General features: G+C 46.9%; 1 protein-coding gene and 1 non-coding gene across 7 annotated transcripts; both read left to right on the top strand.

Moving 5' to 3' along the window:
* Positions 1–23,363: 23,363 nt before the first annotated feature.
* Positions 23,364–213,184, top strand: Sur-8 (leucine-rich repeat protein shoc-2). 6 transcript variants are annotated; one of them, XM_075673273.1, is made up of 16 exons: positions 73,000–74,465; positions 161,777–161,902; positions 165,536–165,667; positions 170,863–170,961; positions 173,598–173,666; positions 175,770–175,985; positions 179,293–179,388; positions 181,018–181,138; positions 184,947–185,055; positions 187,266–187,359; positions 192,532–192,636; positions 194,623–194,737; positions 200,207–200,419; positions 206,728–206,865; positions 209,368–209,537; positions 210,822–213,184. In XM_075673273.1, exons 1-16 carry the CDS (start codon positions 74,184–74,186, stop codon positions 210,855–210,857), a joined length of 2,121 nt encoding a protein of 706 aa, XP_075529388.1. In that variant the 5' UTR covers positions 73,000–74,183; the 3' UTR covers positions 210,858–213,184. The 6 variants fall into 6 exon arrangements, with proteins under 6 accessions (XP_075529393.1, XP_075529388.1, XP_075529389.1 ...); XM_075673278.1 differs by lacking the exons at positions 73,000–74,465; positions 161,777–161,902 and adding an exon at positions 23,364–23,459; XM_075673274.1 differs by lacking the exon at positions 170,863–170,961 and having other exon boundaries at positions 73,001–74,465.
* On the top strand, positions 112,587–112,769 carry LOC142562602 (U2 spliceosomal RNA). Its single transcript, XR_012823938.1, has one exon. It is a non-coding gene; the product is annotated as a U2 spliceosomal RNA (small nuclear RNA).
* Positions 213,185–217,677: the final 4,493 nt, after the last annotated feature.

The following is a 217,677-nucleotide window of genomic DNA, read 5'->3' on the forward strand; positions in this document are numbered from 1 at the left end:
CAATAAATTTTCAAAGTAGCGCGAATATTGCTCGATTTCTGCAGCGCGCACTATTCGCGCCATAGAGTTTCATATTACTATTCGCGCGTTGCTCCAATAATTGTCTTTAAGTAAATGGCAAATTATTTTGTAACTGAGGCCTAAGATGACGCACAAATTATTTTTACGGCTATTAGCTTACGATGCCGCAAGCATAAGACGAGGGGGTTTTCGCTCTTAAATGACGTTTTCATGCGACCTTTAATAAAATCAACGATACCTGTTATAACTTTTGCAATCGACATGTTGTACTAGATGTAATTAAGGCTTCTTCAATGCATCGTAAACTTATGCTATATTTCTTTTCACAGACAATTATTTCACGTGCATGCTTGCTTGCTTCGCACCTATATTTTAAGAAAGCACGCATGCGCTGTCTTCGTAATGGTGCGTGTCATGAAGCTTCAATGCAAAACAGTTTTTTCCAACAGACCAACCCATCATTTAACATTCCTTGCAGGTTAAGCTGCAAACGCATAAAAAACAAACAAATGGATGTGCTGCATTGGCTCGGACCTAGTGTACTAACCGCGCAATTGTGTAGTGTGTGTATTAACGTTAAACGGACATCAGCAAAAAATGCAACGCTTTCTTGAAGCGGTCTTCGTGTGGCTCATGTTCACTTGCGGCGGGGTCGTTTCTCGTTAATCTGTTCCTCGTATAATTGCAGCCTTGTTGTTGCACGGTTCGTTCGCACAGACCCTGCCACGTGGGGGAAAAAAATCCCTGTTAGCCTTGTTTTCGTTTACAGCGACGACCAGCCGCCGAGGTTCCGCGCACGCAGACCTTCGACCTCGCTTAGCTTCTGTCGCGTTTCCCTTGTCGTCTGCTCGCTTTGACCCGTCCGCTCCTCGGCACGCCGTAGCCATGACGACCGCCCGGGTCGCGCCGGGCGATCACGTGTTGACCTAGTCGCGAGGATCCCAGAAAGCTAGACGACACAAAGAAAAAAAAACGGAATGAGTAAGAACTACTGCCATCAACACAATCAACACAACTCTTCGCTCTGGAAACTCGCTTCGGAGACCGCCAACCGCGCGTCCCAGACCTGTCATCTTGCGTTTTTCGCACCTGAAAAGGCACGCGCCTTCGAACCATTGAACCAGTACACGCTCATTTCTCTTCCTTTTCTTTATTTCGCGCTATCGCTGCTTCGAATGTCTTCCTCGACACTCGCGGCTGATGACAACAGGCGTTGCTTGTTCAGAAGAAAGCACGTCGTCTGCTTCCGGGCCCGCAAGGACCTAAAAAAAAAAAAAAACGCCGTTGCCATGACGACTTTTTAAACAAGCCAATGGGTGCGAGGAGAGCGCGCACGTGATGCTACAGGCGACCAATCGCAGCAATAATCACGGACCAAAACAACATGCCGCGTGTCGTCTGCTGCTGCCAGCTGTAGCTGAAGGAAGAGTTCGGGCAGCGCGATTTAGATTCCTCAAATTGATTCCGTCTCGTAACCCAGATTTCCATGGAAGCGCGGGCTTCTGTGGTATTATTCATCTTTTTAGCTGGGCGATTTTGCCGTAGGCTAAAATTTTAGGTCTCCTGCTGGTGACGAGAAAGCATGCATCGAGATTACTTTCGTGTTACGTTAACTGTTTTGCTTTCATGAAGTCTACACCCAGCTTCTTTGGAAGCGATGCTGGTGGATGGCAGGGTGAGCGCCACTGCTTGCATTGCGGTGCAATGTACCGTACTGTGGTGCTATCGGTTAGTCCTCGAAGACGATACTGCGTGCAACTTTGTTAATCTTGTAATCCTGAGACGCAAATCGGCAAGCTAGGCAGCGTGCTGTAGTGCAATAACAAAAAGCTTGCAAGTGCATTTTATGATAGCGTGGTATAATTTATACGGACACTCAAGGCGAATTTTCGCTGTCTGATTTTCTGTATATATTTATATAAATGTACGATGCTTATACATGTATGCCCTATGTGATGACGTAAAGCCAAGTGCATGCCGTGCCACTTCGTCATCACGGGCACTGATATCAGCAGCGGATAAGTAACCGCTGCCTATAAAAAGCGTGTGCAAAAGAATAAACGCCGATTCCTTGTTCTGCACCCGCCACTGTCGTTTTCTGGAGTACGGCTTCTCGGTTGCCGCATGCCCTACATGCAAGTCAAATCCTATGCTATTCAACCGCCTAACTGCTAAGGCCGGTCCTACGTTCTTATTGAATGATTTCTGATATTATTCATTTTTTTTTTGTAGAATTGCAGACAGAAGACACGATACATTTCATTCACAGCACGTCTTTTATCTCGTCAGGTAATTAAAAAGAGCAGAATAGTATCAGTGCTCACAATCTGAAAGAGTTTCAACTTCTGCACAGCGTCTAAAGCAATTAAGAGTGCCAGAAAATTTTGATTCGTTGACTTGATTTGACTTGGTTTAACGTCACAAAGGAGCACATTGGCTACATTTGAGATTTGGTTTATTTCACCACGTCAGTACAGAACCGAATGTACTTACCCACATGGTCGAAAAAGAACGGATGACGCAGACCGATACGAAAGTTTTTTTTTTTTTTTTTTCAATAATCTGCATTACCGCGTACACGAAGAGCACACGGTACAGGGTCGTTCGTGCCCGCACACTCCAGTGGAGGAGGAATGCCGCCGTTGCGGCTGGCAATCGAACCCGCGGCCTGTGCTCAGGAGCAGAACGCCGCTGAGCCAGTGCGTTTGTCGGCGAGAGTGCCAGCGCGTTTCAAAGTTTACAGATGTGCCCATGCTTTCGAAAAGCTGCAAGCAAAGCTCGCCTCTCCAGACGTTCCAATGTCCAGCTTACCGCGTATAGTTATACGCAATCCGGTCTCCGTCAAGAAAAGACGTTGCTTAGCTGTAAGCATACCGTTGCGGAACTTAAGTTCTTGGTCAGTCGTCGGCAGCACCGCCCTTTACGCAGTGGTGAAAATAAACGTCCAACTGAATGGCATACAGTGCGCTGCTAGTGCTTTTCACGATTGCACCAAGCAGCCCACTGCACCGTGCCTACTGGTAGGACGCAACGGAAAAGTGCGGCAGGCTGTATTCCTGTACAGCTATGCTACCGTGCCCTTGCACATTGGACGAAGAGAACTCCTAAGCAGACGCGCTGTGAACGCTTGTCTAGCGGCACTGCACACACCAAAACGTACTTTCGTCGCGCTCCCGTCCGCTTCCGTGCCCGCGGTTACAACGTTAGTGCTGCGATGTCGACACTTCCAGAAGCTCGACCGTTGCAACAGTTACGTACGATATTGGCGTTCCAAGGGTTTGCAAACACAGTGTTAAAAAGGTTCTAAAAGTACAGTACTTCAAAGGGTCCTGTGTTTCCAAGGCTACAATTAAACCCAGCGTTCCGTACGTTAGCATTCTCACGGGCTGCCCATTCCTGCCTTCTAAAACCTACAGAAGTCAACCGTTTCAAAAGTTAAGTTCAGCGTCCTAATGGTTTCAAAGCTTACAAAGCGCAGCGTTCTTAAGGTTACTAACCGAACATTACAGTGTCCAGCCTTCCGCAGGTTACGATGTTTATACTCTATTCCATAGGTTAGTAAGTTCAGCGTTCCAAATGTTTACAAAGTCTCGTATTGGCACCAGCAACGAACTGCAGGATGGCACTTTATGCTCGGACAGTTCTGTATCGGGGTTAGACGAAGACACAAAATTTCGAATATGTGTCAAGTAGCCTTTGTTTATTAGATTCGTGATTCAATTTCATTTCGTTTGGGGTTTTTTTTTTCAGTTTTTCTTTTTTTGGGGGCAACCTCCGCCCAGAATGCTGGTACTAAAGGCAGCATATCAGCCTGACATGGTCTCGCGCACCTGTCGACACTGATGTGACACAGAGCAAGAGATGGTCAAAGTGAGATACATCAGCAGTGACGTGCACTGTAATGGGTTAGCGTTTTTGCCAAGAAGCGTTCAAGTACAGGGGAAACGCTGTGGTAACATACGTGAGAATGATAAACAACAAATAACACCAGAAAACGCTTTTAAAATGGCATGCATAACAGTAAGTACATTTGCGATTTTTTTTTTTTTTCCAACTTGGGCCATCTCGATATCACGGACTTGGTGAAAAATAAACGGTAACTTGTTCAGAAACAATGCGATGGCATACGTTGTCAGCTTTGTTCCAAATGCGATTTATTACAAGGGGCTAACAAAATGTGAAGTTCTAAAGTTGAAAGCCTGTTGTTTCAGAAACTGATTGTTAAGTTCTGCGGGGTCAGAACGAGCTTAAGATCGATTAGGTGCAGTACTTCAGCTTTAATGAAATAAGGCAAAGTGTGATCAGTTCCTTGTAGCGCATAAAGAACTCGAATTCCACGTTTCTGTAGCTTATGTAATATGTGAAAGTTACGCTGTGACGTGGAACACCACGTAGACAAGGAGGCAATACTGCAAAAAGGATTGCATCAGAGAATATTATAGCGCGATTTTAAGCCCTATGGGTCAGGTAATGTTCGTATACAGGAAAATTATTTTCAGATGGATGGACGTAGGCCGTCACGTGTATGTTCCAACTAATATTCTCATAAAAAAAAGCCAGCAAACTTCTGTTTCATATTGCAGTTTGAAGGGCATACGAATAGTTTTGTTTCTTTGCTAGAAAAACAATATACTTTGTTTTACGAGTGTTTAAGTGCAGTTTATGTGAATTTATCCATGCAGATATAGTTGCACGAACCAAGCATTCTGTTCTCTTTCCGAAGCTATTCCTGTTTTTTCCAGAAAAAAGAAAATGCCTGTGTCGTCAGCACATTGAATGATTTAGTATGTTAACGCAATGCCAATGAAGTTACTTGCGTAAAGCAAAAATAAGATGGGTCCCACAATCGAACCTCGAGATACGCCGTGTTTTGTGGATCCTGTTTGCGAAGGAATTCTGCTTTATTCAGTGCATGTATACTGGCAGCGATTGGTCTCGTAGCTGTCTAAAAGTTGCTGAGCCACCCCTCAAAGACCATATATATATATATATATATATATATATATATATATATATATATATATATATAATGCTATTTTATTTAACAAAACATGTCGTGCATGATATAATGAAGCTCTTTCTTGAAATCAAGAAATACAGTGAGAAGCCGTTTATCTAACTCGGCAATCTAGTTTTTCTTTTTAAATACGTAATAATAGTTGAAAGTATGCAGGTTAATACGGTTGTTTGAGCCTGATGGCTGAAACGATATGCTAGCTAGTGAATGCACACCGTCGCTTCAAACGATAACAGCAAGCACACCATGTTGATGTGATGCTTTATATCCCCTTTGAAACGGGGCCGTCACAAAAAGTCACCTAGTCTGCTTGAGTTAATAATCAGGTATGCTATACGTGATTTTCATTCTAGCGCGTTTGTATACATCTCCTTAATCTTTTTTTCTTTTCCTTCAAAATCTCCCTTTTACCGCTAGCTATGTCTGTAACGGATTGGACCCTGTCACTCTCTTCCCTGATTTTTTTTCCTTTCCCACCAGTGCTCTAAGCGTATCTTGCTTATCTCGACAAGCGCTTCCATGCGCTTGCAGTTATCGTCATCATCGTCTTGATCGCATCACGTGTTCGCCTTTCACTAGTTTCTCATTTCAGAAGACGCCCAGTGAATCAGTGGCAGCTGAGGGTTGGTGACGTTATAACCGATCGGGATTGTGTGCGAAAAGATGGGAGAGGGGGAGGGAAGGATCGCAGTAGAGGTGCACGCCCCTGCAAGTTTCGTTAGCCCGCTTCCACCCCCAGCCCTCAGGGCCGCCTCCTGTCCTGCGTCTTATAATTTACATTTCCTTCAATTCCTTTCAAATGAACTCGGAAGCGATCACATGAAACATCCATCCCGGATATAAAGTCGACTGCATGCGGAAGTACGTATAAATGCTCTAGGACACTGAAGAGAAACACTGAATCAGAAAGGCATGCTTGAAGAACTCTACGCTGGTTAATTTCGCGGCAATAGGTTGACTGTTAGCAGGCGAAATGACGGTGAAAGTTTCATTTTTGAATTTTACGCCAAAACTCTAGGTCGGGTTCGTCTGCTTTAGGTCACGGATTGCAAAGTTTTCTTTTTCCGCATTTCGACCATTGTGGTTCAGCAAAAGCTCTCGAAACTTTCGAACTTTGTGACTCTTCTACGATACAATGCAGTCAGGTGCCGTCAAAATCCGTGACGTCACGGCCTGCCGGTGCGGGAAGGCGGCGGCGGCGTCGCCTCCGGTAGTTCCGGAATATTTGAAAGTAGCGACACTCTCCTTCTCACGGCGCTATCCTCCTCGATTCTCCTCGCCCGCCGGCTGCGCACGGCACGCTTTTCCTCCTGGGCTCCCGCGGACGGGCCGCAGGATTCTATGGAGGCGTGTTATTTTGGGCCAGTTGCGCGCCCCGGTGGGGTTGAAAACTTTGAGAAATGCTAATAACAGCATCTATAATGCTGGAGGCAACGTTTATGAGGAGGTTCGTTTTTTTTTAAAGCCGTATGAACGGGATATACCGAGGTAAAGGGAGCTTTGAGGCGAGTTCTATACTCCAGACAATTTTTCTGCCACATGATCAGATGCTTTACTTCATGCGTCTGATCTAGTATTGCTTGTGACACATCCCTTTGTGTGTGGCTTATTAAGAGAAAGCCTTAGACCTCTGTTTCAAGGTCCCGTTGTGAGCTACAGAAAATATCACGTGACCGAAGGAAGGCGGGAAGCGAACCAAAGCATGTGCAGCTGCGTATAAGAGATGATTAATGATTATCAAAGTAATTATTGATTAGGGATTAGATTAAGATGAATTCGGGTGTATTAAGGAGGTTTAAGGTGGATTAAGGTCGATGAAGGTGCATTAGGGTGAATGAAGTGGATTAAGGTGCATAAAGGACTAGGTTGGGTTAAGGTCGATGAAGGTGTATTAGGGTGGATGAAGGTGCGTTGAAGTGCACTAAGGACGATTATAGTAGATTAGGGTGGATTAAAGTGCGTGAAGGAGGATAAGGGTGGATTAAGAAGGATTAAGGTCTATTAAGGAGGATTATGGTGGGCTAGGGTGAATTACAGTGAATGAAGGAGGATTAGGGTGCATTAAGGAGGATTAGGGTGTACTAAGGTAGATTAATGTAGATCCAGGTGGATTAAGGTGGATTAAGGACGATTCTAGTGAATTAGGGTGGATTAAAGTGAATGAGGGAGCGTTAGGGTTGATTAAGGAGGATTAAAGATCATTAAGGATGCTTAGAGTAGATTAAGGTCGATGAAGGCGGATTAGGGTGCATTAAGGAGTAGTTACGTGGATTATGGTGGATCAAAGTGAATGAAGGAGGAGTAAGGTCGATGAATGTGGATTCGGTGGATTAACGTGCATTAGGAGTATTATGGTAGACTAATCGGCCTTAATACTCAGTGAACCCTAATTCAGCTTAGTACACCCTAATCCACCTTAATACAACCTAATCAACCTACATCGCCCCTAATACACCTTAGCCTATCCTATATGGTCTTAATCCGCCTTTATCAATACTGTCACAAGCTGTCAGGAACCACGCCTGCCGCGCAGAAAACCAGATGAAAGAAAGAAGAGGACGACGTTAGCCAAGCTGCCGCGAGACCGCTCTTCAACAACCGCGCCTATCAACCAGCTTCATCCGGTTCTGCATTAAACACCTCGTGTGTAACATTTGGTGGAGCTGTGCGGGGTAACTTCCACGACCTACAACGGGGCCACCAGCACAAGAGCTACGCCGAAGCCGTCGCCTCGCCGGACTTTCGCCGTCGCGCTCAATCATGGCCACAGAGCAAAATACCCTCACCAGCAGTGCCTCGGCGAGCCCACTCCCTATCCAGCACTACCGAGAGCCACGCACGTTCTCGGCTAAGGCAGAGGAAGATGTGGATGAGTGGCTAACCCATTACGAAAGGGTAAGCCAATACAATAACTGGAACGCTGCCAGTCAGCTTAGGAACGTTGTTTTCTTCTTGGCCGGCACGGCGTTGGTATGGTATGACAACCACGCTGACATGCTAACTACATGGACACGCTTCGTTGAGGAGATCAAAAAGTGTTTCGGTGACTCGGACGCAAAGAGGAAACGTGCGGAACTCACATTGGCCCAGGGAGCTCAGGTACCAGGCGAGACTTGCACTACCTATATCGAAGAAATTTTGAAGCTGTGCCGAACCGTCAACCCTCAAATGACAAAGGAAGATAAAGTGGGGCACGTGGTAAAAGGAATAGCGGAAGACGTGTACAACTTCCTCATTGGTAAAGAAAACTTGCACACTGTATCAGAACTGATACGGCACTGCCATACGTTCGAGGCGCTGAAGACTCGCCGAATTACGCCAAAGTTTGGACTGCTGGCAAATGTACCGACTGTAGCAAGTGTTGACACGAGTCCTGCGCTCCCAGACCTTTCGTCCGCCATCCGCCAGATAGTCCCCAAAGAGCTCCAGCGACATGACGAACAGGCACGTTATGCGGCGCCACGTTGCAGCTCCTCCGTTTTCCGAGACACTCTTTGGGAACCCCCTTCGGCTACTTGGAACCACTCGGTGAACGTCGCGGATCTTAACAGCTCCAGAGACGAACCGCATTACATTACGACCGAACCATGGACCACGCAATGGTTCGCCCCCTCAACGTTTTGACCCACGCCCACGCAACTTTCGTCCCCGAAGACTCGCCTCTACCTACGACTTTCAAGGGGAAGAGCCTCGTTACCCTCAACCGACGTCTTCGGCAGAATACTTCAATCCGCATTCTGAAGTTCGCCCTTCGCCAGTGTGTTACTGCTGCGGCATGCCTGGCCATATAGCTAGGTACTGTAGCCGACGCCGAGCATCAAACTACGGATCGTCAGCGCCGACTATGCGGTCTAGCGGTCGCACACTGCGCACTCAGTGGCCAGGAGACTCCACTTCAGGAAGCCACTTTTGAGAGGACCGATGCAGCGCCCAGGAGACCTACTTTGGCGAAGGAAGAACCCGGAACCGCTACCGCTCCCGTGCCTCCGACCGTACTCTGACGCCACCACCAGCCTTCCGAGCCTCCCGATCACCATCGCCTCGGCCGCGATTCACGTCACCATCGCCTCGGCGCCGTTTCGTGTCGCCCCCGCCGGGAAACTAGCCAGCGCGGCCGATGGAGGTGAGGTCGCTGGAAAATGTGTGCTGCCGACTCAACTGCCTCCAACTATTTTCATGCCAAAGAATAAGGTTCATGTACTGATTGATGGGGTCTCTACAATGGCTTTAGTCGACACGGGAGCAACTGTCTCAGTCATGAGTGTGGGGTTTAAAGGCCTTCTGGGGCGCAAGGTTATGTTTCGTTGGGACCAGTGCACAAGTTTCCGCGGAGTCGGTGGTGAATCATTATACCCGGTTGGTGTGTGTAACGTGGGTGTGTCTTTGGGTGGGAAAGTTTTTAATGCAGAGTTTACTGTTCTTCCTCGCTCCTCGCATGACGTGATTCTGGGGATTGACTTTTTGCAATTGTGTGGTGCGAATGTTGACTGCCGGACGGGAGAACTCAGTGTCGACACCAGTGTTTCACCTGTGCTCTTTGAAAGTGAAGCTTGCCCGGAGAGTGTGTTGTGCGTGTCTGAGAATACAGTTGTGCCCGCCTTATCCGCGATGCGTGTTGCCGTCGCCTGTTCATCTCCGACTCCTATCTTTTTCGATGCTGCAGTGGAACCTGTACATCGGAACTGCCTCAAGAAAAACGTGTTAGTTCCGCACTGCGTGGTCTCAGTGACCAATGGATGCGCGGCGCTGTGGGCGCTAAACTGTTCCACTGAAGCGGCAGTGCTACCTCAAGGCCTAAAGATTGCCACGTTTCAGGAAGACTCGCCCGTATCGGTGGCAGTACTTACAGAGCTCCCCGATGGAGGAGCAACCAGTGTCTCGAGCCCCGGGAGCTCGAAGATACTTTCCATGATTGAAAAGTGACTCAGCGATCACAAGCGTCGAGTTTTGATGGCCCTGCTTACGAAACATACCTCGGTATTCGACTTTGCGCAGCACGATGGCCCGCCATCAATTCCTGCGTCCAGTACTCGTCACCGCATCAACACAGGAGCCGCCCAGCCAATCCGACAAAAACCCTACTGTGTATCCCCGTCAGAACGCAAGATAATCAGCGATCAGGTCCAAGAAATGCTGTGCAAAGGCGTCATTCGAGAATCATCTAGTCCTTGGGCAGCCCCGTGATATTGGTGAAGAAGAAAGACGGTACGTGGCGGTTCTGTGTTGATTACCGTCGCCTAAACGCCGTTACTATGAAAGATGTATATCCGCTCCCACGAATTGACGACGCCATCGACTGTCTCTCTGCGGCATCTTACTTTTCCTCAATCGATTTACGGTCAGGTTACTGGCAAATTCCTATACACAAGGATGACAGAGAAAAGACAGCATTTGTAACACCCGACGGACTATTCGAATTTAACGTGATGCCTTTCGGGTTGTGTAACGCGCCCGCAACGTTCGAAAGGTTCATGGACACGATATTACGCGGCTTAAAATGGGAAGTTTGCATGTGCTACTTAGACGACGTTGTGATCTTCGGGCGAACGTTTAGTGAGCACAACAAACGTTTGGATTTGGTCTTGAACTGCTTGGAGAAAGCGGGTCTTGTGCTCAATTAAAAAAAATGCCGTTTTGGGGAACGACAAGCTCTTGTGCTAGGCCATATGGTCGCTAAAGAAGGCATCCGACCAGATCCACAAAAGACTGCGGCCGTAGAAGCATTTAGAGTACCCAACTCTGTCAAGCAGTTAAGAAGTTTCTTGGGCTTGTGCTCCTATTTTCGCCGATTCATTCCCCGGTTTGCTGACATGGCTCATCCCCTTACACGCCTTCTCCAAAAAGGCGTTGCCTTTGGGTGGACTGCAGATTGCGACTCATCGTTTCGCCAGCTCAAGTTCCTGTTGACATTCCAACCAATTCTTCGCCACTTTGATCCTTCATCACCAACTGAGATTCACACCGATGCCAGCGGCGTAGGCATCGGTGCTGTACTAGTTCAGCGTGTTGGCGACCGTGAGGACGTGATCTCTTACGCTAGCCGGTCCTTGAGCCGCTCCGAGCGCAACTACACAGTCACCGAACAAGAGTGTCTGGCGGTCATCTTTGCCGTGCAACGGTTTCGTTCGTATCTCTATGGGCGCCCCTTCACTGTGATAACAGATCATCATTCGCTATGCTGGCTTGTGAATCTGTGGGATCCCTCAGGACGACTAGCGCGCTGGGCCCTCCGTCTACAGGAATACGATTTCGTTATTTGCTACAAAAGTGGCCAGCGGCATGCTGACGCTGTTTGAAGTGGCATCCGAGAGAGACAAACAGCTGAATGTGATGCGGACAATTTTGATGAATACATCGCTTTTGTGTCCCCGGAATTTCCGGATATGGGTACCGTCATATCCGAGCAGCACAAGGACGAGAGCTTACAACCGCTCTTCGCGGCAGCACAGGCGTCACCTGCAGGCAGTCGCTTTCGCCTACGGGATGGTGGCGCGCTGTATAAGAAGAGCTACTCGATCACCGGTGCACGCTACCTCATAGTTGTCCCCAAGAACCTTCGCCACCAAGTATTACACGCCATGCACGATGACCCAAGTTCCGGTCATCTTGTTTCCACACGTACACTCTACCGGGCTCAAGAACGTTTTTACTGGCCTAAGATGCGGAAAGATATCGAACGGTACGTCGCCAGCTGCTCTCAATGCCAGCGCTACAAGCGTCCGCCAGAAGCGCCACGTGGCCTGCTTCAACCAGTTCCCCCTTCTAGCGTCCCCTTTGAGCAAGTTGGTATAGATTTTCTGGGCCCTTTCCCGCGATCCTCCAAGGGTAATCGTTGGGTTATCGTTTGCGTAGATCACCTTACCCGCTATTGTGAGACCGCCGCATTGCCATCGGCCACAGCTACAGAAGTTTCTATCTTCTTGCTGGCTAACGTTATACTCCGACATGGACCTCCTCGCATAGTAATCAGCGATCGTGGGCGACAGTTTACCGCGGACGTGGTTGAAGAAACTCTTCGTCTGTGTTCATGTAGCTTCCGCCATTCTACGCCCTACCATCCACAAACTAATGGACTGGTCGAGCGCACAAACAGAACGCTTGCCAACATGCTGTCCATGTACGTCGATTCAGCACACAAGAATTGGGACAGTATCTTGCCTTTCATTACCTATGCCTTCAATACCGCGAGACACGAGACCACTGGTTACTCACCATTTTTCCTTCTGTATGCTCGTCCGCCGCGCTACACCTTCGACACCATATTTCCCTACTTCGCTCATGACAACGAATCAATTGATGAGATCCTATGTCGAGCAGAAGAAGCGCGACGTGTCCCTAGGCTACGCACCCTAGCATCGCAGGGCCGGTCCAAGATACGCTATGACGGGCGTCACCGCCACGTTTACTTCGATCCTGGTGACCTTGTGTGGCTCTGGACGCCGCTGCGCAAGCGTGGCTTGTGCCAGAAGTTTCTCGCCCACTACGTCGGCCCTTACGTTATTCTGGAGCGCCTCAGCGAAGTAATTACTACCGCATTGCTCGTCTCACGAGCAGTGTACGACGCTAGGCCAAGGCTGAAGTGACGCACGTCGCGCGTCTGAGGCGTTACAACCCACGAGATGACTGACTCGCCCGGCGGGCTTCGTCTGCCAGCGGGGAAATGTCACAAGCTGTCATGAACCACGCCTGCCGCGCAGAAAACCAGATGAAAGAAAGAAGAGCGCGACGTTAGCCAAGCTGCCGCGAGACCGCTCTTCAACAACCGCGCCTATCAACCAGCTTCATCCGGTTCTGCATTAAACACCTCGTGTGTAACAATACTAATCCATCATAATATGCCTTAATCCTCCTTCATCCACCTTAATCCTTACGCATGCACCTTAATCCAACTTAATCCTGCTTAATAGTCCCAATCTACCTTAATACACCCTAATACAACTCTATCAAACATAATCCAGCTCCATGGTTCCTAATCCACCTTAATCTACCATAATCCATCCTAATCGGTCTTAATCCTCCTTTATCTACCCTAATTCACCCTAATCCATATTAATCGGCCTGAATCTTACTTTAGCCACCTTAATCCTCCCTAATCCTCGTTCATGCACCCTAATCCACCCTAATCGGTTTTAGTACCCTTTCATCAACCCTTCACCTTAATCCACCATAATCCGACTTAGTCCTCCTCCACCCACCTTAATCTTTATATACATGCATCTTAATTCTTCTTAATGCACTCTAATCAACCCTAATCCTCCCTAATCCACCTTATTTCAATCACTAATGATTCATTAATTAACTTGGGTAATCATTCTCTTATACAGGGGTGGACATGCTTTGGGTCTCCCCTGGCCTTCCTTGGGTCACGTGAAACTTCCAGTTTACAACGCGACCTTGACACACAGAGATCTAAAGGCTTTCGCCTTAAAACGTAAAAAAATATTCAATGTTGACAAGCTAACGCTCATCACCTACAATACCACGGGTATACTTGCCACTAATTTTTTCAGGGCGCAAAGCAGAATACATAATGCTGCACTTCCAACTGAATAACAACAGTTAGCGACGTGCGGGGGGATGGAGCCGCCCCAGAATATTAAGCATACTTAGGAGAACCGCAACAAAAACGCTGGTGAGCATGCCGGAAGAATGAAAAAAAAAATGCAGCATTACGGGATGCTTTGCTACGAGCTATAAGAAAGACGCCTCAGATCGCAAACAACGCTGTTCTTTGTCGGAACAACGTTCTTTCGGCTAATGTCATGCAGCCACTGCTTCCTGCGCTAGCCGTCACGCTTTCCTTGTGGTATCATAAAAACGGCATAACCATCTTGAGGCTTTTTGCTGCAGTTATATGTGCAAAAGCACGACATAGCGCTAGCACATAGAGCAGGAAACACAGCGTACAACGTTCGCTACGTCGAGCTAAAGCGCCGAGCCAGCCTTGCTCAGGAGGAAAATGGCGCGAACGAAAAAGAAAAACACAAGCAAAACTCAAGATCCGCGCGTTTCCAAGGGCAACGGCAGGGAGTCCAATCGTCGTGCAGAAAAACGGGGGAAAAACTGGTTGCCGCCGGGGGAACGCACAAGGGGCGAGGAGGAGACGAGGGGGTCGCGCGGCGGCGGCAGAGTTCAAAGAGTGTCGCTACTTTCAAACTATCAAGGGATTTTATTCCGGAAGTACACCAAGCGTCCTCTCGCGGTGTTGTTTTGCTATTCCGAAAGGGTAAGACACAGCTCGAGCCACGCTTTCCTCTATTTCCCCCCCTTTGAGCATATTCTTGCCGTCAGCTTTCGCCAGGATTTGCGATAATTTGATCTTGACCGTTGTGTCGTCGCTGTCGACGAAAAGCACCCGTGAAGTGCGTTTCGAATAACGCGAGCATGCCAACCTAGCTATCCGGTGATATATATCACCGTAATCTTCGTGTTCAGCCATGAAAAGCATTTTTAAGACAATTAAAAAACACGGGGAGACGTTTATCTTCTCCCCGTACATGGAGATACTGCCTTGCGCAGTGCTGTATTTAAACAAACTAATGAATAAATGCAACTTTTCTGTGAGAAAGGGATGACTTTACGGCCTAGCCAGCTAGTCGGATAGGATATGGCGGTATTGTTAAGCGTGGTTTATTGAGGAACTGGCACTAAAGGCGCTAAGGTCCAGTCAATTAAGTCAGTCCGACGAGGCCGGTTTCTGTGGCGAATCGCCATACCGATAGCAGGCGACGTTCCTGCACTTGCGCAGGGAGTTTGGGCGGTGCCGAGATCCACTTCTCGTAGCTGCATGGTGGCGCCATATGCTTACCTCTGGTGCCTTGAGTGGTCGGACAGTCCCCAAGCAGGTGTTTGATGTCTGAATGGGCTTTTTCTGGGCAATACAGTGCGTAGGACATACTAGGCTCATCAGGTGTGCCTGTGTCCTCTTCGGTGTTGACAGATGTGTTCTTTGTTCTGTAAGAATGAGGTTTCGCGTTCGTAGCATACTGTTTGGTAAATCGAACCTAATTAAATAGCGAGTATGTCACCGAGTTCTCTTCGGTTCTGAGGAGGCTATAGTAAATTATGCTGCTCTTTACAACGACAGAAAGAAAAAATGTGCGAGGAAGAAATAAGCTCCCGTTCCTGCACCTGGTGGTGCTAAATATTTACTGCCAAACAAATTGAGGGGGAGGGGGGTAGGCTAAACTCCCTTTACACACGAGGCAGCCCTTAAGGGGCCGCCCTCACAGAGCAAAGGAAAGCCCTTGGAGGGCTATCCTCTCCAGGGCGTCGGCAATGATCCGGCACTGGACTGTACGTAGTATAGCGGAGCTGGCCAGGGGAGTCTCCCAGTCTGACTCCGCGGTGGTTGGGGATGGAGGGTGTGGGAAGGTAGGGCATGTGAGGAGGACGTGATAGAAGTCTCCCGGTTTCCCGCAGAGTTTACAAGAGAACAGGAACTGATCGGGGTAGTGGGCATGAAGGAGAATATACGGTAGGGAGCTGTATGGTTCTTTAGTCGGCGCCAGTGGGATGCCTGGGACAGCGTTAGGGATAGGAGCCGGCGGTGCGTACACATGTCGGGTATTTCGGTAGTGGGTAAACGTATCTCTGAAGATAAGCAGGCACACCCGGGCTGGCGGAGAGGACCCGGAAAGTGAGACTTCGGACGAGAAAGTGGACCTCCTCGTTACCAGGGAGTCCTGCGCGTGCGGTGGTCCAGATGAGGGTTACGGAGCGGGTGGTGTGCCAGAAGCGTGCCGTGGTGCGGTACACCAGGCCTTCGACGAAATTTCAGGGATAGGGCGGATTTTGAGCCGGAGAGAACTTTAGTGGCAGAGGTGGAGATGAGAGCGAGCGCAATGACCGCCTCCTCTTTTCTGATGAGTCGGTGGCGATGGAGCCTGATGCGAGAAATCGGGCCTGCTTATTAGTGACGACGAGGACCAGGCTAGCCCGACGAATACATTGCCACGTCCACGCGTAGGCTACCCCAGAACTGTCGCCGTACACTGATTCTGCGTGACTTTGGCGCGTGCTGCCCAGCGTTTCCCGTCGTGCTCGGGGTGCCTTTGGTCCTCACTCAGGAAACATTTAATGGATGATCCCCTAGTGCTATTTAAGCTTTGTTTGTCGTACAGGTTCCACCGAAGCTTTTCTTTAGGGGTGTTTGAGTATTCAAAATTTTGATTACGAATCTCTTCGATTCGTACTCGATTCGAAATTTCGCTATTAGAAGTTGTTGGACATTCGTTAGCATTCGAATACTGTATAAGGGTCACAGGGAGAAGAAGCGACGCAATTGTGGCGAATTTAGAACGATTCTGCTACATGAGGCACCGCGTTCGTCGCCCATGCAGATGAACCATTTCCTGCACGAACGCACGAAGAAGGTGTAAAACATACGAGTGCGTACGAAAAAGAAAAGCCGTGCAGATATGCATCTTAGCTTGAAGCCCATGCTCGACTCGATATAAACGACGCCTGGCGTGAATACACCCAAGGCGCTCATTGCGTTTCCTTTCGTACGCTCTCGGCAGGCGCCATTTAAATCAAGCCAAGAGTGGGCTTCAAGTTAAGATGCATTTATGAATACGGGGGTTAGTCGCCGATCAGGTCGCAATCCACGCGTCTCTCTCTTATGCCCGTTAAATATTTATGCAGAACCCAAGAATTGTCTTGTACAAATTCGCGTCAAGGCGGCTGCAGAAATCATGTCGTACGTTGCCGCCACGTGATGGAGACAAAATAACGATATGCCACCTTTTTCGCCGTCATTCTGCCTCTGCACCTCCTTTTTTTTTTTACGCGCTGAGACATGTATATGTCTAAATTCCAACTAGCCCAACACTTTGCCTTAGGAGACGGTCACTTTGCACAGCAACTTCCCGGCGTTCATTAAGTATGTGCTGCGCCTTAGAGATGTTTCGAAATTGTCACAACTTAGGCAATGCAATTTATTATTTCGCCAGAACTCGCGATGTCTGTATCACTTTACAACGATGTGTGTCGCCGTAGCTGCTTTGGCGAACCCACAACGCTCTCACTATGTGCATCTGAGAATGCGTGATGCTTCCTTTTGCTTGACGCTTTCCTTTGGTGCGTCCATTGGAATACGAACCTGGCAACGTTTAACGATAGAACGTTACCTAGTGAGGCGAGTCTAGCAGTGCTATTGGAGCAATTAGAGGGCAGTAAATGGGATATAATAGGGCTCTCTGAAGTTAGGAGGACAAAAGAAGCATATACAGTGTTAAAAAGCGGGCACGTCCTGTGCTACCGGGGCTTAGCGGAGCGACGAGAACTAGGAGTCGGATTCCTGATGAATAAGGATATAGCTGGTAACACACTGGAATTCTATAGCATTAACGAGAGGGTGGCAGGTCTTGTTGTGAAACTTAATAAGAGGTACAAAATGAAGGTTGTACAGGTCTACGCCCCTACATCCAGTCATGATGACCAGGAAGTCGAAAGCTTCTGTTAAGACGTGGAATCGGCGATGGGCAGAGTAAAAACAAAATACACTATACGGTTGGGCGATTTCAATGCCAAGGTAGGCAAGAAGAAGGCTGGAGACAAGGCAGTCGGGGAATATGGCATAGGCACTAGGAATAGCAGGGGAGAGTTATTAGTAGAGTTTGCGGAACAGAATAATAAGCGGATAAGGAATACCTTCTTCCGCAAGCGGGATAGCCGAAAGCGGACGTGGAGGAGCCCGAACGGCTAGACTAGAAATGAAATAGACTTCCTACTCTGCGCTAACCCTGGCATCATACAAGATGTGGACGTGCTCGGCAAGGTGCGCTGCAGTGACCACAGGATGGTAAGAACTCGAATTAGCCTAGACCTGAGGAGGGAACGGAAGAAAATGACACATAAGAAGCCGATCAATGAGTTAGTGATAAGAGGGAAAATAGAGGAATTCCAGATCAAACTACAGAACAGGTATTCGGCTTTAACTCAGGAAGAGGACCTTAGTGTTGAAGCAATGAACGACAATCTTATGAGCATCATTAAGGAGTGTACAACAGAAGTCGGTGGTAACTTCGTTAGACAGAATACCGATAAGCTATCGCAGGAGACGAAAGATCTGATTAAGAAACGCCGATGTACGAAAGCCTCTAACCCAACAGCTTGAATAGAACTGGCAGAACTTTCCAAATAAATCAACAAGCGTAAGATAGCCGAAATAAGGAAGTATAATATGGATAGAAATGAGCATGCTCTCAGGAACGGAGGAAGCCTAAAATCAGTGAAGAAACTAGGAATTGGCAAGAACCAGATGTATGCGTTAAGAGACAAAGCCGGCAATATCATTACTAATATGGATGAGATAGTTCAAGTGGCTGAGGAGTTCTATAGAGATTTATACAGTACCAGTGGCACCCACGACGATAACGATAATAAAAGAAGAAATAGGCTAGAGGAATTCGCCATCCCACAAGTAACGCCGGAAGAAGTAGAAAAACCTTGGGAGCTATGCAAAGGGTGGAGGCAGCTAGGGAGGATCAGGTAACAGCAGAATTGTTGAAGGATGGTGGGTAGATTGTTCTACAAAAACTGGCCACCCTGTATACGCAATGCCTCATGACCTCAAGCGTACCGGAATCTTGGAAGAAGGCCAACATGATCTTAAATCATAAGAAAGGCGACGCCGACGACTTGAAAAATTATAGACCGATCAGCTTACTGTCCGTTGCCTACAAAGCATTTACTGGGGTAATCGCAAATAGAATCAGGAACACCTTAGACTTCTGTCAACCGAAGGACTAGGGATGATTTCGTAAAGGCTACTCAACAATAGACAATATTCACACTATCAATCAAGTGATAGAGAAATGTGCGGAATATAACCAACCCTTATATATAGTTCTCATTGATCACGAGAAAGCGTTTGATTCTGTCGAAACCTCAGGAGTCATGCAGGCATTGCGGAATCAGGGTGTAGACGAGCCGTATGTAAAAATACTGAAAGATATATATAGCAGCTCCACAGACACAGTAGTCCTCCATAAAGAAAGCAACAAAATCACAATAAAGAAAGGCGTCAGGCAGGGAGATACGCTCTCTCCAATGCTATTCACAGCGTGTTTACAGGAGGTATTCAGAGACCTGGATTGGAAAGAATTAGGGATAAGAGTTAATGGAAAATACCCTTACTAACTTGCGATTCGCTGATGATATTGCCTTGCTTAGTAACTCAGGGGACCAATTGCAATGCATGCTCCCTGACCTGGAGAGGCAAAGCAGAGGAGTGGGTCTAAAAATTATTCTGCAGAAAACTAAGTAATGTTTAACAGTCTCGGAAGTTAACAGCAATTTACAATAGGTAGCGAGGCACTGGAAATGGTAAGGGAATACATCTATTTAGGACAGGTAGTGACTGCAGATCCGGATCATGAGACTGAAATAATCAGAAGAATTAGAATGGGCTGGGGTGCATTTGGCAGGCATTCTCATATCATGAACAGCAAGTTGCCATTATCCCTTAAGAGAAAAGTTTATAACAGCTGTGTCTTACCAATACTCACGTACGGGGCAGAAACCTGGAGGCTTACGAAAAGGGTTCTGCTTAAATTGAGGACGACGCAACGAGCTATGGAAAGAAGAATGATGGGTGTTACGTTAAGGGATAAGAAAAGAGCAGATTGGGTGAGGGAACAAACGCGAGGTAATGACATCTTATTTGAAATCAAGAAAAAGAAATGGGCACGGGCAGGACATGTAATGAAGAGGGAAGATAAGCCATCGTCATTAAGGGTTATTGACTGGATTTCAAGGGAAGGGAAGCGTAGCAGGGGGCGGCAGAAAGTTAGGTGGGCGGATGATATTAAGAAGTTTGCAGGGACGAGATGGCCACAATAAGTACATGTCTGGGGTTGTTGGAGAAGTATGGGAGAGGGCTTTGCCCTGCAGTGGGCGTAACCAGGATGATGATGATGATGATGATGATGATGATGATGATGATGATGATGATGATTCCTTTTTGTTTCATTTCCATCATTCTTTTTTTTCGGTACACCAGATGAGAGTATACATTTCAGTTGTTTCAAATTTACAAGCCGATCAGTTGACCTGGCACCTATAGCAGTTATTAACGGTGTTACAAGAACAAAATACACGTAAATAATATTTATTAATTTTTTCAGTGGAACTGCGCGCAATCTTTATACTACAGTTTTTTTAGATATTGAAAATACTCGGTATTCGATAAATTCAATGTTCTAAGGTGGTTTAGTTCCAAAAGTCGCGTTCGATTAGTAATTTTTTTCGCGCCATTCAAACAAACCTACACTTTTATTCATTATTGCGATAATATATGTACTCGGTATGGGATTTAGTATTTGGGGTCAATATTCCTTTTTCCCCTCGGACCGTTCGATTGGATCCGCCGTTCGAGTGCTCCTTGCTTGCAGCAGACGTGAGCCCAACACGATCGTCTGCGTCCTCGCCAGCTCAGCCCGCAAGCTGCCGGTGCACAATCTTGGCCGCACAAGTCACGTGTACACGCAGCGGCGGCTGATGTATGGCCCTTTGTTCTGTGCGCTATAGTGGATCTGTGCGGCGCGAACGAGGAGAATTGACCCACGTGACGTCCATATTCCGGGGAGAGGTCACTCCGTCTCGTCGTCGTACCAAACAGCGCCGCTGTGTAGCCGTCCTTCCCGGTTATTGCGCTTCCAGCTGTTGTTGTTTGTTAGGCGCCAAGTATGGGAAACTCTGGCCACTGAAAAGCCGGCTGTCACTAAATCTCAGCGAGAAAGAGAAAGAGCAACAGAAGGCACAGAAAATAAGAGAGATGAAGGTGAAAATTATCGGAAAGTAGTGATAGGTTGGGAAAAAAACTGAGAGAAGGAAAAAGAAAAAGAAAAAAATAACTGTGTGCATGCACATGGAACAGGAAACACGGAAACACGACCCGTGTTGAATGCGTAAACGTAAGTACAGGTGCTCTGCTTTTGAGTTCAGAGGCTAGCTAGCTAGCTAGCTAGCTAACTCACTCACTCACTCACTCACTCACTCACTCACTCACTCACTCACTCACTCACTCACTCACTCACTCACTCACTCACTCACTCACTCACTCACTCACTCACTCACAAAGCCACCCTTGTAATGGCACAAAATGAACAACGGGCCGCAGCCTACAAGAATGAAGAAACGAATGAAGAATGAAGAAGGGTTCCATTCGATTCACATATGTACGCTTCCTGAACTAGATCATGAAATCACGAGGTGATGCACACATCGCCAATCATTTATGTCAGCTAATTACACTATCGCCGGTTCGGAAATTTGTGCTGTGACTTCATATAAATACCTAGGCGTTAACTTGTCCAATAACCTCAGTTGGTCCTCACACATTTGCAACATTAGCAATGATGCCAATCGTCTAATAAGCTACCTGCGCCGTAATCTACGTCTTGTCCCGCACTCAGTAAAACTACTCGCATACTTAACAATCGTTCGACCCAAACTAGAATACGCATGCTCAGTATGGGACCCACACCAATCTAACCTGGTAACAGCACTAGAATCCATACAGAATCGTGCAGCAAGGTTCATTCATTCTGACTACTCTTACCACACTAGCGTTACTAAACTTAAATCATCTCTGAAACTTCCAACCCTCGAGCAGCGCCGCAAAACAGCAAGACTGTGCCTCTTTTACAAATTTTATCACTCACTACTTCATCAGACCGACATCACGCCTGCGCATCGCACTTCATCCCGTCATGGCCATTCAAAGGCTGTTTATCCCCCTCCAGCTCGCACCTCCGCTCATCTTAACTCTTTCTTCATTCAAACAGCGAAAGACTGGAATCATCTACCTTCTGAAGCGGTGCACCACTCCAGTCATTCATCGTTCAAGGCATTTATTGAAAATATTATGTAAATATGCCCACCCCTCATGTAAAACCCCAAATGGGGTATTTGAGGTACCAATAAATAAATAAATAAATAAATAAATAAATAAATAAATCGTTATTCGTTGTTCGTTGTTTCACCATGGTGCAACATCGCGTCGTCTGCACGTCGCCATTCGATTTCCCCCCAGCTAAGCTCGCGCAGCCTGCGTGTACGCAGCATTCCCTAAACTTGCGCGAGGGGCATTTGCAGGGCTGGTGCAGCAGGTGTTAATAATAATAATAATATTTGGGGTTTTACGTGCCAAAACCACTTTCTGATTATGAGGCACGCCGTAGTGGAGGACTCCGGAAATTTTGACCACCTGGGGTTCTTTAACGTGCACCTAAATCTAAGCACACGGGTGTTTTCGCATTTCGCCCCCATCGAAATGCGGCCGCCGTGGCCGGGATTCGATCCCGCGACCTCGTGCTCAGCAGCCCAACACCATAGCCACTGAGCAACCACGGCGGGTGGTGCAGCAGGTGTTGGGCTGGTTACAATAGTACACGAACTTGAACACAGAGCGACTGAACCTTGTCACAGGGCGATGCATGCATCTGGTGGAACCAGTGAACACGCATTCACGGTGCTGTCGTCGACGACGATTTCTTTTTTTTTCTATTTTTTAAGCCACGCTCTCGTTGCCTACCTCCCCTGGTTTGGCAAATCCTTCCTGTTTGTCATGCCGAGTAATGGGGCTAGATCCCGGAGGTATTGTAATAGTAAACGGGACCGGTCATTCTTCAGCAACACAGCATTCTCGTTCTTAGAGAAACACGGTATTCTTCTACCTCTCCAATTTGGCTTCGGGAAATGTTTTTCTTTTTTTTCTGCTAGCGCCGCAATGTCAACGTTCGTGTACATTATGCGGGGATCGGATTATTGGTAGCAGTAATTTTCGTAGATTTTGCAAAAAACACTTGATTCATTTCATCGCGAACTTATCCCGTTGTTTGGCACCAATGGAAGGCCTTAACATTATTTCAGAGTTATTTAAAAGACCGCCTACGAATTGTTTACGTTAGTGAAGCGCAGTCTGATATCGAAAATATTGATTATAAACTAAACGAAAATAAGCCGGAATGGTAGTAAACAGTTTATCCTCTGGCGAATTCCCACTTCGGTGTATTATTCACTCCCATTCCTGGCGGGTGTTTTTAGGATGTATAAGTAAGCTATAATTTTACCACAGCTGAGCAAAGGGAGGGGGGGGGCAGTGAGGGATATTCGATTTGTAGACCCTTTGTTCACAACAGGTCCGTCGCATGATCGTTTTCTGTTTGGCGGTTGGTAGTTACAATGGATGTCCGGCTTTTTTTTTTTCTTGCAGGAAAAAAATCACCGACGATTACGATGGAATGGAAAAACTTTCTCTATATCTCAGAGAGATTGGCGGTGGGCCGGTGTCTTCATGTTTTGAGTCCTGGCCGCTTCACAAGGTCGGCGCCCCTATTCCAGGGCACCGCTGAGTCTTGCTGCCTCGCAGGCGTGCTGCACAATTGCCCGTTGGGCCGCGAGCTCGCTGCTGGTGAGCAGACCCTCCCATTGTTCCGCACTTGGGTTATTTACTTTATGGAATGCGAAATTACGCTTGCATTCCCACGTGATGTGGTATAACGTGGGGGTTGTTCCGCACCACGGACATGTATCCCTGTACTGGGTAGGGAACATTTTGTGTAATGTGTGCAGGTTGAAGAACGTACCTGCTTGCAATCTTCGCCAGCTTACTGCCTCATGTTGTGTGAGCGATGTGTGGGGTGGGGGGTATTTAAGTCTCCTTCCTCTTGTTGCGTTTCGCCTGCGACACGTGGTTTTGCCGGCGCGACTGCGGCGGGGCGGCAGACATTTTGGCCCGATCGTCGTCGCCGCAACGCTCATCGGCAGGTGTTTCCAGGCGCGACTGCGGCGATGCGACCGCAAAGGATCACCCTCGCATTCCAGTCATTGTGCCAGAACCAGGCGCTGCGAAAGCAGGGATCATCCTCTCATTACAGTCATTGTGCCCGACCGGCAGCGCTACAACAGGGTGCTACGAGATCGTGCTCGACATGGTGCTACGGCATCGCTACAACAGGGTGCTACGAGATCGTGCTCGACATGGTGCTACGGCAGCGCTACGACAGTGTGCGTCACCATTAGCCCATTGTACATTCACGTGCTCGTCTTTTGAGGGGTTCCTTCTTGCCCTCAACTGCGAGAGTATAAAAACAGCTGCCCCGGACGCCAAAAGGAGGGCTCCGATTTCTTCTGTTGAGTGAAGTGCTCTCCCGTCTCTCTACTTCGGTCAAACCTGACCGCCAACTCTTTGCGATGTTAAAATAAACAAGTTGTTTCGTTGTTACCAGTCGACTCATGCTTTGCCGGGACCTTCGGATGCTTCCAGTTGTACCCCAGGCCGCCAGGCCAACGCTACCCTTGGGGCTTGCGACCCAGGTACAACCACGGGCGTCAGCGCCGAGTTCCCAACAGATCGTACCAGCGGTGCGATCCAAACATCTGGTTGGCAGCGGTGAGATCGCCTCCGACTTCAAACAACTGTCTGCCAGCGGCGAGATCGCGACAACGGAGGCCAGCAGCGAAGAGATGCAGTTGACTGTATGCTGAGCAGCTCAACGACGATCCGGGAGCAGTGCAACGAGCCCTGTGTGACGACTGGTTGCCTGCAGCGGAACGACTGCGCGGAACTCTTGACTGCGAGGTTTGGTGAGTGCGGGACTTTCTTCTTCTGAGCTTTGCCAGGCTTTTGTTAGTGTCAGAAACAGAGCTGGTAATTGTGGTTGTCGTTGCTGCCGGGTTAGTTTGCGGCAAGACAATAGTAAGCAGTAGAGAAAGCAGCATTCAGAGCAGCCATGGATTTGAAGTCGTTGCGCAAACCGAAATTGTTGGAGCTTGCAAGAGAGTTGGGTCTGGATGTCTCAGACAAACTAAGAAAACCTGAACTGCTAAAGGCTATTCTTGAGTTAGAGGCTGAGGATGACGAGCTGTCGGAATGCCTTGAGACCATTGAAGAGAGGGAGACTGCAAAAAGACAGGAGCGCGAACTTAAAGAGCAAAAAGAAAAAGAAGAGCGCGAACTTAAAGAACAGAAAGAAAAACAAGAGCGTGACCGTCAACACGCTTTGGAAATGAAGCGTCTTGAGGTAGAGATGGAACGCGCTCGTAATGGAAGTCAGGCACACGGTGCAGGAGAACGCGTATTGTTCAAAATGACTGACCTGATGCGGCCGTTTAAGCTTGGAGAGGACATTGGTTTGTTCCTGGTTAACTTTGAGCGAACGTGCGAGAAGCAGGGGTTCTCTCGGGAAACGTGGCCACAGCGCTTGCTCACTTTGTTACCCGGCGAGGCGGCCGATGTAGTCGCTCGCTTGGATAGAGAGGAAGCAGAGGATTTCGACAAAGTAAAATCGAGTCTGCTAAAAAAGTACCGGCTGTCTGCGGAGGCGTTCCGTCGGAAGTTTCGGGAAAATGAGAAAGGCAGAAGTGAGTCATATACAGAGTTTGCGTATAGGCTTATGTCGAACATGCAGGAGTGGCTCAAAGAAGAGAAAGCGTTTGGTGACCACGATAAAGTTCTGCAGTGTTTCGGGCTAGAACAGTTTTATAGTCGGTTACCGGAGAACGTGCGATACTGGGTCTTGGATAGGCCAGACGTTTGTACGGTGGCTAAAGCCGCTGAGCTAGCCGAGGAGTTTGTGACGCGTCGGGCTCGCGGAGCTAAGGACGGTCAAAAGGGTGAATTTGGCTCGAAGTTTGAGAGGCCGAAGTTCACACCCATGAGAGCAAAGGGGAACACGCGTAGTGCGGATGCGAGTGGAAGCAGTGCGACCGAACCTAAGGAGACGGCAGCAGCCGAAGCCGAACGCAGAAAGTGGTTCGAGATGAGGCAAGCGCGCGTTTGTTATACGTGCCAGAAGCCGGGTCACTTTTCGGCGCAGTGTCCGGAAACAACACCAAAAGTTGTGTTTTTTTCAATAGGCAGCACTGACGAGAACATGAAGCTTCTCGAGCCTTACATGCGAGACCTCCTCGTGAACGGGAAAGAGTGCCGAGTGCTTCGCGATTCCGCAGCTACGATGGATGTAGTTCACCCGTCTTACGTAGAACCCCATATGTTCACGGGCGAGTGCGCATGGATCAAGCAAGCCGTGGAAGCTCATAGCGTGTGTCTGCCGGTAGCAAAAGTGCTTATTGAAGGACCTTTCGGAGCGCTTGAGACGGAGGCGGCAGTGTCATCTATGCTGCCACCCCAGTACCCGTACCTATTTTCAAACAGGTCCGATCACCTCCTGCGCGAGAAGGGGCTTTTGTTTGGTGAAGCTAGTGTTCTGGCCTTAACCAGATCGAAGGTTCGGGAGCTCGCTGCAAAGGCGGTAGTTGCGGGGCCGACGTTATCAAACAACGAAAAAGGGTCAGAGGCGCAGCAAGCTGATATTCAGAGCACGCCCGAACAGAATAAAATTGAGTCTGTAGCGTTGAAGGCGCCAGATACTGGAGAGGAAAATCCCGATTCGGGAAAGTTAGAAGAGCTATCTACTGATTTGCTCATCGCGCCTACGTCAGACGGACTTGATAGGTTGCTAAAAGTCAGCCGGTCGGCTTTGATAGCCGAGCAAAAAAAGGATGGCAGCCTGGAAAACGTGCGCTGCAATGTCAAAGAAGGTATCGCCAGGAAAACTGCGCGTTTTGTGGAAAGAGGTGGAGTCCTGTACCGGAAGTATCTAGACCGCAGAGGAGTGGAGTTCGATCAGCTGATCGTTCCTCAATGCTATCGTCAGGATCTGTTGCGCTTGTCGCATGGGGGTTCGTGGTCCGGACACCTAGGAGTTAAGAAAACTAAGGACCGTCTCTTGCAAGAGTACTATTGGCCAGGGTGTTTTCGGGACGCAGACCATTTCGTGAGGACATGTGACACTTGTCAGCGGGTGGGCAAACCAGGGGACAAATCGAGGGCGCCGTTGAAATTGGTACCTATCATTACGGAGCCTTTTAGACGGCTCGTTATTGATACTGTGGGACCTCTGCCGGTAACAGCCACGGGGTACAGACACATTTTGACTGTGATCTGCCCAGCGACAAAGTTCCCTGAAGCAGTGCCGCTTAAAGAACTCAGCTCAGTTGAGATAGTTAATGCACTACTGTCCATATTTGCGCGAGTTGGTTTTCCTGCGGAAATCCAATCAGATCAGGGCACAGTGTTTACTAGCGCTTTGACGACAACTTTTCTCGAAAGGTGTGGGGTAAAGCTGTTACACAGCTCAGTGTACCACCCACAGTCGAATTCCGTTGAGAAGCTCCACTCCGTCATGAAGCGCGTGTTGAGAGCGTTGTGTTTTGAACATCGAACTGACTGGGAGCTGTGTCTGCCTGGGGTGATGTTTGCTTTAAGGACCGCGCCGCATGCGGCTACGGGGTTTTCGCCAGCTGAACTGGTGTACGGTCGCTCGCTTCGATCTCCGCTTCGCATGCTTCGAGAATCGTGGGAAGGTAGGGGCGACGACCCAGTCGTGGTGGAGTACGTGCTTAAGCTCCTCGAACGCTTAAGAAGGGCACAGGAGTTGTCAGGTGAAGCAATGACAAAGGCCCAGCAGAGGGCCAAGGTTTATTATGATCGGACAGCCAGGGCCCGTCGTTTTGAGGTTGGCGATGAGGTCATGATATTGCGCACATCGCTAAACAACAAACTAGACGTGCAGTGGGAGGGCCCAGCACGAATTGTTCAGAAACTGTCGGACGTTAACTACGTGGTAAGTCTGCCAGGAAAGCGGAAAGCACAGCAAGTTTACCACTGTAATCTGCTCAAACCTTATAGACAAAGGGAAGCAGTGGTGTGCATGATGGTAAACGTTCCTGAAGAGCTTCCGGTCGAGCTTCCGGGACTAGGCTCAGTGACGAACAGGGAAGACACCGGTCAAGTCATTAGTGACCTTATCAGTAAAGCACCGCTGTCGCCCGAGCAGAAAACCGAACTACACCAGCTATTACAAGAGTTTCAAGGTCTGTTCTCTGAGAGGCCTGGTAGGACTTCTGTACTTACTCATGATATAGAACTTACCTCCCCAGAGCCAGTACGATCCAAGGCGTATCGGGTGTCACCCCGCCAGAGCGATATTATAGAGGCTGAGGTAAAGAAAATGCTACAGCTCGGTGTTATTGAGGCAGGTGAGAGTGATTATACCTCCCCTTTGATTTTAGTTGAGGTACCGGGCAAGGAACCTCGTCCTTGCGTCGACTACCGCAGGCTTAATTCCATCACTAAGGATCAAATTTATCCGATCCCTAACATCGAGGAGCGCCTTGAGAAAGTTAGTAGCGCTCAGTTTATTTCCACCCTAGATCTTGTCAGGGGTTATTGGCAGGTTCCACTTACAGAAGAGGCTAGTAGGTATGCGGCGTTCATTTCACCAATGGGAACATTCCGTCCTAAAGTGTTGAGTTTTGGTTTGAAGAACGCGCCATACTGTTTTTCAAGCCTCATGGATAAAGTGTTGCGGGGACAGCAAGAATTCGCTTTACCGTATCTAGACGACGTAGCGATATTCTCCGCATCCTGGTCTGAGCATATGGCACACTTGCGGGCAGTGCTAACCCGCCTGCGCGAAGCGGGCTTGACAGTAAAGGCTCCTAAGTGCCAGTTAGCACAGGCCGAGGTTGTCTACCTCGGTCACGTGATTGGTCAGGGTCGTCGCCGCCCCTCTGAGATAAAAGTGGCCGCTGTGCGAGACTTTCCGCAACCGCGCACGAAGACCGATATTCGGTCGTTCTTAGGTGTCGCCGGCTACTATCAGAGGTACATTCCCAGGTACTCTGATATCGCGGCTCCCCTGACGGATGCTCTAAGAAAGACAGAGCCTCAAACAGTCGTCTGGGACGAGACAAAGGAAAGAGCTTTTAGCGCCCTAAAGAGTGCCCTAACAAGCCAGCCTGTGCTACGATCGCCAGACTATACAAAAGGGTTCATTGTTCAGTGCGATGCTAGTGAGCGAGGCATGGGCGTTGTACTGTGCCAACGGGAAAATGGAGAAGTAGAACACCCCGTCCTGTATGCTAGTCGTAAGCTGACCAGTCGTGAGCAGGCGTATAGCGCCACCGAGAAAGAGTGTGCGTGTCTCGTGTGGGCCGTTCAGAAATTGTCATGCTATCTAGCCGGCTCGAGGTTTATCATTGAGACGGATCACTGCCCTCTCCAATGGCTGCAGACCATCTCTCCCAAAAATGGCCGCCTCCTGCGCTGGAGCCTCGCTTTACAACAATATTCCTTTGAGGTGCGTTACAAAAAGGGGAGTCTCAACGGTAACGCCGATGGCTTAAGTCGAAACCCCTAACGTAGGAATCAGCCTCAAAATTGTTTGTTACTGATGTTTTTCTTCCTGAGGCAGGATTTTTTTTTAACATATTGCTTTTGTTTAGTGTTTCAAAGTGATGATATGCTTTCTAGTGCAATTTTTCAATTTGTGGACGCGTTCTGAGTGATGCTAGACTACTGTAAGGAACTAGGCAGTGGTATAAAAAGGGGGAAGAGCCTGGCAGGGCTTAGTGAGGGTTGTGCCGTGCTTGCTGACTGAGCGGTTGAGTTTCAGCGTAGTTCTAACGCTTGCCGGGAACGAGAACAAAAATGTGAACTCTCCCGAAGTCACTTTGCAGTGTCCCGTGCGAACCTGAACTAGAGAACGAGGCCTTCTCTGTGCGCTGCGCTCAAGAAACGTCGAGGGACGCCCGACTTCGGTTATGAGCATCATCGAGCGACATCCCTCCGGACAGCGGATGCAGTCCCCTGTCCATCGGGATCTCCTTCCCCCGGCGGGGCGGTCTGTTGCGTTTCGCCTGCGACACGTGGTTTTGCCGGCGCGACTGCGGCGGGGCGGCAGACATTTTGGCCCGATCGTCGTCGCCGCAACGCTCATCGGCAGGTGTTTCCAGGCGCGACTGCGGCGATGCGACCGCAAAGGATCACCCTCGCATTCCAGTCATTGTGCCAGAACCAGGCGCTGCGAAAGCAGGGATCATCCTCTCATTACAGTCATTGTGCCCGACCGGCAGCGCTACAACAGGGTGCTACGAGATCGTGCTCGACATGGTGCTACGGCATCGCTACAACAGGGTGCTACGAGATCGTGCTCGACATGGTGCTACGGCAGCGCTACGACAGTGTGCGTCACCATTAGCCCATTGTACATTCACGTGCTCGTCTTTTGAGGGGTTCCTTCTTGCCCTCAACTGCGAGAGTATAAAAACAGCTGCCCCGGACGCCAAAAGGAGGGCTCCGATTTCTTCTGTTGAGTGAAGTGCTCTCCCGTCTCTCTACTTCGGTCAAACCTGACCGCCAACTCTTTGCGATGTTAAAATAAACAAGTTGTTTCGTTGTTACCAGTCGACTCATGCTTTGCCGGGACCTTCGGATGCTTCCAGTTGTACCCCAGGCCGCCAGGCCAACGCTACCCTTGGGGCTTGCGACCCAGGTACAACCACGGGCGTCAGCGCCGAGTTCCCAACAGATCGTACCAGCGGTGCGATCCAAACACTCTGTAGCGGTTAAGTATTTCTGCATACGTCGGCTCCACCGTTAAGGGGGCCTCTAGGGTTTCCGACTGCCCTGCTCGGTGCGTGAGTTCGCGAACTAGGCGGTCCACCCTTGAGTTGCCCTCTATCCCGGTGTGTGCCGGTATCCAGAAGATCCTATGTTTTATCTTTTTGTTAGGAGGCTCTGTTTTGAGGAGGATTCTCAGTGCTTCCTTACTAACTCTGCCTTGTGTGTAGTTCCTGCATGTTGCTTTGGAGTCCGTTAGAATTATCAGAGATTTGTTCCTGCGGTAAACTTCAGCCGGCGCTAGAGCTACGGCGACTTCCTCCCCCTCCGTTACCGTGCAGTTTCTCAGGGTCGCGCAGCTAATTGGTTCTCCCGTGTGGTTTACCACTGCTGCCGCGACTCTAAACATTCTATAGTGTTGCGGTCCCATGGGTATACGGCCGCGTCTGGGTATACTGTGTTTTCTAGTGCGGCTAGGTTTCGTTCCACGAAATCTGCTCGTGCCTGCCTTCTGGCGGCATGGAGATTCGGGTCCATGTTTCTCGGTAGGGGGCTAACCTCCAGTGTCTGGCGAACGCTGTCTGGGATGCTAGCAGCCCGATCCTCTATTCCGTCTGTGTTATGCCCTATTCTTTTCAGGAGCTTGCGGCCGGTGGCAGTCTGCTGGAGCCTGGCGATCTGTGCAACGAGCTGCGCTTCCGCGAGTTCTTCGAAGGTGTTGCTTAGGCCCATCTGTAACAGTTTATCGTTGGGCGTGTTTCTAGGCAGATGTAGCGCCGTCTTATACGCTTTCCTTAGTAGCGTTTCCGTCTGTTCTTTTTCGTGCTTTATCATGTTGTCGTACGGGAGCGAGTACGTGACTCTGCTGACCACTAGGCTTCTGACCAGCTTGATTGTGTCTTCTTCTCTCATTCCGCTTCTTCTTTGAGACACCCTCGTTATCATTCGGCTTACTTGTTCTGTCGATTTTTTTAGTAAGCTGATTGTGTGGCTGCATTTCTTGCTTCCTTGAATCCACATGCCTAGGACGCGTATCATGCTCCTTTCAGGTATGTTTTGTCCCTCTAGTTTTACTATTAGTTCTTCCTTGGTGGGGTTTCTTCCCACTCTCAGGATTTCTGATTTTTCGGTGGAGCACGCTTTGTTTCCATATATGGTATCGATGGCGTCATCGGTGAACAGACAACACACACTTCTCTGGCGCATCTCGTAGCCATCGTCTCCGCAGAGCCAGTCTTGCGCGGCACTGCGCTTTTCTTCTCACGCTTTCGCCATACCCTCCTCCTCCGCTTTCCTCCTCGCGCTCTCTTGGCTGTCGCCGTCTTTAATCTTTCGCTGCGCTCCGCGTTAGCTGTAATCCTTCGCTGTGCTCGTACGCTTGGTTACGCTGAGGACGCCGATGCCGTAACGTGGCATTTCGTCACTTTGGATGAAGAAGAAGAAAATTTATTAAAGAATGGTCCGGGCAGTTTTATTGTGGAGATTTTTTATTTGTGCAGAGTGCCAGGTCGAATTTCTAACGTACGCACAAGAGTGAGAAGGCTCCGTCAAATGTTGCAAAACTAGCCAATGAGAGCAGATAAGCCGTAACATACGTAAACATTCGAGAAATGAGAAATGCAGATGTTTGAAGGACATCAAATGCCCAGCACACTTAATTTCCTTTTCTTTATTGCCTTTATTGCACCGCACAACAAACCAACGCACCCAGAGATCATCAGCGAATTCTGTATTGCATTACACGCAATCGATCGACACGTGTGCTGGCGCACCGGAAGTCGCACTAAATGAGAACGAAACCGAACTTCTGGAAAAAGAAGTTGATACGCACATGACTTGATGTACAGGGTACCTTATCTTTAAGCATTATGGAATTATTTAAATATCGCATATTCTTGTCCTTGAGATAGGTTTTTCGAAAGGGTGGGCATTACTAGCACAAGAAATCCAAGCACATATTCAACTAATTAACAAAAATTATCTGATCAACTTTCCTAATTGATTACTTCACGGCACATATTGCGATGTGCGAACTGTAACCGGTGAGCGTTTGCAAGACGTATCCACTTGAAATGAACTTCCAGGATGACACCAGTTTGGAGTTATTTCGCAAAGTGTGGAAGGCATTACATGGACAACTTACTTGTGTGCTTCAATGCATAAAAGAGCGTTTTGTTGAAAAAGCAAGCGGTATTGCATTTTTACGGCAAGTTTGACGGCGCATATCTCCAAACTGGAGTCCTTCTGGAAAATCATACCAAGTGGATACGCCTTGCAAACTGACCGGCTGCAATTCGTAAATCGCAATATGTGCCGTGAAGTAATTAAGTAAGATAATTAGTGAATTTTTGTCAATTATGTGTTTTGATTCTTTATGCAAGTAACGCCCGCCATTCTAAAGAATGCAGCTCAAGGAGTATAATTATGTCATCTCCAACCAGGCTACCTTTAAACGTTCCATAAAACTTAAAAATTATCACCCCGTATGCAGGGTGTCCCAGATAACTTTAGCCAGAGTTTAAAAATGTGCAAATACCACGTAGCTGGACAGAACCAAAGTGGTGTTGTTCGCCATCGCTCGGAGATACTGGAATTATTTTTCCTTCCGCCTACTTGCATAATTAGTCTTAATTAATCAATCAACCTCTCAAATATTATAATTTGATGAAAAGTGTGAATGAGAAAATTGTACAGCAACATTAAAAACTCGCGATACAGCTTTCTGTAGCTCAATACGCGCTACATAAACGTGTTTTTCCGAGCGTGAAAGAAGCCCGCGGATGCACGCGAAGTGCCAGTCGCGCGGCAATTTCGCGCGCATTCGCGGGCTTCTTTCACGCTTTCACGTGAAGGCCTAGTGGCCGAACCAGGCAGACAACTTGGGTCACTGGGTCGGCGTAGGAGGCTTGATAGATAGATTGATAGATAGATAGATAGATAGATAGATAGATAGATAGATAGATAGATAGATAGATAGATAGATAGATAGATAGATAGATAGATAGATAGATAGATAGATAGATAGATAGATAGATAGATAAAAACAACTCTGCAAACAGCGCAGGCTTATTCAATAAATCAGATATGGCAAAGAACGCGAAGAGGCCAAATAAAAATGTGGGGGGAACACTAAGTGTGGGGTACACACATGAGCACGCCCGTTTCTCTGCTGCCGAAGGTAAGCGACGAAGTGCTGCCTCAAATCCCCATTACTTTGACAGATCGCGGCAAAAATAAAACAAAGCCGGGCTCGAGTTGCGCCCTCACGCGACGAGTATTGGGCCCGCGACGACGACCGAGCAAAGCGGGGCGCTTGGCGCGGTCATCGGGTCACAGCGGCTGGGCCCGGGATTCTCCCGATGGGGAGAGAGAAGGAGGGAAAGCGAGGGGGAGCCCGGGACTTTCCCCGCTGATGCAAAAGGGGAAGGCGATACGGAGAGGGGGTTGTCTCCTCCTCGCGCGGGTTTTCCCGGGCAGTGCTCCTCCCGACTACTAGGGCCGCGCGCCGCGCGCCTTTCGTATGACCACGTGATCGGCGGCCGACGCCGGGCGGACGCATGCCGGTTCTGTTACTGATGGGTTGTCATCATCAGCAACCACTTTTCAAGGTGCACTAAAGAGAAACGTTGACACTGCTAAGCGCGAAGGATCATAAGACTGATAGGATCTATATTTACTAGCAAAGAACAGTACAACTCCAACAGGCAACAAAGCGAAGGAAAGCATAGGAAAAAAATTAAGTTTCCTTCAAAATGTAAAGTTAATTGTGAAATGGGTGATCAATGTCGAAGAGCTTCGCATTGCTAATTAAACAAATAGGGAATTAGATTGGAAGAAACGACTGGTGGCCGAACCCACAATTTTCGCGTGACGCAACACTGCGTATTGACTTCATATGGTATGTTACTGAATCTATTGAACTTCATTGTATGGCTACTAGAGGATTATTCTGATTCAGCTGGTTTTCTTCGGTCGATGGGCTTGAAGCGAGGTTAGCAGAAAGAAGACAGAAGGTAGACACGCTACGGGTGACGCGGTACTAATTAACCCTCTGCTGCATGAAGAAAGATGGCGCACCCAAACTGTGTATACTACTGTTCTAACGTCGCGTATCCAAAGATAAAGATATAAATATTCTGTTTGTTGGTGTCAAAACCTCATTTCACAAAATACAAAATCTCCACCACGCTGGACATTCGAGCTCCGAACGCTCCAATGGCTGCAAAGATTCATTTTGCTCCGAAAAGGTGAGGTTCGTGCCTCCGCACAGCAATCCTCTTTCGAGATCGGCGCTGGCTTTGTGGTGTGCTTTTCCTACACGTATCGCTCTCACTGCCTCCGTGCTACAGTCAGTGAGGCTATCATTAGAGATATTGCTCTGTTTGTCCTGACAAAGACAGGTTCGAGGTATTCGCAAGCACGCAAAATTTAATTATCAAGTTTTACGTGCCAAAATCCCAATATCATATGAGACACGCCAAAGTGTGCGACGGTATATGTCGGTGTTCCAATTATTTTTGCGCTTAAGTGCATAAAACCGACGTTTTGTTAAACGAGGAAGTCGAACCAGTGTGTGTGTGTGTGTGTGTGTGTGTGTGTGTGTGTGTGTGTGTGTGTGTGTGTGTGTGTGTGTGTGTGTGTGTGTGTGTGTGTGTGTGTGTGTGTGTGTGTGTGTGTGTGTGTGTGTGTGCAAGTATAAAAAGTAATCGCCATAACTTTTGCCCGTGATCGCATGTAGCGAAAGTTTCTTTCATATATGTTCCTTTGTCCAATAATAAAAAAGAAGACCAAGTCATGCTTCGCACCTGCAAGCAGCGCCTAAGGAGCAGTCCAACCCATGACATTGTAGGCTGTCGGGTCCCGGCCCCGCCGTGTTGAAAGGGGTGTTTCCCAAACTCCTCGGGACGCGACAGGGGAAACCGGGAAGCAGCGAGGAGGAGGCAAATGGGGAGGGGGGGAATCCCCGGGACTCCCAGGAGTCGAGAGGAAACCAGGCACGCGCGGGTTTCGCCTCGGAGATGGGAGAGCGTGCCAAACGGCGGAGTCGCTCCGCTCTTAATATTTTCCTTCCTCCTCCTCCTCCTCCTCCTCCTCCTCTCCCGAGGTTCCGCGTGTTACGCTACGCGGCTAGAGCTGACAATGTGGAGCGAGTGCCGACGCTGACGCGGCGGCCCGGTGGGAAGCGCTGTGGCCTCGAGTTCAGCGAAACGCGGCCGAGATCGAGGTCCCGGTGTTGGCCCCCGAGTCCAAGCTGCCGGCCGCGGTGGCGTTGTCCTTGAAGCTGTTGACTTTGGTTGCACGCGTGACTTAATGTGACACACACGCATCGCCGTGTCTTTACGCTTCTGGGTACAAAATCATCGGCTCGCAATGGCTGCTTCACCGGTAGCTAACCGTTGCGTTATCCTGCAAGTCACTCATCGCTGCATACAAGTGCCATTATTCCGCGTCAACTAGAGTTTGCGCTTCAGCAGAAAGTACATACACGTACGTTAGGAATCAAATACGCCTTGCATGAATCGTATCTCTGTGCGTAGAATTTATTGCAACAAGTGCGTTGGATGCGCCATGAGTTTTCTATAAAATCATTTTTAACACGCTTTGCGGCGAACCCTTTCTATAGGAAAAAAGAAAATAAAATGTAGCCAAAATGAGACTGCAACGACGAGGACTTGTTTGCATCGCGTTTCTCTTTCTTTCCTCCTTTCTTTCTTTCTTTCTTTCTTTCTTTCTTTCTTTCACAATTTACCCAGACGGAACGCGACACCTCGTAAATATTCACACAAATATTTTCTTTTTGCTAGAAAGACAGGCACGAGCATCGAAGTTATCTGCCTCGAGGGGCTTTATGATTTTCGCTATAGCCAAGTGGGCGCGAGTGCGTGTTTGCACGGCAGGGTGGCGTTACATATTGCAATGCATCTTTCCGCAATGCGTCCGCAGCCGGCGCATCTGGTGACCAATCTGTTTTATGTGTTACCTTCGCAGTGCGCAGTGGTCTGCGGCCGTGTCCACGCAGCTTACGCAGACCAGGGTTCACATCCGTTCCAAAGCTGAAGTGCGATGTTTGCTTAGAACGGGAGATCAACTTTGCGCTGGGATGCGGTGGAAATGTAACGCACGTGCACATGCACGTGGTAAGGCTCGCACACGACAAAACACGGAACATTCACGTAGAGTGAACGAGGAATACTTGAAGGAGTCGCAAGATCGCATTTGCAAAGGGGGAACTTGTAATTTCGTCCACATTTTTTTCTAATAAAGAAAGTAAAGGACCGAAAGGAGCGAGAGGGAAACGATTCAAGCAAAAAAGAAAGCATCATGTTTTAACCTTCCCCTTGATATTTTCGGTTAAAAGCTCTCTCCTCTCTGATGCCATGTATACTCGTATACCCTCGAATGTTGGTTCGGAAAGCAGGAGTATACGCGGTGCACCATTATGAAAGTCAACACTAGGTATATCATCATCAGGAGCAGCAGCCTGGCTACGCCCACTGCAGGGCAAAGGCCCCTCCCATACTTCTCCAACTACCCCGGTCGTGTGCTAATTGTGGCCATGTTGTCCTTGTAAACTTCTGAATCTCATCCGCCCACCTAACTTTCTGCCGCCCCCTGCTATGCTTCCCTTCCCTTGGAATTCATTCCGTAACCCTTAATGACCATCGGTTACCTTCCCTCCTCATTACTTGCCCTGACCATGTCCATTTCTTTTTCTGGATGTCAACTAAGATGTCATTAACTCGCCTTTGTTCCCTCACCCAATCTGCCCTTTTCTTATCCCTTAACGTTACACCTATCATTCTTCTTTCCATAGCTCGTTGCGTCGTCCTCAATTTAAGTTCTAACCCTTTTCGTAAGCCTCCAGGTTTCTGCCCCCTATGTGAGTACTGGTAAGACACAGCTATTATATACTTTTCTCTTGAGGGATAATGGCAACCTGCTGTTCATGATCTCAGAATTCCTGCCAAACGCACCCCAGCCCATTCTTATTCTTCTGATTATTTCCGTCTCATGATCCGGATCCGCCGTCACTACGTGCCCTAAGTAGATGTATTCCCTTACGACTTCCAGTGCCTCGCTGCCTATTGTAAATTGATGTTCTCTTCCGAGACTGTTAAGCATTACTTTAGTTTTTTGCACATTAATTTTTAGACCGACTCTTCTGCTTTGCCTCTCCAGGTCAGTGAGCATGCATTGCACTTGGTCCCCTGAGTTACTAAGCAAGACAATATCATCAGCGAATCGCAAGTTACTAAGGTATTCTCCATTAACTTTTATCCCCAATTCTTCCCAATCCAGGTCTCTGAATACCTCCTGTAAACATGCTGTGAATAGCATTGGAAATATCGTATCTCCCTGCCTGACGCCTTTCTTTATTGGGATTTTGTTGCTTGCTTTATGGAGGACTACGGTGGCTGTAGAGCCGCTATAGATAACTTTCAATATTTTTTACATACGGCTCGTCTACACCCTGATTCCGTAATGCCTCCATGACTGCTGAGGTTTCGACAGAATCAAACGCTTTATCGTAATCAATGAAAGCTATATATAAGGGTTGGTTATATTCCGCACATTTCTCTATCACCTGATTGATAGTGTGAATATGATCTATTGTTGAGTAGCCTTTATGGAATCCTGCCTGGTCCTTTGCTTGACAGAAGTCTAAGGTGTTCCTGATTCTACTTGCGATTACCTTAGTAAATAGTTTGTAGACGACGGACAGTAAGCTGATTGGTCTATAATTTTTCAAGTCTTTGGCGTCCCCTTTCTTATGGATTAGGATTATGTTAGCGTTCTTCCAAGATTCCGGTACGCTCGAGGTCATGAGGCATTGCATATACAGGGTGTCCAGTTTCTCTAGAACAATCTGTCCACAATCCTTCAACAAATCTGCTGTTACCTGATCCTCCCCAGCTGCCTTCCCCCTTTGCATATCTCCCAAGGCTTTCTTTACTTCTTCCGGCGTTACCTTTGGGATTTCGAATTCCTCTAGACTATTTTCTCTTCCATTATCGTCGTGGGTGCCACTGGTACTGTATAAATCTCTATAGAACTCCTCAGCCACTTGAACTATCTCATTCATATTAGTGATGATATTGCCGGCTTTGTCTCTTAACCCATACATCTGATTCTTGCCAATTCCTAGTTTTTTCTTCACTGTTTTTAGGCTTTCTCCATTCCTGAGAGCACGTTCAATTCTATTCATATTATACTTCCTTATGTCAGCTGTCTTACGCTTGTTGATTAACTTCGAAAGTTCTGCCAGTTCTATTCTAGCTGTAGGGTTAAAGGCTTTCATACATTGGCGTTTCTTGATCAGATCTTTCGTCTCTTTCGATAGCTTACTGGTTTCCTGTCTAACGGCGTTACCACCGACTTCTATTGCGCAGTCCTTCATGATGCCCATAAGATTGTCGTTCATTGCTTCAACACTAAGGTCCTCTTCCTGAGTTAAAGCCGAATATCTGTTCTGTAGCTTGATCTGGAATTCCTCTATTTTCCCTCTTACCGCTAACTTATTAATCGGCTTCTTATGTACCAGTTTCTTCCGTTCCCTCCTCAGGTCTAGGCTAATTCGAGTTCTTACCATCCTGTGGTCACTGCAGTGCACCTTGCCGAGCACGTCCACATCTTGCATGATGCCAGGGTTACCGCGGAGTATGAGGTCTATTTCATTTCTAGTCTCGCCGTTCGGGCGTCCACTTTCGGCTATCCCGCTTGCGGAAGAAGGTATTCATTATCCTCATATTATTCTGTTCCGCAAACTCTACTAATAACTCTCCCCTGCTATTCCTAGTGCCTATGCCATATTCCCCCACTGCCTTGTCTCCAGCCTGCTTCTTGCCTACCTTGGCATTGAAGTCGCCCATCAGTATAGTGTATTTTGATTTCACTCTAACCATCGCCGATTCCACGTCTTCGACTTCCTGGTGATCATGACTGGATGTAGGGGCGTAGACCTGTACAATCTTCATCTTGTACCTTTTAAGTTTCACAACAAGACCTGCCACCCTCTAGTTAATGCCATAGAGTTCATGTATGTTACCAGCCATATTCTTATTCATCAGGAATCCGACTCCTAGTTCTCTTCTCTCCGCTAAGCCCCGGTAGCACAGGACGTGCCCGCTATTTAGCACTGTATATGCTTCTTTTGGCCTCCTAACTTCACTGAGCCCTATTATATCCCATTTACTGCCCTCTAATTCCTCCGAAAGCACTGCTAGACTCGCCTCACTAGATAACGTTCTAGGGTTAAACGTTGCCAGGTTCATATTCCAATGGCGGCCTGTCCGGAGCCAGTGATTCTTAGCACCCTCTGCTGCGTCGCAGGTCTGACCGCCGCCGTGGTCAGTTGCTTCGCAGCTGCTGGGGACTGAGGGCCGGGGTTTGATTGTTGTGTTCATATAGGAGGTTGTGGCCAAGTACTGCACCAGGGTGACCAATCGTGCTCTGGTGACGGAGTGCGCGTTACCGGTTCTGGTCACCGGAATCAGGCCACACTCCAGGCCTGTTTGTGCAATTTTATCAACACGCGAATTTTTTTTAATAGAAAATTGGTGGAAAATTGCCGGCACCGGGATTCGAACCACGGACCTCTTGCACGCGAGGCGGGTGTTCTACCTCTACGCCATCGCTGCAACTATCGACTGGTGCACAGTTGCGGATTTATAAACTTCTTGATTCTATTTTTTTTAACTTACCCATTTTCGGCATCTTTTGTAATACATTCAAGATCCTAAGTCCCCATTCTGCTTCTTAGAATTTAACACTCCGTCTCAAACGCAACAAATTTCATTTAACTCGGTAAAACATTTCTGCGGTTTTCGTGTATTTGAAATCGGAGTTGGCTTCCGAGTCAAAGCCTCCTCTTGACGATACGCCGCTTGTTTAAGTTCCACCACCTGATGTTTTTTTAACGTGCAGAAATTTAAGCACACGAGCGGTTCTGCATTTCGCCCCCATCAAAATGCGGCCGCCGCGGTTGGCATCAAACCCGGGACCTCGCAGTGCGACGCTGCAGCCACTAAGCTAAGGGATTATTTAAGTGATTGCGAAGAGGAAATCTGTATTTAACTTGTCGAGTTCAATGTCACTTTAACCTCTGTCACAGCGTCAGCATATGAAAGTAACCTCAGGCACTTTCAGATATTGAGCACTTCGAAGTGCCCGCAGGCGTGTTTCAAATGGTCTTTATGGCCGTTTTTTGCCTGTCAAATTGCCCACGTTTGTAGTTAGAAATAAGGAGTTCATTAGATCTAAAGCGGAGGCGAAGGTTATTGCAGAGTATCATCTGCTGCGGCAAAGGACCACCGTATTCTTAACCGGCTCTTCCAATCCCCATGAAGCAAGACTGGATATGTATTTACAGTATGTACAGTAATTTACAGTAATTAACAAAGACAAACCTACAGCAGACTAGTCACTGAAGCGTCGTCTTCTTCAGCCCCAAGCTCGTGTTCATCTTCCTCAACGTTGTGCAGGGCAGTGTAACATAAATCCGCCCGTGTATATATATATATATATATATATATATATATATATATATATATATATATATATATATATATATATATATATATATATATATATATATATATATATATATATATATTCGTGTGTAGAATGTAGGATGTTTATTTCACCAAACTATATATATCTGTCGTTAAACTTCTGATGCTAAGCGGTGACGTAGAACAAAACCCCAGTCCTCCCCAGCCTGACCCTAGCAAATCACACAAGGAACTGCTTGATGCCATTACTGCCTTGTCAACAAAATTTGACAAGCGTCATACGGAAGTAATGGAATCTTTGGCCGAATTAAAGGAAAACCAAGGGGCACTTATGCTAAAAGTCTCAGATCTTACAGAAAGATTGGCAACTTTAGAATCTGCTGTTGAATCTAGTGAAGATGCGTCGGCGCCAACTGAAATTAACCGCCTTGCTCATGAAACTGTTAGAACTAAAGGTGCCGTACTCAACGCTCGACGAATTGGAAAATCGGTCTCGAAGGGACAATTTATTATTTTATGGCATATCTGACAATGCGAACGAGACGTGGGCACAGTCCGAAGACTGTGTTAAAGATCTGCTGTCGCGTCATCTAAGCTTGAACGTTACCGATAATATGACCGACAGAGCGCACAGGCTGGGTTCGCTTGTGCAACTAAAGACACGCCCAGTTGGCGTCAAGTTTTCGTCTTTTAAAACCAAAGAGTTAGTTCTTTCTCAGAAAGCTAAGCTGAATACAGCTGGCATCTCTGTAGGCGAAGACTTCTGCACATCAACACGCTTGTCACGAAAAAAACTTATTGAATACGGAAAATCTAGCAGCCAACCCTTTTCACTGCGCTTTAACAAACTTATCATCAACAAAAAGCGATACATCTACTGCGCATCCACTAATAACGTTTGTGAAGTTGACTCCCCCCGTGAGTCACATGGTAATCGCAACCCACCTTTAAGCACTACTGGCAATTCGTCTGCGTAGCTATCTTCCCGCCACGCAAATGATGTGGCTCTTCTGTTTAGCAATGCACGCAGTGTGCTTAACAAGCGAGAGGCACTCTCGGCTCATATTGATTCATGTTCCGCTGATATTGTTATTCTATCATTCACAGCTGCCTACATCCCCGGTTTTGACGAACGCTCAGTTGAGAATAACTCGCAATTTTTCAAAAATAAACTACTATCTTTAATTGACAGTCATATACCTCAACGAAAGATACCCTCAAACACTAGATCGCCATGGTTTAACAACTCTCTTAAACGCCTGCGAAACAAAAAGAAACGGTTATTCTGCCGGGCCAAGCAATCAGATCTCCCCGCTCATCGGAACGTACCGTCAAGTGGAAACTGAGTACATCCAAATGACTAGTAACGCTAGAACTACCTTCTTGAGTGTTACACTGCCCTCGTTTCTTTAAACGAGTCCGAGCAAGTTTTGGAGTGTTGTTAAGCGCACTAAAACAAACATTATACATTTAACTTACCCTGATGGCGCCAGTGTTCCACCTAATCAATGTTGCAGCGTTTTGAATGAGGCATTTGTCTGTTTCTTCAATGCCAATATCATCGTCAATTTACCGAGTGCACCAAGTTCAAACTTCCCTGTGATGGATCCCATAATAATTGACTGAGTTGGTATTAGCCGGCTAATCAATAATCTGCAGATTTCGTCTGCCAGTGGGCCTGACAGTATTAATTCAAAAATATTGAAATGCACTGAGGTGTTTTCATCTGTTATTCTTTCTAAAATTTTTGCTCTGTCGTTGCGGTATTCTTCGCTCCCGCGTGACTGGAAGAAAGGAAAGGTGGTTCCAGTCCCACAGCCAGGCAATGCGCATGCTCCCGAGAACGACCGCCCCATTTCATTGACAAGCATCCCATGCAAACTTTTGGAACACATCATTTACTCTCACCTTGTTGAATTTTTGGATACCAATTCATTCTTTCATTCCTGTCAACATGGCTTCAGAAAAATGTACTCGTGCGAAGCCCAACTAGCTGGCTTTACTAATGTTCTTTTTGCTGCATCAGACAATAACTTTGACGTTGACTGTATTTTCTTGGACTATGCTAAGGCCTTTGATACCGTAACGCACGAGCTACTAAACCTTAAACTCGATCAGCTTAACATTGATCCTTTAGCATTAGCCTGGATTAAGGACTTCCTTTCCAATCGAACTCAGTACGTAACTGCCAATAACGCTTCCTCTGCTTTTTCATCGGTTACATCAGGGGTCCCGCAGGGATCTGTCCTCGGGCCTCTGCTCTTTCTAATATATATTAACGATCTCCCTGACTGCGTAAAATCGTCTTCAATTAACCTATTTGCTGATGACTGCGTAATATCTCATAAGATCAGTGATTCCGCCGATTCCACTAAACTACAAGAAGACCTTAACAATTTGTCTATATGGTGCAATGCGTGGAACATGAAACTACACGTAAATAAATGTAAATATATGCGCTGTTAGGATCGGCCTGCAGGGGTACTGCTCTGCAAAGCTATTTCAGCCCACTGCAGGTGCGTCGATCGATCCGCCGTGGGGGCGCCCTACAGAGAACCAGCGAGGACAGCACTAACCAACCATGAACTTACTTCAGAGAACTGCGGACTACGGCAGCTCTGGAATTTAGAGGCGCCGGCTGGGGTCGGGCGTGACCACCTCGCTACGGGGACGCAAGATAATGGACACCTCGACGACCACGCTGCGGGGGTCAGCTCGGGGAAAAAAAGGTGCCTTGCCTGACACAAGCCCCGAGTTCTACGAAGTCCGTCTGACGTCGGCTCCGGACCGTGAACCTCGCGCAAGGAAGTGTGTGTGCGGAAGTGTTTGTGTGTAAACCGTCCCGCAGAGAGGCGGCTTGTTTACGATAATTGGACGAACGTTTCTGCCTCACCTAGGGATCTAGGGAACACGAAGTGGTTATAAGCGGCTGTTGTCGGCTGCTAGTGCGTGCTCGTCGTCGTGCTCTGTGCTCGTCAATGTACTCGTGAGCTGTGTGCTCGTAAGCTGTGTGCTGTATGTTCGTCTTGCGTGTTCCATTTGGGAGCCACGCATAGACTGTCGAATGTATCTCTCGTTTAAACTGTAAATACTGTAAATAAACCCTGTACGCCTAGTTCCCCCAAGTTCCTCTCTACGACCTTCAACCCTTACAAGTGGTGGCAGCGGCGAGAACGTCCGACAAGTCCTACTACTGTATGACAGTGGTGGGATCGTCCGACGAATCTAATAGCGCATATCACGCCGCTCTAACAATAGTGACACGCGCATGTATTTTCTGAATAGCGCTCCCCTCTGTCAAGTTAATTTTTACAAGTATCTCGTCCTATACATTACTCACGATCTATCATGGCACAAGCATGTTGAATTTATAATTTCTAACGCTAATCGCACGCTAGGCTATCTACGCAGAAACTTTTGTGCCGTTCCTGCATCTTTAAAACTGACGCTCTACAAAACACTTGTTCGATCAAAATTATAATGTGCCTCGGCCATCTAGGATCCCCCTCAAGTATCCCTAACCCTCTCCCTGGAAGCCATTCAGAACCGCGCGTCCCGCTTTATTCTGTCTAATTACTCTCGTCATGCTAGCGTAACACTCATGAAGCGAACCCTTAATTAACATACCGGAACTTTCAGTACGTCGTGCATACAGTTGCCTCTGCCTTTTCCACAAGATTTACCACAACCCGGTATTAAAAGAAAAACTTCTTACTCCTCCTTCCTACTTTTCATCCCGCAGCGATCACCTTCATAAAGTTTTCGTGCCATCTTGTCGTTAGAACGCGTACTATTACTCTTTTTGACCTCGCACCTGCAATGACTGGAACCACCTTCCCGCATCGGTCGCTACTATTATAGACTCATCGAGGTTCAAGACTGCTGTTTTCCATGCATCTAACAAATATTTTATTCATTAATCTGCATTATTTTTCTTTGTATATGTACCACTCCTTTCTGTAGCGCCTACAGGCCTTGAAAGTATTTAAAATAAATAAATAAAATATACACGATGAGGTTGCATTATAGGTTGTAGCCAGCGTCCTACTTGTTCTTTAGTCTTTCTTCATCTCTCATTTTTTCCTTACTTCTTTAAAGCGCTGGAAATGCATGAAATGTCGATATCGCAACTATCCCAGCTGTCCGCTTTTTATGTATACAATAAAGAGTGACAATAGTCCGCATAAGCTCTTGGCTTGTGTGCGTGCCTGGGCAGGCCTCGGTTTACATGGGTGTGAGGAAGCAGCACCATATTTTGGGGATAACACAAATATCCTAGGGAGAGAAAAAACTTTTTTCCCTGAAACAGGAAAAAAGGTGACATCGCCTATGTGGGAACATCGTTATGCAATTCTTCCTTGAAGAAAAACAAAATGAAGTACAATACTGACCGACATGTATGGTGCACGAGAACGAGGGAAGGAGGTGTTCTGGCATAGTTACAAGGAAAACACAGCATGATTTGACGAGTAGGCACAGGCAGGTACAAGAGTACAGGCACAAAAAAGATAAGGAATATATGCTTTGCTTCTGGAGAATTAAGGCCTCTAGGTCTGAAAATTAATCTGCAGAAAACTAAAGTAATGGTTAACAGTCTCGGAAAAGAACAGCAGTTTACGATAGGTAGCGAGGCACTGGAAATGGTAAGGGAATACACGTACTTAGGGCATGTAGTGACCGCTGATCCGGATCATGAGACTGAAATAATCAGAAGAATAAGATTGGGCTGGGCTGCGTTTGGCAGGCATTCTCAGATCATGAACAGAAGGTTGCCATTGTCCGTCAAGAGAAAAGTGTATAACAGCTGTGTCTTACCGGTACTCGCCTACGGGGCAGAAACTTGGAGGCTTACGAAAAGGGTTCTACTTAAATTGAGGACGACGCAACGAGCTATGGAAAGAAAAATGATAGGTGTGACGTTAAGGGATAAGAAAAGAGCAGATTAGGTGAGGGAACAAACGCGACTTAATGATATCTTAGTTGAAATCAAGAAAAAGAAATGGGCATGGGCAGGACACGTAATGAGGAGGGAAGATAACCGATGGTCATTAAGAGTTACGGAATGGATTCCAAGGGAAGGGAAGCGTAGCAGGGGGCGGCAGAAAGTTAGGTGGGTGAATGAGATTAAGAAGTTTGCAGGGACAAGATGGCTACAATTAGTACACGACCGGGGTAGTTGGAGAAGTATGGGAGAGGCCTTTGCCCTGCAGTGGGCATAACCAGGATGATGATGATGATGATGATGATGATGATGGATAATCTGCGGTCATTCAACAAGAATACATGCCTCACTTCTGTGGAGCCAATACGAGACAGTGCTGTCTCGATCTAAACAGAGCGATTTATTATTACAGGGCATATTGACGCCTTTAGAGCAATGCGAAGCGCTGTATAGGATCAAGGTTCTCTCGTTTGACGAACGCTTCAATATTCGGGCATCTGATGGCGGACTGTCCCTTGTTTAATTACTGCCAATGTCGTGGTGATGGAGATATATTTCAATATAGTTGAAAGCAAATGTTTGTCATTTACAAGCTCCTCAGCTGGCTACACATCCAGTTGGAAACCGCATTACATGCATTTATTAAACATCTAAATAACCCTCTCCATGTTCTTTAATTGGGATGTTTTACTTTATCTTGAATAAAGGGAAAATGAGACATCCACCCGTTCGTAGCAATTGCTACAAAGGAAACCCATACGGGTTCCTCGAAAGAAAAGCCTCATAGTTGAAGAAAAATTCGTCCTGGTCCGGGACTCGAACCCGGGACCACCGCCTTTCCGGGGCAGCCGCTCTACCATCTGAGCTAACCAGGCGGCTAGCAGATGGCAGAGCGAAGTCGAATTTGTCGACAACACGAAGCAAAGGCAAGAGTTTGACGTAGTAGTTCTGCGGAAACCCGTAGTATGACGTAGTAGTTCTGCGGGTTTCCGCAGAACTACTACGTCATACTTTATCTTGAACACAATTAAAAATAAAAACTCGTAGCATGTAGCCAAATGCTACTTCTTGAACTATATTACTATAAAATTTGCGCAAAATCAAAATTTATATTTGGCTAATTAACAAGTTTTCATCAAATAAATATACAATTAAATATTTTCCGGTGCATAATCCAATTTGACTTCTAAAGTCATATATCCACTTAGAACAGCTTTTGAGGATGACACCAACCAGATGAGAGATATGCGTTCGAGTGCATCGTTGCCGAGTAATTTTTATCCTCAATGTATAAAACGGCGTTTTCTTTAAAAAGTGAACGAAACTGCATTTGTACACCAAGTTTGAGTAAGCCTACCTTAAAGCTGGTGCTAGTCTCACAGTTCGTCCAAACTAAGTGGATGAGCCTCGTGAAATCACAGGCTTCAATTCGGATAATAGATTGTACACGTTAAGATAATTAGTTTAAAAGTTGATTCGTGAAATCGTGTTGCTTAGTGAAATCGGCGTATTGATTTCCAGTGTAATGCCGGCCTCTTCGAGTAGTGTTGAAAAAGTAGATTTCAGCTATATGCGGTAGACGATTTTAAAAAATATGTTAACGTTAAAGTAAAACACCATGTAGAAAACACAAAATATTCTTCGCGAAAACTTTATTATTTACTTTGATTAGCAGTGAGAAAATATTGTGTTTGATTTGATATTCGGATGAAACAATAACGTGCACTGGCGCCTCCTTGCCTACTAGTCCAGTTTTTAGCGTTGTTTGTTTTCCAAATCGGATTCGGAGGATTTTTTTCCCTCATACATTCGTATTCCATTCGATTAAGAGATTTCAGTATTGAAACACCCCTACTTAAGATACCTATTCATTAGTAAGCACAGGCATGTTTACATCAGCGTTTGTGACAAGTGGTGCTACGCAGTTACGCATCAAGTGACGCATTTATGCTCTGTACTGTGAACTGAACTTGAGCTGAGGTGTGCATTTAAAAACCTGCCATCCATGTTAGTACGAGGCCGACTCTTGTGCTAACGGATCAAGGCTACGAAGAGTGCTTCGACGATTTGGTTAACGGCGCAGGGACAGGTTAGATATTCAGAGAGCTCGAAGTTGCGGCGTAAGTTTTATTACGATTAGCTTCATTGTCACGTTTATGATTTTTTATTATTACTTCATTCCTATCTTTTCTTCACAGCTCTGCGGCCATTCGAGGAGGACATCTCTGCATGCAAATGTAGAGATGTCATCTGACCCTGTTGTCAAAAAGGACTCGAATGTCACATTCGCGAATGAGCTTCACGCGTGCCGGTGCGCGCATGAGGAACAACAAAACGCTCACGTTATCGGAGTCCTCGGTCAGTCCTATCTATCTATCTATCTATCTATCTATCTATCTATCTATCTATCTATCTATCTATCAATCTATCTATCTATCTATCTATCTATCTATCTATCATCATCATCATCATCATCATCATCATAATCATCATCATCATCAGCCTGGTTACGCCCACTGCAGGGCAAAGGCCTCTCCCATACTTCTCCAACTACCCCGGTCATGTACTAATTGGGGCCATGTTGTCCCTGCAAACGTCTTAATGTCATCCGCCCACCTAACTTTCTGCCGCCCCCTGCAACGCTTCCCTTCCCTTGGAATCCAGTCCGTAACCCTTAATGACCATCGGTTATCTTCACTCCTCATTACGTGTCCGGCCCATGCCCATTTCTTTTTCTTGATTTCAACTAAGATGTCATTTACCCGCGTTTGTTGCCTCACCCAATCTGCTCTTTTCTTATCCCTTAACGTTACATCCATCATTCTTCTTTCCATAGCTCGTTGCGTCGTCCTCAATTTCAGCAGAACCCTTTTCGTGAGCCTCCAGGTTTCTGCCCCATATGTGAGTACTGGTAACACACAGCTGTTATACACTTTTCTTTTGAGGGATAGTGGCAACCTGCTGTTCATGATTTGAGAATGCCTGCCAAACACACCCCAGCCCATTCTTATTCTTCTGGTTATTTCAGTCTCATGATCCGGATCCGTGGTCACTACCTGCCCTAAGTAGATGTATTCCCTTACCACTTCCAGTGCCTCGCTACCTATCGTAAACTGCTGTTCTCTTCCGAGACTGTTAAACATTACTTTAGTTTTCTGCAGATTAATTTTCAGACCCACCCTTCTCCTTTGCCTCTCCAGGTCAGTGAGCATGCATTTCAATTGGTCTCCTGAGTTACTAAGCAAGGCAATATCATCAGCGAATCGCAAGTTGCTAAGGTATTCTCCATCAACTTTTATCCCCAATTCTTCCCACTCCAGGTCTCCGAATACCTCCTGTAAACATGCTGTGAATAGCATTGGAGAGATCGTATCTCCCTGACTGACGCCTTTCTTTATTGGGATTATGTTGCTTTCTTTGTGGAGGACTACGGTGGCTGTGGAGCCGCTATATATATCTTCCAGTATTTTTACATATGGCTCATCTACACCCTGATTCCGTAATGCCTCCATGACTGCTGAGGTTTCGACTGAATCAAACGCTTTCTCGTAATCAATGAAAGCTATATATAAGGGTTGGTTATATTCCGCACATTTCTCTATCACTTGATTGATAGTGTGAATATGGTCTATTGTTGAGTAGCCTTTACGGAATCCTGCCTGGTCCTTTGGTTGACAGAAGTCTAAGGTGTTCCTGATTCTATTTGCGATTACCTTAGTAAATACTTTGTAGGCAATGGACAGTAAGCTGATCGGTCTATAATTTTTCAAGTCTTTGGCGTCCCCTTTCTTATGGATTAGGATTATGTTAGCGTTCTTCCAAGATTCCGGTACGCTCGAGGTCATGAGGCATTACGTATACAGGGTGGCCAGTTTCTCTAGAACAATCTACCCACCATCCTTCAACAAATCTGCTGTTACCTGATCCTCCCCAGCTGCCTTCCCCCTTTGCATAGCTCCTAAGGCTTTCTTTACTTCTTCTGGCGTTGCCTGTGGGATATCGAATTCCTCTAGGCTATTCTCTCTTCCACTATCGTCGTGGGTGCCACTGGTACTGTATAAATCTCTATAGAACTCCTCAGCCACTTGAACTATCTCATCCATATTAGTAACGATAATGCCGGCTTTGTCTCTTAACGCACACATCTGATTCTTGCCTATTCCTAGTTTCTTCTTCACTGTTTTTAGGCTTCCTCCGTTCCTGAGAGCCTGTTCAATTCTGTCCATATTATAGTTCCTGATGTCCGCAGACTTACGCTTGTTGATTAGCTTAGAAAGTTCTGCCAGTTCTATTCTAGCTGTAGGGTTAGAGGCTTTCATACATAGACGTTTCTTGATCGGATCTTTCGTCCGCTGCGATAGCTTACTGGTTTCCTGTATAACGGCGTTACCACCGACTTCTATGGCACACTATTAATGACGCCCATGAGCTTGTCGTTCATTGCTTCAACACTAAGGTCCTCTTCCTGAGTTAAAGCCGAATACCTGTTCTGTAGCTTGATCCAGAATTCCTCTAGTTTCCCTCTTACCGCTAACTCATTGATTGGCTTCTTGTGTACCAGTTTCTTCCGTTCCCTCCTCAAGTCTAGGGTAATTCGAGTTCTTACCATCCTATGGTCACTGCAGCGTACCTTGCCGAGCACGTCTACATCTTGTATGATGCCAGGGTTCGCGCAGAGTATGAAGTCGATTTCATTTCTAGTCTCACCATTCGGGCTCCTCCACGTCCACTTTCGGCTAACCCGCTAGCGGAAAAAGGTATTCATTATCCGCATATTATTCTGTTCTGCAAACTCTACTAGTAACTCTCCTCTGCTATTCCTAGAGCCTTTGCCATATTCCCCCACTGACTTGTCTCCAGCCATCTTCTTGCCTACCCTGGCATTGAAGTCGCCCATCAGTATAGTGTATTTTGTTTTGACTTTACCCATCGCCGATATTCCACGTCTTCATAAAAGCTTTCGACTTCCTGGTCATCATGACTGCATGTAGGGGCATAGACTTGTACCACATTCAATTTGTACCTCTCATTAAGTTTCACAACAAGACCTGCCACCCTCTCGTTAATGCTATAGAACTCCTGTATGTTACCAGCTATTTCCTTATTAATCAGGAATCCGACTCCTAGTTCTCGTCTCTCCGCTAAGCCCCGGTAGCACAGTACGTGCCCGCTTTGTAGCACTGTATATGCTTCTTTTGTCCTCCTAACCTCACTGAGCCCTATTATATCCCATTTACTACCCTCTAATTCCTCCAATAACACTGCTAGACTCGCCTCACTAGATAACGTTCTAACGTTAAACGTTGCCAGGTTCAGATTCCAATGGCGGCCTGTCCGGAGCCAGGTATTCTTAGCACCCTCTGCAGCGTCACAGATCTGACCGCCGCCGTGGTCAGTTGCTTCGCGGCTGCTGGGGACTGAGGGCCGGGGTTTGATTGTTGTATTCATATAGGAGGTTGTGGCCAAGTACTGCACCAGGGTGGCCAATCCTGCTCTGGTGAGAGAGTGCGTTACCGGTTCTGGTCACCGGGATCAGGCCGCACTCCAGGCCTGATCTATACGCGAGGCAAAACTCTTCTGGCCAGATTCACTGTAGCGGAATTGTTTCCTTAAACAACAAAACTAACTTCACCATAGGCGAAAGTTCTTGATATTGACATAACTGATCATTACCCATTGCTTCTACGTTTAAATATAACTCGAATCCTTGTCCTCTTCCACCCTTTAAATACGTTCCGAAAAAAGAGAGCTTTATCACTGCCATTGCTAATAGAGACTGCTCCGAAATCAGAACTTTTGATGATCATCAGAAAGCATATTCTTAAATCCTTACTGTAATTATATCACATAGCCACAAGTTCACTTGTAAAAGGGAATGTAAAAAAAGCCATTGCATTCTCTCACAAACCATGGATGTCTAAAATTTTATTAGCAGCTTTGCGCAAGCATGATAACCTGTACAAAAAAACTAAAAATCAGCCTTTTAATGTCAAATTAATTGTCCGACATAAAAAGTTACGTAACTCTTAAACAGCCAGTTAAAAGTGGCAAAACGATTATATATTGAACAAAAAATCTCACAAGCAGGCAATAACACCTAATTGAAATGGAACATCGTCAACTCGTTTTTAAACAAGAATTCTAGATCAGTACAGGTATAAAAAATTATATACAATAACTCAGAGTATAACTCCTCGATCCAAATAGCCAATGCCTTCAGCTCCTTTTTTTTTTCTTCTTCATAATGACACGCCTTCTCCTTCGCAAGTAACTCAATTTAATCGTCTCCCTCACTCATTTTTTTCTTTTCCCCACAAAACCAGAAGAAATATATATCGTTATATGTCACCTAAAACCCATCAGTACGGGAATAGATGAACTTCTACCTGCTACCATTAAAATGATTGTCCACCTAATTTCTGATATCTTGTCTTATATTACTAATTCGATATTCAAGACTGGCGTGTTTCTTAACGAGCTTAAGCGCGGTAAAGTCATAACACTTCTAAAAAAAAGGTGACAGCAAATTAATACATAACTACCGCCCTATTTGTATGTTACCTTTTTTCGGCAAAGTTCGGGAGAAATTAATCGAATTGCGTCTAACCAAATATCTCACTGAATTTAATGTTATCTCTTCGTGCTAATTTGGCTTTCGTAATGGATACTTTGTAGGTTTGGCACTGATACATCTAAGTGGCCAATTAAAAAAAAATAATTGGCGATGGTCGACGAGGTTCAGTTTTCATCGATCTGACAAAGGCATTCGACTGCTTAAACCATAATATCATTTTTGCTAAGCGTGAGGCTATCGGTGTTCGTGATCCTGCGCTCTCACTATTAAAAAGTTACTTATCAAACAGAGTTCAGGTTGCGCGTGTGTCTAATGTCTATTCCAGACAACAAACCACTAACATTGGCGTCCCCCAAGGATCCGTCTTAGGACCACTACTATTTTTTATTTATATTAATGATCTACCTAACTGTTTGTAGTCTACTAAGTGCATTCTGTACGCTGATGATACTACCACAGTTGCCTCTCATAAAAACATGTCACTTCTTATTAACAAGTTAAATACTGATCTAGAAGATGTTTTAAGTTGGTGTAATGCTAACCTATTATCTATTAATGCAACCAAGACTAAATTTGTTGTATTTTCCTCACATCAACAACATTCGGCATCCCTCCCTTCTTTAACTTTTGGCTCACACTCTATCTCTCCCAGACCATGCTCATCTTTCCTTGGCATTTCTCTAGACTGCAGCTTGCAATATAAAGATCACATTTCTCACATAAAAAAGAAAATAACATACAGTATTCGCGTTCCAATTAAAACTCCTCCCTACTTTACACATATATCATTAATCTCGCTATACCACTCATTTATTCACTCTCATATTAACTACGGCATAATATGCTGTGGTAACACTTATAACACTCACTTGGCATCCCTCCAGGTAATCCAGAACCAATCCATCAGAATTATTACAAGCAGTTCACGCTTTGCAAATGGAAAATCACTACTACATGAAAACAACATCCTAAGCATTTTAGAACTCACCAAATATAATCTAGGGATATTATTCTACAAATATATGACTAATATATGACAAATATATGAACTACCATCAATCTGCTTCTCACCTTGTGACCTGATGGCTCATAGTCACACTAGATTTGCACTCAATAATAATTCCCGTCTACCTAAAGTGCGAACTAACTATGGTAAACAGACTGCGGATTTTTTCTCGATATCGCTTTGGAGTACTCTACCACCTATCATTAAAAATGCAAAAAAATTATACCAATTTAAAAGAGAACCAAAAGCATACATAATAAATATTTACTGATATTGTCCTTTTTTTCTAATTTTAATCTGTTTTTTTTTTTGTATTGTCGGGCTGCAACAAGTGTTCTTAATACTCGTATGGCATAAACATTGATTTTACTCTTAGCTCTCACCTCTACTACAGTTGCTTTAAAAATGGTATACCATTATATGTGTCCTTAACAGGAGGTCCCGATACACTCTTTGACTATGGGACCTCCTTATGTATACTACGCACACGTACATTTTCTGTATTTTTACCAACAAATAAATAAATTGAAATTGAAAGTTAGACAAATTCGGGTATGAAAATACACAATGGTTCGTGCGAAGGCCAGATACATAACAGGCTTGCACGCACTTTTTAGAAGACAGTCAACCTTGTTTCGCCAAGTACTTGAGCAGAAATAAGAGCAAAAGATGCCAAACCACAGCACACGGTATACTAAAGCGTAAGCTATCTGCGTTCATATTTGTAGCTGACAAAGCGACTCGATGGAGCACAACAGACACACAAGTTTTTGATTTTCAGAGGAAACATGCTCGATAGGATTGTTTCCGAACATATCAGCATCGAAAAAAAAATTTACTCGCAATCCCGGTTTTGCGAAAGCGGGTGTCCAGCGAGCTGTTCAATAACACCACATCAACTGCTGAGGGGGTATGCGATGCTTTATTGCTTTAGAGTAATAGTAGTAATGGTAATTTAGAGTAAGGGTAACAATGGGAGTAATGGTAATTTTGACAGCACGCCGCCGCCCATGGCGGTGCTGCAACAACATCGAAATCAGTTGATAGGCTGGTTCTTTTGCATACGAAATGCTAGTGACGTCACACCCCACGCCGCAAGCTGCCGTCGGCGCGGAAGCTTGCGCAACTTGTGTTCTTTACCGGGAAACGTACGCGTGGAGCGCTACGTGCTTCTCGTTGTTATCATCATCATCATCATCATCATCATCATCATCATCATCATCAGCCTGGTTACGCCCACTGCAGGGCAAAGGCCTCTCCCATACTTCTCCAACAACCCCGGTCATGTACTAATTGTGGCCATGCCATGCCTGCAAACTTCTTAATCTCATCCGCCCACCTAACTTTCTGCCGCCCCCTGCTACGCTTCCCTTCCCTTGGGATCCAGTCCGTAACCCTTAATGACCATCGGTTATCTTCCCTCCTCATTACATGTCCGGCCCATGCCCATTTCTTTTTCTTGATTTCAACTAAGATGTCATTAACTCGCGTTTGTTCCCTCGCCCAATCTGCTCTTTTCTTATCCCTTAACGTTACACCCATCCTTCTTCTTTCCATAGCTCGTTGCGTCGCCCTCAATTTGAGTAGAAACCATTTCGTAAGCCTCCAGGTGTCTGCCTCGTAGGTGAGTACGGGTAAAACACAGCTATTATATACTTTTCTCTTGAGGGATGTACGTGTATGTTGTCGTTGTTATCACGAGCGCCTTATCATCAAATATGCGGTTCGCATGGTTGTTTTGGGCTTATTGTTTATTGAAACGCATGCTGTTCTGTATGTTGTCCGCGTGATCCGAAAGACTATACGCACTGTCCGCTTCACTTTGCTGACTGATTGAAGCCACGGCATTACGGGGGTACGACGAGCCGCTGCTCCTGCAGCCCTGCACTGCCGCCGGGATCGGCCCCGATTTTTGCTGACGGACGCGGACACGAACAAATGCCGACCAACTAAAGGCAGCTTCGCTGTAAAATAGAAATTGCCCACTACTTCGCAGGTGGCACAGGCTGGAAGATAGATAGGCTGAATTCCTACAACTTTGCACGTGTGGTGCAGATGAAACGTTGGTCCGGATGTGTTTAAAAGGACTGCGAAAACACACCACCTTCGTCTCGCTGTTGCTTACGTTAAACAAGTTCTTGTGAAACCGATTTATAACTTCTTGCTAATGAGATTGCAGGTTAGCCGTAGCATTTTCATAGTTAATTAGAATGCCTATAAATATAAGCAGAGTGTCACCAGCATACACTTGACAATGTGAAATGTTGTTGCCTAAATATTGTTACGGTGGAAAAGAGGACAAGGTCGTCGATGGTAAAGACGACGAAGTGGCAACAGCCTCTCGGGATTGGCTGAAATCGTGGAGCGACTTCCAGATTCAGCTCCCGGTGTGGATGGGGTAACATCTACTATGCTCAGAATTTTATTTAAGGAAGCTCCCGATGACCTTTTAGCTATTGTAAATCACTCAATTTGCTTCTCATGGATTCCGTCTGCGTGGAAAATTGCTAAAATCATCCCTATTCTTAAAAATCATGGGGAAGGATATAAAATAGATAACATTAGGCCAATTGCGCTAACTTCAAATTTGGTTAAATTAATTGAAAGAATTCTATATGCCCGCATGCTTAAATTTATACAGAACAAGGACTTGCTTAGCCCCTGCCAAATTGGACTCCGACCATCATGTTCAATTTGGCATGCTCACGTGGACCTAGAAAGTAGAATAAAATTAGCACGGCGACAGAGGAAAATATGTGCCCTTGTGACATTAGACATTTCCAAAGCCTACGACAGTGTAGAACACTTAATTTTATTAGATATATTGCGAAATATAGAGATTCCAAATTATTTTTCAAACTGGATTGGTGAATTTCTAAATGGAAGAACATTTTACTGCAGTCTGAGAGGCGTTTCCTCGAGTATATATAATCAATCACGAGGTGTTCCTCAAGGAGCTGTCACTTCACCATTACTATTTAATATTCTGATGTGTTCCATTCCTCTTCATCAAGATGTACAAACATACGTATACGCGGATGACATTGCTTTCATCGCATCAGACAGTGATATTCACTCTCTATATTATCGACTGCAAAACTACCTCAACGCCATAGAAACCTGGTTAAACAAAATTCGCCTTTCACTTAACGTTAGAAAATCCTCGATATTGGTTTTCCCTCTTAACAATCCCGTTAATATATCGATATCCTATCGCCTCGAGACTATACCTCAAGTGGAGTCGGTGAAATACTTAGGTGTAGTATATGACGGTTCCCTCAACTGGCTCGGCCATATTGACCATATCGTCAAAAAAGGAGTACGAGCAGTTGGTATGCTACGTAAGCTGTGCAATAGTCGGTCCGGAATGCGGAGAGATCCACTTTTAATGATATTGCCACGACGCCATCTGTGCCCAACCACGCTGACGACGAGAACGACGACCTCGTGTGTGCAAGCGAGCGTGCTAGAGAAGAAGAAGCTAAAACTGAACGCTTGTTCTAATTGTCTAGATTACAATAACGCTCTCTGCTCTTGTCTCAAGTGAGCCGTGACACTGGTGGACGTGCTGGGTATCGCATCATCGTTTAATGATAGGGACGACTCCTGCGAGTAGCCCTGCGTCCAGCCCTTCAAGACATCATCCACGCGTCGAGACACCTGTGCACCGTGCAAGCCGCCGCCTGCAAGGTCTGTGCCCGGAATTTGGTCTCTTGCAACGAACTTCGTCAGCGTGGTTGGGCACAGATGGCGTCGTGGCAATATACAAGATGTATGTGCGGCCCATTTTAGAATTTGGATGTGTTTTATTTTCTGGTGCCCCAGCTTATAAATTACGTCCCCTTGTTCTACTTGAGCGGGAAGCCATACGACTGTGTTGCGGATTACCGAAATATGTTGCCAATACCATATTACACCAAGAAGTCAGGTTGCCTTCAATATTGTGTAGATTTCGGTTACTGACGGTGCAAACAGTCTTGAAATTGTATGAATCCCCTATTAGAAGATTGAAATACATATTCATTTCTCAGCCTGCACTTTTCTTCGGAGTACACTGGCATCGTTTTCATACACCACAGGTCGTCTTCGTACAAACATTGATAAATCCCTTAAATGTACGTCTCTGGGAGGTACCGCCTATTTGTGATGTGCGAGAGAGCCTAGAAATTATATTTGATGACATCTACCCAAATAATGCAAAACATCTCCCTTATAATATATTAAACGGCTTATTACAGGATCATTTATTGAGTTTAGCTATAAGTACGGTCATTGCGACAGACGCCTCACAGTGTGAAGAAAAATCTGGAATTGGCATTTTCTCTCCCTCTCTAAACTGGTCATTTGCAATCAGGATTCCGGACTTTTATTCCGTATTTTTGGCTGAATTTCTGGCTGTAGTCCTAGCCTTACGCAAACTAAATCTGTCAACATCGGCGGTAGTAATTATAACAGATTCTTTATCCTTATGTTCCTCGCTCACAGCAAATGGTGTCACTAACCTTTTACGTACATTTCATTTTCTAGTGCCTGCCCACATAAATTTAATTAGATTGCTTTGGGTGCCTGGACATAAAGGATTAGTCATGAATGAAATGGCTGACAGTCTCGCGAGAGCGGCCCTCAGTGGCCCTGTATTACCATTACTTCCTACAATAGCTTACCTGACGACTACTAGATTCAGGAGATATACAATTACTCAAGACTTCTTGAACCCAGCTGTAGCAAATTTTTCAGAATATCGACACCTCCTATTCCCTTGGCCTAAAAATTCCTTTCACACCAGAAAAACTGAAGTCATCTTTACCCAATTACGTTGTCGAATACCAAAATTAAACTTCTATCGTCACAGGGCAGGTCTGGTGCCCTCCCCTCTGTGCCCAGTCTGTGGAGAAGATGAAACAATAGATCATTTTTTCATATTCTGCCGCCGTTTCACTTCTTTAAGAAAAAATCTAGAATCAAGATTTACACAGCTTGGTTTGAGCTTTTCAATTATAAATATCCTTTCTCTAGGAGCCTCCTCTCTTGGACAGTGCCACAGGGATATTTGCTCAACCGTGGAGGATTTTATAATTGCTACAAAGAGACTGTCTTGAATTCTTAAACATTTTATTTTTGTTCATTTCCTCCAGTTAGCTTTACCATTTTCAGTTTTTTAATAAAGATAGCCTAATTTCATCCAAATCTTGGCCAATCCCCCACAGTGGGTGTGCGCCATCGCATAAGGAATACCATACCATACCATACCATCCCCCACAGTGGGTGTGCGCCATCGCATAAGGAATACCATACCATACCATACCTCTCGGGATTCTCAGCTGCTGTTATATATGCCTTGTAAATACATCTTGCAAATAGTTTTATACCCGCGACATTTGGTGGACGTGCGGGGTACGCGTCTTCGCCACGGAGCTTCGGAGCGGACGCCTCACCCAACCTAGGACTATGCATCCAGTGGAAGGCACCGCGTCTGCAGCTACAATGCCGAATACGCATACCCAGTACGTTGCTCTACATCAGCCGCAACACCCCGACAAGTTCACTGGCCTCGATGGTGTTGAAGTTGAAGAATGGTTGAAGATGTATGAGCGCGTCACGAAGGTGAGCAGGTGGGACCCGACCATAATGCTGGCCAATGTCATGTTCTACTTCGACGGAACACCGCTAACGTGGTTTTACACACACGAGCAAGAGCTAACCAGCTGGGACTTGTTCAAAGAAAAGCTGGCCGGCGTTTTTGGCAATCCAACCGGTCGACAAATATCCGCCAAGCAGCAGCTCGCCACGCGTGCCCAAACTGCTACCGAGACGTATGTCTCCGACATTCAGGATGTCCTAGCCCTCTGCCATAATATCGACACGTCCATGCCAGAGACGGAAAAGGTTGGGCACATTATCAAAGGCATCACGGATGATGCATTCAACCTTCTGGTCTTTAGAAACTTGTCGACTGTCGACGCCATCATGAAGGAATGCCGCCGCTTCGAGCAGGCGAAGAGTCGCCGTATATACAATCAGTTTACACGGCTTCCAAATACTGCAGCGACCTCTTCCTGTACCGACCCCACTGACCATTCTAGCCCTCCACCACCAAGCGAAAACGTGACCCGAATTGTACGCCGACAAACTCAAAGCAGCGTTTCCTGCCTCACCTCAACAGACGTCGTAGAACAACACCGCTGAGTCGATATCGCTCACCCAGTCCGTGGTTCGCCAGGAAATCATTAATATGGGTCTTCCCAGCGCCTGCTCCTTGAGTTGCCCTGACACCCGCCCTGCTCCTATGCCTCGGTCCTATCGCAGTCCACTTCCGAGTGTCCGTTATTCCTACACTACCAGGAATCCATCGGACTGGCGTACACCTGACGACAGGCCGATCTGTTTCTGCTGCGGCCGAATCGGTCACGTTTCCCATCACTGCCGGAGCCGTTGGCCGTCCCCTCCTAGAAACTCCTTCCGGAATTCAAGTTCGCCCCGAAGTTCCTCACCCCGTCGCTTCTACGACGCTTCCGACGCCACTACCTCGACTCGCCGCTATGCTCGCTCGCCCTCGCCTCAACGCCGTCAGATATGTCCGTCCCAGCTTCACCGCTCGCCGTCGCCGACCTACCCAGGACCGTCCCAGCAGGAAAACTAGGCAATGCGGCACCTCGAGGTGGTGCTGCAATGTCGCATTCGCCGCAAAATCCTCCTTCGACGCGGTTTACGAGAAATAACCTTCTTGACGTCCAAGCTGATGGCACACCCGTCACAGCACTCATAGATACCGGAGCACACACATCGATTATGACCAGCCGCCTACGCCGCCATTTAAAGAAAATTGTTAAGCCTGCCGTTACTCGGTTCGTACGAATCGCTGACGGTAGTACGGTGACCGTGGTCAGAATATGTACTGCACGTGTGGTCATTTCCGGCCGCCATACTGTCGTCCTTTTCACTGTGCTTGACCAATGCCCCCATGACCTCATATATACTAGGCCTAGATTCCTCTCCGCCCATTCAGCGCTCATCGATTGTTCCTCAAGTACTGTGCGTCTTGACCTGCCTCTGCTGGATGTTCCTCCGACACCACACGAGATTCGTCTAAGACCGACTGATTTTGTTCACGTTTCACCACAGGTCTTGACATACATCGAAATGTCGCCTTCTGCGCCAGTTCCCGATGATGATTACATCTCCGCTCCCATAACTGCCATCGTTCTCACCCACAGCGTTACTGTCACGCATACAATACTGAGGGTCATAAACAATGGCACGTACCTCCCTGGGGTGAATTTCGGGCTCGCTAAGCAAATTCTGCCTAAAGATATCACCCTGGCTACAATCACTGCTTTAGAAGTTAGTTGCGTTGACACTTTTGCCGTCGACGCTTCCTGTTAGCCTTTCCGGTCTGCCAAATGTACTGACAACGACATTAGGAAAGTGATCACCCCGAAGCTCACTCCTGCGGAGACTGAACAGCTGTACAGCCTATTACTTTTCTACAAGGATGTATTCGACCTGAACAACCGTCCCTTAGGCCAGACGTCAATTGTCAGACATCATATACATATATGTATATGATAGGGTCTCGGTAGGGTCTCCGATAGATGGGTGGATTATCGCCTGTATGCAGTCGATAATCCACCCATCCATCGGAGACCCTACCGAGATTCAGCTTCGGAGCGTCACGTCATGAAAACGGAAGTAGACAAGATGCTAGCGAAAGACATCATAGAGCCATCTTCAAGTCCGTGGGCGTCCCCTGTCGTGCTGGTCAAAAAGAAGGACGGCTCATGGAGATTCTGCGTCGACTACCGCCACCTCAACCGCATCACGAAGAAGGACGTCTACCCACTGCCTCGTATCGATGACGCCCTCGATTGCATATACGGTGCACAGTATTTTTCGTCCATCGACTTACGGTCCGGATATTGGCAAATTGCTGTCGATGATCTAGATCGGGTAAAGACCGCCTTTATAACGCCTGATGGTCTTTACCACTTCAAAGTTATGCCTTTCGGGCTATGCAACGCTCCGGCTACCTTTGAGCGTATGATGGACTCATTACTCCAAGGATTCAAGTGGTCGACTTGTCTCTGCTACCTAGATGATGTTATTGTATACTCGCCCTCATGCAGCACACACATTGAGCACCTTTCAGCTGTACTTGCCATTTTTCATAAGGCCGGTCTACAGCTCAACTCCAAGAAATGTAACTTCGGCCATCGCGAGATTACTGTTCTTGGACATGCCAACTCAACTGGCATCCGACCAGACTCAGAGAAAATTCGCGCCGTGAAAGAGTTCCCTGTTCCACGGTCCGCAAAAGATGTCCGAAGTTTCGTGGACCTTTGCTCTTACTTCCGCCGCTTTTTTAATTTTGCCACCATAGCACGCCCTCTCACAGATCTCCTGAAGTAAAGTGTGCCGTTTTCATGGGGATCCTCTCAGGCCACCGCCTTTTCTCGCCTTACCACCATGCTCACCACCCCACCGATTCTAGGACATTTCGCTACTTCAGCCCCTACAGAGGTGCGCACCGATGCCAGTGGCCACGGGATTGGTGCCGTCTTGGCACAAGTTCAACACGGCCATGAACGTGGCATCGCGTACGCTAGCCGTCTTTTGTCACCTGCGGAGCGGAACTACCCTATTACCGAGCGCGAATGTTTGGCCGTTGTGTGGGCAGTGGCGAAATTTCGCCCCTATTTATACGGCAGGCCCCTTTCTATTGTAGCGGACTATCACGCCCTCTGTTGGCTTTCGTCTTTAAAAGATCCCACAGGGAGGCTTGGACGATGTGCTTTGCGGCTACAAGAGTATTGCTATTCGGTGGTTTATAGGTCTGGTCGCCTACACAAGGACGCCGGCTGTTTGTCCCTTTACCCTGTACACACGGCCGCCAACGCCGACATGGACGCTTCCGCAAGTGTTCTTTCCATTTCTCAGCTTTTGGACATGGCCAACGAGCAACGCCATGACACTACTTTGAGGACCCTCACTGACCGAATGGAATCTGCTCTTACTGATCCATCGTTACGGTGGTTCGTTCTCAACGACGGGATATTGTACCAACACAGTTTTCATCCTGACGGTCCTCCCCTTCTCCTTGTCGTTCCTCAACACGTCCGCTCAACCGTGCTTCAGGAGCTTCATGACGCCTCAACTGCCGGACACCTTGGCTTTGCTCGCACTTACGACCGCGTGCGCCACCACTTCTACTGGCCCGGCCTCGCACGCTCCGTACGGCGCTATGTAGCTGCTTGCAAGCCCTGTCAACATCGCAAAAAACCAGCAACGCTTCCTGCCGGGTACTTACAGCCGATCGACATACCACCTGAGCCGTTTTTTCGCGTGGGTTTGGATCTCCTTGGCCCTTTCCCCGAGTCCAGCTCCGGCAACAGGTGGAGCGCTGTGGCTACTGATTACGCGACGCGCTATGCCATCACTCGGGCACTTGCCACGAGCTGCGCAACCGACGTCGCAGATTTCCTACTCCGGGATATCATTTTAGTACATGGCGCCTCACGACAGCTCCTTAGTGACCGCGGCCGCATTTCCCTGTCCCAAGTCATTGCCGATATACTAAACTCATGTTCTACCAAGCACAAACTGGCTACTTCCTATCACTCCAAGACCAACGGCTCTACTGAACGACTTAATCGGACTATTACTGACATGCTATCGAAATACGTTTCACCCGACCACAAGGACTGGGATGTGGCGCTTCCCTACGTCACGTTCGCCTACAATTCATCACGCCACGATACTGCTGGGTATTCCCCCTTTTACTTACTATTCGGTCGTGACCCATTATCACAATTGGACGCTTCCCTCGCCTTGAAAAAGGATCCGAGGACCGAGTATGCCCGCGACGCCGTCGCCCACGCTGACCATGCGCGCCAGCTTGCCCGTACTCGTCTGTTGGCATCGCAGGAATCTCAACGACAGGCTTACGATCGCCGCCATCGTGACACATATTTTTCACCAGGCACTCTCGTGCTACTTTGCTCCGCTTTCCACCGAGTGGGGCTCTTCGAGAAACTCCTCCCGTGCTACAAAGGCCCTTACCGTGTTCTACGTCAAGTGACCAATGTCACTTACGAAATAATGCCCGAGACCTCCGTCATGCCACCCGGTTCCACACCACCTGACGTCGTACACGACTCTCGGCTTAAGCCGTACTGTGCCCTCACTGATGGCCCTGTATGAAGCACCGGGACGGTGCTTTTTCTGCCGGGGGTCGTGTTACGGTGGAAAAGAGGACAAGGCCGTCGATGGTAAAGACGACGAAGTGGCAACAGCCTCTCGGAATTCTCGGCTGCTGTTATATATGCCTTGTAAATACGTCTTGTAAATAGTTTTATACCCGCGACAATATAATTCACGCACAAGTGAAATAAGGGAGGTACCAGCACTAATGTGGCTGAATAGAATCGCTGCGAATTTGCTCCAGCGCAACAGTTCCTGATCCACCACGTAAGTAATTCACAATAAGGGATAACAAAGGACCCCTGAATCCGTAACGATACAGCTTGTCTCGTAGTACCATGTTTTTAGCTGCGTAAAAAGTTTCACACATCAAGAAAAAAGTGGGAAGGCGAACTCGTTCTCCCCCCCCCCCCCCCCCGCCCGATTGCCTACTATAAATCTCAACAAGCTTCATTAATTCCTGATTGAGTACCGCTCACGCTCATAAAAGGAAGCTATAAAACTAAATATGACCATTTTAAAAGGACGTCTTGTTGGGCGAGTTGGTCACAATTCATCTTGGGTACTATAGGCGCGAAAACACACACGACACAAGGAAGGAGGCGGGAGGCGCTCTGTCCCGTCTCCTTCCTTGTGTCGTGTGTGTTTTCGCGCCTAGTACCCAAGACAAATATGACCAGCTTCATATCTTTTTTTTCCAAGATAAAAGCAATCGTTGGAAGTATTGATATTGCGCGGTAGTTTTCAACTCTGTTTTATGGCACCACTTTTTGAAAAGTGGTTGACTAAAGCCTGATTTAAGCGGCCTGGAACAACCTGTGTTGTGACAACGTGTTTTTAAAACAACTAGTAAGACACATTTTAAATGCTGGAAGTTCCTGCACAGAACAATGCCAGAGATCATATCCATTCCAGGCGATTTTCAGCGTTTAAAGTCATATTACAGTTAATGGTTTTCCGCAAGACTCGGTAGTGGACCCAATATTGTATTTTTATATGTAAGTTCTATATGCGGTTAGAATGGGAAGGCTTAGGAGTGAGGATCAACGGTGAATATCTCAGCAACCTTCGGTTTGCAGATGACATTGTCCTGTTCAGGAACACTGGAGACGAACTGCAATAAATGATTGAGGAGCTTAACCGAGAAAGTGTAAGAGTGGGGTTGATGATTAATGTGCAGAAGACAAAGCTATGTTCAATAGCCTGGCAAGGGAACACGAATTCAGGATCGCCAGTCGGCCTCTGAATTCTGTAAAAGAGTACGTTTATCTAGGTCAATTACTCACAGGCAACCCTAATCGTGAGAAGGTAAGTTCGAGAAGAATAAAAAAATAGGTTAGAATGCCGTTATGAATTCAGCAGGAAGAACAACATTACTCGGTGCGGTCAAACGCCGTTTGGTTATAAAACCGTTACCCAAGAACGTGCTCCCTGGGAGACATGACAAGAGGCAGTCTGCCAGAGCCAAGGCCCTTCAAGAAAGGTACAAAAGCAACCAGCACACCGCTTATATCGATGCAGCAAAGCAAAATCATCAAACTTACGTAGTGAGCGTCGTGACCGGAGAGGGAAGTATCCTCTATGCTGCGACAATAAAAACAGCGTCCGCCGCGGAAGCGGAAGAGATTGTCATTGCTTTGGCCATTATGAATCCCTGCGTGCAAACTATCATAAGCGACTCAAAAAGGGCAATCGTCAACATTTCGAGAGGCAGAATAGGCGTCTGTGCAGCGCGAGTCCTACGGGACTTTACAAATGAAAATACCGTTGAACTCGTATGGGTCCCTGCCCATTCGGGGAATCAAGGGAATGAGGAGGCGCACTGGGTAGCCCGAGGTCTAATCAACCGGGAGGTGTGCCCCTCAGACTCGGATCCCATGGATGAGGCACCGATGACATACCACGAGATAACAAACTACTACAAGCAAAAAGTGCGAATCTACCCGCCTCCAAACGCAAGCCTCACGCGAGCGCAAGCCTCGATCCTGCGTGGAATCCAAACTAAGTCGTTCCCCTACCCATACTGGCTGGCCATAATTAGCAACGGGCAATGGAACCCCCCCCCCCCCCCAATATGTCAAAACTGCACAAATCAGATATTGGCTACCCAAAATCCCATTCTTTGGGGGTGCGAGAGCTTACCCCCTCCCAGGTCGCTCCTGCCAGCTCCCTCAGAACAGACGGGGGAGGAGCTGCTCAGAACACCGGATGAAAAACTACAAAAAGCCTTCGTTTCCTGGGCGGAAAGGGTGGCTCTTCGTGAGGGGCCATCCTCGGACTCGGGTCTGCCAGATCACAACTGAGCATAATCTCAATAAAGTTGTTACCACCGCCATACGTTAGGCATTTACAAATAGTGACTAGAAGATTACCACAATATAGTTGAACAGACATGTGTACAATGATCAACTAGCGCAAGGCAGACGTCATCATCATCCTTATCATCAGCCTGGTTACGCCCACTGCAGGGCAAAGGCGTCTCCCATTCTTCACCAACCACCCCTGTCATGTGATAATTGTGGCCATGTTGTCCCTGCAAACTTCTTAATCTCATCCGCCCACCTAACTTTCTGCCGCCCCCTGGTACGCTTCCCTTCTCTTGGAATCCAGTCCGTAACCCATAATGACCATCGGTTATCATCCCTCCTCATTACATGTCCTGCCCATGCTCATTTCTTTTTCTTGATTTCAACTAAGATATCATTAACTCGCGTTTGTTCCCTCACCCAATCTGCTATTTTCTTATCCCTTAACGTTACACTCATCATTCTTCTTTCCATAACTGCTTGCGTCGTCCTCAATTTAAGTAGAACCCTTTTCGTAAGCCTCCAAGTTTCTGCCCCGTAGGTGAGTACCGGTAAGACACAGCTGTTATACACTTTTCTCTTGAGGGACAATGGCAACCTACTGTTCATGATCTGAGAATGCCTGCCAAACGTACCCCAGCCCATTCTTATTCTTCTGATTATTTCAGTCTCATGATCCGGATCAGCGGTCACTACATGCCCTAAGTACGTGTATTCCCTTACCACTTCCAGTGCCTCGCTACCTACCGTAAACTGATGTTCTCTTCCGAGACCGTTAAACATTACTTTAGTTTTCTGCAGATTAATTTTTAGACACACTCTTCTGCTTTGCCTCTCCAGGTCAGTGAGCATGCATTGCAATTGGTCTCCTGAGTTACTAAGCAAGGCAATATCATCAGCCAATCGCAAGTTACTAAGGTATTCTCTATTAATTCTTATCTCCAATTCTTCCCAATCCATGTCTCTGAATACCTCCTCTAAACACGCTGTGAATAGCATTGGAGAGGTCGCACCTCCCTGACTGACGCCTTTCTTTATTGGGATTTTGTTGCTTCCTTTATGGAGGACTGCGGTGTCTGTGAAGCTGCTATATATATCTTTTAGTATTTTTACATACGGCTCGTCTACACACTGATTCCGCAATGCCTGCATGACTGCTGAGGTTTCGACTGAATCAAACGCTTTCTCGTGATCAATGAAAACTATATATAAGGGTTGATTATACTCCGCACATTTCTCTATCACCTGATTGATAGTGTGGATATTGTCTATTGTTGAGTAGCCTTTACGAAATCATCCCTGGTCATTTGGTTGACAGAAGTCTAAGGTGTTCCTGATTCTATTTGCGATTACCTCAGTAAATACTTTGTAGGCAACGGACAGTAAGCTGATCGGTCTATAATTTTTCAAATCGTCGGCGTCGCCTTTCTTATGATTTAAGATCATGTTGGCCTTCTTTCAAGATTCCGGTACGCTTGAGGTCATGAGGCATTGCGTATACAGGGTGGCCAGTTTTTGTAGAACAATCTGCCCACCATCCTTCAACAATTCTGCTGTTACCTGATCCTCCGTAGCTGCCTCCACCCTTTGCATACATGCAAAGGGTGGAGGCAGCTTGGGGGCAGAGCCTTGGGGGCAACGCCTTGGGGGCAAAGCCTTGGGGGCAAAGCCTTGGGAGCTATAGCTCCCAAGGCTTTCTCTACTTCTTCCGGCGTTACTTGTGGGATGGCGAATTCCTCTAGACTATTCTCTCTTCTATTATCGTCGTGGGTGCCACTGGTACTGTATAAATCTCTATAGAACTCCTCAGCCACTTGAACTATCTCATCCATATTAGTAATGATATTGCCAGCTTTGTCTCTTAACGCATACATCTGGTTCTTGCCAATTCCTAGTTTCTTCTTCACTGCTTTTAGGCTTCCTCCGTTCCTGAGGGAACGGAGGAAGCTCTATATGCGAGGGGAACCGACCAATCGTGTCTCAATCTCGCCCGCGCGAAAGAGACGAAGGCGTGATTTTGGCGTCAAGCGCGAAGTGAAACACTGACACAGAAAGGAGCAGACAGGACGAGCGCTAACTCTCACCTAAATCTTGATTAACACGAAGAACATATATATAGGTGATTGCAAAAACCGCAGCATAAGAACATGACAAGGTAAAAAGGATCAGTTAAACATATCCGGGGGTATGGAAGTCAAAGAACAAAAATTACTTCAGATTAGTACACGTATTGCGAAGGTACTGAAATTCGCAATCTCACAGAGACAACGAAGTATGACTGACGCAAGTGTCTCCTAATCTTTTTTATGTGGAATGCCTCGATAATTTCCCGCGTGGTTTGGCATCTGTGTCTAGAAAGAATTTTTGTGTGTTCAAAGAAAGGTTTGCAACCACAATCGAAACAATGTGCCGCTAAATGTGATGCATTAGGGTTGTTTAGTGAATGTTTGTGTACTTTTAGTCTAATGTTAATGCACCTGCCACTCTGTCCAATGTAAGCTTTCCCACACTCGAGTGGAATCTGATAAACTATACCCGTGTCGCAAGGCACTAAAGGGGACACATGTTTAACTCCGCAATCATCTTTTCTTTTTTTGCCTTCCTGTTCAAGTCTCCTATTTATCAAAGGGCACATGTTAGACAACCTGCGTGGGGCCGAGAAAACGGTACTGACGTCATACCTATGGGCCACATTCCTTAAACCATGGGATAATCTATGTATGTAGGGTACTACAGCAAACTTTGTTTCTTTTTTCTGTTTTTCTTGTTTGTTACCAAAGCTTTTTACCCATTTTACAACTTTTTCGCAGGTTAGTGATAATAAATGCACGGGATAGCTAGCCTTTCCAAGCCTTTCTATCTGTTGTGAAAAACTTTGTTGCATATTGTGCGGACATGACTTAGTAATGGCAGACCTAAGAGTTGAATAAGCTATCCCCCGTTTAACAAGTTTAGAATGGCACGAAGAAAATTCTAGCAGTGGCTTCTTGGCCCTAGGCGAATAATGCCAACAGACATGCTCATCCTGGAACGTTAAGCACAGATCTAGAAACTGTAATTTGTTGCCCTGGATAATCTCTAGCGTGAAACCTAGGCCCCCACCACATTCCCTAAATACTTTTAAAATATCCGTAGCTTTCTTGGTGTAGTTATCGCGAGAACAATACACCAGATAGTCGTCTACGTATCTAAACGCATGCACCGCCAATTCCTTAAGATTGTTTTGTAGTTTTCTATTAACGCGACTTAGATAAATGTCACTCAAAACTGGCGCAACTTTAGAACCAATACAAACTCCCGATTTTTTGTACATACATAGAACTACCCCATTTTACAACTGTGGTCCCTATGTAAAACAACAAAAGTTCTAAAAAAGATTGCACGGGCATCCCACAGTCCTGAGTAAACCGGAACTCTTCATTGTTGAGCGTCAGTGCTTCTTTGACACTACACAGTAGTTCCGATTGCGGAAGCGAATAAAAAAGGTCTTTAACATCAACACTGATCGCTGAGCATTTACCTGGATTACTTTGTGTTAGGAAGGCTACAATTTCTTCCGAGTGTCTTATCAGGAAGGGGTCATTAAGACGAACTGAAGACAATACATTATGCAAAAAAGTTGAGACTGTGCACTGCCACGTTCCTTTTTCAGAAATTTCAGACGAAGGCGGGGCTGGAGGCGCGCCGTCTCCAGCGTGCGCGTTTTCTACTCCGCCTGCAACTGCGAATGGGGCGGCTAAGCGCAGTCGCCTGGCCGTATCTTGCGAACGATGTGCTTTGGGTGCCGAGTCTAGGTACGTCGGCGGCTCCTAGCTTCATGCGTGCTGTGTGTTCTTGGCGCTCACTTTTCGTTGAAGCGATAGACAGCACGAATTCCACTTCGCTCGCTGCAGCTGCCTCGCTTCCTCACGCCGCCGTTTTGACAGCGAGTTTCCGCGGTCGTGGAGTCAGATGCGTTCATGTTTGCTTATGCGCGCGTGACACCATACTTGTTAATTTATTAGTGTTGCTGTTTATACGGCCGATAAAACTATTATCCTTACTTCGTATAGCTGTCCACTAATTTGCTATCGATATCAATGCTTCGCCTTTCGGGCGAAACTGCGCCTTCTTTTTTGTGTGTGTGTGTTTCGGGATTGCGTTAAATCGGCAACTAACCTCTAAGTTGCTGGTTTCGTTTGCACAGTAAAGAAGTAATGTCTGAATACTAAAGTGCGACAAGATTTTATGAATTCTTACTTGCCTACGATGCATATAACATTTTTTTTTGTTACCGCCGCAATTTACAAATATTCGGCGGCCAAGTTTAAATTGTTGGAGAGCGCATAGCAGCTGTTCTGTGCATCTGCATAAACTGGAATAACATGCGCACGTGTACAAAGAAAGAAAGAAAAGAAGGAAGGAAGAAAGGAATAAAAAGAAAGAAAGAAAGAAAGGAAGAAAGAAAGGAAGAAAGAAAGAAAGAAAGAAGGAAAGAAAGAAAGAAAGCAGCCTATAATATATGTGAATCCAGTTTAGACGTTCTTATGCATATCGGACTCTGCATTAAAGCCGACGCCATTGGTTTCCTACGAGAAGAAGCGGAGAGATAATTACCGACGTAGTCTCGCAAATTATCTTCTAACGTTGATTGCTGATCGCTCATGCAATATCCATGCGGATCTCAATTGCACTTGCACGAAGAGACACTATATCAACCTGATCGCAAGCACAGCGCCGATAGCTTAGTTCGATAAAATAACGTGCTTTTCCGCAGCGCTCTACAACACATTGGTCAATAAATCATCCTTTTCTCTGCAATGGTTCGTTTCGCGACGTTCACAGTCATCACAACCTGTATCTAGGCGCGCACAACCACGTTCTTTGATCGCTCTGCACCGCACTAATGCCGGTACCATGCTCCCGGCATGCAACGCTCAGAGGACGCACCAGCAAAGAGACGGAAACGAACGCGTGCAACACGGCGAGCTGTTCACAGTGAACAGCGCTTCTGTGTGGAGCGCGGATGTCGCGCTTTACGTGGCCGTCTCTACGGGCTCCGCATAATGTGAACTGGCCGCGGCGAGGCCATCGCATATTGGGGACGGCAACAGCGCCCACTGTAAACGGAGCGCATTTCCGCGAGCATTGACCTACTTTTCGGGAAGCGTAAGATTTACTACGCTCCTTACTTCTTCCCTTTCCCGCGCCGCAAGCGATCCTCCTCATCCTCAGATGGCGCGAGAGCATCAAGTCAGGGACGTCCTTTCTTCCTCCCCCGCCCCATACCGCCTCCTTTATCTTTCTATTTTTTAAATAAAGAACCCCTGATGCGACTGAATTATACTGCTTAACGTTAGCATTGCACTGACTGCATAGCAGACGGAAAACGGGCTGACGATTGCAGACGACAGTTGGGTTGGCGGAGTGACGTTCAAATTTTGGCCGAGCGCTGCAGCCCACCTTGCCTGGCGGTTTCGTAAAATATTTTTTTCTCCGCTTCAAAAGAAAAAGAGCTACGAGAGTGAAAGCGAAGCGTCTGCGCGGCTGTTGCGTGCTCGATATTTTTTTTTTTTTTTTTTAGCTCTCTTTCTCTCGTCTCGCGCACTGCGGGAGGTTTTTATTTGCCGTTATTGCTTAGCGCCGGTAAGGGGAGACAAGGGAAAGGGAAAGCGACCGTGTGACCTAGTGGCTGACAGCATGGGGAGGGGGAGGCCATCTAGGGTCTGCGGACCCCGGGCAAGCCCGGGGCCCGGGGCTTCGCGCGGACCTTTAAGAGGAGGCGGGGCCAAACGACGGCCGCGAGCCCAGCCCCTTGCTCCGGGTCCGCAGACATCAGCAGTCAAGAAACTAGCCGTAAGCGTCGCGCTCCTGAACAACCTAACAATCTACCAGAAAAATGCATCTTACAGATTGCTGCGCCATCTACCAACGCTAAGAAAATTATTTTTACGATACTTGCAATGTTTGTTATCAAAGTATGTTTCTTCATTTCTTCTATAGATGACGCGCAACTTTGTTAGCCTTCATAGATTGTTGCTGCGAAAGTTTACGTTTAGAGGCCAGGTGATGAGACTGTGAGGACAAGCCAGCGTCGTCTGCTACAAAAGGATTTTAAGGGCTCGCCTGATGAGGCACTAATGACGAATCATGTGCACCAAGCTGTAAGACTTGAACGTTACAGAGGCTTTGCGGAAGGCATCGGAACTGAGTTTCGCTGAAACGTACAGTGGTGTCGCTTCGAAAGGTTGGCGCCCGGGTATCGAAAGCCCCAGCCCCGGGTCGTGTCCAATCGTGATAGAGCGCGGCAAGTTTGTAAATTCAGCCGCTCGATAACGGTACACAGGATGTCAACATTGATAAGCACAATCTCCCGGGTATTCGCATTCTACATGCCGCGAAACACTCAACTTTTATATTTGTGAGAAAAAAAAAAGAACGCACAATAAAATTAAGTGCGAAGTACGTGTAAGTCGTTCCAAGTACGTCTGATGAAGGAGAGGACCGCTCAGGAACGTTATAAACCCGGTGGAAACGGCTGCAAAGATAAGGCACGCGTTACCGCCGATAACGCGGCGTGCCGCATTCTTGACGGCCGAGCTACGAACGCGTGCGCGCGAGGTGCCGCAATATCCTGTCGCCGTCGATCATACGCCTTACCGCAAGAAGCAGATGGCACCAAGAATGAAACGGTGTGCAAGCGTCGTCAACCGCTGCAACGGAAGTCGACTTCTGTTAACAGGAAGCATCACAATGTAAAAAAAATAATAATAATAAACCACGCAGAGGGCACGACGGGTCTTGCAGGGTAGCAATCTTGGAAGGCGCCTACTCGGGTCGAGCTCTGCGGCGGCTGCTCGCCGAACCCTTAAAACCCGGTGCTCGGGGCCAGAGCCGTGGCTCGACTGAGACGTTCGCGTTTTGTCCGCGTAGTGGCGCTGCCGGCAGCGGAGGTGGGAAGCCCGGGCGATCCCAGGCGTGACGTAGCGGCCCGGGGCCGCGGTTTAGTGCGCATCGACGACTACGCAGCCGGGACACTATTTCCTGCGTATGGCCGCGGATGCGGCTGGCGGCTGCAACGCGAGGGGTGCAACTTTGAGGAAATTTTACGTTCGCAAGTGGAATTTGCAGCGCATCTTGTAAAGCGAGGAGCCCCAAGTGCAAAGGAACCCCAGTAACGCCCGGAAACAGCAGAAGCATGCGTAGGTGAGGCGCAACTGCGAGTTTTCGGCACCGTCTTTTGCAGCGCTCGGCGGCGTATCGAGAGAGCTGTGCCCAGGCGCTCCCGGAGTAGGGCGCACTCTTGCAACCAGGTAGCGCAACCTGTCTAGGCCTAGCAGCGGACGACGCGACGCACGCACTGAACCACGTTTCTGAAGCGTAACGACGAATGTATCGGGCGTGTCAGCGAGTAATTTGGTTGGTTTGAGTAGCCAGAACGCCTAAGCCGGCTGACGAGTAGTTTGCTGTATCGGTGCTGGCCATCGCGGTCGACGTTTTGCACAGCCGACCCTACCTACTCCCTGGTTTCGCAAGCGTCCAAGCCAGCGAGCTTCGCCGTCGGCTCTGCGCAGCGCTTGGCTAGAAACAAACCCGTGTGAAGGCTACGGCGCGCCTCAGATGACACCGGCAGCGGAAGACTGCAGCACTTTTTTGACGTCGACGTAGGAACAAAGGTGTGAGACGCTCGCTAATTTATGCGCTGTTCGTCTTCGCTTGCGTTGGGCCCCACTGTCAAAAAGTCGCGCAAAGTTTTGCGAGCGCACGATTTCTAGCCTCGACGCCAGCGCATCCCTTCGTCGTCTGTCCCGAAATCGTCTGCAACCGCGAGGCCCCGGCTGCAACGGCAAACTCGACGGTTCCAGCACATCGAAATACAAAAGTCCGCAACGGCCGCCTATCACCGGACAGATTTTATTTTTCTCTGAAGTTTTGTTCTCTAGACCGGGAGTCTCGTGCCGAACTTGATGACAAGTCGCAGGAGAGTTCGAGGCGAGAGAAGGGGAAGTCGAGAAAGTTTTCTCACGTAACCTCGGCTCCAGCGATCCGATCGGCGAACCGACCAACCCCACGCTGTGTGTGTTTTGTGCGTGCGTGCGTGCGGTTTTGTCGGTGCGGCCGCCGCGAGCCGCCGGTTGAATGGGCCTTGTCGTAAAGCGAGTAGCGTAGAAGCTGCAGCGACGAGCCCCGATGCTGACGTCCGAGACGGCGGCATGCGCAAGTTGTCCAAGTCCAAGAGCGGCGGTGACAAGGCTGCGTCGTCGTCCATCGGCGGCGGGTCCCACGACGCGACGGCGCTGCGCCTAGCCAGCTACCGCGGCGGGGAAGCGGCGGTGTCCGTGCCGTCGTCGACGGAAAGCCCTAAGGTTAGTCCTAGCTCGCCCGAGGACGACCACGGGGCGAGTTCGTCGGAACCTGTTGCCGCGGCGGCACCGGGACAGCGCATCATGAGCGGTCTCGACCAGCCGTCGACGAGCCGGGGAGACGTTGTCAAGGTGCGTACGCTACAGACACGCTACATACCACGCCACTCCCGGAGAACCGGGGGTGTGGGTTCGAGGCAGGCGCGAGTGTTTTTTCCGCGTGGTGTTTCTCCCTTTCCCTCGCTTCTCATCGATTGTTTGATGCCGGGGGCATTAGCATTTCGGGCGTGCTGGCTCTGTGTTCGGCGGCCAGTGGGGGTGGGCTGTCACGCCGCGGGCTCCGGCCCCGCGCCCTGCGAGCGCACGCCCGCGAAGCAAGCCCCGGCCGAACAACACGGCGGCGCGACCGCCGGCGTCTTTCTTTTTTTGTTTGTTCCCAGTCTCTGGGGTGGGTGCATTTCGAGGGTAGCCACCGATAAGCTTGAGGCAGGTGTCAGACGACGCCGGTGACCGTTCCCGTGGCCACTGCGATTCGCCGCGTTTCTTTTCAGCGCAACGGTACCGGCGGCATTCGTTCCGTTTTCTTTTCTTTTCTTTTTTTTCGATCGTCGACGGGCAGTGTACTTTGGCGCGCCTCACAGAGGTAGTTCCGGCGATCAGGGCACGAGAAGCATGGCCTTTTGTGGGATTACACGCAGGCGAAACTTTTCGTGCTTTTCGATGTCTCCTTGCAAGCTGTGTACAGACGATACGGGACATTAGTTGGTGCTGGTGGTCAGGAGCATGCGTCACTTCGCCTTAAGCAGATTTGTCGCTTTTTGCGGTCTAATCGCATTGTTGATTACTGCGGAGGCAGAAATTCCTCCAGCTGCTGCATCGGGACTTTAGGTGGTTAACGCAGGCCCGTCGACGTGCGTAAAATTCCACACTCATTGCTATTGTACTCGGATATCATCGGCTGGCCGTTGGCTACACAGTGTACTCTTAAATTTTACAGTGCAGTAACGCTTCTCAGCCACAGACCGCTTGCGTAAAAGTGCACCAGTCGCGCTGTTGCATTAGTAAGATGCAAGAGGAGAAGCGTCCAAGCTTTTCTGTTGCACTGACCGTGTTGTCGGCATTCTGTTGTTTGACAAGTGTGAGTGGTAGTTTTGTTCTGTCCACGGGTACATGGACACACAGCCTCATTAAGCTGCATGCACTGTGCACGGTTATTTAGATTGCAGGTTTGTAAACCGTAGCATCACTTAACTTGCTGGCCGATTCCCTTATCATTTATCTTTCCATATTGTCCCAAGTCGTGTATGTCAAATAGTCTTCTACATGTAAAGCTTCGGCAAGATAGCCAGTTTGTGATGTTCGCTGTTATATGTAACTGGCATGTTGCAAATGCAGAGATATTGCCTGCTGCGATATGGCCAAAGCACTAGCTTCCCCGTGTTTTCTTATGGGATTACTTTCTTCAGGGTGTATGGTGCCAGTGTTGATAAGTAATGTTGTAAGGAAAACATGCGTTCTGGCAACTTACCTACGCTGGGTGGAGCTTCACATCGGTCACCTTAAAATTCGTGATGCCTGGTCGAGATGATGTGGTGGAACGACGGCTGTCTGATAATTTGTCACTGAAATGTTTCCACTGACAAGGCTCAAGCTTCTATTTACAACGTACCTTGGTCTTATGAGTAAATCTTGAGCCAGATGCTATTTGCGGTCATTGTTCAATGTGGCGCACATTTACCAATACGACATATACTTCTTGATTGCAAGGGCAGTTGATATTGCACATAGACACGAAAGGAAAAAATCTCATGCAGCACACAGACTTAGAACAACACTGATCTAGGTATCTCCAAAAGAGGTAGTTGGCAGACGAGTGCGTGTCTGTAATAAAGAAATTTAGGAAAGTACTGGGTTTAATGGTCACCAAAGTCTCAATATAGCTGTGAACCGCAGTGTTTTGGGGGTCACAGGTCCATTTTGCCCACCTTTGGTTATTTAGCGTGCACTCAATGCTCGATACATGAGTGTTCTTGCGTTAAACCACCATGGAAATGGAGCTGCTGCAGATGGGAGTCAAACCCATGACCTCGTGTACAGCAGCAGAATGCCAGGTCACCTTTGGTGCGTGCAGTTCAGTTGTTCTCCGTATGAATGCAACTTGTTTTGTGTGTATTCCTTCAAGTGTCCCCTATTTCATTGTTTCTTTCTATTTAATTTTTTTGTTATTAGAGGCAACTTTCTCATTAAATTATTTCTACTTAATCCGCTTTTAAAATGACTCTAGGCTGAAAATTGAGTGCGACTTGCATTTTCCAGCGCGACATTTTAAAGTGCCCCACTTGAGCTGTCGGATTAGCAACACCCTTATCTGCTGGAATTCAAAAGATAAAGCCAACTTCGTGGTGTCCTGGCTGATAGCTCTCTCTCTCGAGGTGTGCAGGCATGCCAAACGTGAAATGACGTAGCGACTGCGGGCACAGTATGATATGCTTGTGTAGCTGTGTGCTGTATTTGGTGGAATAAAATTGGGATGGTCAAGCTGCCAAGCAATACATGTGCGTCATTGACTCAGTTAAAAAGCACCTAATTTTTCAGTTGTGTGCAAAAGGAATTGCAAAGTATTTTGACTGATAGAGGAATAAAGCTGATTAATTTTACAGTGCTAGGTGTTATAGTTCTGCAGAAACCCGCAAGGTGGAGAGAAGTAATTAATGAAGGTAAACTGAGACATCCACCCGATCGTAGCAGTTGCTACAAAGGAAACCCATATGGGTTTCGTTTGTAGCAATTGCTACGATCGGGTGGATGTCTCATCTCCCCTTATTGACAGTGCTTGTTTAATTATTCATCGTGAATTTGTTGTCAAGTGAAAGAAAGGATGTAGCTAATTCCAGAGGTATTAGTTATGGCCCCCTACTCCAAGTGCAGAATTAAAGTGGCTCCATCCGGCACATCATTGGCAGAATGCAACTGCTGGTACTACTGAAATGAACTGAAAACTTGTTTTTCTTTTTTTGGAGTTGGATGTTAGCGAAATATTAGCAACACAGAGGCTTGAAATGCTTTGTTGTTGGCCTTGTTAATTGTGACAGCTCCAGAAAAGCAGGTAACGAAGTTCTTCATTCATGATACTTTCTTTTTTTGAGGCAACTGATTGAGTTCTGTTTTTTGCAGCTTCACATGAAGCATTGAGATGGTGTTATGCTTTACCTTTCATTTACCAGGCAGCCAATACCAAGCTAAGATTTTCATACAGATGTTTGTAGAGAGACTCATTGTTCACCACTCGGTTAAATGCTTGCCAAACTACGTTAAAAATTATCCCTTTTAGACACTCTATGCACGATGGAGCATGCCAAAGTATTGCGTCAAATGGAAAAGCAAAACGCCGAAGAAAATAATGATAGCTAAAAATGTGTCACATCTTCGAAACACTTCTGGTTTTACCCGTACTGCAAATATATGCAAAGTGTTTAAATACAAAATCAATTGGAAGGTGGACAGCCAGTTGTTTGTTGTTAGGTGTATGGCATCATGTAGCGAGTTCACTTCTTCCCTTGTTTTACATCAGTCATATTTTTCAAGTGGCTTGGCAGGTATCCTAGACACAAAAATGTAGCTGATGTTCTCACATCAGATGTTACTGCAGAGACTTATCACATGGAGTGCACATTCTGCAAACTTGACAAAACTCGCTGAATTCAGAATGGAAAATTCTTAATTTGTTCTGCAGCTGTAGGCATTTCTTGATTCTGAAGGTACACGAAGCATGGTGAAACTGCATTTTCAATGAACAGAATTAATTTGCGCTGTGCCTGAAGGGGTTAGTCATAAACTTGGTAGTTTGTGGTAAATAAATCAATATTTTTCTTGAATCAGCAAAGGGCCTGACCTGCCTGTCATATATTTAACATCCTATTCAGGTGTAACAGACACGTCCTGGGTGCAGCCCGGACCAGGATGTGGCAGCTACATCTCAATAGCGGCAAAAATGAAAAAAAGAATAAGAAAGAAACAAGTATTCTCAAGTATCCTGCTTTGGGTACATGCTCCGGTGCCGCACGTGGTCTGAAATAATCTCGAGCTCTCCCCCTGTGGCATCCCTTGCAGTATGTGTATTGCTCGTCGGCATAAAACCACATAATTTATCCAATCACTCAATAGTATGGTAGGGTAAAACTTTAATAAAGTCCTGCAGATTCAATGGTGACTTGGTAAATTTCGAAAAAAGGTAGGTGTTTCCCAGAACACTGCATCTGAAAAGGCCACTCTTGTACTCGAAATCTTTTTTAGAGTTCATGCTCACAGTTGACATTGGTGGGTGCTGTGAAACTTGATAGCAGTTAAAAAATTCCTAGTCTACGGCTGTTGCCGTGATATTATCGTTATTATGTCATCATTATTATTTGTATGTGGTGCTTAGGATGCAAGAAATATGTCTTAACTAGAGGTTCAACAAGAGTAATAGGCACTTGAAAGTGTCATGGTTGTAGGACTAAAAGTTAGTGGTGACTACATCCATGTCAAGGTACTATCATCAAAAATTCAAATGGGAACAATTTAAATATTACTGCAGTGAATTGTTCCATTTCCAGGATCATTGGTGTTTGTGAGAGCTGCCTAATTCAAACTCCAAATTTTACACTTGGGACTGCTTCATGCTTATAAATTTGCGACCGAAATATTACGCATATTCACATAATTACTCACTTCCACATAAATCACGTTTCCATATAATTACTTGTAAACGGTACTCTTTCCTGTTCACGTCTCAATTTATGCTCATGGTAAATCATTATGATATGAGTGATAATAGAATCATTGAAGCTCAAGTACTCATAATTTAAAGGTCCTTCAACGGCACACAAGTTTAATTTTACCAAGCACCTAAACTGTGCCTTCTAGCTGTCTTTACAATTGTTCTTAGATCTGGTACATGTTAAAGGACCTCAGGTGGTCAAAGTTAATCTAGAGTCCCTCACTATGGTGTGCCTCATAATCGTAAAGTGGTTTTGGCACGTGAAACCCCAGAATCAACACTTTTCTATTTTTCCTGATCGTAAAACTATGTTGAGCTGCCTGTTGTGAAGTTTTTCCCACATGGACAGCATTATGCATGTATTACAATTAAACACAGATGGGAAGCCACACTTGATATGTGTTTAGTATACTTCATTAACAAATGTCTTGAAAGGGTGAAAGGCTGTCGAAAGCCATGGATGATGCGCTAGCTTTCGCACTAGATTGACTTATTTAAGAAGTTCGTGCATACACATAAAGAAGTAGACCTATTGCATTTAAGCGGTTTCGAAATGCTTTAGATAAGGAACTTAAAAATCAAAGAAAATGTATTACTTTCATCTATTTTCTTCCTGTTCTAAACGAACAGATGTATTATGGAACAAGCTGAACTCACTTGTAGGACAGAGCGACAGAAAGGAACCGGTCACGGAAATCTTGCATGGCGGGGAACAGTCAGTGGTGATCTTATGGGGATCTTACGGCTATGGCTGGAAAATGCTTCATAGCAAACTGCCGCATTTACTAAATGTCTATAATAAATTGAAGTCGATCTTTGGGAAGTAGAATTATCAGACTTGTACACATTCTTTCAAGCCTAAAATTGGCCTCTAGAGCTGTCTTTGATTTGTATTTAATTATATTGGTAAATGGCCACTATTACAATGCATACGTTGTAATGAAGTGTTGTGCTGGTCTTTGATGTTGACATGAGGTGATATATGCCAATGCATGATGCTCTGTGTAGGGCAGTGACTAGTGATGTGTTTAATTTTAAGGTTTCGTCAAAATGTATGACAGTGTTGTGTTTAATATGGTGGTTTTGTCAAATTCTACGACAATGTAAACCATATGCATGTGCCTCTGCTGCTGTCTTTGCCAGGAAGGGGGCGAAGGACTCCCCCAAGCCATCCTTGAATGGCTTTTCCCTTCACCTCCCATCACATGTAGTGTGATAAACCAATAAAGAATCAATCACTCAAGCCTTTGTATCTACATATACAGACTCGTGACATCATCGACTGCACTCTGTAGAATTTGCCTAAATGATGTTGTTTACTTGAAATTTATTTGGTGTCACAGTTATCAGGTCACGTTTGAGTGGCAAGTGTGATTGAACTCTGTTTCTAGGTAATTTTTGTCCACCATAACATAGTATCACTTCTGCTAAATAGATTTTTCTTGGCATATTCTGGGGCTCCTGCTTGTTAATAAGTTTGCTGGAGTCGTGGTTGTGGTGGCCGTGTGGAAATAACCCCTCCAGGCCCTGGGTGCTTAATTGTGTGTGCCAAGATTTAATCTTTAATAGTATTTAAAGCATGTTGCATAAATCTTCAAGTACTTCTGCTTAAACATGTGGTGCAAGTTTGGATAATATATATAAAGGGCTCAGTAAAACAAGCTTGAATGTAGATGAGTGATTGTCGGTATGTCTTGAAGTAGTGGGCTTACTTCTTTCATTGCTTTTTCATGATGTTTTATATCAAGCATAATTGTCAAGTGGCTGGGTAGGTGCGTTCCAAGTATTGTACACATGAAGTATGATGTTCTCATATCTGACATTGCTGTAGAAAGTTCTTGCATGAAATGTGCATTCTGTGAACGTGACAAAACTCGCTGAAGAATTGAAAATTCTTCATTCATTCTGCAGCCACTTGCTTTTAGGGAACCATAAGTAGGCATTAGTTTCCAGAAGCAGGGAACAAGACTCCTATGGTCTTTTCTCATCTTCTGGCAGGAATGCAGGTTATCACTATCACATAATAAATTGATAAGCGAATTGGCTAAAGTCTGTGTTGCTTTTCCACGACAGATTTCATCGCACTTAGAACGACAGAAAGCAGAGCTAGTTGGTGAGGATTCATTACGCAAAAAAGAGGTGAGGCGTGCCGACAGAACACAAGAGTGTTGTCCACTTCTCTACTCTTGTGTCCTGTCTGCGCGCCTCATCTCTTTTTTGCATAATTTCATCGCACTGCCGCAAAGCATGCTGGTATCACTTGTCCTTAGCGGGCGCAAGGGCAACTACAGTAAGGAGCATGTTGTTTGTACCATGACAAACCCTCCTACACGTCGAGGATAAATGGCAGGGGGATGAGAATAACTAAAATATTCTACAATGTGAGTAAGACAATGCTTTTCGGCATTCCCCTCAGTGTTACCCTCACCCAAGTACAACGGGAAAGGGCCCACTGCACACGCGATCTGGGCAAGCGCCGTGAAATTGATGAATTGAGCGCCACCGAAAGCTTGAACGGGCCCTCGCACGGCTTGTTTTTGAACGTGGCTTTAAATAGACGCGTCCCGTCACCCTGCATCGGCATAACGAACACCCGAGATCAAAAGTATGTGGCCCGTGGGTTCTTCCTGATGATTTAGCACGTAACTCGGAGCGGAAAGCTGCAGATTAGGGAGGGAGGGAGGGAGGGAGGGTGTATTCTGTAAGAGTCCGCCTAGTGGACTGTCCGCTTCAACCGCCGCTGATTGGCTGGGGTCTCGTCTCCTCCTCGCCCGCACAGCTCCATCCAATCAGCACATCAGCAGCGGCCGAAATGGATAGTCCACTAGGTGGATTCTTACAGAATACCTCTATAAAGTCGGATATAACTCAAGCCTGCAGGGAAGCCCCGGCTTCGCCCTCATAACCGCCAGCCACTGTTCCTCCCCAAGGCTGCAAATAGTTCGTACTTCAAACTTTCCCCGTTGCCTAAATAAGGTGGTATCCGCAAAAAATAAAATTATAGGCGCGTAATTTTCTACGTTTTTTCTCGTCTATTATCGTGGAACGGTGACAGCCACATTTTTCTCTATTGAACTGAAATAAAACTCGTGCTTCGCTGCAACTGTTTAGTGTCAAGTTTCACTTCATGTGGCAGTGAAGTTTCATGAGCAAAACGAGGTCAGCACTGAAATGATCTGTATCGCGAACTTTTGAAGAGGGAGATGCTCAGACTCCATACACTTGTACACTCCATACACATGTCTGTTGCACATCTCGTCGCTTCCGCCGATGAAAAGACTTCAAGAGCAGCAAATGCCCCGGAGGCATCAAGTACGACGCCATATTGAAATGGTCGCATGACGACGATTTTGGTTGCTTCTGTGATTGGCTGGCGGAGTAACAACCCCGCGCGGTGTGCCTTGGTTGCCAACTTTTTTCTTTTTTTTAAGCTGAATCATGCTGTAGTCTTGTCATTGCTAATGGCTCAGTGCATTATTCAGCTTGAGGAAATCAGTGTTCTTCACAGGACCTCCTGGTCCGCATAGTTTTGCCAGGGGTGAGTGCATGCGGCATGGACCCCGCGATATCGTTCGGTGTGCCGTCTGCCCCCTCTTTTGCAGCTTGTCCAAGTCCTCGCCGCTCTCTTCTTATTGTGACACGTGAACAGACACGGTGGCTGTTCATTGCCCAGATGTGTGCAGAGATCGTGGTTAAGCAGCGTCATTGAGGGGACCAAAACTGGGAGTGCCCGACAAAACAGGGGCTGTGCCGATACCGCGTGGCATAGCTGCCAACATTTACGTAAAATTCCCGATTTTTAACGCTTGTTTAAGATTGGTGTAATGGGGCCAGTAATGTTACGCAGCCTTAACATAGGTCATGGCACAACCTCCCATCGGAGGCGTGGCTGATTGAGCTATGTTAGTTCGCATGTGCCTCCAGTGCGTTGCGTTCAACCCCCTCCCCCCCCCCCCGACTTCCTATGAGGCAGTGTTGTAGTTCAGAAACGGTTAGCATGCGCATTATGTTTTAATTCGTTGTTGGACCGCGATCACTTCGTAGCAAATGTTTTATGATAACGGCGTAACTTTACGGCATGTATTGTCATACTTTTAATACTTGTATGTTTTAGGCACTCTTACAGCCAATGTTTTTTCTTTATTCTTTTTTTTTGTCTTTTTGAAGCCTTATTACATCCACTCATTGCCATGTCGAAGGATCGACATTTGGGCGAGTTGGTACTGGTTGAACATCTTGAAGGGGCAGCGCAAAAAGACGACAGAAGGCAGGAACACACAGGACAGCGCTGACAACTGTCACTGTCAACCATGTCACTGGCACTTTCTGGCCATACCTCGCCTTGCGCCACTGAACACCGTCGTCATGTTTACTTGCATCCAGTTAATCGAAAAACTAAAAACAGACACGGGCGGACTGATATTTCAGAGAGCTCTTGAGCCGGCTTAAAGAAAGCTCTTTCGTTCGTAAGTGCTCCTTGCTATTGGTCGGCACCATACTCTCATAATACGTTCACTATCGCGATTGACTGGCGTTTGATCTTACAGACAGTTCCGACGTAGGAACAGTTTTTTTTTTTTCAATTTTAATTGGGCGTTTTACCTTTTGACCTGCTCGATTATTCGAACCTACGCTCAGCATCGCCGCAACCCCTCTGTAGAAGCACCGCGTAACCCTCCGCAGATTGATTAATCCAAACTTTTATTAGAAAGGATGGCCCGTGGCCCAAGATGGGGGCAAGGGATCAGGTGGAAGGAAGGACGCCACGCCTCCTTAGCAAAGTACCGCAAAGCGATACTTCTTCTGGTGGCATCTGCTTGCGGTGCGACCCATTCATCGTACGATTCCACCCTTAGATGTATGTGCGTGCTTGTCCCCGAGGCTGGCTGTGACAGGACGGCACCAAGTCAGATGTTTGAGATCGACGCTGATCGCAGGGCAGTTGGGGCCGAAGTTGAACTGCTGTGACGCCCCGCTGCTGAGAACGGGCTCGCTTTTCAATCCCGGTCGCGCCGACCGTATTCTGTTAGGGATGAAATGCAAAAAATGCTGGCCGCCTTGCTTTGGGTGCACGTCTAAAGAGTACTGACGCCATATTTACGACTCATTTTTTTCTGCGTTAAACCAAGGTCCGGAAAGTCTAAACCTCGAGGAAAAAAAGATACTCGAGCCTGAGGGCGCCCTAAATGATTTAACGTGACATCTTGTCTACAACTAGTTTTGGTTTCGTTTTCCAGGAGGTCTCCTTGTGGACGCCACGAGACAGCGGGCGGACACGCGCGCATAGGACGCCGCGAGGTTTCGGTCCTCGCTCGGTTGCCTCCTGGGCAAGGTGTTCGATGTGACGGCCGACGTAGCAGGGGGACGACCGAGCGCGTTGCAGGGAGAGTCAGAACTTGCAGCACCCATGTGACCACCCCTCGTGGCGTCACGACATGGTGGCTTCCTTGAAAACGAAACGAAAACTGGTTGTAGTATTATGTCAAATTGCTTAGGCTCGCGAGCACATTTTCTAGAATTCCGAGGTCCCGGACGTTCATGTAACGAAAAAAAGTAGTCGGAAATATGTCAGTACGCCTTTAAAAAACCACCGAGGTGTTCAAAATTAATCCTGAGCGTCTTCCCCTACGGCGTCCCTCATAACCCACAGTGGAGTTCCTTGACGTGAAACCCGGCAACAAGATTTTAGGCACTGCGCAATGGCAACCGAGATTTCAGCCACTGGTACCCGCATACTTCGTGAACTTCAGTATTTGCTTGACTGCGGTGCATATCGTGGGGTTTTCGCTGAAGAAACCTGCGATCTTTGTGGAGCGCAGCTCTCAGGCGCCCGTTCCTGGCTTGAGCATCGGCGTAACCGCGCGAACGCGCTCGTTCCGCAGCTGGCTCCGATGTCGCTCGTCGTGCCTGCGTTACCATGCAGCCCATCCCTCTGCGAAGGCACTGACGGCACTGGCCCACTGCCAGTCGGTGCTGTGATTGCGGTCTGACATTCTTTGCCTCAGTATGTCGCGAAATGAAAACACGTATCCAGCTGCGCTCAGGTTTCGTATTAAGGAGTATCGTAATCCACCGGCACTTTTTTTTTTTAACTTCTTGAGTAATGATACAACTTTCAGTATTTCTTACCGAACTTTAATATCGTCTGGCTTCGACTCTGCTACTCTATTTAGGGGTGCTATTCTGGACACAATGAAACTCGGCCATGTCGGCGTGCTTCGAGCCAATCACAGAGGCCGTAGCAGCCCCGTGAGCGAATCAAGGCGAATTCTACAACACGGCTAAGTTTCGCCATGCCGAGAGCAGCACCCTACGTTGGCATTTCTGCGCACACTTTCCGAGATGTTGTGGTGCCGCGGGTCTCGGGGTTCGTACCGGCAGCGAAGCGCAGTGGGCGTTGCAATAGGTTTATTATAAAATATGACGACGCCAAATAAACCGACACGCACAAGAGAACATAACGGGACCGGGCGCCACTTGCAACTCTCTTGTGTGTGTCCGTTTATTTGGCGTTTTCATATTTTATAATGAACAGCTACCAACTAGCCCAACGGAAGTGTTTCTAAGATGATGCGATAGGTTTATTCGGTTCAGTCAAGTTTCCCTGCACCTTCTGCAGCTATTAGCTGTGCCCAGGCCTTCGATTCCCCTAGGTGCTGCGGTGCACCCTGCACCCCCGTGCTCGAATGGACGTGGTGCAAGGCAAGGTGCCGCCGCGGTGTGGTGCACCGTTGAACCTTGCGGTGAGCAGGCGCAGTCCCCGGCACACCTTGACTGGCTCCACCGGCACCGCTTCGTTTGTGGTGCCGCGCACCTTTTCTCAATCGAACAAACCTGATGCCGGCATCGCTATGAGAGAGAAGCGCAGAGATGCTGGGGGGGGGGGGGTGGCATTATTCTGTATATGTCCACCTAGTAGACTGTCAATTTCGGCCGCTGCTGATTGGATGCAGCTGTACGAGCGAGGAGGAGACGAGCGGCCCCAGCCAATCAGCAGCGGCCGAAATGGGCAGTCCACTAGGTGGACTCCTACAGAATACCTACCCTGAGGTAATATCATCTATCTCTTGGGGAAGGGGAAGGGAAAGAGCAGAAAAAAAAAAGATGTATGAGGAGGAGTCATGACGAGGAGAGGCAATAGGGTATGCGATCATACGCGTTCGTGTCTATAGGGCGCGTTCAGAGCCTTAAATCTAGGCCCCTTCGTTAATAATTCTGAGAGAGCCTCGAAGGCTCGCTTTGTTGATATTATGTGCCGCCAATGCCGCAGTTGCACATTCCCACTCAAAGGCCTGTTATTAAACCGTAACTCATTGTCTTGCCGATGGGGGTGAAATGCGGAAACGAGCTGGAATCCCGGGCGGTCAGAATTATACCGGAGCTGCCCACTACGGCGCGCCTCACAATCGGATCATGGTTTTCGGACGTAAAACCTCCAGCAAAGAAAAAGAACGCATTGACTTTTTCTCTTTCTACTTGGTTGTCTGTAGGAAGGTCGTTACTTGTATTGTTCGTTGACGGTGCAGCTATTTTTGATTGAATATTGAATTTCTTTTGTAGAATTCGATTGTTTTTACCATTTTCTTACTTAACCAATAATTAACTATTGCCGATGTTCGATAATTTTACCATGTTTTTTACTTCATATTTTTGTTTGAAATCGTTTTCTCTTTGCTTTGCCTGGGTTCTTTTAACTTCTTTGTTGCTATAATTGTACTAACCCCCCTAATTCCCCCCTTTTTTGTAATGCCCTAGCAAGGGCCATTGTGGTACATTGAAATAAATTTGGTAGCCGATCATTTTAACAAACCGTTAACCATAATCGTAACGATAAGATGACAAACGATAACGTTAAAAAAATTGATCCAGTTGATAACGCTGGCGGAGCACCGTTCAGACCAGTCACGAGGCGTGACAGCAATGGCAACTGGCATAGAATCGTTTTATTATGCAGGCCTGAGATGTGAACTAGTCGCGTCGTGACGTAGAAACGCGTGCCCGAAGAAATGCGTGCTGCAGGCTCGTGTACAATTTTTTTTTAAATGAGAAACACCATCATAATTAGCCTTACGTCACGGTGACGTCGAGGCACAGGAATTTCGAGTAGCATCATATTTAAATCAGCGTTTTCCAAACCTTCGCACTCGCTCAGTGACATGTCCTTCTGCGAGCCTCAATGCAGTCTCTGCCACTCTACAGTATGCACCAGTGCTCGTTTTAAAGTCGTTCGGTCACATTTGGCCGTCGCAAGTAAACACTGACGAAGCAGTCTGCGTGAATGTCAACCACCGTCTCGGCTACCCGCCGTGGTTGCTCAGTGGCTGTGGTGTTGGGCTGCTGAGCACGAGGACGCGGGATCCAATCCCGGCCACGGCGGCCGCATTTCGATGGAGGGCGAAATGCGAAAACACCCGTGTACTTAGATTTAGGTGCACGTTAAACAGCCCCAGGTGGTCCAAATTTCCCTAGTGCCCCACTACGGCGTGCCTCACAATCAGAAAGTGGTTTTGGCACGTAAAACCCCATAATTTAATTTTTTAACCGTCTTGGCTAGACCATCGGCTGCACCTGTTGGCCCCCTAATACATACCGTCGTCCGCCTGTCTCTTGGCCTTATATGTACCCATTGTTTTTCGTTCTGTCGCTCGTTGCGCGTTCTTTGTCATCGTCACGAGCAGTCGTAGTCCAAGTTGCCCGCGGTGGTGGCGTAGGATCCATGGCGTTGCACTGCTAAGCAATGAGGTCGCGGGATCGAATCCCGCGACCACGGCGGCCGCATTTCAATGGGGGCGAAATGCAAAAAAAAAAAAAAAAACTGCCCGTGTGCCGTGCATTGGGTGGCCGTTAAGGGACACCAGGTGGTCATAATTAATCCGGAGTTCCCCCACTACGGCGTTCTTCATAACGATATTGTGGTTTCGGCACGTAAAACTCCAGAAATTGTTAGTATACCGTCGAAATACAATGGTTAGTGCAATTCTTTTTTTTTTTTCGAGGGTTGGCAGCGTGCCCCCGTATGTGCTCCACCACACTTATTATTCCTCTTGCGCATTTCTCTCTAATGATCCGGATTTCCTGTCACTAATTGGCCCAAATATGCGTGGTCTTGTACAGTTTCCAGAGGCTGCATTCAAAATACATAAGTGTGCTAAACGTAATTTTATATCTAAACGTAATCTGACGTGAGTAAGGCAGCTTCCTAGTTAGTGGTCTGACAGGTGTGCACGAAAAGTTTTTCAGCCCGCAGCGTTTTGTGATGACAACAAAAAAAGCATCGAGAAAAAAAAAAAAGGTGCCGTTTGACACCATTTCTGACACACGCTTCGGAAACTGTGACTGCACCTTTTGTTCTATTGTGTTCTGCGTCCTCATTCCATTGCACCACATCCGTGCAACAGGATGTTGAACCACTTTCCACGTAAAACCACGGCTTCGCTGCGGATAAATGTATATTTCATTAAGGGCCAGACAAATGGGCAAAATTAGCGGTCACGCAGTCACGCTCGTATATACCGTCCCTGGCAGTGTCACGAGCCACCAGTGATTACGTGCAACAATGTTGCACCCTATTTTTAGTGCTGCGATGTCGCGATGCGCAGCCACAACAGTGCAGCAATGGCCTGGCTTACATTGTGCCAAAATGCAGCCACAAGGCATCACAAGGGTTCTGGCTTTCATGCGATACAAAAAAAAAGAGAAAGCCCCTGTAGCCATCCGTTCAGAGTATTGCGTTTCAATGGCTGAACATTGCGCATTACCGCACATCAGGGGCGACGGGGGGAGGGGGGGAGGCGTATTCTCTAAGAGTCCACCTAGTGGACTGACCATTTCGACCGCTGCTGATTGGCTAGGGCTGCTCGTTTCCTCCTCTCTCGTACAGCTGCATATAATCAGCAGCGGCCGAAATGGACAGTCCACTAGGTAGACTTTACGGAAAATTCCCCCTCCTCCTGCCCCAGTCCTCCTCTAGGAAGCGATTACGAAGCGGAACTGGGTGAAAGCGGTTCAATCACAATATTGCTGCTAGTTTTCGAGAGAAAAACATTGACACTACATTGAAGGAGGCTTTTATTTCGTCACAGACAACAGGCAGAAGTAAAATACGTTTTGAGTACCGCGATATGACGCGCAAATCCAGGAGGCAGCGCCAATGGGACAACCCGTTATACGACGTTAGATTTTCATCTCTGCGTTAATGCAGCTTCGTCCATGTGCACTTTGTCCACGTGCATTGAAATGCTGCCTGTGGCATCTAACAATGCCATTTAAACAACAGAAGGGTTTTTCTCGTTGGTACCGCTCGGTAATAGGAACCGACTTTAATAGCAATTATTCCCAGTTTTCTATAGGCCTGGGGAGGTTATACCGGTGTGTACGCACCTAAGAGCAGCCTTCGGAGGTCCCTTGTTCAACCACTGTTGGTCACTTGAAATCTTTCATCACCATCATCATCAGCAGCAGCATCATCATGAGCCTGGTTACGCCCACTGCAGAGCAAAGGCCTCTCCCATACTTCTCCAACTATTGTGGCCATGTTGTCCCTGCAAACTTCTTAATCTCATCCGCCCACCTAACTTTCTGCCGCCCTTGCTACGCTTCCCTTCCCTTGGAATCCAGTCCGTAACCCTTAATGACCATCGGTTATCTTCCCTCCTCATTACATGTCCTGCCCATGCCCATTTCTTTTTCTTGATTTCAACTAAGATGTTATTAACTCGCGCTTGAAATCTTTAGTTTCCTGCAAAACTCTGTCCATCGCCTTTGAGATCGACACGTGGTGTTAATATGGGCCCTTCAATCCTTCTTTAAAGCCCCCATTATTCCTCTGGCTCGATTCTCAGCCTGTCAAAGAAATAGGAGCAAGAAAATATATAACACTCCCAAACTTAAGTTATCGGTCGCAGAATTAAGATTCAAAACACAATCAAAACGGGAGTTGCCCTCGACTCGAGTTATCGCGACTCTGAATGCAACATTCGGTTCTGCTATGACGTCATAGTGTGGCGCCCGATATCAACAGAGCATTGACGCTACCTAGCGGAAGTTGCTCCCCGATGGCCGCTTAGTCTGCTCAGCTTGTTGATGGCGTCGTTCCCACGGCGACAACAACTTCTGCGAGGCACAAGTTCGTGCGCCATGTGCGAGGCTTACTGACGGCGTGGTTTACACGGTTAAGGCACCTTCTTAGTGGCTGGGTTGTCAATGAAGCGATAACTAAGACGGCTGTAAAACGTAGTGTAGTTTTTTTTTTCGCAGCACTCGCCTTATTGCGACTGCGTAAATCGCAAATAAGGTTTTAAATTACGTTTTTACGTCATGCCGCTTGCTCGAAGTGCACGAGATCACTGCTGTGGTTGTTGCCCAACGAACTTTCCAGTGCGCGTTGGACTCCTCTAAGCCCCCGCGCGCGCGCCGCCCTATCTCGAAGGCCATGCCCTGTCCATGGCCTCCGAGATACGGGGGCGCGCGCTGTCTCGCGTGGTTGACTAAAGCATCACAGTACGTCGCTACCAGCGCTGCTGCTGCGGCCCTCGACAACATTGTTCCGGTATTCTGTAAAGGGTAATGAGTACACGTGCAATTTAAAACTCTGTACTGGTCGGTAGCAGTTTGTTTGCTACGAGGATGTCGCCGCGAACACGCTTTTTTTTTTTTGCCTCTTCTTTTCTTTAACCTTTTGATGACACACGAAGACATCGGACCGTTTTGTGTCTGGTGCATTACGAGTGCGTTCCTGAGCAGTTGTCGTTCGCAAAAAGTTCAATCTGAACGATGACAAGCGTCACGTAAAGGTAGAAAACAATGTGGGGCTTATGTGTCCCACTGACCGCCTAGGCCATTTTCATAGAGGAGAACACGTGACCTCGCCGCCCCCTTTTACCTACATGGCTGCCTGTTAAATGATCGGGAGCCAAGAAAGACATTTTGCCCTAAAAAGTCTCCATGCATATATAATTCTGGTGGTTTAAAGAAACCTGAGAGAAATGTCAAAACATAGCCGAAAAGGAAGAGGAAGTAAACAATCGCTGCAATGGTTTCGCCTTGTTGATAAATAAGGAAATAAACGCAGGGTGTCCACCAACCGGGAAAACCGGCAATTCTCAGGGATATTGAATAGTCAGGAAATACTCGGGGAAAACTCAGGGAGTTTGTGCTTCTGTCAGAGAAAATTAGCTGTAATTTTATTGAAAGGGAACGAAAGTCGCGGTAGTGCTGGCTCGCGCAACAGAGAGGGGTCGTAACGAATCGTCTTTTGACGCCGTGTCGTCGTAGGAGTTGCCAGCGTATAGTCAATGGCCGACTTTCCGGAAGCCCGATAATTTGGACGGCTTCGCGGCACCACCACGTACCTCATCGGGTCAGTGTATTATAACGTCTGAAATTTCGGACGCAAGAGCCCTTCGCAGTTCGACTTTCCGGACTTTTTGCCGTGACTGCAGGTCCGAAAAGGCCTTAATCAATGCCACCACTGCCGCCGTTTTGATTACCTCGCCGCCGTGGAAAACGCTAGGCCTAGCTGCTTCAACTCAAGTCTGCAGGGAAGCCCCGGCTTCGCCCTCATAACCGCCAGCCACTGTTCCTCTGCGAGGCTGCAAATAGTTCGTACTTCAAACTTCCCTGTTACCTAAATAAGGTGGTAGCCGCAAAAATAAAATTATATGCCCGTAATTTTCTACGTTTTTACTCGTCCATTATGGTGGAACAGTGAAAGCCGAATTCTTCTTTATTGAACTGAAATAAAACTCGTGCTCCGCTGCAACTGTTCATTGTCAAGTTTCACTTCATTTGGCAGTGAAGTTTCATGAGCAAAACGGGGTCAGCAAACGTTCGCTTTAAGTTTCTTGCCGTTCGGCGCCGTGTTTCTTGTTGAAACAATTCACCGCTGGTCAGCAATGGCGCACCGACTCCGCCTTTGTGGTCCTCGCGATTGACTTCGAAGCTCGGAAAGCACGGCGCGTTGCATGATGCTGGGTCCCGAAAGTCAGCTTCGCCTCAACGCAAAAATGTTATGCGGTGAAGCATGAGCGTGAGAAGGGGCACTTGTCACTGGACACAGTATGTATTCCTTAATTATACACGCGTCTACCCGCCATCTCATGTCACAGTACGAGCACCGGTATACCTAATAAGTGTACTGGCAGGCCTTTTCGGATGTGCCTGTGGCGATTGGAGCCCTTAATGGCAGTAAAAAACATGCATCCATTTTTTTTTTTCGAACTACCCGATTTTACCGACGTTTTCGCGGCCCCTAGGGAGTCCGAAACATATTACGTTGACTGTGCAACTGACGAAGAGCGTGCTTCAAATGGTCTGTAGGGCGATCGCGCGGTGGAAGGAGGACGAGAGTAGAAAGGACCTACGCATTGAGGAATGAACGGGAAAGGAAGCCTGTCGCCGCTTCTATCAATGAGCTTGAGGTGAAAAAACAGTGTTAGATGACGCCGAGATGCAGGCGTCCCTAATCCAAACCGAAAGGAACTCTGTAAAGCAGTGAAAGGCAACACTGAGGCGTCGTGTTCGGGCTGAGAGTATGTCGGGACAGTTGAGGTTGACACACCAGCTGTTGAGAAAACATCTCACTTGTGACGAAGTTCGGGCCTCATACCAATGAGCTCGCTAGCAGTTGATAAATATAGCTGATTTCCCCTTCAGTCACGGCGTCCACATTTGTGGACGCGACCTATTTTTGCCATTTCTGTGCAGTGGTAGCAAGAAATAAAGCACAAACATTAAGCTTAGTGCAAGCTGAATATTCTGATAACCTAAATTACTTCCATTTTGCTTCTGAGTGATATGTATCGTTACAGAGTATCGCTTTGGCGAAGGCACTACCATGTTTTACGTGACGCTTGGCGTGGGGCATGTCAATTGCAACCTTGAAATGTTTTTTTTTTCCTTGAAATGCTTGAGGCCAATGAATAACTTGTGCATATGTAATTTGAGCGGGGGATTTAATTTTCTTTATGACGAGGTGATGGCTATCGTTATGCCATCGCCTCGTCGTCACTCAATTTTTTGGCTAACACGGATACATTGCGTCATCTGGTAACACCCTGCACAACCCAAAACTAGGCTAGATAGCTCGCTGTCCGACGCGGAAAAATCGTTGATGCGTAACGTTAACAACTCCCGCACTTCTTTGCTTTCCAAAAACGAGAAAAACCGACTGTTCGTCACGTAAGACGATCGCTTTCGAGATAGGTGCCCGCGCGCCTCTCTCCAGTTCGAAGTAAGCGGAGAGAACACAGTGCGCGACGCTATCAGCAGCCGGCACGCACTGTCTGTATCGCTTTCAAGATACGGTCCGCGTGGCCGTGCGATAAGCAGCCGCCACCGGAGTACGTTTGATCACGGTTTATAATGGACAGTTTTAGCTTAGCGTTTGCAACCGAACGTGAAAGCATTACGTGCGTAAAAAAATAGCGACATCCTCACTGCGCATGCTCGGAACGTTGCTGGGTTTCTGCGGTTTACGCGCGCTATGATAACGTACATTATTTGGCGAGTTTAACGTCCGTAATGGTTACGGACGCTAAGAAACATCGTTGTCGAACATGGCGGCGCCTATGGCTCCCGCTTCAGCATGAATTCTCGCGATGGCTACGCTCTCACTCGCGTTGATCGCCAGTAACTATTGTAAGGAGTTTTCGCTTTCTCTAAACTCACCTGAAAGGTTAATTATCAGAGCATATCATAGCACGGTCCATTTTCCGAGATCGTTCGGCACTTCTGGCGCCCCTACGCCTAACGAGACACTTCCACATAGCAACAGCAGGATGGTGCTAACGCGTCTTGGACCGTCTTAGCTTGGATACGTTTGGCACGAGGCGCCAGACGCCGCCCTCTTTTATAACGTTTTCTTTACGTTTGTGTTTCCGTAAGGTAAAAGAAAATACTTGAAAGGACAGGTTCCGTAGCGTCCCGCAAAGGTGCTTATGTTTAACGTATACGTAAGGCGACAAACCCTACTCTAAAGCTGCCTAACAGTTCGACGCGTATGAGTAAGACGCCAAAGAGTGATAGCGGCTTACAATGAACGCAATGTCGTCAGCGCACCTGGCGCCGCCATCTGCAGCAGTTCGAGTCGCCGCAGCGCTGTTGTTTATACTGGCCCGATTAACTTTCATAACATTGATAATGAAACGGGGCTGCGTGGAGACGAGCAAGTGGCGCAATGCTTAGGCATACTTAGACAACTCCCAGAGCGGTTTCTGCGTGATATATTTTTTTTTCTTGTGACCATGATGGTTTCCATTTCGATGCCTCGCGCATGTCGCGGAGGATGGTCCGGCCATTTCCACCAGCTTTAGCAACTTTAGGCGAAACAGGAACAGAACGCTGCGCGGCTCCACGTCTGTCGGCTTCCGGTTCCGCCTTCGAGCTCTTCCGGTGACGGCAATCGCGCGCTGGTGCGGCCCGTTAGCGTGTGTTCCACCTTCTCACGTCACGGGTGAGCCCCTGGGCTGTGCACTCGGCCCGACCCGTAACTCCTCTGTGACTTCCACTGACTCCTTTCTTTCTTTCTTTCTTTCTTTCTTTCTTTCGTGATTCATATTCAATCGTTGCTTGCTTGCTTGCTCGGGTATGAGCCATTTCTGATGATAACTTTGCATCATTGATTTTTTGCGTCACTGGACTAGACGCCGATTTTTTTTTTCGGGCAGGAGCCATTGGAACGAGCCACTTCAGGCTAATATACCCTGTTCATCGTTGCTGCCTGCGAGCGCCTTTTGCATCAGCTTAGCAGGAACGTAGTGGCCTCAGTTTTAGTCTTGTGGCGTAGGGTTAGCATACTAACTCTAGAGGAATAGCTGGCGAAACAAGTTGCAACCACAAAGGCCCCGCCACGTTGCTACTTCTAATTTTTGCAGCGCTAAGAAATTTTCAAATTATCTATAGAACTGCTCAGCCACTTGAACTATCTCATCCATATTAGTAATGATATTGCCGGCTTTGTCTCTTAACGCATACATCTGATTCTTGCCTATTCCTACTTACTTCACTGCTTTTAGGCTTCCTCCGTTCCTGAGAGCATGTTCAATTCTATCCATAATATACTTCCTTATGTCAGCTGTCTTACGCTGGTTGATTAACTTGGAAATTTCTGCCAGTTCTGTTCTAGCTCTAGGGTTAGACGCTCTCATACATTGGCGTTTCTTAATCAGATCGTTCGTCTTCTGCTATAGCTTATTGGTATACGGTCTAACGAAGTTACAAACGACTTGTATTTCACACTGCTTAATGATGCCCATAAGATTGTCATTCATTGCCTCGACACTAAGGTCCTCTTCCCGAGCTAGAGCCGAATATCCGTTCTGTTGCTAGATAGAGAATTCCTCTGTTTTCGCTCTTACCGCTAACTCATTGATCGGCTTGTTATGTAGCAGTTTCTTCCGTTCCCTCCTCAAGTCTAGGCTAATTCGAGTTCTTACCATCCTATGGTCACTGCAGCGCACCTTGCCGAGCACGTCCAGATCTTGTATGATGCCAGGGTTAGCGCAGAGTATAAAGTCTATTTCATTTCTAGTCTCGCCATGCGGGCTCCTCCACTTCCACTTTTGGCTATCCCGCTTGCGGAAGAAGGTATTCATTATCCGCATATTGTTCTGTTCTGCAAAGTCTACTAATAGCTCTCCCCTGCTATTCCTAGGGCCTATGTCATATTCCCCCACTGACTTGTCTCCAGCCTGCTTCTTGCCTACCTTGGCATTACCCGAGATAGAAATACTTCAGTGCCGCGAACCCATGATTTCAGGAGGCGAGCTTCACCGCAAGCATAGACGCTCTATCCACTCGCCCCGTTGACCCTCCGCAAGCGGAATTCCTTCTCTGTTCTCCCATACTGGGCATCGAGGATCACGTGACGCATACGTCACGGGCCCCGCCTTCATTCTTTTTCTCCGCTTTCTTTTGCGGCGCGGCGCACTTCCGCTGTCGGCGCCGCGCACTAGCGGTTGCGAATGTCTTGTTTCGCGCAGCGCACGATTTTGCGCGCTGTGCATAAGTCAGTGCTATGCGAATACTAACACAGACACAAGCGGATGATCAAGATCGTGATAACGCGCTGGAACACGGTTGAAAATGACATAGTTTCGGTGTCTGCGTGCGTGACTGCACGACGTGGGAACAAGCAGATGAAACGGAAATGCATCTCTCTTGCTGCGGTGCGAAGTAAAACAAAAACATGCAAACATTCTGTTTGTGTGTTTCATTGTTGCTCTAAGCTGTAATTCGTCTATTCAAGTGTAAGTGTAAGTCTATCAGTGTAATATATTACACTAATAACAGATGTTGCCTTGAATAATTCTCGAAGTCACGGCGAGTGGCGTCTCAGCACAGACACGTGTACGTAGGCGCACTAGCACGTGTACGTCATCCATCCTCCGGCCTGGAGCGTGGTAGCCGCGAGGAGAAGGCAAAACGGCGTTGGGTTTGACATTTCAGACCTTTCCACGGCGCGTAGTGATGCCATACCTTGCAGACACGATCGTTAGCGCGCATTGTATGCTCTACGCTCGTTAGCTCAATATGGCCAGACCTGGTGAGGGGCCCTCTAAAAAATGAATATTTGTCTAAAGGGACTCCAGAAAAAGCACAAAATCGCTTTTAAGACGGATAAAATATTTGTTCAGAGCTATTTTTGTTAATCTAGCGCTAATGATTTTTTTTTTATTAGGAAAAAAAGTGAAGGCGAAGTTCTATTTCTTGGATTCCATGCCGAAATCGCCCCAGCGTCGGTACGTGAGTGTGACGTCGCCAGTTCCGAAGTTTTTCGCAAATGGCCGTTACGGTTCACTAAAGAGTTATCTAAACTTCCCAAGTTCACTCTTTGACTCTTCCAAGTTTACGATGTGTAGCCCAGCTTTTATGAACGAACGACAGTTTACTGAAGTAGGATGGCGCTTCGGCCTTAGTCATTGGGAAAGAGGGTATGGGGAATCGAGGTAATCCTGTCGGTGATTCCTATTTCTGCTTAGGCCTACACGCATCGGACGGCGCCTGTCTCGCTCGCGAAAGCCAGGAGGCTGGGCAGGTACGTCCGTCTTTCGCCCGTCTCTGCCGGTCGGTTCATGGCTCTCACCTCGGCACCTGACACGGCGCTGCGTGCCGACGTCTCGCTCGCCGGTGGGCGTCGCATTATCAGAGCAGGTGCAGGAATTTAGCCGTGGCGGCCGTCCTGCCACAGTCGGGTAAACGGCAGAGCCACTGCGGTATCCTCCGGTCGCCCGCCCCCTTTTCGGGACACACTGGGCCGTAACACTCGGTGTGTTGGGGCAAAGGCGGATCTTGCCTTACGCGAGAGGCACATTTGGAAGACCCCCTGGAAGTCTCGGTTGAGGCGGCTATGTCCGCTAGCGCCATCGCCTTGTGCCTTCGAAAAGGCTTTTGCGCGCGCACGGCCCCATTTCCGCGTGTGCCAGGAGGGAGCGGTGTTCCTCTGTCTTCCCGCTCGCCTCCATTCCCAGACCAGGACGAATTTTTCTTCTACTGCGAGGCTTTTTCTTTCGAGGAACCCGGATGGATTTCCTTTGTAGCAATTGCTACGAACGGGTGGATGTCTCATTTTCCCTTTATTAGCCATTAAGGTACCTCGGCGGGTAGACGTATAGGGCAAGGTACTCCGTGTCTTCTCTTGCTAGGGCCGTATTCCTGTTGACTGGAGAAAGCCGGCGATGGTGTCTAATGCTTGTTGTTTGGTACGCACTTCTGCGTTTACCCCTGAAAGAAGAAAACGAAGGAAAGAAACGAATCTAATAAGCTCGAGTAGATACCATGGAAATCCGTGACGTCATGGCGGCATCATGGTGCGGGAACTCCAAGGAAGTGTCGCCGCCCGTCTTTTGTTACTGCGTCTTTTCTAGCTTGCTGGACCTCCGCTCGCGTCTCATTATTGTGGAGGCGTTATTTGCTAATGCATCTCAAATAATATTTCTGTTCAAAGCCCCTTTAAATTGAGATGGCTGACCTTACAGTGATTAAATTTAGTGATTAGCTTACGATCAATAAACCGACAGCGAATGTATTTTGATGCCTCATTTGCAGCTTTCTATTACGAAGTTACAGATAAAACCTTTTTATGAAAAAATGCCGTTTTCTTCGAAGTAACGAGCTGACATTACGGAAGGTCAGAGCAATAACAGAATGCGAGTGGTTCGATTTTATGTGCGCTCCGTGGATAAAAGACGGTAGTGACGCGAGCTACCTTTTTGCAACTGTGGCCAATGTTCAAATCACTTTTAATGATTGGGAATTGCGAAAAATAGTGGTTTAGCGGCGATCGACTGCGCTTTTATTAGTGCTCTTAAACCGCCTTTGTCCAGGTGGTCAAGGCTGAAAGAATAAAAAACACTCGTAGCTGTGGATTTTAATTTAACAGCGTGGAGGTGAGCACAGCCAGCGGCAGCAATGGGGTGGGCAGCGAAAGTTTTTGCGTTCTTCGTGAGTAACAGCCTTTGTAATTAAGTTCAATAAGAAAAATTCTCCGGTTCTACGTGCCACCCCCAGCCTTGTCATGGAGGCACGCCGTAGCCGGGGACTAAGGATTAATTTTCACAACCTGGGGAGGCTGGGGTTCTTCACCCATTTAATGCGCGGCACCTGGGCGTTCTTACATTTCGCCCCCGTCGAAATGCGGCCGCTATTTGATACCGCGGCCTCGTGATTAGCATCGCAACGACCGTGGTGGGTTTTATAATTGAGGGCCCGTTAGTTAGTGATCGTATATTGATTGGAAACTAACGCGTTATTGTGGCACAAATTGCTGTGACGCCAGTAGCTGCTGCGATGTAGACGTATACGAATAACAATATTTTTCAGACGGAATCGAATAAGAATCAGATAGTGCCAGAAGTTAATGGAATCTAGTATCGATGACAGTTTTCGAATAATGATGAGCTGTTTGTCGCGAAAAATATAAAACTGTTTTATATTTTTTTATCGCATACTATAATATTCATATCAGCAAGTTTCTGTCATTACATTGCACGTTACGAAGCGTTCGGTAAAAGCACAAATGGAGAATAAGAAGAAATAAGCAGTTTGTTTGTATGCACAAAACTCTAAGCACGCGCTTCGTCATGTCTTTCTTCTTTTTTTTTTTTCATATCTCGCGGGCTTTCTTCTGAGCCCGGAAAAAAAAAAGGAACCGCGTAAAAGGTAATGACATAGAAACGACCTTATTGGATGGTGCTGAGCACGTTCCACTGCCTTTCGAATACGATTTATGCCCTAAAAGACGTATTGAAAATCTTACATAATTAAACGTAAGCAATTAGCTAACCAATCGCACATAAAGAAAGGCCATTTTACTATGTGAAAGTGAATGACCAGCGAAGCTGTAGCACATGACGCAGGGTTAGACAAGGGTAAATGTATTTTCTTTCATCATTCGGTAATGGTAGTGACGATAGCTTTGCGATTACTGTGACATAGACTGATTGGTTCGGTTACGACCTTACACAGAATCTTGGTCAAAGTTAATCTATACACGACCGTTGTTGAGCGAATTGGATTGGTGTAGCACTTCAAACGAAACTTTTCTAACACAAACTGAGTGAACCATTTCTTTTGGGGTTTTGAAATGTTCACATTGAAGTCTCCAACGGTGATCACAGGGATCGGGTCAACGTAGCTAACCCACTCAAAGTGAGTAGCCATAAACCGCATGGCGTTATGGCCCATTGTATTTTTTGCTTGCTTATGGGGGTGTGAGCCATTCATGAGTTTTCGACATGCTGTTATCTATGTTATCTATGTATGGGCGTCTAGTGGTCTACGGTAGTCGTTAGCATGGCGGTTCACACCGCGTTAGGAATGGCGGGTATAGCACATTCATTTGCCTAAGCATCGTCCTTGTGGCTTCAAGCGACTTTTTGGACTTTGCGAGTAGATAACTTTCAATAACATAGTAGCGCTATAAATGTAAAAAAATCACAAGGATTGCGCATCTGCGGAGACACTAATACATGGTGTCCGAATCCACGCCCCAGCAACGGCCTCTTCTGGGTAAAAAATACAGATCTCGAAGTCCATGCTCTTGCTGGCTGCGTGAAGCGGAAGCGATTGTCGGAGCCGTAAACACGTCATGAACATCTGGTCTTTTTACACCATCCTGCTGTGTTTAGAAAATTTTGCGTGCTTGGAAATTTGGGTAAAAGCAGAATAAATAACGTTGCAAGAACCTTTGAAGCCTCAAGCACAAATATGAGAGAAATCCGTATATTGCCAGCCATTCCCGTGGTAGCGGGACATTCGTTACTGTTGCGGCTAGAATTCCCTCTGGTAATTTTTGTAGGACACTCTCTGGTAAGACCGTGGCCTCTGAGATTGCACCGGCCCGACTTTCGCTCAAGGTACGCCGCTGCGATCTCTGAGGGCACGGTTGACGCTCTCGGGGCGAGAGCCTGCGTACGTCACGTCCAACGTATCCCAGAGGCAGGCCCCACCGCTTGCGCGGCTACCCAGTTCGTCATGTGTTCGCTCGCCAGAAAGGCTTTCAATGAAAGCTAGCTTATCCGCAATGGGCTCCTCTATGCGGAGAAGCTGGCTTTGGGGTTCACTTCATTTATAATAATATTTGGGGTTTTACGTGCCAAAACCACTTTCTGATTATGAGGCACGCCGTAGTGGAGGACTCCGGAAATTTTGACCACCTGGGGTTCTTTAACGTGCACCTAAATCTAAGCACACGGGTGTTTTCGCATTTCGCCTCACTTCATTTCACCGGGGAGAGAGGGACAAACCTGAATGAAATGCTGGAGACGTTAGCCTGGCTGATGGCCTGGCATTCTGGGGAATAGTCATGATTCCACGCACTGATTACATAAACACACAGACTGTTGGCCTGGCATTCTGGGGAATAGTCATGATTCCACGCACTGATTACATAAACACACAGACTGTTGGATCTGGAGGACAATCCCAATTGCTGTCCCCCAGATATTGGACCTTGCCGTTGAGTGCGGGAGTTCGCCGAAGTTGAGGAGGACTTTGAGATGAAAACTGGAGGTTTATTTACAGTGAGAGTACAAAGAAATTAACAGTCATAAAGTCATTACTGGCCGGCAGCAACTCGGACGCTGCGGCCCGTGGCAAGAAGCTCGAAAGAGATTAATGAAGGAATGCTCTCCTGCTGCTCCTGGTCTCTGGCTTTTTAACCCCTTCGGTGTCTTGAGGTCACGTTCTGTTCGGCCAGTCGTCGAGCCCGCTCAGGTGCCGTCACTTTCGGCCAATCGGCGAGCCCGCTCAGGTGGCGTCATTTTCGGACAGTGGTAGGCGCCCGTGCGAATGTAAGTCACACCCGGCGCAGAGGGTCGCTCCTTGGGCTCCAGTTGTCCGAGGGATTACTTGTCTGCGGTATTGCCTTCCTGGTCTGCAACTGCCGTCACAAAGGCGGAAGATGGGGGATTGCTCCCAGGGCTTCACGGTGCATTACGGCCGTCGTTGCCTCGCGGCTTGCAAGCGCCGTCACAATAGGCGGCTGGGGGGAGACAGGTTGTCTTCAAGCGGCCTTTCGGAGCTGCAAAGCAGCTAGGCTCAGGACCCACGTTACCTGGAACCGTGCCAGGCTCCCGCTACACTTTCGGGAAGAGTCAAGCAGTGGGACAATAGCTCCACATGTGGCGCACGGGTTGGGGGACGCCAACTTGTTTGGACGTGCCGCTCCTCGGGAACGTGGTAGATGTGCTTCTGCGCTCTTTAATTAGGTGTGAATCGATTCGATGTGGCCTGGTGAACTGGAACGAGGCTCAGAAAAAGGTCCCGTATCTAACAAGACACATACACTCGCAGCTGGTGACTGCTTTTATGCTGTCTACACAGTAAGGAGAAAATTTCCGAGCGAATTAAAACAAAAGGGGCGAGAGCATACGACAGACAGACGCTTACCACTCGCGACTGGCAGCTTACCGATGACACTGAAAGGAAAAGTGTGCAGTCGCTGCAGTCTGCCAGCGCTAACACCCATGGGCCTGTAACTTGGTATAACCAAGTAAACTCGGAAGAAACCAAGCACTGCACAACCAACGATGGAACGAAAGCTGATAGGCGTTACATTGAAAGACGTTTGCGACAACGGTGTGGATTAGAGAGCGAACGAGGTTAACCGACATTATTTTCGAGATTAAGAAGACTTCATGTAGCAAGGCAGGCCACGTAATGCGCAGGGTGGATGACTGCTTGTCTTAGTTGTATAAAGGGCGCCGAAGGAAGGGAAGTGCATTCGATGATTAGCAAAGGGCGATGTTGGGATATAGTTGGTGCACGCACTGGCGATTTCTGTGGTGCAATATGTTAGCGACGCTGACAATTAAGGCCACTTTGAGTGCAGATCTCAATTCGGCCCCAACCAATGCCCTCACCATTTTGATGAAGCATGACGCTTGTTCTGACGTTTCTTCGCGAGGCTTGAGTCGGACCGCTACAGCTACTCGTTCAGTCGAAAGAGACCGCTCTCGCATCAATCGTCGTCGCCCCTATCTTCCGAACGGAGAGTTACAGAACAAGTGAATGACGGGCTCACACGCAACATTATAAGGCCTTCCGCAAGTCCTTGGTGTTTTCCTGTTGTGCTTGTTAAAGAAAGGGTGGTTCTGTGCGCTTTTGCACCGATCACAGGGCGCTAAACAAGATCATCCGTACGGATGTTAATCCAATGCCTCGCATCGACGACGCTTTGGATACCCTACAAAGCGCCGAGTATATTTTCGAGCCTCGACTTGCGCTTCAGATATTGGCAGGAGCCTGATAAAAAAAAAATGACGGCCTTTGCTATACACACCTGATGGCCTTTTCGAGTTTAGCGCGATGGCTTTTGAACTGTGCATTGCGCCAGCTATGTTTGAACGTATGATAGATACCTCCGTGGCCGAAAATGGAAGACCTGCTTTTGTTACTTCGACAACATTGTCATCTTTTCGTCGAGCTTTTCTCGGCACCTACAACGACTACACGTATTTCTCACGTGTCTAGCGAAGGCTGCTCTGCAGCTGAATGCTAAAAAGTGTTGATTTGCAAGCCGAAGTATTAAAGTATCGGGCCCCGTCGTCAGTAAATATGGCATTCAGCCTGATCCCGAAAAGATCGCTGCAGTGCTTCAGTTTCCGCCACCGCAACCACACTTAAAGGACCTCCGCAGCTTTCTAGGACTAGCGTGCTACTTCTGTCGCTTTGTCCGTGAGTTCGCCACTATATCGCCGCTCTTCTTCGCAAACTTCTGACTTTGAGCGCGTCTTTCGTGTGGTCGGACGACTGTGAAGCCGCCTGCCAGACCCTGAAGCGGTGTCTTACACGTCAGGGCCAGTGCTCCGTCATTTCGGTGCAAACGCCTCTGCTATTGTACGCGCTGATGCAATTGGAAATGGAATTGTCGCGCTCCTGCTGCAGCGGAATCGGGAAGTCCGAGAAGCCAGTCGTGGCTTATGCAAGTCGTACTCTGTCCCCTGCCGAGCGCAACTGTACTGTTCCAGAACGGGAACGCCTCGTCACCGTAGGGTCAATGCGGAAATTTTCGCCCTATCTCTACGGCCGACATTTCACGATTGTGACCGGCCATCATGCTCTCTGTTGGTTGTCGTCCCCGAAAAACATGTCTGAACGTCGCGACCGTTGGGTGGTACTGCGCTTGCACGAACATGACTTCACTGTCGCGTATAGGTCCGGCAAACAACATCAAGGTGCCGATGCTCTGTCGCGCTGCCCGCTGTCGTCGAATGCTCCTGCCTCGCCTTCGGTCTGCACGTCACCATCTGGCCAACTGTTCAAGCCCACGTCCATAAGCCCGGTGCATTAGGTTGCCTCTGTCTACTTTCTTCCGTATACTGACCTCGTGTCGCTCGGACGTACTGATCCACACTGCCGTACGCTGATCGGCCGGCTCACTGGCTTAGCACGACCCCGCGACAGTCGCTCAAGACGACAACTTTCGTGGTTTAAACTTGAAGGTGGAGCGTTATTTCGATTAATTTACCATGCTTCCGGTAACCGATGGGTCCCAGACCTTGCTCACTTCGATTCCCAAGTTTCAGAAGCCATTCACGACAACGCGATGGCTGGCCACTTGGGCTTTCACAAGACCGCATCAAGACGCGTTGTTTGTGGCCGGGCCTTCCCATCTCTGTCGCCCACTACGTTAGCTCCTGCGCGTCCTGCCAACACGGAAAGCGCTCGACGTCCCTTCCAGCCGGTCCTCTGCAGCCTCTGCCGTGCCCGTGTACTCCTTTCGAGTTTGTTAGCATAGACTTACACGGACCACTCGCGCCCGCTGGTCACCGCTGGATCGTTGCCGTAGTGGACCACCTAACGCGCCACGCCAAGACGGCAGCTCTTCGCTCTGGTACCGCTTCCGAAGTTACCGAGTTTTTCGTGCACGCTATCTTTTGCACCACGGCGCATCCTGTGTCCTCCTGAGTGACCGTGGCGAAGCGTTGCTTTCGCATGTGCGTCGTGAAATCCTCCAGGCCTCTGACACCGCCCGTAAGACTACATCGGCGTGCTATCCGCAAACAAGCGGTCTTGCAAATCGTCTTGCAGAGCGTACCCGATCAGAGAAACTGGGACACCACACTACTTGTCGGGACGTTTACTTATAATGCTGCCGTCCAGCGCACAACTAATTGCAGTCTCTCCTTCCTCGTGTACGATCGTGCACCGTTTTTCGTCTTAGACACTACGTTCCTTTCGGCATCTGCTGCTCCATCCACGTCCCTTCCAGAAGAATTTGCTGCTCGCATCGCCCGCTGCCGTGAAATTGCCCCTGCCAACGCCGCTACCATTGAGGACAAAAGGAAAGTTCGCTGTGATGCGACGCGTCGCGTTGCTTCCTTCCGCCCAGGCGACGACGTTATTTTGTGGACACCTGTTCGCGCACCGGGTTTCCGTGAAAGTCTTCTACCTAGGTATCTCGGCCCCCACAGTTTTGCAAAGAACTTGGGTCGTTAACTATCGCCTCACTTCTGTCGGCTCGGCTACTGACCACCGCCGCCACACTACAGAAATCGCTCACGTCTCTCGTCGGAAACCGTGCATTCGCCCTGCCTATCCTTTCTAGCTTGTGGTCTTGCTGACCGCTTTACTGAAGGGTGGGGGAGTTCGTGTGAGCGCTGTTTCTGAATGTCGTCGTTGTCATTTGTACACACGACTTTTACCATCGTTTGGCTCGTGTGGTGCTTCGGCTCTTTCTCGTGCCGCGGCTCTGAAATAAAAGCATCGCATCGGTCGACGTCTCACACTATACAGGGTATTTCAGCGAACGCTTTCAGCATTTTTTTTAAAGGTTGCCTGTGGCAGATATCGCAATTCTAGTTCACGAGCCGGTGTGCTCGAAGCGGCGGACACTACTTGCACAAAAAATTGAAATGCAAAATCTACTAATTAACAAGAATTCACTAATTAACATTTTAGCTAATGACCCATATGACCCATATTGCAATTTACAAATTCTAGCAGTGAGATTCGCAAGGCGGATCCACTTGGAACGAATTCTCAGGACGGCACCAGTTCCGAGGTATAAATTCCCGAACTTTGCGGAGAAGTGCATTGGCGTTCCAGTTACTTGTGTGCTTCAGTGTATGAAACGACGTTTTCTTAACAAATTTACTGGAACGCCAATGCATTTCTCCGCAAAGTTCGGGAATTTATATCTCGGAACTGGTGTCGTCCTGAGAATTCGTTCCAAGTGGATTCGCCTTGCGAACTTCACGGCTAGAATTTGTAAATTGCAATATGGGTCATATGGGTCATTAGCTAAAAAGTTAATTAGTGAATTTTTATTAATTAGTTGGTTTTGGATCTCAATTTTTCGTGCAAATATTGTCCGCCGCTTCGAGCACACCGGCTCGTGAACTAGAATTGCGATATCTGCCACAGGCAACCTTTAAAGATTTTTGAAAGCGTTCGCTGAAACGCGATGTATATCAGGGTAAAGTTGAAATTGTGCAAACATTAAAGACACAAACTAATTTTAGAGATTTCCTTTTCTTTAGAGGTAAAAGAGTGCTATATGCAAAGATGGCGAATTTGAACGTAATGAGTTGTATTTATTTGCAAGCTCGGGAAAGGCGGCAACACCGGTGCTTGGTTAAAACTTCTTTCTGGGCGAGTTGGTGCATACTTGACATGAAAACTGTTTACAGCGCAAACACATGCAACCACAAAGTATAAGGGACAGGACACAGCGCTTGTGTCCTGTCCCTTATACTTTGTGGTTGCATGTGTTTGCGCTGTAAACAGTTTTCATGTCAACCGGTGCTTGGGTCTTCTTCATTTCAAGGGTCAAGCGGCAGCAGCTACGCTAGGGTTCTCTACGTCATTAGATAAAGATTATGACACATGGTCGTCTCGCATACCCAGTGTTGTTCATTTTTTTTGCGTTCGTCACCGAGCCTCGACTTCTGTGAAATAGCGAGAGCGCGCATGTTCCTAGCATAGTAACGATGAGAGCTTCATCGGAGCAGCAACCGCCGTTGCGTGCTAGGCCTAGAGAGGTGTTCAGCGAGTCGGAGCTCGAGCGAGAGGCTGGGCAATGCATGACCAACATTGCAGAAGCTCTGATTTGGCGGCGCGTTGACAGTCGGAGAAGCCGCGTTGACCTCAATGCCGCAGTTTTGTACACAGCGCATGCATTTCCTTTTTTTTTTTTTTTGCGCCTCACGTGGTCAGGAACGATGCGCCGAGAAGACGCATCGCTTCAAGACGCTTCGCTTCCATTGAACTCAAGTTAACGAGTAGCGCATCGAATCAAAGGGAAAATAGAGAAAGCGTGTCGGTTGGCGTTTGCTGTCCTCCGCTCAGAGGCCGAGGCGCGTTTGATAAATGAAACGACAGGCGCGAGTTCTTTTTGGACGCCATCGCGCAAACGTTGATGGGGAAACGCGGGCGCGTGAGAGTCCACAGCCGCAAGGAGATTGCGACGCTTTAGCGTCGCATTTCCTCGCTTTTATTTCCTCTTAATGCGTAAGCCATTCTTTGGCGAGAACCCCAGTAAAATTTGTCTGTCACGCGAAAAGTGTAAGGCCTTGTATCTGCACAGAAATTCGTAGTTTGCGAAAACGTGTGATAGTTATAATAGTGTAAATGTATATGATTGGTATCTTTATGAGTGATAATTGAAATGAAAAAAGTAATCGGAGGAAAACTTCTCGTCAGGCTGCCTTGAAAACTTACTTTACCGCATTACGGGTGTGTGTGCAGAGGAGCCTGGTTTGGGGCTGCTGAGTATAAGAAGTATGAAAATAGGAATAACTTATTGGGTAAATATCATAATAGTTGAATAATAAAAATAATAGATGATCAGGGATGTTAAAACTGGTGACATAGTCGTCGCCGCGTTAAGGCCGTAGCAAAAAAAAAAAAGGAAAAACTAAATAAAATAAAAAGGAAGAAATTCCCGCACAAACTGCTCTGGGAGTCACGTATGCGTAAGCATTGTGCCACTTGCTCATCTCCACGTAACCCGGTGTCATCATCAACGTTATGAAAGTTGATCCGGCCAGTACAAACGACAGCACTGCGGTGACGTGAACTGCTGCGAACAGCGGCGCAGGGTTAATTGATGACGCAATTAAGCAAACTACTGCAGGTGGCGGCGCCAGGTGCGCTGATGACGTTTCGATCATTATGAGCCGCATAATCATTATTAGCACCTTATCCATCCGCGTCGAATCAACAGGCAGCGTGATCAACCGTATCCCAGCGGCGACTGCCTATGGCACGGCCGTGCGGTTCGTATGTCGAAATCAATCTGCGATGTGGGCAAAGTGCGGCGAGTGCTGATAGCTTCGTGAGCGTTGTGTTCTCGCCGCTTAGGCGAGAGGCAGCGCGAAGGTGAGTTCGCTCGCTGCTGCGGGCGCTATTTTGAAAGCAATCGCTTTATGAAACGGACGGACGGACGGTTTAGCTTGTTGGGTAAGCGTAGAAATGATTACGCATTAAAAAAAGAAAATCAGCTGGGGTGAAACTGGTTGCGACGGCATTCCGGCTTAGCCGATACGATATCACTTTGAAGGTGCCATGGAGCTTCCTTGCAACTCACCTCCACACCGTCGAGTACACGGATTTCATTTGTTTGGCACGGGAAAAGCGATGGGTAGGCGTGAATAAGCTAGGAGAAGCATGTAAACAATAGCGAAGTAACAGCCGAGCCAAAGAATGCTTACGCGGTAGTAGACAGTTCTCAGAATTTCTGCAGCATTGTTTTCGTGTCAAGCATTTCCGTGGCCGAGGAATAGCAGATATCTATGACGTGTCTTGTGGTGTTGCCTCTCCTATGTCGTCTGCTGTGCCGCAGTCTGTCGGTAACTGGGTTGCATCTCTGAGCTGGCTTTCCTTTGAGCGAAGCATTCCTTGCCTCTCTCGCGGTGCCCCCACATTTCATTTACTGCCTATGGCCATGGGTGCGGCATTTACGAAGGCTTACCAGTACCGCATCGAAGTGGCCGATAGATTAGCGTGCGATTCTTGTGGATGGGAATTGAGCGTTGAACAGCTGTTGCACACCTTCCACCATTGGTGACGTCCAACGCATGCCTCTACAGACCCCATTAGACCGGCTGCAAACGAAACATTATTTATTTGTTTGTTTATTTAGTCAGAGGCCACATCCGTCGCTGGCGCAGAAACCTATTCGTGAGCTACTGCACCTTTTTGAGTTAGAACAGCCCGCCTGTACATACTGCTGCGTGAACGAAGTGTTCTCTCTTTTCCTCTTTCTGTTCTCCCTTTCCTTTACACCCACTGTAGGACAGCAAACCGGACGCTCGCCTGAGCTCTCCTTGCTGCTTCTCTCTTTCTCTCTCTGTCTGCACGAGTGCTCTTCTGACTTCTCCCACATGGCGTTCTACGTGGTCGTTTGCTGCAGGGTAGTACGCTAGTGATGTTACGGCCTCTCTGCCATTTGACGTGTGAAAGAGCCTTATCTCTGTAGAACCAGACCCTCAGGCGCAGTCTCAGATGACTTCTCGTGGCGGGCTGCACGTAGCAAAGCAGCTTCGTAATGCAGCTACAGGAGCCGCGGACGTTGCTCAGGTCACGTGACGCCTCTCTCTCACCACTTTTCGTACGCTTTCACGGCGACTAAGGTAGGTGCGGCCTTATGCGTCCCGCGAAGTCAACAAGCAGTGTGTGCCAGAGTTTCTGGTGACGGCCCCAAGCTGGAATGGAAGCTTTTGGCGGGCTCTTCTGCTTTGTCTGTCACACGGTGGTGGTCAGGCATTCACGGCACTGCATGTCGCACCACTTTCTCAGTTCATTTTGTGTGGTTGTTTCAAGTCTGGGCCGACGTACGCGGCTTATTGCGCCATTGTTCATGGCTACCTTCTCTGGTGGCCAATCATGCGTCAGAAAGTGAGGACCTGGTTAGCGTGGCATGATCACCTGAGATATGAGAGTGAGGCTGTTGCTGTCATGAAGTGCGCTCGCTCTTTGTCCGTAAGACGAGAACACATCTCCGGTGAGTGTCTCCTCTCTGACATCGCGAATTGCCTTGTACAGCCTTTGTAGTGTACTACCTTGCAGTAGCTGTAAACGGTGGTCTTGACAAGGCTTCGGACAAAAAGTGTACGTCGCATGGTGGCCATAGTTCCAGAGGCCAGATATAAACATATACAAAAGGTTGCAGGTTCGTGTAGCTCCACGACGCCTCCAGGTTTTCGGAGGTAAACGTGTTTCTCGACGTGTGTCCTGTCTAAAAACATTATTCATGGAATTTTTATAAAAAGAAATTGGCAGTGGCTTAGCTCGGCTATGCCAGAATATACGTAGCGAAAGCTAAGGCATAGCATGGTTAGCCTTGGTTAATCTTGATTGCAAGTCCAGGTTAGTCTGGTTGTCTAGCTATGTTGCGGCGTTAGCCAGTCGTTCGGCGCACTGTTCGTCTCTTTCCTGGGTGATTTGTTTCCTCTTCATCTCGTTCCGATGTCGATTCCAGGCTTCCTCCTGCTTATCAGAATTGTCGCCATCCATATTGCCGCCTCAACTGTGGTTGCGGCGCACGCGAGCTCTCCTTTTCAATCCTCCGACACGTTATCAGGCTTGCGACGCAGTTGGCAAAGCGAGCGGAGGCGAGCGCAACGACGAGGAACGCGGTGTGACGTTATACCAAACGGCGGCGGCGGAAAAGCGCTGCGCAGCGGCGGAACACCTGTGGCTCGGTGCTACTAGTGGCGCATGCGCAATAGTGACTGGGGAGCGAGAGAAATATCCGCGGCGAGGCGCGCATTGTGACGTCATGTGCCTCCTCGGAGCACCGCCACGGCGAAATCGCAATTTCGCGGCCAGTAAAGCTTTCGCTTTAAAAATCGGAGAACACCTAGGCACTTCTTTTGAGTCTTGAATGCGAAAGTATGAACGTCCAGTCGACCGCCGTTTAGCGGTCCTTTGAATTATGAACTCGTCGCGGTCAAGCGAGCGCGTTGACACGCTTGGCGCGTTCTGATTTGGCCTTCACCGAGGCGCAGTGAGAGCGCCGGCGAGAGCTCGCGCAGACAGGGAACGTGCGGATGACACAGCAGGCATCCAGGGAACAGCGCCTGCACACTGCGTCGCCCTCTCTGCTGCGTCGAGGCGCGCTCGTGACGTGGCGTCGCGGCCGATGCGAATCTAAAGTGCCGTTCAGCTGCCGCCATAGAGTTTCTCGCTATATTACCTAGAGGGAAATCTCGCGCTGCTGCGCTGTGGTATGCATGGGAATGCCGGTATATTGCGACTTCGGATTGGCATCGTTCTCGGAGAGCCAGGCACCGTTCCGTGTGTCGCAGTGATTAATTTTCTACTAAAAACAGCGCGTATCAAGCTATTTTAGCTTTATTATTACACAAAGGCGTTTTAACTACGACAACTTGTTGTTGCATGTACACATATATGAAACGTAAAAGGTATAAGCCGGCCGCTAATGTTGGAGGACAGATGACAAGATTCGTGGTCGCTTTGGAACAGTTGGTCGTCTGTCCTAGCTTCTCCTCTCTTGGTTATGCATTGTGGGTGAGGAAACTTCACTGGAACATGTAATATGCGTGAATGAAAAGATTTTATGAAGATTTCGCTATAAGAACGCGTTATTTGTGTAGCCATATCCTCCTTTTAGATGAACCCTCTTACAACACCAGCCAACACAAACCTCGCAGACACATGTATCATCATGCCCATGACGGCATGCCTTAGGAAACTCCCATAGACGGTGGCGCCAGATTTTCCTCTAGGTGTTATGATGAGAAACTCTATGGCTGCCACATACGCCGCCGCCTTTTTCGCTCAATGGGCTATTTGATGCTTTCGGATGAAAAGGCAAAGTATATGCGTCAAAGCAAGACGCATAATGTGGCGCTCCAGTAAGAATTAGAAATTTGGAAATTACTGAATCTGTTTTAACTACAACTCAGTCAAAATAGCCAACCTTTTGGCCACGAACGCCTCTGCGAAGCCACTCAAATTCAAAATGGCTACTCGCGAATGCCACGCAGCGGTCCTCCGCGGTCGCGTTCGCTGTGCTGTTCGGTGATTAGTCGTTGTTTGCATCTTTGATATGGTGCGAACGAAGAACGGTGCATGCAATTTTCTGCCAAAGCGAGCCTCTCATTCGTGCGCTGAGGCCGCTGCTATGTTCACCGGGCAAGCGGGGCAGTGAACTGCACGAGTGCAGAGCGCAGCCAAAAGATTTATTGGCGGTGTTACGAAAATAAACGGGAGATACATAGCGTGCAAACGTAGAGAGAAGGTGCACTTACTGCACTTCAGGTGGACTTCAGGAAGAGCGCTTGTCGTGAAAGGCGATTTTTTACCTGCTGTCTGTTGGCACTCGCAAGAAGCGCCGTCTTCCTTTTTGATCGGAGTTACTGCGCCAATTTTCCTAGCAATAAGTGTGGCAATTCTTGGATGGAGTTTCTCCTGTACGCCCAAGTGAATGAACAGTTCTTCCCATAAAAAAGAAAAAAATATCAGCGCCATTCCACTATGTGACGGTGGATGACCGGCGAAGCTGTGTACGCGGGTTCCTGAATGCCGAAATGTCCACTGCCGTGCTTCAAGCGCCGTATGCACATAAATGGAAAACGAGGCGCGACTAGTCTCCACGACGTTGAGCCTCGCAAGATGATGAGGCACCGGGAGGTGTACACACCCACGTATTGTTGCAAAACGTGGCACCACGCCTTCTACTACCGAATCGCGGCACGTGCAACATACGCGGACCTCACCGCAGCAGCGTTGGCCGATGTCCCGCAGTGCAGTAATGGTTGTGAGGTCACTCGAAAACCACAAGCGGTCGCCCACAACACAGGCCACACAAGATTAGTTCCCCACAAACTCCATCGAAAACCTGGACGTTGCTCCGGTGAAACCGACCAAGTTTGCTAGATCGGGGCCACGTGGATGGTTCGCATTTCTTTCCGCCTCGCAGTTTTGGCGGGCAGCACGCTTACGGAACCACCACCACGGCAGAGCGGAAGGAAAGGAGATTCGCAAACGGGCTTGGAACGCCGACAAAGAGAGGGCGGTGCGAACGTAGAGTTTGCCGACGCGGGCCAAAGGGCAGTATCTGTTCTTATCAGCCTAATATCTGATACAGGTTGTATGTGGACCTAAGGTATTAAACTTATTTTACAAGTTGGAGGAGTGCTTAAAGCCTGTTTCACCTCTGCTGCGGATCGGCCCGGTAATGCACTATCTTCGGTGTCGGCCCCCGTATGGGGAGACATTCTCTATCTGCACGGCTCCATAGAAGCACGCAAATTTTGCCAGAACCTAGCCATCCACAGCTTTTCGCTGTAAAACGTGTGAGCGCTTCGCTCTTACGTGCGCGCCAGCCTGTCGCCCACGCATGCAACGTCGAGTTCTAACTTCACGTTGAAGTACGCGATAGCGAACATTCCCCTAGTCTACTCGGATGCTGTTTCTTTGTCATTCGCATCAAATGTTGGCCCTTTCGCAGCTCTTGCTTTGTCCGCTTTTGTGCTGCGATGTGTAGACGGCCGGCTGGTTGCGATAACGTAAGCGCGTAGCCGCGCGAGCACCCTTGCCAAGCTACCGCTTGCGTTTCGCGGTCCAGTGATGTTTTTGGCCACGTGACATTTGCACATAATAATCAGGCCGGACGTTTACCGCCGACCATCGCTCGATATAGAAGCGACACCGACAGCGTTGATGGGGAAACTCGCGTCTTGTCTGCGGTCTGATGGTTCATCGTCGTAATCTGCTAATGGCAATCTGCTCAATGCATCTACGTCCTGGTCGCCTATGCTGTGCCAGTAGACAGTGCTGCATCCGTGAGGCAGAGAATTCGATTCACCATCGTGCCATTCGTGGTGAGAGGACTTGAGCCGTTGGCTTCTCCGGGCCAGCTATGCCAAGCAGTGGTTGATGGTCGGTGACGACGGTCGCTTTTCTTCTCGGTGTATATATTTGTGGAACTTGTGATCTGTAGAGGATACAGCTAGGTGAGCATGATCTATTTGTGCCGGCCCGAGTGTTCTAAAAGAAGGCGCGATCGGCGCCTTTCTGTTCTGGTGCGCACGTTAAGAAAAAGAGAGATCCGACGCCGTAAGGCGAAGCGTCGCAAGAGACGGGAGGGCCTTTTCTTTCCTCGTAATGAGCCAGTACGGTCTGAGTGAGAAGTAATCGCTTAAGCTGGTCTAATGTTTGTTGCTGCTGCTTTTCATCCTACCTTCATGTTGTGTCCGGAAGGTCCGGATCTCGTAGATACAGCTGGCTATTGTTGTGGTGTCCTTCAGGAACATGTGGTTGAAAGCCGGCATTCCAAGGAATGGGTGAGAGAGAGAGAGAGCGATGCAAATGAGAGAAAGGCAGGGAGGTTAACCAGACTTAAAGCCTCCGGTTGCTACCCTGCACTAGGGGAAGGGAAAGGGGAATTAAAGACAGAAAAAAGAGCGGAAACAAAAAGAAAGGCGAAAAAAAAAGGTGGGGTGGGATGGGATCATTATAGTCTTTCTAATAGGCCACTGCCACGTAAGGTCAACAAAGCTTTGACCGACTTTCATTGCGACGGCAGTTATGTCGGCAGTCCTAGACTGTCTGTTCTCAAAGTGGCCTGTCGTCAAGGCGTGCCAACATGGCCGCTAGTGACAGCCAGTGCGCGCTGTATCGAGGACAGTGGCAAAGTACGTGTTCTGTAGTCTCCTCGCCGCCGCAGTGACTGCGAGCCCCGCTCTAGTCCGTATACTGACTCGGAAGGCGAAGGATCTTGTGAAAGCGACACCGAGCCACAGTCGGCAAAGTACTACTGTCTCGAGTCGAGAGAGTCCAGGTGGGCGTCGAAGTCGGAGAGACGCGTCCAGTCGGTGTAGACGTGTGTGCTTCGAGCTTGGTGTGTTCCATAAAGATCTTATGGCTTCATTTGTAAGCACACGAATTTTGATTGCTGCGTCTGTTCTTGAGAATGGCGTGGAATATTACAAGCCCTCCTCATGTGCAGATCGTGCTGCTGCATCGGCAGGTTCATTGCGATGCGAGGATTTCAAGATTTGCAGCCTCTTGTGAACAATTATAGAAACTTCGGTTGTATTTCAAAATTTAGACATGTCTAACTAGCACCATAGGAAGGCATGGACTCCAACTAAATTTAACTCTAGTGCTATATAGAATTCAGTTTATTTGAACTCTAGCGTCGTTTCCTGCGTGCTTTTAGTTCTCGTCCTACGCCTTCCTAGCGCTAGTTAAATGTCTCAACTCTTGTGAACGTGTTCTAATCAGAATGCGTGTTCTGTGGCGTTTCTTTTTCATCCATGATCGTGCCATCTAAGCACACACAAACGCCTGTTTACAAGGCACCATAGTCTCCTTGAAGCGTTGAAATATTATGCAGATCCAACGCACGCGTTGGAATCATAAGTGAAGTGAAGCTTTCGTGAATATATCAACACATGGTGATCCTCTGAAAGAGCAAGGTGACACTGGCATGATATGTACCCGCCTCCCCCCCCCCCCCTCCTCGTTTCTAGGCCAGTGCCTCACTGTGAGTATGAGCCATTGTATGGAAATAATCAGCGCTATCAACACGCGGACGCGCCTCTTGGCCAATTCCAGGTTGTTGGTATGTGCCGTAATATGGAAATCATAATCATAAGCACGCCGACATGCTTCCTTGCCGATGACCCGTTGTGTGTGCCTTAGTATAGAAATCAGTCGTGGGTTGTGTGTCATAGCACAGGAAATCGTTATCAGAGCTACTCATCTCAAAGCTAGTTGGCTTTTGCAGAGTACATGCCGACCAATTCTTGGCCGACTCCCCGTTGTGGGTACGTGCCACATTATGGAAATTATTATCAAATCAACACGTAGCGACGGTACGAGAGCGCCAGTTGGTGTTGGCACGAGATCAACGTACGTGCAGTTGTGGCCTAGTGGTTAGTCCAGCTGGCTTCTGTGCAGGCGGGCCAAAGTTCGCGTTCCGCCGCCAGACGCGCTTCTTCTTTTTCTTTCTTTAATTTTTTTTTCTCACGTGAGGCTGGGTCCACTTACCGAGAACCCACCAGCGACCGACCGACCCAGCGGAACCATGGGAAAGTAGGCAAAGAAAGCTCAGTTTAAAGAATTGGCCGGTGCTGCGGAAATTTCAAATGTGAACCGTTTGACCTTGTAGTCTCCTGTCAGCGTGTCTTAGCGGCCTCCGGAGTTCATTTAGTTGAAGGTAGGCCTGCGCTCTATTCAGTGTGGTTAAGATGGCGTCTTTTTCTGAGAATCTGGTAAGCTGCCTTCTTCGATACAAGGTACAAGGGCAGTCGTGACCTCTGCGCAGTGGGCCGTTTTTCTGCCGGTCAAGAAGTACCATGGGCGTTGCCCAATCAGAATGTTCAGTGTGTTCGATTTTTGCCTTGATTTTGCGGTCGATTGACTTCACCTTCTTCAGCACATCGCCGAGCAAAGGGTAGCGGCCGTGCTTTGAGAAGCTTTGGTTCTGGCTCCTTCCACAAGGTCGAGTTGTACAGCTGGACCCTTGTGTCCTGGGATTACTTATATGAACAGTGTGGAGGTCGCCCTTGCAGGCGACCGCCACTACATTTGTTTGTAACGGCGGAGCGGTCCCCGGCTGCCGACCGTCCTAGCTGGACGGTGTTTTGGGTGCAGTACTTAGACGCGGCCACTAGGATTATGCGCGCCCAATCTCCGTCCCAAATCCACCCGCGGCGGTCTACTCGCTCGGTGGCGCTGTAGCTGATCGTAGCCTACCCAGGACAGGTTTGTGCCTGTCCCGGAGTTTGGAAACTAGTTGGTCGCCTGAGTTAATACCTACGATTTGTACACCAAGTGGAGGAAACCGGTTACTTTCGAGGAGGTTGCGTCCTGCTCCTTTGATAGCCAACAAGGTAGTGTGCAGGTCTCGTCCTTGTGTGTTGCTTCCGGCGTTGCACAGCCGAGCACTGGAAGAGACTGGCCTGCGCTGCACAGGGGAGAGGGGGCGGGTATAAGAGTCCACCTAGTGGACTGTCCATTTCGGCCACTGATGATTGGATGCAGCTGTACGAGCGAGGACCAGACGAGCGGCCCCAGCCAATCAGCAGTGGCCGAAATGGACAGTCCATTAGGTCGACTCCTACAGAATACCCCCCCCCCCCCCCCAGTAGGGCGTCATTTGCCTGGAGCCAGTGGAGGGTCGTGTGAACGTAGTCTCACTGACGCGCTTTTACGGCCTTCACCGTTGTCAGTTTTGAAGCCTAAGTACCTGCCATCGATGCGTCGCTGGATCGTGACTATGTGCCCTAGACGTGCCTACTGGCTGAGGGGTTGAGCGCGTACAACGCCTTGTTCGCCGCTTCCCAGTGATTCACAACGGATGCTGGGGCCATTGTCGAAAATTGTCGCAGAACTTGGACACTGTTGTTTCTTTGAGCTTTTGTGACTTGCCGCTCCTCGATCCACGACGTATCGGCGTGCGCGCTTTTTTTGCGGCAGTTGCGCGAGTGTCCGGGCTGTGTTCGGCGTGGTATCGCGAGGAGCTCTGATTTGTCTTCTTCATATTTTTTTTTTCTTGTGCTAGTTTTGCGAACGTATTTACGTTCCCTCTTCACGTGCTTCTGCTGCGTTTTTCGATTTGCAGTGTGAAGTTGGGGCCCTTCTGGATCGCCAAGTCCTTGTCTGCGAAAGGACGTTGTTGCTGTACCGTTTCGTTTCTGAGCCACCAAACAAAACGGCCAGGCAGCGTCACGTCGAGAGGTAGCACTTCTAGGTTTCACAGCCTGGTGCGCGGTGATCTTGGAATTGCAATCCGCTACTAGTTTCTCGAGTCCCGTGGCGTAATCAGCGACCGTTTTGTGGTGGTCACGCCGTTGGACGTGTGCCCCACAGAAGACTTCAGATGGTTGTGGGTTGAAATTCGCTTCCATCAGCCTCCGTGGTCCTGCCGTAGTTAACTTGACTTCGCTGCTTAGTGTCTTTGTTCGTTGCTCTCGTCTGTGGAGAGACGCATCAAATTCTTCAAGTGAATAAATATGTGAAAATTTCCATGAATATCTGTTTCTCTATGGAAATAATCGTGGCCCCTTCACCAGTACACTCTTAGACAAGCGTACACCCTTTGGGGTGTATATTTGCCACACAACAAATCAGCCTTGCTTGCGTTTCCTTTCTTGAAAACGCCGCGCCGGCTACTTTCCTGTTGGGAATGCTATGTCATGCTGATAACGCGCATGCCGTTCGTTACTGGGAAGTACCGCGTTTGCAGCGTTAAAGAAAGGAAATGTGGGCAGGACAGATGACGTTTATTGTTGTGTGGCAAGATACAACCCAAAGCGTGTAATTTTGTTTTAGAATGTAATTTATTTTCCTTTCATTCGGGGGGATACTTTGCCACCGTGTGCCTCATTCGGTGGCGGAGCCTGATTTACAGGCACCACTCCGTTTTGAGCTCGCGTTGGCGAGCCGATGGGGATAATGGTTGTTGTTAGACGTAAATACTGCGACTTAAGGAGGCTGGTCCAGGAATTTCTCGGAACTACTGTCAGTTGGGACATCGTTTGGTTTAATTGACGTTTTCACGTTCCACGCGCCCCAATAAATGCTTGCTCAGCAAGAATCATTCGTCGCCGTTCATAGCTTGTAGCTGTGAAGTCCGCCGTTGTTGAGTCAGCGTTAGCGGGAAAACTTCATGGACTGTCACTTCTTAGCTTTTGATATATTGATGAAGCCTAGAAGAAGCAATGATGTGGTTCAGCTATTAAGTGAACAGTCAGATCAGATTTATGCTGTGCGTATGATCCCGTTGACAAAATAGCAAACGCGTCACATGCATCTCTGCTCATGCACATTTTCTTACGCAATCGTAACTCGTGAGAACTAAAATATTTAATAGCTCTGTGGCTATTGCGTTCCGGCTGCTGAGCACGAGGTCTCAGGTTTGATACCCGCATTTTCATGGCGGCAGAACGCAGAGACGTTCGTGCACCTAGATTTAGGTGCACGTTTAAATGATTCTTGGTGGACGGAATTAATCTTTAGTCCTCCACTAAGCCTTTTCTCATAGCCACGTGTTCTTTTGTGACGTTAAACTCAACAAAACGTAGATATATGAATCCGTACCCACATTTGAATGTATGCACATTGAATACGCCCGGGCTTTTGAGATTTGCGTCGCTCCTTTTCTCTTTCGATTGCCGAAATGTCTTGAAAAACCGTCGCTGGCTTCCATTATATTTCTTTTCACATTCGCTGAGGGTGCCACGACGAGAGGAGCCGATCACGCCGTCGGCACGTGCTTCAAAAGTGGACGCGGGGACTCGACTTGCTTCGTAGCTCCATCCTCTTTCGAGGTTGCTCGTCTGCCTTGCCCCGAAACCACTACTCCGTGGCCATTGGTAGACGCAGAGGGGTCTACACGGCGCGTTCCACCCCCAAAATGTCATGGTTATCGCGTATTTATTCGCGGACAAGCCGCTCGGTCTCGATGTGCGTCGTCTGCTGCCGGAGCCCGCGTTTGCTCGAAGGGGTGGAGTTTTGAAAAAAACTCCGGCTAGGAGGAGGGACTAGTCGAAAGGCGTGGAGCTTCTATAGCGACGCCCATTCCTACAGGACCACGCCCCTGTTCCCCATCCACCCCTGGCCCCTCCCTCCCATTCGCGAACGGCGTTACTGCGCACTTCGGTAATCACACCTTACCTTCCCCAACCGCGCCGTTCGCACAGCCGGCGCGGTTATCTTTTTTTTTTTTCGTCTGCTCACCCGGGCCGCCATATCCACTGTCCCGCGGAACAGCGGCGCGTCTTATTCTGTTTTGCTTTTCCCTCTCTATAGCGTGACGTGATGCCCTGCTGGGTTCCTTTTATGCGCGCAAATACTACGTCATGTGCCGCTCGAATAGGGCGACGCACTAGAAAATAGCAAAAAGGAATCCCTAAACCCAACGTTCTTAAAGATTCCCGTCCGGAGTCTGAATGGGAAGAGCAGACGACGGAACGAGGGATAGTAGCAGACGATCATATGCGATGACGTCAGCCTAGCGTCCTAGGGAACGATCGGACGTGAAAGCGGCTCCTAGGGAAGGTTGGGAAGTTCCGAGGTTAAACTGTCTGCCTTTGGATTAGGCGAGGTAATCTCTTCGCGATGCATAAGCTTTCCGGTTTTTTTTTTTTTAACTCTGCAGTCGTTGTGTGGATGGTTACCAGGAACAGCAGTAAATATTGATCATCATTGATTCAAAGTAAGCTCTGTGATACAGGCTATATTTCACGCTAAGATTGGAAAAACAGGGACCAATAAAAGAATTGATAATAGCGAGGTAATCATAGAAGGCAGCTTACCGCTGTCATTGTGTGTGTGGAGCCCAGTGGATGTTGGGGCTGCGCTGGTGAGCTCGAGGTAGCGCGTTCAGTTCTGCGAAGTCGGAACGGATTAATTGTAACTGACGCGCAAAGGAGGCGAGGACGCAAGCAAAGAAAACGACAAGGACGCAGTGCTGTTTCACGACTGAAGAGAATTTATTTCAACGCCAGCGCATGTGCCGAAGTGAATTTTCTTCAGTCGTGAGAGCGCCGCGTCCTTGTCCTATTTGCGCGTCAGGTGTAAACTTTTATTGAAGACGCGAACAAGGTAATTGCTGGCTGAGAGCATCACCAGAAGTGAAAAGCCAGTCATTTCCGCTATCGTCGGCGGAACGCCGAGGATACCGTCAAACTCGGTAGTGACTTCAGCGCCGAAGTGACAGGGTGCCCCTAATAGTGAGGTTTTCATACATAACCTGTCTCCACTGCGAGTACGCACTGCCTTTATGTGCGAGGGTTGCGAGCTGGTCAAGCAACAAAAAAGATGGACTTTTTTTCTCTCTCCCCCCTCCCCTCTGGTCTCATCCGAACACGAAATAAACTTAACTGAGTCGGTCGTGTGTAGCAATAACCAGCGCATTGAAGGGAAACGCAGCCACGTTAATTAATACGCAGTCCAAACTGGGCAGAAGTTCGCAGGAAGATGGGGGCCCGAAGTGGGGAGCAGTGGTCGAGCAAGCAATGTCGCTGGAGCCAGCGTTTCGACAATGTGACCTCCTTTGTAAGGGCACGGCCGCCTTGATGAAGACACTTCCACTTGAAGGTGCAGAAGTGTTCGATTTACCCGCAAGCAACTCAATGGCCAGACGTTTCAATTTTTTTTTTTCGCTTTGCCGCTGTTGGACAGGTTTAGCAAATACAAATCGCGTACTGAAAGGGGTGCACCTTGACTGAACGGGATAGAGTAAGGCCTAGACGATGCCCTAAACTCGCAACTGTGGTTGTATACCGTTTGTACCGTCTGTGTCCTACCGTAATCTCGCGATCTGTCTCTTGTGCAGCACGTTGAGTTAGGTAAGAGGCATGCCGCTGGCGCCGGTGGGTTATTAGCACAGACAACGCTACGAGGTTCTGCGGAGACGGTGGCGGCGATGGTAGAGAAATGGCAGCACGCGGCTTAATCTCTGCCGTCGTTCGCCGTTGCCATGTATAGAGCACCAATGTCATTCCCAGTGCACCAGCACCTGAATGCTGCAAGCTTGTTTACGTATGCACCTATGTCCACGGCTCTTCGTTCACTTAAACATATATGCTGTGTTATTAACTACAAAGCGCTTAATTTGAGAACATTGCGAGGACACGCATATATTTGCGCATATGATCAGCGTTACAGGCCCACATGCGCGGCCAACTGCGACCGGAATAGAAGATGCGTATATATATTTATATACGATCTGTTATTGGCAGCTTTTGGTGGAACGCTAGCTCTCACATTTTGTACGCATCTTCATAATGCGCACAGTTAGCGTGTTCAATAAAATATCGTTAGCTGAAACTTTGTGAGTTCGAGCGATCATCCAGACAGCTTAAATTTTCTCACAATAATACGGATGTTCGCATAACAAAAATACGGAATTCTGTCTGTTTCGTCCAAAACGGTGTATAGCCGTTATATGATTACAGTGAAAATGTCCGTAAAGCTTAAAACGGAGAGCACGTTCCGTATATTAACGGCAGATTTTGCCGTATTTTTGAAATATGACATAGTTTCCGTATTTTTACCTGCAGTTCTCCGTATAATGACGGAAATCCACCGTATAATGACGGAAATTTTTTACAGTGCATGATAAATGGTGCCGAAGTAACTAAGATAAATCGAGCAGGAGATCGTGCAGACCGATTTGAGCATTTAAGCCACCTAGTTGACGTTTCATACGTGGGCGGAACAGAATTGGATATCGGGAGAACTGCAGGGAGGCTTGAGACGCCAGGGGTGTAAATAGTAACCTGTATGTAATCACGCAGTTCACAGAAATAGCCAAGCAAGAGGACAGGTCGACAGGTGTAGCCTTTTTAGATGTCGGCGGTGCGTCCAACGACGTGAACACGAAGAGGGTGGAGCATCCCGGACAGTGAAAACCTCAAGGAAAGCGCGCCGGCGGTTTCTTAAATTTAAACGCGCGAGAATAATGCAATTCAGGTAACATGCGAAGTGCTAACCAATGCCGTGACATTAGATATCGAGAAAGGTCTGCGACAGTGTTTACCGTTGTCATCACTCCTTATCTTGACATACGTGATACGCATGGAAAGGACACTGTCGGTGAGTACGTCAGGTTATAATATTTCCTATAAACGAGGTGGGATGTCACGCTATATAATCGTCGTGTAGACAGTGGACAAGGGAAAGGGGGAAAAATGTGCACAACCAATTGGCGATGGTTGTCAATGTAGGCGAATAGCCGAGCGCTTCCAGGAAAGCTATTCCCATTATTAAAGGAATTGTTCGCTTGGCGGTGTTGCAGGGAGTATATTTAGGTTGTCTTTATTGTTTCACTTGGTTATTTCGTGGAGAACAGAGCCGTTACCCAGCGCATCTGTAGCGGTCGTACAGGTGAGAGCTATAACAGTCAGCGTTCGGCAGGGAACGCGGCCCCGACCTCGCCCTTATGCGTCGGCGCCAAGTCCAACCTCCGGCCACGAAAGCGGACGAAAGAGCGGACGAAAGCTATGACCTCTACAGCTGTGTAGGAAATGGAGCGGTGCTCTCCTGGTAATGTACGCAGATAACACTGTTTTGTTGGTGAATCATAAGAGAAAGCGATTGCGGAGGGGAAGACAGTGTTGTTGTCTGCAGTATATAAGAGAGAGATTGAGCTTTTTGCAGGTATACGTGAAGAGGAGATCGAAGATGGGAATTTGAGTTCAACGTCAAGAAATCGCGCTTCGTGTTGTTCAGGGATACGACTGATCAGCTGGTCGCAATGCAGGCAGATGATATACGTCAAGCTAAGTACAAGTAAGCGCAAGTACCTGGGAATGTGCGGTTCAAAGAGGGCAATGGGCGCGTACAAAACACGAGGAGGTAGTGAGCTAAACGCAAGACAAACGGGGCTGTGATGAAAAGCCCGCTATGGTGATTATGTACGATGTACAATGTGCATACACAGGGACAGCGGTTTCCTGGATTATTTGCTATCTTGGTGTCGGGCTTAAAGGGACCCTGAAACGATTTTGATGATCTTGTGCGAACGTGCTAAGTCGTTAGGGTAGGTCTTTCAGATCATTAATGGACGCATTTAAGCGCTCCGCGTAAAGCGTGTTATTATAAGGGCTTAAAAATGGGCACGGCCACCTATCGCAGTGGCGCCTCTCCCCTGTTTTCAGCCGCCCCACCCCGATGGACGCGTTTGGCCCGACTGACGTCAGTTGGGAGAGCTATGCGAGTGGCTGTCCAAGTCGCCGAAGCGTAATCGTGAACACGCTGTCTTTCGAAATGTTTAAAATGTATTGCACTTGTTTACGGCAATATTAGTTTGTTTGGCTGGTCTGCGCCACCAGGTGGCTGCAGGACGTGCCGATCAGCTCACTTACGCCTACGTTGACGCTCCTTCATCATAGTGGCAATAGTATGGGCGGACTTTACGCCTCCGCCCAACCGTCAAAACACCCAGCTCTCCTGTGGTTGCCGGAATATCGGACACGCCCGGCGCTGAGACAGAACGCTTGCAACGCACGCTGCCTGGATAACTCTCGCCTGGGGATCGACAGCCTGGCTGCTAGCAGACAGGTTGGAGAAGCTTCGCGCGCCGGCTCCAAGAGAACGGGAAGTAGACGACACGGCGTGACGTCTTCACGCAGAACCAGTGAAGATGGAGCTTAGCCTCGGTCATTCGGCGAACGAGTATAGGGGGGAAAAAAACATGGCTATGGAGCAGCGCAACTTGTGTCCGTCCGTGGCTCTCTTAATGTGAGACGCTTCACACAAATTGTGGCACAATTTGTTTTAGTGTAGCTGTACCCTACGCGTCTACAAAATTGGTCCGAACCGTTTCTGGGACCCTTTAAGATGTGGAAGGTAGTCGTGACTGGATATTAATCAGAGGGCTGTCGGAAGGCAAGCTCGGGCTGCGCATGAAAAAAATAACAGAATAAGCAGTATAGAGAGGCACCATTCTAAACTTGGAAGGCTCGGAGCAAAATATGAGACCACCGACGGATAGGAACGGAAATAGATAAGCGACTCGATTATCTAGGTATCTGTAAAGGAAAAAAATTTTCGCTCAGAATGGAGAAAAAGTGTTGGGGAAACTAGCTAATAAGTACTACGCTGGCGTGCTGGGCAGCGACGGAGAGAAAAAGTGTTAAAAATATTTGGAAGTTTTGCTCGAAAGGGCGAAGCGCCCACAGCGGTGCTTCGCCCATGGCATGGTCTAGCGCGGCGCTCGAGCTCCTCGGTATAGCGCCCCGCGACGCACGTGAGCCGGGGATTAGTCTCCAGGATCGGCGCCAAACTCAATCCTCACATATGTCGGCCCATCGGACCGCTCTTTAGTTTAGAAACGCCAACCCAAGTTCCCGACCAACGACCCCGGAAAGTGGCTGGAGCGGCATTGAAGCTGTGGCTCAAGATTGTCAGGTGCAGCGACTTGGCTCGATGGGCGTAATAGACGGGAAGCCAGCTATATGGGAACGATATCGAATATCAAAGACATATCAGAAGGCAGACATCTTACGCTAATTCAGTGGGCAGCGCTCCGCTGTTCGAAGCCACATCAGCGTATCCCTGAGAGAGCGCACTTACAAAATACGTTCCGATGAAGTCGACCTTTGCGGAGCGTGCGGAAGGGAGTGAGAAATTGTTGAGCGTGGTTTGGTAAAATGTGTGTTCAGCCGCTACGACATCTTGAAAGCGACTTGCATGTTCCCCTTTGTATTTCTCGCAGCAAGGTGACCAAGCGACCTCACAAAGGCTCGGCCTCACGCCAACCTAGACTTAACAGAAGCCTCGTCCTATGAGGCTTACGTGCTTTCAAGCGACTTCACAGCAGCATGCAGCGGCCGTCAGGCGACCGTACTTCGGCCTCATGTCAGACTTACCAAGGTTGAGGTTAGGCCCCCGAAGTCAACCTAGTTTTCTGAATATGAAGTCGGGTACGCAATGTCCAACTTTACCTAGTGTTTCCTATGCATAATCCTCATGGTGTAGTACATCTAACACCAAAGATTCAAAGCCATGACACAGCGAATTCGGCGTTATACTTCGTAAATATTTTTTTTTATTCACTAGGGGCTTTTCGTTGCGAAACATGTACCGTCAGTGCGTCTGAACAAAAGTTTAGAAAAGTTTCTAAAGATATACAAAAGGTATATCAGAAGATAATTATACTACGTACATCGGACTCATTCTTTCAGAAGGAGCAATCGTACAGCTAAACAGATGCAGGAAAGTTTTACCTTCACCTCACCGAGGTCGAAACTCGACCTAGCCTAACCTCCAACTCGCACATAAGTTGAGGTCAGTATTGTTGGCCTCACTCGCAGCCTTTCTTAACGGTAGCAAACCTCGCCTCACCAGGTGAGATTAAGGTCCAGACTTCTTAGGTTGCCCACGTTTATTGGGGCTCATCAGGAGACACTCGAAAGCTGGCCGGATTTGGCGCGACCTTATTGCGAACTCTGTATTATTATTATTATTATTATTATTATTATTCACATTCATTGATACATGCTATTAAAGAAACGCATCAACACGAAGATTAAGGATGCTCTGGCTTGCTTGCATATGTGTTGCGTGAATAATAATCGGTCTAGATATCCAACCTTCGGTCACTTGAACAATTCATAACTAACCATTTTGACGCCTCTCGCATTGTGTGTCTTTTTTTTTTTTAGGACAGTGCTGGAGCTTTTCACGAAGCATTGAATACACGAGATAGTGAATGGTATCTGACATTTTTAGTGGCACACAGTGTGTCTGCACAAGACTAATTGGAACCGGAAAGTCCTGTAGCAACAACTATGGAAGAAAAGCTATAAAGAGACAAACGAATGGCACTTGGCATCTGTTACTGCTTAGAATAAAAAAAAAAGCATAGGGAAGACACTTTTTTAATACATGCTGTGGTGTAGTGCTTATTTCACAAATCTGTCACCTCTCCTTGTCAATAACGTGCTTTACCTGTCACTAAGCTTGGGCTGGTCTCAGTCACACATATTCATACGTAGCTGGATGGTTTACAGGAGCCCAGCGGTTTATCCCTTGTGTAAAGACCTGACATAAATCGCGTATTGTTCACGAAAATAAACAGGTTAATTTCAAATCAATTTGTAGCTGCCCTGGAATAGTTACAGCTCACTTATCGTGTAAGGTTTTTTTTTTTTCTTTCCGTTGTATTAATTTCCTATGCGTGTCTCGTTGAGTAGCGAATCCGGTCTAAAAAAGTGCGCTGCTGCGTGCGTAAGCTAGTGACGAAATACGGAAAATAATCGTTCGGGAAAATAATTTAATCAAAAAATCTGGCTATCGTACAGCGCTACAGCTGGTCGGCATTGACTTCACGAACGTACAGGTACTTTCTTCAAGGTCAAAAAGTGGCGGGGCTTACGCCCGCTATCACGTGTAATTAGCCGCACTCTCCACCGGGTGCAATATTTCCAAGCTGTCCCCTTCAGTGAGGGAAGCATATGCTCGCCACTTGATGTGGACTTCTCCAGCTTTACAAGAACGCTCACATCTGCTGCAAGCCGGCCCCCAATACAGTGTCTTGTCTAGTTTTGATCGTTGGGTACGCAATAACAGATGCCCCAAAACAATTCTTCAAATCGTACGGAACGCAGCCGTTGAGCCATACATACAGCAGATATCAAACATTATGCCTTATCGCAAACCTTCGTCGAAGGATAAGGTCATCTATAGCACAGGTGTTTGGGATTCATGTCTCACGAAAAAAGAAAAACTTGGAATTATAAGGCTTCGCTGGGGAAACGTGCATGCGCAGTCGCAGGATTGGTGACTTAGTGTAGCAAAAGAATATTGTACGAGCGCGAAGTCGAAAAAAGCTTCGCTTGGTGTCAACCGATACCCGCCTCATGATTCACTCTCTTGTTGCCGAACTGCGCCGTCGGATATTCCCGTGGCGTCATCGGCCACGGGGAAAACCTAGGGATGCCGTAGGGAGAGCTTGGGGAGCGGAAGTGGGAAAGTGAGGAGGAGCACGTTTGGGAATGGGACAGGCGAGGAGGAAAAAAGCGAGCGAACGCTATGGAAACGGGACATTGACCTTGAGGGACGCGCGGCGATCGACGGCCGTGCGAAACTGCGGCTATCCCCTACTGCTGCTCTCTGCAACGATAGAATGCGAAACCGAGGCTGCTTCCCTAGGGTCTAATCAGCACGCAGGCGGGCAACAGCTGCACGTCTGGAAACCGTCGCTAGGCCAGGAGCATTCTTGGCTTTCTTTTCTCTTTTTCTTTTCTGCTTCGGCACGTAGGCGGATGGCGGGCAACATAGGGAAGCCGCACGGTTCTTTCGCCGTCTATCGACGAGCGGAGGAAGTCCCGTTGAAACGCGCGCTGTCTTCGCCGGCGAAGTTGGTGGCCATATTCGAAAGAGGGCGCTTCCATGGCGAGAGAATTAAAGCCCCTCAATTTTTCAAAAGTAGCGCCATTCTTAGATCTTTCCGACACCCCGCTCACCCTGGCGGGTCCTCCTCCACGCCTCCTGTCTCCCCAGCCTCCTCCGCTCCCCCATTGGCCAATCTGTGTCACGTGGAAGCAGGCGCCGCGCTTTTGTGTATTTTTTTCTTTCCAGCGCGGAGCAGGCGCCGCGCTTTTGTATATTTTTTCTTTCCAGCGCGCGCCGACCTCCATTATTGGGCCTGCGCGACGAAACTACGGCAGGCGGACTGACAGAGTGCGTTAGCGTAATAGAATGTGCAGGGCCGAGAACATAATTGCGATGCCATGCTGCTGCGCCTTCGGTTGCCGCAACAGACACAGCGAGGGCAAAAAGTTTTTTGCTTTGCCGTCCGGCGGGCGCTACACAAAAAGAAGTGTGGATACGCAGGATCGGGCGGGCTGACTTCGAGGAAGTGACAAAGAACGCACGGCTTAGTGAAGTAAGGGCCACGGCTACTCACAACCTCTTATTTTGAGCCTAGTTCACGTCTTCCGCTTCGAAAAAGTGTGTGTTCATGCTCTGCGTGGTTTTTAGCGCGTTGTTTGACTTCTTTTTTCGAATGTGCTCTCTTTGTTTCATGTAGTTTTGTCTTGCGGTGAGATGCACGCATCTGCAGCTGGCCTGTGACATAAAAGCGACTTTATTCAGGGTGTGTTTTGAGCTCCACCAGAAGTTAGCACATTATCGACGCTTTTGCAAGGCTCACTATGACTTACGACGCAGTCTTAGCTTCGAATGTACGCCCGCATGCATTGATTTGGTTTGTGGTGATTAACGTTTTTAACGTTCCGAAGCGACTAAAGCTAAGAGGTCGTAGTGGATGGCTCAGGATAACTTTATCTAGCTCGCCTGGGGATGTTTAACGTGCACTTTGATCGTAGAGTCGTACGTGGGCCGGTAAATTCCTCGTTGGCGTTTCATAATACTCGCGCGCTAGCGCTGCTTTAGAAGTTGGCGCCTCGGCGCGATTGTATTTCTTCAATAAATTTTATTTACTAGTTGTAACAACTTGTCATTATTTCGTATTATTGACGGCGCCTCCAGGGCACCAAAGCGGCAACGGAACACCAAAGCTAGAACCAGGGCTGGATGGGGCTTGCCGAAGCCTGTGCATGCCAAGGGGGTATAAGATCGCGGACAGCCAATTTTGTATGTGAACACTCCCTGCGACGCCTGCATTAGTGTAATGTTACGTGCCCTTCAGAGGCCTCCGTTAGCCATTACATGTGCCCTCCTGGAGCAGTACTTGTAAAAAAAATAATATATCGTCACGATTACCAAAGCAACCCGCAATGAAAAAAACGGCCCTGTTGCCAGGCATTGCTGACCGCACACAGCCGGAATCTCTCACGCGCCGACCGAACAAAAGTGTCCTGCAGGTACGTGAATGAACCTACGAAACCACGTACACATACCTTCACGCTGTCAACACCTGAAACTTTGGTAATTACGCGCGTGTTTGAGTACACCGCGTGCTTGCGTCGTGTTTCAGCAACACGAACTCTCAACGTCGCGCGCTTTACGCCTTAAATACTCCTTGAATAATGGTAATTTTATCTATTTCTTCCGCAATTCCAAGACGAAATTCTAAAGGCCAGTTACCGACTGGCGAAGAAAGATCTCGATTGAAAAAACTGCTCCGCAGGGCTCGAACGAACTTTTCTGCGGATTTCCTCCCGTAGCGTGTTAGCCGTCGTCTGCTACGGCAGGCCCACCACCGGCGGCGCCACCGACGAGGCCGCGCCGAGCGGAGGAGGAGGGAAGTGAATGGCGCTACTTTGGGAAATTGAGGGGCTTTAGAGAGAATAGTTCGCAATAGGTGGTGAGAAAACTTGGTTGTGAGAGTTCATCTTGGTGTTTTTCTTTATTTTTTAACCTAGGTAGGACATTAGGCACTATAATAGCAATAGCTTGGTGGCGCAACCCACCTCTTCGTTCCAAAGGGGACGCTCGTGACATCCATCCATCCCATCTCAATAGTGATCGGTGTGCACGTCACGCATTCTGTTATGTCCTTCTGGCAGCAGCGAGTGACCGTGCTCGAACATTGGGAAAGGTAACACAGCTGACAGCGCGTCTAGTTGCAGACGGCACACGGTTTCGCTAGCGGTGGTTCTGGCACTGCGATCGGTCACCTGCACATGTGAAGGGTTTGGTAGCATATATTCTTGTGGCCTTATTTGCTCGGTCAGAGATTTCGCTGTGAGGGGTGAATTTTCCTTTTTTTTATTGTTGTATCTGCCAGCACCGTTGATGACGGATAACGCGAATATCTTAATTAGTAAACCAGGTAATGCTCAACGCCGTCTTGTCTTCTTCAGAAGGCTGGTTTGCTGACAGAGTTGGTATTCCCTTATTAAATCGAATAGCGCAATGGAAAAAAAAAATAATCTTAATACAAATGCAAGGGGAAGCGCTGCATCCATCTTCATATATGCTGTCATTTTTCTGAGCAGAGAAAGTCGGCAACTCGCTGCGCGCATATATAATCACGAATTTGTGAATTTATAGCGCAATATTTTGCGGGAAGTCATCAATCTGCGTTTTCACAAAGTCGTTTGAAACCAGGACGATTTTTTAGGGCTTCACCCATCGCTCACACGTGGACTGTTTCGTCACACTTGCACCTCCCGAAGGCATTATAGCGCCGGAGTTCCACCTTGTAGTTCTTGTACGAAATGACACGACATGCGTATGACTATACATAATAAGTGTGTGTATGTTTATGCCTACATGTTTTATTATTGGTACGCTTGCGTTCTTATAAGAGCAATATTACTACTACTACTACTACTACTACTACTACTACTACTACTACTACTACTAATAGGTGGAGAGACAGCGCGTCTTCTTCGCTGAGCTGTCGAGATAGGCTTTGTTTACACACGCGAATGGTTATCAACAACGGAGCGGTGGTACGATACACTAGCTTGTGAATGCAGCTTGACATTCGCATACCGCCGTGGTTGGTCGCTGCTGTCCGTGCAACACCTCGTTCCATGTACGCTGATTCGCTATACTTACCTGGAAATGGACAAATCGTTCTTCTTTTCGTTATCCACTGCACCGCATTTGGTGAAGTTGTTGCACTTAAAAGGGGGGAAAAGGTAAAATCTATCGACCAAAAGGAAAGTTTTTTTTTTTTTATGCACCCAAGTCATTGCGGGGATTCTTGTAATTCGGCAATAAATTGCAATTCAGATTGCTATTACAATATTGCAATTCTGTAAACAGCTCCTGTTGAAACACACAAAGCTGACAAAATTGATGTATCATGCACCATTCTGCTGTATAGCACTAATGTGCGAGTAGGACTCTTGTAAAACCTTCGTAAGTATGGTAACAGCTTCACATAAGATGTTCATCGTCATCATCGGTAACTCTCTTTTTACACTCTTGAATAGCAAGCCAGAACTTCGATTCATGCAGTCATCTCAGCTTTTCTGTCATAACGTATCTCCATGTTGTACGTAAACTGTGACATATATTTAATTTGTCCGCTTCGAGGGATCCAGCAGATCCAGTTTACTGTACTGCAGTATCAGTGTTTGGTGCAGAGTTACCGACGTGTAACTTTTTTGCTTCAGAGCATTTTTTTATGCTTGCCAGTTTTAGGCAGTGCAAAAAGTTCGAGCCCGCAAATGAAAATTCTGCTTCCGGCGGTGTTCAGCTTTTCACTCTTTAACTGCAACAAATTTAATTCACATTGGCTCAGCGGTCATCTAACGAGAGCCTCTCTGCGCTGCACCTCTGCCTGAATAGGGAGATCGGAGTTGGCATGTAACGAGAACGCTTCTAACGCGTTGTCGTGGGACAAACCGTCACAACGTGTCGCCGCCGCTGTTCGCGGCTCCGGTACTCCGCAAACGGCAACGCGCTTTACGGACAAACGTAGGACTCTGGTCCAGTGTCGCTGGCCGCGTGCTGCAGCGACCCGACGGAGCTGGCGGTCGGCGCCGGGTTTCGTAACTCGGCCCGTCCTCGGCCCGCCGAGGTCCGGCGCTGTGCGATTGCGAAGGGCGGCTGACCGAGGGCCAGCAGCGAGCCCCATCGGAGGCCGCTATTTTGGTTCGGCTCTGTTGCTATTCTGGGAAACGCGCGCGGTTTGTTGCGACCCCCCTCTTCTCCTCGGGGCTCCCATCTTTGTTCGCCGCCTTTCGCGCGCTTTTCTCTTCGGTCACGCACTGCCTCGTTCTCTTCGACTGTGCAGGCTTTTCGTCCGAGTTCTGACGTTGGGAGGGTCTTACGAAATGGGTTTTGGAAAGGAGTTGGGTGAGGGTGGAGGCGGCTGGGCGAGCTATATTCTCTCGGTGTACCTTTGTTCGGAGACGGTAAACAGAACAGTAGAGCTAAATAGTGTCCAGTATTCCGGTATACGCAATGGCCTTTGCGGACTACCGGGTTACCGAAGGAGTCGCCAGTTGGGTGGCGCAGACCTCAACTAGACGAGCACAGAGCTAACACTGCAGTAAGCAAGTGTATTCGCTGCTGGTGCAAATTTTCGGCAGTGGCGGAATCGGGAACACGTTGTCTTTTAACTGTTTTTTTTTTTCGCCAAGAACCCTTACGGAACACGAAAACGTGTCTATAAGGCATTGTGCTTAGACGAAGCGTCACAAGATTCAGCGTCACGCAAACGCCATAGCGTACAATGGGATACCGGACACGTTGAGACATTGTGTTGTCTGTGGCCGACCAATTCAAGAATTATATGTATTTCTCAAAGCAGCCGTGACTATGAGAGACGTCGTTGATTTCCTTGTTCGGTGCTGCCCATTGATTTTGTCGATCGATTTCAACGCGCACCTAAATGTAAGCGTAAGAGCGTTTTTTCTTATTTTTCCCCCCCGTACATTTCGGCCTTGTCTAAATGAGACAGCCGTAGTCTGCAATTGGTCACCTCGTGCTCAGCAGCACATCACCACCACTGAACCACCCTGGCGGTTATCTCACTTCGCTGGAAGCGTATGCCGATGTCGCAAGTAAATCTCACTGATTTATTGCACTCATTTCAGCAAAGAAGGTGCGTTCGCTCAATGTACGTCATTTGGTTTATTATCGACTGTACTTCTCCGCCTGCAATGTGCCGCGAGCTGCCAGCGTTTTTTGCCATAGCCAGGGACGGCGACTCCTGCGCCAATCGCGCCATTTTGACACAAACGCAAAATTTTCTGCGTCAAACTGCGCCAAACACAGAAAGTTGGCCGAAGTTGCGCCAGTGCTGCTTCGGCATGCGTGCTCCGGCAACTGGCCTCGCGAGCAGCGCGCGCATTCGTTCGCCGAATAAGGGTTGCAGCCGTTCACGTTCCGCACACCGCGCGCGACGGCGCCTCCCGCTGTGAGATTCGTCGGACGATCTACGAGCTGATCTCGCCGCTGCCATTCAGATGTAAGATTTGGCAGTCGTAGCTGTAGGAAGGAGCTTGACTCTTCGTCGGGACTTAAGTGAGCAGGATTTGTTTACATTTGAACATAAGATACATCGACAGTCTAGCATGACTCCCAAATGGAGCCCGCAAGACGAGCATACAGCAAACAGCTTACGAGCACACAGCTCACGAGTACATCTCGAGTGCGACAACGAGCACACACTAGCAGTGGACGATCGCTGCTTATATGCACTCCGCTCGACGTCATAGTTCGACGTCATAGTTCGACGTCATAGTTCGACGTCATAGTTCGACGTCATTTTAGATGACCCGCCCTTTTGTAGGTGGCGTGCTCTCGGCTTGGAGGAGGATGAGGGCTCGCACACACACACATGTGCACGGTCCGAAACCGACAACACACGAATTTCGTAGAACTCGGAGCCGGGTAGCACATTGTCTTGCGTCTTGGTCGGCGCGTGGGAAGGAGCCTTCGTCGGCTTTCCCGCGGCAACTCTCCCACCCGTAGCAGATCAGGTCCGCGTTGTCGTGTTGCGCACAAAGCCTGCTTCGTCGAACTCCTTCAGTCACAACGGCGACGAGGCTAGAGCGTAACGGTGGCGGTTTCAGCACAAAGCCTGCTTCGTCAAACGCATCCTAGCTGAAGCGACGGAAAGTGGAGGATGCGCGCATTGTTCCCGACACAAAGTCGACTTAGTCACGCCGTGGCTAGAGGTTGGCGGCGGCGTTCCAAGATGAGGTTGCCACCGCTGGCGTAAATGGCTGGCAAACTTGCACTGCAGCTGGCCGTTCTTAACACCGCACAGTTTTTCGGTAATCTTCGCGCTTGTAACACCGGACTTTCCCGCGCTTCCGGCAAGTTGTCGGCGCGGCCGCTCTCGGGCCGTTGTCGCTGTTGTGGCACGGTTGCAGGGCGGCTGTCTTTATAGAGTGTACGTAGAATACGGCGGAGTAGACCGAGCGGCGCGGCGATCTGAGGCGCAGAACAATGAAGAGTGGGCTGGGGGCGCTGCGGGCAAACTCGATGCTGACCGGAACTTGACCGAAACGTATACCTACGAGATTTGGGGCAGCCCTCTGTTATTGGCAATTTTGTATGGGAATTAAGGTTGCAGCAGAATGGCTGGCTCAATGAAATGCGGAGGCATGCTAATTAGGCGAGGTCTGAAGTGGCAAAGGCTAAAAGGGAAATGTAAAGGGCATTTATGGATGAGCGGCACATCGCATGGCGAAGAGAAGTGGCTGGGAGTAGCTTACCTATGGACAAGTACTGAGAGCAAACAAAAATAAGGAATTGATTGATTGCATTAGAAGCGATATGAATGAATTCAAGAAATCGGGCCAGGTGATATTAGTGGCAGATATGAACGCGCACATGGATGATTCAGGCAGGTGTACTGATTATAACGGTTGTCTACTGCTGGATCTGTGCGATGAGCAGAACCTAATAGAAGTCAAAGGCACAATAAGTGTATGAACAGGTAAGGGCCGGGGCAGTGCGGAAATAGGCAGTCAGTATCGATTACACCTTAGTCTCAGAAACTGTCTACGAACGACTAGGCCGATAGATGAACACGGAAAAGATAGCCTGGGTAACGATCATAAACGTTTAATTTTAAAATTTGGGACAGATACCAACGCAACACGCGAACCAGTAGCGTCAGAATTTCTAAAAGTGAATGAAAAGCTCATAACAGAGAGTACAAGAAGCACAGAACAAAATGGAGGCGTTTCTACAACAGTCTGGGAATATAAGAAACTGGTGGACGTTATGCAGAAGGATATGGGACAGACAAAAAAAAAAAAAAGACTGTCGGATTGCAAAGAGGAAACCACGTAAGTGGCGAAACAAGCAAATAAAGCGAGCTACAGAAGAGCGTAAGCAGGCGTCTACGGATCATCGAGAAGCCAAGACGTTGAGATTACACAAAGAAGTGGCATTATGCAAAATAGAAGTGAGGCGTGCAAGCAGGACACAAGAGTAGAGAAGTGGACAACACGAACGCCGACTATCAACTGAAGTGGGCACTGAGGCGAAAAAAGAAAGAAGGCACAAAACTCATCTGCGCATGCTCAGGAATGGTAACACCACGTGTCAATCGGGTAAACGTGCCGGCCTACGTGAGAGATAACTGTTAAGGTACGTAATCTCTTCCTTATGTAAAGTAATCGAAGGCTGACTCACGCACGCACTTCCACGATTATAGATATGCCATGCCTCTACCATAAGACGCGTATCTTCATTCTTATGCCTGTACAATATCGCGAATTCATCTAACTCTGGCGTGCAGTTACAATCTCGGCAATGAAGCGAAAGATTAGAAGGCGATCCACCGGTTAACGACCTTTTATGTTCCATTAGCCTCTTATTGATACACCGTCCCGTTTGCCATACGTAGGACTGGCCACAGCTAAGGGGAATTTTATAAACCACACCCATACGACAGTCAGTAAAACAGTTACTATTGTGCTTCACTGGACAAATATCTGTTCGTTTTTTGCCTTTTACCCGCTCCTTTTTATTCTGTACGGCAGCGCATATCTTACCTAGCTTATTGGGAGCAGTGAAAGCAACATTAACATCATATCTACTAGCAACTTTTTTAAGCCTGTGCGACACTGAATGAATATACGGAATAGCCACTACTCTTTTTTTTGCTATTACTGCTTTCTGTAATCACGTCCGTCCCTCTGGAAACCGACTTCTTTAGGCGCTCAGCCACAGTGGCCACCGCTACACTAGGATACCCTGCTTCTAATAGGCGCCGGACCTGCGCATTAAAACTGGTGCTCATTTTGTGCATGCAGGATCTGGTGAGGGAAGACTTAAGGCAAGACATGGCAATTCCGTTTTTTACTAATTTAGAATGCTTGGATTGAAAGTTTAGCAACGGCTTCGAAGATCTTGGGGAGTACTGCCAACAAACATGATTTTGTTCGAAGATCAAGGAAATGTCAAGAAACTGAATTACGCGTCGCTGAGGAAATTCCTTGGTAAACTTTAATCCTCCCCCATAAAGTTTAAAATGCTCACTTACTGAGGTAGCAGCGGAATCGAATTCTTCCCTATTACAGAAAATCAGGTAATCATCAACGTAACGAAATATCTTGATAACACTATCACCTAAGGCTTTCTCTAAGCAGTTGTCAACCTTACTCAGGTAAATGTTGCTAAGAATAAGGGCAACCTTTGAGCGAATACAAATGCCCGATTTCTGCAGAAAAACGCCATCTCTCCACCCAATCAGCGTCGACTTCAAGTACATTGAAAGAATTTCTAGAAAAGCTCCCGTGGAAACACCGCATCTGTCAATAAAAGCCGACTCTTGCACTTGTTCTTTAATGCACTCATTTACGGAATTTAGCAACCCGTCATGCGGCAAGGAATAATACAGGTCTTCGATATCCATACTAAAAGCAGTACAATCACCAGGATTTTTCTCTCTCAAATACTGAACTAGTGCCTGAGAATTACGCAGGCACAAGGGGTCTGAAAAAACTAGAGAAGCTAGGCAGTTCTGAAGGTAACTAGCGACACAGACCTGCCACGTCCCTTTCTCTGACACTATAGCACGAAAAGGAAAATCTTGTTTATGGGTCTTGGCCGAGAAAAACAGTCCTAAAGTGAGGGATTTAGCTTTCTTGACATTGCAGACAAGCCTATCAAGATTGTCTTGACAAGAGGTCAACCGCACGTTGCTTAACTACCGAAGGCTTGAGTTTTACTGGCTGCAAATTCTTTTCTATGGCTGAAATCGCTTTTTCTGAGAACATGTCATCTGGCATAATTACGAAAAAACCTTCCTTGTCAGATATTACTGGTCTAAGTTTATGCTCCACAAGGTAATCAGCTAACGGTCGGACAGGGTCAGGAGTCTTAAAATGAGAATCTGATTGTTTAATGCTAGCAATGCAATCCGAAATACAGCGTGAGCGTTCTTCTTCCGGGACGAGCCTGGTTATGCAGCGCGGTATGCTTAAAACGTCAACGGGTTTTACGTTAGGCTTAAAACAGTGCTTAGAACCTAAAGCAAGGGTTCTTCTATGGTTATCACTCACGATGGCATCTCCAAGAAGCAGTACCTTATTTGACGGTGAATTATTAGAAAGGTGTTTCCTCTTACTTTGTTGAAGCTCCGGAAGTTTCATCCTCCACAGGAAGTCCGCATGTTGCACGGCTAACTTATTCCAGTTGGCGTACGGGCGGTTCCAATGGCGACCGTCTCCCAGGGCCGCGCAACGGACCCTTAGACACTCCTGGTAGAACCTAACTTGGCGCCAAGATTCAGCGGAAAGAATAGCTCCAATCCTTCTGGCATGCCCAGTTGATGGTTGAAGAAAGCCGCACATCATTTGAACTTCCAATGGGACGACACGATTACGACTAAACCACGACATAGTTCTAGCGCGGAACAAACATATCGCAATTAGGGAAGCTAACGAAGCAGGATTGTGCAGATAAGTAGGGTAACATGGAAAAGGGCTCAGAGTACTAGAAATGAAGCTTAGAACGACAGAAAGCTGAGCTAGTTGGTAAGGATTCATTATGCAAAATGAAAGTGAGGCGTGCAGACAGGACACAAGAGTAGAGAAGTGGACAACACGAACGCCGACTATCAACTGAAGGGGGCACTGAGGCGAAAAAAGAAAAAGGCACAAAACTCATCTGCGCATGCTCAGGAATGGTAACACCACGTGTCAATCGGGTAAACGTGCCGGCCTACGTGAGAGATAACTGTTAAGGTACTTAATCTCTTCCTTATGTAAAGTAATCGAAGGCTGACTCACACACGCACTTCCACGATTATAGATATGCCATGCCTCTACCATAAGACGCGTATCTTCATTCTTATGCCTGTACAATATCGCGCATTCATCTAACTCTGGCGTGCAGTTACAATCTCGGCAATGAAGCGAAAGATTAGAAGGCGATCCACCGGTTAACGACCTTTTATGTTCCATTAGCCTCTGATACACCGTCCCGTTTGCCCTACGTAGAACTGGCCACAGCTAAGGGGAATTTTATAAACCACACCCATACGACAGTCAGTAAAACAGTTCTTATTGTGCTTGTTCTTATTGTGAAGCACAATAAGAACAACTGTTTTACTGACTGTCGTATGGGTGTGGTTTATAAAATTCCCCTTAGCTGTGGCCAGTTCTACGTAGGGCAAACGGGACGGTGTATCAGAGGCTAATGGAACATAAAAGGTCGTTAACCGGTGGATCGCCTTCTAATCTTTCGCTTCATTGCCGAGATTGTAACTGCACGCCAGAGTTAGATGAATGCGCGATATTGTACAGGCATAAGAATGAAGATACGCGTCTTATGGTAGAGGCATGGCATATCTATAATCGTGGAAGTGCGTGTGTGAGTCAGCCTTCGATTACTTTACATAAGGAAGAGATTAAGTACCTTAACAGTTATCTCTCACGTAGGCCGGCACGTTTACCCGATTGACACGTGGTGTTACCATTCCTGAGCATGCGCAGATGAGTTTTGTGCCTTTTTCTTTTTTCGCCTCAGTGCCCCCTTCAGTTGATAGTCGGCGTTCGTGTTGTCCACTTCTCTACTCTTGTGTCCTGTCTGCACGCGTCACTTATATTTTGCATAATGAATACTTACCAACTAGCTCAGCTTTCTTTCTGTCGTTCAAAGAAGTGGCACTTCTTAGATGTAGCAAATACCGAGAAAAGGAAAGGGTGGCGAGTGAGCTCGTGCAAGAAGAAAAAAAAAATTGACCGCGCAAGCAAACGTTGGGTGCGCAGCATCTGCAAGGGAGACAGAAGGCACGCCGTAGTTGGGGACTCCGGATTAATTCTGACCACCGGGGGATCCTTGACGTGCCCCCAATGCGCGGGACACGGGCGTATTTGCGTTTCGCCCCCGTCGAAATTCGGTCGCCGCGGCCGGGATTCGATCCCGCGACCTCGTGCTTAGCAGCGCAACACCATTGCCCGCGAAGTCACCACGGCGGGTTACGTTGACCGAGTAGGCCCACCTTTGTTCTGCGTAATCAAAAAAACACTTTCCTGCAGAAAACTCGAACATATACTCTCGGCCCACGCGCCCACATTATGTATTTATTGGAATGATGAAGGATGTTCAACGGATTCTTTTATTCTCATTATTTTCTGTGGTTTAGCCAGTCGCACTAGGTGTGTGCCCGTTCTTCTCCAATCCTGTAGAATAGGCTTGGCCCATGATTCTTACATGAAACTCGACAAAAAAGCAAGCAAGAGAGAACAAGGGAAAAAAAACGAACCCAGCCTGACTTTGTGTAGCATCGAATAGGCATCATCGACCGCTAAAGCTTTGCTTCATAAGGTTCCAACATGTGCGTTGAATCTGCTGTTTCTTTTTGTGTGTGTGTGTCTGTATGTGCGTGTTCTGTGTGTCTGCGTGTGGCAGCCATAGCCATCGCAAGTGCGGAGTAGTTTATGACGTCATGACCCATCCTAGCCTGGATACCGAAACCGACCGTGGTCTGTAGAAACGAATATTACTAGAAAATTATTAAGGGAATTAACTCTGACGCTTGCCAGTATCTTGAGCCAAAGCTGCTACCCGCCGCGGTTGCTCAGTGGCTGTGGTGTTGGGCTACTGAGCACGAGGTCGCGGGATCGAATCCCGGCCACGGCGGCCGTATTTCGATGGGGGCTAAATGCGAAAATACCCGTATACTTAGATTTGCGTGCACGTTAAAGAACCCCGGGTTCAAATTTCCGGAGTCCCCTACTACGGCCTGCCTCATTCAGATCGTCGTTTGGGCACGTAAAACCCCGTAATTTGAAGCGAAGTTGTTATCGTGACTAGAGGGTCTCGAAGGCGTTAGACGCTATTACAGCTCATGTCGTGTGCTGCATACAAGGTTAAATGTGCGTGGCTGAATTACGGTTATTGCAGGGGGAAAAAATTGTTAACGAATTGCTCAAGAGCGTCTTATAGGCGGGCAGCGTTCTAAACGGGCGTAGCCGGCGCGTGCGGCACGCGTTTCGAAGCGCGCACTTTATTTTCGGGCTACTGCAATTCCGATGGCGACTGTTCGAGAGAAACAGCTTGGCTGGAAATTGATTGTGCAAGATCGCTCAACGGGGGGTTCGTTTATTCCAGGGTGCGGGCCTTCGTCAACGCTGGTCGCAAATGTCGCGTCAAAACTCCGTTATTCCGCACGGCGCGTTTGTGAGCGGCAAGAACTCGATCCGAGCCACGACTTGACGGCGTCTCTCGAAGCTCGTTCGAGGGAATGCTTTTGCACGGCGGTCGGTTTCGTGGTCGCTTCCCGGGCGCAAGAGCTAGCTCACTGCAGCGCCGAATCTCTGCCTCCCCCCCCCCTCCCCCCCAGTGGCCACCCAGCAGTCAGTGGGCCAGGACTGCCAGGAACGCGGTGCGAACGGAAATATTTCGTGCTAGCTAAAAATACCCTGACGCCGTCTAAATTTGCCGGCGCGCTTCTTCCCCCCGCGCCCTCCGTCGTCCGCTGCCCGCCAGCGGCTTTGCTCTTGGAAAGGCTGGTTTGTGCGGCTTTCCGATTCAAGTAAATGATCGATGAGGTTCAACATCCCAGGGCGACACCACGGCATCGTGAGAACCGCCGCAGTTGTGGGCTGCGAACGCGTTTTGTTGGCCATCCGGGGTTCTCGATGAGGAGTACGGTGTGACGTGTATAGGAGCCGACATTTCCGACTCTCTATTTTGCTCTCTAAATTCAACTCGGTTCACTTTATGTCGTGTTCCATCGACATGTGGTCTGTACAAAATGAATGAAAGAAAGGAAGAAAAAAGCTGCCACGTGATGGGGCAGCTTGACTCGCTCGTGTCACACCGCGTATACATAATCGGTGCTTTGGCAAGTTACAGATGACCTAGAAACGGAACAGTTGTTCGAAACTGTTGTAACAAACATACTAGAATACGTGTTTATATAGGATAAGTATAACAGGGCGGGACAGGTGGAATTTGTACCCGCTGCCGTGGCTTGTTAGCGGCTCTGGTGTTGCGCTGCCAGGCGGGATCCAATTCCGGCCGCATTTCAATGGGAGTGAAATGCAAACACGCCCGTAACCCGTGCATTGGGGGCACGTTATATAAAGATACGCTAGGGGGTAAAAATTAACGCCTAGTCCCCCACTACGGCGTGCCTCATAATGAAATCTTGGTTCTGGCACGTAAAACCCCAGAATTCAATTCAATTGCGATTTATAATTTCTCACTATATCGCTGTAAGATACACAATACATTTGCAGCATATACTCTCAAATGTGAACCCCCGTGTGAAGGTCTAAAATACAAATGAATGTGCGAATAGATCCCACAATTCAATATCGAAGTCCATCAGATCCTAAGAATAATAACACGCGTTAGGGTGGTTTGAACAATCTGCTACATTGGAGGAGTGGGACAGTTCCAGTTTTTAATACCATTCAAACTACGCGATTGAAGAAATCCGTGACATATACAGGGCGTCCCAACTATCGTGCACCAAGATTTAAAAATATGCAAATGTCATGTAACTGGACAGAACCTAGGTAATGTAGTTTGCCGTCGCTTGGAGATATACTCAGATTATATTTTCTGTACCACCTCATTACATAATTAGTCTTAGTTAATCAACTTCTATAATATTATAACTAAATTAAAAATGATAAAATTGTACAGCATTTGCGTGTATTCGGGGGCGTCTTCCACGCTCGGAAAAAAACACTCTTGTGCAGCACGTATTGAGCAACAGAAAGCTGTATCGGGAGTTAAAGTTGCTGTACAATTTTATCATTTTTAATTTAGTTATGATATTATAGAAGTTGATTAACTAAGACTAATTATGTAATGAGGTGGTACTGAAAAAATAATCTGAGTATATCTCCAAGCGACGGCAAACAACATTACCTTGGTTCTGTCCAGTTACATGACATTTGCATATTTTTAAATCTTGGTGTATGTTAGTTGAGGCGCTCTGTGTGTAGCGCCTCTGTACATTGATAGTTTCCATCGTAACCTGTGACCACTTCGTCGTGGAAAAGTGCGGGTGAGCCTGTTCGACTGCAGAAGGTAACTTTAACTTACTTGCCGGTTTGTTGTGTACCACTCTGAAGTCAAAAGTGCAAATGTGCTGATGAAAAAACAAAAATCTTCCCCAATAAAGGGGGAGGCCGCATAGCGTGCCAGGAATGGACTTTCGGTTGCCTTACAGAGGAGTTTAAAACATTGAAACAACTTTCTGTACGGTTGTTTCTGCGTTTTCACAAGAAATGATCAGTCTCTTTTAAGGACAAAGTCAACAGCCCCGAAGGAATGGGCGTGGCTGTGAAGGTCATGGAAGTAAGATTTGAAACATGGACTCAGTTCGTTCCTGCAAGATCAAAAGCAGCAAGGGGATTCAAATGACTGAGGTTTTTGTCCGTGTTACATGTCGACCCTCAAGGAGGTTGTTGGACCCTTCTTCCAACGTTATGTACCGCTCCTCCCAGTAGAAACGACTGTCTAGTGGGACCCATTTCGTAATTGTGTGTGTGTTAGTGTGTGTGACTATGAGGCATTACAGAATCTTTCAACTTCTCGAGCGAACTTTTCTTCCTGAAGGCGTTGCACGAATTAAAAAATGTAATAACCGATGTGGACGCAGCAGCAGCTTTTGCAAGATTCCTTTATTGCACAAAAAACAAGGGTTTATGTAGGCACGGTGCATCGCTTATCGGCACACGTGCGATGGGTTTAACACGGAAGATATGCGCACAAGATAGCCAACTCAGTCACATCGCTCTGTTATCACAAAAAAAAAGGAAAACTGCGTTCCAGTGTGCGTTTAACTCCACAAAGCCAAAACGGCATCCCACATCGGAGAATAATAATAAAAGTTGTTCACATTTATCTACGGCCATAGAGTGTGCAACTTGAAAATCTCTCCAGGGTACCCGCTGTAGTGGCTTCCGCGTTGCGCCGCGAAGCCCAAGGGCGCGGAATCAAATCCCGGCCGCGGCGGCCACATATATCGATGGAGGCGAAATGCAAGAACGCTCGTGTGCCGTGCAGTGATTGGGTGCACGTTAAAGGGGAACCGAACAGGTGGTGTTATGATTGGGGGTTCAATCCCATCGCTCGTGATCCGTTGTCAAGATTGGAGTGGGGCATGAATTCGAAGGTAGCTGGCCCATGCCGTCGTCCAACTTATCCACGCTGAGGACGTTGATGAAGGGAAGGACTGCTCCTCATCGAGAACGATGAATAAGGGTTTACTTACAGTATTTATATCAGTCTAACATGACTGCTTGAGAGAGAGTGTCCTGAGCAGCCGCACAACAGCGGTTTTTTAAACACTCTGTCCTCCCGTGATACAAGGTGACGCGAACGTTCGTTTAGTCATCGCAAACTAGCCGCCTCTCCGCGGCACGGTTTACACGCACACACGCGTACACACAGGTGCGATGGTCCGGAGCCGACGTCAGAAGGGCTTCGTAGAACTCGGAGCCGTTCCGGGTAGCGCGTTGTCTTGCGTATTGGTCGGTGCGTGGGAACGAGCGTCCGTCGGCGTTCCCGCTTGCTTGCTTGAAAGCTTTTATTCAAAACAGGAAGAGAGGTAGAGCCCTTACGGGGCTCCGCAATGGGTGGAGTCTCTATTCCGGGACCCCATTGGTACGAGCCGCCAGCTTAGCCCTCTGGACCAAGGCCTTTTGGGCCTGAAGGTCCGAGCAACCGAGCAGCGTCGCCTCCCACTCCTCTCGGGTTGGGTTAGGGTTGAGGGGAAGAGCTGAGTTTAGCTGACAAGCCCAAACCATGTGGTAGGTGTCAGCCACCTCCTCACAGTATTGGCACTTGCCAGGGAAGGAACAATCGAAATGTTTCAAGATTGCCGGGCACAATAGAGTGTTAGTGAAAAGTCGAATCAAGATCCGTTCATTAGCCTTGCCAAGCGCTTTTGCAGGAGTTGGGTATTGGCGATGCCTATCTTTGTAAAAGGTCGTGATATGTTTAAATGTTACAAGATAAATGCCTTCGGATTCCAGGTGCTCACTGTCTAACTGGGACGCCCGGTGTATGAGTGCTCGGGCCGCCGTGTTCGCGGCTTCATTCCCTGCTAGGCCCTGGTGGCTCGGAGCCCAGACCAGGCATTGGGGGGTAGGATCAATTCCCCCGTTGCTGTAGTTCGCCAATATTCGTTCCGCTAGTGGGTTGATCCAACCAGCTTCATAATTTCGACAAGCCCCGCGCGAGTCGGTTATGATATATTGAGACCGGGGGTCAGAGGCAGCCAGGGCAATAGCTACTTCTGCATGTGTTGAGCCCGAGGCTCTGAAAGTGAGCCCATCTACTTGCTTTTCCTCGTGAATGACCGCTGCCGTATACCACCCCCCGCGGCATGGACCGGCCACATCCACGTAGGAGACTCCGCGTTTGTTGCCGTAGTGGCGTTGCAAGGCGTCCGCCCTCGCCTGGCGACGACCACTGTGGTCCATTTTTGTGGGGAGGGGTCGAACTCTGATGGCGCGTCTCCAGAGTTCGGGCACTCGGATCCGCTCCTGAATGTGAAAGGTGTGTTTCAAGTGGAGCCGGTCCAATAAATGCCGTCCCGAGTTTGTCTGAGCTAGACGTGTGTACTGGCTGGTAAGGTGGGCTTCCTTGAGCTCGTGAAAGGTGTTCACTACTCCCAAAGCGAGAAGTCTCGCGTTCGAAGTTGTGACAGGGAGGTCAAGGGCCCTCTTCATCACTTTGCGGAGGATGACTTCGAGTTTGGCTTCATCATGTTTCCGCAGATAGAGATACGGGAGCGAATATAGAATTGGGCTTGTTACGAAAGCATGAGCTAGCCGCACAGCGTCCCTGCTTCGTAATCCCCCTGTCTTGTTGGACACACGCCGGACCATTCGGCCCACTTGGTCCCCAACCTTGAGGAGCTTTTCTAGTGTTGTGTCGACTCTTCGTTGATTGTGGATAAAGAGTCCGAGAATTCGGAGCTCCTTGGCCTCGTGTATGGGACCACTAGCCAAAAAGAGATGTATTTGTGTAGTGTCCTTAGGTGTTGGTCTAAGGTGCACAAATTCTGATTTGTTTGGTGCACACTGAAATCCACAGCGCTCTGCGTAGCGATCCACTACGTGGGCGGCTGCTTGCAGGTTTTCCTCTATATGCCCTATGTTTCCTTCTGTGGCCGAGATGGTGACATCGTCGGCGTACAGCGCATACCGCACGCCTTCAATACCGTTTAGCTGGGCCGGGAGATACACCATCGCAAGGTTAAATAGCAGCGGGGAAAGCACAGCGCCTTGTGGCGTCCCCATAGTACCCAATTCGTAGGGTCCATGTTCAGTGTCTTGGATTTTGACGAGTGCGGCTCGATCCGTCAAGAAAACCTTGATATAACTAAATGTGTTTTTGCCACAGTGGGTCTCACGGAGGTGTGCTAAGATAGTGCTGTGTTTAACGTTGTCGAAAGCTCCCTTTAGATCTAAGGCCAGGACAACTTTGTCGTTGTGAGGGTGCTCCGTTGGCTGTAATATGTAGTGATTCAGTTGTAATAATATGTCTTGTGCCGACTTGTGTGGGCGGAGGCCGAACATGGTGTCTGCAAAAGTGTTACGCTTTTCCAAATATTCTGAGAGCCTATCTCGCACCATCGTCTCCATTAGTTTGCCCACACACGATGTGAGCGAGATAGGTCTCAAGTTGTCCGTATTAATTGGCGTTCCCGCGGCAGCTCCCCCGCCCGTAAGATATCAGGTCCGCTTTGTCGTGTTGCGCACAAAACCTGCTTCGTCGAACTCCTTCAGTCACAACGCATCCTAGCTGAAGCGTCGGGGAGTGGAGGATGCGCGTATTGATACCGACACAAAGCCGACTTAGCCACACCGTGGCTAGAGGTTGGCGGCGGCATTCCAAAATGAGGTTGCCACCACTGGCGTAACTGGCTGGCAAACTTGCACTGCAGCTGGCCGTTCTTAACAGCGCCTCCATGGCCCGGAAAATCTCGACTGTCTAGCGCTGACAACCGCTGGGCAGGAAGAGAACGGCTGGTGGCCAGGGGGTGATGCCTTGGCTCGCAGCGACCACTTGTGTAATGTCACCCCCCCCCCCCCCGCCCCCAAAAAAGAAACATCTAACAAGGACAGGCAACTGCGAAATGAACCCCACAACACGGCTCTGCTCCGAGATGACGTACATTGGCTCTCACTTTAGACCCGCTAGGATTCAAAAAAAAAAAAACATAAGTGCAGAAACAAAAAAAAATGCTGCATTTGGTTATGCCAATTTCGTGCTGACAAATTCAGCAATCATGGAGGGAATCCTGCTAAATGAGATGGGATCTTCTTGGCTTAATAAAATTACCACAAGTAACCCTAAAATTCAGGCGGGACCCTCAAACGCAGAATTCAAATTAGCCTGCTCAAACCATCCGCATTGCTATGCAACTTTCCCCTTTTATATCTAACGGAGATGTTGTACTCTTGGAGAGTGAGGCTCCATCGGAGCAAGCGGCCATTTTTGTGTGACATTTGATTGAGCCGCGTCAGAGGACAGTGGTCGGTCTCGAAGATGAACTTCGCTCCGTACAAGTAACACGACAACTTCTGGGCGGCCCAAACTAAACAAGCGCATTCCTTCACTGAAGCGCTGTAGGCTTCCTCTCTTACATTTAGTTTACGGCTGGCATAGAGGATAGGATGCTCCTCGTTATCGTCGCCGACCTAAGTACCACGCCCATACCTCTGTCGCTTGCGTCGCATTGAACTACGAATTCCTTTGTGTAGTCTGGCGCGCGAAGCACAGGACGAGAAACCAATAGCGTTTTCAAACTTCGGAAAGCGTTCTCTTTGTCCTTATCCCAGTGTACGTTACTCGGTGCTCCCTTTCGGAGGGCATCCGTTAATGGACTTGCCATTTGCGAGTAATTCGGAATGTACCGTTGATAGTACCCCACAAATCCCAAAAATGAACGAAGGTCTATTTTCGTGCGCGGCTGAGAAAATTCTCCAGTCGTAGCTATTTTCAGCTCGGCCGGCCGTCTCGTGCCCTAGCCGACAACATGGCCCAGATAAGTAACCTGCGAACAACCAAACCTACACTTTTCCGCTTTCATCGTTAAGCCGGCTTCCCTCAACCGCGAGAACACCTGTTTGAGGTGCGATACGTGTTGTTGCCAGCTGTCCGAAAAAATTGCTACATCATCCAGATATGGAAAGGCAAACTCCTGCAAGTCTTTTAGGACAATATCCATTAACTTAGAGAAGCTAAACAGGGCGTTCTTCAGCCTGAAGCTGAGTGCGAGAGGGTGAAAAGTGCCTACAGGTGAGATGAATGCGGCATAGCGGCTGGCACTTTCTGAAACAGTACCCCCGCACGAGATCTATAGTTGAAATGTATTTAGCAGCGCTAACTCTTTCAATTCGTTCAATGTTGGGTATCGGGTACAGCTGATCCCTAGTGATGGCATTTAACTTCCTGTAGTCAACACGAGGACGAGGGTCCTTGTTAGGGGTTTCTACCAGTATTAGCGGTGACGTGTAGTCACTCTCAGCGGGCTCGATAACTCCCAACTCTAGCATGCGCTGTATCTCTGCCTCCATAATCTCTCTTTGTCTTGGAGACACCCTGTAAGGCTTTGATTTTACTGGTTCGGTTGATGTCAGCTCTATTTCATGAGTCATTATTTCGGTTCTACCCGGCCGATCGCTGAACCTGTCGATATATTCCCCTAACACCCCTTTTAGCTCATCTAACTGCTCGAGTCTTAGAGCGTGCGAGCTTACCGAGTGTTCTACTACTTCTTCTAGGCCGATTTCAGAGTTGGAGGTCGCCCTCTACTCCTTAAACTTGGTACTAGTGCCATCCTGCTCTTTGATGGTATAGTTAACGACTCCGCTCTATATACGGCTTCATCAAATTGCAGTGATATATCCTCACCTCCTTCCTGCGACCGGGCATATTCAGAGCATAGTTAGTATCTGAAAGTTTGTGCAGCACTTTAACGGGCCCGTCCCAGTGAACTTCAAGCTTGTTCTTTCTTGAAAGTTTGAGGATCATTACCTGGTCTCCGGCGTTAAACGTACGAAGCCTCGCATTCTTGTCGTAATAGAATTTGGCGTTCTTTTGAGCTACTCCCATGTTCTTTTCGACTGGTTCTTGGGTTGCGCTTACGACATCCATGATTTATGGCGGGTATTTAAAGATAAACTGCTTGAGCTTACGGACAAGTATGTTCCAAGCATAGACTCCACCAGACTCAAAAAACGTAAGAAACCCTGGGTGAGTTCGCGTATTCTGAGAATAATTAAAAAAAGAAAGATAGCATTTAATAGATACCAAAAAACTAAAAGTATGAATCACATAAAAAGGTTATCTGAAGTAACACAAGACTATAAGTTTGCTATAAAAATACGAAGGAAGAGTACTTTAAGACACTCAACGACAGAATGAAAACTAATCCTAAACATTTTGGAGGTTTTTAAAAGGATGCGGATCAGATTTTGTAGGAATAAATGAAATTGTTTGTAATCAACAAATAATGACAGACGATATTGCAAAGGCAACGTGTTTGAATACATATTTTCAATATGTCTTCCTGCCTAAATGCAATCGTAGCTCAACACCACATTCAAGCAGACTTCCTTTAATTGAACAAGTTGAATTAAGCGTTAGAGGCATCGAGGCACTCCTAAAGGTCATAGATGAAACCAAAGCAAACGGTCCGGATCGTATATCTCCACGTATACTAAAGCGGTGTGCTGCACCTATCTCGATGTACCTTTATTTAATCTATGTGAAATCGCTATCCACAGGACTCTTACCTAATGATTGGAAAACCGCTCAAGTTGTACCTATTCATAAAGGGGGTTCGAAAAGAGATGTCGCGAATTACAGGCCTATCTCACTAACATCCATCTCGTGCAAAATCATTGAGCATATTATATATACCGAGATAATGCGTCATATAACAAATAATAATATACTAATCAAAGAACAACACGGGTTTCGGAAAGGTCTATCTTGCACAACACAATTAATTGAATTTTATCATGAATTGGCATTCGATGTTGACGAGGGAGGACAAACAGATTGTGTCTTTTTAGACTTTCGCAAGGCATTCGACACAGTGTCACATCCACTTCTTATTAAACTTAAAGTGTTAAATATTCACTCAAGCGTACTCGCTTGGATTGAAAATTATCTGTCTCAGCGCCGACAATGTGTTGTTTTGAGCGGCAAAAGCTCGGCATACGCTGATGTGACGTCAGGAGTCCCACAGGGCTCAGTCTTAGGGCCACTTTTGTTTTTACTTTATATAAATGATATTTCTGTTGGTATTTCTTCATGTATACGGTTGTTTGCCGACGATTGTGTTGTTTATAGGAAAATTAAGAGTGAACAAGATGCTGCCATGTTACAATCTGACTTAAAATATATTAATACTTGGTGTTCCACATGGAAGATGAATTTGAATTTAAAAAAGTGTGTTCATGTATGTTTTACAAGAAAGAAGAAAAGGATTGTAAATCTTTACCAGATAAATAATACCCTGATAAAAAACGAACCTATATACAAGTATCTAGGGGTGACGCTATCATCCGACTGCTCATGGTCTGCTCATGTGGATGACGACATTGTAAAAGCTGGTAGGGCACTCAATTTTATTCAGAGGAACTTGAAATGTTCACAGCCGAACCTAAAGAAAACTGCTTACCTAACATGTGTTAGACCAATTTTGGAATACGCCTGTGCCGTCTGGGACCCCGCGCAAAAAAAACTTTATTGATAAGCTGGAAAGAATTCAAAACCGAGCTGCTAGGTTCGTCCTGGGGCGGTGTGGGCGTAGAGAAAGCTGTACTGAAATGAAACTTGAATTGAATTGGGAACTGCTTTCCTCTCGGCGGAAAAAGTTGAGACTGAAGTTTTTATGCCTCATATTTAATAATAAGACTGGAATTAGCAGTAAAAGCTACTTGAAAGAACCAAATTATATTTCTAGGCGTAATGACCATTCACTTAAAATCCGCGAATACCGTGCCAGGACGTACTTGTTTGCGGATTCCTTTTTTGTCAAAACTATTGTGGAGTGGAATCAGCTGTGTGAAGAGCAAGTGTGCTGTACGAATGAAGATTTTTTTTTTCCCCTCCTGTAACCCCCTTGCTATAACGCCTTCGGGCAATGCGGGGTAATTCTTGAATAAAGAATAAAGCCGTTCCAGCAAGTCTAGCACGTATTCAACCACTGCTGGACTCTCCCCTCTTTCCTCCCACATCTCTCTCAACATTCTTAGTGGAGAACGGAGTGTCCTCCCATACACTAGTTCTGCTGGCGAGAGCCCCGTCGCTTCATGTGGAACCGTTCGCAAAGCGAACTAAGTTGCCGGCAGACAGTTCTCCCAGTCCTCCTTGTGCTCGTAACAGAGCGCCCGCAAAACTCGCTTAAGCACTGAATACCACCTCTCTACACTGTTTGACTGAGGGTGATAGACGGAACGGTGTATTAACTTTACCCCGCACTTTTGCAAGAATGTGGAAGTCAGTGCGCCCTTTATCTGCCTGAATTTTGGCTGGAAACCCAACTCGTGCAAACACTGTCAAAAGCGCGTCTGCTACTACGGTGGAGCTGAGCTCTTTCAGAGGGATTGCTTCTGGAAACTTTGTAGCCGGACACAGCATGGTAAACAAGTACTTATAGCCCGATTTTGTTTTTGGAAGGGGCCCTACCGTGTCTATTACAAGTCGTCTGAAAGGCTGTTATTAAGGAAACTATCTTCAGTGGAGCTTTCCATGTCTCTCCTGGTTTACCAGAACGCTGGCAGGCGTCGCATGATCTTACAAAGTTTTCTACGTCTTTGAAACAGCCATGCCAGTAGTATTCCATAAGCAATCTTTCCTTTGATTTGTTTATGCCTAGGTGGGCGGACCACCCATTTCCATGACAGAGACTCAAAAGGTCCTCCCTGTACTTAGTAGGTACGACTAACTGATCTAAAATCCTACCCTTTCGATCTCTGTAGTGCCGATACAACAATCCTCCTCTCTCATGTATCGTCACGTTGCGCCTAGCAATGCCTTCTTTGGCTGTGTGATGTAATTTAGATAAGCTCTCATCATTCTTTTGCTCGGCTGCCAATGACTCTCTATCCACACGTAAGAGCTTATCAAAGTTCTTTGAGGCCGGTGATAATAACGACCCTGTCTCGCTTGTGAGTGCGTCAGCTTGCTCTTCCTGCAGGCTAGAACTTTCACACTCTAGTGATACGCTCTCATTGAGCTGGTCAGCTGGCAGGCTCTCCTCAACTGTTCTTTTGTCCCTCGGGCTTTGCTCGGATTCGGGTATTGAAGTTATCCCCTTTTCTGCTTCCGCTGGAGCAGCTTGTGCATTTTCAGTCGGAAGCGCCGCGATCTTACGAGCTTGGCCTCGGGTCAATGCTTGTACTATGCCCTCTCCCAGTTTGAGCCCTTTGTCACGCAGTAACTGATTCGAACGATTCGAAAAGATGTAAGGATACTGCAGTGACAAAAATTTGGAAACTGTAGCCTCAGTCTCTAGCTCCCCGAACGGTCCATTGATTTTGACTTTGGCCATGGGCAGACATACGCTGTGTTCTACAACCTGTTTGGTCCATGCTACTTCTCCGGTGAAGTCATCTACCGTCACGTAAGACGGATGGACAATGTCCATCGTGGCGGCACTGTCTCTTAGCACTCTGCATGGTTTGCCATTAACTTGCAGGTCGTGAAGATAGGGGCTTAAAAGTTCCATATTCTCGTCTTTTTCCTCTACGTAAGAAAAAACTACGCTAGGCTTCCCGCAGTTTACAGCTTTATTTATTTATTTATTTATTTATTTCACATACTGTCAATCCCTCTTGGGATTATAACAGGAAGGGCAAGTACATATGGTAATATCTCCGAACAGAGAATATAAATACATTATATAATCATAAATGTGTTGTTGCAAAGGGTTTGGCTTCGCTAAACAAAAGCATTAAGTAGTTCATAACAAATGCAATATTTGGGTACAATATACTATAGCAAAGAAGAATCTGAGAAAACAAGAAACCAAACAAGAAAAAGAAAAAAAAACACCTGAAAACACATGTGATATAAAATACCTAATGAACATGACAAACAGGATGCAGTCATGCGTATGATGCATCATACAAAAAGAACACTCATAGATTAAAGTGTTAGGCTATGAAGATCGGTAATAAACCCGAGTATGTAATTCAGAGCTGTAAGGCAAGGAGATGTTCTTCCACTGAATTAGCAAATGTATCTAATGAGGGGCTGTTACTAATGGATTCACTCAGTTTATTCCACTCTCTTATCGCTAAAGGAAAGAATGAATTCTTAAAGCAATCGGTATGAAAAGAATGATCTTTGAGTGTTTGTGTGCTTTTATGCCACGTTGGCCGTGTTTCATTTCTGGAGATGTATCTAGAGGTATCAATATTAAGCTTGTTGTGTAAGAGCTGGTACATAAGTTTAGAACGGGCTAGTACAGCTCGGTTTTGTACTGTTAGGATTCCGGCTTTGTTAAGTAGTTCGGTGGGCGAGTCCGTTAATTTATGTTTATTGTATATATACCGTAGAGCTTTCCTTTGTACACCTTCTAGTTTTTTTAAAAAATTAGTTCTTTAGTGTATGGGAACCAGATAACATTTGCGTACTCAGGGACTGACCTGACCAAAGTTTTGTAAGCCAGAAGTTTTGTATCGGGTGGTGCTAGTCGGAGGTGTCTTCCAAGAAAAAAAAGGCGTTTCATTGCAGTTGCTGTAACGTTATTTATATGCGAGTTCCATCTGAAGTCATGTGTTAACGTTAATCCGAGGTACTTGTGTTCATGAACTCGTATTAGTGGCACGTCGTTAACGGTATACGTAAAGCTCGAGTTACTTTTTTTTCTGGTGATTGAAAGAACAGCAGATTTCTTAGTATAGATAGTCATTTGCCAGTGGGTACACCAGTTAGACACAGCTTTGAAGTCGTTGTTTAATGTTATGTGGTCATCATGTGAGTTAATAGTGCGATAAAGAATGCAGTCGTCTGCAAATAGCCTAATGTTTCCTGTGATTTTTGTGAGTAGGTCATTAATAAAAATTAGAAATAAAAGGGGAGCCAGAACGCTTCCTTGGGGGACTCCCGATGTTACCCGGGCTGTCTGGGAAATGTGTCCGTTCACTTTCACAAATTGGGACGGTTAGTAAGATAGTCGCAAATCCAGTCAATTATGGGGCCTGTAGCTAATGTAATCTCAAGTTTCCTTATGAGCTTTTTGTGTGATACCCGATCAAGTGCTTTCGAGAAATCGAGTAGGATGAGGTCGGTTTGTCTTTGTTGGTCGATATTAAATTATATGTCGCGGGTTAGTTCCAGTAGTTGAGTGATTGTAGAAAGGCCTCTGCGAAAGCCATGTTGATATGGTGATATGATACTCTCCTTTTCTAAGAAAACGGTTATGTTTTAGTACGATGTGTTCTAGAAGTTTGCACACGGTACTCGTAAGCGAAATCGGCCGAAAGTTGGACGGGTCGTCTTTGCAGCCTGACTTATGTATTGGGACAACTTTTGCAGATTTCCAATCCTGTGGAATAACAGATAGTGATAATGATTTGTTAAATATTATACGAAGGTACTTCGTCATCCATTCTGCGTATCGTTTCAAGAAATTGTTAGGTATTTTATCCGGGCCTGGCCCTTTTTTTGTGTCCAAATTTAGGAGAAGGTTCAGTAATCCGGCCTCCGTGACGGTGAGGGGGCTCAGTGTGGTGTTAACGGTGATGTCAATTTGGGGCACTTTCCCATCGTCAGATGTGAAGATAGAAGAAAAATAGTTATTTAGTGAATTAGCGCTTTGTTTGCTAGCTTCGGGCGACACTTGGGGATCACTTGATGCCTTAGGTTTAAGGTAGTTCCAGAATTTGCTCGGTGAATTTCTTAAGAATCTTTGAAGTGTGTTTGTGTAAAAGTTTGACTTCGCTGTCTTTAATTTAGATTTCATGTCTTGGATAGCTAGAGTAAGAATACTTCGAGATTAAGGTTTAGGTGCTATTTTCATTTATTTTTTTCAGACGCTTGACTTTACGTTTGGCATGAATGATGCCTCGTGAGATCCAGGGATTGTGCTTTCTCGTTTTTTTTAACTTTAGAAGGTACATACTTAGAAATACAATGAAACATAATTTTTTTGAAATCATGCCACAATGTTTCGATGTTTGTAGTGGAACGTATTGAAAGTTCTTCAAAGGCGGTAAATTCGTCAGATAAGTAGTCAATAATACTACTCGTATCGTCTGCTCTACTGAAGTCCGGGTAAGTGATGCGTGGTTGGGAAGAAAATGTATTCTGAGCAGGTATAACACATAAAGTAATCTTATGATCAGACAGGCCATCAATGAATTCAAGGTGCGTTTGCTCTAACGGGAAATGATGGCTCAAAAAAACTAAATCAAGTGTGTTAGGAGTAGTTCCTTGAACACGTGTGGGCTCTGTTACAATTTGGCTGAGATTCAATGAAAGCATGAGTTCGAAAAGCATATCAGCACTTGGTGAGTGATGTTCAAATGTTTGCCAGTTCACATCAGGCAAGTTAAAATCCCCTAGAAGTATAAGTCTGGCCCCTAAAACGTTATTTTGCGCATACAAACACAGTCTTTCCATCACTTCAACCTCACATGAGGGACTACGATGAATACAGCCGACGACAATATTGCATGTAGAAAATGTTAGTTTACAAAAAATTCCTTCCACTCCTGTGACATCAGGTAATGCGATATAAGGGATGTCCTTTCTAATCAATAAGGCGACGCCATCACCACGCGTTAATCGGTCCTTCCGTACGATTACGTAATTTGGTGGTGTGATTTCAGCATCCCTGATATCGATTGTTAGCCAGGTCTCAGTTAAAGCAACAAAATCTGGTTCGATACCAAGAAATAATGCCTCAAGGAAGTCAGTTTTCTTTAGTATGCTACGCGCATTAATATTGCAGAAAGTTATTTCGGACGTAGCGCGTTGCGGCGAGAGCGTGTTGGTTGCCTTTCTCCTTCCTGGTTTTTTTTTTTTTTTTTGCTCGAGGTAGCCGAATACGGTTGCATTAGGGCCACATCATTTGTTTCGTCATCCCATCGGTAGAGGTCATCATTGACACGCAGTCTGTCGTAGGATAGCGATACCTTGTCCCCAGATTCTTTTCTAGCTTTCGCGTAGGTCCACAGTTTTTTCCTGATGTTTCTTACACGCCATGAAAATGTCCCAGTTTGTGGCATTTATAACAGCGGATCGGCCTAAAAGATTCGAATTTTCTTTTCTGTTCCTTTTGTGTGGTTGCCCCGTTAAGTTTCTCCTCGCTCTTTTCTGCGGGCTTTTCGTCCACGTCTACAGGCTCCGATCGTCTAGTGTGCGAACCCTTTTTTGAACGGAAATGGTTTCCGCGGTCCATTTCGACCGTCCCAATTTCCGTCCTCGGCGTTCAACTTTCTACGGGTTGCGTACTCTTCGGCTAATGCAGCCGCCCTTTCCACATTGTTTACATTCCCTCTGTCTTGCACCCACAGTTTCACAGCTTGGGGGATGGTTTTGTAAAACTGCTCTAGACACATGCATTCTATGATCATGTCTCCGCTGTCGTACGCTTCCGCGCTTTTTCAGCCACTCGACTAGGTTGGCCTTTAAGTTATATGCAAACTCCGGATACCCCTCGCTATCTTTCTTGCCTGTGCTTCTGAACCTTTGCCGAAAAGCTTCGGCTGAAAGGCGGTATTTCTTCAGGAGATTAGCCTTAACTTTTTGCATAATCACATGCATCCTGTGCACTCAGTCTGGCGATTACTTCCGCCGCCTCACACGGCAACATAGACAGCAACCGCTGTGGCCATGTACTCGGACCGAAGTTCATCTTCTCGCAAGTCCTTTCAAAATTGTTTAGGAACAAGCCTATGTCGGTCCCGACCCCAAATGGCTTTAATAGCCTGTCCATGCGGTATGATTCTGCCTCACTTGATCGTCCCAGAGCCCCTTCATTTCCTTGAGACAACTCCAAACGTTTGCTTTCAACTTCAAGTTGCATTTTTTCTTAACTCGCGATCTTTATCGCGTTCCTCCCTTTCTTTCTCTCTCTCGTTCTTCTCTCTTTTTTCAGAAGTTCAAACCCCATTTCAATTTCTTCCTCACTGGCCTGTTCGGAAATTAGGTTCAATAATTCCGCTTTTAGCATTTCCTTGCGTACATCTAGGCCCAGTTCCTCACCAACAATCAACAACTCGTCTCTCAGCAGTTCCTTAACTCCATGATTGCTGCTTTACTGCCTTGATCCTGCTCTCTAAATCTAGCTAGGAAAACCCAACCTAGCTAACACTCAACAATCTAACTTCCCTACAGTTCTAAACAGAACAACCACAAAATGAAGCCTAGAGAGTCAAAGCAAGAACCAAGCAAGAACCAAGAACCGCACTCACAGCACCACGTCGCAAAGTCCATCCCATCGCTCGTGATCCGTTGTCAAGATTGGAGTGGGGCATGAATTAGAAGGTAGCTGGCCCATGCCGTCGTCCAACTTATCCACGCTGAGGACGTTGATGGAGGGAAGGACTGCTCCTCATCGAGAACGATGAATAAGGGTTTGCTTACAGTATTTATATCCGTCTAACATGACTGCTTGAGAGAGAGTGTCCTGAGCAGCCGCACAACAGCGGTTTTTTAAACACTCTGTCCTCCCGTGATACAAGGTGACGCGAACGTTCGTTTAGTCATCGCAAACTAGCCGCCTCTCCGCGGCACGGTTTACACGCAAACACGCGTACACACAGGTGCGATGGTCCGGACCCGACGTCAGAGGGGCTTCGTAGAGCTCGGAGCCGTTCCGGGTAGCGCGTTGTCTTGCGTCTTGGTCGGTGCGTGGGAACGAGCGTCCGTCGGCGTTCCCGCGGCAGCTCCCCCGGCCGTAAGATATCGGGTCCGCTTTGTCGTGTTGCGCACAAAGCCTGCTTCGTCGAACTCCTTCAGTCACAACGCATCCTAGCTGAAGCGTCGGGGAGTGGAGGATGCGCGTATTGATACCGACACAAAGTCGACTTAGCCACACCGTGGCTAGAGGTTGGCAGCGGCATTCCAAAATGAGGTTGCCACCACTGGCGTAACTGGCTGGCAAACTTGCACTGCAGCTGGTCGTTCTTAACAGTGGACACAAAATTATCGGGACCCTCCCGCTACGGCGTTCCTCGTTACCGTGTAGTCACGTTACTCTATATACGTCAAAAACTGTGAAGTTTAATCTAATGCAAGCAGACAGTTCCCGTCCGACACCCTCGCTGAGAGTGCGCCGTCGCCGGCCTCCGCTTCGGCAGAAGCGGCAAGCCCACTACACAGCCAACTGTTGTGCCCGTGGCAATATTGTGGTTTTGGCGCCTAAAACAACATATCTTTTAACTCCCTGCAGCCAGTCAAAAACGTTAGTACGGGCTTTGCGTAATGTTTACAATGCGTAACTTGCATTTGATACACCGAATTTGGTACATCAAAATTTCGGTTAAGCAGAATGTGAGGTATCGGATTCAGCCTATCAAAAAAAAAAAAAAAAAGACTTGTCTTTGTGGGGCCTATAAACAGAGTAAACAGGGTATTTGTGCCCAAATGCAGTCAAACCGGCGGGTTGTCGACCGCGATCTTCTGTCGCCTGCGCTCTCGACAGTCGCGCGAGGACGGTTAAACAACTGCAGTGCGTGATCTCATGCCTGCGCGCCCATTCCGAAATGGGAGTGTGGGTACGCATCCCCCTTTCCATCCCAGCATCATTCGGTCTGTCATCCCAGCAGCGAACGTAAGTACGTATCCCTCGGGCGGCTCCGTTCTGGAGGAAGTTTATAACTGTCACATGGGGATGGACGTCCTTGAACCCCCCTTCCCTTACCCTTCTTGCTCTCTCTCGAAAGCCTCCTCCTCCGACCCTTGCCGTTTTAACGGTCATTGTGGCCACCGGATCCGGCTTCGCAGCAAATGGCGCGCTTCGTTCTTTTGCGGCCTTTTTGTCTCTCTTTGTCCCTAATCCAACTATCAGCGTTATTGTAATATATTCTTCGTTCTCATTCGATTCAATTCTTTTCTGGATTGCTCATTGGAAAGTGCGTATGGAGAGCGCTGGTGTGGAATGTGCCTTGTATTCGCAGGTTCAGGCACTCTCGTGGTCACTGTTAGTAATATCGTGACGTGCATAATAATGCGTCAGGTTGTGGTCACTTGTCGTTACTCGCATTAAAAATTTAAAAGCGTATTCCGAGTGGGCAAGAAACGCGACTGCAGCTTTTATCGCTGCCCGCTTTGGTCAGAGGATGGCGTTAGTCGATGGATGTCGTCTGCTGCGAACTCAAGATGGCGTCGCTGAATCGTCTGGATGTATTGCACAGAAGACAGTGGCAAAAGTGCACCGACGCTGGGGAGTAGCCGTCTTCCTTGTCGAAAAGCTGTTTTGACTGCGGTCTCGTGGAAATCGCTCTGACGCCCACTAGAATAATCTCAGTACTGTTACGTTTTTGCTGTCGTCCCAGGTGTCGTCTGCTCGCGCCGATTTGAATGCGCTCCGGCGAGGCGCAACTGGCGTGATTGCAAACTACAGCTGAAGGACGACGCCACACAATGGATGAAAAGAAAAGCAGAAGCATTCGACAGTCTCCCTCGTCGCTAGGCAGCTGTGACAACGCGTCCCGTTCCCTACGATTCTCGGCCGCTTTGTAATCACGTGACGGTAGCGCGAACCAATCGCACGCGTCGCTGACCGTGGTGTAGAGAACTGTGGCGGAGGTGGAGGGGGCTGCGCGCTGAGCCACCGGCGAGAGCCCTTGCCTTAACCCTCTCGCGCCGCTTATGAAGAAACAGCAGCAGCGGTGGCCGCCAGCGTTCCCACGAGCGTGGCGACGGCGCCAAGGGCGCTCTCCTCCGGTTCTCGGCGGCGTCCACGCGAAGGTGCGCAGTCCCCGTCGACGCGTCCTACAAGGTGCCTGTGCTGTCACGCTGCTGCTGTCGTGATAACGATGGTGCTCGAACGGGCGACTCGTCGCGGTTGAAGAGAGACAGCAAGCAGCGCACGGTGTGTGCTGCGTCGTGCTTTCGCCGCTGCCGTCGCGGACCGGGTGCCCCGTGGAAGGCTTTCTCTCTCTCCCAGCGCCGTCCCGCCGGGATTGTTCGCCGCTTTCCCGATTTCCCCACGCATTTCCCTTTTTCTCCCCATTTCGGCTGCTGCTTCATCCGTGCTCACGACTGACTGGCGGACGGCGGCATGGACGACGACTGCGATGCGGCCGTTGCGGCGTCCTCGTTCGTGGTCGGACTCAGCGGCGCGAAGGAGGTAAAAAAAGGAAAACCCGTCTGTGAACGCGAAAGTCTAAGCGCGCCATCTGGGTGGGCTGGCAACGCTTTCGGGCGCGCGCCGCGGTGCGTTGAAGCAGCCGGGGATTGAGCGGGGCGGGGAGGTATGGAGACAGGCGGGCGGGAGCTCTCCCGTCGTGCACACGAGCACAGTGGCACACGACGTCTTTCGTGGTTTGCGGGTTGGTTGGCGCGCAGTTTTGGATTCCTTCTTTTTGTCTTCATTTGTCTTGGGGGGGGAGGGGGGCGCATGATTGCCGTGCATGCCAAGCGTCGGGTGCAAACTGCCACAGCAGTAGTCACTGCATCTGTTGTTTCTCACGGGTCTTAGCTCCTATGAGAGTTATCTTCGAGGCACTCAAACGTGTGTGAAGGTGTCTCGTCGAAGCAGTGTCATGCAGATGACGCTCAGAAATGACAAACCTGTTGAAACATTCACCATGCTTATAATTCACTGTACATAACTAATTGGACCTTTCCGTTTACTTTAATCTCCTGATGTGTTTAATCCAGGCTGCAGTTTGGCATTCATGCCAATTTGCAACTCCTGCAAAAACACACTGCTAGTATGATGTGTGACTTGCACTTGGCTAGCCAATTTGTGAAATTGCATGCTACACAAGTGGTTTCCTCAAACTCAGACCATCGTTCGGTTCATATTCGTCCATGTTCAATTACATAACAATGTCACCCAAAATAAAGATGGCCACACAACAAAAAGGGCAAAATGGCATGACATTGAAAGAATTGTTTGTTCTCGTGTGAGCTGCAGTGGTGTTAGGTTTGACATTAGCAATGCACCACTCTTTCCTGCATGTACAACAACCTGTTCAATACCCAGCAATGGCTTAGACAGAAATACCCTTCAGGGGGTTGAGAATACATCGGAGGAACGGCTGTTTTTGTTCGTGAGGTGTGGTAACAAGGTTCTTTATGCACCATGGGCCATACTCAACGAAGGTGCAGAAAGATAACTAGACGTAGGGAAAGATACGTGTACCCACCTCGCCAATCCACAGTAGTGAACTATATTGCAGAAGTGTGAAAGTCAGCTGCCATTTCAAGCACGTTTTCAACCAAGGCTGGTTCACAGGCCAAATTCAGCCTGTCTCTCTATTCTTTTTCTTATTTTTTTTTCATAGCAAAAGGTAGTGCTGTCTTGCCTCCATGCATTTCAACAAGTAGAGGTCCTTGTCTTTGTGAGGGCTGGGCAGACCAGGAATTGGAGAGTTGCGATATCTTAGCAATGCAGAAAAAAAAAGGGGGGGGGGAGCACTTTCTCCTGTGCAGATAAGTACTACACAGAGATTAAACCTAATGCCCTGGGCCCATAGTCATACAAAATGTTCCTAAGCTGCAGCTGTTAATAAGAGCAGCTGTGAGCCATATTTGTGGTTTAACACATTATTAGCAAATGCAGCAAACCAGGCAAACAGCTCTAGCATACAAAAAGCTTTGTACTTTCGACCCTTGGCTGCTCTTTGCAGAAGAAAAATAATTTTAAAAAGTATGGCACTAGCTGCTTGGCCCATCGGCAGTTCTGAGCCTTTGTAGTGTCCTCCAGACTCTTAAGTGCTCCACGCTTGAGTAGTCTGTGTGTGAGACCTTTTTGTTTATGTGGAAGCCTTGCACAATGGCCAACTTGCTGAGCTTTCCATTCCTTCCTGTTGTACCCATGACGTGCTGGTATGGATTTTGAGCACAAGTATAGCAATGTAACCTGTAGCTCTATGGCCACGAGTATTTGAGTATGCCGTCTGTTGGTGTTTTTAAGGGCAAAGTGTGACAAACTTGCCATAATATAGTCAAATTTTTTGCAAAATTGACACATACATTCACTGCTGATAAAGTATTTCACGACCCATGCCTTTGAAGTCACCTATTGGAGCTCCTTCAGGATCATATTTGCTACAGTGACATTGCTTGCAATTTCGAGCACATCACCAGCCTTGCGGTAGTAGCAGTACGAAGTTAAGTATAACTGTGCTTGTGATTTGTCACTATTGTGAGTGTGAAAGAATCTTCAAGGCAGTTTCCACGTATGTGCCCGAAGCAATTGGGAGGGCTATATAAGGTAGCCATACTCTGTGACAACCTAAGAATTCCATACTACACTGCCTTCTGTGCTCGCTCCATGCTCCAAAACTTCCAAGAAATGCCGATATTCATAAAAGTTTCCCTCTGCCATGACACCACAGAAGTGGGTGAGCATAACTGAATTTGAAAGCACCAAAAGTCGGACGAGTTGGTAATTTGGTAATTAGTGAGTTGGTAACCATAATTATCTGACGTATCTATACAAGTTTTCTTCATATTGGTGAAGCATTCCTAGGTTGTTACCGACTTGTGGTGCAGATGAACATAAGGAGACATCAACAGCCAACCTGTAACAAGGTATTCCAATAAACCAGGGAAATTCTCTGAGTAGCTAAATTCCTATACAAATATTAGTCGTGGGCAAGGAACAACGTGGTCATTGCTCGATTTGCCAGGTTTGCATTTGCCCATGCAATGTCGCTAATTGGGTTGGCAAGAGGGTCTCGGGTGTCGGTTGCGGGGTGTCCCCTCCTCTAAAGGCAAGCGGCCTTCCTATTTGCAGCGAGCGTCTTGCTGCTGCCATGTGGAATGCTGTGGCGGAGGGGATGCCTCTACCGGCACCAACGAGGACAGCGGGCGGGACGTCTCTCCCATGTCGCCACCGTCACCCTTGCCCCCAACACCCCAGGTCTCTCTCTCTCTCTCTGCCTATCTCTTCCTGGTGTGGCATGTGTGTGCACCAGACATGTCCCGTATAGCAAGGCCTGGCTGACACTGCTTGTGCAAGCACGGAAGTAGACCTGCAAGCAGACAACCTTATTGCATCTCTTGCTTTCATCACTGCATGTTCAGAAGTAGCAATTTAGTTCAATAGTGTGATGACACAGCCATGAGCTTTCGAGGCTGTGGTCACCTGGGAGCATTGGTACGTCCTGGTTCTGATCAAATGAGATGAGAAGCAGATAGATGGCTTATGGCACATGTGGCTGGTCACTTTCAAGCGCACTACAATGCTCTTGCGGTTCTGTTCTTAAATTCGACTGGCTGAAAGGGAACACTGTGAATGCTTCACCTGATTTGTTCAGAACACCACACCCCAACTCGGAGTGCTTGGAGGCATTCTCACCCTTGCGCTAGGAGTGTGGCCAAGACTCAACAGAATTCTGACCACATGCTCCAATTGCTCTGGAAGCAACCGAACGTTCGACTTGGGCATGCTTTCTCTGGTTCCAACGATGAAAGGCCTCTGCATCTCAGCAGACCGAGTCGGACCATAGTAGGAACCAGTCGAATGTACCATTACATTGACCTTTTGATTGATGGAGTTCTAAAACAAAACCATGGTGGTGGGGAACACTCCTACAGAAGGTTCTGGATTGATATTACCTTCTTTCTTTTCCGGCACCAAAACCTTAAATGCATAAGCACTGCTGTGTTCTGCTGCCGTCGAAGTGTAACCATTGTGGCAGACAGTCGGATCTGCAACCTCTTGCGCACCATCAGTAGGCCGGAAGGAAAGCAGAAGATGCTTTGCAATAACACAGTATGAGCTCACTTAGTGCTGCTCTCTAGTGTACCTATAAAGGGCAACTCTGGTGATCTTTGAGGTCAGCAAATCTTAACAAAGTTTATACATGATCTCTTTGGCACTCTGATCATCTGTGCCCAATGATATGACTCTAAGACACTTCGTTCCACCTAAAATGAACGTTTAAGGTTGCCATGCGTGTTTCTAACTTGTGCATGCAAATGTATGATTTTCACTAACCGCCCTCTGCTTGGCAATGTCAAAGCCTACTAGCAGACGATGGTGACTGAAAAGTGGGTGCCTGCCAAGTAATTGTTTTGCATAAACGTTCGTCTTTGCAAAGACCATTCTTTGGCCCGTAGGATTATAGTATTAAAGCACTTGGACCTTTTAACGGAATAGCACATGATATTTGACAGTTTCATTCATTTTCTTAAGTTCTTTATATATTAAACTTTATGGAAGCTTCTGGGTTCGCAAAGCCATACTACGGTAGGCGCTTGAAGGAAGGTGATGTAACAATACTCTTCAATTTCAAGACGAGTAGGCATCGAAGTCACCACATGAAAGCAGCCCTCCAGGCTACCTAGTTCAGTTATGGCTTCGGCACTTCTTCTTTAATTTTTAAAATTGATAGGTAGATAGATAGATAGATACATAGAACTTTTATTAATGTCAATTCTCGTACACCAAAATCAGGCCTACCAAAGCCTCACCAAGGGCTTGAGTGGCAGCGCCTGGCAGACAGCAAAACAAAGGAAAATAGAGATGTTGCAACGAACTCGACAAACAAACAAGACAGCAATTAAGACAGTAACAATTAAGACAGTAACACTCGATTAAATCATTATGGGGCAGGAAGTAATGCGGAGACATACCGAAAAATTTTTTCAAGGTGTATTTTGTTCTCATGCGGAATACACTAGGTGGCATACTATTGAAACAGGCAGGTACGTAGTATTGACGTGTGCGCTTTCCGTATCAGGTTGAGGAGCGAGGAATGCAGTAACGGTATTTTGGTCTTAAATCACGTGCAGGAACATATGGAATGGTGAACTGACTGTACCAGAAATGTTTAAGCACAATAGTTTCTGTTAATAAAGCGTTCAAATTTGGAAGCTTTAATCTTCTAAAAATATCAATGTTATTACCAATGGGCAGGTCGTAGGCAATATTCTTCAAAAGTAAACGTAGAAGCGAATTCACCCTGCGCTGCCAGCGAACCGTGCAGTGACCATAAACAGTGATTCCGTATCTAAGCACACTATAGGCTAGAGCGTGTGTAACACATTTACGGACAGAAAAAGGCATAAAATATCTAATATTATACAGGACACAAGATACAGCGCGAAGTCTTTGACAAACAAAAGAAAGGTGCGAGTTCCAAGACAGATCACTGTCGAAGATCAGGCCAAGATATTTGACCGAATGCGCATATTTTACTGGTACACAGTTACAATGAGAACAGGATTCAATAATTTTCAAGTTTTTAACAAATTGGACCAGCCTACTTATGACCGGAGGATTTCGTCATGTCTGTTTTTCCAACAGCTTTTAGCCTTTGGGATCCACCAGAACACTTGTAATTCTGGAAATAAAGAAATCTATCTTGAAAAAGCACTTATCCTGACATCGTAAAAGAATACTACCAGAGTTGGCCTTTAGGGATCCTCACATGTTCAGAATTAACCGATATTTGTTAATATTGTCATGTTGAAATTCATATTTTCTTGTTGAGTTGTGTATTTTGGATATTTCCCCCCCATTCATTGTAATCTACGCCCCCCCCCCTTATGTAATGCCTTCTGGGCTCTTTAGGATAGCTGAATAAAAAAACCTGAAGCCCTCCACCATGGTGTCCCTCATAGCCCAGCTTTTCTTTTGAATCGCTCACTCAAATTTATTGATTAAGTTTGGAAGAATGCATACATAATTTTTGCACTGGTAAGATTATGAGCACTGTCAGTCATGTGATTCAGAGCATGTGTCTGCTTCTGCCGTCAGCTTCTGCTGCTTACTTGGTGCAGTGTGCACTGTCTTTGTCATTGTTAGTACCTTTCTTTTCCATCTTTCTCGTTCTCTCTCACCTCAGCGAGAAGCGTACCTGCTGTCGCATGAGTTGTCATTCCCTTGTGTTGTGCATGGAAGTACAGGAGGTATTTGCTGTAAACTTGTAATGTTGTAGGTTGTAAGCTAAGATAATAGTACCACAGGGTTTCAACAATTTCACACAACTTATTGGAAGACAACAAACACGCACCTGCATCAGGGCTAACTTTTAACTCAATGTGTCAAGCCAGGCCAAGTCTGTGACCATGTGCATGCGAAGGAGCACATACTCTCCTATGTTCTAGTTGGCCGGTGCCAGTCAGGTTCTCAGAAGCTGGGTACCAGTGCTTCAAGATGAGTGCTCAGTTTGCTTGTCAGTGTGAAAGTGCAGCATGTACTACTGAAAACTGCTCGCTCTGCTCACCAGGTGGCGTGTTACTACGCTGCTGTTGTTCCTGCGAATAGATTTGACTTTGACAGGCTACACTGGTTTTGTGCGGGCGTTGTTGCTTTCTGCTTCTTTCCGTCCTCTACACTCCCCAGCCCCTCTATCGGTGAGGAAGTGCCCAGAACAGATTTGTGCCTCTAGTGGTGCAGGGTGCATTGTAGATTGCATAATGTAGATAAGCGGATGTGTACTATCGCGTGGCTGCCTAAAAAATTTCCTGTTAAGTGGTTGATGCTTACGTTATTGCGTTTCTGTGCCCTTCCTTCTCCTCCTCTTTTACCCTCGTCCTTTGCTAGGAGAAAAAGCTGAGCTCGGGGTCACTTGGAAGCGGCGATGCAGCGAGGCCGAAACAGGTGACTGTCACGCATCCCGGGACAACGAAGCCCAAGCCGACGTCCAAGAAGAAGGGCTCTATCCAAGCTGATCTCGTGAGTCACAGAACTCAAATTAAACTTTTTCTTTTTTCATTTACACAAATAAATAGAGATAATTGAGCAAAAGGCCGCAATGAACAGCTTGAGGAGCTCTCTGCCTCATTGCAACACGACAGAGCAATAAAACATGAAAACCATTTGGTATGTACCTTGATAGAAGCAAAATAACAGAAATTATATGCATCCTAAATAAGACAAGAAGTATCAAATCTAAATCCAGATCTGTGGTCTAAAATGTCAGCCAGGAAAAAAAAAAACATAGCATAGAACACACGCATAGAAGCTGTTCTCGGCATAAGCAGACGAGAACTGCAAGAGAGCAAGACAACAATAAGAAGGGTGATTGTACATGTTTAAAGGTTTCATGTATAACAATAGCTTCTGGCAAGTTGTTCCAGTCATTGTTTGCAGAAAGTAAAAGGACTTGCATACATTAGGCTTGGCAATGCGCGGCGTATGCTTACAACTGTGTTACTGACAGGTTCTTAGTGTTAGTTGCAGGGATAACAAATAGTGTAGATGAAAGATCTATAGTCGGGTAAAACTTTAGAAAGAAGGGGGGGCCCCACCCAGATGACGAAAGTGCAACAGCCGATTGCCTCTGCGACTGAAATAGTTCTGCTAAAAAAGCCGTGCTTCTAAAATGCGTAATTCTCAGTATAAATACTTCTGTAATTTGACGACTGGTTTGGTAGAGTTCTTGCGATCGGAATGCTACAGCACATGCTGGATTGCTAGAGTAAAGTAACCGCTTGCCTTCTACAGTGCGGCGCGTCATCTGATTTTTAGCTTCATTGAACGGGAAAATAATAGAAAGAGCAGCTCTGCATGGCTTTTGCACTGCTTTACTTGTACGCCGTACATTTACTACTCATTTTCCGAACTTAAAATTAATCAGTCGCTATTTAACAAGTACTTAAAAATGAATTTATCGAAACCATTACAAACCAGGGCCAAGAAGACAATCGAGGCAGGAAAGATGCAATGAATGCTTCATTCATTGTTTTAAATAGTATAAGAATCTTTTGGGTTTTGTGTTTTCACGAACTTATTTTCAAGGGTGTGATAGTTTCTTTTTTTTCTTTCCTTTTCACTTTTTTTTTTTAACCCTGACGCAGTACACAAACACGCCTGCCACTAACAGTAGGCACCAGACGTTGGCAGACTTTCCTCGTCGTAACTTTACTTTCGAGCAAAACAAAACACCATGGAACAAACATGTAGGATGTTTGCCTGTAGCTGTGTGTCACCGCAAGATCCTGTTTTCAGACGAAGCGAAGAGCAGCGGCAGCAAAGCTCTCTGCAATCTTTTGTTGCCGGATCACGGCTCAGAATAAACGCATGCGGCACAAAGGGTGCATCGTAAGCTCGCAATATTTCCGGCATGGTGGACCACCACAAACAGTTTGGGAATTCACTCTGTCGAGGAGCAGACACACACAGCTGACGCGATTCGGCCCAGTTCGAAATGCAGGTCTTCTCCATCGGCGGGGTCACCAGCCATCCGGCTCTAGCTGCGCACGCACCTAGCTGGGCACGCACCTAGCTGGAGTGCGTGCCTCTTGGTGGAGGCTCGTGTGCTTTGGAGGAGCAAACGCCCCTCTTTTCTAAAATTTTACCCTACTATAGTATTCTTTGGAGTAAGGTTAATCTGGCTATTTTGTATCTATGCTGCAGTTGCTGAATATTATAGCATTTACAGTTGCATTTCATTTCCATCAAAAGTACGGTAGAAGCTGCCCAAAGAGCAGCTTGACAGAACCTCCCCCTTTTCCCTGTATAATGCAATCAGAATGTAATATATATGAAACCACATATTAGGTAGTGCAAGAAAGAAAGCTTAACAAAATGTTTAGATGGACAAAAAGACACAGATGCATTGACGGGCACAACAATAACACAAGGATTTATTGCTGAAATGGAACTAATTGATTTACATTGAGGAGAAAATAAGCTTTTACTTTTAACGTTTTGTTGTGCAGTTGTTAAAATATCAGCTCCAGTCTTGTTGTGTTCATTCAAAAGAACAGGTAGCATTTTTCTTTTGTTCTCTTTTTCTTGGGGGGGGGGCTGAGACCAACTTTCAAATTTCTCTTTTGTGGTGCACAAGATGTTGCATATTAAAGCCTAGCAAGGTCACTCAAGAATGTGCAATTTTTTATATATTTTTTTCATTTATAGTGGGCAGTTTATACTAATGCAAGCCAAATATATTGCATCTGCATGTGAGAACATACATAAAGGTCAGCTGCATAAAAAATTTAATTCTTCTTAATCTGCCACAAATGTACAATATGATTGAGCACTTACAAGTGAAGACTATTCCTTTTCTGGGTGTGAATTGACCGATACATGTATTCCTAAAGGGAGGGGCACTAAAGGAAAACACTAAGCCAAGTTAGATTGATCGATTATTGATCAAAGTGAAACATGAACTATTTTCACTCATTACCTTGCCTTTAAAGAGAACAGAACAGTGTGTGTATTTCCTTTCTTTGAGTGCCTTGTGCATATGTAAATCTATCTTATTGGCTGCGACTGCTTGAAGAGAGCATGGCTGCTGCATTTTTGTTTTGCAGAGTTTTGCATGCCAGCTTGTGGCTGCCCGATTTTGGCATTTGTCAGTGTGCTTTTGAGTTCTGTGCCAAGCATTGCACGATCTTTCATTTTTGTGTGCTGTGATTGAAACCGGTGGTTGGGGTAACCAACCAACCAACTGCTACAACCATTTGCCAGCCTTCACAACTGCTGGCCAATCCATGCTGCATGTGAGATGCAGGTTTAACTATATAGTACACTAACAGTTTGTAGGTTTCCAGGCTGGTAGTCATCATGGTTAATAAGAGTTATGGTCGGACATCTCAAAAGGTGTAGCTGGCCCATGCCATCGTCTGATTCATCCACACTCAGGACGTTGTTGAAGGGAGGAACATGTTAGCATCGAGAATGAGGTGTACTGGGTTTATTTACATGAAGAGTGGAGAATGTTACGTCTGATCAGTTTAGCATGTCTGGATTGAAGCCCCCCGAGAAGCCAAAAAAGTCTGCTTAAACCCCCTCTGTCCTCTCTAGATCCCTAGGGCAGGGAAATCTGCCGCCCCCCTTCATCCAATCGGAACATCCAAAGTCGTCGAAGGACCCGCGTTGAGGGCGAGGGTTCTCACAATCACTCCCGCACCTTTGTTCACTGAACACGCAGAAAGGACAGGAGCTTCATGGACAAGAATTGTCATGCTTGACTCAAGCTGACCCGTCTTGGTTCCTGGGATTACCCATCAGTTAGCTGGAGCGTCTGTGAAACGACCGTTGCAGTTACCAGAGTCTGCGAGGAAACAATGTAGAACACCCTTTTCCAGGAGTTTCTTACTCTCACCTTCCGTGACGGCGACAGTGAACCAACAAACACTCGATCCACCAAACGTGTCTCGCCTTGCTGTCACTGCAGGTCTGTCCGAGGGGTATGCATTGTCAGCTTCACGAAGCGATTTGTCGCAGTGGTGCAGGAGAGGCTAGAAGGTCACTACCACCGCTGGCCAATCGTAGCAGCCTGAATGGTGTGCCGTAGCACCATGATAAATTTTCTGTAGTCTGAAACCACATTGAGTGTGCTCTTTTGTTCTTTTGCTTACATTAGTTACCAGCCGATATCAGGTCATATGAAACTAACACAAATACGCAAAAAAAACTTCTTTAATTTTAAAGTCAGACAGGTGAATGGTTTGATGTTCACAGAAATTATGGACGTAAAATCTTAGCCCAATGTCGTTGCCCCTAGGCGGGGAAGTACAAAGCATGTTGGTGTTTTCCATACTGTAGTTTTGTAACATGTTGTATGCTGTGTTTTCAGTTGAGAAAGTAATGTAAAATGTGAAGTATACCAGATCTTGCTGTGTTGGCACAGTTTGTACTCCTGTGCAACTGCTGTAGAGCAGTCCCTAGCGTCCACCCACTTGCCTAGGCAACAATGGTGCCCGATTTTCTGGTTGCTTTTGTTGTTAATGGACTTCTCTTGCATTAGTGTTAACCAGACTCGGTGCACGGCTGGTTTGGTTAAGATTTAACTGTGTATACCCCCACAGAAAGTCGGTACACATTGAGATTTGCCGTCCTGTGCACAAAATTGAGCAAGGTTGTGAGGTGAAGTGGCACATCACGCTCGAAGGAGCCAAGCTTGCTATGACACCTCTAATTAGTATGCATGCTCAGTTATCTTTATGTGGCACAACTTGAGGACCACTTTGCAGATCGGCATGTCCCCGTTGCCAGTCATCAGCCGTCTTATTACCCACTAGTTAGCATTGTATACTGAAGTAATCCTAGTTCCCCTTTTTTTTTCATACGTATACGGTATGTGCATTTTCTTAGCACATTGTATTTGGTGATATTGCACAAGTTATTGAAATGGATGTAACCAACCCTCTCCATAATGACTTTGATCTGAAGGGTTATACTAAAATAAAATACGCTAAACGCATCTGAGCTATGGTTCTTAAGCTTATATCCAGCATGTTCCGACACATTGACTAACACAGAATCCTTTGCTGCACAAGGATCATCTGTCGAAACACCTGAAGAACGAAAAAGTTGGGGGGGGGGGGGGAATTAACACTAGCACTCATCTGTCATCTCATTTCTTCTATCACTATCCAAAATTTTGTGCCCAGAAAAGAAAGACCAGACTGATTTCAAAAGCAGTTGTCTGGGCATTGGTCACTGGAAGAAGGTGCCGAACTGCTGTGACGTAGTGACAGTGCCATCGCCAACTTTGTTTTTGGGAGCCCTTTTTTATTGGTTGCGGCTTTTCTCACTCACCGTGTTTGTATCTCTAGCCATGTACCATGCTTCTTGGCAAATGGAAATGCAAGCATAAAAAACAAACGTGCAACTCTTCTCAGCATATGGAGCAACTGGAGGTTTGGTCTGGGAGTCTTTCTGCTTCTTTTTAATACACTACTCGCACTGGCTGGCTGTTGAAGTGATGCTTTTTTTTTCTTTGTGCTGCCCACTTCTTGCCATTGTTTAGTTTCGTTCACTGACCTTGACCCCCTGCACATTGTCTTCCCCCACATGCACGCCATGCTCGTCTACTCTCGTGCCCTCTTGCTCCTCGCACCTGCGCACCGGCCCGACCTCACCCCTCACAAAAAAACAAAATATCAATAAAACAAAACGACAAATGCGCACTGTAGCTGTATGCACAGTGCCACAGCTCGTCGCAGCGCATCATGGCCGGGGTGAAATTTAAGATGGACGAGTGGCTCAACAACCTCTCGAACAAGGTCAAGACGGTAAGCGGGCCCCACCCTTTCCCACGTCCCCCCCTCTCCCATTTCATGTTGCCAGCAAATATTGCCCCACATTACACCCCTGTCGGGTGGTGTAAGACAGCTGTCAGGTCAACAAATTTAGTGTCACTTTGAGCGAATGCACTTGGCCGTTTCTGTCAGTCGCAGGTTCCTTCTTGGAAATATTTGGTGACAGTCGCTGCTGAACGCTTTCACCGGAGAGTGCATTCATTGGACTCAGTGCGCTGCATTAAATATGTGTGGTCTTATGTCGCAATATGACGATGAACATTCCTTAGACGTTTACCTCAAGGCAACCTCCCACCCTCATCAGTGCCTGTCTAGAAGTCGATGCAACGTTGACACCGACTGTTGACAGGTCAACAAAAGACCCCTTTACCTGAACCTGACAACCTGAACTAATTGATGAAAGGAGCTAACGTCGAATGCTGCCTTGCACACATGTTCGACTTCAGATTCTCAGATTGCTGTGTGCTTGCGCCATATGTGGGGGGGAAGGTGCAACATGGGAGGTGGATTTTGGCAGAACGGTGCATCATGGGAGGGATTTTGTGACTGATTTGACGATTGTGATTGGCCACAATGCAGTCATCAGGTTCCCTAGTCTGGTTCCCTAAGGAAGACAACGGTATGAAAAGGAGGGTGTGCTGTCCTGATGTGAACTCAGACGTTTAATATGCTCCTGCATGGAGCGGGCTTCCGTATCTGGAGCCAGTGTAAATAGGGTAAATTGAACCCTCTTTTCCTTCATTCCTACTACCTGACATACTCATTAATGGGCTTGGTGGGTTCCTGGCCCCGAATGCCACCTCGAGCCGCAACAGTAGCCTCGACAGCAGTGCTTCAAAAAGGAAGTAATAGTCAGTGGTGGGACAGCACCAACTCTGATACTACGTTTTTTTTTTTTTTGTTATTTTAAGTCTCATAAGCTTGCCCAGGCTATCAGCAATGTAAGCAGCCATTCTTTCTATGCTAGTCTTGGGACAACTAATCATGTTAGTGCTGCTGTAATGAATTACTCGATTTGCACTAAAATTCATGTTAAATACTGTTCTCAACTATAACAGTGTTATTTAGCAAATATCTCAACTAACAAATATGTAATGTGCCTACTGATTTACCCTGACATTGCCATCCATTTCAAATGGCACTTTTGTTTCCCATGTAGCAGCCGGCAATGTGACGCTTCAGCAAAGGGCATCTGCTCTATCACTAAATTTGCCTCTGTGTATGGAATGTAAATTGACTATGACTTTGATAAAGTGTCTATAATATATTGCTGTAATTATTTTGGTTTGCTTGTATAAACATTCACTAACTTTGCCAGTAAAATGCAGTTCTTGTTTCCAACCAGTGGCTCTTATCTGCTACGGGGGATAAGCAAAGAAGCCAGCAGCAGTACAATATTTTTTAATTAATAATGTTATAAAAAAATCAAAACTTGGATATTAATGTATGGATGAGCAATACAAGAAAGTTGCCTAACTGAAAAGTAAGGTAGAATGATATTTGGCATAATTCTTGGAAGTCAACGTTTGTCTCCATTTTACCCTACTTCGTAACTTGTACTCGGTGATGCACAACATATTCACTCAAAGTGACACTAAACTTTCTTGTCTGGATGGTGTTTATTAGTGGGCTTTTTAAGGGTTTGCAAATGCACTTGCACGTGGCTTGCATGTTGATTTTGATCTGTGCCTTGCACCAGTACTGCATGAAATCGGTATTGTGCTGTTCTAGTTGATATTTGCTTGGTGTGCATACGTCTTGAGGTCAGATGCAGTGTAAGGACAGGCTAGAAATTTTGCAGGAGTTTCACCTGCTGATTAAACACCACCTTTATTTTTACAAAGTGTGTGCTTACGAAGATACAAAAAAATATATGTGACATTCTTTCTGTGGCTGTTAATTTCCTTCTGAGTAGCCCACAGCTTGATGCTGTGAAAATCTGTCTTTGTAACCAGTTGGTCTTGATTTTTTCTTCTTCAAATGTAAAAGTATGGTAGTGAAGGATTCCTCGGGTTGGATTTTTAATGAGGTTGTGTCTTTTCCCGCAACTGGTAGAGTATTTTTTCAAAATTGCAGTTCCGTGCATTTAATGCATTATGGTTGAGAACTTCTGAAAATGAAGTCCAAATCTCCCAGTTTAGGATTTCGGGGCAGAACAGTGGTGCAGGTGTGCACGTGTGACGGCACCGATTTCAAGGTACCTCGTATTTTTTTGGCTCTTTTAAGAGCAGGAATAGTGCACAAGGACTTGTATACAAGAAGACAAGCAACACTCAGATCATATTGATAGCAGTGGTTACCATCATTGGTCGTCAAATTTAAACTCGCGGATAAGGTTTGTTTGGTATATGGACATGTTCAACCATACATTCCAGACAATGTCAAAGTGCCAAGTGATAACTAGATGACAGTGATATTTCGGTGAAAGAAGAACTCTGCCAACAAGTAAAATGATGGTGCCTGGCACCATCCTTCTTTAGCATCTATTTGAGAGCTGCCTGTGCTTCATTGAACCTCTCAAATGTGCTTACCTTGATGGACGCTTTGTCTTATTTTTGCTGACATTTTCTCGCCCTCTTCTTCTTTCTTTGATGGTCATTTCTCTATAGGATGTGTCCAAGGAGCTCTGCCGCTGTCGGGACCAAGGTGCCACACGCCTGGACCTCAGCAAATCGAGTGTGAGTGGTGAAGCGCTGTCTTGTTTTAAAAAATGAACCTTTCTTTGGCTCTTTCCTCCATTTTTGCGTGGATGGCTACTGGACCGATCGTGGAAACGGGGTAATCGGAGGTGGCGACTTGGTGGACCGACCCTGACACCAGTGCATAGTACGCATCTGTGGAGGCTTTAATGCGGTCCGTAATGCAGACCAACTCTGGAGGCATTGCAACATTACGGCATTCTTAATGCCTCATAATGTTACACCAATACAGCTAACCAATAAGTGTTCCCAGCAGCATGTTTCAGCAGCTCTACATGGAAGTTATCGTTTGACTCTGGCAATCACATCCCAATAATTTCTGCTCATTTATTTATTTGCCTTTCTGACAACTCAAATGTCCCTGACGTGTAGAGTATCACTGGAGGGCAGGTTTTGCTGCTTAATTTGCAGGAAGCCTTCAGTGAGTCACTTGAAATGGTGTGCAAATGATTCTAGTTGTTTGCTCTTCTAATGAAGAAGGAATTAACATACGCGGAGTGAGTACAGGCTACAGGTGCACGGCTTTATAATGACTCTCTCAGAGCGAAAGGTAATCAGCAGGCACGGTAATTGAGCATTTAAGGGACAAGTTATTAAACTTGTGGCAGAGGCTTAAACACGCAAGGAGTGATTGACCATGCTTGTGAGCCTTGGAAACATAGCATGTTCCATTGTCTTGCTAAAAGGTTTTGTTGACAGTTTTAATCTTGTCTGTGCTCATAAGATACCATTTACAAAATATCAAAGATGTCAACAAGAGCAGCAGCAAGTGGTGACACCGTGCAATGCTGCGTTCATGCTCAACGTGTCAGGAACGTTTTTGTATCGTGTAAGGGTGTTTGCACAAAAAAGAATGATTGGGTGTTGATAAAGGTAATCTCGCTGCTCAAGCCTTCACACGAGCACCTAAGACTGGCATAGTCAACCTTTGTAGTAATGGGTCATAGTTGAACTCGGAGCCACAACATGCCGCCTGTATTTGTATTGACTGCCTAAGTTCTCTGATGTTATATTTTCTCCCACATTGCAGCAAAAATTCAAGAAATTCCAAAGCGGGAGGAAAGTCACAGACAGATTTTTGCTTCATCGTAGCTTCACAACCCTGTGGAGCGCATACAATTCAAGTTCATGTTTATTCAGTAGCTCACTAGAGAGAGAGTACAGTATTATTTATACAGTTGGGGTCCGATAGTTCGAAAACTGCTGGGTGGGACCTCCTCACTCAGTGTAAGAGGTAATAAAGTTGAGGAAAGTACAGCAAATGGTAGGAAGTCTTAGTTTAGCATGCTATATGTGTGTTATAAAAGACAAAGACTGATCCCAATATGTACTATAACAAATTGTTGTAGATCTAAAATTACCGCAAATGTCTAATGTTTCTCAAAGATATCAGCACTCGCAGGATTTGTGTATTGTCGGAAGCCTCAGGCTGATGACATTGATGATAAAATGGTAATGAGGAGCATGAATAATGACTAGGGCTGTGCAATTCATCAATTAACCTTCCAACTATTTGCTTGAGGCTTCAGTTACAATGAATTCTTTTTTTTTTTTTTTGCAATCAATCAGTTGAGCTCGCACGAGCAAAATTGTGCAAGTGTTGGCACCGACACCTATGCTGCACTTGTTTAACTGCAAGAAGTAGGGAACAACTGATTGAGCATATATGCTCTGACACGACACCTCTGGGTCTCTTGGAACACAAGCCGCCCACACGAGCACCTCTTCAGTGCAGCCACCAGAAGAGGTTACTGCAACTCGCATAAGTGCTAATAAGTTGGGCAGCCTCGCATTCAATTGTGTCAGCATGAGCTTGGTGTGTCTGATATCCATTTGGGAAGTGTTGGTAACAGGCAACTGTAGGTTCAAACGTTGCAATTCTTTTTTTTTTCTTCTTCTAATTAGAAGCCTGTACTTAAATCGCCAGTCTTGTTGATTTCTTTAGCTCACATATGTAAATTCACAAATTCAATTAATCAAAGGTTTTTTTTTTGTTGTTTGTTAAGCTTAGCCTTTGCGCAGCATGCTAATATTGGTCAGTGCAAAGACTTGACTCGGGCCTGCCTGCCCGCCTGGACGCAGATCACGGTACTGCCGTCGTCGGTGCGTGAGCTGAGCCACCTAGAGGAGTTCTACCTGTATGGCAACAAGCTGGCGACGCTGCCCGACGAGTTGGGCAGCCTGGTCCACCTGGAGACGCTGGCACTGTCCGAGAACTCCCTCACCACCCTGCCAGACACCCTCGCCAACCTGAAGCAACTACGTGTGCTTGATGTCCGGCACAACAAGCTCAACGAGGTACCTCCACTGCAGCATTTGTAGCCGTGCACTCTTATATATTGAAGCGCTTCAGAATTGATTAACCATTTAAGTGACCTTTGACAACCTCATCTCGTCATGAGCAGTTCCCACCTTTTCGCTTATACTACAAGCCCACCTCTAGTGGTAGGCATTCTCTTACCATCACTTTTATTGAATTAGATTTTCCCCACTACTTGCAGACATGTTTTTGTGTTCTAAACATTTTATTAAAACATACCACATAAAAAATGAGCCATTATGGTAGTCTTTTTTTTTAATTATCTTTTAAGTGGTTAAGGGGGGTAGTTGAGACTAGTTGAGTTAGTTAGTTGAGAAGGGGGGGGACACTAAAGTAAAATAGCAAGTCAAGCTAAAGTGATAGATTAGTGCTCAAGAATCTTCAAGGCATCAATATTATTGTGATAAGAGCCTCAGTAATAGATAAATTGAGGTAAATGCAGGACACAATGTTTTAGTGAAAAATAGAATCTGATTTTTCTCAAAAGCTTTCCAGCAAATGTAAAGGGGTCCTGAACCAGTGCTCGGGCTTGGTGAAATAACACAGCCCACGGGTAGCATATGCCGCTGTGAACATCTCAGCCAAGTTTTGCTGTCGTACGTGGTGCATGGAGCTCACAAGTGGATCGCGGAGTCACCTTTCTCTTAAATGCACTCTTTTCAACAGAAAGCCCTATCCTCACTTTCTTCTAAATGCATTATTTCGTCACCGGATGCGCTATTTCGTCCTTCCCTTAGACGGCTGCTATTGATCAATAACTGACATCAAGCAGCGGTCGGCTACATGGCGTAGATAGTGTGGCCACCACGGGGTGCCGCCACTAGTCCACTGCAACTCGCTGAGGATGACCGTGTTTGGCTTACGTTTAGTGCAGCGTAAGCACCAAAGGCGCAAGTCATGGCATCTACGTAACCATCCTAAATGAAATTTGAACTGTGCACCAAGTGATATTTAGAAGGCAGAGCATCGCGGGCACACCTCACTGCGCCGTAGCCTTCGCAGTGCAAGGCATTGAAGAAGGAACGGGAGCACAGCAGAGGCCGTGTTTGATTGCCATTAACTCCGCTTCTGTTGAACCCATTGAAGTACTTTTTGCAGCAAAGTATTCCTGAAATAGCCTATTTGCACTTCAAATGCCTTTGTCCACTTCAATAAAGAGTGGTTCACGTCCCCTTTAAGTAGATGAAACTTGTACAAAGTTGTGATCCCAATTAAATGAACAGGTATAATTCTAATATTCGAAATAAGCAAATAAAGTTACATACATAAACAAGTTTTTAAGGTCATAACTGGCAGAATAAAGATTTTTAAAAGTGGGTTTTAGGCTAAGCCCGTAATGGTTCAAGACACTTCAGGAAAATGTCACGGAGGACTTCATAGGTATCATCACCTCATTTATAACTATCTTGTTTAATTGGCAGGAGAATAAATTGCCAGAACATTTCCATTTGTCGCCACTCGTGATTTGATACTAGGTGTACTATCTGTGAACCATTTATTTGCTTTGTCATAATTGTGCCATATGTTGCCGTAACTGTTGTACTATGTTCATCGTCATAGTTGCAGTCGTTGTCATGCCGTCATCGTGATCACACATTGCTGATAATCACTGCTAAAATTTTCACAAGGCCAGCCAGTGATGCATACAAGTTTTCAAAACACTCAAAATGGATGTTGAAAACCATCCACTGGTATTAAAATGAATGCTGCAAAATTGCAAGTTGCATCTGAACAAACTCCAGCTTGCTTAGAACTTCCATTGGTTGACGAGCACATGATAATACAGCGGTATGTGCCTGGATATATCGAATATGAAGGAGATCACAAAAAAAAAAAAAAATTGGTATAGTTGAACCACGCAATAACGAAATTGGCAGGGAACGCGAGAAAATTTGCTTTCGCAAGAATTTTGTTCTTGTGGAAAGAGACAGCGCAGGTAAGTAATGCATCGCAGAACAACGCTTCACTGTCAAAATTCCGTTAGCCTACTTTGGCAAGCTTTGCCCAAGGATATAGAACCGCATTGCCGACAGTACAAAGCGCACCGCATGTGTCGATCAGCAGTGGCAGCATTGCCGTGGAGCAGTATTCTCGATCGTCTGCCTTCCGAGATACGATCACTTTTGTGCGATTTTGTGTGACTCGGCACTGGACGCAGAGCGATAGCGCATGCAGCAGCATTTCTACAACGCACGCTGTTGCCCGTAGGCGCTGACGCATCCAGTGCCGAGTGCAAAAGTGATCGTACCTAGCGTACCCGAAGGCAAATGGCAGAGATTACGGCACTTTGGTGCAAATCTTCGTCCAGTGCCGAAACTGCACCCAATGCCTGTCGTGTCGCACCAAAACCAGCGTTCCTGAAGCAAGGGATGCGTATTCCCGGACAATCGCTCAGTGAGGGCCCAATGCGTGGCACTCCACGTTGCGACCGCCATCGCAAGTGCCATAAACAATTCCGTGTCTGTATTTCCTTGTTTTTGCTGCATTTTTCTCACCGAGGCGCACCTTATGCAGTGCAATGGCGCGATCAGCGATCATTGTTCAAAACACGCGTTCAGTTTGCGTTCAGTTTCGCCTCACGTGATTGGACTATGCGGCGCCGAGTTGTCAGCTGCGGGAAACACAAACTGAATGCATGTTTCAAACAACGATCTACGTTCTCGCCTAGCAGGTGTGCAAAAACCGTTGTTACATGTTGGTAGCAACATGCCTGCCGCTTCAAACGGGAGATCAGCAAACAAGATGGCGGCCATGATGTGTTTCTGCCGGGATCGGTTCCGGCGCTTCATTGTTTCTGTAAACAAAAATGGCAGCACCCACACAAGTGTAATGTGGGGGTATTTTACGAAATTTTAGTGCAAAACAATCGCATTTGAGCACATTTTGGAGCCTGCTAGCCTTGCGCGAGTGGGTAATGTGTTGGCTTACGTTCCACGCAAATTTCGTTGAAGCAGGACTGTAGTACAGCGACATTTAGTTGCTGAGAGGTACGAAATGCATTAAATCCTACGGCCGTTTGCCAGGAATAAGAAAATATTTTGTTGTTGGGAGAATTTCATTGTTGGAGGATTTCGTTATCGCGGGTTCTGACTGTATGGGTAATTCGGTATATAGATTGAAGTAGTGCACAAAAATTTTCTAGGAAATTTGACAGCTGTTTGTTCTGCGCAATATAATTTGTTATTTGTGGGTTCGGCATATCCGGGTTCAGCTGTATTGCCTTTTCTTTTCAATCAGGCCTGTCTCAGTGAGTGTTATTGCCTTCCCTGGATTTGTGGTTTGCAGATCCCCGAAGTTGTGTACAAGTTGACATCGCTGACCACGCTGTTCCTGCGCTTCAACAGGATACGAGAAGTCAGCGAGAACATAGCCAATTTAACGGTGAGGACATTGAGCATTCTTTTTGTCACCTTTTACTTGTGTTTCGACATTTTAATTAATATTGTTGTTAAAACCTCGGCTATTTGCATGTCCTGCTCAAAGTGGCACAAATGCCCTTGCTACTTCCAGGTATGAAATTTATGCTAAGTGTACCATATGTCATGCTGTCACTTCAGAGCTGTGACATTGCAAACCTTGTACAATACTTGAACTGAGGTGAAACAGTGCGAAAAAGACGAGGACACAAGGAAACAAATACTACAGACAAGCGCTGACTTTCAACCAATCATTGTATAATCGTATTTGGCGCCATTTTTCAGACTTCAGTAATTTGCACATCATTGTTGCGTGTCCCCAAGAAGGTTCTACGAGACCAAAAAGGCCTGTGATTTCAAATGGCGTGATGCGTCTTCTCAGGTAGTAACTCAAGGAACGTGACTGGCAAGTAGTTATGGCGATGAGGTTGACACATACGTATGCTGGGTCTTGCAAGGCCGGTGATGAGAGGAAGGAGCCCATTGTAGAAGAAATTTGCATTAGTAAGATCTTGATGAGGGCTAGTTGGTTCATACTTAGAACTGAGGTGAAACAGCGCAAAAAAGACGAGGACACAAGGAAACAAATACCACAGACAAGCGCAGACTTTCAACGTATGTGTCAACCTCATCGCCATAACTACTTGCCAGTCACGTTCCTTGAGTTACTACCTGAGAAGACGCATCACGCCACCTGAAATCACAGGCCTTTTTGGTCTCGTAGAACCTTCTTGGGGACACGCAACAACGATGTGCAAATTACTGAAGTCTGAAAAATGGCGCCAAATACGATTATACAATGATTGGATGAAAGTCGGTGCTTGTCTGTGGTATTTGTTTCCTTGTGTCCTCGTCTTTTTCACGCTGTTTCACCTCAGTTCTAAGTATGAACCAACTAGCCCTCATCAAGATCTTACTAATACTTGAACATTTGGACCGTCTTCGTGCTCACTCAAACGATTGCATACCGTATTTTTGCACTTATAATGCAGACCTAAAATTTTGAACAATTAAACATTAAAGTCGGGATTTGAGTTATATGCAAAGTTCGCTATTCAAGGTTCTGCCACAGTAAAATTGGCAATAATATTCTTATTGCATATACTTCATCACTAATACAATATCAAGTACATGTTTTTAAAAAGTTATTTAAGTTATGCTTAGTATCATGCATTTAAGCATTCGCCCAGACTTATCTTTTGAAGTACTGTTTGCCGATGTTAATTACATGCTGTTCATGCTGTTATTAATGTTACATTGCTGTTCCTAATGAAGCTGTAATCTGTCCTTTGCCTTATGCCATGCTGAGTATGCCACAGGGGCTCAGGAACCCGGTAGGAATTTTTGTTTGCCATTTCGTTGTCCTGGAGCTCCTAGACATTTCTGTGGCCAAATAAGCATTCAAAAGTGCACAGAGATGGGTGGAGCGAGTTCAGCCTCCACCAGTGGTAAGACCGACACAGTCTCAGTGGTCCATCACAAGCGTAATCTGTCAATCTGGCTTAACTTATTTCTGCGTTGTGTCAACTTTTCACGTTATTGGTTATTTCTAGTGAGGCAGTGATAAGCCCCATTCACGGGTTCAACTGTGCAGAATTTGACGATGCTGAGCCTGCGGGAGAACAAGATCCGGGAGCTTCCAGCGGGCATAGGCAAGCTGACGCAACTGGTCACCTTCGACGCTTCCAACAACCACCTCAAGCACCTGCCTGCGGGTGAGCTCACAGTTACGGTGCATTTAAATGTGACAACATGCGGTACGTGCGTCACCGTCCAGCACTTGCCTGTTGTGCGATCTTTCAAAAACATTGCGTGAGCTGATCCCGCTATGAAATTGCAGGGTGAAAAAAAAAAGGAATTCTTCGCTAAAATTCAAATGTGTCCTTGTTTTATTTTATTGCAAGAATGTGATTCAGGGAGAGACCAGTAGTAGTTTGCTTCTACCACAGCACTTTTTGTTACTAGTTATGTTGTGGGACACCAATATTCACACAAATACAATTGATTTCCATTAGTTCAACCGTGATGGGACCGATGAAATTAGTCAAATTAAACGAGAGACAAATTAAACACCAGAACATACCGTTGAATCATTTGGCAGTAATTGCTGCAATTCTAACGGGTCACCGGATCAAACAGGCACCTAATTTTTATGAGTCGAAAGTAGGAAACTAACATAAAAGTAATGTTAGGGCTCTTAATCAAACAAAGTAAATATTGAACTCGCAGCCATTTTTTGGCAAGAAATACGTAGTGTGCCTAGGATTGTGACACTAAGAAAGAAGACAATGCTCGTGAACTTTACCTTCACAGAAAGGAAACTTATTTACACAATGCCATCTTCGTCACTCTTAAACAGCACTTCATCACTATCTATAATGAACCACAACACGTTGTCCTCCATGTGGTCTAAAACACACTTGACATTCTGAATTTATCAAACGCTCCACAACAATCACAAACAGGACGGTGGCCCACGCCTGGACTAGCCACTGTGCCAGTGGTCCTACGATGCATACAATTCTCCGGAACATTAAGATTGTGTGATGCAACTTGCTGCTGCTAGCTTAACATGTAAAAAAACACTGATTGTTTGAATTTGCTTTTACAGGAATGAACTTGACAGGTTTGAACTTTCTTCCACATAAATCTTTATTTATATATACATGTCTTATTTTTCACTTTACTGAACATTTTTATAACTCAGTTTCCTGTGTTAACCACTGTTTGCCAAAATGCTGCTGTCTGGTGTATGGTTTTATAGGAGGTCTCACTCTCAGTCTTGCAACTTTGAGACATCCTTCTGTATTTATATGTCGTATGCAATGTATTACACGTACCTCAACAATACATCTTGAATCTTAAATGAGACTGCAAGCGGCGCATCGTTGTCATTATGCGATGCACAAACTCGTTTTATCAGCGTCTATGGACGCCATCTTGGGGTAACAATGGCACTGGCTAGGTTAGCTCTGAGGATAGGCTGCTGCAAGCGCAGCTTTGGTTTCGTGTGGAATTGCACAATCATTGTGAGGTGCTGCTGTTTGCTTTCAAATCTTCTTGAGGCAGGCCAGAAGCGAGCACTTTTGATGGAAGATGACGTGTGTTCAGCACATTTCATCGTGCACTAGCACTACAAAGACGGACACTGCCGCTATGGAAGACACCACTGCAATCGCCATTGGGGTCGGACGCGTACATGATGACCAGCCAAGTTCGAGTTATCCAGCAAAAGCTAATTTCACAATCAGAAGTCACGAAAGTTTGGTCCTATAGAAATGCATGGTAGCTGGCCAAGACTTTCGGTCAGGATCGAATTAACCAGAGTGGCAGAGCGATGTAGGTTGCCCTGGCAAAACGCGCATCAGAGCGGCCATTCTGCCGACGTGACAGCAGCAAGCACCCCACACTTTGGCAAGCCAGTTTGAGCCAATCGGGGCCTCCGTGCCGGCCTCGCCGGGGATTACGCAGAGACTCGGCTGTTTGTATCATCTGCCGCAGCACGAAAAGCGGTTTGCAGGATCATAAATTTAGCATGTTGTAAGTTATGGACTTTGGGCCAGGATTTCTGAAAAATATGCATCATCCCAAAATTCGTGTCACGTGTGATCACATTGCCGAGGTTCTACTGTACATGCGTAAGCAGAACAATGCCTGCGCTGCACGGGCACAACTAACAACATTAACTGCTGAGTGCCTTAAAGTTTAATGCCATTCGCACAGTGTGACACAGATTAAAACTTATCGTCACTCATGGCATAATGAATTTCCACCACTCATTCAACAGTGAAAAGTGTACTCTCATTCTCAGTCTTAGCGGATCATGAGCATCAAGTTGTGTGTATGGTAAGCACCCTTGCTTGTGTCTCTGTCATTTGGCACCTATATTTCATTCAGTAAATATTAGCCGTTACGGCTGCAAGGATAAAGATAGGCACATTTTTAAAGTAATCTGAAATCCTATGTGAAACATGCTGCCTGTCAATGTTTTAAAAGAACTTTCCTCGAAATTTTGTATGCTAAATAAATTTTTTAAGAGTATTACTATTGGCAGACTTAATTGTATTCGCTGCAGCTGTTATCATCATGATGTTTGACGTCATTAAAAGTGCATCTGTAATGGCAACCTAAATGTAATGATGTTTAAAAACCTGAAGCCGTAGACTCCTGTTGGCATTGACCTTGTCCTGCCCATTAGGGCATAACTATTAAATGACTAATGCTGAACATTCCCAGTTTATGGTGCGCGGTGTAGCATGACATTTGCAGTGATTGGCACCACTGGACAATTATTTTTATTGTCGGGTGCATGACTAGCGTGATAAGCAACACAGTTGTTGTGGAACACTCTGGTTGGTTATGTGATGTTAGATAGGAGATAATGTCTTAAGAGGAAGCTTTAGCTTGGGTGCTCCTATCTAAATACAGGTAAAAGGAGAATTCGTTTTTTTTTTTCAGCAACCACTGCACCAAATTTTGTGAGGTTTGTTGCACTTAAAAGAAAAACCTAAACTCTAGTCACTGTTCATTTTGAATTTTTCATTTAGGTCGTAAATTTTTTACTAAGAATTGGCAAAAGTTGCAAATTTTCAGAAAAGAAACTATGAAGTTTACAACTCAGCAACTGAGCAATGAAAAATGATATCACACCGTTGTGAATTGCATCTCATGGTACATCTCATTGATATGTTACACATGAATCTAAAAGAAATCAATAATATGGAAATACAGTTTTTGCAGAACCCTTGTACACAACGTAACAAATTCATGGAACGTATGAAGTGACATATCGAATTTGTCCACTTTGAATTAGCTAATGGATGCCGTTTACAGAATTGCAATATCTGTTCTTGGTGCAGAGCTATTAATTTATAAACTTCATGCGTCCTAATTTTTTTCAAATTTGCAAGTTCTTTACTATTCTATCAACAAAATTCAGGCCCTAAATCGAAATTCTACTTCCAACAGTCAGTAGAACTTAACTCTCTCTCTCAAATGCAACAAATTTCATTAAAATCAGTCCAGGGGTTATCTCGGAAAATAATTTTTGCATTTTACATGTATTTGAATAGGCCCCCGTCAGAATTGGGCCCGAGCTAGCTTCCTCTTGAATGTAATTCGTGTTGTCACTGGTTGACTACTGTTCACTTGTCATGAACGTTGTACCAGGCATAAGATGTCATTGGCAGCTGATTCTGTTGTTCCACAAGATGGAAAATTCCGATTTCATGCCCCCCCCCCCCCCCCTGTTTTCTCTAGCCCTGTTCCAAGTATAAGTGGCACTTCACGCAATATCTTCAAGCACCACTTAGTCTCTTGAGCTTGACGCTAATGTTTGTCCTTTGTGTCTGCTTGAATAACTGTGCTTGATTACTGTCTGCTTGAGTTGAGATTTTTTTGTTTCACAACTGAGGTTCTCGCGTGGAAAAACGCAGCATGCATGTCGTGGTGTACACAATGTGCCTGCCTGCTCCAAATGAATGAATCGCTGTGGTGGTTGGTGGACATTTTCTCTCTCTGCAGAGATTGGGAACTGTGTGCAGCTGTCGACGCTCGATGTCCAGCACAATGAGCTTGTGGACCTGCCCGACACGATAGGCAACCTCATGGTGCTTTCCCGGTTCGGCATCAGGTGAGCCCCTTCCCCTCTCTCACTGGCCTTGTCTTTAAGAGGAAGCTCGGCGGCTCCCATCTGCATACACGTGTATGGAATCGGAGAAATCATCTTTCTCTGCTACCACTGCACATATTTTGACGAGGCTTGTTGTATTTAAAGCAAAATGTTAAAATCTAGTTACTGTAGGTAGGAGATGCTAATTTAGGCCATCCTTTTTACAGAAATTGTTAGAAATTGCTAAGTCGAAGAAGCTCAAGTACCGAATCTCAACTATGGTGAAAGCAGGAGCCTCAGCGCTCCTTTATTCTCAATTCGACACGCAGACACACCTTCGCTGGCTCCTGCTTTCACCTTGTTCTCGTTTTGCTCATCGTCTTGAATTTCCATCTCCCACCTCCCCCATGTTTTCCCTGAATCTCAACTCTGTAATAAATGATATCACGTTTCTGTAAACTGCATCTAAGAAATCTAAAGCAGATAAAACTGGTATCTTGTACACCACTCTAAGCACGCCACTAATTTGTTGTAAGTAGGACTTTTGTAAAAACCTCATAAACATTGTAACAAATTCATGTAAGCTGTCAATTTGCATGTCAAATTTGTCTGCTTGAGATGTTTCAACAGATGCAGTTTACATAACTCTGACACCTGTTCTTATTAATTAAGTAATTTATTTATAATGTCCTTAAAGGCCCTCAAGAGTTATGGTGCAGAGTTACGGATCTGTACACTTTGTGTTTCAATGTTTAAGAAGCTTACTAGTTTGCCGAAATTTTCATCAGTAATTCCAGCTGCTAAATAAAAATTCTGCTTCAATAAGTCACTAGAATCCTACTATCGCTCTCAAATGCAAGAAATTTCATTCAAATCAGCCAGGTGGTAATCTCACTAAAGAATTTCTGTGTTTCACATGTATTTGAATAGGAAAATTAGAGTTGGCTCCAAGATTAAGCTTCCTCCGTATGGAGATGCAATTTACTTTTCAATATTTTCACTAGGAGCAACAAAATAAAGATAAATAAAGCACTAATATAAACAAAATATAGACTAACTAGAAAAAATACTATTTAAGTTAGTTTAGTAAGGAATGTAGTGCATAAAACAAGTTTAATGTAAAACAATAGCATTGTTGAAGTGCGGTGGAGGTAAAGAAAAGAGAGGAAGTGCTGACAGAGAAAAAGGAAGATTACGCAGGCTCGCCACAGTCTCGGAGCACTACCGCATTCGACGAGAAGTTGGGTGTGTTGCTATCACTGCTGTTAATTGGTGTTCTTTTTTGCAAAAGGCCCTTAACTGGCCTGATGGGCTTAAATATTCATCCTCGATGTGCAAAAGTGTTTCAGTGCAGCTTGATCTGTTTTTCTGGAAAAATTAATAAATTTGAGGGCTGAAAGAACAATCAGTCGGAACTAAGGTCTAAAGGGGCAATTCGAGAACAATTCAAAGGGCTCTTAATTTTTTAGAACTGAGGTCGCTGTGAGCATTTGAACACCAAAGCACTACCTCCAATAGCAGATGACCCACTGTGGTGACCCATGACGTCGCTGAGCTGCTGAGCTCCTCGAGGTCGAGGGTTCGATCCCGGCTGCTACGGCCACACTCTAATTAGGGGGCATAACACAAGAACGCACTTCTTTTTTTTTTCCTGTACTCTCAGGACCCAAGGGTATCACAGAGAGGAGTGTTCTAACAATAAATTGTTAATCGCAACTTTAAAGGCAGCAGGGTCTTCGATTGCAGCGACGGAGGTGGGAAGGTGGTTCCAGTCACTGCTTGTTTGTGGCAATAAAGAGGCATGGCAAGTGTTAGTGTGGCACAAAGGAATTTTAACCTGGAGTTTATGATCTATTCATGAGGACACATAATCTGAAGGGAGGAAAATGTCGTTTTTAATTGTTGGGTGATTGTATAGAATGCAATGGGTGCACATTAAAGAACTCTGGGTGGTCAAAATAATCCGGAGCTACAGTGGGCCTCATGATCAAATTGTGGTTTTGGCACTCCAGAGTTAATTAAAGCAGATGACCTACAGATAGGTTTAGAGTCTTGGCTTTGTGTGAAATCGCTTCATGCGTTCATGCCACAGAGAATGTATTTACGCAAAGTTTTTGTGTGTGTGTTTTTTGTCTATGTGTGTGCGTGTGGGTTTTGGCTGAGTTGACCGTTATCGTGTTTGTGCTTTTGTGCAACGGCATCTCGCTTACCTTGCTCCAACTCCACTGCAGGTATAATCAGCTGACGGCCGTGCCAAAGTCCCTGAGCAATTGTGTCCTCATCACGGACTTCAACGTCGAGAGCAACTTGGTCTCCCAACTACCCGTCAGTCCCCTTTTCTCTTGCTTGGTCTCGTATTTCTCATCAGACATTGTCGCGCATTCCTCATCATCTAGCCATTTCTTTCTCGTTAAAGGGCAACTCTGTTTTTTTTTCCCAAGCCAAGGTACAGTTGGGGGAATCTTGATAAATCGAAATTGCTGAAGTGGAACTGCCTCTTAAATGGGACACCATCCTCGTAGTGGGTTTGTTTTGTATTCATGCAATTGTATTCAGCTTTGTCTCTCAGTAAATGGAAACCCTGATAAATGAAACCAATTTCCCTGGTCCCTTGAGGTACCATTAAGAGTTCACTGTACCGGCATTTTTTAGGTTCCTAAGACCCCTATGTCACAAGACAGATGTGTTCTGCAAATTCGAAAATAATTTTGAATAAGCAAAAATGGCTCAAAACCAAACCGAAACCTGATGGAGCGGCCGAGCAAATGTCTCCGTGTGACGTCGCGAGCGGCGCACCAATAGGGAAGACGCAGAAGGCGTGCCGGCCCTGCCAGCGTTGACAGCGAAAGCGGTGGTGATCGGGCGGTGAGCTGATTCGGGACCGCGCCAGACCCTTGGTACTCTTTTGGTGACAGTGTCTGCTGCACTAACTTTTTGGAGCTGTCAAGCAGTGACAGCTACAATGCCGACGAATTCAATAGCAGCGAATCGTCGTTCGCATTTGAGCCAGCACCCAGCGCAACACATTGTGCTGCAACATGAAGACCAAGGGTAGCGTTAACCATTGAGTTGAGATGTCTGCTTGCTATGTTAGGTGTTTTATCCCTTGTCAGGGAAGTGCTTTGCATACTCACTTTGCTGTGTTGTGGAGCGCTACTTTCCGCTTTTGTATGTAAACTTGTAGAGCACACAATTTCCCCAGAAGAATGTGACCAAGTGTCCAAAGCACCGGCCGGTGCATTTGTTTACATCGGCACGGTACAATGGCCACTAGTTGTCAGCTTGAAACGTTATGCAAGCCACGCATCAGTGACATCTAATAATGTCCGAACATAGCAAAACGTGCAGATTTTGAGCATGTAGACACTGTCACGTTACTCTTGAGTCGCGCTGGTATGAGCAGCCACGCACCTCAGAAAGAGGGAGCGGGAGACCGTAGTATGGGAGCATTCTTACACTGCCTACTTATCATTCTTTGTACTCTTTTTGTGCACACAATTCACGTGTTCCATAAAGTAGATGTAGAATAAGACTTTGTGGGTATGGGTGTTCATTTAGACAATGCGTAGTTTTCTCGCGGGAATGTCTGATGCCAGTACTGACACCCTGGCAGCTTCACGAGGCATGTCTTAAGCTGCTGTATCAAAAGGGCCTCCACTTGTTCTTTGTTTAGGTTAGGGACGTGTCAGCGAGCGCGACTGGCAGCGTTCGAGAACGGCAACATACCGATGTTGATAGTGTGCTGTGTCGTCGCTTCTTGCTTTTTTGTGTGTGCACTGCGCAAAATGAATCATGATTTATTTCTCACCCTTATAGTTAAAACTGAACTACAAAAGCCGTTTGCTTCATCCTTATGGCTTAGTAGCTTGAGCTCAGTCTCTCAAGAGCACCGTAGTACAGACGCGTGAACTCGGCGACTGTGATACTCCTAACCTCGGCCGAATGCGATTGACATTGGCTCAAGCTGTGTGTGCGGCTGGCAGGGGCTGAAGTTTGTGCAGCCAACAACGCAAGGTCACTTGCCACGCATCACTCGCCCGTTCACACAGAACGTAACTTGTCACGGCAGCAACTTCTCATGCCAAACACCACAGCTCCTGGTCAGCAGCTCCTCGACACTGTCATCTATCACTCATTGCCAGCACGCTCTGCGTGTGCTGCCGTTTACGTCATAACGTAATATTGCCAGTATCTGAGGAGCAGGCAAACGGGGTGGTTAGAAGGAATTAACGAAATTAATTCGTAAGGAAATCTGCACAACTCTTAAACCTCCTTCTATTTCAGGAGATGATAGAAGTGTGCAGAGGAATGTACCCAGCGAATTTCATTGACATCCGTTGACATCGAAACATCCCCGTGTTTGCCCTTTAAATGCTCTGTCATGTCTTTCTTATAAAATAGTCATGTCTTCCTCATCAAATACTTCGTGCCCTTCTTATCAAATTCTCAATCACGTCAGCAGTGCAGTGTGAATCGCTAATATGTTTATGAATGGAGTTAGCTTTTATATGCTCCCACAGGAAGCAGAGTTGTGCAGAGTCCTTGTGCACACATTTAGTTAATTTGATCAGCTACTCTGGTTACAGCATTGGTTAATTCAATACAGTCTTTAACGAGTCACAGAATCAGTTAAAATGAACTGAATTCACAAATTATATTCAAATTAACACAAATTGACTGTTATCTGTGGAGGTGTTCGGGAGTTGCAGTCCCAACTTTGTAAAAAAGGGTGGGGGTGCCAATGGCGCTACGCCTCAGCACACCGTGCACTGTGGTTGGTGAACGCATGACCGTCAACCGCGGCACACTACAAGCCAAGGAAACAATGGATGACAACTGCATGTACACGTGGAAAGCATTTATTACGATTGCAACTAGCACTTCAAGCAGGCCACCTAGCTATAGCGTACATCACTGAAGGCTCCCTCGAAGAGAGTACAGTGAAACCTCTTACTACAAACACCACATTAACGAACTTTTCAGAAATCCCCTGCTGACTTCTTATAGTTTCAATGCAAAAAACGTTTCAGTACCATATTTACTCGAATCTAACATGCACTTTTTTCCCGATAAAGCCAGTCCGAAAATTGCGTGCGCATTAGAATCGAGTACGACCCTAAATCTCTGTGTTACCATATCACCATCGGCATTTCAAGATGGCCGCCTCGTAGACGCTTCAAGCCTAGCTGCCGTAGCTTCCTCCATGTGCTGTAGTACATTTTCTTAGCTTAGTCCACCATCCGTCTTCCCATTTGCTGCATTTGCTCTATCAGCAACTTGCGTGCGGTCCCAGCGCAAACGGGAGAGGCGTTCTACTCCGGTGGCTGCTGCATAGGCACAGCCGCGCGGCCCCTATGTTGAAAGCAATCTGCGATGGAGAGAGTTTACGCATCTAGGCATACCGTGCTGTGCTCTCGTCACTGAGTTCACGTTGAAGTGAAAGGCCACACAAAGGTCAATTCGCTCACTTCTGCTACCGCACTTTCTCACTCCAGCGTTCTGATAAAAAGTTTCTGCGGTCATTGACTGAGACGTGTTCATGCTTTCTTGTGCATGCGTGACACCATGCTTGTTAATTTAGCTAGTAAGCGAATGTTTAAAAGTTTATACGGCTGATAAAGCCACTATCCCTAACCATGCTTGTTAATTTAGCTAGTAAGCGAATGTTTAAAAGTTTATACGGCCAATAAAGCCACTATCCCTAACCATGCTTGTTAATTTAGCTAGTAAGCGAATGTTTAAAAGTTTATACGGCTGATAAAGCCACTATCCCTAACCATGCTTGTTGATTTAGCTAGTAAGCGAATGTTTAAAAGTTTATACACCCGATAAAGCCACTATCCCTAACCATGCTTGTTGATTTAGCTAGTAAGCGAATGTTTAAAAGTTTATACGGCCGATAAAGCCACTATCCTTACTTTTCGTATAGCTGTCTACTAATTTGCTACCGCAATCGATGCTTCACCTTTCGGGCAAAAGTGCGACTTTTTTTATTTATTGCAACTTTAGTGTATCGGGAATAAATCTTTGTTTCTCCAAATGAGAAAAGGTTGTATATATGTATAAAATAATGTCGCGCAGCGGTACTGTAAAGAAGTTTTCTTTCTTTAGGTCACGGCAAATGTGTTTGCATTACAATCGAGGGCGTGTTAGAACCAATTAAATACGGTACTACGAACTTCCGAATAACAATAATTATTAGAGAGTTTTAGTAAAGCGTTTACGGTCCGCTCTGCTCAAACCGGCCTATCATAATGATTTGCACACGGCACTGAGCAGAATGCTACCAAGAACACTGACGCGCTTGTGTACAGCGCACGTAGCGGCAGCGGAACGCTGACCACGTTCCGCTAGGAACCCGATTTAGTGGAGCGTCAGGGGGCATCTAGTTGCTTTCGTAATTGTCCTACAGCCAAGCTGCGAGCCTGTCGGTGGCATCTCTAGGAGATGTGCTTGTTAGATAAGCGAAATCAGTGCATTCTATGCCGCCACCAGTGTGCGTGAAATATGTGCAGAGCGGAGCGTAAGCGACACTCTGCTAAAGCTGTCTGCTTAGTTACCCTGTGATGTTAACGCCTCAGTACTACGAACTAACATTAAATAATCTGGGGATTCTTAGATTTTGGAGTATCCTGCACAGCAGCCGAAACAGTAGGCTAGCAGACGACAAGGCGTAGAGGGTGGACGTCGCGGCGCATGGGTTCGGAAAACCTGAGACGGTGCCCAACAAAAAAAAGAATGCGGGCGAACGGAGGCAACGGCGCATTAATTTTTGCGAGTGCATGCTGCTCCACCTCGAAAAGTGTCACTACAGTTGGCTAGCAACGGAGCCGCGTCTCTTCCTTCCTTCAGCCTTATTTCTGTGCACGCCTCCTTTTTTCGCCTCTTTTCCGGACACAGCTACGTGCGTGGTAAAATGTAACTTCCGTACTCACGGGGATGCCACACGGTCGCACTTTGCACTTTCCAGACAGCATCGCTTGCACTTTGACATCATTCAGGTGTCCGCCTCGAGCGAGACGGTTGTGGTGTCCACGGCAAGGAATGCGAGAAACAAACAAAAATCAAGAAACATTGCACTTCGTAGGCGACATAGGCATAAATTCCATTCTTAAAGGCGAACCTTAAGCGTCCTCCAAATCTTTGATATGTTGGAGTGAGTGTTTAGTTGTGGATAGTTTAGCACACCAATCACTGATCTGAATAATTGATGGCTACACTAATTAAGTTATAACTGAATTAACATCTCATTTTTTGTTCAACTTTAATCTCAATGGCCAAAAATAAAAGGTGAATGAGTTTTTCTAATTTTGCTTTATGTGGAATTGTGCTTGGGCATTACAGGATTAAGAATGGCTGTGATGCAATGAGTGTGCGCTACATGTTAGTGTTGTGTGCACAATTCACTGTTGTCATGGCTTGAACTGAGACAATGCTGCCTTCACCACTTGACATTTGCTTTTGTTTTTGTTTTTTCTTTCTTTTTGTGCCTTGTAGGAAGGACTTTTAGCGAGCTTCACGAATCTGCACACCCTCACTTTGTCACGAAACAACTTCTCTTCGTACCCATCGGGGGGACCGGCCCAGTTCACCACAGTCACCGTAAGACGCGGATGCTCTTAACCCTTTTAAGGCACAGACATTTTGGCATGATTCCTGTGAATATCTGTCACGTACCATCGCAGTTTTGTGCTGCACAATGTTATTTGTCCACTGCTTTTAAGCTAAACTAAGCTGAATGCGTCAAATGCGCACTTGCCAAGCGTAGTGAATATTGTGTGTGAATCTGACCACAAGCATGGCCCAATCTAAGGCCAGGCCGATACAGTCCTGTTAGTGAGGCTGCTGACACTGTCAATATGTGCCATCTTGTTAAATTCTAATGTTGCAGTGTTTTGAGCCAATCATAGAAGACGGGATCCTGAATTTGACAATATGGCTTAATTTGACACTGTTGGAACAGCATCCCCGCTTTGTTGGGTTTTAGCAATGGTTCACTCACTAAGCCTACTCAAATTTGAATTGAATTGTGGTTGAATTTGAAGCAGACAATACGATGCATCATTTCTCAGCCTTCACAAGATTGCCAAGTTGTTTTGGGAGTTCAGCAAACGCCCTATTCACAAGTTACGGATATTCTTTGGAGAAGTGTATACGGTTAAACCTCGATATAACGAAGTTGGTAAAATTGGCAATTTGCTTCGTTATAGTGACATTTTATTGTATCGAAGTTCAACCCTTTATGCAGATATGTACAGTCACCGAGCTTTTTTTTTTTTTTGCATAGAAGGGGTCACAAAATTTTCCGAAAACAAAAAATTTCCTTTTGTTGAATGTGAGAGTCTGAGACAAAAGATAGGGTTTTGTGCAATGTCACAATATCTTCACATTGGTGGTATGAATTAAGCAAACCCAGCCACACTTTCGCTTCCACTCTGCCCCCGCAGCTGATAGTTTCGCCTGCAGTTGGACAACGCTATCATGAAAATGCCGGCAGCGGGGAGGGAATGCCTCATCTGCCCCTCGCTTCGTGTCTCTGAAACTCAAGATTATGCTGCCTCTCCAATCTCTCCAATTCACTGCGTGCTTGAAAGAAGGGTCCAAGCTATTACACTGGGGAAGGCTTAGGAATAAGGATCGACGGCAAATATCTCGGCAACCTTCGGTTCGCAGGTGACATTGTTCTGTTCAGCAACACCGGAGACGAGTTGCAACAAATGATAGAGGACTTTAACAGAGAGAGTGTAAGAGTGGGGTTGAAGATTATTATGCAGAAGACGAAGATAATCGTGAATAGCCAGGCAAGGGAACAAGAGTGCAGGATCACCAGTCAGCCTTTAGAGTCTGTAAAGGAGTATGTTTACCTAAGTCAATTAATCACAGGGAACCCTGACTATGAGAAGGAAATTCACAGAAGAATAAAAATGGGTTGGAGCACATACAGCAGACATTGTCAGCTCCTGACTGGGAGCTTACCATTATCATTGAAAAGGAAGGTATACAATCAGTGCATTTTACTGGTGCTGACATATGAGGCAGAGACTTGAAGACTGACAAAGAAGCTTGAGAACAAGTCAAGGACCGCGCAAAGAGCGGTGGAACGAAGAATGCTAGGCATAATGTTAACGGACAAAAAGAGAGCGGTTTGGATCAGAGAGCAAATGCGTATAGCCGATATTCCAATTGACATTAAAAGAAAAAAATGGCGCTGGGGAGGTCAAGTAATGTGCAGGTTAGATAACCGATGGATGATTGGGGTCACAGACTGGGTGCCAAGAGAACAGAAGCGCAGTGGAGGACGGCAAAAGACTAGGTGGGGCGATAAAATGAGTAAATTTGCAGGTGCTAGTTGGAATCGGTTGGCGCAGGACAGGGGTAATTGGAGATCGCAGATAGAGGCCTTCGTCCTGCAGTGGACATAAAAGATTATGATGATGATGATGATGATGATGATGCCAAAACTCACTGTACCCCATTCATTTACTGTACAAGTTCAGTATCGCTGTGGTAGCCATGTGAAGGTGGTCAGATGTGGAAGTGTGAAGGGTGTTCTTGTCTGTCTCATTTGTTTTCCTGTTCCGTTTACAGTCCATCAACATGGAGCACAACCAAATAAACAAGATCCCCTTTGGGATCTTCTCACGTGCCAAGCACCTGTCCAAGCTCAACATGAAGGAGAACCAGCTCACGTCACTACCCCTTGGTGAGTGTGGGCCCGAGACAAGCATAAACTGCGCAGGTCTAGTGGTAACTCTCGGGAGAGGTCGCAAACGAGACATAACAGTTTGTGGGGCACCCATAACCCCCGACCCCCCTTTTCCGAAATGGCACCCACAACAGTGCTCAATCGAAAGCATGCAAGCGCAGGTGTGAGCAGGGGATCGTAAACAAGATGAAGTGCATATACTACTGTTCAAGTTTGATATAACAAAATTGGTAAAATCAACAATTTGCTTCTTCCTTCGTCGTGGGATCGAATCCCGGCCACTGCGGCCACATTTCGATGGGGGCGAAATGCGAAAACACTCGTGTACTTAGATTTAAGTGCACGTTAAACAACCCCAGGTGGTCAAAATTTCCGGAGTCCTCCACTATGGCGTTCCTCATGATCAGAAAGTGGTTTTGGCGCATAAAGCCCCACAATTTAATTTTTAAACATTTTCTTCATGAAATCAAAGTTTGATTACATTGAAGTTAGACCTTTTCTGCAAATTTATACAGTGGCTGCTGGACTTTTTTTACATGGTAGAAGGGCTGCAAAATTTTCCAAATCATCTGGTATTCGGAAGAATCAAATTTTTATATGAGAAAATTTTATTTTGTTGAATTTGAGAGTTAGCGACAAGTTTCATGCCTTGTCAACAATATCTTCACATCAGCGGTAGAAAGCAAATCCAGCCGCTCTTCACGAGTCATGCACAGTGGAATGATGCTGTCACGACAAGTGCTGGCAGTGGGGAACAAAGGCTTCGTCTGCCTCTTGCTTCAAGGCACCTCCAAAACTCGCGATCATGCAACCTCCAGTGCTAAATGCGTAGGAAGACAGCGCACATAATGCCCCACTATCTTGTTACGCCCACTCTTTGGACACACGTCAGATTACCTGCTTAGTGTGCAATAAATAGAGGTTTCCATTTATTGTAATGGTATTCCTTCGCCACAGCAATGAAATTTGTTGTTGTTGTTGTCGTTGTCGTTGTCGTTGTCGTTGTTGTTGTTGTTGTTGTTGTTGTTGTTGTTGTTGTTGTTGTTGTTGTTGGAGTTTAATGGCGCATAAGCAACTATGGCCATCATGCGCCAACCACAAGGTATAATGTCTCAAAAAAAAGTTGGGTGCCCTCGAAAAGTCCTTTTCTGATAGAGGGCCCCGAGTGAAATTTAATTCTGTTTGAAATCGTCTATAGGACACTCTGTTATATATTAAGATTCTAAGTGCATGGTGTTCCATGGACAAGAAGTTATAAAACGATGGGGGCAAAATGCCAAAACGCCCATGGCCCATGCATTGCGGGCACGTTAAATATTCCCAGGTGGTCAAAATTAATCCAGGGTCCCCCACTACGGTGTGCCTCGTAATCAAATCGTAGTTCTGGCATGTAAAACCTCAGCATTCCGTTTAAGAAGTTATAGAAAGTTAAATACTTTGTTATATCGAGGATTTCATTATATTGAAGGTCATTCTACCAAGGTTTAACTGTAAAATCATGTATAAATATACTGTCACGTAGTAGTGACGGTGAAGAAGGCAGCAAAACTGTGATTGATGAAATTAGTGTTGTATTGGGCGAAGTTGTGTCCTCAAGAGCAGGCTACACTGAAAGAACAACGATAGCAGCAAACACCGTCGGCGATCGGCGAAAATCTGGTCTGCCGGTCGACCGCGTCGGCTTTTCTACATGAGCCATCAGACGTTCCACAGAAATCGCTGGTGCCCGCATGTCCTTCAGAAAGTTCTACGCCATTCATGTCGCGCATACATACCATCAGATTACACAGATTACACGGGGTTCGGTGACAACAAGCAGCGGATAGGACCATCGTTAACATTCCAGAAAGTTCCGGTACATCCAAGCACGTCCCACACTGAGTGATAACATTTGCTAGACGGTGAAAAGCGCTCACCCAAATAAAGATAAACAAGTCCACGTGTCAATGCCCCCTTCTCAAAAAGCATCATCCCGATGCTGCAAACATAGCAGGAGAGCGAAACACAAAAGGACACTTATCAAAGAAACAAAGTCCAAAGTAACACACTCCAAAAAAAGGAAAGTGCGAAGGTCAGCTACATAATGTCGCGAAGTTCATTAGCACTGGTAGAACGGCTTAAGTCGTACAATGTGGACTATATCAGGTCATGAGGGGCGCCGCTGTGATAGCGAAATGCCGTCTGGTACGACCTCATAGTCGAGTGCGCCAGTGCATCGGATGATCTTGTAGGGTCCGAAATAGCGGCATAAAAGCTTCTCGCTATCGGCGTATTGGGGTCCAAACCCAAACACAGTCACTGGGCTGGTACACGACGTAGCGTCGCTGAAGGTTGTAGTGTCGGCTGTGGATCCTCTGCTGGTTCTTGATCCGTAGGCGGGCGAGCTGTCTGGCTTCTTCAGCGCTCTGGAGATAGGTGGCGACGTCAAGATTTTCCTCGTCAGTGATGTGCGGCAGCATGGCGTCGATCGGCGGCGTCGGGTTCCTGCCGTAAACCAACTTGAACGGCATGATCTGCGTTGTTTCTTGCACCGCCTTGTTGTAAGCGAATGTTACGTACGGCAGGACGGCATCCCAGGTCTTGTGTTTGACTTCGACGTACATTGCTAGCATGTCGGTGGGGGTCTTTTGCAGGCGCTCCGTGAGACCATTCGTCTGCGGATGGTAGGCAGTTGTCCTCCTGAGGCTTGTCTGGCTGTATTGCAGAATGGCTTGGGTGAGCTCTGCTGTAAAGGCTGTTTCTCTGTCGGTGATGAGGACTTCTGGGGCGCCATGTCGCAGCAGGATGTTCTCGATGAAGAATTAGGTCACTTCGGCTGCGCTACCTTTCGGCAGAGCTTTCGTTTCAGAGAAGTGGGTGAGGTAGTCCGTCGCCACAACGATCCACTTATTTCCGGTTAGTGACGTTGGAAAGGGTCCCAACAAGTTGATCCCAATCTGCTGAAGTGGTCGGCAAGGAGGCTTGATTGGCTGTAGTAATCCCGCTGGCCTTGTCAGTGGTGCCTTGCGTCGTTGACAGTCTTGACATATCTTGACGTAACCGGCAACTCGGCAGTCAGGCGCGGCCAGTAGTACCTTTCTTGTATCCTCGATAGCGTCCGTGAGAAACTGAGGTGGCCAGCGGTCGGATCGTCATATAGGGCGTGCAGTACTTCTGAACGCAGCGCCGACGGAACAACAAGAAGCTAGTTGGCGCGGACTGGTGAGAAGTTCTTCACGAGTAGGTTGTTTTGAAGCGTGAACGAAGACAATCCACGCTTAAATGCCCTAGGGACTACGTCGGTGTGCCCTTCCAACTACTCGACTAGGGCTTTTAGCTCCGGGCCCCCTCGTTATTCGGCGAAGTCTTCCATGCTTATTGTGCCAAGGAAAGCATCATCATCCTCGTCGTCTTCCGGCGGGGGATCGATGGGGGCGCGTGATAGGCAGTCGGCATCAGTGTTTTCGTCGGGACTTGTAGATTACCGTGACGTCATATTCTTGCAGTCTGAGGCTCCACCGCACCAGCCACCCTGAAGGGCCCTTTAAGTTAGCTAGCCAACACAAGGCATGAAGGTCGCTGACCACTTTGAATGGCCTCCCATATAGGTAAGGGCGGAATTTTGCTATTTTGCTGTAGCCCAAACGATGGCGAGGCATTCCTTTTCGGTTGTAGAATGATTGCCTTCAGCTTTTGACAATGACCAGCTAGCGTAAGCTATCACCTGTTCAAGTCCGTCTTTTCTCTGGACTAGGACGGCACCGAGGCCTAGGCTACTGGCGTCAGTGTGGATTTTCGCATTGGCGTCCTTGTCGAAGTGCACAAGTACTGGGGGCGACTGCATGTGATGTTTGAGTTCTTGAAATGTGTCGGCGTGCGGCGTTTCCCACATGAACTTGACATCACATTTGGTTACATGTGTTAGCGGTTCCACGATGCATGAAAACTCCTTGACAAAATGCCTGTAGTAGGCACACATGCCAAGGAATCTGCGCACTGCCTTCTTGTCGATGGGATGCGGGAACATTGTGATGGAAGTTGTCTTGTGCGGGTCAGGACGCACACCAGATTTGCTGATGACATGGCATGGAAACAGAAGCTCATCGTAAGCAAAGCGGCACTTTTCTGGCTTCAGAGTGAGCCCTGATGACTTGATGGCCTCTAGTACTGTTGCAAGCTGCCTAAAGTGATCGTTAAAATTTCCAACAAGGACGACGACGTCTTCCAAGTAAACCAGACAGGTCTGCCACTTCAATCCTGCTAACACTGTGTCCATGATGCGCTGGAATGTTGCAGGCGCCGAGCATAGTCTGAGTGGCATAACCTTGAACTCGTAGAGGCCGTCTGGAGTGATGAAGGCGGTCTTATTGCGATCTCTCCCGTTGACTTCTATTTGGGAATAGGCCCGCTTGAGATCCATCGACGAGAAGTATTTAGTGTTGCAGAGCAAATCCAAGGTGCTGTCTGTCCGTGGGAGGGGCTGTATGTCCTTCTTGGTGATCTTGTTCGGTTGACGATAATCAACGCAGAAATGTAGGGTTCCATCCGTTTTCTTCACCAAGACAACAGGAGATGCCCACAAGCTTTTTGATGGCTAGATGATGTCGTCACGCAGCATTTTGTTGATTCAAGCTAGTTTGGTATTTTCAGCTGAACACATAAATTAGACAAAAATGGCTTGCTCTCATGCAGCACCTCCTCGAGATTGGGAAAAAGAAAGTGCAGCTGTGACAGAAGTGTGTGCGGTACTCCTAGGCAAAGTGAAAAGCCAGTTCTAGCGGCCATCACGATGCTGCAGCACAGCAAAAAAATTTTTTAGAAGTCGTAGGAGGTGCGTGGCAGCATCTTTGGAGTAACGCAAGCTGGTGCATCCTCCCAGCAAAAAGTGTGTTCTTTCAAAGGTGCCGTCACCGCTCTGCATGTATAGCCGTCACTCTCGGAGAGCTTCAGCAGCATGGGCATCACATTTTCAGCTTCTCTCTCTCTCCTCATTTATTTTCTTTTTTTTTTTAATTAAATGCAAATCCAAACCAATTTCAGTTTTGGCTTTGGTACACAAGAGTTGTATGTGTCATGATGTCACGGTACAGTGGCTGGCTCCATTCCTGCAATCACACTGTAGCTGCCACACAAGTGCAGCCAACGCTCAATGTTCTTCTATTCGATACCCTCGGTATACGAGCACTTGCTGTGATGTTCCAGTGTCTATGGCATTGCATTGCTGAACGTGAGGCTGCTAGATTGATCCTGGCCCTGGCCGCCGCATCCTGATGGGGGCAAAATGCAAGAAAATGCTTGTGTACCGTGCGTTAGGTGCACGTAAAAGAACCTGAGGGGGTCGAAATGAACCCCTACTACAGTGTACCTCGTAACCTGATGGGGGGTTTTGCCGTGTAAAACCCCGGGGTTTACTGCTCGATTCTGTTGAACGTGCGACTGCTGGGAAGGGAACCGTGAAACCTCGTGACCGGGAGTGCGGCCGTGCAGACCTGGGCACGTGGACAACCATGGTGGAGCTGAACCTGGGCACGAACCAGCTGGGCAAGATCCCCGACGACATCCAGTACCTGGCGTGCCTCGAGGTGCTCACCCTCAGCAACAACCTGCTGCGACGCCTGCCCACCACCATCGGGAACCTGAACGCGCTGCGCGTGCTCGACCTCGAGGAGAACCGCCTGGACAGCCTGCCAAACGAGATCGGTGAGTTGGAAACGCGCGGGGCTTCGCACCCGGGGTCGCCAGGAGGAAGTCGGGCCCTGGCGTTTGCACTTCTGGCAGAATGGTACTCGCATGAGAACGATAGGTAGTACACGCATTTTTACTGAGCTTCGTCATTAGGGGGAAGCTTTAGCTTGGGCCCAACTCCGATTCCGGCTATTCGTATACATGTAAAATGCAGAAATGCTTTTCCGGGATAAACTCTGGACTAATTTGAATGAAGTTTTTTAAAATTGAGAGAGAAAGTAACATTCTGTGGCTGTAGAGAGCAGAATTTTTATTTATGTCCTGAATATAGTGTTAATAAGAATGACTGAGAATCAGTAAATTTTAAAGAATAGAAGGACGAAGTTTACGAAGTTGTAAATCTGCACCAAAAACAGATATTGCAGTTCTGTAAACATTATCCTTAGAACATCTAAAGTGGACAAATTGGGTGTATTAATTTAGAGCTTACGTGGATATTTTACTATGTTTACAAGAGTTTTGCAGAAGTTGTATTCACAAACTAGTGATATATTTCACAGATGTGTGTAATATATCAATTTTGTCTGCTTTAGATGTATTGTTAGGTGAAGTAAACAAAATTCTAATTTAATCTTTCATTGGTTAGTTACATCATTGTAAACTTCAGTTTCATTTTTGAAGTTTTGCCACATAAGCCCATTTCGATGAAAATAAAGAATGTCGACAGCCTGAATAAAACATTCACTTCCTGCAGTCACTAGATTTTATCTTTTTTCTTTTAATTGCAGCAAACCTATTTTGTGTGTGGTTGCAAGAAAAGTTATTCCTCCTTTCCCATGTATTTAGATAGAATACCTAGAGCTAAAGCTTCCTCCAGATGCTTTAAATGACCTTGTAGATGCCGGTGGTAACCTTTTTTTGAAGCTTATGTTTTTTATCACTAATAGGTAGCGTTCAAATTGCATCCTCTGCAACGGCTTTCTCAGAGCAGTGGAAGCCAATCTCGAAGGTCATGGTTTTATGCACCGACAAGCACTGGAAACGATCGTGTGAGCCAGAAGCACATCATTGCTGCCATTTGATGGACATCACCCCACAGACCTTCACATTGTGACCACTAGAGGAAAATCAGGTGCCCACAGTTCATCCAGAACGGCTGTTCAGCTCACATGGCTGGAATGCACGGAGAGGAAAGGAAAAAAAGTTTTGCGAGCCATTCCAATCTCTGAGGGTGTATGACCAGCGAAGGCACGGAACACATTTGTTGCCTTGGTCAGTAGTCATTGTGACGAAAGGCACGCACACATATTTATTTTTATACATTTGCATTCATTCAGGTTACGCATTCATTATATACATTCGTTGTATACATTTGTGCTTTCATTTCGCGATATAGTGAGGCAAAGAATTTGAGAACGAAATCACCAAACTGATTGACTGTGGGCCAGTGCCATCGGTCCCTTAGTAGAGGGAAGGGCAGTGTGGGAACGCTGGCATGAGCGGCAACAGAGCCAGTTACGGAAGAAGACGACAACGAACGCTCGATCAGTGTCACAAGCCGTTGCCGATAATGATAGTTTTTGTCGCACACATGAAAGTTTCAGGGAACCCTAGCGATACACAGTTTCGCTGTCAAAAAATACTCGGGTAGTTCACGAGACGCCGGATGTTCAGCCTCCTCAAAGTGACCTCCTCTGGCATAGTTCTGTCTGTGGTTTCGCTTGAAGAATCATTGAAAATGCTCACATTGTGCTTTGAATCCTGGGAATAGCACACCATACAGGACTTGGTTCAGGCTAGATATTTACTCCTGCTGGCACGGAGCAAGAATTATTAAGGAGGCGAAACGGTGCTTACTCGGGTGTCCCAATAAGGTCACGACATCGGGCACGGCGCTGATGCGCCCTCTGTCGTAAGTCAGCTAGCCGAAAAGGCAGAATGCACGCAGTGCACTCACCAAAGAGGCTCGCCGGTTCGAGGTCGTTCGGTGGTGATTCACCACAGTGCTTTAGGCACGAATGGAAGTGTTTCTTGCACCTCTTCGCCGGCTCCAATTCCCTTGAAAAATTAACTAAAGAAATGCGTCACTTACAGAACAATTACCTGCGTGATGTGCTTGTTTAAAGCGCCAAATCTATAATCTATGTTTTTTTTAAATGCAAGATTGAAAGCGACTGTAAACGTTGGAAGTGACAGAACACATTTCATTTTTCTCACTCAAGCAATGTGCATGTTCGTACCTTCAGCAACCGAAGCCTCTGTCTTGGCATGCTTTGCGTACTTCATGACAGATCCAGCTGGCTTTTTCTTTTTGTGAACAGAAGACAAGTAGGTGGCACAGTGCGGAAATATTGGCGGCAAGGCGTCAGGTAACAGGACAGGCCATTTATGTTTGTTTAGAAGGACTTACCACCATGCGCACTGTAATACCACCGCGTCTCAATGTCGCTCTCCGAGAAGTGCTCCTCGCAAACATAGCCACGAGAAATCGGCTCTCGATCCTTCCTTGGAATTGCATGAGCCCACAGTTCCAACCGTACCGGGCCGCTTGGAACTTTGAGTGTAATCACCGTATCCTTGCAGGATGCGTAGCCATTGCTGCAGTTCGGCACAACGCATTTCCGCCTCGTCCTAGAATAAGCATCTATGGAGGGCGCCTGCCTTTGTTGCAACGTGAAAGGCGCACGCAATGTCGGAGAAGCCGTCGCTGCAAAGCGGAAGTCTGCGAGAGCTCCAGTAGAGAGGGAGAGCATGCACGTCACAAGAGAAACTGCGACAGCTTGCGGGCCCGCATTGTGAGCTTTTCCTCCCAAGGTCGCCTACTCATGCACTCACACCACATGCGAGCTAGTGAACTGTGGCGGCCTTGGCAGACATTGTCAGCTCCGGGATTACTGCCAGTAGTTCATTTCAAGTGCAGTACGGCATGTAATTGCGGCAGTAGTCATTAATAGCTAAAGTGTCCACCACTTCTATTTATTGATGTCACAGAATGAAATCTGGGAAAACTTACAATATATGAGACACTATCCATAAAGGAACGTGTAAGTGATGGCAACGGGCCCATGCGCCATCTGTCGTGCTGCGGCGAAAACTGCATTTCCTCCTCGCCAACCATGACTTTATCGGGCTGCCCGCACATGCTGTCGCGGCCTAGGAAATTCATCTCCTCAAATACTTCTTTCTCCCTGGCCACTTAGTAGACCGCTTGCTTCGTGTAGCTGTCTACCAATTTGCTATCACAACCGATGCTTCGTCTTTCAGGCGAAACTGGAACTTTTTTTATTCTTCGCAACTTTAGTGCGTTAGGAGTAAGTGTTTTTCTAAATGAGAGAAAGCTGCATTTCTGTATGAAAGAATGAGGGGTGCGGTACTGTAGAGGACTTATTTTACTAGGGTGAATCAAAAAGTCCTTTCCCCTATGTTTTATTACCCAGAATGAGGTATGTACAGGTGACTACGAATATACATACTATTCTACGTACCTTACACTATTTTAGAGTGATAGCTCTACTACTCCAGGTACAAACCCAGAAAATGCCTGGTTCCGTAAGTCTGACCTTCAAGCTCAGCCAACGTGATACTGGGACTTAGCCTGCCACTACCGACAGCTGTTGCGTACACCGCGTGGGAGCCCATATCTCGAAACCAATCTGCGATGTGTACAAAATGCACCGAGTGCTGGTAATGGCGTACGTGTTGTGCTTTCGACGCTTAGTTTGCGTTGAAGCGTGACGCAGCATGAAGGTCAGTGCGCTCGCTGCTCCGCAGCAGTGCTGAGGGCTCCGAGCAGCGTCTGTGTTCTTTCCTAAAGCAAGCACAACCATGCTATTGCTCGACAAACTTGGTTTAACCACGTTCAACCGTGTCAATTTTTGCCACATGGTCCCCACATCGGTTCAGGCATCTGTCCCATCCCAGCACATCGCACAATTCGTCTGGCTAACTGTGGAACCACCGTCAGACTGGTGCCTTGGCATCATCGTTGCACGTGAATCGCTGTCCTGCCAGGAACTTCTTCGGCAGACCAAAAACGTGGAAATCACTAGGGGCAAGGTCCGGTCTGTATGTTGGGTGGCCCTGACTCTCCCAGTTGTTGTCGTTACTCGGCGACACAAGCTGCCTCACCGAACGCTTGTTGGCGTGGAAGTCTTCGTGGCCTTTTGCGACCTCGCACTTCTCGAAGCGATACACCTTTCCCCATATGTGGGCTGCATTTCCCTGGGGATTTCGATGGGCGTTCGTTTCTTGCTGCGTAGAAAACGAATCGCATTTCGTTGATCATACACCGCGGACGTGTGAGGCACAACAACTAACAGCAGCGCCATGCTGTGGAGCAAGTGGCAGATAAGGGCGGGCCGGTCGAACAAAGGTCCACTGCTGGGAATGGATATGTTCACTTCGCATTTACAGCCATAATTTGGCTTAAAGAAAATAGGGGCAAAGGCTTTCTGATTCGCCCTTGTAGGATACGGCGAAAGTGAGTGCATTATACCCCTGCCAAGCGGGCAGGCAAGTGTACTTACGGCGAGTGCACTTCGGGACCTTGAGTGACTCTATAGGCTACGCGGTGCTAAACGGGAAAACAGAGCACACTCACAGCAAAAACAAAGAAAGAAAGAAAGAAAAGAAAAACAAGGCGACAGTTTAAGAGTTTTTAAAATTTTTTTTTATATGTAGATTAAAAAGAAAAACTTCTACAAAGTGATTGTTTTACGTTGTATTATAAAAACAAACTTATTCTACATTCTCTCAACAAAAAACACAAAGATATTTATTACAAGAGTGTTGCAAGTGAATGCTGGCCAATACGAATGCCTGGCCAATACGAATGCCTGGCCAATCCAGAACAGCATGGTGGCGTGTGACGAAGTGGCATTTAACCCTGCCAGAACAGAATGTGAGTGAGTTCGCTTCCAATTATTTTGTTAAAAGCTGTTCAACAACTAAAATGAACTTATGTATCCTTTTTTATACATTGCATTTTGTACCATTTAAACCACTGGCGGTGAGGCTACTCACTTGACCAGCAAAGTGCATTCCGTGAACACTCTCCGACCAGAGTACACTCTTATGCAAGTGACACTCCGCTCACAACGTTTAGATTTGGCAAAGTGCACTTAAACCGTGTGAAACTCCCCCGTAAACTTAACTTGCCTGCTTGACAGGGGTATTATAATTGGGAACATTTCTCTTTTTCTTTCTTTTTTAATGGGAAACTGGTGCACGTAAAAATGAAGTAAGTACAGCTTGCGTTTCTCCGATTGGCATACATCTGCAGAGGATTTTTAGAATACTCTATGCGCTAGCATTTTATCCCAGTGATCAATTTGTGTATTAGTTAGGTTTTTCTTCTACCTACACAGGCGCCACAATTGTTGCTAGTGTTGGAAGAGAGCATTCTCTTTGCAGTGTAAGTGTATAGCTCCACCCAAGTACACGAAGCCATTTTTTATAGCAGAAGTGCACCATGAGAACTACACCTTCTGGACCGCAGTTTCGATGACTGTAGGTAGCTGACAACAGACAAACAGGCTGCAAGCGCGTGGCACCATTTTGTCTACGTCTGGCATCACTGTAGGTGTAATTACATGGCAACAACAGTAGAGTGCTAGCATGACAGTGTGTCACAGAGGAAGCAGAGCTAATCTTCCACGAAGGTAATATTACCTTGCTCGCAGATGCAGGCTGTTTCAGACTCCGTGCTGTATTACATGCATGGAAGAGTTGCCTTCGTGAGCTTCACATTCGCGATGCACCTAGCTGCAGTTTGTGTAGATTTGTTGCTGAAAAGGAACTCGTGCATTGGCTTTTGGTTTCAGGCAAGAGCATATGAACAGCCAATGGAGGAAGTGCAAAGTCGGGCACTTTTTGTCCGCCAAAGCAGAAAAGGACATGCGGATCAGTAGATCTGTGTACCTGCCCACAAGGTTTACACAAGCGAAGAGTCAAGACAATCCAATCTGCTTAGCTTCTTTGTTGTAGGTAGCCATCTTGCTTGTCGTGGCTGGTGAAGGTTTATGAAAAAAAAGGGGGGGGAGGGGACTTTTTCTGTGCCCTTGAAATTGAATATGTTTGCACGTTGTTTAAGGCAGTTTCTTTTCTTTCTTTTTTGTTTTTTCCCAAGCTGCAGACGTCATGGCGCTTTAATCCTGGAAAATGATTTGTCAGAGTCTTAGAAGTCCTTGAAAAGCCTCGCATTTCTTCAAAACCTGTGATGAATCTTGCCATCGTAGCTGTCGTGCCATTAAACTTCATTAATCATCAACAACACTTATCTGCATTTTAATACACCAGCTCTCGTTGCTCTGAACCATCTACAGGGCACCTGCGGCAGCTGCAGAAGCTGGTGGTGCAGAGCAACCAGTTGACCAACCTGCCGCGTGCCATCGGCTACCTGAGCAACCTCACCTACCTGAGTGTCGGCGAGAACAACCTGAACCAGATTCCCGAGGAGATTGGTGAGCGTTGCCTGGGCTTTGTTCGCCGTGTACGATCATCCCCAGTGCTACAGTCGAATCTCAACCTAACGAGCACAGATATGACAAGTTGCAGGATTTGACAGAGTCAGTCTAAAATGTTTCTCGCCAATGTGAGCACATAAGGAATACATGCTTATGGTGAATATTCGATGATGTGCAGGTGTTATCGTGTTTGATGCCATTTTATTATAACCAGGCTCAACAATGGGTCAGCATGGTCACTCACAAGTACCACTGTCTCATTCACTCAACGCTCATTTCGCAGGCATGCGATGGAGTGTTACCGAGTTGTGAAGGGTGAGAGTGCCAGTTAACGCAGGTATGAATGAAAGTCAGTGATGGTGGTTTTTATTGGGAGTGAGTGACTGTCGGCAGGCGGATGCCAGTGTAGTATGACTGGGTGCCGGTAAGTGCAAATGGAAGCAACTGTGAACAAGAGCGAGTGTTGGTTGCCATCAGTGGGTGCGAGTAGGAATGTGTGCGAGTACCGGTGTGCAACAATATTAGTGAATGAGTACGAGCCAGTATCTGCTGGTTCTGCTGACCTATGGGCTCAAATGTAGCGCATCTGTCCTGTGTGTACTGCTGTAGTCGAGCGTCTGAGAGGACTAAAGAGAAAAAGTTTGAGCTGCATCAGCGAACCAGCTTTATAGAACACTAGGAAGAAGCCAATCTTGCCTTGAGAAGAGGCTTGGTAAGCCAGGTGCAAAAACAAAACAAAAAAACGGCTGACTGCCCCGCTTTGAACTTCTCCCACTAGCTCACTGTCATGCATTTTGACAGTCTGTTCAAGCTTAGTTAACTTATCACTAAACATAAACTACGAGGGCGAGTCAAATGAGAGTGAGCCAATGAATGACAAACGGGGTACTTTAGACATTTGTCTCATTGACTAACGAGTCGTGTCATTCCAGTCTCATAAAACTCCTTGGGCTGCTGCTTCAAAAAGTCTGTTACTGACTTGTTCACATCATCATCAGACACAAATCTGGTTCCCCTTGAGCTGCTTTTCAATTGCCCGAAAATGTGGAAGTGGCAAGGCAACAGGTCTGGGCTGTGTGGCGAATGTTTCAGCGTTTCCCACTTGAACTTTTCCAGCATTGTGTTAACCACATCAGCGACGAGGGGACGGGCATTCTTGTGGAACAAGATGACCCTGTTCGTCAGTTTTCAACTTTGTTTGTTCTTGATTGCGACACGCAGCCGATCCAGCGTTTCACAATATCGGAAACAATTGATAGTCTTTCCAGGTTTAGTAAATTCAATCAGTAATGGCCCCTGACGATTGAAAAAAAAAAGCCACCAGCACCTTTTTGGCAGAAATGACGGCCTTCGCTTTCTTTGGGGGTGGTGAATTGGAATGTTTCCACTGCAAGCCTTGCCGTCGTGTTTCAGGCTTGTAGTATTGGCACCATGATTCGCCCTTGGTCACAATTGCAGGCAAGAAGTCGTCACCCTCATTGTGATACCGGATCAGATGAGTCAAGGCAGCGCAGAACCTTCTTCTGGCAGTGGTTCAAAATCTTGGGCATCCATTCCGCACACAAGAGCCGATGACTGAGATGTTCATGAATTATGGTGTGAAACGAACCACGACTAATGTTCACACGCTCTGTCAGTTCATCGATGTTTATCCCCCATTCTTGTCTCATCAGCTCATCAACTTTTGCACTTGTGTTGGGGGTGATTGCACGATGGCTTTGGCCTGGTCTTGGATCGTCTTTGCAACTTTCAGGTCCTTTGAACCATTTGCTCCAATGCTTCACAGTGGCCAGTGAAATGCAATATTCAGTGTGCACGGCAACCATATGGCAAATAATTTCTTTTTGGGAAACACCTTGCGCTGTCAAAAACCCCACGACACCATGCTGTTCAACTTTTGGAGTGTCCATTATGTCACATAACCATGTTCAACCCATTGTATGACAGCATTAAAGAACATTTATCCTCACACCTATGTGTAACTTTTGTAAATGAGAGATGCCTGTGTACTATGTGGTTGGTCCACTTTCATTTGACCAGCCCCCGTACATTGTGTTCTAAAAGAGACAAAGAACGAACTGAGCAAGTTTCGATAACCTAACAGAGCCACAATGGCCTGGAAAAGAAATCCTTTAAAGTCAGGGACATAATACCAAGGTTACTGAAGCTGGGGTTCCGGCATTAATTTTTTAAAATTCAGGCTTGAGCTTCATTTTGTCTTCTAGTAACCAATATCTTATGACGAAGTTAACAAAAGTTGTGTTTTGAACAAAAATACCTGTCTGAACTGGTTGGTGACCCAGCTATCGTGATTTAGCTAATTGGCTGTCACCATGGTTCAGAATATTGTTGTACTCTGTTATTTCTCTTTTCAGCTGGTCTTGTTGCTACGACAAAACACTGGTACATGCTTGGCAATGCACTAGCCGTAACTTAGTTGAAATTGTGAGGGCGTATAGCGCAACGCAGTACCCTCTGCGTGTGGGCTTTCCTGTGCAGGAACTCTGGAGAACCTGGAGTCCCTGTACATCAACGACAACCCAAACCTGCACAGCTTGCCCTTCGAGCTGGCCCTGTGCACCAACCTGCAGATCATGAGCATCGAGAACTGCCCCCTGTCGCAGATACCCGCCGAGATTGTCAACGGCGGGCCCTCACTTGTCATCCAGGTAGGCATTGGCGCCATCTCATCTGCAGTGCAGTAGAGTCTCGTTCATTTCACACTCGCTACTCAAGAAAATTACGTGGTTTGGGCTTGCTCTCTGGACTCGGCTACCGTAAGCATTATTTAATGGCATCAAGCTCTCATCAGTAGAGACATACTTGACCTGTCATCAGTTAGTTCGGATGACTCCTGGAGCGTGCACTAATGTGTGCTGCAAAAGAGCAAAACCGGCACTTGTGTCCACCAAAAGCAAAGCATTGGTGTCCGCATTGCCATAGTCACCAGTGGGAACCGTATAGGAAGGACAAGGCACTTCCAATGCGATTAGCATTCTTAGGATGCTTCATGCACTTCCCAGGGGCTGACTGCATGTCTGCCTCTCACCATTTTCCCACCAACCTGGGCCACTGGGGTAGTCCATGGTCGAATGGTTAATCCCTCGTGCTACTGTGCCGAGGGTACGGTTCGGAACCAACCGTCGGACTGGTTCACTCGGTGTGTGTGTGCCACTTGGTGTGTGCCAGTTTTCAGTGAATCTGGTAACCATGTGACACTTAGGATGTGGTGCTCTTCAGCGGCAAGAAAATTGTTTAAAATTTCTTCGCTGGTTGGGCGATGTCGAACCCAAGTCACATACCGTGTATACTCGCAAAATGAATGCACTCGCATATTAAGTGCACCCCCAACTTTGCTCCTGAAAATTTTGTTTTTTGTTTTCCCTCTCATAATAATTGCACCTCCAACTTGACTCCCGTGCAGTCCGACCATCAAACAACCATGCTGTGGTTTTTTGGAGAGGCTAGAATTTTTTGCTCTCATACACCTTAAAGCAGGCACACTTAATTGCAATGTCCATTGCTGTGTTGGAGATATTTGATAATGATTTCACGTGAGAAACACAGAGGTCACATAAACGAAATTCTACAGCTAACCTATGTAGGCTGCACATCCACGCTAGCAGCAGTGGGTGGCACACCGGCAGGGGTGGTGGGTTTGATGACTGAGAAGCTGACGGCAAAGCCACAACGAAAAACACTGGCAGCAAGCGAGCGGTAAGAACATGTTGTGGCAATTTGAGCCCTTTGGGGGCAATAAAATGCATGCATTCGTTTTTTCGGACATTTTCACGGCCCCTAGGGAATCCGAAAAAAAATCGGTTGTTGACTGTATAAGTGCTGCTATACTTCACACCATGAGAGAGGGTAGTTTTCTCACGTGTCTTATCCTGCTCCGTGCCTGTGTGCAAACCAGCACCGTCAAGCTGCCTCTGGTTTTCTTTGTTGCGCAGTACCTCAAGATGAAGGGCCCCTACCGGACGCTGTGACATCGATCCAACCCGGAGACCACCCCCTGTGGCCAGTGTCTCCACCACACCGGTGGTAAGAAACGGTGGCGCCCCTCTGGCCATCTGGCTACGCCAAACGCAAACGGCCTTGCCAGGGCCCGGTGGCACACCCTCTTCGCGGGAGTCTCCCTTGCCACGGTTGCCAGGTGTCTCCGCAACGCGCTGTTGAAGCTCTGAGAGCCCACTTCTGCCAGCAGTGCTTTGCGGCCTCTGCTGCGGCAATGGGCAGCGCAACGGACTTGCACGATGGACTCTCTGCCGACAACGATCCCTCGCTCGTTAACTTCCCGAATGTGCCAACGGTGACACGCGCCGCGGCCTGCGCGAAGTCGCCGGGATTTTCGCTTGTGGTGCAAAGAGACAGGAGATACCCAGTGTGTGACGATGGTGCGAGCGCGTGTGGGGTTCCAGGTCAGCGATTACCCCCAAACTTTCAAACATCCTGGTGCAAGCATCGCTTTATTGCAGACACCGGTGCAACGAGACAGTGCCGACAGACCAGTGCTTGAAAACACGAGAGAAATACAGTAAGCATCGGATCACACACACGCACATTGAGTCAGGCCAGTGGTTTGAAGCACTGGTTCGGGAATAGTTGTTTTGCGTGCTGGTTTGTGGCCAACTCGTGTAGGTGCAAAAAACGGCCCTAACGCCAGCCGACGAATTCATGTGCTGGGAGAAGTAGCGACGTATACCCCAAAAATGTAAACGCTTTATCGGTGCTGCCAACTTCAGCTGAAGAACAGTGTTCTCATCTCAAAAGATTGTGGAACGGAACGCAGTGCTCAAGTTCGACGAGTTCAACACTGCATGTCGTCATCGATGGCAGCGGCACAGTCGAAGGCTCTCACTTCAGCGTCGGGTTGTTGAAAGTCAGCAGGCCGCCTTGTCTTGTCCATTTTGTCTGTGAGGCATTTTATGACGCTGTCCCTGTTTTTGATCTCCGTGTATGCGCGTAACGGCGGAGCCGATCTCCCAGTTTCAAGAAAGGTTGAGCTGGCCACAAGCACGTAAGCGGGAGCTCTCCAAGAGAAACCTTATATGCTTCCATGGAGAAAGGAGGCACGGAAAGTAGAACTTGCTGTAAGAAGTGGTTTTGGCGTTTTCCATGGGGTTTTTGCCGAGCAGAAATCAGAAGCCATTTCGTCTTCCGGCCTGTTTAACCGCGGCTTGTTGTTGTCTCAGGTGTTTATTTCTTTGTCATTCTATTTTTTTATCACCGGCAGCAACAAAAGAAAGCTTGGTTTAGGAATTGCCAGCATCGCTGCGTGAAGTTCGCCCATGACGTAGGTTTGTAACTTCATGCGGCATCATTGAGCCTTTCTTTCGCTAAGATGTTACAGGAAACAACTCTTTATTCAGAAATCGGTGATGGCATAAGAAAAATTTAGATTTGAAGCCGGGGAAGGGTGGAAGATCAAAAACTTTGACAATGTGCACACGGTTCGCCTCATCCTGAAAGAGAGAATACTATGTGGAGTAAATTTGCTGGCTTCGCAAAGTTTGGCCTTTTGCATCAGCTGATCGTGGCATCATCTCTCCATTACTCACCCCTGTGCAAGTAAGTGCTGCTAACTTTTTTTTTTTAATCCTATTTTGCTAGTTTTCAATCGCATGTCATCCACTCAACACGATCGTAACATCTCGTGGGCTTGGAGAAAGCTTCGTCGGTGAAAAACGTTTCGGTGAATTTTGGCGTTGGAGTTAATGCAGCGTTCACACTATATACTGGACTCTGGACTGCTGTAACGCTCCCCCACAAGGAAGTGACGGACAGCCTGTTTAAACAATGAGAACTGCGCCGAGAAAAAATAATGGACGGCAGACAATGTCGCCAAATGTTGAAAACTTGTTCCGCGTGGAGCCAAAGAAAAAAGTGATTCCTTTACTGTTTAAGCAACAATTATTTATATACTCTCGCATTTTAGTAGATTTTTTTTTCTTGCATTTTTTTTTTTACTTGGTGGCCAAGCAATGGGAACTTATTTTCAAGCCCATTTCTTGCTATTATTGCATGGAATCTGTGCCTCTTTTTTTTAACACTTTTTATGCCATTTTGCTGCTTCCTTTAATATTTTTTTAATTGTAATCATGCTTTTAACTGCGAAACATCCCCTCTCTTCAACATCAATGTCATCTGTTTACCCTCCTCCCCCTCCCAGACTTGTGTCCAATGATTCGGTGCTTCTACGATTACACTGAGCTGGACTTGCACGCCGTTGTTGATTCTTTTTTTTTTTTTTCTGTTGAGTGGGGATGGTTCACAAAAGGCTGCATTTTTAGCCAATAAAATTGAAGAACATTTATTCTGAAATAATACTTGTGCCTCAATTTGAGCTTCCCAAGACCTGGCCATCTGCTCCCAAGTGTAAAGTCACAATGCCTATCAAAAGCAGGTAAGTAGAAAGTTGTCAAGCTGTAGTAGTAATAGTGCCAGTACGAATGCAGTCAACTTCCGTTAATTCAACCCTGACGGGACCGACGAAAGCGATATAATTATCCGGAGGGTCGAATTAAGCAACATGCAGAAGAAACTAAAACACCGATTCATTTAGCAGTGTTTGCCCAATTCTAGCAGGCCCCCGAATGAAGTGCATGCCCACTTTCTTTTGTCCAACGTAGAAAAACAACATGGAAATGACACCAATCTCCTAAACAAAGTAGAAATCTAACACGTAACCGATTTTTTTAGGAAGGAAAATGGGCAAGGGTCTAACATGTGTTGCACAATGGTGGCCGGCTTCTTGAAATCTGCTTTGCTGCACTCTTTTTCTTTAAGTCGACTTTGCCATAAGGCAGCAGTACTTTACGGTAAAGCTCACAAATGCCATCGACGTGGTTTCTTTATTGTATCCGATTGCACTGTACAAGTAATTTTCTGCCCAATTTTCTCTGGAAAAAAAATAAAGATGTGCGTTAGAATAGTGCAAAAGCGTAATCGAGCATTATGAGGTACTGTTATTGCTTTAATGTCTTCCCAGGGCTGGCCGAAAACAAGCATTTTTGACAGGAAATGGCATGAGTCGCATTCACTGGCCCGTGAGCTCCGCTGAGACATGCTGCCACTAAAGCGAAGGTCAATTGCAAGGTCGAAACAACGAAAGTTAAAGCCCCTATCAATACATGGCCGCCAGCTGGGACCTTGGGTTGGGATCAAATCAGAAGTATACTGTAGTAGTAGTAGTTGTAGTAGTAGTAGTAGTAGTAGTACAATCGACTCCTGGTAATTTGACCTCAGTTGAGCTGACATTTCAGTTAGTTCAGATTCACTGGAAAGTCCCAGCCAGAAATCGCACATTGCTTTGAAAGGGAAACTCATTTAGTTCTAATGCAAAAATGTGCCGCTGCAGTTAATTCCACCCCCACCAGCGCCTCCTCATGTGTGCCGTGGTTACTAAAAGCTTGAAAACTCAACAAATTTAGCAGGCGGCACCGCTGCTTCCTTAGGTATGAAGCAGTTTTATTTTTTATTTTTTAGTGGCTGATGCACTTTGTGCCCGTGAAGCTATCAGTTCCTGCTTGTTTTGTGTCGTGTTAGGCACCCATATTCAGCATTCTGTCTCATTCGTTCAGTGTCACGTAGCAGGTATGCAACACTGTCCATCCAGATCAAGAAAAATTCCTCATGATCTCTTTCTTGATATTTAAAAAAATGTGGCTTCTTTCATTTTACACCATTTGTTAATTCGACCTTTAGCCAGTTCGATCAAATCCCTCCCGCAAGTGTTGAATTAATGGGAGTTGATTGTAGTAGTAGCAGTAGCTAATGTTCAATTTTGGGAAGTTACTGCAAGCAAAACACGAGACTTAACGAAAGGGACAACACGAAGCGGTTCCTGATCACCAACTGGCCTACACCCACACTCTGCTAAGTCGCTAGTACTTTGTTGTCCAATAAAAAATCATGCAGATCCTACACATTGTGGCAATCTGTGTAAGGGAAGCTTTCATTAGCCAGCAAGACATAACAGCCCATTACGATAAACGCACAGGAGATCTTAGCGATGAATGGATCTTGTAACGGTCAGGAGCCACTGTGACGTACCTTGCAGAACAAAGGTAAGTTTCATTCAGAAGCAACATTCTCAAGCACTCTTTGACGGAGATACAATCACTTTTACAAGATTTCGGGTGACTCGGGTCTTGGCATGTCGAAGTAGATGGCTGGAAGCATACTTGGCACTGTGTTGTTTTCTCGCATAGCTCCCGTCTCCTGTAATCCGGCTTCGCCGCGTGGCTTTACTGCAGTGGTCGGTAAGCTTGCAGGGTAGTACGAGAGATGGCTCACGAGTTGCCCTGCTAATGCCACCTAACGGCGGGGTTACTTAGGTGCGAAAAGGAGAAGGCCCTTCCTCTTTGACTCGCGTGCACCGATCCGTGCTTCTGCGACACCGTCTCGTGAGGCCTACTCCGGAATGGACGAACACGATCGTTCGAACGCACCACCGTTTGCGTGACCGAACGCGCGAACAACCAGGTGTTGGTGTCCAGCACGGGGCAAACATATTCGCTCGTTATATGGTCACGGTGAGTCGTACTTCTGCAATTTGTCGCGTGCCCATCAGCATGTTTTATGGATAGCAACTCAGCTAGCAGGCATTAGTCTGTGAAAGGTGCAATAAGTGCCCTTGTGATTGTTTGCACTGCTGTGTTGTCGTTCCTTTGTCCCAAGAGCACGGGTGAGAACCCCACAACGCGGGCACGTCCAGTGCCGAGTCAAGCGAAACCTTGCAAAAGCGATTGTGTCCCCGACAGCTTCTACACGGCAATGCCGATGAATACAGCCGATCACCACAACGACATGCCAAACCGCGGGAGGTAAGCAGTGATAGCATCGCTTTAATAGAATAGAGGAAGGAAGGACCTTCCTGCTTACCACGCTGTAATGGCAGTGTATTGGCTGACACGTGAATTGTGGTTGCCAGTGGGAGTTGCAATGGAAGTATAACGTAAGGAGACGTAGGATAGATATTAGCAAAAGGCTGTACGTACAGTCAACTCCTGTTTAATTCAACCCTTGCACAACCGCATTGTTTGATTTAGTTATCCGAAACATCGAATTAACAAACGGCAGCAAAGTGGAAGAATTCAAATCCTCTTTTTTTTTTTTGTTATTGCTTGAAGTATTCTGTAAAGCCTTTGCTTCTTGATTTTGAAGTGTGACTCAACCAGAATGTGGCAAAGAGCACCAACATGTTTAAATGCTGCCTCGGTCAGTGTTGGAATGTTGCGTTGCTGACAAAGTTGTCGTCGGTCAGTGGCCAATACCTGAACACTATCATTGGCGCTGACAAAATCCTCAAAAGCGACAAAAAGCAGTAGCACTGTCTGCTGAATTTCTTGTGTTTTCATGCACTTAGTAGCCGCTGCATGCATGAGGCTGGCCACCAGTGAGGGTCGAATTAAGCGAAAAGTCGAATTAACCCAGGTCAAATTACGGAAGTCAACTATATATTAAACCTGTACAGTTCCTGACTAAGCCATAGTTCACTATATTAGTTCATGTAGGGTTGCAGCTGATGTAAAAATTGGAAAAACACCATGGTTGCCATTCATTCTCTTCCTTCAAAAGTACTTCATCTTGATGATATGTATGCAGTATGTAATTATCACTGCCTTGCCATTTTCAATAACCAGCAAGTGCCATGAGCCTGTTTCAATTGCTGCTGATGTGACTGCCCATGCATTCAAATAGCCAGTTTCAATAGCCATGTCAGGAAGAGTGTTGCATGGATTTGTATGAACACTCAATGAAATTATACAGTGCCATTCAAATGTTAGACTTGTTTTATAATGGTATCCAATACTATGTTATATGTGTGTTTGTTACATCAATGTTCTAACTGTATTACAGCATTGCACCCTTTTTTATTTTCCCTGAGCAAGGTAGTCTGTTCAGGAAGTATTATTAGTAGATGGCAGCTTACTTACCTAGAATATATGCACCATATGCATGTTGTGTGTGCTCATGCTAATTCTTTTCTAGCGAGAGAGAAAGCACCTTTTATGGGCATAAGGATGGCTTGGTCTGCAGGAGCAGTTCCCTCTCCACGGGAATCCGTGCGCCATCTTGGCTGCAACTGCCCTCTCACCCAGCACGATCTGGTCTGAGGAGCAGGAGCTGGACAGCAGAGTCTCCCAGTGCTCTTGGAGGGTGGGGGGGACAAGTCTGGATATTGTTTTCAATTTATGACAATGTGCCGGAGTGTGTTCCTAGCTGTTCGCAGTATTTTTTACATTGTTCATCATACTGAGTAGGAAACGTGAGATAAAGCCTTCTTGGATGCGCGAACAGGCTGGTTTGCAACAATCGGAGTGTTGTCCCTTGCATCTTCGTGAGCTGTAGATGCGGTGGTGAAAGTGTTCTGCAGTTGAGTCTGTAGTGTCGAGTGAGCTCTTGGTATGTTGTCAGCCTAGTGAGCTCTTCTGTGTCCTCCAGGGCGTGGTCGATAAGTTATCAAGCCTTGAGTGGGCAAGTTCATTGCCCTCCAGAGAGGCGTGAACAGGTGTCCACACTGTTTCAACATTTCTTTCTGGCAGCTTGGCTGTTAGTATACATTGGGTCGTTGGTGCCACCCAGCCCGAAGTAAAGCTCCTGCACACTTCTTGAGAATAAGTTATAATGACTGTTACCGTAGTCTGTGAGGGCTAATGCCGTGACTAGTTCCTCTGCTTCCTGTGTTGCATCTGGTACGGTAGCGCTGACGAGGAGCTCAGTCTTTGTCATCACCACAACGGCTTTGGTTGTTCTGCCATAATGCTATTCACAGCGTGTTTACAGGAGGTATTCAGAGACCTG

The sequence above is a fragment of the Dermacentor variabilis genome, chromosome 10 (genome assembly GCF_050947875.1).
Source record: "Dermacentor variabilis isolate Ectoservices chromosome 10, ASM5094787v1, whole genome shotgun sequence".
In the NCBI taxonomy this organism is placed as follows: Eukaryota; Metazoa; Arthropoda; class Arachnida; order Ixodida; family Ixodidae; genus Dermacentor; species Dermacentor variabilis.

What these genes read in the sequence shown, in the direction of transcription:
- Sur-8 (XM_075673273.1), top strand. Translation starts at nt 74,184, where the DNA reads ATGCGCAAGTTGTCCAAGTCCAAGAGCGGCGGTGACAAGGCTGCGTCG. An exon ending in CCTTGCCCCCAACACCCCAG is followed by an intron (nt 161,903 to 165,535) that starts GTCTCTCTCTCT and finishes GTCCTTTGCTAG; the next exon opens with GAGAAAAAGCTGAGCTCGGG. An exon ending in CCTCAAGCACCTGCCTGCGG is followed by an intron (nt 181,139 to 184,946) that starts GTGAGCTCACAG and finishes CTCTCTCTGCAG; the next exon opens with AGATTGGGAACTGTGTGCAG.